This window comes from Mauremys reevesii, linkage group 3 (genome assembly GCF_016161935.1).
Source record: "Mauremys reevesii isolate NIE-2019 linkage group 3, ASM1616193v1, whole genome shotgun sequence".
NCBI classification, from domain to species: domain Eukaryota; kingdom Metazoa; phylum Chordata; order Testudines; family Geoemydidae; genus Mauremys; species Mauremys reevesii.
In genome coordinates, this window is record NC_052625.1 from 128,186,482 (window position 1) to 128,474,839 (window position 288,358).

Genomic DNA, 288,358 nt, shown 5'->3' on the forward strand with positions numbered 1-288,358 from the left:
TTCCTCCATGCCTACATGGGGATCAAGGCACAGTGGAACCAATATAATTTTGCTATGCAGATGATGAGGGAGGTGTAGGCTTTGTGATATCTGTTTCTGAAAGGCAATGGGGGGGTGGGGGTTGGGAAGCAGGGCACGCCAGGGAGGAGAGGGGATAGGGTCAGTGGATTTGTTGTTTACCTGATACTGATCCTTGTGGGGGGTAGGGGGGGAGCATAAGAGCAGCATGATCTGCTGCCTCAGGACTGCAGTGGTGGCCACAGAATAGCTTTGCTGCCATTTCTCCCTAATCTCTGTGCAATAGTCCTACACCAAGTTTGGCTACTTTTTTTGGTGCAGAAATCAGGATTTAGTTTTATATATATTAGAACCCAGGGACCCCAGAGCCTGCACTTAGTGGAAAAACTGGAATAAGAAACTTTATAAATGTGCCTGGGTTTGGGTTTAGCTGCTTTTTTGGTGGGAATGAATAGTCCTGAGTCAAGGGATTGCTACTGAGAATGCTATGCCCTATCCTTCTTAATGTCTCATCCCTGGGCTAAATAATTCCTTCAGTATAGGCTTGATCCAATGAAGCCTATGTAAATAAGCATTCTCATTGACTTCAATGGGCTTTGAAGCTGACTACCAGTGTCGATGTTGGGTGGTAAAACAACTGGACCCCCACCCGCCACACCAAACAAACAAAACCCAACTGTATTTAGATAAATGTAGAAGTTATTTTTTCCCTCCAGATTTCTAGGTTTAAATGTCTGAAATGTAATAAAATAGAATAACAACAAAAAAAGCTGCATATTCAACGTAGAGATCCATTATGCTTTATTTACATGCGGCACCATCTCTTTTACAAACTAGATTACAATTTAAAAAGGAATACACAAGGCAATATCTACTAACACCAAGTGGAGTAAGCACTGCATCTCTACTTCATTGGGAAAGGGGAAGATTTTAAAATCAAACGTGTTTCCAATCTTTGTGTAGTAAGGTAGTATATTCATCCAGGGCAGAATCTAATTTACAAAATCCTCAGTAAGAATGCAACATGAAAGTGCAAGAAAGCCCAAATTAAAAGTATATACTGTTCAATTCTTCAGTATGTAAAGACAGCCATGCATAAAGGCTGTGGATTTAATATTTTTCCAATGTATATGGCTTGGCATGTTGAAACAAAAACAGATAAAACAGTTTTACAGATACTGTATACATGTTATTTTCCAATCATGCAACTTTTTTTTTTTTAAAAAAGTTTAACATGTGAAGCCAAAACGTACAATCATTTCCCCCCTCATATTAACTAAATACATCTGGTCCTCCTGCACATGTGCTGGCATTTCCAGTGTACATTATGTACTAAAACAATTATAGGAGACTGATTGCCAAGCAATGACATCATTTTAGAGCAATATATGTCCTAACATTTAGCTCTGTAAAGCAGTAGTACGGATATTCCTGGAGTTAGGTAGTGGCCTATTAACCAGCTATTCACATGAGAAGATATTTCACAAAGAAAATTAAATAAAAGCAGACTTGTCTAAACTGCATAAGCATTACTCTTTTTAGAATGTTTTAAAACACAAAATTTAAACAATAACCTGTGCATGTGTTCTGAGACTTTATCTGTTGGGCATGATTTTGTGTGTGTGTGTGGGAGGGGGTGGGGAGGTGCTAATACTCAAAAATATTCCTGGAACAAAGGCCAAAGTTTCAAAAATGGAGTTCCTGAATCCATACTTTGGTACCTAAATAAGTGATCTGATTTGCAAAGGTGCTCAGTCCCCGTGGCTGCCACTGGATTCTCTAAGAGATGTGACTATTCTGCACTTTTGAAAATCGGGGCACTTTTTATGTGCCTAAATATACATTTAGGCCTGGGATTTTCCAAGGGGTCTCAATGAGTGAGGCACCCTACTCCCACTGAAAAGCAATGAAAGCAAAGCACCTAACTCCCTTATGCTCCTTGAAAATTCCAGCCTGAGGTGCTTAACTTCACATATTTAAGTTTGAAAATGTTGGCCACCAAAATTAGAGATAGAAAAAACCAAGACGTTTTTCTAGTCCATCCTTCCCCTGGTACTGCAGGTTTCCCCCTCCCCAGCACTAAGGGCCCAAAACTGCACTGTGGAAGCCTATGAGAGTTTCGTCATTAACTTCAGTGGGAGCAGGATTAGGCCCCTTATTTGCTTGTGCTTTTATTTTAATTTGTTTGGAAGGTTCTATAACTTCTCTGCCATTGATTGGATGTCTCCGAACCTACTGGGTTTTCTTCATTTTCTTAAAAAGTGAACCATATTTTGTAAATCTGACATAACTCCACTGATCTCATGGGCGTCACGCTGCATTAACACTGCAGTAACAAAGTGTGGCCCATTATGTTCAAACAAGCAGTCTTTCCCTTCCATCAGACATATTAGTTCCGTACCAAGAAAGAATAAAATTACTCATCTTTGTCGCCGTAGTATTAACGTCAAAATAGAACTTTGATGGTATTAACAAAGGACTGTAACAACATGGTCCTGCAATCCTTATACAGGCAAGCCCATTTAATGGGATATTTCATCTGAGTAAAGACTGCAGCATTGGGCCTTATCTCCTTGTGTGCAACTGTGAACGATTGGGCAAATCCTGGTCACTGGCATAAATCCTGTCCTCCAAAATGGGTACAAGCAGGTTCTGCCTGCAGTGGAAGAAGAGGTGGAGTTCTGCTGCAGTGTGGGGTTGCAGGAGTTGAATATCTGAAGACGTGGAGCTCACCTCCAGTATGTACTGCCCAGAAGGGATTTGGGGATGGAACAGGGTCAGTGGATCTGCTGCTCTGTGGATCTGCTGGCCATTCCCCGCTGCAGAGGGGACACACTGGCAAGGCAGTGCTAAGGTATTCCTGCTCTGATGCTGGAGTACCAGCTATTGAGTGGCCTGGAGAGGAGGATTCCTTGTTTCTGCTCCCAAGAAGATCCCTAGAGAACAGCCCGGGCGCTTGGGTTGTGCATCAGGGAGAGACAGTGCTGTAAATCTGTAGTAACTCACTACCATCAGTTATTCTAGATTTACATCATCGTAACGTGAGAGCAGAATTTGGCCCAATATGTTTTGTTACTCTATAAAGTGGGCCAAATTTTCTGTTGGCACTATGCTATTTAAGTTACACCAGCAGACAGGTCAGTCCAATATTTCTCCAAGAAATCCAAATAAAAAAGGTGCAGTCAGTAGATATATATGGTAGGTAGATAGGGTAACATAATCCTCTACTACCTATGTATTTGTAACCTGCCTTAAATTAGACCGTGTGAAAGGGAGAATCTGCTGCTTGCTCTATGACTGCGCCACGATGTACTCCATCCTCCAGTGGACAATAGATAGTTCAACAAAATGTCACACCAGAAATAACCACAAAGCCTGCTTTGTACCAGAGTACTCGTGCACAGCCCTCCTATTGATCAGAGAGTGAGACTTTAAGATTAAAAAGTGTCAATCAACAAGCACAATACCACAGAAGACAAAGAAAGAAAAACACCCTCAGTTTAATTCACATTTAATGATGTACCAAAAACCTGACAGATACTGTTATACACACCGAGTACAGTGAAGGCTTGCAATAAAGCTCTTTACTAACTTTGGTAAAAGGTGCCTGCATCTGGACTCCTGTAAGTGAACTGACCCCTAAAACAGATGACTGCTGTACACCATTGTCGTACTGGGTAGCTGGTTATCCGAAATATCACCTCAAATGGGGAGATCAGTAATGTGAATCGTCAACTAATTCTGATGATAAAGAAAAAAACAATAAACTAGTCCCTGCCATTGATAAATAGACCACCTTAATTTAAAAAAATGTTGTTTCATTTAATGAAAATGATAAACTCTTAGCTGCTTGATATGCTACGGGTCTACTATAATCACAACTGCACAGAGTTTACATATTCAGTAAAGGGCAGGATGAAATCAACAGGTTCATCTATAAAATAGAACAGCACAAGCATGAGGAGGTTACAATACAAAACAAAATTTCCATCACACTAGGAGCTGTTATTTCACCAATATTACTTCAGGGAACTGGAAAGTAAGGAGCAAGATGGGGCCCACAAATGTGTGTGTGTGAGTTTGTGTGTGTGTATGCGTGCATGTGTGGTGGTGGCGAAAGGGAGTCACTCCACATTGCATGGTACATGTGTCAGTGGGAACTCATGCACTGAAACTTTGGGTTAAAATGCTAGTTTGTTTTCCTAACATCCATGCATAATGATCCATTTCTGTACATAATAAAATATATTTATATATTTATATGCATAATGCTTTTATGCAAAGAAAAAAGTCTTCATATATCACTTTGGAGAAGTATGTATACACTGTCCTATTCAGAGCGTCTTCATACCAAGTTCTTATGTACCATTGGTGTTTCCTCCTCTTTCTCTCCCCCCCTTCAAACAAATAGTAATAAAAAGTAATCAAGCTTTCCAGATTATAGAGAGAATCTATACAGCAGCACCATACCTTTTATTCATTATTATTCATTCATTGTTATTCATTTTACAAAAGAAACCCATATAAGCAAAACATAGAAAACTGCCTTGTCTTTCAGTGCAGTGTCATTTATCCAATTACAATCTAAGCTTATATGAAAAGCTGTTTGTATAGCATTACTTTCTTGCCTTTCCCTCTACAGCTTCTTCTTTCAGATTGGATTACGCATAGTGAGAAGGAAAAAATAATCAAGGATATGTATGTAAGAAAAATCACTGATGTAATAACTTACCCTGCAGTCATCTGCATTTGAACTTCGGATGACTCTACTCTAAGTCACAGCTGATGCATATACTGTAAGTTATCTTTTCTGCAACGTCATATATTTTACTTCCCTTTCCTTTTCAAACCATATCCTTACAAGTGGTTACATTCAACTTGTGTTGGGTGGACCGCTTATCTTATTACTTGTTTTAAGATCAACCAGTTTCCAAACTGCTGAGGCAGACTAATTCTATTCACTGCAACCATTAGGGCAGCTCTGCTAACAAAATGCAATAGGTGAGATCGATCAAATCAAATCAGGTGCTGAATCAGTAAACACTATGAAATGGCACCCTCACTCAATCCTTACAAACACTGGACAGGACTGGCAACTAGCAACCTTACTAGTTTCTCTTGTTATGTAATCAACTCTGGTTTGATGTGTTTGAAAAACAAGGTATGTACCATTAAATTGAAGAAAAGATTTGAAAAAAAAAAGTCAAAAAACAAACAAACAAAACCCACAAGCCACCTCTCTCTGGACTTCAGTCAGCTGCTTGGTGTAATGAATGCTACATACTCAGGTAGTGCTGATGTCTGAAGCTATGTTGGGTAATGGTAATTAGTATAGCCTTTCATTGTGCATACACTGTATTTCAGATGCACCAGGAGAGAAAGAGAAAAAGGTTAAAACATCTTTAAAAAAACAAACAAACTGAAGGTTAGAGGGGTGAGATGGGGAAACCCCTCAAAATAAAAAGCCAAATTAAAATAACCCATAAACCATTAATATATTGAAACACCACATACTCATTGACAAATAACTACGGTAAAGGCTACACAGTGTGTTCTCAACAGGATGGTGCTGAACACTGTCTCCACAGTAGGTGCTTGACCATCCCATAAAAGGAAGATTTTGCATACTTTAGAACGAGTTCAATTCCGAAAAAGGAGGCTCTTTGCTTGGGTAAGGGGCCCATTAACAGTCTCTGCTTCATTAGGAAAATAATGCAGGGTTCACAAAGATCATAAGCTGTAAACGGTATCACTGTCCACTTGCTGACAGCAGATTTGGCAAAGGGTTCTCTCTTTAGGTCTCGTGTCAGTTTAAGGGCCTGGAGAGGAAGAAGGAACAAAAGAAAAGAAAACGAGATTATTAGGTGTAAAAAATAACCCACCTGAAATCAACAGACAACACTAACCCTTTGGAACCAGCAAGATTAGCACTCTCCTGCTGGAAACATGGTGCACTGTATAACAACCCTGAGCATCAAGCTAGTGCTGGCTTCTGGCATGGAAAGATTAATGTGCAATTGTTTACAGGTTTAGCGGCTCCCCAAAACTAAACAACCTCCCCTAATTAAAGAACACCATGGATCAGGTCTGAATGACAGAAACCTAATCAGGAGACAAGGTGGGTGAGGTAACTTTTACCAGCAGAATTTGGCCCAATAAAAGAGATTACCTCACCCACTAGGTCTCTCTACCATCTTGGGACCAACATGGCTACAACAACACTGCAGGCAACCTAATACAGCTTCTACAAATTCAATATATTTCCAGATGGTTGGTGGAAGGAGCCACTAGAGCCTACACATTCCTCTCTACTGTCCCTTGTGGGCCTTCTCAACATCACCAGAGGGCTGGACACAACTTCTGTCTGAGTCAGACAGTAAATACCACTACAGGCATCAGCTAGAGCAGAGGTACTCAAACTGTGGTCCACAAGCTCCATTCAGGTGGTCCGCGGATAGTTCCCTCTAAGGTGCACGCCTAGGTGGCCGCACACGAGAGAATGAAGGGCCACCTACCTAATTAGTGGAGCCGTGCAGGCGTGGCTCCATTAATTAGGTGCCTGGATCCTGGAGAAACGCACATGTAAGGTGAGGTGGTGGCCTTGGGGGAAATAGGGGGTAGGTGGGAGGGGGCAGTGGGTTGAGAAGAGGGGGTGGGGGGAATTCAGGACGTGCAGGGCTGCGGCGGCCAGAGAAAGAGGCGACTTTCCCCAGCTCCAGGGCTGCAGCTGCCAGGGAGAGACGTCCCTCCTTCCCAGCTTCCGCTCTGTGGCTGCTGTGGCGGGGCAGAGACCTCCCTCCTTCCCAAACCCAGCTTGGGAGCTGCTGCGGTGAGGGAGAGAGAGGGAGAGACCCCCCACTCCTTCCCAGCCTCTGCTCTGTGGGTGCTGTGGCGGGGGAGAGAGGGCACATCCATCGCATTAGAAAAGTAAGACTCCTCATATTAAAATATGAGTTGTGTGCTTTTATTTGTAGAACCAAAAAATGTTAATTATTATTAAGTTTTTGTAAATATAGCTAACTATAGAGCTTTGGCTGAAAGTGCTAACGGTTCAAACAACATTTGGAAAGATCATTAAGTGGTCCGCCGAGACCCTCAGCAATTTTCAAGTGGTCCGTGGAAAGAAAAGTTTGAGAACCACTGAGCTAGAGGATGCTGCCAAAGAGAAACACGAGTTGCTCCCTTCCTCCCTGGGATTGAGGGTGCTGCTTTGTCTATACTTCTGGACTCTGCTGATGCAAGGAGCAATGAACTAAAAGCTCAGGCCCTGAACTCTGACCTCCCACATGGCACAACGTGCCACCACTAGACCAACAGGTAAGGCCCCTACAAATTCAGCGTTAATCAAAAACATTAAGGCCACATCCTCAACTACAGCTGAGGAGCACACAGAGCAAGCTGGGGTGTGCAAGGTAGCATAATGCTCACCTCTACACTCCCCCAGTGCTGGAGCTGCTGGACTGTATATGCAGGGCTAATCCTCAAGCATAAATGACACTGATGGATCTTAAATTAGTTATTGGAAAAGACCTGTATGTCATTGTGAAGAGCTCAATGAAAACCTCTACTCAGAGTGCAGCTGTGGTCAAAAAAAGGAAACAAAAAGTTGGGATATATAAAGAATGAGATAGAAAATCATACAGAAAATGTTCTAATGCCATTATATTAATGAATCGTATGCCATCACCTACTGTACTGTGTTCAGTTATGGTCACCCGATCTGTAAGAAACTGCAGAGTAATCATGTTTGTGAGGACAAGAAAAGCTAAAATAACTAAAAAGCTAGAAAAGATGGGAGAGGAGAGTTAACATGGAAATGAGAGACTAATAAGTATGGATAAGAAAGATATCAAAACGTTATAAATAAGTTTGTGTAACGAAGGGAGGTTGAAGCTGTATTGTCAGGTGTTGAAGATCGTCCTCATCAGCTTCCCACCTATAAGTAACTGATCATTACTCACTGAGTGTTTTGCCTTAACAAATATTGGTTAGACCCATCTGCTGAGTAAGTGAACTTTAATCCAACAATTCAGAGAAAGGAGATGAAAATAATTAGAAATATGGGGAGAATTCTATACAGATGGAACTGAAAAGACACTATTTCGTTTAGGGAATATGAAGGGATATGCTAGAAGCATATAAAATTATGACTGGTACAGACAAAGGGGACAATTTTCAAAGCCACTTAGGGCCAGGTTTGTAAAGGTATTTAGGCACATAACAATGCAGTGGGATTTTCAAAAGCACCAAGGTGCCTATATGCATTGCTAGGGGGCCTAAATACTTTTAAAAATCTGGCCGTAGGTGACTTTTGAAAAGGGGGTTTAGGCTCCTAGTTCACACAGATGCTTTTGAAAATGTACCCAACACAAATTATTTAGTGTTTTGTGTAATAAAAGGACAATGGGGCATTTAATGAAACTGAAAGGCAACAAAATGAAAACTGATAAAAGGAAATGTTTTCCCCCTCTGAAACATCTGGTCTTGGTCACTATCAGGCAGGAGAATGGACTAGATGGACCACTGATCTGATCTAGTTTGGCTATATTCCTTATTTCCAGGGTGAGTAAAAACATAAAGGAGATCAACCAGTGAACTAGAATGTTGTCATCAAGTGACTGTTGCTGGCTGCTAGAATATTGTTAAGTCTCCACCCTCTAAGTTGCCAGACACTGATCCTATAATAACATTTTACTAAAATGACCTATTCCTATTCTACCAAATGACTGACAGAAATTTAATTCTGCCTCTTGGTTACTGGAGCAAGAGAACAACAGCTGCTCCCTGTACCATTACAGGAGAACTTCATTCTGAATGCCTTGGAAAGCAGATGAATTATTGTTTCACTCAATCAAAATTTGGCTTTATCCTTAATAATGTATTTTTTAGGTAGACTATATTTGACGAATAAGGGGATTTCTGCATGGATAAACATATTGATTTTTTCATTTCTAAAGAGTAAATTAATGTCTGCCATTCAGTAATTTGGCTGGCTAGCAGGGATTCCATTTAGTAAATGTGCGATGATGCCATAACAAAAGGTCATTTGATGAAAGTGATCCAGGTCTAGTACCTCACAATATAATCTGGGCAGTGGTTTATATAGCACAAGACGCACACCCCCTTTTTGGTCTCATCGGTCACATTTTTCATTCATTCCTTGGTATTGGTGGGGTTGGAAGCCATCGCCTTCTGTAAATGCTAATTCATTACAGGAAAAAGACTCACTCCTCAGCATCAAGTTCCCTATTTAGCAGAGCATTTAAGCATATGTAAAAAGTCCCACTGACTTCAGAAGTTAAGCATGTACTTAAGAAAACTACTGAATCAAGTCTTGAGTAAATTACTCAGCATTTACATGAAAAAATATTTCAAAATTGTATTGAGAGAGTAGGAACAAAAGAGAAAATACGAAGTATAGACAATCACATATCTAATTTTTTTAATTTGCACCATCAAATACTCTTTGGAGACTACCAACAATATCCTGGACAATATAAAGAATAGCTAGAATGAGGCTTAGCAAAGATACAGTGTTAAATAAGAGAAATACGCAGCTAAGGTAGCATATGTCTGGATTGTCACTAACAAAAAGAAAGAAGTAGGTTAAATTCATAACCTTTAGATTTTAACATTGTCCCATTACAATTTATCATATACATAGACTCGTCTATGATAAACTTTGTTAGCTTTGAGTTAAGATGGCTAGACTGCAATATCCCATCACTAAAACACAGAGAAATAAGCAGTTACATCATTCAACACTCCATCCACCCCTCTGCTGATCAGTTCTCCTACTCAACTGTAACTACCAATAGGCTTTCTTTCCTTTTCACCCCACCCCCTGCATCACTGGGAAGTCCTAGCCCTCTTCTCAACAGGTGGTCCAGTCTGATTCCGGTCAGTCAGTCAGGGTGGGACCCCATCTGGAGGACCACAGAAGTTTGCTACAGAGATACAGTCTCTGAAGACAAGTTGGTCGATCTTCAAATCGAGGCACTGGTAGCTGTCCCATCCACACCATTTCCCAGTCCTTATTACTAATGGAGACAGGGCAAGAGGAATAATTAAAGCTGAAGTGTGAACAGATGTAACCAATGCAAAAAAAAAAAGTCTAATGGAGTTAGGGCATGTGTAGAGGGCAGCTGAAGAGAAGGTCAGAAATTGGCTGGGTTTTGTGGCAGGGATGGGAAATCCATGTAGGCGGGTGAGTAGTGGGCCTGAGTAGCAGATATCTTAGCTGACTCCCTGGACTCCTGCCCATTTGTCCCCAGCCCAGTCAATTCTCTGATTTCTATGGGTAGGTGGGCTCCCTAGTTCCATGGGTTTGGCAGAATTTCCAATAGGGAGCATATCTGAATGTTTCCTATGCAAACAGAAAATGCAATGATCCTTTGAAGAGTTTCTGTACCAAATTTGGAGACTAAATTGAACCAGTAAAGTGTGACACTGAGGGATTTCAGTCTCACTGTTAGTGTAAACCTCAGTGCACCCTTGACTACGGAGTTAATACCAACAAGTCTGTAACACGCACATACACCTGTACTAAATTCAGAACCAGTGTAAGCAGATGTAGCAGCTTTGGTAATGATAGCTCTGATTTTGGCCCACTGCACACAGAAGTCCACAGTAAAGAAGAGGGCCACTAGACTTTTTCCACAGTGGTGTGTAACCTGTACCAAACGGGAATGTGTATGTGTGCACGCGCATGCAAGCAATATTTTAAAAATAGTGGCCATTTTTTTTAAATCACTGACTATAAATTCATTTTGACTATAGACAGCTCAAGGCTATTTTCTGTTCTATAATACGCAATTAACATTTTGAATCCTAGATGATGGCTCTGTTAATTCCACTAGGTAAAGCTACAAGATAATCAATCAATCAATCAAATGCTTCAGTATTTTCCATTTATTTAACTTGTGTGGCAATGCACAGTCCTTTCATTCTGCCCCCTCCTCCACCTGTTTTATTCACTCCAGCTTGCTCCTCACAGGTTATGAACTCTTTGCACTCTTTGTGACCTGGTTGTTTGAGATGGGATTTCCCTCTATGCAATAACATTTAATTTACCACCATATAACATCATTCCACCACTATTAAGATGGAATTAAGTCCCTCAAGCCCTGATCTCAACTCAGGCACCAAGAGGGAAACTCTAAAGCATTACCTAATGCAGACTGCTTTCCCCCTTTGGTTCCCACTGGTATTCATTATGCTGCACTGGAAACTTCTTCAGAATAGAAAGGTGACGCACTGATGTTCCCCAAGTGCAAGGCACAGCAAACGTGCTCCTGCTGAAACTGGATGTGAGTTTATCAATAGGGTAACCATAACAATCAGTAATACAATCTTTGTAAAAGAAGAGTTCTAAGGGCCTTGAAATAATTATGATCTTGGAATTAGACTACCTGGAACTGGAACAGACTAACATTTCCTATGCCAGGGAACCTAAAAACAACTTCCTAATTAACGTATGTGGTTAACTAAAGTGCCTTTATTGTGAAAATGTCACATCTCATAGGTTTCCATTACAGACATTAGTATCTTCAGTGGGTATTTCTAGCTGGGGGTTGAACATTATTATAAATTCTTGTTAAGTAATCTGCCCAGAGAACGAGGTGGTGGGAAACACTGAAACAAACCCCTGTCCTTCAGTGACATAGCATATGTCCATGAATTCTGATGCATTTGCATACTGTTCTGGTGATCGCTGTCATTTGTGGAGCTCAGGGGTAGGCAACCTATGGCACACGAGCTGATTTTCAGTGGCACTCGCACTGCCTGAGTCCTGGCCACCGGTCCAGGGGGCTCCGCATTGTAATTTAATTTTAAATGAAGCTTCTTAAACATTTTAAAAACCTTATTTACTTTACATACAACAATAGTTTAGTTATATATTATAGACTTATAGAAAGAGACCTTCTAAAAACATTAAAATGTATTACTGGCACGCAAAACCTTAAATCAGAGTGAATAAATGAAGACTCGGCACAGCACTTCTGAAAGGTTGCCGACCCCTGGTGTCGCTAGATACAAAATAAGAGCTTGTCTCATTGCTGCATGGAAAGGCAACAGATTCACTGACATTTTGTGAAACTCAATTATTAAATATGATAGCACAGGAAGCTTATTTTACTAATCTTTGATTTCAAATCTCTTTGTGGTGGACAAACATGCACGGGGCAACAGCTTGCTTGAATGGCTACAGGCTGAATTTGAAAGGAGTAGGGGAAAAGGGAGCAAGCAGTAAACCACAAAACCTGTTGCTCAAAGTTTGCACCATCTTTATTTAAGTTACAGATAATTCTTTCCTCTGCAAAACAAAAATAACTGGACTGTTCTTAAAATGAAAAATATTTGAGCATATTTGTTATTTTTCTCACTGGTGATATATTTTCACTGTCTACTCTTTTGGAGAGGTGCTAGATTCAGAGAAAAGCTGTAAAATTTTATTCTGAATTATTCCAGAGATACTTTTCTGTGTGTTTCAGATTAACATTCTGTCCTTAATATTCACAGTTCCAATGACGAATAATACCAACTAGTTATTTTGAAGTTACTACGGAAGACAACTTTTGTGGCTGTGGCTTCTATGATGACATAGGGTTGCTACATGACAGTCTGCCTGACAGAATAAAAATCAGGAATCCTGATGTCATGACACGATGTGTCATAATGACATTGCACTGACATATCACACTGCATCAAAATGACACTGTGTTGTAACATTTTGATTTGGCAGTGCTTTATGGTATCTGAAAGTTATATTGGGATCTGTTAATGTTCTGCAAGGGACGACTCCTTCAAAATTGGGACAATCCCAGAAAGAAAGATAAGTGGCAATTTTAAAGATCTCCTTCAGAGGGCCTGATACTTCAGGCATACTCCTACCCAAGTGGGTTTTCTTCCCCTGAAACTTTACTCAAACCAGTTTTGCTTCTTTCCAGTTTAGAGAGCAAAAAAAGAACAATGTCGGAATTTAAGGAGACACTGTTAAGTGGAACACAGGACTATGGGGGAGCTGGGAAGGTCCTATGTTGGTATTTACACATGCATGTGGAATATGAAAGTGTACCCCTATCTTCTGCTGCTATTCCAAAGCAATAGCATTGTAGAACATACCACCAAAGCATCCATTAAAGTCCTAATTAATATTTCAGAAATGTATTTCACTGAATGTAAGATGTTGCACAGAAATAAGCTTATTCAGGAGGTCACTCTCAAACTAAAAAACCAAAGAAAACATCCAAGTCACTACTGTATCTGGTCTCACCACAGGGGGCTAGAATTTGGTAGCTCCATTTCTGAAGCTGTGCTCAGCCGTGCATGCAGGGATTTGTTTGTTTTTTTACTTTATGTTGACCCAAACTATGCATATGATCATCTTGAGGAATCTTTCTGAAATTAAAGACTTGCCCAGAGCTATAGTAAATACACATTATTCTGGCACATCACACCGAAGAAATTCTACTTTCTTTCTCTTTATGGAAGAAGATACTGCTTGTCATTCCTATAATAATAATTCTTATTCTTGCATAGCAGAAACTCACTGCACTGGAAAAATAATTAAATATTGGACTTCATGGTGTATGAAGACTCTTCCTTTCATGTCCCCCATAGACAACAGAGCGTTGTATATATAACCTGCTGTAGATAAATAAATAACCATGAAGAAATTATGGCCTGTTGTGTGTATTTCATAATTTAATTTCAGTTAGGTAATTAATAATAATACTTTCCACCTTTACAGCACCTTATAAGAATTTTAAAGTGCTTTTAATTACCTAGATTTCACAATACCCTCTGAAGCAGATAAAGATCAACATACCCATTTGATAGATGAGGAAACTGAGACACAGATAAGGTAAGTGACTTGTCCATGGTCACACAGTTAGTGAGTGGCAGAGTTGGGAAAAGAAACAAGCAATTATGGAAGCAAAATGTAGGTTCTGATTTCCGTAATGTTTTTGGACCTGATACTGACCTACTCAATTCAGTGGGAGTTTTGCAATTCATCTGAATAGGAGCAGAATCAAGTACTTTACAGATAATTCAGGATCATATCTACACCTCTACCCCGATATAATGCTGTCCTCAGGAGCCAAAAAATCTTACCACATTATAGATGAAACCGTGTTATATCGAACTTGCTTTGATCCGATGGAGTGCATAGCCCACCCCCCGGAGCATTGCTTTACTGCATTATATCCAAATTCGTGTTATATTGGGTCGCGTTATATCGGGGTAGAGGTGTACTATGAACATATCATTGCATTGTGGCCAGTACAAAAACTTTGTAAATAGATACATCAATATGCAGTTATGTTTGCTTTCCAACAGAAGTACTGTAATATATTTAATTGTTTCGTAGAGACATATGCCAGTATTTAATCTTCTATACTGGCCTGCTCAAAAAAATTTAAGTACAAGACATTATGTCTCTACAATATCCAGGAAGCCTCTGATCTTACAATTTGATGGGCAGAACTATGCCTTTCCCCCACAGAGCTATACGGGGGAGAGCAGTGGTATCAACTGTGGGTGAAATCCCGGCACCACTGAACTCAGTGAGAGTTTTCCCATTGACTTGGGTCAGGATTTCAACTTGCATGTCGAGCACTAATGGCATTCTACAGTTGCAGGGCACGAAGCTGATGACCAAACATACAGGTTAGTTAGCTGGAGGAAGAGGATTTAGATATGCCTGCACGATAGTGAAATCATGCCCTGTAAGAGACATTGTGTGCTAGCTGGCATGGTAGATAATTCCTATGTTCTCTGGAACATGAGAGAGAGATCAGGTCTTGCTACATGTGTTAATGGGAAGAAGAAGTGGTACCCTAGTGCCTCTATGAAGCAGAGGGAAGGATTTTAATGCCACTTTTGCAGTGAGAGAGGGTAAAAAGTATCTGGCTGACTGACAGCAGAACTAGACAGTGAATTCTGGATTACATTGCAATAGAAACATGAAATCTACTCTTCATTACTCCACATGTATTTACCGATAACTTGCTTTTCCTCTGTCAGATTAGGGTAGTGAGCATCTCTTTAAAATGATCCTTCCTGCCATACAAACTTCCCATTTTCTGCTGAAGTTAATTGAAAATGACAGGTCAATAAGCCAAGCAAAAATCACTAAAAGGAAGGCACGCCCTATAGATATGGTAGAGGAATGGAACAATCCCATCTATCACAAGCTCCATAGGGGCAGAAACTCAAAAGGAATGCGACAGAGAGAAGGTTCTCCCACTACATCACATTTCTCTAGCTCTTCTTGAAATCAATGACCTTTCTGTGAAAATCAGGAAAAGAAGAATTTTGAAACGAAGCAATATAAGAAAAAAAGACTGGAGAAAACATTAACCTAGAATGAAAATGTGCGTAAACACCCACTGTTCTTTCTAGAATAATCTGGAAAGGCATCTTTCTCTTGAAACTGATCTCAGACCTTCAGGGCTACGCCATGACCTCTGTGAAATGAGTTCAGGGCTCTCAGTCCAATTACCACTCAACAGATGTCCACCCCACGCACCCCACAACAACTGCCACCCTAGCTGGCCATCTCAGTAGGAAGACCAAGGATTAAATGCTCCTGGACACTGAGGGCACAATCAATAGGCTTTCTTATGGCATTCACTATTGTAGTATCTATGTGGGGAAGCTTGAACTGCTGCCGTCTGTGCTGTACCTGTCTGTGAACATAATGAACAGCAGCCTCCAGAACTGTCAATTCATCACCTTAATCAAGCACAGAATTCACATGAAAAAGTGTTTTTTAAAAACAGACCGCTCTTGGCCTTAACTCAGTTGGATGACTCTGTGTTTCTAAAATGAACCTCTATGTGCTTAATCTTTAAAAAAAATGTGGTTTTTTAAAAAAAGGCACAATGTTCTTTAAAAAGAAATCAACCTGTAACTATCACAGTTATTAGGCAGTAGGACATTTCAGAACAAATGCTAACCTGCAGTTCTAAACAATCACTACAGCTCATTCACAGGAAAAAGAAAATTTGCAAAGACTCATTCAGTAATAAAATCCTAATGCTGTTGATACAAAGAGGAAAGCATTGGGGAGACCAACTGATGCAGGCTGTTCTAAAAATATCAGTTTATGCTGTCATTTTGCGAGAGTATGTCATCCTGTAATCCTGGCATCTGCAGGGATGGCAAGTTTCTGCTAATTACTGCTCTTGAATCACATGACAAAAACATACTGTACTAAAAAATAAAATACAATCAATAAAAATAAAACAAATCCAGAAAAAAAAACCCCACCAGGCACGTTGTACAACATTAGAACATTTCTGGTTTTGCAGCTGTCTTTTCACAACTTTATTCTATGGAGGGGATGTTAATTTTTATAGATTGTTTTTCTTAGTTAATAAAAAACAGCAAAAAGTAAAATCCAGCCAACTCTAGATAAACCAACCAACCAATTCCAGAAGTAGTGAACAATTCAGTGATTATATTTTGGGGCCTGTCACAGGTGACTGGCCCCTTTATGAGCAAGCAGGGTCCAATGCAGCTGGACTGATTACTTACTGCCCAATTAGGCTGAAAGGAAGGCACCTGGGTCTTTCAAAGAGGGAGACAATTGCAGGTGGTTGTTGGCTGAGGCATGCAGACACCGCAGGGAGTAAGAAGGCTCCTGCAGGGCCGTGAGTCAGCAGGGGGAAGACACTAGCAGGGAAGACCTGTGGAGAAGGCCAAACTCCAGGCAAGAGGTGCTATAAGAGCAGGAAGCCAGACCCTCAGGAACTGGAGCAGAAGAGTGTTGGAACTCTGAAGGGAAGACAGACCCTCAGGGAAGAAGGGCTGTGCCCAGTTTGGGAATGGGGTGAAGAAATGAATTTTAAAGAGAGGACAGACATTTAGGAGCAAGGGGCTAAGTCCAAATGAAACTGGGATGAAGACTTCATACTCTTTGAGTTCTATTTTGAAAGACTTTGTACAGGTCTTAATAAACTGAATCTCAAAAGGGAAATGTTTCGAATATCTGGATGATGTGGACTTTGTAAGGAGCCCGTGAGTAAAGGGGAAACTGACGCAGATGTCAGCAGGGCCACGTTTGGCCAGCAGGGGGCACTTACAGGACAAGCAGATTCTTTCACATGGTCAGAGTCTGATATCCTTACTCACATTAAATAGCACCTTCCTCCGTAAGTAGTCCCAGTGACTGGTGGAGGTAAGTGCTATTCAGTATGAATAACGGGAGCAGAATCTGGTTCTTGTATTTAGAAGTAACCATGTTTGCTTTCTAAGTGCATTCAGGGACAATGCCACACTATCTCTGTGGATGCAGAGAGTGTCCCCCCCCAATGCAATAGAACTGATGCCTTTCGGTTGCATCAGGCTGAAAAGAATGGGGGAGGAGACCCCCAGGCAAGTGCCTGAGGGTGGATCCTTCCTGTACGACCCTCAAAACACTGGGCCTGTATGTCCCCGACTCCCCGGCCCTTCCTGCAAGTGGTTTAAGCTGCAGCAACTTCAGAGCCAGGGGAGCCACCCTTGCCAGGAGCCTCCCCACAAAAGATCCAGGGGCAACAAGAAGCACCCTGGCCTCCAACCCCCATCTACATCCCAAGGGCGGGCTTGACCCACAGTATATCTGTCTTACACGTACTAGTGGATAAAATTGATGGTTTCACAAACATTAGTGAAAAAGATAGTCCCACGAGTATTTCTGTGCTTTCTTCCATATTGGCCTCTATGCTTGGAACACTCTCCTTCTTCTGGTCTGCCAAGCTGCTAAACAATCCTCATTCAAATACCTCCTGAAGACTCAATTCTGCTAAAATGCCCACATGTGAGCCAACAATTTATTATCATATCAGCTAATATTAAAAAACCCAACCTGATGACTGAATCAGCATGGGAGAAAGACTAATCTTGGTAACTGTGTAATCTTGTTGCTATAACCCACACAGCACCCCATACCACCTATTGGTTGCAATCCCCACTTGTATCATGTCAGCTATTGACCCGTAAGATCCTCAAGGCAGGGATTATGTCTTCTGTAAATGGTGTGAGGTGCCTACTGCATCGCTGGGCATTGTAAAATGATAAATAATGATAATCAATACCAGGGTATTCAGACCTGAATATAACTTAGATCAGAAAGGAAGTGCACTGTAGATAGCATTTTTTCAACCCCGTAAAATTGCCTTCTAGTATGGCCAAAAACTAGGCAAGGCCCAGTCCCAACAGGGGAAAGAGATGTACAAATATCCATCAAGTTCATTGAGCATTCTGTTGGGGTCCTTGTGCCACTTCTCTGAGTCCTACCTGCCATCCAAGGGCCTCTCTGAAATCCCTTAGTCCTCTGGTGGCTTTAGATTTTGAAAGCAATCTCTATCCTATCTCCATCTATAAAAACCTAGATAACTACTGCCTGCTGACCCTACACTTAAGGTACAAGTTTATTTGAGGGTGCCTTCTTTCTGGTCAGCATGGTAATCCCCATGATGGCGTTTACTTCAGAAAAGGGAACATGTATGGCCCTGGGACTGTCAGACTCCTTGGGCAATAAGTGCCCAACCTCTGCTTTCTTAATTTCAACTGCTGCAGCAGCAAACTTATTTTCTGCAAAGACAAAAACATCTTCTCTGTGGAACATTCTCTGGGCAAACCTCTCCAATTCAAAGGGTGAAATGTATCCAAGTGTAGAGGCTTTATGCACTGCTTAAGCTTTGAACATGAGTTTTAGTGGGCCTTAAGTGATCCACAGAACCTTGTGTGGCCAGAGGGGTGAATTTCACCCAGAGAGGCTGACCTGCTGAATACAAATCAGCAAATAGCCCCAAAACGTACCATTTGCTATACTGTAGAGGTAATTGTTGTTTTCAGTGATGTAACACTATGTGTTACCCTTTGTAATTTGCGTAATCTACAACTATAGTTAGCTGACCTTGCCAGGACTCTATGACCTAGGATTGCATCATTTTAAATGATGCACAAAGGGAAAATGAACATCTCTAGCCAATTTTTGAGGTATTTTTGCTTTCCATTTTCAAACAAGTCAACTCAATCCCCCTGCAACTATATTATGGAACCTAGAAGAATCCGATGAAATAGAAATTCTCTCTTCACAAGATGCTGATCACCAGTCCATGACATTCTGATATAAAGTTCCAAACGATTCTATCTTTCTAGGTATGTTTAAGGATCCCCTTTCGGTCAGTACTGTTTCCTGAGTGTTCAGTGGGTGACAACAATCATAAAACAAAGAAGAGCTGTTGTGGGACACCCAGGTGTTAAGAAGAGACATTAACAATCAGAAGTACTCTAAAGAGAGGTTAGGAAATAGTGACTGAAAAATTGTCCCGATTATTGAGGGTGTGTGTGTTTGTGGGGGGGCACATTCAATACCTTTGGGAGGGGGACAAAAGAAATGGAGCTAAAAAGAAACACAGGACACAACTGTCTGAACAGGGGGAAATCACAGATGAGTGAATGAAGTAGGAGAAAGTTTGCTGAGTCTCTCCCTTTTCTTCTTCTAGGCTAAAACCAACAGCTGTTATATCATGCCCCAATCAGGTCCTCTGAAATGCTGGTCATGGTTACCATCAGAGGCACAAAGCCAGTGTAACAAAAGTAGGGAGTGTTCTCTCCCAGAAATTTCTAGAGAAACTAAATTCTTAATGCTGGATTCTTTGCACATTTGCATTGGCCCTATAAAGAAAGTCTTTGGATTAAAAAAATAAAAATAAATCCCACATAGGTATACTATATAGATTCTAAGCATGAACAAAACAACTGTATATTTGTTCTTTCCAAAAAAATGACTCCCAAGAGATTTTGCTGGTTTATGGAAAATTTAGTACTTAGTAGTCTATGTATATTGATAACCTATTGAAAATGATACATTTTGGTTTTGAAATCCCACTCAGCCTTTTTCATGGAGCAGATTTCATGTTTGCAACGGCTGAAACATTCTGCTGAAAAGTAGTTTCTTAAGCTTTAATCTTATAAAGATTCTTTACTGAGATCAGGAAAATTGCTTAGAGTAGCATTTAATTTAAGCTCCTTATAACTATGGTGAAGCAGACAAATAACTGAAAAAGTAATGCAGAATTACTGCATAATATTTAATATGAGAAACTTTTACCAAAATAAGAGACACTCACATGGAGGCAAATTCTCAAATGGGATTGTTTAATAGACCAGGAACTATTCATAATCAGTAAGTTCAGACAAAAAAACACATCTACCCTTGCACCTGCTACCAAATGAACCAATAGCACCAGGTCCAGTAATCAGAGGCAGTGACAGGCTTCCACAGAAAAGTGGCCAGTACTCCACCAATTTATATAGTTAACAAGACTGTTCTCTGTAAAGAAAGTCATTTCACACACAAGTACCAGTTTCTTTATTCTGAGTAGTCAGCCTGGGAAAATCAAGGCATCTATTCTTTCCATGAATGACAAAGGGCAATCTTTTATGAGGCAGCTGAGAGAATTTTGCAGATATTCCTGTGCAGAACACTTATCGTAATGTTGCCCAGCCAAGGCTCCTTGTAGATATCCTTTTTGTGTAAGCAGTATAGCGATGCTACTAAAACATGGTGTCAAGTCATTTCCTTGGATACATTTTGTCAACCAATATTGTCAAGGGCATTTATTTTTGCGAGACCTGTTGGCAAACTCTGACCTTGGGCATTTTACTATGATAACATTCCTGCTTTGTTTTTATGCATCACATGAAGATTTGGGATTTCTAACTCCATACACTATATAAGCACTAAGAAGGAAAAGTAACAAACAAACAAAAACAGAAAAAAACCAGCTCTCTCAACAAGTATGGAGTTTTGGAAGTTTTTGTTAATAGTTCATGGGCAAGGGTTCTAGATGCTGAGAGGGAACGCATTCTTTTTTTAAATTATTAAAAAATGAAACTGAAAGAGTCTGAGTCTTTTGAATTTCAGTAAATACCCACATAGCATGCACGGCCTTGTCAAGGTGCTATCCTACGGCATGATCAAGAGGGTGAGATTAAGATTCTACGGTTCATTCCCTCCAAAGACCAGCTCCTGGCCTTGCACTTCAGCAGTCTGACATTTGGAAAGTGTTTGGCTTGTACCGCAAAGAAATCAGTGAAGCTCCTTTCTTCTAGAAAAGATAAAAGGATAGGGGCAGCCAACTATCACATCTACAAAAGTGGCCTCTGAAGACTAAATGAAGGAATTTTGTACATGGCACAGTCCTTCTCTCTTTTTCAGACAACAAATCCATATATATCTTCTATAATGCTCAAAATATGCAGCTGGAAGCATCACTCACCACTGCTGTTCCCCAGCTTCAAAGCCTTTCCTTAACAGTCTAACTGTGAATTAGAGAAAGAAATCTCCATTAATTACAGAATACCTCAAGCAGCAAGGGTCAGAGGGCTGTTCGTCAGCAAGTTATGCAATTTAAACTTGAAAGACAAAAAAGGAGAGAGTTTATAGTATATCGCAAACTGAATGCCCGTTAGCCTTGCAGTTGGGGTATTCTATACATTATTCTGAAGTTAATGGAATTTCTGCACTCTAATGTATAACTAACCTTTTATACTCCTGTATTTTGAAATCTATTCCCCTATACTAATAAACAAACATTGGAGACAAAGGACACTTCAGGAGGAATCTATAACATGAGGCAGTGAATGTGTGTGTGTAAGATGTATGGATGGATGCAGGTGAAAACCCAAATGATCTGCAGAAACAAAGAGGAGCACATTGATAGGAGCACAAGATTGACAATTTCCACTATTAAGGAAAAGAAATACAGAGAAACCCCATGAAACTGTAGTAAATTAAAAAAGATGGAAAGAAGCTAACGCCTAACCAGGAATACATTACAGCCCAAATCTGTTGGTGTTATGCGAGTGAAATTCCCAATGAAGTTACTAGGAGTCATATATAGGACAGATTACAGGATTGGGACCTAAAATGGAAAGCGATGGCCACTTGTGGTTGTGATTGCCCCTTATACATTTTACACATTTCAAATGGCTGCTCTCTGGGCCCAGGTTCCTAATAATTCCATGATTTTTGCATTTTTTTTCCTTGAGAAAAAAATGTGAAAAATATGTGATTTCCTTAAAATCACAGCACCACAGCAAAAATACAGCTCTGATTAAGTCCCAGACTGTTGTGCACTTTACCGCACCAGATCCATGCACTGAGTAGATCCACGAGTGCAAACTCTCCTATCCCATGCTGTACTGCTGCTCCATACACCCCAGGGCTTCTGCCACCAACCATCCCTGCATATCACCCCAGTTATTTGGTTACTTGGGCTGTATACTGCAGTGAAGGTTCAGTCTGTCAGGATATAAAAATAAGTCATTTCTGAGTTCCACGAGTCCTAAAACCACACATCTTCCACCATTAATTGTTTTTTCATTATTTTTTGTAACTAAAAAGGTTGATTTAATTAGAGTAAACATTTCTAAAGACTAAATTTAAAAAGCCGGTAGCTTCTGACATGGTCTCATAAGAACATAAGAATGGCCATACTGGGTCAGACCAAAGGTCCATTCAGACCAGTATCCTGTCTGCCAACAGTGACCAATGCCAGGTGCCCCAGAGGGAATGAACCTAACAGGTAATGATCAAGTGATCTCTCTCCTGTCATCCATCTCCACCCTCTGACAAACAGAGGATAGGGACACCATTCCTTACCCATCCTGGCTAATAGCCATTCATGGACTTAACCTCCATGAATTTATCTAGTTCTCTTTTAAACCCTGTTATAGTCCTAGCCTTCACAACCTCCTCAGGCAAGGAGTTCCACAGGTTGACTGTGCTCTGTGTGAAGAAGAACTTCCTTTTATTTGTTTTAAACCTGATGCCCATTAATTTCATTTGGTGGCCCCTAGTTCTTATATAAAGTAAATAACTTTTCCTTATTCACTTTCTCCGCACCACTCATGATTTTATATACCTCTATCACAGGGGTCGGCAACCTTTCAGAAGCGGTGTGCCGAGTCTTCATTTATTCACTCTAATTTAAGGTTTCGAGTGCCAGTCATACATTTTAAAATTTTTAGAAGGTCTCTTTCTATAAGTCTATAATATATAACTAAATTACTGTATTGTTGTATGTAAAGTAAATAAGGTTTTTAAAGTGTTTAAGAAGCTTCATTTAAAATTAAATTAAAATGCAGAGCCCCCTAAACCAGTGGCCAGGACCCAGGCAATGTGAGTGCCACTGAAAATCAGCTTGTGTGCTACCTTTGGCACGTGTGCCATAGGTTGCCTACCCCTGCTCTATCATATCCCCCCTTAGTCTCCTCCTGTCCAAGCTGAAAAGTCCTAGCCTCTTTAATCTCTCCTCATATGGGACCCGTTCCAAACACCTAATCATTTTAGTTGCCCTTCTCTGAACCTTTTCTAATGCCAGTATATCTTTTTTGAGATGAGGAGACCACATCTGTACACAGTATTCAAGATGTGGGAGTACCATGGATTCATATAAGAGGAATAAGATATTCTCCGTCTTATTCTCTATCTCTTTTTGAATGATTCCTAACATCCTGTTTGCTTTTTTGACTGCCGCTGCACACTGCATGGACATCTTCAGAGAACTATCCATGATGACTCCAAGATCTCTTTCCTGATTAGTTGTAGCTAAATTAGCCCCCATCATGTATGTATAGTTGGGGTTATTTTTTCCAATGTGCATTACTTTACATTTATCCACGTTAAATTTCATTTGCCATTTTGTTGCCCAATCACTTAGTTTTGTGAGATCTTTTTGAAGTTCTTCACAGTCTGCTTTGGTCTTAACTATCTTGAGCAGTTTAGTATCATCTGCAAACTTTGCCACCTCACTGTTTATCCCTTTCTCCAGATCATTTATGAATAAGTTGAATAGGACTGGTCCTAGGACTGACCCTTGGGGAACACCACTAGTTACCCCTCTCCATTCTGAAAATTTACCATTTATTCCTACCCTTTGTTCCCTGTCTTTTAACCAGTTCTCAATCCTCCCTCTTATCCCATGACAACTTAATTTACGTAAGAGCCTTTGGTGAGGGACCTTGTCAAAGGCTTTCTGGAAATCTAAGTACACTATGTCCACTGGATCCCCCTTGTCCACATGTTTGTTGACCCTTCAAAGAACTCTAATAGAGTCCCTCAGTGACAGTGTTGCAGCTGAGAAGAAACTGCCTAATTAGGGTCTGGGGGTTAGCCCTGAACTTTGAACTTGAAATCTTTACAACTTGTAGCTTTCCCTCTCCTCCCTCAACACCTCCTAAGTTTGTTTATATCACATATATCACTATACATCAAGTTCACCACAGACCATATTAATATAATTAATTCACACAAACTATTAACTACTCAGAGTAAACGCCAATAAAAAAAACAACTAAATATTTTTACCACATCTAAAGGACACTGACCTGCTTTGCCCATTTCCCCTTTTCTCAAAGATCCATCAGCCTGGCACCCAACTCTGTGACGAAGCCTGCTTAGCACCAGTGAAGCTCCCCACATTCAGACTGACAACGTTCTGAGCTGAGATGAGGGAATCGAAGTTAAAATCCAACCCATCTGCATCCATGAGTTCACTGCGGATAATGGACTCCATGTCACATTCCAAGCTTCCATTGAAAATATCCAGGTCCAAATCGCTTGGGAATTTATCATGCCCCATGACTGGAAGGTTCACACTAGTGGAATACAAAGAGCCTGAGAGCGAGTCAGAAAGGGTTTGCATAGACTGATTGATGGGTGACTGCTGCTGGTGTTTGGCCGACCCCAAGTTGTTCGTATCATTTAAGCCCATGTTACTGATGGAATTTGACAAGGCACGACTGCCACCAAGAGAAGAATTCTGAGATTGATGCTGGTGGTGGAGCAGGTTCTGATTGACCAAACTTCCCTGGTTGGACTGAGCAGCAAATGACATCATTGGATCACTGCGAAGCATGATACTCCTGCGTGAATTCTGGGCAGACACAGCAGTGCTGGCTTGAGACATGAGTGGATCAGACTGCGTCATCATGACATCACTGTGACTAAGTGACTCAGATGCTAGCAGATCCTGCAGCGTCTGGTTGTTATAATGAGAAATGGAAGAAAAGGTAGCTTGCTTGTTTTCTTGAATGGTTTGCATGGGAGACTGACGAAGGGAATTCAGAGATGATGGTCCAAACACAGCACTGTTGAAATTACTTGATGGAGAACCAAGTCCGGAACCTTTGGAACCATATGGAAAACTGGAGCTTCTTTGCATGAGCCCCCCTGATGGTGACTGCTGGGGAGAGGGAAGCGTTATATTGTCCAAAAGATCGTCCATGATGAGATTATCTGTCAGTCCATCATTCAAGTTCATTGTGCCTGCCATATCAGTCAACCTAGGCAACTCAACAGTACATGGTTTATTTACCGATGGGGACATGCTTGATGGACTATTGTACAGCATTGGAGAAAGTGGAGCATCATCATCCTGAACGTCATCTAGTTCGGTACTCGCCAATATCGGTGACAAACGGCCACTTATTGTACTGGCATTTGAATTTGTACGAGAGCGGAAATCTGTCCAAGCATCCAGCTCATCACTGCTGCGGGAAGTTGGGCTCCCTGGCCACTTGGAAAGTTGAGACGGGCTGTCCTCAGTAGCTTCTTGTGCAGCTTGCAGGGCTGCCTTTTTCTTAGCTGCTCGGCCTCTGCTTTTTGTGTATTTGTTGCTATTGTCCATTGAAACAGCGCGTCTCCGTGGGGGCTTCCCACCTTTTCCACCATCTGGATTAATCATCCACCAAGAGCTTTTCCCAGTTCCTTCATTCTGTACCCTGATGAATCGACTGTGAAGTGACAAATTATGCCGGATTGAGTTCTGTGGGAAAGGAATACAACAAAAAGTCAGGGCAAGTACCATTTCCTCTGCTAGTCTCATCTCAATCATGCAAGGCCAAAACGAAACGAAACTTTGAAATCCGATCAAAACACTGGGCTGCTCTGGACACTCTGCCCTGCTCAGGCAGGGGTCAGATACTGGTTGTAAATTGCGAGCAGGGAGTTCTCCTTGTGGAAAATGCCATGCTGTTGTAAAGCACAGCCAACTCCTGGGCCAGCTTCTCTGCCCTCACCCCTCCTCACCCTTGACATAGAGAGCACTTCCAGGGAGAAGGAATGTGGCAGAGCTCCACTCTGCTGTGCCCATCCTCCATTGGCGTAACCATCACCCGGGCTAGGGACTGCAGGACGAGGGAGCTGCAACTGACACCCTGACAACCCACCCTTCCCCTGAGCTGTAGGTTGCTCATACTTTCAAATCATTCAACTGCAAACAAACAAACAAACAAACAAAAAACCGCATCACCAACTGCTAAGCCCCGGTGGATCTGTACCCTTTATATTTTTGACTGAATAAAATGTCCTGCATACAGATTAAATTATCAGTTACTATTGTTCCAAATCTCTCAAAATGAGAACTGCAAACACTTCAATAAAGGTGATAGAAAGGCTGTCTACTCTCATTGCAGCTTCTGTAAGTACCTTTGTATTCTTTACTGAAATGTAATTTTGTACATGTATTATAACAATACTCCAGTGCAAATCACAACTGCTTTCCCTCCTCCTCCTATAGGACTGCACACTGGAGGTGGGATGTACTTTTTCTTTCCATTGTTGGAATTTGAATTATATATTCAGGGTAGCTGGTCTGTTGCACCCCGCACCCACAGCATCCTCACAGTCTCCCGAAGCTGGAATGCTATTATGCACGATAAGATCATAAGCACAGCAGGCTGCTAGTAACAGAAATCTAGAGTACCCATAAAAGGTCCAATGAATCCCAAATCCTGCCTGGTGCCATCAAATACACTGGACACAAGAAATGAAAAACAGTATTGTATTCTGCTTATGCATTCTCAAAAGAGAGGTGTGACTTCACACCATGGTGACTGAACCCAGTACAAAATCCTGAGAGAGACCCAGAAAACTAGCTCCCAGTAGCTCATGTAAAATGACACCAGACTTACACAAGTATAACTGAGATCAAAATCTCACTCTAGATCCTCTGCTTAAAATACAGCTAAAAAGACCATAAGAAATTTGCTAATAAGAATTTGTATGTTTTTTGATTTTATGCGCAAGTTAAAGAGTTTTGGAGCTATGCCATATTATTTTGGCAAACTAGTTGTACTAATGCTGTATGTTAAATATGAACAAGTTTTAAGTCATAGATGTTTTTAAAATATTGGCAAACATCAGCTGTATCTATGTGGAGGATACAAATACGTGTTCCACCAGCATGTTTTAAAAAGAGAAATTCAACAGGCTCTCATTGTAATCAAACAAGCCAGAATAAGTGTTTTCCATTTACAATGCACTGAAGGGATTCCAGTTTCAATTAGACAAAGAACACACACAACCAAACAATTATTCATAAACACATTAGCATTCATACTATTAACATAAAGGGATGTTTGACATAAGTGAACTGAAGACACATTGGCTGTGTGAAGAAATGTAGCCCAGATTATTTTTTTTCCCCATTTTGTTGATGGTAAATACATTTTTTTCACGTTGTATTTTTGGTCACTTTCAAGACTGACCTCCCCCCCACACCTCTCTCAAATTCTTCTCATACATGGGCAGCAGAAACATTCTTGTTTACCACTCATGAAAAAGAAAAATTAATAAACTACAGTTCAAAACAGTTATTTTTAAACAATTTGCACAGCATAGCAAACAAGACTCCATAATGACACTAAAGTGAAGTTTGTATCAGCATCTCAATTATAAACTCTTATATTTCCAAGGGACTATAATACCTTAAAAAAATTATTTTGGGTTCATTCGCAGCATAAAAGTTCCTCAGTCTAGCCAGGAGGGAATTTTTTTTTAATTACTGAATTAGTGAGATTTTAACTGTATGAAGGGTCTGGCAGAAATATGTTTTAAATTATATGAACCAGATGCCACTACCCACTTCCCCACTCTCCTCCAATAGGGCTCTTAAATTTAAAAAACTCAAATGATTTATTGAACTAACATTTCCTACCTGACGCTCCAACCTTGCAACTGGGTCCATGTGGATGGACTCTTATGCCCATGCCTTGCTGGCTTCAATGGGGCTCTGTGCAGGAAGTATTTATGTCTGTCCACACGGATCCAGTTGTAGGATCAGGCCTAACTAGGGTTGCCAACTTTCTAATCACACAAAACCGAACACTCATGCCCCGCCCCTGCCCCTGCCCCTCCCCTTCTCCGAGGCCCTGCCACCTGCTCACTCCATCCCCCCTCTCTCTGTCGCTTGTTCTCCCCCACCCTCACTCTCTCGCTCATTTTCACTTGGCTGGGGCAGGTGGTTGGGGTGCAGGAGGGGATTAAGGCTCTGGTTGGGGGTGCGGGCTCCGGGGTGGGGCCAGAAATGAGAGACTCAGGGTGTGGGACGGGCTCTGGGCTGGGGCCAGGGATGAGGGGTTTGGGGTGCAGGAGGGCGCTCCAGGCAGGGGCTGAGGGGTTCGGAATGTGGGAGGAGGCTCTAGGCTGAGGCAGGGGGTTGAGGTGCGAGGAGGGTGTGTGTGGCATGTGGGCTCCTGGAGGGAGTTTGGGTACAGGAGGGGCTCAGGGCTGGGGCAGAGGTGTGTGTGTGTGTTGGGGGGGAGTGCAGGGTGCAGGCTCCAGGAGGGAGTTTGGGTGTGGAAAGGGCTTAGGGCTGGGGCAGAGGTGTCGGATCAGGTGCGGGCTCTGGAAGGGAGTTTGGGTGCAGGAGGGGGTGAGGAGTGTGGGCTGTGGAAGGGAGTTTGGGTGCAGGGGGGCTCAGGGTTGGGGCAGAGGGCTGGGGTGCAGGGAGCAGACTGCACCCCGGTTGAAAACCAGACACTTGGGAACCCTAGGCCTAACTGTACACACACAGTAAGAAAAAGTTACTCAGAACCACTATAACAAGAGCACAACAAAGACTGGACACACAAGTAAACCGGCCAGTGATTATGCTAAAGAAAACAATCTTCTTACAGAAGGAAACCAGTAAAGAAAAACGAGTTAGTATGTAAATGGCACTTTATGTAACTTAAGACATACAAACAAACTGCCTGAAATGTCAATCGCCACCCATTTTCAATGCAAAAGCAACCCACTGATGTTTGCCAGCTCTAACCATATCACATAAATCCCTGACATGCAAAATGCTGAGTGGCCTCAACTTGCATTGACTTCATGGAGTAGAGAGAACTTAGCAGCTTACAGGATCAGGTCCTAAACATGTGTGTGTGTGGGGGGGGGAGGGAGATGTAATTTGCATTTTTATAAGGATCATCATCTCTTTGACGCACAGTGTTGGTGTTACAGAAATAAAAAAATAATGTTTCCACTGAAAATTGGTGGTTATGAAAAATCCAAGCAGTTTGTTTTCATTTAAGTTACACAAAGTGCCATTTACATACCAGCTCTGGTTTTCCTTTACTGGTTTCTGCAAGAAGATTGTTTTCTATAGCATAATTGCTGCCTGTTTACTTGTGCGTCCCACCCCAACGCCACCCTGCTCCTCTCATGACTCTCTGCTTCCATACACGAAGGGATCTCTCATTCCCCTTTCAAATACTTACTTAAAAACACATTTAATTTTGTGTAGCCTTCCCACATTACGCTTTTCACAATGTCCTGATACCTTCTGTCCCATGTATCACATCTATCCAAGTTGGACTGAATTCTGGCCTGAACCTGCTAGTCTTTCTCTTGTTAGCATTCCCACAAAAGTCAATGCGACTGATTATTCTCATGTGCAAAGGCGACAGGATCTGTCCATCAGCTTGTAAAGTGAGAGTGACCCTCTTTTACAGGATTTCTGAAGTGTCACGTGGACTTATATCACTGTCATAAAAAAATGTAAAAGATTCTGAAAAGAATATTCACTCACAAAAATCTGCATTAGAAATATATCATCCTTGTGACAAACCACAAAGGGACCTCCCCCAGGAAAATGCCAAGCGAGGATTCAATCCGACTCCCATTCAAATCAATTGGAGTTTTGCCTTTGATGCGAATGGGAGCAGGATTAGGCCATTAAGATGGAAATGTAACAAATCATTCCACGCCCAATGAGATGCTTTAAAGATACGATAATGGCACTCTCATGGCACCGTACTGGATTACATATGCATGAGACAGATGCTAGTCATGTTGTTTAATGAATCAGTGGAAAGGGCTCAGATACCTCAGTGATGGGCACAACATAAGGATCTGGATAAGGACAGAATAGGAAAAATATGGTGTATTCCTCCCTTTATTGTCTACAGTGCCCAAAGTCTACTATATGGTTTATTAACAGATAGAATATGTGGTCCTTGCAGTTTAAAATCAAATGTATACAGTATTTATGTGTATGTATAGGTGCCTAGCACAACAGGGCCCCGATCCCTTAGTGGGCATCTAGGCACTTCTGTGCTACAAATAGTAAGTAATAAAAACAACAGATTCAACACAAAAAGGAAGAACAAAAGGAAAGATGCCATGCGAGAAAGTAAGATGTTGGTAAGACAATAAGAAAATGCTGAGGCTTTGTTTGGCTGCACACTTCTCAAAGTTACAGGTGACTCAATTATTTGAACACTGGTGTTAGTGCTTATGGATTTTAGTGGGTGGGAAAGGCTGAGATGGGTACTGAGCAGAATTGGAGCTGGGTCAGGTTGTGGTGTTCCTGATGAGATGCATGATAAGCAGGGAGGAGTGAGGCTGGACAGCAAGGGGGCATGCAGGTCAGAGAGTCATCAAGATGTTAGAAACAACTGGAGATGCCACTGTCAAGATGAAAAGTCCAGGAAGAAGAGAGTCCAGATGAAGTCAGGAGGCTGCTGCGTCTGAACGTTGGGTCTTGCTGCTGCAAGTGGCTAAAGAACTCTGTCGGGATTTCTGGGGGAGGGGAGAGACCTTTTATAGACCATTCCTGGAAGGAGAAGTCTGGTGGAAGTGGGCCACATGGGTGGGAGGAAATGCTTGGGGTCTGAAACTCATCTAGTGGAGCTATGAAAGTGGGGTTGGAGTGTCAAACTCTCTTCCTTGGTTCCTTCGCTGTGTGCTTTCTTCTGTCTGTTTTGTATCCCAACCTTTAATTTTTCATATACTGTAGTTTTGTATGTGAAAAGGACAGAATGCTGTATGCTAGAACGGGGCCTATTCGCATACAATGGTCCATTCATAATGAATCAGCAGACCAGTGCTCAGATCAACAGCACTGACAGAGGTAATACTTTTATAGAACCCAGAGCTATATTTTCAAATGTTAATGAGTAAACTTTTAACTTCCTTAAATTAGTCCTCCTTCAAAAAATCAGCTATGTTTTGCTCTACAAAATGAGTGTACAGTACCTAGTATGTCCTGATAACTTATTTATCTGACCATTTTTTTGATAGATTACAAAAAGATAGGATTACATACAGGGCACTTTATCATTTCCAACATATTATATACCAGAGTTGATGTAGACATCTAGCTGCTCCTTGCCTCAAAGGCTTGCAATTGTAAAGTATTTCAGCATTTTATCCTCATCAAGCAAAACTGGCAGATCCCCTAGTCTTTAAAAATGCAAAAATTTCCCCGCCCCTCCTAGCCAGTGTCTGTTTCAGTCTCTTCCAAACTGTGTTTACCTTGTGGAGCCTGTCCATTAACTCAGACACCAGCTGCAAGTGCTTCCACAGGAATACAGAGACTTTTTTGTCTGGAAGCAACATGTGGTATCAATTTATCATTCTCAACAACACAACAAGGAATCCACTCACTTTAAAACTAAAAAGAGAGTTGTGTAACTTAAATCTTCAAAGCCCCCCCCCCCCGCACCTTTTATTAAAAAAAAAAAAGCCTGAAAATTATCAACAACGCAACAAGGAATCCACTCACTTAAAAATAAAAAGAGACTTGTGTAATTTAACTCTTAAAAGCCCGTTAAAAAAAAAAAGCCTGAAGATTAGCATGATGAGGTACAGCTGGTGAATGCTGAGACTAAGTTACATGTCCCTCAAATAATTCTACTAGTCTGGTGAGGCATGATTTCCCTTTATAAAAGCTGTGTTGATCCTTCCCCAATAAATCCTGTTCATCTATGTGTCTGATAATTCTCTTCTTTACTATAGTTTCAATTTGCCTGCTACTGAAGTTAGTTTTACAGGATCACCTCTGGATTATTTTTTAAAAATCGGTATTGCATTAGCTATCTGCCACTTCTCTGTTACAGAAGCTGATTTAAATGATAGGCTACATAGCACAGTTAGTAGTTCTGCAATTTCATATTTGAGTTCCTTCAGAACTCCTGGGTGAATACCACTTGGTCCTGGTGACTTATTACTGTTTAATTTATCCATTTGTTCCAAAATCTCCTCTATTGATAGCTCAATCTGGGACAGTTACCCAAAAAGGATGGCTCAGGGGAAGGAATCTTCCTCATATCCTCTGCAGTGAAGACCGATGCGAAAAATTCATTTAACTTCTTTGCAATGGCCTTCTCTTCCCTGAGTGCTCTTTCAGCATCCCAATTCTCCAGTGGCCTAACTGATTGTTTGTCTGGCTTCCTGCTTCTGATGTACTTAAAAACTTTTTGCTGTTAGTTTTTGTGTCTTTTGCTAGTTCTTCAAATTCTTTTTTTTTTTTGCCTGCCTAATTATACTTTTACACTTTCCTTGTCAGAGTTTATGCTCCTTTCTATTTTCCACACTGAGATTTAACTTTCAATTTTTAAAGGATGTGTTTTGGCCTTTAACCACCTCTTTTACACACTGTTGTTTTACTCGGTGAAGAGCCAACTTGTTGGTGTTGGAAGGCCCTTTCCTACATAGCTCCACAGGACTGCCATGTTCCTCTGGTTCAAGAAATTTAAAAGATCCAAAGAACATTTTATCTTCTCTGTCCCTGTTTTCCTTTAAGAATACCAGGGACATGCAACACAATAACTAGTGTTAATGCATTGCAGACGCAGAGAAACCAAGCACTCAGAAGTAAAAGTTCAAATCGAGCTTTCTCCCATTCACTCAGCCATGTTACACATACGTAATGTTTTTATTTCCTGTGTTTCTTGTTGAATATAAACCTATTTTTAAAATATATTCCTGCTTGTTATTAACGTTTACCTAAACAGTTCAAGTTGCAGGGGGAAAAACTACAAAACTAGAGATTTCTTCACATTTCAGTGCTTGATTTCTCAATCTGAAATACTGCATTATTGCTAGATTTTCTATTCTATATTCTCTCCATAAACTTTGTATCTGCATGAAATATAGATATTATAAACACACACACAAACTGAAATGTTCTTGATATAGTTTCATTTTCTAGTCTCAGTATCTGATGAAATCTGTGAGTCACAACAGATGCTCAGTACATGCAGTGAAAGAACAGTACTGTCACCAAAGTGAGAGCAGCAGCCCTTTATACACAGTTAACAATGGTTATTGCACTTAAAGTTCTGAGCAGAAATAAAGTAAAAGTGAGCCATGGGCTCCTTTCTGCTAGCCCCAGATGCTGGGATGACCCAAGCACACCTTTCTGTAGAAAAAACCCACAGGAAGAGAAAAAAGTCAGCTGGAACTCTGAAAAGTTTGCTTTGTGGAACCCTTCTTATTCTCTCAAGAGAGCGGTATTTCTGATTGTGGTTTTAAGGGAGGAGCCAGGAGAATGCCTTGCTGCAATTAGCTCTCACCTCCACGCACATCTTTCCTCCTACTCTTCGAAAAGGTAGAGGGCATCAAGGGGATAATTAGAACTGCTTGAAGCAGCATTCATTGGAGTGAAAAGAACAGGAGTACTTGTGGCACCTTGGAGACTAACAAATTTATTTGAGCATAAGCTTTTCATCAGATGCACGCAATGAAGTGGGCTGTAGCCCATGAAAGCTTATGCTCAAATAAATTTGTTAGTCTCCAAGGTGCCACAAGTTCTCCTGTTCTTTTTGTGGATACAGACTAACACGGCTGCTACTCTGAAACCCAGGGCTGCCCAGAGGGGGCGGGCAAAGTGGGGCAATTTGCCCCGGGCCCTGGGCCCCGCAGGGCCCCCCACAAGAGTTTTTCGGGGCCCTTGGAGCAGGGCCCCTGGAGCGGGGACCTGCTGCCGAAGTGCCAGGTCTTCGGCGGCAATTCGGCGGTGGGGGCCCCCCGCTGCCGAAGACCTCAGGCCCCCTGAATCCTCTGGGCGGCCCTGCTGAAACCATTCATTGGAGTGAAGATTTACACTCTGAAATCTTCTGTGGTAAGATATGACACTACCCTACAGACCTCTGTCTACCCTAAAGTGAGGATCCCAACCGTGCCATAGTGTGATGGGAAAGTTTACTTAGAGCAGAGGAAACTAGCTCCCCTGCTACCCATGCACTTTCTGCTTGCTTTTGCCCCCTTACACCAGCCTAAGTGGAAAGAAACTCACATGCATAGGAAATTTACTCCCTCCCCATTGAGCTGCTGAAATGGACTTCTTATACAGTTTGAAAGTACAGGTACAACAGGGAAGTCATATCAAAACAGTTATATTAGTTAGTTAAATATATATTTAATAAAATGTTTTACACAAGAACATGATCATTAAAACATGCTGCTGCCCCATTCTTTGAAAACACTGACATTTTAAACTACTATTCTAACAACAAAAGCTGGTTAAAAGTGTCTGGGAATTGGCTGAACACATCACACTTCCAGTTAGCAGCAAAATTTCCAGTTATTTTACAGAGAGCCATCCAATGACCGCAGGAGGACTCAAATAACTAACATTTGTTTTGCTTTTAGCAGAGCATGCTGGTTTCAGTTTACTTTTTTCCACTGAGTGGGGGAAGGGAGTGAAGTAAATCTCAATAATGTAAATAATGTAATTTTAGAGAACGACCAAACAGCAAAAAGTCACAGGATTAAGGGGAAAAAAAAGCAGAAACAACCTCTCACCCTAAAAAAGAAAAAAACATACTGAATGTGCCGAAAAGTGAAGTAAACTTCATGAAGAGAGATGGCAACGGCTGTGCGGCGTTTATTTTTTCAGATTTAGAAATTGTCTCAGTAGCGTATTTCCCAGCTGTTTTTGTTCTTGGAGGAGTACAGAGAACATTCCATTCCACACAGCCAAACCTGTGCTTCCGGCACACATTGGACTTTGGAAGCAGCTCTCAGAAGGGTTTTTTTTTTCCTTTTGGCTGAGCACTCCAGCAATTCCTGTCAATATTATAAAACTGCACATGCACACACACACGCTTTAACATACTTTATTTTTACACAGTATTCTATCTGCATACACACACGAAACAAACTATTTTAATCAGGAGTTGAAGCGGGGGCTTGCAAACAAGAACTACATTATCCATCCCTGTCCAGACACACTATATCAGGGGGTCTCAAACTTTTTTTACTGGCGACCCCTTTCACATCGCAAGCCTCTGAGTGCGATCCCCCTAATAAATTAAATACACTTTTTAATATATTTAATACCATTATAAATGCTGAAGGCAAAGAGGGATTTGGGTGGAGGTTGACAGCTAGCAACCCCTCATGTAATGACCTTGCGGCCCTGAAGGGTCCCGACCCCCAGTTTGAGAACCCCTGCACTATATCATGAATGCAAATACTTCAAGATCACAAAATTATTTTCAATTACGAATAAAAATTTGCTATCAGGGTTTAATCTTGCAAGGTGTTGGGTACCTAATGACATACTAAGTGTCCTCTATTGCCATTGAAGCCAATGCGCCCTGAGTGCAGTCAGCTATGATCTAGATCAGGGATTGGCAACCTTTGGCAGGTGGCTCGCCAGTAAGCACCCTGGCGGGCCGAGCCAGTTTGTTTACCTACCTCATACGCAGGTTCGGCCGATTGCGGCCCCCACTGGCCATGGTTTGCTGCTTCAGCCCAAAGGGGGCTGAGGGAAGTGGCACAGGCCGAGGGATGTTCTGGCTTCCGCTTCCCGCAGGCCCCATTGGCCTGGACGCGGCAGGTAAATAAATCGGCCTGGCTGCGTACCAAAAGTTGCCAATCCCTGATCTAGATAGATTCCCCTCTTGGCAGGACAGGCCCTACATTTGGATACATTAAAATCTTTTCTGGTATATATCACAGCCCAGTAATAAAATCCCTACTTGAAATCTTAATTTGAACAAAATTCAAAAAAGAAAAATTTCCAGTTCACATTGTATTTAAAAAAATATATTTTTCAAACTTTAAAAATCACATCCAAAGGTAAAGAAACTGAGGGTTCCAGGTTTTACATTTATTAGGAGGTATTATAGAGAAGAAAAACTATCAGAAATGAAAACACCTACAAATAGCCAATCTGTTAAACAGAATCTTAAAAATTATGGGATAAACTCATCTCTGGTGTGACTATTATTTTCAACAGAGTTGCAGCAGGTTTGAATTTGGCTGTGTATGCTGTCCTCCAGCAGGTCTGGTTAAACAACAAGTAGCTGTATCTTGTAGAAAGTTTGCTGACAACTGCTAAACTGAGCTGCCCTGTAAAAAAATATTTTGATAAATGAAAATGGGCCTGATACTGAACTCACAGCCATATAAATACAGAGTATCTCCATTGAAGGAAATGATTTTACACTGAGATAAAACTAGCGAAGTAAGGGTATATTTACAGTGCAACTAAAAAACCCATGGCAGGCCCATGCCAGCTGACTATCGGGCTGTTTAATCGTTGTGTAGAACTTTGTGCTCAAGCTGGAGCCCAAGCTCTGGGACCCCAGAGCTCATGCTCCAGCCCAAGCCCGATGGTCTATACTGCAATTAAACAGCCGCTTAGCCAGAGCCCCACAAGCCCCAGTCAGCTGGCCCTGGCCAGCTGCTGGTGTCTTTCTGCAGTGTAGACATACCCTGAGAAGTAAACCAGGCCGGTTCAGATTACCGGGGTCACTGCAGTGGAGGCGGAGTTTGACTTGCCATTATAAAAAGCTTGATTTAGGGGGGTCTGATATCTCTGCTGTTTCAAATGTCACTTGGAATTACTGGATGCAATGTATGTTGTTTTTTCATATCTGCACATACACTTTTTGTAAATGTGGTTAGATACAAAAAGGCTGAAGAGAACACCATGCATTTTGCAGACACTGTAGGCAGTCTTTTGGGTGGATTCCTACTGTTTAGCACAACGTTCTTTATCAATTTATATTTTATTAATCTTTTGGTATTTTGGAAAACAATTAAGTGTTTGGAAATAACAGTCTGTGCATCAGGTGCTGCAACACAGATGGTGCTCAGAGTCCCACAGATTTGGGTAATCGTTATATATAGCCCATATTGTGAGATGCACCCCATACTGTCTTTTTTACAGTTGATATAACAGACTGGGCGAGAGCAGAGCACACAGAACACTGACTACCGAAGCGCTCTGCTGTCAGGATCAATACCCACTGTTATTTGAGTGGATGAAGAAGCCACCAAAAACATCCCCCTCTGTGCACTTCTTGGGGGGCAATGGAGAGAAGAGGGAGGTTCCCTCACCATCAGCAGAATGGGGAGGGATGGAGTTGCCAATCTCCTCTTAGCAGACAAGAAATGGAGGAGGAGGATAGAGCAATGTATTCTACAGCACAGTGGGCCTGAACTTTATAGCCAATCCCCCTACCCAAGGGTGTGCAAACCCGCACTGAATTCTTCTTCAGCAAAATGGAAATGATGGAATAGTGAGAAATATATGGAGAAATATTTACTAACGTATTTTACTGTCTATTATAGCATCAACTGTTATGCATTATAACCTTTAATTAATCAAAGTCTTCTGTATCTGATGCATGTATTCTCTATGCATTTCAGGCAACTGCAGAATTTTCATTAGACCACGGTTGGTTGGGGAGTGGGGAGGGGCCTTACCGCAGAATTTAGGTTTCTGCAGTTTTCTGCACTTGGTTGAAATTTGGTGCCTGACAAGTTGGTGCTATTACAGCTTAAAACCCTTACACATCCTTCAGTATTTTTCCTTAGTAAACTATTATTCACCAATCTTTTCTGTAAGAGGGTTGTACAGTAAGTATACTCCCGTTAATCTGAAATCTATTTATCTGAACCTCCAATTAACTGAATCCCTACATAATGTCCCTTTATATTATATATATGTTCTTGTTTCCTGATTTTGGTCACTGATTCATTTTTAATGTTTATGTCCAAGATTCAGAGTGTGCATGTGCTGGAAGAGTGGTGTTACTATAGTCGAGATTTGCTAACAATCCTAAATTGACTCACGGTACCAGAAAAGCTTGATTTTTTACTAAAATGATCACCAGTGAAAGAGTTAATGTAGGTATAAAAGCAGTCATCAGTAGTGTTCAGATTTAACTCACTGAGATGACTAGGAGGAATTCACTGCTCACGGAGCTCTCAGTTTGTCTGTCTGCTGACTCAATGAGGCGGCTCTGCACTGGTCTCACACAAAACGTTTTCTTCACAGCGAAAAGGACTGAAATGATTTCTTTTCAAAACAAAGCTTTAAATTTCTGTATTAACCATGGAGATCCCCAAAGATGTTGATACGATGAACTATTGTACAGAAAAACTCTGAATCCCTATTTATGATCAGTGTCATTAGCATGTATGTCTTATTTTTCTTTTAAAAATAGTTATTACTTAAAATGTTTTCCCCATGATAACCTCTGAGATTATATGACATGATGTTTATATAGCACCTTAACAGGAAAGTACAATTCTCCCTCCCAATTCGCTAAAGTCTCAGGAAAAGAGCAGGCACACACATCACTAATCACAATATTATTCAGTACAGTAATACTCAAAAATAGTTACCCTGTTCACCAGGGGCTCGAGCCAATGCCCACTGAAGTTAATGAAAGAATTCTAATAGACTTAAATGATCTTTGGGCTGGGAATCACGTAAACATTCCAGTTTTATTCTAAGGCAAAGTCTTGGCTTGCAGATTTTTAAATTAACTAATTACAAAAAAGAAGGAAAGAAAGAAAACCACCATAGCAAATAGCTCACACATTTTTGTGGGAACTGAAATACTAAATAGCTATTTTCTTTCTTTCTTTCTCAACGTATGGCCTTTACTATACATACTATACTCCTTAGATGAACATGTAGGTTTCCTTTCATACTGTTCTAAATAAATGTGAGTAAGTGCTGCTATGGCCTATAATAATCCACTGCTAGAAATATTAGTTTTACATGAACCATCACTAGGGTGAGTCAATGCTAGACCACCTATTATAAATACACACATTTTATTGAAATGGACCAAGTCTAGGAAACGTGACTAAACTAGCTATTCTATAACAAGATTAACCATACTGTGTGAGGTAAAGAATAAAACTAATCAGCTCCATTTGTATTTATAAGCATCCCAAAAGCCCAAGAACTCTCTCATGCAAACAGACCTGCTGACTTGCAGGATCAGACTCCAGTTTTATACAATCATGTATATATTTTAACCACTATATAAGGTAATGAAAGATTAAAAAAGTAAGTGATACTACCATTATGGGTAATGGCAAAAAAGCTGTCATTAAAGTATTAACATGTGCCAAGAACATCTGAGATTACCACTGCTTTTCCCTATACCAAACAGGAGACATCTGTGCTAGTGATTGGCAAAATTTTGACTTTTTCATGATGTCTCTGTGGGTTAATATATCATATTAACAATGCAACCTTTAAAAGGGAATGCCTGATTTACAAAAGCGTAACAATGTGCTGAGTTTAGTTCAGCAAAGAGTTAACTCTGAAATAGCAGGTCAGCAATAGACTGGACTGTATTAATCAGAAGCACTCAGCTGCACATATTAACTTTCAAATCTGGTGACAGTATATGGCTAACATGTGACTGATTAGAGAAATAGACCAACACGTTGTAACCAAGTTTCAGCAGGCCTGTACAGGCCCTTCAAAAGCTGGCATGGAGTAACAGTTCTCCTAGCAAGAGGCTTTACTACCTCCTGCATTGTCCTCGGCCTTTCTATTAGGAAGACTAAACTGAATCAGGAACCCTGTTCTGAGCTATTTAAAACACAGAATTAGTTTATTATTGAACCAGAAAAGATGATCTACTTAAAAAAAAATCTGAATGTTAAAATATGATTAATTTCAGCTGGCTGCAGGCAAAGCAATAGTAACATTCTATTTGACAACCCCAAGACCATGGTGCAAAACAACTTAAGGAAGCATTTGAAATGTGATTTTAAAATTTTCTTTTTACAATGGACCTGATTCTGTGGTCTCTACACAAGCAAAAACTCCCAATGGCTCCCACAGGAATTTATGCCTGTGTGAGAAATGCAGAATTGTAACCAGAATTATTTACAGGAGGCCAAATAGTTGAATGAGCTTAAAAAGTTGGCATGGAAGTGATGGGTGAGTGAATTAAACTGTTTGAAAAATGGGCATCTCCCTTTAAAAAAAAAAGTTGAAGGTGACTATAGGATACCAACAAGTATGTAGCCTGCACCATCTTCAAGCTGTAATGCTAGCTATAAAATATTTAAATGTTTTTAAAATTAGGAATCAACTAGTTTTCATTTTGAGCTGTAATTATTCCACTCCCAGTAAGTCAGAGAACACACAAGCTTTGTCTACACTAAAGTTTTTCCCCATTTTAGGAAATAAGTTTTAAGCACCGTATTTGGGAAATAAATTTTAAAACAGGTTTATAATTGGTTTCTTCAAACACACGTTAAATGCATGATATGCCAAATGTCATGGGTGGGACATAAATGTCTTTAAACCATTTTAAAAATTGTTTGAGACAGTAGATACACAGCCCTATTTAGTACTCTTTACTCCAACTTCCCTCAGTATTGCATGAGAAAAGAGTAAGAGATCTGAAGAGGGCATTCTGTCTCAAGAACAACACTATCCAGTCCCAATTAATAGTTTAAACACAGTGAGGCATTCTCCACACAGTCTGGCATAACAGTATTTATGTAGGACCCTTTTTAAAGTTCACAGGGTAGATGGGACCATGGTCGCTGTTTGACTGACTATCACTTTGGTGTATACAGTGTTATTGTGGTTGTGTTGGTCTCAGGATATGAGAGAGACAAGGTGGGTGAGGTAATATCTTTTATAGGACCAACTTCTGTTGATGGGAGAGACCAGCTTTCGAGCTACACAGAGCTCTTCTTCAGGTCTGGGAAACTTAGGGCTTGTCTTCACATACCGCGCTACAGGAGTGCAGCTGTAGCACTTCAGTGAAGATGCTAGGACATGACACTGACAGGAGAGCGTGTCCTGTCAGTGTAATTAATCCATCTCCACGAGAGGCGGTAGCTCTGTTGACAGGAGAAGCTCTCCCATCAACATAGTGATGTCTATAAGGAGGAGGGGGAGAAGAAGTTAGGTTGGTAAAACTATGTCACTCAGGGGCGTGGATTTTTCACACCCCTGATGGTGTAATTACACCAATATAGGTATAGTAGTGTCAACCTGGCCTCACTCAGAGTGTCACAGCTAAATATAAGGTGGCACAGATTGTTTAGTGTAAGTAGTTAACCCACATTTCGAGAGACCATTCCAGGTTAGGTGGCCCATTAACACCCATTCAGTCACTGGGAGGAAAGGAAGTGGGGGGAAGCAGCTGGGAGGAAGTTGTTAGTGGGTTATGGATTGTTGTAATAAGCCATAAATCCAGCGTGTCTATTCAGTCCATGATTTTTAGTATCTAGTCTCCATATCTGACCTATCTAGTCATCATCTTCAAAGGAAACCTGCACAACACTTTCAAAAGACAAGCCTGGAAGCTTAAATGCACAGCTTTGCTGGACACTAAAAATCATGGACTGAACAGAGACAGTGGATTTATGGCTTATTACAACAATCCATAACCCACTAACAAACCCCCAGCTGCCCTCCCTTTTCATTTTCTTTCCCTTCCTTTCCTCCCTATGACTGACAGAAGCACTTTACCATGAATGGGCCCTTGAAATGTGTGTTGACTACTTATGCTAAATAATCTGTTCCACCTTGAATTTAGCTGTGACACTCTATGTTTCCTAGACATAGCTCGAAAGCTTGTCTCTCTCACCAACCAAAGTTGGTTCAATAAAATATATTACCTCACCCACCTTGTCTCTCTAATATCACTTTTGTGAACATACAGGGCCAGATCCCCAACTGGTGTAAATTGATTTGGCTCTGTTGACTTCAGGTAACTGATTCTGCACTCCTTGAATATTCTAAGTTCTCACAGACAATAGTGGGAGTTTTGGAGACACTAGTTATACCAGATAAAGTCCTTAATTAGAGTAAATGGATTTAAAATTCCAGTACCTTTTCCCCTTTAAATTAGTCTCACATGATTCATCTCAGGAACTGTTTTTGCTTTAATCAAACATACTGGTTTCACTAGATTTTTTTTAAACCACAGGAGGTAAAATATGCCTCATGACTGACAGCATGAAAGATATGTGAGGTAATATCTTTTACTAGACCAACTACAACATCACAGATAGCATGGAAGGTGACACCTACTATACTTTCAGTGAATCACCCTTTCAATACAGCAAGCAGGATGTTCCCATGGTGTCTGTTCTGCATGAAGCACCACCAACCAGGAAACCCCAGAGTCAAGGCAAAATGAACAGGTAAGGAAAGTCTATTTTCATTGGCTATTTACTTTACTTGAGAAACTAGTATCATTGTAGGTTAAGTGTTGACTCTAAAGCTAGGTCATCAGAGTGTTTAAATACGTCCAACACATTATTAGCACCACACCCTGACACCAAATCCTGAATAGCAAAGTGATGAGTGGAGTCATTTTGTGTTCCAAATGTGAACCTGTAACACAGTAATCATTTATTTTGAAACTGAGATTAGGACAATAGCGATATCTTAAGATTTATGTTAGTTAATATTTGTGTTTCAGGCCTTTTTAAAAAGTGAAGTAAAATACTGAATAACTTAGGACCAAATTCAGTTCACAATCAAAATATGCTGATTTCAACAAGATTGCATGGAGTGTATGTCAAGGCAAAATTTGACCTTTAAAGTTGGATAAATCCAGAACTCTACTCAGAATGCAAGGTAATGCATTCCAGGATCTTGATTCCGTAAACAGTTGTGGTCTTTGTGATACATTAATACACGCATACAACAAGCAACACCACTATCATATATTAATTTATTCTGATAGCATCTGGAAGCCCCAGCCAGGATGGAGGCACCATTAGGCTAGGCATTGTAGAAATAAAGAACATGACATTGTCTCTGCCCCCAAAACTTATAATTTCAATAAACAAGACAGACAAACAACAGTATATCATGCACAAAAACCCGAACTAAAAAACAATTAAACCAAGACACCACCATCACAACAAAAACATTGTTTACAAGTATAAAATAGGATAGCTTCATTTTCATTTGTTAGGCTTTGTTTTGTTCCCACAGACTGCTCCCCTACCACCATCCTTTAGGTACAGCTGTTCCAGACAATCTGGTCTACCATTACTCATCCAAAGTGTCTGCCCCTTCGGTCTCCTCACTTCACAAAAAGAGCTCCCTGCCCTAGACAAAATGAGCAGGGATCTTGCTAACATGTTTGCTTTTCTGGTTTGGTTATTGTTTGTATGTTCTCTTGCTGGCCCCCAAGCTTTTGAAGGCATATGCTCTCGGATGCTGCCGCTGCTCTGCCTCTTGGGGGTCCTGGCCCCATGCCCAGGAGATAAGAGGATGCATGCTCAACATGCTGCCCTCAGAGGGAAGGGAAGTCAATGGGATTGCTCATGCACTTAAAGTTAATCACATGTTAAGTGTTACAGGACCAAGACCTTTATAAGACAGACTTTAATGGAGAATACCAAGAATCATGATCTCTGTGATTCATGGATTCCAAGGCCAGAAGGGACCATTGTTATCATCTGGTCTGACCTCCTGTGTAACACAGGCCATGGAACTTCCCTAATTATAATTCTGACAGCAGATATTTTAGGAAAACATCCAATCTTGATTTTAAAATGGTCAGAATCCACCATAACCCTTGGTAAGTTGTTCCAATGGTTAATTACTCTCAATTAAAAAATTACACCTTATTTCCAATGTGAATTTGTCTAGTTTCAGCTTCCAGCCATTGGATCATGTTATACCTTAATGGGCTCTGTCTCAAGCTCTGTACAGGGTGAAAATATACCATATTAATTATTTTCAGCAGAAATTGGTTCTTCAAGTTTATACAATCACAGCTACCATATAATCCTAGCAGCCCTTCAGAAGCAGAGTGACAACTGAGATGTTCCCTAATGCTAACTTGGGGACACCAAAAAAAGAAGGAGAAAGAGAAGAAAAAAGGAACCCCCACGGAGCTAAATGCAATATAATGTCACCTTTTTATAAGATTAACAAGTCAGCTGCTTCAGCTTGTGAATTGCTGCCATCATTGCAAGTACAATAAGATGACCCTGGACAACTCATCTCAGTCTAGCTCTCTTTCTCCAGTGACATATAAAGGAGGAGAATGAGATTGGGCGACAGCCCCATCTTTCAGCATGTTCTGAACTAGGGTGACCAGATGTCCCGATTTTAAAGGGATAGTCCCGATTTTTCACATTTGCTGTCTGGTCACCCTATTCTGAACATTCATGAAAATGGCTAGTGATAGCCACATACGGTTTCAGTAGAAGAAATATCAGTGTTGTCAACAAAGGGGGGGGCAAGGGGGAACAGATGGGGAACTTGTAAACTTGTATTTTCCTGCATCCGTAGCAGCTGCTATCTTCGTCAGCTGTTGCCCTCTGTGATGTTCTGTCTGTACCAACGGCAGTAGAGGGAATTTTGGTTTCTCTTGTTTAATTAACATTTAAGAACTCCTCCCCCTCCCCCCAAATGAGTGCATTATAATCAGATAAAATCAAAATAACAATCCACCTGCCAGCTATAAGCATAAAGGAGCTTCTTCTCTCCAGAGACCCAATCTCACAAGGTGGTGGGCACCTGAGTACCATACCCCTAGCACCCAGAGGATGGAGTCTCTTATGAGCTATTTTTTAGCAAGATTACTTTACAAGGGGCCATATTCTGGCAGGTGCTACACACAGGCACATGCCAGAAAACGTATGTAAAGCAGAAGACTCCATAGGCCCTCTGTATTAGGAGGCACAATATGTACTTATTATGCATTAGGCAGTCCTGGGGCCTGATTCTCCATTATTTTACACCTTATGTACTGTTATTATTACTTATATATACTACATAGCAACTAAGAGCCCAAGGCATGGACCAGGATCCCACTGTGCTAGGTGCCCCCCCCCACACACAAAGAGTTGGTTCCTGTCCCAAAGAGCTTACTATCTGGCCACTTACACCAGTGCACAGTGAGTGCATAGTGGGGGAAACTGCTACCATTCTGATTGTAGTGTACTATGCATTCACTTCACACTAGCTTAAATGACTTCACAAGATGCAGGAGAACAGAAAATTGGGCCCCTTGTGCAGATGAATCCTGGCAACAGTGTAGTCATGTGGCTCCTTAGAAATGCTGCCAACTTCCACATTAATTCTGCTTTTGCGTGTGCGTCCTTTTCAGGGAGCCATTTCACTTTTTTCCAGAGTTTGACCCCAGTGTTGCAAAATTTCTACTTAATAAACTCCTTGTACCCACAGTATTCTTTAACAGTGTTTCACCTAATTTAAACCACTTTATGACTGTTATCCTAAAATCTGGCCAAGTTACTTAGAACATTTTAACCAGAATCATAGCGTGGTCCTGATCTGCAAGCCCTTACTCACAAGAGTAATCTTTGCTCATGTGAAAAGTCCCATTCACCTTAACAGAACTCCTGACATGAGAAAGGGTTTGCAGGATCAAGTCCTATGCTTGAAGACAGGATTATCTCTTCCCTCTTCCCACCCCTTCTCCCTCAGCTCTTGTATGCAGTATACAATGTTCTCTTCATTACTTTGACATAGTCTTTACGGCTTTAGACCTGTAACAAGAAAAACAGAATATGCAAGTCCTGTGATTCAAGGGTATTTAAAAAAGAAAAAAGGGCAACTGTTACTCAGAATCTTCCAAGAGAAAGAATGTGTGCGTGCCAAGAGGCAAAGAGTTCATAGTCTGAAATTCAAAAGCCTTTCAGGAAAGATTATCTCAATATACTTTCAGACACTAATTTAAACTAGTCACATTCTGGTACTGTTCTGTTGTTTTTTTCATAACCTATTTCTGTACTTCGTGCAAGGTACAACATTTACTGTACTCTTTATGTGCATTTACACATCAAATGATGCTGGAATGATACTAGATTGCTGCCGTATGTCGAAATAATATACACTCTGAAAAATTATCATCAACAATTAGAATGCCATAAAGTTACTCAACGGTTCAACTTTGTTCACCCTGTGTGGGATTTTGGCCAGTGGACACAAAGAGCTTTCTTTAGCTACCTCTCCCTTCCCATGAATCAGAACATCACTTTAATTTGATATAATGCTGTTTGTGGTCACGTGACAAAAAACAGAATGACTGTAAGAAAATAGGTCCATTTCTCAGGCTGCCTGAAATCCAACACACAAGCTCTGCCCCCAAAAACCCACAAAGCTTGAGCTTGCATGTTTACATTACAATTGTAGCAAAAAGGGGAAAAATGTAAGTAACCCATTTTCAATGCATACAGAATAGAACAGCTGCCAACAGATTTTGGCAACAACCAGCAAATTAAGAACATCTGACTTGTTTCACTCCCAGGTTTCCATTAGTCCCTAGTAGCTGGAAGTCAGCTCAGGATAAAAGAGGTATAGAAGTGCAAGGCACCTGCAACTCTGTCTGCCAGGAGCATGGTTGTGTGGAGCCAGTCCAAAAGTCAGCAGCGAAGGCTGGGGAGGGAGCAACGTACAATAACCACGAGACAAAATACTCTGCTAGTGGGGAAGCAAATGAGAACATAAGAACAGCCATATGGGTCAGACCAATGGTCCATCTAGCCAGTAACCTGTCTTCAGACAGTGGCCAATACCAGACTCTTCAAAGGGAATGAATAGAACAGGCCAGTTATCAAGTCCCTTGTTATCCTGTCCCAGCATCTGGCAGTCAGCGGCTTCAGGACACCCAGAGCTAATACCTATTGGTGGACCTATCCTTCATGAACTTATCTAACTCTTTTTTTGCATCTAGTTATGCTTTTGGCCTTCACATCATCTCCTGGCAACGAGTTCCACAGGTTAACTGTGTGCTGTGTGAAGAAATACTTTCCTTTGTTTGTTTTAAACCTGGCTGCCTATTGATTTCATTGGGCAACTCCAGGTTCTTGTGTTATGTGAAGGGATAAATAACACTACCTTATTCACTTTCTTCACACCAGTCATGATTTTATAGACCTCTATCATGTCCCCCTTAGTCCCTCTATCAGGTCGTCTCTTTTCCAAGCTGAACAGTCCCAGTCCTTAAAATCGCCTCATACAGAAGCAGTTCCAAACCCTTAATCATTTTTATTGCCCTTTTCTGTACCTTTTCCACTTCTAATACATCTTTTTTGAGAACTGCACACAGTACTCAAGGCATGGGTGTACCATGGATTTATATAGTGGCATTATGATATTTACTGTCTTATTATTTATTCCTTTCCCATGGTTCCTAACATTCTGTTAGCATTTTTCACTGGCACTGCACATTGAGTGGATGTTTTCAGAGAACTATCCAAGATGACTCCAAGATCTCTTTCTTGAACGGTAACAGCTAATCTAGACCTCATCATTTTGTATGTGTAGTTGGGATTGTTTTCCAATGTGCATTATTAGTTTGCATTTATCAGCATCGAATTTCAGCTGCTGTTTTGTTCCCCAGTCACCCAGTTTTGTGAGATCCCTTTGTAACTCTTCACAGTCTGCTTTGGACTTAACTATCTTGAGTACATTTGTATCATCTACAAACTTTGCCACCTCACTGTTTACGCTTTTTCCAGATCATTTATGAATATGTTGAACAGCACTGGTCCAAGTATAGATCTCTGTAGGACATTGCTATTTACCTCTCTCCATTGTTAAAATGGACCATTTATTCCTGCCCTTTGTTTCCTATCTTTTAACCAGGTACTGATCCACAAGAGGATCTTCCCTCTTATTCCATGACTGCTTAGTTTGCTTAAGAATCTTTGGTGAGGGGCTTTACCAAAGACTTTCTGAAAGTATAAGTATATTTCATCCCCCTTGTCTACATGTTTGTTGATCCCCCTCAAAGTATAGAGTGGTGAGGCATGATTTCCCTTTACAAAAGCTGTGTTGACCCTTCCCCAAAAAATCGTGTTCGTCTATGTGTCTGATAATTCTCTTTTTTACTATCATTTCAACCAATCTGTCTTGTAATGAAATTAGGCTTACCACCCTGTAATTGCCAGGATCGACTCTGGAGCCTTTTAAAAAAGTTGGTATCACATTTGCTATCCTCCAGTCAACTGGTACAATAGCTGAGTTATATGATAGGTTACATACCACAGCTAGCAGTTCTGCAGTTTCAATCTGGGACAGTTCCTCAGATTTGTCATCTAAAAGGAATGGCTGAAGTGTGGAAATCTCCCTCACAACCTCTGCAGTGAAGATCAATGCAAAGACTTCATTTAGCTTCTCCACAATGGCCTTCTCTTCCCTGAGTGTTCATTCAGTGGCCCCATTGATTGTTTTAGCAAGCTTCCTACTTCTGATGTACTTAAAAAAAATTTGCTATTGATTTTTGAGTCTTTTGCTCGCTGTTCTTCAAGTTCTTTTTTGTCCTGCCTAATTATACTTTTACACTTGACTTGCCAGAATTTATGCTCCTTTCTATTTTCCTCATTAGGATTTGACTTCCAATTTTTAAAAGATATCTTTTTGCCTCTAACTGCCTCTATTACTCTGTTGTTTAGCCATGGTGGCATTTTTTTGGTCCTTTTATTTTTTTTAAACTTGTGATATACACTTAATTTGAGCCTCCATGATGTTTTAAAAAAAGTTTCCATGCAGCTTGCAGGCATTTCACTCTTATGACTATTCCTTTTATAATTTCCATTAAACTAGCCTCCTCATTTTTGTGTAGTTTTCCATTCTGAAATAATTATATTATGGTCACTATTACTGAGCAGTTCGGCTATATTCACCTTTTGGACCAGATCCTGTGCTCCACTTAGCACTAAATCAGGAATTGACTTGTGGGTTCCAGGATTAGCTGCTCCAAGAAGCATTCATTAATGGTGTCTAGAAACTCTACCTCTGAATCCTGTCCTGAGGTGACAGGTACCCAGTCAATACGGGAATAGTTGAAATCCCCCATTATTATTGAGTTTTCTATTTTTATAGTCTCTCTCATTTCCCAGAGCATTTCACAATAGCCATCACCATCCCAGTCAGGTGGTCAGTAGTATTCTCCTACTGCTATATTCTTATTATTCAAGCATGGAATTTCTATCCATAGAGATTCTATGGTACAGTACAAGTCATTTAAGATATTACTATATTTGACTCTATGCTTTCTTTCACACATCATGCCACTCCTCCACCAGCGTGACCTACTGTATCATTCCTGTATATTTTGTACCCTGGTATTACCATGTCCCATTGATTGTCATCATTCCACCAAGTTTCTGTGATGCCTATTATATCAATATCCTCCTTTAATACCTGCCACTCAAGTTTAACCATCTTAGTATTTAGACTTCTAGCACGTGTATACAAGCACTTTTTACTATCACTTTTTAGTTGTCTGCCTTCATGTGATGTAATTCAATGGGACTCCTTTTTTGTTAGACTGTTTCTCTTCAGTTCCCACCTGTACTTTATCCTCTCTTCTTTACTCGAATAGAGAATACTTATTAATACATCCTCCCCTATGGGATGTCTGTGTTCAAACCATGTGCTCCTCTGTACCTGTCAACTTTCCCCCAGTCCTTAGTTTAAAAACTCTTCTACGGCTTTTTAATTTTACATGCCAGCAATTTGGTTCTGTTTTGGTTAAGGTGGAGCCTATCCTTCCTGTAGAGGCTCCTCCTTTCCCAAAAGTTTCCCCAGTTCCTAATAAACTAAAACCCTCCTCCCTACACCACTCTCTCATCCACGCGTTGAGGTCCTGCAGTTCTCCCTGTCCAACTGGCCCTGTGTATGGAACTAGAATTATTACAGAGAATGCTACCATGGAGGTCCCGGGCTTTACTTTCTGACCTAGCAGCCTAAATTTGGTCTCCAAGACCTCTCTTCTACCTTTCCCTATGTCACTAGTACCTACATGTACCAACACTGCACTGCACATATAGGGCCTGTCCAGTCCATTCAATCACAGGTGGAAACCAAGAGAGTTCATTGTGGCATTGCAAATAATTATAAAGTCTGAGCAAACATTAGTTTTCATCTTGCCACAGACATATGCAGGTTGAAAGGTAATAAAAATTCCAAGGACTAACTACTGCTAGTGTTGATAGGAGTCACATGTATTCATCAAAAGTGGAGTCTACTCTTTCATTAGCTCACACTGTCATTTTTGCACTGGGAGAAATTAAAAATCTTATCAATAGAAGATTCAAGACGTCACTATCGGCATATTTTGCTAGTATATTCATTGCAACATAATCCAATACGCTGGCTAAACGCTAGTCTCAATAAGGACCAGATCCTACAGTGTGCTGAGTGCCCATTGTGAGGTGCAACGTTCACTTCAACTCCCACTGACTTCAACAGGAGATGAAAGCTCTCCACATGATCAGCCATTTAGTCACTGCTGACAGTTGAATTTGGCCCACAAAGCACAAACATTTCTCTCATAGACTTACTGTGGTCCTACAGGGCAAGGGACAAAAGTTCAGTTACTTTAGTTCATTTTTTTAAAAAAATCTAAATAAAAGAATACTTTTATTCCCATTACAAGCAGAATTGGGCTTTACATTGTGTTCCACTGAGAAAAATTACAATGACTGATCCCATTGTGAGCCTGAGAGGGTAGCTGTGGTGGTATCTGTTTAACAGCACAGACTCACATGCCATTTTGAACATGCTGCTATCTTTTATTCATACAGCTGAGTCTTCCACGTAAACCCCTTGACATTATAATCAAACCATGTAGTAGAAGTACTGTACTCAAAATGTTTACAGATCAACATTGACCATTAAAGTAGAACAAAAATTGTCTTTAATTTTTTTGCATCTATTTCAGGGATTGGAAATTAAACTAATCCTATAAGACTTGTTATATTCTCTCCAAACCTAAAAAGCAGCGCTAGATTGAGGACCCTAGGGACAGATATAGCCAGATACCCCATGCACCACAAGTGCTAGAAAACTAATGCTTAAACCACTAAAACGATTGGAGCTCCCATCCTTCAACTGGTACACAGCAACTGTTACCAGGAAAGGCAGACAGCAAGATACTTACAATATAAGACTTTAGTATGAGATCACTTGATTTCCATTTTACTGTCTTCGCCATCATTTGGATTCCAATAAGAAGCTATCTCTACAACTATTAGATCCAGAAACCTCAAAAAACATATTTTTTTTGGTGAAGGTTTGGATGAAGGTTCAGGATTATTTTATCTAACAGAAAAAGGCGTAACAAGATCCAATGGTTAGATACTGAAACTAAACAAATTCACACTAGAAATAAAGGGAAAATTTTTAATAGTGAGGATAATTAACCATTGGAGCAATTTACCAAGAAACATAGTAGATTCTCCAACATTTGAAATCTTTAAATCAAAACTGGATGTTTTTCTAGCAGATATGCTATAACTCAAGCAGAAGTTACTGGGTGAGGTTCTATGTCCTTTGTTATGCAGAAATCGTATATTCTGTGATTCTTTCTGGCTTTAAAATCTATGAATCCAAGTTTGGTTGCCCTGTCCTAGTTTTAATAGTCTTTTCTGCTGTGATATTACTTTGGCACTTGCAGTAGTGATGAAAGTTAAGAGTTACCACAAGTAGGGTTACCAGACGTCCCAATATTTAGGTGTTTGTCCCGTGTCCCAACCGATTTATTTATTTATTTATTTATTTTTTATTGATGGCAGCATTCAGCTTTTTTTTTTTTTTTTTGCTCCGCTGGCGGAACCCCCAGCCCCGCATGTGTCCCGATATTTTCTTCCTCTCATCTGGTCACCCTAACCACAAGAGATCATAACATGTGACACAATAAGTACTTGGGGGGGGGAGGGTTTATGTGAGAAAAACTCCAAAACATTATGTGTGAAGTACACTGCTTTCATCCCCATCACAAGAAATGAATAGCATCTTATCTTTGTTTTCTGTGCCACAAAGAACTTAAAAGTGATTGATCTTATCTCGTATTTCAAGTTAGTTATGGTATCTGTTTAGAGGAAGAGGTTCACATGACAGGCTTGAGGCTCTGATGGAAACTTTTTGTTGAAATGGTAGCAGCATTCTGCTATCTGGACATAAATAAATTCATGCAAGGATTCTCGAGTGGTTGTTCCTTATCAACCATGGGGATGTTCATTTATGTAGCAGTTCTTTATGCGACTCTAGATATTAGCATTTACAGAAAACTGCATTTTTACATACATGACAATCGCCATGAATTTTAAGGGACTATTGCAGCCTTGTGCTAATTTTCACTTGATGTTTAATATAGTGGTACAGTGACTGACTAAAAAACTATTGAGTGACGTGGTTCTGTCTGGCATGTCATGACATCTAGTTTTATACATTATCATGATGTAAGAGGATTTACATTTATAACAAGAACACATTCTCCGCTGCCCTTGCCCCAAGTGACAATTCAGACAAGGTTGTAGGTAACAAAAGTAAACTAAAGCAGGACAGAAACAAAGGCATTTCACCATCCTCTCATTATATTGCAGGTCTCATAATTAAAATTTAAAACTATGCAGTGAGGGAACCTAGGATTATGCATATCATCATGAGGGCAACACCTCTGATTGATGTAACCAACTGAGACTTGCCTGCTAATTTGATTTCTGCAACTCACTGCAGCATGTGATGACTGATTGGAGCTGATAACCAAGGGCTGACTACGGATATGGATTTTGCAGGGCCCACATGCAGTAAGATATGTTTAACTCTCCAATTCTACCAAAATCTCTGTTCACTTATAACAGTCACTGTGGCTGATAAATCTGCCGTACTCACACAAAGACTCTGTATCAGCAGGACCTTATGAAGCTGTGTAGAGAGCAAAAGCCAGAGGGTGCCACTACCTATTCTTAGAGTAAACATCTTCACAGAGCAAGAAAAGATGCAAGGCAAGAAAAAGACCTAGGGAAGGACACAAAACACCATATATTCAGAGGCAACAACAATTAATTTCATGCCTCTAAGAGACTGGAAAGAAAACCCAACACTACACCACAATCTAACTACAAAAGGTTCAAAGTTAAGATGGACAAAAAAAAAATCTAGAGGAGGCTAAAGTTGGAAAAAGTCCTTGGTAGAAACTTCCTGAAGGAACAGGAGGGGAAAAGGGTCTACAACATGCAGGATTCCAAGTAACACAAGACTTTTCAAAAAGAATATTGGCAGGATGGATGAGCAATTGAGTTATAAATCACCTGAACCTAAGAAATCTCCGGATGGGTGCCTGCCAGCTAAGTTCCCTTTTCTCTGGAAAGCCAATGAATAGGTAGGAAATTGCAAGGGGAGAAGAAAACCTAAGAACCACGTGTGCTGGAAAAGTAGATTTTGAAAATGCCAAAGCTCTCAGAGGAGACCTGAAAAATAACAAAGGAGCCCTGCTTGAAAAGAACAGACCCCTAGAACTAGGCACCCTGTATAAGAGGCCCTTCTGGAGTCCTTTTACCCAGCATCCTCCTCTCTCAAAGGAAACCTGATTAACAATAGGGCTGGTGCTAGTTTATGATATGACCACACCTAGTCCCCTAATTCCCTTCCCCCAAAGCAGAAAAATATCACTTATTCTGTGATATCCATAAGTAACAAGTTCATGCTAAAACAACAACAACAAGAAGATAGTGATGGTAATAAAAAACCCTAAGCATTAGTTACAGGGCTAGTTAAACCTCTGCATCTAGTCAGGTCTCAGGCCTTGTGCCTTCATCAATCCTTCCACTCGTGGACAACCTCCTAGGCTGAAATACCCTGTGGATTAACTGGGCTTACCCCCAAAAGGTCTGACTGGGTTCAGGTATCTGGTCCTTCCCTTTGGGAGCTGTGACCACTGATACATAAAGTGACTCAAAGCAGCCTTCTCAAACAAAAGCATTGTTTACGCTGAACACCAGGAACAAAGCAGAACATAACAGAAAAGGGGGTTTTAAAAACAATAAAAGGTCTATATAAATGTCTATCTTACCTAAACCATACCCCTGCCTACTCACCATTCCCACCCCCGTGTTTGTAGGGAGCTTAGAAAGGCCTAGTTTCTTTAGGCCCCCAAACTGGTGTCTGTGGCTGTCAGTCTGTTCCCCGTGTTCAGCTCTCAAGTAACTGCCTCCTCTCCGGACAGAGAGAGACTTTTTAACTGTTTGTTGCCCTTTTGATCTGTTGGTTCCCAACACCGGTAAAACAAACTGTGTAACCTGCTGGAGACAAGGAGTTCAGTTCAAATCTTCCCAGTTAACAGTGCAGGCATTGACTCGTAACTCCCTCCCCTGGAAGTGTTTACTCAGAGGTGTCTTATCTGGAGCCACTGTCTTGTTCTCCTGCTTGTTTTCCCAACACCCTGCTTTTAAACTAAACCTACATATTATATAGTAAATATCCCAACAACCAGGTATTCACAAACTATTACAGAGCAGCTCCATGTCCTTCACATTAAGTTAGTCTCTCCTTTGGATTTTCTTTCTCTTTGTCTTTTAGACCAGGGGTTGGCAGCCTTTCAGAAGCGGTGTGCCGAGTCTTCATTTATTCACTCTAATGTAAGGTTTTGCATGCCAGTAATACATTGTAATGTTTTTAGAAGATCTCTTTCTATAAGTCTATAGTATATAACTAAACTATTGTTGTATGTAAAGTAAATAAGGTTTTTAAAATCACAGAATATCAGGGTTGGAAGGGACCTCAGGGGGTCATCTAGTCCAACCCCCTGCTCAAAGCAGGACCAATCCTCAGGCAGATTTTTACCCCAGTTCCCTAAATGGCCCCCTCAAGGATTGAACTCACAACCCTGGGTTTAGCAGGCCAAGGCTCTGTTTAAGGAGCTTCATTTAAAATTAAATAAAAATGCAGAGCCCCTTGGACCGGTGACCAGGACCCAGGCTGTATGAGTGCCACTGAAAATCAGTTCGCGTGCCGCCTTCGGCACGCGTGCCATAGGTTGCCTACCCGTTTTAGACTGTAATCTTTTGCAGGGCAGAGTCTATCTTTATCTTTGCATTTTGTACAGCAAGAAGAAATAAGCCAAATAATAACAACAGAGAATATAAAAATAATAATAAAAGTAAAAACCTGGCTCACAGCAGACCAGCTGGATTAAAAAATAAACACCACCACAAATAGACTCACCTCTTCATCATCTCTCTACCCTTGGTACTCCTGGACTAAGACAAGGGAAGATGACAAAAGGAGACGTTATCTCTGTCCCCCAACATAAGGAAGGACTGTGTTGAAGTATGAAGGTTTCTCTAAGAATAAAGCAAACTAGAAAACTAGGTCTAAAATTCTGCTCTGAGCCAATGAGTAAATTTACACTTTAGATGTATTTATTTATTTAACTTATTTAGAAAAATCAGATGTTGCCTCTGGTGCATGTACAGTAATTAAAATGCATCAAATGACTAGACAACCAATTGATAAAAGTCAACCCAAAGAAGCTACCCTAGTTATGGCAGAAACTTGTCCTACTCAGATACACTCCCTTAGACAAAAGCCAGAATAAGTACATATATTATGTTTTATCTTCCTCCTGACTTTCAGAAAAAAAGACCACTATTCAAAAATTACTCAAGGGCATGGCTGTCTAGAAAAAAAAAACACAGAGTAAATCTTTAGCTCCTGAAGAGATCACCTTACATCAGAAAATGTGGTCACTCCAAGTCATGAACAGCGAAATGGGATCCTTAAAACTGGACATTACAGCTACTCTTCACCCTTAATGAGGCAAAAAAGGATCCAAAACTGGGGGCGGGGGAAGAGTACAACTGCTTAATTGGCATGAGGTCAGAGAAGCAATGATACAATAAACCTGTGGGCTGTGAGGTGGAGAAGTGGTTGGATGGTAAGAAGAATAGAAGGCAATACACAAACTGAAAAAACATTACCTCTCCTCCCCCACCCCAAAACATTACCTCTAACATGGAAACCCTCTAGAAAGGAGAGTTTATTTTAAAGTTTCTGGGGAAATATTTTAACTGGTTACCTTCATGTGGATAACTCTCAATGCTGTATCTAAACTGACTCACTCTCTGACACATCTAATCTCCTACCTACTTGCCTGCCAGCTTCTAGCTACACTTTAATATCCTAAGACTGAACTGAATGCTTCAAAGACAAAAATCCTTCAAGGTAACAAGGTCTTCTTTGTTTCAAGATCCACTAACATTCTTCTCAATTGAGCTCATAACTTTGTTCATACTGGCAGAAATCTTGCAGCGGTCATAAAATTATCCATCTCCATGGTCTACAAATGTCTATCTATCACCATCTGTAGAAGGTTGTTATAATTGTCCTTAACTAACTCTGTGTATGCTAAATTAATTAAACAAAACCAAATTAAGACCACTTTAATTCTGTATGAGTGTCCACATGTGGGTTTAATGCAGTTTTAATTTGTACCTTTAGTTCATTTGGATTAATTTCCCTGCGTATCCCTACATAAGCAAGCCCTTAGAATGCTGTGGCCAAAATACTCTTGTTCTGCAAGTAGTTGGATCATACTGCTCCCAAACTTAGTCATACTCATCATTCACCTGTAAAGTTCAATTGTTCTCAGTAGTCTCAACCCAACCCCTAGCCCAGAGGTCTCCAAACTGTGGGGCATGCCATCCTAGAGGGGCACGGAGGAACATTCAGGGGGGCAGGGTGGAGCCCAGGTCAGCCCTCACAGGGGACGGGGAGGGAGCACCACCCAGCCCCACTCCAACCCACCTTCAGCCATGGCGCCGCCTCCGGACGGGGCTCCACACCCGGTCCCAGCCCCATTCCAGGCTTGGCCACCGCTCCACTCCTGACCTCAGACCCACCCCCATCTGCCACTCCAGCCTTAGCCCCTTTACCATTATACATGCCCCCCACCCACTGTCCCAGGAGCCATGTCGCCACTCCTGGCCCCGGTTCTGGGTGCGTGTGGGTGTGCCACAAACAGATGTAAGGGGGGGGGGGCGTGACCCTGAAAAGTTTGGGGACTGCTGCCCTAGACGCTGAAAAAAATGTCCTTTTGCTTTTCAAAAATTCACCATGGACTTTGTCCATTTTACCACTTAGATTAAATATCCATCTACTCTACATCCACCCTGCTCCACTAATCTTGCCCTCCTCTGTCTCTTCATCACTGGAGGTGGGATGCTCAAGGGTGACTCATTGACTTGCCCCATCTGATATAGAATCTTCTCTCTTCCTCCTACCCACTGATTCACTTTCCCCTCCAGCTCTCTCATTTAAATCTCTTAAGCTCTGACCGAGTCTCACCATAAAGCAGTTTGCAATACCTTCCATGACAAATGCTATATCAAAACTGTATTGTATTAATAGTGCTATACCAAAATTGTATTGTATTAATAGCACTTACATGTGGATCAGAGTTTCCTTTTTTATGCCTTGGACAGAAAGTTTGCTATTATCTATATAAAATGACTTAAGTACCATAAAAGAGAGACAAAGTAAGTGAAGTACTATTTTTACTGGATCAGCTTTTGTTGTTGGAAGGGACAAACTTTTGAGCTTCATAGAGCTATTCTTCAGGTCTGCGGAAGATAACCAGAATGTCTAAGCTAAATACAAGGTGGGAAAGATTGTTAAGTATAAGGGGTTCACTTATGCTACAGGACACCACTTAAAATGAAGTGGGCAATTAAAAGTTAGCAGGCAGTAGGGTGTTTTACAAATTGTTGTAATAAGCCATAAAACCAGTGTCTTTGTTAAGTCCACAGTTTTTAATGTCTAGCAGAGTAATTAAATTAAGTTCCCAAGCTCAAGTTTTGATGGTGATTTGCAATTTCCTTTGAGGATGAGGACTGACAGGTCAGATATACAGCAATCACTTTGTGAAAAGCATTCGCCCACAGATGACAGGGTGTTTTTGTCCTAGATCATTTTTCTGTGTGAGTTCATTTGAGAGCGTAGTTATTGACTGGTTGTTGTTGGGTCATTTGATGCACTGGAGGAAGTATACCGCATATTGTGATGGGCATGTACAGGGCCCAGGGATCTTGAAGGGTGTGTTGTGGCAGTGGTGTACTGAACATCATAGCAGTGGAGATATGTCTGCAGGTTTTGCATTTGTTGTTCTGAAAGGATCTAGTGTTGCTTTGAGTTAGTGAGTCCTACTTGGAAGCTTAGCGAGGCTGGGGAGTTGTTCAAAGGCCAGAAGAGGGGGTTCAGGAAAGATTTTCAGGATGTGGTCCCCAGGAAGTATGGATTGTAACTGTCTGATGATACCCCATTCGGATTCTAGTGTGGGTGGTACACACCTGGCTACCATAAGACAGTTGCTGTAGATAAACATGAGCTCAGAAAACATTTATACCATCTCTGATAGCAGGTAATACCTTGACACTGAATTCTGTACTCCCACAATTTTACACTTCAATCACAGCTGTGCAGGAGGAGGGAAAAAAATCAGAAAAATAAAGAATCACTGTCTTTGCTAGCCCTCCTCCTAAAATCAGGAAAAGAGATGTATCAACAGATATGTAATGTGACACTCTCTCTAAAATAATCTTCCCTATCCTCCTCAAAAGCATTTTGAAACTAATAGTCAGGAACAAAACAAACATACCAGCTAATGTATGATGTATAACTTAGCGATAAACATAATACACCCACTCAGCCGTTTTACTTGATGTGGTTGGAAACATATATGTAGGGTGGAAAAAGTAAAGGTAGGTTGATTTATTTTTGGCATTAGTTTCAAAGTTTAGACTTTCTACACCAGTTATTTACTCTATCTTTGTGTTGCTTCAAGCCAACAGCATAAAGATGCTTTTTTAGACTCTAACTCTGGAAAACAAAAGATGTATTATCCCCAATTATTTCTCCACTGCACAACACTTCCAAGCTACTGCAAGAATAGAATTCAATTCAAAATGCACGATGCAAAATAACCTACTCTCTCAATAGCATAGAAAAGCAAGTTAAATCTCGATATAGTCAATAAAGCTCATTACAACAAAAGCCTTTATTAAACACAGCCTTATCAGAGACCTGTTTGTGGAGCTCTAATTAGTCAAGGGTACAATGTATCACTATTTTAATATCTTAAGCAAAGATTATGAGCCAGATTCCGAGGTGAGGTAAAAAGCAGTGTAAATTACAACCCTGGTAAATTAGAACCCGGGAAAGAACAAAAGGGTTTTAGCAGAAGTAGTAACTAATGAAAGGGTGTGTTAGGAACTGAGACATAGGCAATCTTGCCTAGTGGTCAGAGCAGGAATTCAGGTCTAGTGGGTGGAGCCGGCAGGCCAGGGAACAGAACCAGAGTCAGCTGTCAATTACCAGAAGCAGGGGTACAGCCAGAGTCAAAGACCAGAACAAGGACCCAAAGTTGAGGATTGGAGCTGGGGTCAGCCACCAAATGCCAGAGCCAAGGGTTGAGCCAGAGTCAGAGTCAGGGGTCAGAGCCAGAAACGGTAGCCAGTGGTCACAGGCAAGGCATCAGGGCAGGAATCAGAGGAGAGGCAAGGATCGGGACAAGGTGAGAGCTAGGAGCAGAGGGCAGGGGCGAGGCAGGAGCCAGGAGCAGAGCAGGAACAGGGTTGGAAGCAGATTGCAGTAGGCAGGCAAGAGCAGGGTTCAATGATGGTGGTGGTGCTCCAGCTGCTGCAACAAGCCTTCACAGTTGATTGGGCAGCCCACCTGGGTCACTTCCTGGTTTAAGTAGCAGGAGTGAGCCAATCAGGCAGCTGCGGGACTTGGGTGCTCTGATAGGACTTCCCATGGGGCCTGGCCTTCCAGGACTGGAGAGATGCTGCTTTGCTCATCTTCCTTGGTGGCAAGGAGGAAATGTCAGAGATCCAGGCCGCCCACAGCCCAGGGTCTAGACCTGCACGCTTGGATCCTTACAGGGTGGAAGAAAGGGTAATATAAAGTGGATTCCACCAATACCCTCCTATTGGCTGCTTTTTCAGCCATATGCCCCCTTTCTGCTCTCAGAATACGTGAGACACACAGACTAACTGACCAGTGTGCACCACCATTTACGTGAGCACTGAACTTAAAGTTTGTCTACCTGTGTCATCTTGAGACAGTGCTTTTTAGGCAGGAGTAGGACTAGATCGTAACTCCATTACCGTGTGCGTGTATGTGCATGCATACATTGGGTGAAGGCATGAGCTGGTGTTTGTGGGGGGATGTTCAGATAAGTCTCTTGACTACTGAAGTTACATCAAGCAATCTCAGATTCTGAAGAGTATACATTTACTACAAAGCAAGGCAGGATTTCAAGGTTTGGCCAAAAAGGAACATGTGCCTTTGGTTCCATAGTGACTGCAGAAAAAACTAAAGGCCAAAAGTTCAGCCCTAAATTATGTCAGCTTCTGCCAAGGGCATGGGGCTCCCAGTGGTGGGAAGTCAGCTTGGAAAGGGGTTGCACTGACTCAAGTAATATGAAACCTCTGTTCTGCCACAGAGTGGCACTGACCAGCACAGCCCCCAAAAGTTGGTGGTAGTGACCACTAAGGGACATGGCCAGAGCATTCAAGGGATAAAAGTGATTCAACTCATTCCCCACACAGCCTCTGCTGTAGCTCCATCCACAAGATTAAAGTACATCTACATTCCAATCCACAAAATTAAGCTGTTCATACTTGTCAAAACTTCTGGAGAAGGGTTGCTTGTCTTCCCTTGGGGTGAATCCCTGTTGGACACAGCAGTCATTGGACGTAGAGAGGATGCAATGTTCATACCGTTCAGGGGTGAATCAAGAGTTAAATGTAGATTTTACTGGTACTGAAAGCTGATCATGTTACTGATGAAGAATCTGCTGAATGTTTTCTTAGCATCATATCATACCAATAAGGAATCAGTGTGAATACAGTGTCCTTTCATTAACATCAAGATGAAGGATCTACACACTGACCCCTTTCTAGCTGAAATGGCAGCTCAAACATCATGTTAATCTTTTGCTGATAAGCACTGGAAAATAATTCACAGTGAGATGTCATTAAAATCTGATTGTTTATGAGTTTAGTATATAAATATTATGAGCATGAATTACCTTTTGTACTAAGTAGTCCTAAAACTGAATCATGTCCTTCCAGTTATCATGGCAGCAATTTGTAGCTGTGTTGCTACTACACACTCTCATTAAAAAAAAAAAAAAGTATCATGTAAAAAGTGAATTCTAAAAGTGGCATGGAAGTAGCAGTTCCATCAATAGTTCATATTGTTTTCATATCCTTCCCCATCCTCCACCACTGTTCTTGAAAGAAGAAAACAGAGAAGAAAAACATGGAAGAAGGGCAGAAAAGATGGAAAGGAGATACAAAAAAAAAAAGGAGGGGGGATCCACTATTTCCTTGCATTTATTTGTTGCTGTATTAAAACCTCTCAGATGAATTGTATAGTCTTGTACTTAACACCTGCACTTGTACTGAGCGATATGTACTTGAGATGCCCATCATATCAAGAGCTTCCATATTAATAACTATTGAAGATTTCACTGTGTGTTTCCCTTGTATTTCAGGCAGCCCGGCATGTTTTCCAAGTTCCAGTAAAGAAAGGATAACTAAACTTCAGAACATGCCTAAAACACAATGATTTTTGTCTTGTTAGACCCTTCTGTTCCCCACCCAACTTAATTTACAGTAAGTTTGAAAAGGTCAGACTTGTCACTGAATGCAATTGCGAGCATGAAAAACTCTAAACGAAATTGCCTGCAGCACAAAAATCAGCACAGAGTTGATTTACTTCTTAGTTAAAAAACAAAAATAAACTCTGCACACAGCATATATTGTTCAAGAGTTGAGCTCAAACATGTTTAAAAACAGATGAACCTGAGGGTGTCATGTAAAAAAAACAAACTCTGAAGAATCTATTATTCTAACCACTTTACCCTTGGGAATCAGGTGCAGAAATAGCTATGCAGCCGTATTCAGTGGTGATTAGTCACTGCATTAGTGCTGGGAAATCCAAACCTGTACCTCAAAAAAAATAAAATAAAAATCAGCTATAAAAATACAATGGCCTCTATTCTCCTCTTAGCCTTTAGACAGAGCTCCCATAAACAACCATAGGAGTTCAACATGCAGAGCAATAGTAGAATATGGCCTATTATGCCAAGGATTCTTGGAAGCAACTAAATTTTTAAACATATAGCCTCAGATTGAAAAAAAATTAAAAAAGGAAGGAAAAAAAAACCAACCCGCAATGATATTCCATGTGCAATTTTAAATTATTCAACATTTTCACGACACTGAATTTAACATAACCCCAAAGTAAAGCAAATTAAGTTTTGATGCTGCTTTCAAGGAGTAGGTATTAGAAAGGGACAGGAAAAGATGCAAGATACGAAGTGAAGATAATATCATTTGAAATGCTCTTCACTCCCTTCAAAGTGGCTCTTGGCTTTAAAACAGTCAGATACAAAGAGATTTTTACAACTTTCCTCCTAACTATATGAAAACTGCTTATTACCCATGTGGTAACACTCTTCTGAAACACTCTCAAACTCTTTCCCAACTTCAATACTCCCCCCAGCCACGATGTAACAACAGCACGGGTCAACTTTGATTAACAAAGTAAATAAAAAATTGAAAAATATAACACAGTTTGGTGCTGTAGAAGTGGAGTTGCAGTAGAACTGCAAAAGGATCAGAGGCTTCGGAAGAAGTCACAAACATCAGAAAGATGAAATAAAGAAAAAACAACAAGTTGTGAATACAGAGTATTGCATGGCCACAGGAAAATGAAAAAATAAGCTGAAAAATAGAACACACACGTACAACTCATCTTAAAAAATCCCAGTCAGCAAAATTCTTCTTGTAATCTGCTCTGCACAGACATTAGTTGAGATATCAGAGCCATACACCGGCCTTGTGCAGCAGCGTGGTAGAGATAGAGTTCTGACAACTCAAAGTCTGAAAGAAGAAATAAAGAGGGGAAGGGGCAAAATATCAAAAGATTCTGTTGTCTGCTTCATTCCCTTCAATCAGACGTGCAACTCAAAAAAAAATCCAATAAATCTGCAACTAAGTCCAGTATTCAATTTATTTATGTTTAATTTGTATGCTAAGACCTTCACAGATATTAACAAGCCAAGGTCCTCACCCCTAAAGAATTTATATGGTTTCTTAAAGAATTATGAATCTTTTTATATATGAAATAAGAAGGTTTTCAATAAGACAAAAACCTAAGGGGAGATTTTCAAAGGTACCAAGGAAAGTTAGGTGACCGACTCCTGCTGGAAGTCAGTGAAGGTTAGGAGCCTAACTCATTTGCGTCTTTGAAAAATCTCTCCCTGAGTGGTTTAATACGATAAAAGAGTCAGGCAAAAAGTGTTTGTCTAGATTCTGGTTCTCTAATAAAGAATAAAAATTACATGGGACAAGATACTGTTATATGAATTTAGCTACGTTTTTATATAGGTGCATGAAAGGATTAATGGAGGAGTTTTCAAACTTTTGCCAGCAGCAGGGAACATTGTTGTCACTGTCATTTTTCATACAGAAGTTATTTCAGAGATACTCTAGTTCAGTGGTTCTGAAAGCCAGTCCGCCGCTTGTTCAGGGAAAGCCCCTGGCGGGCCGGGCTGGTTTGTTTACCTGCCATGTCCACAGGTTCGGCCGATCGCGGCTCCCGCTGGCCGTGGTTCGCCACTCCAGGCAAATGGGGCCTGAGGGAAGGGTGGCCAGCATCTCCCTCGGCCCGTGACGCTTCCCGCAGCCCCCACTGGCTTGAAGCGGCGACCCGCAGCCAGTGGGAGCCGCGATTGGCCGAACCTGCGGACGCAGCAAGTAAACAAACTGGCCCACCCCACCAGGGGCTTTCCCTGAACAAGTGGCAGACTGGCTTTCAGAACCACTGCTTTAGTTTCCAGTTTGTTTGGATTGGGAGGTTTGGTTCAGGCACATCTCAACTAAAAAACCCACCCAGACTTCACTGGCTTACAAAAGGCACTTCAGTTGTAAGAAACTAACTGGCACTGTAGCTGAATAGTTGCCTTTCATCTCTCTTACCTCCACACTTCTCTCTGGGCTGCAATTATTGTTTGTTAACATCTTAAAGAAGCTTGAAGATTTTGATGTGGCTTAGAGTCCCACAAAAATATTTCCAACAACAAAAACATACAAGTATTTGGAAATACTGGACAAATAAGTATGCATATAAATAGCCTTTTACGTGGTAACCAAGGATGAGCACCAAGTTAAGTGTCAGTGTGGTATGGAGATACCATATTGCAATAAGCTGCACAGGTTGATTTGTTATTATATAAACAAAGGCTGGGTCTTTCAAAGAGGCCTAAGGGCATTCTCAGTGCTTTGAAATTCAATAGGATTTGGGCATTTAACGCCCTTAGGCTCTTTTGATAATCACACCCAAAGGAATCAATGCTTCCATAATTTTCCATGTGTAAAAAATTACTCAAATTAAAAGAAGTTGCTAAAATTTTTGAAGTAGCTTTCTCTTTTTTAGCCTGGATTCAGGAAAGCACTTATGCACATTTTTAGTTTTAAGTATGTGCTTAAATCCCACTGAAGTGAATGTAAATTAAGAACCTGCTTAGGTACTTTCCTGAACTGGGATGATCATAATCATATGTTTAAGTTTTTTCCTGAATCGGGTCATTTCCAGCATCAAACTCTGCCTTGGCTCTCTGAGAACCAGACAATAACTCACTGTACAGTTCATAAACATGTTTAGATCCGAATATAATGCTCTCAGATGGTGTTACAAAGTAACAATACAGAGTGCATTTGCTTATTTAATATTTTATTTTTCAACCAACAGAAAGACATTTTAACATACTCCATTTTTTGTATAGAACTAAACACATTATGTGACTCCCATTAAGTGTTGGCCATATAGTGTAACTACAGAATATACTGAATCTTCCAAAAACTTCTAGTAGTAATCTTTTTTTTTAAATCAGTCCATAAATAGTTATTTGAATTTTGCCCTCTCTATTTCTGGCTTATCAATAGCATTCCTAAAAACAATTCACAAATGCCATTAAAATTACAGAGCTATCCTAAAGTAGCTACATCGGATACATTTGTATTCATCTTTTTTTAAGCAATTAATGTTAATTTTAATGTTCTAACAAGTTTGGCAAAAATCTTTACAAAAGATAGACATAAAGGTACTTGCAAATAAAAGCATGTAGGATAAGAGGAACTCTTGTACAAAAATCACTGCAGACATTCAGTGATAATTGCATCTAAGTCATAATCCTGTGACCTGTACCTTGAGCCTTACCAACAAATATTGAACTGACTACAGGTCCCAACAGATATAATTTCCCCAGCAGATTTTACTTCTGTCACGGGGCCAATTCAGGGAAAAAAAACAATACTCAAGAGTCCTCAACCTGACTTTCTTCTTCAGAGCTGGCCTGTTATGCAAGCCTAACATTTTAAAGATGACTGTGTTCCAAGATCCATAGAAAGCAGAACACTCACTCCAATACTTATTAGATCATCCTCTATAACTAACTCAGAACCTCGGGAAATCTATTGCTCCCCTCCTCAGCAGCAGTTAGCTTCAGTAGCCTATAATGAAAAGAACTACATGCCAAGAACAACGTTAATACAAAGTAATACAAAAAGAACTACGTTAACATGGCATTAAAGTTGAAATTTCTATTGTGCCTCAAATGTACAGCTCCTGTTGGGGATAGTGAAGGAGATCACTGCCTCTCTGAGAGCTCTGGAAAACACTGTGACTCAGCCAGGCATAATGTTACCTAGAGGTCCAGAGAGCATGGCTGCTGTTGCATCCTTTTATCTGCACCTGGCAAATTTTATTGGTGGGTAGGTCAGGGTTTGTGTGTGTATGTGTTTGTGTGTCAGGGGAGGAGGGGGCAGAGAGTGCAGTTCACCTACAAAAGGGAAAAAGCACAACCTTCTCCTAAGATTTTAGCTAGAACTGGGAAAATAACAGATTTTTTGGTCCAATGGCAATTTTGAAAATTCTTAAAACAAGTTTTGTGTCAGGTCAGAAACAGAAATTTCTGGTGAACCAAAACGTTGGGAAAAAGTTCATTTCAGGTCAAACAAAATGTTTAATTTATATTTTGAACGTTTTAAAATGATTTTGAAATTTTTTTTTAATACAATTAAAGGAAATGGGGTCGACCTGGCCAAGACGGGGAAGAGCATCTTCACACACCAGGTTCAAAAGCATCTTCACACAACTAGGTTCAAAAGGAGCAGGTGACAAAAGCCCCAGGTAAGCATAAAAAAAGGCAACCTTAACGGAGGACTAGATGTTGAGGGGGAGGAGGCTTGGGAAAATTGCAATAGGGTCATAGAAGCAACAAGAGGAAAAATCAGTGGAAAAGTCTAATCAGCATCTTAGATGTCTATTCACAAATGCAAGGAGTATGGGAAATAAACAGGAAGAACTGGAAGTATTAGTTAAGTAACCAAAATGATGACTTAATTGGCAACCCAGGGAGTTGGCGGAATAAATCTCCTGACAGAATACTGGTATGGGGGGCACAGCCTGTTCAGGAAGGAGAGGCAGGGGAAAAAGGGAGGAAGTGTTGAATTATACATCAAGAACATAATCACTTGCTCTGAGGTCCAGAAAGAGGCAAGAGGCAGACCAGTGGAAAGTCTCTGAGTAAAGATAAAAGAGGGGAAAATAGGGGTGATGTCCTGGGAGGAGTCTACTGTAGATCCACAAATCAAGAAGAGGAGGCACTTCTAGAACAGCTAATAGAAATATCCAAAACACAAGACTTAGGAGTAATGGGGGATTTTAACTACTCAGACAGCTATTGGAAATATAATATGGCAACATAGAAAACTTCCAACAAGTTCCTGGAATGTATTAGGGACAGCTATTTGTTTTCAGAAAGTGGAGGAAGGAACCAGGGGGGCAGCCATTTTGAACTTGATTCCAATCAACCAAGAGTAATTGGTTGCAAATCTGAAGACGGAACGCAATTTGGGTTAAAGTGACCATGAAATGACAGATTTCATGATGCTAAGGAAAGAAAGGAGTGAGAGCAATACAATAGGAACAGTGGACTTTAAAAAAAGAAGCAGACTTTAACAAACACAGAGAACTGGTAGGCAAGGTCCCATGGTAAGAAAATATAAGGGATAAAGGAGTTCAGAAGAGGTGGCAGTTTCCCAAAGAGACAATATGAACAGCACAACCACAAACTATCCTGAGGCAGAGGAAAGATAGGAAGAAGCCAATATGGCTCCATTAGGAGATATTTAATTATCTGAAAATCAAAAAGGAATCCTACAGAAAGTTGAAATACGGACAAATTACTAGAGGATTATAAACGAACAGCACAAGCACGTAGGGACAAAATCAGAAATTCTGAGGCACAAAATGAGTTATACTAGCAAAGGACATAAAAGGCTATAAAAAGAGGTTTTATAAATGCATTAGGAGCAAGAGAAAGACAAAGGAAAGTGCATATCCTCCACTAAGCAGGAAAGGAGATCTAATAACAGATGACAACAAGAAGGCTGAGGAGTTTAAGACCTATTTTGCTTCAGTCTTCACTAAAAGGGTATATTGTGTCCAGATACTTAACACAATTAATATTAACAACGGGAAGAAACACAAGCCAAAATAGGGAAAGATCGGGTTAAAGAATATTTAGATAAGTGAGATGTACTCAAGACAGCAGGGCTTGATGAAATTCACTCTAGCGTGTTTAAGCTAGTTCCTTAAGTTATCTTGGAACCATTAGCAATTATCTTTGAAAACTCATGGACGATGGGTATGGTCCCAGAGAACTGATGAAGTGCAAACATAATACATATATTTAAAAAGGGGAACAAAGAGGACCGGGGGAATTACAGATCAGTCTGGCTAACTTTGATATCTGAAAAGCTACTCAAACAAATTATTAAAGCATCAATCTGTAAGCACCTAGAGGATAATAAGGTTAAACGGAATAGCCAGCATAGATTTGTCAAGAACAAATCATTCTATCAATCCAAGTAAGATAATGGATCAGCTGATATTGGAGTCACTTGGTAAAATGCAATTAATTCTAATCAAAGTGGTTTATGGAAAATAGAGCCTAACTAACTAACATGTAATCTCACCAAAATAAGATATCAAGTTTGGCTGATAAAGATAACAGTGTTAACATATTATATTTAGACTTAGGTAAGGCATTTAACTTACCACCATATGACATTTTGATTAAAAACCTAGAACAGTATAAAGTTAACACAGCATACATTAAATGGATTAAAAACTAGCTAAGTGATAGTTCTCAAAATGTAACTAAACAGGAATTATCATCAAGCAAGTGTGTTTCCAGTGGGTTCCCTGAGGGATGGTTCTTGGACCAACATTATTTAACATTTTTATCTATGACCTGAAAGAAAACAAAAATCATCACTGATAAAGTTTGCAGATGACTCAAAAATTGGATGAGTGGTAAATAATGAAGAGTACAGGTCACTGATTACCAGGCAATCCAGATCGCTCTGAAACTGAACACAAGCAAACTACATGTGTTTTAATACAGCTAAATGTAAATGTATGTATCTATCTAAGAACAAAGAAAGTAGTTCACACTTACAGGATGGGGAGATTCTGTCCTGGAAAGCACTGACTCTGAAAAAGATTTGGGGGTTGTGTTGGACAATCAGCTGAACCTGAGTTCCCAGTGTGATACTGCGGCCAAAAGAGCTAATGCGATCCTGGGATGTGTAAACGGGAATCTCAAGTAGGAGTAGAGAGGTTATTTTACCTCTGTATTTGGCATTGTTGCAACTGCTGCTGGGAAACTGTGTCCAGTTCTCGTATGCACAATTCAAGATGGGCGTTGACAAACTGGAGAGGGTTTAGAAAAGAACACCTACAATGATTAAAGGTTTAGAAAACTTGCCTTACAGGCTCAAGGAGCTCAATCTACTTAGTTTAACAAAAAGAAGATTAAGGGGTGATTTGATGAGTATCTATAAGTACCGATGTAGGGAACAAATATTTAATAATGGGCTCTTCAATCTAGCAGAGAAAGGTACAACATGATCCAATGGCTGGAAGCTAAAGCTAGACAAACTCAGATTAAAAATAAAGCATACATTTTTGACAGTGAGATTAACCATTGGAACAATCTACCAAGGGTCATGGTGGATTCTCCATCACTGAAAAGTTTTATGTCAATATTGGATGTTACTCTAGAAGATCTACTGTAAGAATTGTTTTGGGGACGTTTTATGGCCTGTATTATATAGGAGATCAGACTAGATTATCACAATGTTCACTTCTTGGATGGAAATCTATTAATCAAACCAACCTAATTTTCTTCTTTGACAGGGTAACTGGTGTAGCGGATACAGGGGGAAGCTGTAGATATGATATAGTTGATTTTAATAAAGTTTTTGACACAGTCCCACATGAATTTATAGGAAAATTAGGGAAGTGGTCTAAATGAGGACTTCAGTAACTCAGCCAGAGGTTAGGGGTCTATCTCAGGAGCGGGTCAGGTTCTGTGGCCTGCAATGTGCAGGAGGTACTAGATGATCACAATGGTCCCTTCTTACCTTAAAGTCCATGAGTCTATGAAAATACTATAAAGGTGGGTGCACCTATAAAGGTGGTTGCCATAAAGGTGGGTCAAATGGCAATACTCAAAAAAGTAGTTATCAATGGTTTGCTGTCAAAGCAAGAGGATGTATTTAGTGGAGTCACACAGGGGTTTGTCTTAGGTGTGGTACTATTCAATATTTTAATTAGTGACTTGGATAATGGAATGGACAGTACAGCTTGTAAAATTTATGGATGACACCAAGCTGCAAGGAGTTGCATGCATTTTGGAAGACAGGATTAGAAATCCAAATGAACCTGAGAAATTGGAAAATTGGCCTGAAATCAATAAGATGATATTCAGTAAAGATAAGTGCAGAATACTACATTTAGGAAGGAAAAATCAAATGCCCAACTATAAAATGGAGAATAACTGACTAGGATGTGAGGCTATCGTGGATCACAGATTGAATATTAGTCAACAATGTGATGCAGGTGCAACAAAAACCAAGAAAACAAACAAAAAAGCTAATATTCTCAGGTGTATTAACAGAAGTAAGACACAAGAGGTAAATGTTCCACTCTACTTGGCATTGGTGAGACATCAGCTGGAGTACTGTGTCCAATTCTGGGCGCCACACTTCAGGAAAGATGTGGCTAAATTGGAGAAAGTCCAAAGGAGAGCAATTTATAAAAGGCCTTTGAGGAAAGGTTAAAAAAAATGGTCATGTTTAGTCTTGAGAAAAGAAACCTGAGGGCGGGGGGGGGAGGGGGGACCTGAAACCAGTTTTCAAATATGTTAAGGGCTGTTATAAAAAGGAGAGTGATTAATTGTTCTCCATATCCACTGATGGCGGGACAATGGACTTGATCTGCAGCAAGAGAGATTTAGGTTAAATATTAGGAAAACTTTCCTACTGTAAGGGCTGTTACGTTCTGGAACAGGTTTCCCAGGAATCCCCATCACTGTAGGTTTTTAAGAACAGGTTGGACAAACTCCTGTCAGGGATAGCCTAGGTTTACTTGGTCCTGCCTCAGAGCAGGGGGCTGGGCTCGAGGTCCCTTCCAGCTCTGCATTTCTATGGTTCTATAGAATTTTGAATCAAAACAACTGAAATGTTTCCTTTCAAAAATGTCAAAAAGAAACATTTTGATTTTGGGGGGGATTTTAAAAGGACTTGTTCCCAAGTGAACAATTTGGTGAAATTGAGATGAATTTAGGAAACATTTTGTGATGCCAAATCTGCATATTTTTTTGCTGAATAAAGTTTTGATTGACAAATTTTGCCCAGCTCTAAGTTTAACTGCATTGAAGTCAAAATAAAATAAAAAAATCACTCTGCCATGTAGCACACTTCCATTACACACTAAATGATAATATTAAAAACACAGCAAAATACAACGTTACCTGCCAATATGTGCATCTAAAGTTTCAGTACAGTAATCCTGTGTATTAGATGCTGAATGATACATTGCATTGTCCAGTGCTGTGGACAAAGTTTATGATATTGTCCCTCAGATGATCTGTCTTTCATTCTAGAATACATAAGGCAAAACTCAGCAGCATTGTGAGTTAATTGGATGAGTCTACAGGGCACTCCAGCAGGCTGTCTCAACTGAGTATTAATAGCACCTTTATGAAGAACCTCCAGCATTTTAACATTTTTTTGGATGGCCCATTTTGCTCCTTCACGCTTGTTCTAATAGATTTCCATTTAAGGTGCTATGCTATATATACACTCACCTTTCACATTTATTACCTGTTCACTTGGTAAATTACCCTATCGTCCTTTATTACCTTGAACTTTACTTGCCTCCAGTATGTCACACTGGCCAAGTTTCTTAACTTATCAGGCTTTTGTAAGCCAAGAATGACTGAAGTTCGCATGCAGTACTTCCTGCATGCAACTGCAGAGTCAGCTAAACTGTGCACAAGATAGGTTATTTCTGCATCATCAAATGTGCTTATTGCAATTACAGTTGCAAGGAGAGTAACATTTTGAAGTGAACAAAATGGTACAGACTACAGAAGGGGGAGAATCAAGAAGAAGAATGAAGCAAGCCGAAAGTCCTATTCCATTGCAAGAGAGGGCATCATCCACAGTTCTGAATATACATTAATAATATTAAAGGCTCTGGGATGGACTCATCTTTTTCAAACTATTAAATATTACAAGAATGACATGCTTAAGTTTTCTGACATTTGTTAAACACAGGAGGCCAATTAGGAGGCTTTCAAACACTGCTTCTAATAATACAAAATGATGCAATCAAAATATACTACTAAGAGTATCTCAAAGGGAATTTGATGGAATAGGCTATCAGTCAAGAATGTGAACATGTTTGCAAAATCTGGTAACATACAACACCACATACTTTTCAATTCCCATTCTTCCAACTGTCAGACTCTTTAAAATAAATTAAAAAACAATAAAACCCCTCTCCCTCTCCTAAATTCCTTCTTTAATGGCTGTCAAAGCTGGCATCTTTACTTGAGCATGATGCCTAAAGTTCATACCCTGTTACCTCCATTGGGCCACTTGCAATACTGGAGGCTCCTATGTCAAAGGACAGAAAGCCTTTATTTTAAAGAAAGCCTGAGATGTGAGTGCCTTACATTAAAATGACAGATTGGAAAAGAAGAAAAAGATGACAAGCATTTGGTGCATTAGCTGGCATCCCTCTGTATATAAAACAGACAGCAAGATGTCAATACAAATGAATTTTTACTGGGATCTTGCACATATGAAACAAAAACCTATTGAAAATAATAACTAAAATGAAAACAGTCAAACTCTTAAAATCTTGCCAACAATTCTTAATGTGATACCACACTTGGAACATAACACAGTGAAATTTAATGAGCATTAACCTTAGAAGTAAACATTCAATGCTTAAACATTTTGAAAAAGAAAAAGCTATGAAGTGTCCTTCAGGGCATAATTTATGTTTCATGTTCATCACACAGGAGGATATGAAAATGTACACACAATATGCTGCTGCATATTGAGAGACATTATATCAGTCCCATGACCGCCATTCTCCACTCTCTTCTTAGATGTTCTCCATATGGGCCAAGAAGCTATTAAAGGCAAAAGATCCCTTTAATTTGTTTGTAATAAGAATTCTTATATGGGGTGTTCAAACAAAATGTCTTGCTCATCTAAACAGGTTGGGGATTTTTAAATGGAGAACACTATGTGAAACTATTTTGATTTCTACTTGGTAGTTGTTTAATGATTCTCTTCAGAAATGTAGTTCTGAAGATGACAGAATAACACAAGTGCAGAGAGGGACTTCAATATCAAACAAAAGCATAACAGGACTAATGCTTCCGTCTCTTCCTACTCTAGGGTGACCAGACAGCAAATGTGAAAAATCGGGACAGGGGGTGGGCGGTAATAGGAGCCTATATAAGAAAAAGACCCAAAAATAGGGACTGTCCCTATAAAATCGGGACATCTGGTCACCCTACCCTACTCCCTTCTGAGACTGCAGGATATTTGCTTTGATCATCACCATCATTTGACTTCCCAATCCTGACTACCAGTTACAGTAGTACAATAGATACTATCTAAAGTTGCTGAGTCAAAGCAAAATAGCCCTAGACATTAAACCACAAACAAGCAAAAAATAACTCCAAAGAAGCCCCCATATATAAAAGCTACAACACAAATTGTGAATCACACCATGGCAATCTTACATCCCATAAGAAAGCCCTGCCCTTGCTCTTTCTTTTGTTGCTGTTGTGTGTAGACAAGATAAAAATAGTTCATTTAGGCTTAGTCATCACAAAACACTAGCTGAGCTTATCACTTGTCTTCTTCAGTTCTTTAGCACAGGGCATCTCCAGATGTCGATTTCAGTTTATCAACTGTAGGTATTGGGGGCGGGTAGGGGGAGGGGACATGAATGCAGAGATGAAATCTCTCAACTACTCAGGGATGCATACTTTCAGATTCAGATTCTCCTATATAATGCTGGAAAGCATAGCCAAAACTGAAAATGCCTTCGCTTCTACACACTGCTACCAGTGCATTCACTATGAAGAATACAAATGGCTGAATAATCAACTGCAGATGACTGCTGGGGTCATGGAAGGAGGTGGAGAGGTTGAAACCTTGAACTACTGTTGCTGATGTATAGTATCTTTATCTCCCTGTTCTCTATGGTGTGCAGTTGCTAGTTATCTCAAAGGATGAATGACTTGCCTGCTATGAATTATGTCTGCTTATCTTTGAGACAGGGCACGAACTAAGTGATTATGTCATCTAAGAATACAGTCATTAGGGAATTACAATGGTGAACAAAAAATTGTGTCTTGTTTTTGCCATCATATCAGGGGTTTCTGTATATTTCTGTAGAGCTGAGGTGGGAAAGAAATGGAGGGGTTTGTAAAAGAGGATGCCTGTCACCTGTTGGATCAGCTACCTGTTAAATTTTCTGCTGTTATTGATTTTGCAGAAAACCAGACTACACTGAGAGCGTTTTAACAATAAAAATCTCCTTGATTCTGCAGAGGATTTTAATCCATCTGACCACGAACAAAGCAAAAACTTATCAGCTAAGATTAATGGCCAATGTAGATAGAACAAAGAGCTCTCAGGCATTTCTCTTGTATTAGGATCATGTCTACATGACTGAGTACATTTCTTCTGAAGAGCAACACATTTTTTAAAATTAAAAACAATTGATTTAGTGACAAAGTTTACAATAGTGTATTTGACAAGTCTATTGGCCTACACGACACATGCACAAGACCCTGTGGCATGGCTAATTCAGAGAAGCAGATTGTTGTTTACAATAATAAAAATATATAACGTTTAAAGCATAAACACCCGTCAAAATACAATTGGTGATCCTACTAAGCAGAGTGGGCTGAAGGAGGCAGAGGGTCAGGAATCTGAATTGAACCAGTTAGCCCTACAGGATAACGCCTCAGCAAGTTAGGAGGATAAATCAGGTAATTAAATTGAAAGCAAAGCACAAGTCTATAAAGGGCTCAGCCACACTTTATTACAGTCTTGCAAAATTCTACTCACCCATTTGCCCAGGACGCTTTATTTCCATCAATTCCCAGTACTAAATAACTGAATATGCCAGTTAAGTGCTCCCTTCCAAGTGTTACTATACGGGGGAGGGAGAAAAGCATCTCTGGCTGGCAGGAATAAAATGATTCCAGACATGGAAGTAATATTTACACACACGATTGCAGTGGTTGGCCTGTAGGCTCCCCAGTTGTTTCTGAAGGGACCTACCTCTCCTACTTTGGTTTCACAATAGTAGGTCTTCCCAAAGGTGAACACCGAACATATTGTCTGTTAAGTATTTTTTTATAGTACATTTTCAGAAATAAGTTAAAACTCTGTCCTCTGGACCAGGGGTTCTCAAACGGAGTCAGGACCCCTCAGGGGCTCACAAGGTTATTACATGGGGGCTGTCAACCTCCACCCCAACCCCGCTTTGCCTCCAGCATTTATAATGGTGTTTATAAATTAAAAGCACTTTTTTATATATTTAAGGGGGTCGCACTCAGATGCTTGCTGTGTGAAAGGGGTCACCTGTAAAAACATTTGAGAACAACTGCTCTGGACCCTCCTGCACTGTGCTCTGGATGAACAGCAATTTAACTTCTCTCTTGTCTGACCTTCAGTTTACCTGGTGAAGATTTTTCTGGGAGAGAAAAAATGCTGTGTGACTACAAACTGCTCCTTTACAGAACTGCCACACAAACTCTAGGCTTCTGCACTTCAGTATCAATGGTACATGAATGCATGGATAATGCAATTTCAAGACAGCGTATACTGCTCCAATCAACCTGTACAAAACTTTAAAAAAAAATAACTGTTGTGTGTTTACCTCTTTTCATGCGATCTTTACCAAGTGAACACCCTCCTGTCCTGGCAACCCTGATAGGTTGTCCTGAACGTTACCAGATAAAATATAAAACTTAATCCTCATTTGAACATTCCTGGAACTGGGCCAGAACATTTGTATCTTTCCAGAGCACAGCTCAAACTAGTACTTTTGACATCTGCTTATGCCAAGAAAAGTCTTGCTAGGACATAGAAAGAGGAAATCATTCTCTTATTTCCATGTGGACACAGAAAATTTTGCCCAGAAACAGAAGATGCCACACAAAGGGACAAAGAGCAATCAGATTTAGTTTAGCAAATATGGATCCCACTCATTGTATACGTACAACTGAATTTCTTTCTGACACAAATTTATTTTTTTTTAAATCAAGATCTTGGAAGTGAGTATAAATCCCTAAATAATCTATGCTTTTGTTCAGATAATACTTTCATGGGCGGCAGGTTATATATTTGTGTGTGGGGCCCGGGCCCCAGCAATATTCAGGGCTGGGCACCCTGCTCCAGCAATAGTTGGAGCTGGGTCTCTTCCCGCCCCCCCCCCGGTCCTGCCTGGATCGGCCCCGGCCACCGCAGGTCTCCCCCCGCCGCCGCGACCCTGCCTGGAGCAGGGCCCAGCCCCCGCCTGCCACCCCCTCGCGTGTTCCCCCTCCGCCGCGTTGTGTTGCGTCCCTGCCTGACAGAACGCAGCGCGCCTCCCTGCCTGCTGCCCGGAGGGCTCCCAGCAGATTTGCTGTCTGCTGCCGCAGGGGTCCTAGTGCCTGCCCTCCGCCAGTACTGGCAAGGCAGGCTGCCCTTACCCTGAGCCTCTCAACCCCAAACCTCAGCCCCAGCCAGAGCCCTCATTCCCCCGCTCCTAATCCTCAGCCCCAGCCCTGAGCGTCCCCACATCATTAACCCCTCATCCCCCTGCACCCTAATCCTCAGCCCCAGCCAGAGCCCTCATCCCCCTGCACCCTAATCCTCAGCCCCAGCCAGAGCCCTCATCCCCCCACACCCTAATCCTCTGCCCCCGCCCTGAGTGCCCCCACATCATGAACCCCTCATCCCCCAGCACCCTAATCCTCTGCCCCAGCCCAGCGCGCCCCCCCCTCATGACACCCTCCGCCCCAGCCCGCACCCCCACCCCACCCCACGTCCCGAGCCCTGAGCCCCCTCCTGCATCATGTACCCCTCATCCTCAGCTCCACAGTCCTCACCCTGCACTCCCTCCTATCCCCAAACTCCCTCCCCCTTCCCACACACCCCTTCCCAACCCCAAACTCCATCCCAAAGCCTGCACCCTTCACCTCCTCCTGCACACCCACCCCCTGCCCCAGCCCAGAGCCTGCACCCAGCACCCTTCCTGCACCCTAATCCCCAGCCCAGGATCTGCACCCCAGACCTCCCCCGCCGAGCCCCCTCCCAGAGCCTTAGGCAGGTGGGGGCGGAGTTGGGGGGGCGGAGTTGGGGGCGGGTTCTGGGCCCCACCAAAATTTTTACAAACTTGCCACCCATGAATACTTTATCTGTGGGTATAAACTAAAGAACTTTGGAAATTTGGTTTTATCTCATCTCCCTGTCCATATTGATTTATATTAACATTTAATTTTCATTCTCTTACAAAAACCTATTTTCCCCCTACACTGCCTTTTCACCCACCACCACAAATGAGGAGTTATACTGCATGATTCCAAGAAAGGTTTAATTAATACACTAGATCCCAAACTCATGAATAATCTGTTCATGGAAAAATAAAGGCAACAGATTTACAGGTTTTTGTATGCAAGGGGAGAAAGGACTCCCTTGTCAGTTTCTATTTATGGACCCATAGCAGATGACCTGAATCTCCTCCATCCCCATCCCCCTTCCATAGAGCCTATAGCTCAGATTATTCTCTTTCTAATGAAAACACCACCTGCCATATGGACAGGAGATTAATTACATTACATTTACATTAATAAAATACATGAGTCACATTTGCACAACACATACTTTATGTGTTAGAGCAGTGTTTTATATTTGGGTCTGTATACAATAAAAAGACACTCAAAAATGGGATTTTCCTCACTGAATTTTAGGAAAATGAAGATCAGGTCTGATTCATATTTCAGTCTGAATGCAAATCAATTTAAGAGTGGAAAGGTAGTTTTCCCATTCCACTTAGTCACAAAGCCTGAGTCTAGTAGATTTTAGGCCAAGGTTTAACTGCACCCCTTCTCCACCCCAAAAACACCACCTTTCTCACCAGAAGCCTGATCCAAAGCCCAATACAGTCAATGGCTCGTTTTCCATTGACCAAAACAGGTTTAGAGATTGCCACTTCCCCTTAGATTTTTGGTAAATGTTGTTTTCCAAGGCTCCCAAAATGTAATTTTCACATGCTCCAGATTAATGCACCTCAGAACATGTTATGTATTCCAGAGCAAGTCAGACTTTAACTCTGCAGTGTCCAGACCACTACTTAGGGGGCCTCTAGAGCTGCTGAGCTCTATAAAAGGGTCTTTCAAAGACAGGGAAATGAGGACAGAGTGGTAGATTACAGAGGAGAAGGGACTTGGGGCTCCAATGGAAGTCAAGAAGAGGGACTGACCTTATCTGAACTTGCTCAAAACTTTTGGGTTTAATTTGAGGTGTGAGCAACAGTTCAAGCCAATTATTTCCCTTATCTCTAATGCTATACTCGGCACTCAATTTACAGAATGCTCTACCCCTTATGTTGTGTCTCAGGGAACATTCTCATCTCTCTGCTAAAAGACTCATTATTCATGTTTCTGGGAATGAGGAGTGGAGAATTAGAAAACAAAATGCCTGAATAGGAGACATTGCACATAAGAGTTTCACCACTCAAAGATCACTGCAAAATGAGTCACTTACTGTACTACTGATGCATTTGTGTTGAATTAAGGAGTGCAGCAAATTGATTTTATCCCCAGATTTAATGTTCTGTCCTACTAGCATTATTTGTTTGGGAGGGGGTTCTGTCTTTGGCTACAAGATCTGCTGGTTTAGTCCACTTCCCTTCTCCCCAAGGGAAGCCAACTAATACAAAATAATAGCAATCTTTTAACAAAAAAGGGAACTAAGATTAAACAACAAGAAATTCCACTAACACTGTTCTGTTCGGTCTTAATGATTAGGAGGTACCTAAGCGTGTTTGTCCAAGTAAGGCTGTGGGATTTTTTCAACCCACTCTTACATTCCTGACTTCCATTCCCTGCTTATAGCAGAACGGTGACAGAAAAGATTCTCCAGGACTTTAATGCTGCTTGATACCAGACATTAGGGTAAAATCCTGGTCTTGCAAGGGACTCTTGCCATTAACTTCAATGGAGACAGGATTTCACTGTAAGGGTGCAACCCCCCTCAATGTCATAACTTGCATTTTCTCTGAAACTTATCTCCTCCTCTTGCACAGAGCATAGGAATAAATATGCATCTGGCACAATGCCATCTCCCTGGCTGGCACAGAAATGGTACTTGCCAACAAAAGACACCCAAAGTTTCTCTTTAAAAGGACTATCAAGATTCTGGCGAGAGATGCAAATGAAGGGAATCCCAGAGTTATCCCATTTGTTCCTAACCATAGCCTTCCATATCAGGCCATCTTGACTATCTGGCTGAGGACTGGTTGTGAATTTCTTCAAGGAAAATCAACATCTCTACCGGTTTGGCAACAGCTGGAAGGCAGAGATTGTCTGAGATGCAAACTTCAGTCCCAGCAACTGGACTGCAGTTCAAGCCTTGTGGTCAGGACAGATTCTGTCTCTCAATGTGGTACACACCTATTACGTCAATGTGCATGTATAACTCACTCTGACTTTGCAGGAGCCACATGTGCATCCAAGAGCAGATTTTGTGTGTAGTTGTTTTTAGTTTTGTAATGGTTTCTATCGCTCTTAAATAACAGAGAAAACATGATGTTTATAAACCTAATAACTTCTTAAATGCATTCACAAGTTTATTCCTTTAACAGACAAACAACACCGAAGTTCCATTAGATGTATGTATTTTATATTTTTACTTTTGGGAACAACAGATTGTTCTTTTAACAAGTATGTTGTTTAACTGGAATGTATATTTGGTGTACAGGAACCGTATGTTTTATCACAGCAGTCTTTTACAAATGTACTGACACAGATGCTATTTGTTTCACAAGTTCCACTGGCCTGTTCTAAACAGACCTAAGGAAGATATGATTAGATTGGCGCCTAAGTCTATACATCCAAAATTACCACCCAAATATTAAACATACAAAAGAAAACCAACTTTCGCAGCGCACAGTGCAGGTAGGTAAAGTTTCAATGAATTCATTTCCCCAAGCTTTCCCCAGCATTTTCAGCAGAGCAGGGATACAGGTCTCAATGCTTGAATGCAGCAATGTTTATTGCACCAGCTTGGTGATTCACTAAGTACAGGATGTGCCCAATTATACTGTGTATTTTTCCAGCCCTATTTCATAAACTCCAATTGCACAAGTACAGCAATTCATCCTTTCTTGCTTGTCCATTAAAGCTCATTTTATGTAAGATCCTCCACCTTGAACAATAAAAATGCAAGCTGGCTACATACATATTTTTTGGTTTTGTTGTTGTAACCATGGAACCAACAAAATCAGCTGCTGAGTATGTATATTATGTGATGAAACCACCAGTTTGGTATTTGTCTGAACCTGTTAAAAAAAGCTTTGCCTTTTATACAGGACACAATTTCTGCTCCAAAATCCACAAGTTAAAAACAGCCGTTCTGAGGACACATTTATTCTAAGCCAACAATATTTGGCTGCCTAATATAAAAATTTACAGAATTGCTACAACTAAAAACAAATCATTGGAGCTTTCCAAGATAAATAATTACTTAGAATTTTGATTATCGGGCCATAAATGTGGCTTCTAATCTAATTGGTTTCAACGTTACTGGAGTGATAAAAAGGAACAACATAAATTTATGGACCTGTAAAGAGAACATCTATATCCCAGGGAAACTGGCCAGACGTTAATGCTTCACACTTTTCCTTTAGAAACTAATTGCTTCAGGTAAACAAAACACTTTATTCTGAAGTAAATGATCAAGGTAATGTGGCTAACAATAAACTGACTTATCTTGACAATAATCTCGTTTCACCTTCTAAAGTTCAAGGATGCATATTTATTTACTTTCCCAAACAAAATTCGCTTCTGTAGTAAAATTAACAAAGATGACATTATGAAAGTGTCAGACTAATAAACCACCAGTGCCGTTTCCTAGTTTCCCATTGTGGCACGTGTGGAACATTTATTAGAATCCTAGAAGCTAAAAAAGGAAAATAGAATGGCAATACAAGACATAGTTGCTATACGGTGCTTTTCATCTGTAGATCTCAAAGAAGATTAAGTGAAGTGTCACTGTGCCTCTTTTGCAGATGGAGAGACTGAGGTACAGAGAGGTGAAATGACTTTCCCAATCAAATGACAGCAGGTCAGTGGAAAAGCTAGCAACTGAACCCATGTTTCTCAATCTGATGATTTATCCACTGGCCCATTATGTCTCCCCGGTGTGAATATCAGGGGTTCTCAAACTTCATTGCACCACAACCCCCTTCTGACAACGAAAATTACTACACGACCCCAGGATTCATAGATTAATTGACTCTAGGAGTGGAAGGGACCTCGAGAGGTCATCGAGCCCAGTCCCCTGCCCTCATGGCAGGACCAAATACTGTCTAGACCATCCCTGATAGACATTTATCTAACCTACTCTTAAATATCTCCAGAGATTCCACAATCTAGGCAATTTATTCCAGTGTTTAACCACCTTGACAGCTAGGAGCTTTTTCCTAATGTCCAACCTAAACCTCCCTTGCTGCAGTTTAAGCCCATTGCTTCTTGTTCTATCCTTAGAGGCTAAGATGAACAAATTTTCTCCCACCTCCTTATGACACCCTTTTAGATACCTGAAAACTGCTATCATGTCCCCTCTCAGTCTTCTCTTTTCCAAACTAAACATACCCAATTTTTTCAGCCTTCCTTCATAGGTCATGTTCTCTAAACCTTTAATCATTCTTGCTGCTTTTCTCTGGACCCTCTCCAATTTCTCCACATCTTTCTTGAAATGCAGTGCCCAGAACTGGATGGGGGGACTGAAGCCTGAGCCCCACCACCCCAGGCTGGGAGACCAAAGTTGAAGTCCAAGGACCTGTAACCTGAGCCACACCACCCAGGGTTGAAGCCATCAGGCTTTGGCTTCGGCCCCAGGCAGTGGGGCTCGGGTTTCAGCTTCGGGCCTAGGTCCCAGGAAGTCTAATGCCAGCTCTGGTGACTCCATTAAAACGGGGTTGAGACCCACTTTGGAGGCCCAACCCAGAGTTTGAGAACCGCTATGTTAGATCAACTAGCTTGTGTACCCGGCAGTACGTTTTCAAGACAGTCACATATCTTATTTGTTCATTTTAATACATGAAGCATCAATTATTTGCTAAAGTAAATATACACTTGAATTTCAAAAAGGTAAGAGTCTGACCTAACAACCTTGAAAACGTGGGAAGGATTCTACTCCCTGCCCTGCCCTGGTCCCTATGTGCTCCTCTATTGCTTATCTACCCCATCCCATGAGCCCCAATGGAGGAGATGTGTAGCAGGAGCTGGGCGCAGAAGAGGGCAGTTCAGAATGCAGAGACCAAATGGACAGCCAAGGGGGTAAGATATGAAAGTACACATCTGCGTTCCGACTTTAACCCAGCTTGAGAATTCTTTCCTTCTCTTGAGCACATCAGTCAGAGACACAGTACACTGTTTAAGGAAGTTGGTGCCACTTCCCAGGTTTGTGTGTCTAACAGTCACTTTTCAGGCTTTGCACCCCACTTAAGAGAAAGACACGCCAAATTAAAATTTTTAAAACCATTCATCACACCCTCACAACTTCAGATAAGGCAACATGCAACATATGCTTATGTGGGTCTTGCCTTTAGCCATAATCGGGGGGTATTAACCTCTCAGAGGAATAGGCTGTGTGAGGTACTCTAATAACAAACTGTTACACAAATGAAGAGGGAGAGGCAAAGGTCAATTGAATTCACTCTCTCTATAAAAAGACAGTTATGTCAGAAATATCTTAATACCTGAACACAAATGGGTTGATTAACATTCATGAAATGAGACTAATCAATTCTTTACATAAAATGAGACCAGAATTTAGGTCGCATTCCTATTCTTTGACACTTTAAATGCTTGGAGTGGAGTTAAAATGAATCATTGTAGCTTCAGAAAGTTCCCTATAAAGAGTTGCCGAAGGAGACAAATCATACGAAACCCTGCTTTATTATTCTGCTGGCAGAGGCAAGATGCAATTGTACAAATGACAGCTGAAGGGATGCAATTCAGGCAGCACTTTTAACCTACTGCAGTGCACTGAAAAAGCTGTTCTGTGCTGTTTGTGAACTGTAGGGAGTTAAATATCAAAGTAACTTACAGCTTCTATTTGCAGACAATACTGCACATATTTTTGGATTTGTGTTAAAAAATTTTAAAAGTGCCTATTCGATTTGCTTCATTTCTAAGTTATGTTAAATATTAACACTGAGCTACTACTGTATTTAGTATCTGATCCAAATGCTCTGTATGTAAATAGGCTAAATTTGGCCAGGCTAGGGGACAGGGGAGGGAGAGGTGGTGGAAAATCACCCATGAAAAGAAATGACAGCTAGCTAAAACTAGACTAATAAGAAAATGGGTAACCATTTAAAAATTAACTACTTTTAATTAAAACTGATGTCTTTTCTAAAAAAAGTTCCAATTCTAAAAGTTACTGGCTCAATACAGGAATTACTGGGTGAAATTCTATAGCTTGTTTAATGCAGGTCATACTAGATGGTCACATGGTCATTACTGACCCTAAAAATCTATTAATCTTAATAGCCAAGTTAAAAAAAAGACCGTTAATTCTAACTTCCCCTTATCCAACATGGAGCTCTATGCTGGTTCATGAACTGTAGGAACAAAGGAACTACCTTACTCCTAACTGTGTCTTGTTTAACTCAATCATTGAGTTTAACCCATTCCTGTGCATGTGTGAGTATATAGATCTTTAAATGATTATTTTTTAACTCTAACCAAGCTTTTCAAAATGTGAAAAAACTTTTTGGATCAGCTCTCACTTTTTGAAAGCATTTTAATACAACTACATCCTTAACAGTATGTGGACTTCTATCTTTGTTACAGGCCACAGCTATGGTACTGGGTGCTGAACATTCAAGCCATTATTAGGGCTTGAACATTTTATCAACGTCCATTCCCTGTTGTATACCAGTATCTATGTGTATACACAATTAAATGCAAGTCAAAACTTCATTTTCTTTGTCACCAGAGAGAAGTGAGGAAAATTTTTACATTTCACCTATATATTTCCCCATAAACAGAACAAGTATTTAAATGACTTTTTTAATGTGAAGTTTCAGAGTAGCAGCCGTGTTAGTCTGTATCTGCAAAAAGAACAAGAGTACTTGTGGCACCTTAGAGACTAACAAATTTATTTCAGCATGAGCTTTCGTGGGCTACAGCTCACTTCTTCGGATGCATAGAATGGAACACACAGACAGGAGATATTTATACATACAGAGAACATGACAAGGTGGAAGTATGCATACCAACAGGAAGAGTCTAATAAATGGAGATGAGCTATCATCAGCAGGAGAAAAAAAAACTTTTGAAGTGATAATTGAGATGACCCATAGAAGGTGTGAGGAGAACTTAACATAGGGAAATAGATTCAATTAGTGTAATGTGAAGTTAGGATAATGAGGTCAGTGGAGAAACACAGTAAGAATAAATAGTACAATATACTGCCAGGACAATACCATAGATTCCCTATCATTTTTGGTCCTGTATTGATGCAAGAATAGTGCTATTTCTAATTTGGCTTGAGTTACTACTGGCAATGAAAATGATTGAGGGGTGGGGCACATGACTTAGGAGGAGAGGCTGAGGGAACTGGGGTTATTTAGTCTGCAGAAGAGACGAGTGAGAGGGGGATTTGATAGCAGCCTTCAACTACTTGAAGGGGGGTTCCCAAAGAGGATGGAGCTAGGCTGTTTTCAGTGGTGGCAGATGACAGAACAAGGAGAAATGGTCTCAAGTTGCAGTGGGGGAGGTCTAGGTAGGATATTAGGAAACACTATTTCACTAGGAGGGTGGTGAAGCACTCGAATGGGTTACCTAGGGAGGTGGTGGAATCTCCATCCTTAGAGGTTTTTAAGGCCCGGCTTAACAAAGCCCTGGCTGGGATGATTTAGTTGGTGTTGGTCGTGCTTTGAGAAGGGGGTTGGACTAGATGACCTCTTGAGGTCTCTTCCAACCTTAATATTCTATGATTCTATGACTCTCAATCTCTTTACTCAAAGGGAGAAACAGCAAAAGAGGAAGCGATATATACTTGAAGAAATTGCAAGAATTTGTTCCACTTATATGTGGAAACAAGCCTGACAGATGCAGATCACTTTGGGGTGTCTGAGGAGGAGTGGTACCAGGGCCGGCTCTGGCGTTTTTTGCCGCCCCGCCCCCCCCCAAAAAAGCAGAGCAAAAAAGCCCATGCAGGGCGGACGGAGCGCGAGTGCAGGGGGACTCCCGGCGCTACAGACGTGCCCCAGGCAGTGGGGGCGGGGGAGAGAGAACAGGAGCGGCCAGGGCTTCAGCCATGCCGCCTGCCAGGAGGGCTCCGCGCTGCTCCGGTCGGCGGGGAGGGAAGGACGCAGGCTGCCCTGCTGGGCTCGCTACAGACCTGGCACCAGCTGGGGCAGACTGAGGGCGCGGCCCACTCCCAGCAGGGCGCTCCCCTCCTCTACAGGGTGGCCGGAGCAACAAAGCAAAAAGAAAAAAGAGAAAAACCTGCGGGGCGGCCGAAGCGGCGAAGCAAAAAAAAAAAAAAAAAGAGAAGGATTCGAGGGAATGCTGCCCCTTAGAATCTGCCGCCCCAAGCACAAGCTTGCTCGGCTGGTGCCTGGAGCCAGCCCTGAGGGGTACAATGCATTCATGTTATGTGATGAGATGGAGAAGAGGAAGAGTAGTTCTTCTGGAATGTGCACATTAAACATCTCCCCTTTCCTGTATGCAAGGTTAGGCCCTGATCCTGCAACTGATTCTGAGCACGTTGATCCCTGTATTTGTTACTTCAATACATCTAGGTGTGGGCAGACCCCTGCACCTGCTCAGAGCCCAACTGAAGTCAATGGAGCATTGCACAGGTGCAGGGGCCCACCACATGAAATAAGTTGTAGCATCGGTGTCTAAGGTTTGATCAGAATCAGTTATGCATTCCTATTCCAAAATCTGGACATTTAAGCCCTGATCCCATTGAGCTCAGTGGCACTATTCACATGACTGCACACCAGTGAAAAGCAAGCTGCATCCACACTACAGCTACACATGTCAGTGAAAAGCTCTGCCACCGAGGAGGCAGCGGGGAAATGCTCCAGCAATGGAGAAGCAGCAGGACTGCTAAAAATAGCAGGATAGACAAGGAGACACTGCTTGGGCGAATTGAGAGCCATGTAAGGTATATACCAGGATACACAGGATGCACGAATATCTTTACTCTACTCACCTAAGCAGTGCCTCACCACCTAAACTGCCATTTATATCTGTGCTAGGGGGTCTACCCAGGTATGTACCCAACACTCCTCCAAAAGAAGTCAGCAGAGTGGGCGTACCTTAAAGTTACTCTTGTACGTAAGTCTTTGCAGAACTGAGGCTATACTAGGGAAAGGGCGAGTCTCAAGCACTAGTGTATAGGTAGCATTATCTGAGGTGAGCTAACTTTTATATACAAAATGCCTAAACTTATTCCACCCCACGCTCTCTTTTTCCCAAGCAAAGAATTGGTTCTAATTGGTTCTAATTGTACACTGTTGGCTCGTGTTCTTTTTATATTCATTCCTCCAACTCCCTCAGAAAAATAGTGGGAATATGATCAATGTCTGAGATGCAGGGTTTTAGCCATAATACACCCATTTGTGCACATTTAGGAGAACCCTCCCTCTTCACTTACACCAAAGAGACACTGTCAGCTCAGAACATAGTCATTTAAAAACAAACAAACTTAAAAGCAGTTTCAGGGACTACCCTGAATCACTCTGACAATTGTGGTTTTACAAATTGTATTGCCCTATTTTTAAAGAGTTTCTCTCTCTCCTGCTGTGTGAAAGACCTACACAAACAATAGAGGAAAGCAACTGACAATAAAGGGGAAAGAGTGAAATTGACTATACCCAAAGGGCCTAGTCCCAAATCCTCTGACGTCAACTCCAAATGACTTTAATGCACTTCATATTAGGTCCAAAGTGCTGTCAAGTGCACAAAAGTAAACAGACTTAAAAAATCATGAGAACAAAGTGTTTTTCTCTAATAGCTTTCATTTACAATAATCTTAAATGTTGCTTGTAACAATATCAGGTAAAAATAATCCATATCATAAGTGACTTTTAAACTGTCCCTTTGATATTAGTGAGTCACATGGTTAAATACTTACCATGCTGTAAACCTATCTCAAGGCTTTCAGGAGCTGAAAATAAATGTATATTAATACAAAAACCACAATGTTGTATGCCAGTTAAAGCTGGTCTACAATTCACTGATACACATAAAATAAAATCACTCAGCAAGGAAATGAAAATTAAGACATCTAACAACAGTACAAACTCTCTGCTCCTCCATCCCCCCATTCACCTCACCACCAGAGCTACCACCATACTCCATAACCTGAACTCTTCCAGCACCTGTTTTGTTAAACTCACCACTACTGCCACCACAAGCAGAGCGGGCTTTACCCCCACTATCCTTTCTGTACAGCTCGGGGGACGGGGGGGGGGGGGAGGAGATCAAACTCACTCACGTTGGGGGCAATGGGTGCTAGAAGGCTGGTATCCGTACTGCGGTAGAGAATAATAGCAGTCACTGTACTTCAGTATCATATTATCCCTAAGAATGTTAGCATTAATGTTACGCTAGAAGAAGCACATAAGAAAAAGACCTGTCTCTCAAGAAATAGGTTACCCTTCACCAATAGTGTTTGTAATTAGGAGGCGTTCTCCTAAATGACCTTTTCACGTAACTCCTCATCAAGCCAAGGAGTACCCAACCACTAAAAACAGCTAAAGGTAAAAGCTGCTGCATGAAGGTCCTAAAAGACGATAGCAGTGCTGCATGCCTGGAAGGTGTCATTTGTCCGTAACGTCTCAAGCATTCAGAGATGGACAGAGACACGCTTGGCTTAATGCGTCTCCCCCTTTCCCCTCTCGTGGAGCTGGTATTATGTTTGAACATTTTGCCCCAAGTACCTATAGCCGTTACTGATTTTACATGCTACTTTCCTGCAGGAATCATTTCCATACAGGCCATTCTATTTATGTTACTCATTTCTAATCAGAGAGTGAAAGAATAGCACTTGCTAGAAATGACTTCTTGGTTTACAATCCATTTTCAGGCAGTGCCAACAATAGTAGTGCTTAAAGCTAATCCATTTACTCAGCTTACCTGTTACACTCCCATCTTCCTAATAAATGGGAACTGCACTGAACTTGAAAACTGCTTTTAAATGACATGTGGTAACCTCTCTTGTGTCATGTACTTGGAAAGCTGTTGATTTGGATTAAGACACAAGCAAACCAAAATTGTCATATGAGTTTCTCACATACTGCATATGATATTCAAAAACTACCCAAGCAAAGAATTTGAAAGCTTATCTCTTTTTTGAGTTACAGCTGGAAGTGTTATTTGCATTACTGCATATAAACTGTTCAATGTCTATACTTTGCTTTCAACAAATGATACCCATAAATGACAGCATAAACAGACAATCTCTAGTGTTGAGGAAACAAGCGTAAAGTATGAAGTTAACCCTTGTGATTTCTCTTTTCAAAATTCTCCTTGCTCCTCTATACCAGGGGAGGGCAAACTACGGCCCATGGGCCAGATCCGGCCCATCAGGGTTTTCAATCCAACCTGCGGGATTGCCAGCCCCATGGCACAGCGGGGCTACAGCAGGCTCCCTGCACCAGTCCCAGAACCAACCGACACCATGTCCCTGCAGCCCCTGGGGAGGAGGGCAGAGGGCTCCGTGAGCTGCCCTCGCCTGCAGGCACCACCCCCTGCAGCTCTCATTGGCCGGGAACAGTGAACTGCAGCCAATGGGATCTTCGGCCATGGTACCCACAAGCGAAGGCAGTGTGCGGCAGAGCTGCCTGCCCCACCCCACCCCCAGGAGCCACTGCCAAACATGCTGGCCACTTCCAGGAGCGGCACGGGGACAGGCAGTGTGGATAAAAATCAATGATTTTTTTTTAAGTAAAAAAATCAGATTTTTTTTACTGAAATTGGATTTTTTTGATGAAATGCTTTTTGAAGAAAAAATCCTATCTAAAGATAGTTTTAATTAAGATCCATTACAGCTCAAAGATATCTCATGATGGAATACGGATTATAAATTCTAATTCTACAGTATGAGACAATATATTCATGTAATGTTTAAGAAAACTTTTGTAAATGAGTTCCAATAGTTCATGGATTAGGGACCCAATTTTATGGGGTTCCAGGGGCTTCTGTATACATTATTTAGGTTAATCTTTCTATCTACCCAATGAGACTCAGTGCTAAGTCTAGACCATACCATCAGAGATGCTTAGTTTTGCAGTTCTCAAATTGTGGATTTGTGTCTCCAGAGATAACATGCTGATTAACAGCAAAAATGTTTTTAAATAAATAAATAAATAATATAGAGAAGTGAGAAAAAACAGACCTCAACCCTGTTGTCCCTCTGCAAATTTGTGTACACAGAGTCAATCCCTTACCTCTCTCTAAAAGTGCAAAGTTTCAAAAAGTTTAATAAATAGAAGATTGTTGGGGGAGGAATAGATCTGGACAAGGAGAAGAAATCTGGAGATAAATGTGAGAAGTGAGGGACAGGTGGTAGAACCAAAAGTGAAACTGTTTGAGCAGCATATTCCAGAAGTCTTGAGGTCTTTCTGAGTGTAGCCTTCACTGATTTGAGATCTACCATACCATTCTCTCACTAGAAGGAAAAACCTATAATGGCAGCAGGCCATAAAAGAGACCCAGTTTGGGAATATTTTAATTAAGTTCCTCTACCTGTGGGTAAGACAGGCATGCGTGCAAAATGCAAACAGTGCAACAAAGGAATGCAAGGCCTGGTTGCCCGAATGAAACAACATCATGAGAAGTGTTCCTTCTCAGATCCTTCTCAGGAGGAAGCTGCGTTGAAGTTGATGAAAGGAACACGTCTGAACATGCAGGATCTTCAAGTTGGTAAACTTTTTTATGTCATACTTCTTTCTTAAGGACTGCCTGTCTTCCTTCTGGACTAGTCTTGAATTCTCATGTTTGAGCAAAAAAATATAGTTGTTACTCTATGGTACTATCATTTTAGATGCAGTTGTGATAAAAAATGAATAGCTGAAATAGGCAGATCTTTTCACCTTTAAAGTAGTACTGTCAGTGAATGCAATGAGTAATACTAAATGAGCAATATAGTAATAATAATTAAATAACTGCATTGACTTATTTTGTTTAGGAGAATCCATCCTCAACATACAGGATTATGAAGACTATCCACCTTCAAGATCACCATTATTTTCTACGGTTTCAGAGTTCTCTGCTAATGATAGTGTTTCAGGCACATCATGTACGTCACATAGCCACAGTAAACTGCAGCAAAAAGAGAAAAAAAATCTCCATCATCCAGAAACCACCATAGATAAATTTGTGATAAGAATCAGCAGATTACAAAAAGAGGTAATTGATGAAAAAATTGCCCAGTTTGTTTATGCAACAAACTCTCCTTTCCGTATGATTGAGAACCCACACTTCATTAACATGGTTCGGTCATTAAGACCAGGATACAGTCCACCCAACAGAGCAGATGTCGCAGGCAAATTGCTGGATAAAGTGTATGAAAGAGAAATTGAGCAGTGTGCAAAAGGTCTAGAGGGTGAAATTGTTAACCTGAGTTTTGATGGGTGGAGCAATGTCCCCAATGATCCTATTCTATGTCCTTGTGTGACAACAGAAGGGAATGTTCTTTACGGAAACAATTGATACAACAGGAAATGCACACACAGGAGAATACTTACAAGAAGTAGCAGTAAAAGCTATAACAAATTGTGAAAAAAAAAATGTCTAGTACGCAGCTTGATCACAGACAATGCTGCAAATGTAACCACGATGAGAAGAAATTATTTAGAAGAGAGTCCCAAGCTAACAACATACGGTTGCAGTGCTCATTTGATGCACCTCCTAGCCAAAGACTTCAGTGTTCCAGAAATAAAGGCTAATCTTATTGAAATTGCAAAATACTTCCATAACAACCACTTTGCAGCAGCTGCTCTGAAAAGAGTGGGAGGAACCAAGCTAACTCTCTCACAAGACGCGCGATGGAACTCAGTAGTGGACTGTTTTGAACACTATATCAAGAACTGGTCTAATCTGATGACAGTTTGTGAACAAAATCAAGAAAAAAAATAGATGGCACTGTCACAGCCAAAGTTCTCAACATTGGGCTTAAGAGAAATGTTGACTGAACACATGCTGAGTACCCTGAACAAAATGCAGGGAAATAGCTGTTTTCTTGCTGATGCTGTTGAAATCTGGAAGGAACTGAGTGAGATATTAAAAAGAGAAATATGCAATGACAGAGTTAAATTACAAGCATTAAAAAAAACGAACGGGACAAGCAAATATTCTCAATACTCGGTACCAGAGTCAAACCTTAATTGCTGAAGAAGAGGAGCCTGCCTTAGCCCCGCTGCGTGTTGCTGCCACCCCAGTGCCCCTCGAGGTAAGCGGCGCCAGGCCAGAGCCCGCACCCTGCACCCCTCCTACACCCTGCACCCCAACCCCCTGCCCTGAGCCCCCTCCTGTACTCCACACCCCCTCCTACACCCCTGCCCTGAGCCTCAGGCTGCCCCCCGCCCCCCTCCTGAACGCCAACCCCTTGCCCTAAGCCCCTTCCTGCACACCGCACCCCTCCCATACACCGCACTCCCTCCTGCACCCCAACCCCCTGCCCCAGCCCTCCATTCATGGCCCTGCATACAATTTCCCCGCATAGATGTGGCCCTCAGGCCAAAAAGTTTGCCCAACCCTGCTCTACAAGCTTATCAATTAGAACTGCTAAACTTTGCTGCATTCATGAAACAAAGGGAAGAAGTCAGCTGCTTCTGTGGTACTTAAAATAAAAGGGCACTTAGCAGGCTTTGATTCAGCTTCAGCTCTTTTTAAAAACACAGAAAATGAAAGGTCAGAGAGTGAGGGCCTGATTCAATCTATACAAAAGCCAATATTGGTATTTTTTGCCACTTCTAAAAATCACCTTATATTGTATTTTGCCTTCCTTGATTTTTCTTACGTCCTCTCTGAGGCAGAAGAGGCTGCCAAAGTGATGCTGGCAGAACCACTTGCAGCTTCGTGCAAGTGGTTCTGCCACTTCAGCCCTTAGTATCCTCCTCCTCAAGTTCTTCAACTTTACCTCCATTCTCACAACCTACTGCAAGCTAAAGGCAAAAATAAAGAAGGAGCAGAAGATGGAGTGAGGCGCTTCTTTGGCCTTGGATAAGCAGCACCTGCTGCGCCCACTGACTGTAACAAGGAGCATTCTCGGGAAAATATTGGTAGGTGAAAGGCCTGCTTGAATTGATCCTGGCAAGAACTGATAAGCTACAAACTTCAATGACTAATGAATATGAAAGAAAACTATCCTGGATGGACAAGCTGGAGGAGAAAACTGGATCAAATGTACTGCAAAGAAAATGAAAAACACAGTCTTCCAATTAAAAAGCCACACTTCTCACAACTAAATATTAGTCTAAAGAAAACATCTCTCTATCTATCCTCTGTAAGAGAGGTAAGTGAAGACTTTGGACAAACAGACCCATGCCTATAATATATTGGCCCTTCTGGACAGACAGATCGACACACATGCAGCCTCCTGACCCCATTATTATTTAAAGAGCGGATACTGAGGCTTTAATACAAATGAACCCTACAGAAGATTTTCTTTATACAGAAAATTGCTACCTGACACTGGTGTGCAATCGGTCCAGTGGCAGTGTGACCAAGAGAAACAATTATTGTAAAGTGACTACTGAATGTAATTCTCAGGGAGGGAACTCTGAGGGCCACAGAACAAAAGGAAATTTAACTCTCAGGGAAAAATTCCATCCTTTCAAATACTGCGGAGCACAGCTGCACACAGACTAGTGAAGCAAGTCTTTCCAGATGCTGGCATGGAAACAGAATTACTGTTCCCCACCAAACTTTGGATCAACTTAAAACAGTAAATTTTCCAACTTTCGGAACATTAAATTGACCTCTTTATTTGTTGTTGAAGACAGAAGAATATTAGCACCACAGTGGCATCGAAAGATCAAGAGGACTAAATTAGTATTTCATTGTGTATATCATATGTATTTAATTTAAGATTTTGAAAGTTTTTTTTCTGTTCTCCAAATGCTTAGCTCTGGAAATTCTATCTGAATATGTATTTAAAATATTTATTTGGGTTGATATGATAATAAAGAAAGTTAATTAATAGTAATGTTGAATCTCATTGGTTGTTCATTTGCGTATAGAACACACAGTTATTTCTAATAATAGATTCTGTATTTATATTTAATTCCTTCTTATTTGACGTTACCTTTCCAGATTATCATAACAAATTCTGATTGATAGCTATACTCATGGTCAGAACTCATAGAGAACCACTCTGAGCCTACTACCTCCCTTCTCTGCTACCGCAAATGCTGGTCACACAGCTCAATATTTTATAATAATGCAGAATCTTATTTTTAGACTACTTTGGTCAGTGCATTCTGTACATCTCTCATAGTGTTATATTAACAACCACTAAGATACAGTTCAATGCTGACTCATAAGCGTAACATTACAAAATATAATTTTGCTGTATTGCATTGCTATTACTGTATTTAAAGCCAAACAGAAAAGAGGTTTTAATAAAACAAAAACCACAATTTACAAAAAAATGGTTGTTACGAGCCTTCCTTTCAGACAGAGCTGCAAAAGTGCATCACTAACTTAAAATCTAGAAACTGTGAAACAGAAACTAACATATGGACGATTTGCAAAACAAGTTACAAAAAATGGTGTTTTGCAGCTTTTATTTCACAGGGAAATTCAGCTCTAAAGTTCCTGCATTTCTAGCTGAGAGTACTAATTAGTCATAATCTGACACAGACATTCCCAACACTAAAGAAGTAGGGCTTGATTGGCCTCTACCAGACAGAATCCTTATTTACCTTGCAGATCTGCAAAATATGCTGAATTAGCCATTTGCGGATTCTACTCCACCTCTTAAATGTTTTGTTCCAAACCAGATTTATCACTTCTCATAAATAGTTGAGACTTTGACATGAAAGCACATTCACCCAATAATGATTTGCAAAAGCAATTAACTATTTAACTTTCCATGCTTATTTTAGAAAATTAGCCCTTGTTTCCTTGATCAAAGCTGACAGTTTCTGTTACTGAAGTTCATTGCAAAGATAGCTCTGACTTGATCTTCAGCTGCTTGTGGGATGTATAGATAACAGCAGTGGCTGAGTACCCTTTTCCGTCTTCATTTAGCAGAAGACTAAGTTTTCAGGGGGGAGGGGTCAGGTGGAATATTGCAATGCCCTTTACAAAGAACCATCTCCTCTGGTTACCTTCCCAGCCGACCAGCATCATCTTTGTCTTACCTGGTTTGAGTGTCAGTCATTTTACTATCATCATCCAACCCTCTAGCTCAGGCAGACCATGGGAATGATGAATGACTACACCTCCTGGATCTAAAATAGATGCACAATTGACTTTTATCAGCCTACTGGTGGCACTGCAGCCCAAAATGCCTCACTATCTCTGCGGGTGACCTGATATATGTCCCACTAGCAGCCTATGGAATTCCTTACAACAGAGCCCTCAAGGCAAAACCTCTAGGTCCTTATAGGGAGAAATTAATAGACCTAATTAAAAGGAACTTTGTGTATCCATGCCAAAGTCCACAAACATGTCAACAACTCATTTTCAACAGTATCCAAAGCAGCTAATAGTTATAACACAATCAGTGTGGACACTTGATCTTTGTACAGTTCCAAAAAGAAGTTAATTGGCCAATGAGATCAACAGTCTGTGCACTATATCCAGATGAAGAACCACATTGCAAAGAGTCAAAAGAAATCTAAAGAGTAAAGATAGTGCAAGCACTGCTTCACCATAAACTCAACAATCTACACAGAACAGGAACATAGAGACAGAAAATAATTGTTGATGTTGTCATAGTCAACAACAATGATTTGAGCAACACAATTGTGCTCCCAAGAGGTGTTAACAGACTACGAAAACTCGACTTCAGTTCCACATGCATGATTCTACCAGCCAACCAGGCTGCATTGGTCCAAATCCACCTCTAGAACCTCAATAAGAAAAACAGCCTGAAGTCAGTTCAGAAGTGGCATATATCTGTCTTCACGGAAGAAGCAAATCTGGCTCACGTCTAAGCCACCTTGTTTATAAAGTAGACTGGTAACTCCTTGCAGCAAGAAATATTTGACATTCAGGAGAGACCGTTCAGATGCACCAAACTGTCTGCCGCCCAGAACAGTTCAATTTCTGGGAACTTCAGGTCTGACGTGACAGAGGAAAATAATCTTTTGTCTGCTTTTATCACTACTCTGGCACAAGATTCCAAAAATTCTTTATGCTGCAATCAGTCAGATTCAGAATGCAATTTCCATCATCTGTTCTTTAGCATCCTCCTTTCAGGATTCTTCTGGTGTGGATCATCTACCTACCAAAGTGACCTTCAAAGATGGCAGAGAAAAAAGGAACATTAAGGAGCCAATATATTACTAAGGACAAAAGATAATCAAGATGTTTAGTTAGATATCCAGAGTGGTTTACTGGTAAAACAGCTGAGCAGTTCCACTCAATCATTTCTGAAAATGTACCACTAATAAGAGAATCCAACTATGTCTATCAATCTCTGAGGCCAGGCCATTAAAACAGATACTCCACCCAGCTGGAAGCAAAGTTGAGGCCCAACCACAAATGAGATGAGGTAATAGCATTATTTTTAAAAGATATTTGTTTTCATTTAAAAGTTTGATCAGAAGCAAGAAAGACTACCATTAAGCTTTTAGATAAGAATTAAAAATGAATATGGGTATGTTCCTTTTGCACAAAACCAGGCTGGATTTAGACCAGGATGAAATATAAAGATCAATTATTTGTGATAAGACAGATATCAGAGAAGTACATAGAACACAGCCGAAGTTATTACAACTTTACAGACTTCAAACAGGCTTTTGATAGCATCTGTCAGAAAGGGTTATGGCTAGTTATGAGGACATGGCATCCCCCCAAAATTGATCAAGCTGATAGAAAATATCTATAGCAAGTCAATGAGTGCCGTAAGAGTAGAAAAGAAGCTGACAGAATGGTTCAGGACTGTAGGAGTGAGAGAAGGATGCACACTATCATCACATTTGTTCAACTTGGTTCTGGAAACAAGAATGGCTGCAGCACTGAGAGATGAAATAGGAGGAGTCATATTATGTGGTAGGACAATGAATAACCTTAGATGTGAAGAGGATATTGATGTCACAGCACTGACCAAGGAGGATTTACAGAGAATAATTGATATGGCAGACTAGGAAAGCAGAAAACTGGGAGTGAAGAATAGCATGGAGAAGACAAAAATTATGGACATTGGAAGACTAGAGAAAGAGGCAAAGATAAAAGTTGAAGACAAAGAACTAGATCAAGTGGAAAATTGTGTGCAACTTGGAGGACTAATATCAAAGAATGGGAGTTGTGAAGATTATATAAAAAGAAGAATCATACTAAGTGCTAGTCAAGATCTGGAAGGCTAAAGACAGTGTGATAAAAACAAGAATCCGTGTACTGTATTTGAGACAACCATCGCATCAATACTGCTGTATGGGTTGAAATGCTGGAGTATGAAGAAAGGCAAAGAACGAAAAATGTTGACTGCAGAAATGAACTTGCTGAAGGGAATACTGAGAGTTTCAAGACTGCAGAAAATGAAAAAAATAAGAGATAAGAAACCAGCTAGGGCAGGAAATAACACTTTTACGGAAGATTCAAGAAAGATGGCTGTGTGTCACAAATGGACCCAGAAAGGATACCATGCATGGCAAGACATACCAGAGTGCAAAGAATTAGAAACAGAGGAAGACTGAGGATACGTTGAATAGATAGAGAGAAGAAAGAAAAGAACAAAAAGATTTAAAGATGAATGAAGCTATGAAGCTGGTACAAGATAGAAAGTGGCAGAAAAAACTTAATTTGGCCCATCACAGCTGTTGATCTGACAGACAGGAATCAAAGAAGATGAAGCTGCTATGAATAATCATTAGAGAAGCCATGTCCAGAGGGCAAATGGATTTTAGAATTACTTCTTTTGCACTATTCTCCTCAATCAAAAGTTGTAAGTCATGGGTGTGATGTCATAAAACTAAGACCATATCAGCTCTTTGCTGCATTGCACAGAGGAAATTAATCTTCTGAATATATTGGCCAAATAGGACAAACATAACAGTGGTGGAAGTTCAGAGTCATGAACACTGTATGGTTGTAGTTCTACATATTGGGAGTGTCATGTCAGTCCAGAGGGTGGGTTGAGCTGGAGGACAGTTGGTCTGTACTGTATCATCCTCCAGCAAGCACACAGACCTTCTAATGGAAAATAATACTGAGAGTTTCAGCATTAACCCTACAAGGAAGGGCAGGTCTGCCAATCAGAGCACAACTCCTCAGTGAGCCATGCTCCAAGAGGGCCTAGGGCAAAGTCAAAAAGCTTGCCATTAGATTTGGTCAGGAATTTTCCATAAGAATGATATTCCAAAGGAAAATGCAGTTTCCAGAAAACTGACCTTTTCCAAGGGAAAATTTTGATTTTGCCAAAAATATTTGATTTTCTTTCAGGAAAATCAAAATGAAATATTTCATTTCAGGTCAATTTGACCCCAATCAGCATATTTCATTTTTGAACTGACCTGACAGATCTTGTTTTGAATCAGTTTCATAAAAAATTCAACCGTAATTTCCTATGGAAGTTGTAGTTCCAGCCCCCATTCTTTCTTATGGGCCGAACTCCCTGGAGGACTATATCTCCCATAAGGCAACATACTGATTTCTTTCTGGCTGAGCTAAATGATGCATGATGGGAGATGTAGTTTGGCCAGGGAGCCTGGCCCATAGAAAAGAATGGGGGCTGGGACCACAATTCCCATAATGCACCATAAGGAAATGCAAGTTCAACGTTGAAATGACTCAAGACAAAGCATCTGGGGACATTTCAATAAAGTGAAACAAAACATTTTAATATTGTGAATGCTGAAATGTTTTGTGTTGATCAAAAATGTCAAAACAAAAGGTATCAACATTTCTGAAATGCAATGTTTCAGAATTTCCATTCCAGAAAAAGGTTTTGAAATGTCAGCTGGTTTTGAGATGAAAACAAATGTTGAAATGTCAGTTTCCCCAAAATTTCGCTCAACTCTCCTAGCCACATAGTTGCTGAGAGACCCAGAGATTTCCTTATATTTCACATCTTCTATGTGCTTGGAGGTGCCTTTCACTGCCCCACAAGGGGATGAGGAGCCTAGAACTCCATATAATTCACTGTGGGTATGTTTACCCAGCACACCACTGGTGGCAGCATGTAGGGTATGTGTAGCTACATGCCACAGTGAAAAGCAAGCTGCAGCCATACTGAGGTGTATAGCAACATGTGTCAGTGAAAGGCTCTGTTCCAGCAGGGGAGAGCTTTTGGAGCTCTTCCCTGCTGTATCCCCCACCCAGCAGTACTGGATTTACAATGGTGCCACTCAGGGGCGGCTCCAGGCCCCAGCATGCCAAGTGCGTGCTTGGGGCGGCAAGCCACGGGGGGCGCTCTGCCCGTCGCCGCAAGGGCGATAGGCAGGCTGCCTTCGGCCGAAGCCGCGGGACCAGCACCTGCGGGAGGTCCGCCGAAGCCACGGGACCAGCGGACCCTCCACAGGCAAGCCGCCTAAGGCAACCTGCCTGCCGTGCCTGGGGCAGCAAAATGCCTAGAGCCGCCCCTGGTGCCAAGCCCACATTCAAGAGGGGCCCCGGTGCCCACACCGTGGCCTCACCCCCCCCCCACTCCACCTGCACTCTGCCCCGAGGCCCCTCCCTGCCTCTTCCCACTGAGCCCCTCCCCACCACTCACTCCTCTCTGACCCCTCCCCACCTCACTCCTCTACACCATGTGTGAGTCACAGGCAGGGCCTTAGGGGGAAGAGGCTGAGCTGGGGTGGGGTCTTGGAGCAGAGGGTGGGTGGAGCAGGGCCTCAGGGCGGAGTGCAGGGAGGCAGGACCATGGCCTGGGCACCAGTGCCCACAGAAGGCTAATCCGGCCCTGCCTGCCAGAGCCTTTCCCTGCTGCCAGAGTCCTTCCCTTCAGTGGGAAAGACTTTGGCAGCTCTCTGGCACGGAAAGGCTTCAGCAGCAAGGAGCTGCCAAAGCCTGAGGAACAAGTCACTAAACTGCTAAAAACAGCAGTCTAGACAGGGGAGGCACTGCTTGGGTGTGTAGGGTACATACCCACTGGGTTCAGGCAGGTCTTTAGTCCCCTCAAGCAATGCCTCACCGTCTACACTGCTATTCATACCCATGCAAGGGGAGTGTGCAGCATATGTACTCTACATGCCACCGTAAGGCGGGTGCCGTGTAGCTCTACCCTTAGTGGGAGTTTCTCCAAATAACTATTCTCCTCCCATGGGAAGGGGATGGTTTAGGTCCAAGTTTTCAAAACATCACATATTAGTTTCCCATTACCTAATGACCATGAATTGCATACAAACTTCCTGACTCCTAAAGCAGTTAAAAATTGTACAGCATCTATATATACACATTTGCTCCATGCCTGCCAAATACAAATTATACTTTCTTGTGTGTACAGATGTACTTGAAAGTAGTAACTTATTAATGGAAGAATAAATAGGATTTCAGACATTTCAGTTCATTAAAAAAAGCTTAGAACAAAAGTATAATAAATCATACATATACAAGTACAGGCAATGTTGAAAAACTGGAAAGGAATCCAGAAAAGAATGATTTCCAGGTCTAGAAGGCCTGTCTCACAGTGAGGAAGTTAAGACATTCAATCTAGATTATTTAAGAGAATATTATCCTGAACAATGATACAAGTGTCAGTGCCTGGGACGTGGGGGGCAGTCTTGCCTAGTGCTAAGGGCAGGAGTCAGCGGACAGGCACCAGAGCCAAGGGTCAAAGCTGAAGTCAGGAATCAGGGCCCAGAGTTAGGTTACCTGGAGTTTGGCAAGGCAGGAGCAATCTGGGGCCAATGCAGGATGTAGGGGTGGGGGCAAGGCAAGCAGGACTGTGAACAAGGCAGGGGCAATTGCAGCTATGAGTGAATGCTTTTCAGAAGCCACTGAAGTGCTGCTGGAATTAACGGCGGGCCTGCTGATTCTTCCAGCCACTCAGGCAGCCTACTGCAGGCCCTGATTCCTGACAACAAGAGTTCATTAATCATTCCAAAACAAAAAAAGACACACATACAAAATGCATGTGAACCTAATGTAATTTCTCAACCTGGCATTACCACTATGGTAACTTACTATTCTTTTGCTCATGTTGCTTAGCAGTTGATCAATAACAACCTCACAAAGTGCATTTACTTTTTTACTGTGAATAGATAAAGATAAAAAGTCAGGGGAGAGTTCTCTTTTAAAATCTACCATCTAGCCATCAAATGATATTTTGTTCTCCTGAAATGTGCTGAACTCCTACTGATTTGTGTACTGTACTGATTTCCTCCTCCATGTTTTTAAAGAACAAAACCCCTTATTTGTGTTACTGTGAACTTAATTTTTATACTGTATCTAACTTATGTGTTACTCAGCATGCTGTATCGTTCCTTTCTGCTTTACAGTCAGCTTGGACAATAATACTAGGCTGGTCAGCACTTTAACTTTCTAGTTCTTATGCACTAGCCTGATACTACTGTCTGTATTTCCAACTCTGGAGGGGGATATGCTTAGTTTTGTTTAATTGTTTTCACTGAAATTAATTCTATTTACCCTTCTGTAATATCTCTTTTTAACATAAACTTTGTTGTTGTTTTGTTATTATTATTATGTATTTGTACTGTGGTAACTCCAGTTATGGATGAGGGCCCCACTATGCTAGGCTCTGTACAAACACACACAGCAAAAAGATGGTCCCTTCCCCAAAGAGCTCAGTTAAAGTCAGTTGACAATGCCCCTTTTGTATCCACTGGTAATATACACATAGGTAAAAGAACTATACTACACAGAGACCCCAATGGCAGCTGGCACACACTGATCTCTCGATCTCTCTCTTTAACACTCAGACACACCTCATCTCCCACCCCCTCCTTGCTGAGGTTAAACTGCATGTGCGAACACACTTGTTCCTTGATTCAATTTCATCCGAGTTGCTGTTCATTAAGATGAACTATATATGACTCCATCATATTTCTACATTAATGTCCATTTAATCTGATCTCTTTATTCTACTCAATAATAAGGCACAGTTTTCAAATTTGCAGTAAATTATTCATAGAAAAAACTTTCTGGTGACTTTTTTTTCCCCCTTAACAAGAAAACAGAAAAATAACTATTCCTTTCTTTCTTTTTAAAAGAACAAGGTTTTTCTTAGTAATAAAAGGATCATATGAGAATAGTTTTGCAATGTATCGGGCAAGCTCTGTTGGAGTCAATCCAATTTCTATACAAGTACTGCCATCTTGACAACAAAGCAGCCTTATTGAAACAGGCAGGCCTCATCTTAATTCTGGCACCACTGAATGGAGGGTACACACAGGCCAGGGAACAATGAACCAAGAAAAGAGTTATAAATCTCTAGTGACAACTGCACCCAAAGAAAAAGAAGATGCACTATGATAGCATTGTTTGCCATACTCCTTCAGAAGGCCACTTTCAAACAAAAGATTGCTTTTTACACAGAAAACAAAAATACTCTTTCCAGATTTTGCACATGTATACACCTCCCATCAACAATCCAAAACCATTATCCATTATTTCAGTAGGAAAATTTGCAACAGATCTGTATAGGAGAAAATATCCCATCATATCATTTCCTTTCTTCCCTTCCTCCCTTGCCTCATCAAAACAAGTCATTTAGAGATTTCAAACCTATCTTAATTCCCAGGACACATATAACTGGACTACTATGCAGTCCCAGAAAAAAATATCTGGGCTTTATTCACTTTGCATTATTTATCCTTCCCCAACACAGTCTAGTCTCTTTTCCTGCTGAGATGGACTCACTGTAGGAATTCTGTCTTGGGTTCCATTCCCAAAAATACTTATGCATGTGAGTAAAGTTACTCATATGAGCAGCCCCGCATTTATTGGTTAATTCAGATAGGAAACAAAATGAAAGCCTCAAGTGACGTGTTTTAATCTATCATTAAAACAGAGCAGTAGACACTTCTGGTAAAGGAAAAGAAGTTACAAGATGCCTTAAATACCTTAAAGAACAAATAAAAGTAATCTACCCCCTACTGATTGTCTTCTCCAGATGAATTTTCTAAATGGAGAAGAAATAAACAATAACGGTACACAAGGGGAGTGGAGGGGGAAGGAATATTTCAAGAAGTGGACACAAGTGTGCATCACATCCTCATGTTAAGTAGTAGTGATGTGAAAAGTCCCATTGCCATTGATAGCACTACTCAGGTGAGTATGTACCACTCAGCATAAAGAGCTGAATGCTTTTGGGCCTGATTCTGATTTCCTTAAGGCCCCTTTTTACACGGTTTTGGCAGTGCATGTAAAATGAGTCTCGGTGTAAATAAGAATCTGGCCCTGAATGACAGTAAATTAAAGCAGTTCTCCTTGGGTATCAAGTCTGATTTTAACAGTGCTTGCAGTAGTTCTGGAAAAAGATACAGCAACTTGGACCTGTCCTGACCTAGGAGAGTTAACTGTGATTCCTTTTTAAAATGACTTCAGCTCTTCAGACTACTTTCCTTATAGGATGGGTAGAAAAAGCCAGCAAACACCTCCCTCTCCCCCAACACACACACACACACACACACACACACACACACACACACACACACACACACACACACACACACACACACACACACACACACACACACACACACACACACACACACACACACCTCCCCCAACCTTGTGAAACCTGAGAAACAAGCTAGCTCAGTCCATGAGTTCCAGCATAATATTCCTTATAACCTTTCAAGTATTTACTCAGGCAAATGTAACTGAGAATACAGGTATTTGTAACAGAAGAAACCAAATACAAGCATTAACAAAAATTAAGCCCAGTCGTATACTCTTGCAAAATCAGTGTGTAAGGCCCTGCTTGTGAGTTCTCGTAAGAAATTCAGGAAAGTATTAGCTAAAAGCCTTTTACAAAATACATTCCCATTACTCTATTGGAGCCAAATCATTTAGGGGGACATTGTCAAAAACACAAAGAGCAGCTGGGTGCCCAACTTCCAGTAAAAGTCAATGTGAGTTGGGCTCCTAACTCACTGTGCATTTGAAAAATCTCCCCCTCTTATTGTTCAAATGGTGGTCAGAGAAAGCATAAGGGAAAGAAGCTAAATTTGAGCCATTTCTGCTATTGTGTGGTTTCAAAAATCTCATAAAGCCAGTGTTGATTTACATATAAACTTTTTTTAAGAAGGGGAGGGTTAAAAACCAGAATTGGTATATACATATTTTTTACACATAACACACATATATATACACAGGAGAGGTAACAGAAACTTCACTCTTTCTAAATAGCTTTCAATTCACACCCATCATAAAGAAATTATTCCCTCTCCCGCCCTCCCACACTAAATTGCAATATCTTGGCAGCAAAAACCAGAACAAAAGTTTAATCTTTCTAGACTAAGTCTGCAAAGTTGGATAATGTGAATGAGACTATTTTATGGGGTTTTTCTTTCAGTCAGTAATTGGACTGAGAGGAAATTAAAGCAAGTTGCAGAGCTAATGAACAGATTTGCTCAAGCCAGCCATTTTGCTGTACAGTGAGAAGACCATGGCTTTCATTTTCTGATTAAATTAGCTTAATGCTCAGGTTGCTTGTGAGAAGAGAACTCTAGTGTACAGTCTGCAACAGTTGTCTGTAACTAATACATTAATCTGTATTTTTAAAAGATGCAAAAAATTAAAGGCATTAAAGGCATGGCAATTATTCGAGAATGCTATGAAGCCAAAGAACTAAAAAACCCAACCATACATAGTTAGCAACTAGGCATGTGGAATTGGATTTGATTTGTGTATGCACACAGTATTTGCAAGAGAAAGTGCCCTCCCTCTGTTCTCTAGAATGAGGGGCATGGCAGATGGAAAGGCAGATTCATTCTATGCTTGACAGGCTCTTCCAACAAAAACAAAAACCCAAACTCACAACCCTGACACAAAAAGGTGACCTAAGGCAATAATTACCCAATCAGCAAATAAGGGCAAAAGGTTATCTACAACAGCCAAAAAGCTGCTAACATTGTTACTTAAAGATTTCAGCCTTTGTTTGACCGTCTCAATAATATCAACTTTTAAGGAAAAGTTGTACACAAAGAACAAATCAAGGTCCTACTGGGAAAACTGTGTGTGTGTAAATGGTTAGAGAAGGCCTCAAGTGTCAAAAACAAAACAAAATCACAACTTTGTTTAGTACAAAGTGTTTTTAGTCACAGCGGAGCTACTAAATTGCTCCTACCTATTTCAACTTAAAGCTCTGAGAGAGTTAACCACGGCCACCACAGACACCACTGTGTGCAGCACATGCAAACCCACAACTGATCCATTTGATTAAAAATCTTTCCTCACCTGTGACTCTTCACTACCTGCCACTCTAAAAAAATAATCTTAATAGTATTATCATAACAAACTACTAGAGAAGGGGATTTTACCCTTACTCTCAAGTCCAACATTATAGTTACCATCCTTCAAGCCAAAAAGGAGAGGATGTAACTGCTTTGGAGCCAGTCAACTTTGCTCCTTACTCAGACGGGAGGGATCATTGTTGAGAAATGTAATGCCTAGCCAAACAAATAAACTAAAAAGAGAGTGAGTAACCTCCAGGATTTATCAAGTGTCCCAAGACTGCATTAGGACAGTCAGTGCAAAGGAAAAGAGGAGAGAGGGTTTTAACTAATGGATATTTTGAAAATTTTCACAGGAGGCCGTGATAAGTACACAATACAATAACATATTATGAAATCTCCTGCAGCTGATTCAGGGATTCCTGGATTACAATTGCCAAAAAGGTAAATTAAGGGTATTTCTTCACTGCAAAGTTACCTTGAGTTATAACTGGAGCGTTGCCGCTAACATGACTTCTATCCACACACAAAAATTTTGACCTCAACCATGGTAGTGCTAGTTGATTGTCGGGGGAACAGTCTGACATTTGAGCTAAAACATGCTGTGCGGATTCAGCTTAACACATTTTATTTGACTTGGAGACTGGATAGCTATGGGGGGATAGGGAATCTTTCACCTCTAGACCTGAGCTAGTTTACATCCAGCCAGGACACACTGTTTAATAATCTACCATTAAATGAACCTGTAGCACAGCCAATGCATTGCAATGGATATTTCAGTGCCCTCTGCCACACACAGAGTAATGCTTTAAAGCAGTTTTAGTGGTGATATGTGTGAAATGAGTTGGTGGTCTCAATTCCATTCATAGTAAACAAGACTCTGATTGATAAGAACTCCTTCCATAGTTGACAATCTCATCAGAAATGTCAAGTAGGGAGTTGGCTTGGAGACTGAACTACCCTTTCACCCTGGAGACACAGTATCAGCGGAGTAGCCATATTAGTCTGTATCCACAAAAACAACAGAGGAGTCTGGTGGCACCTTAAAGACTAACATTGCACTGCTGCTGCATATGCTGTACCTGGCCTGCTGCTGACCAGAGGACTTCATTCTCCAACCCTGTCAAACCAGCACCTTTCAAGGGGCAATACATTTGCTTTTTTTTTTTTTTTTTTTTGAATTATCCAATTATTTCTGAGTGAGAAGAGAAAAACAGAGACACACACATTCCAGTCACTGGAATTTTTCCCAAGACAATTTAAATCAATTAATCCAAGGTTTACTCCAAGACTGTAGAAGGTGGTGGGAGCTGGAGGAGAAGCCATCTAATACTCTCAAGACGCAAGCATGTAAAAGTACATACAACTTGTATTTTCTTGTAACAATATCTTTGTTATGAGGCAGGCTTTTTCACTAATGGAGCCTATAGGAGTGGGATAAGAAACCGAATACATGTATGGAGGAGTCACCATATTTTATTAGAAAGAATTTAAAATACATTTAGTTCTGGGTTGAGACTCTGTATGCCAGGTTTCAACATGGACTAAGTTGTTAAAACTGAATTATCATAAGATTAATCATGAACTCCTTGAAAAAGAGTGGTTTCTTGTGTTAATACTGGCTATCCTTAAAGAAAGCTGCTCTTAAGATTGCCACTTTAAGTTCATGTGCCAAGCAATTAAATCCTTAAAGTCACTTAAAATATATAACGGTAGAGATTCCCCAAGATCTTAAGGTGTGGCGGCTCTACCGCAGTTCATTTTGTACCCTCACATTTACCTTCCCTTATCAAACCAAAATGACTGCAATTTATGATGATTTAGTTGGGGATTGGTCCTGCTTCTTTAAGCACGTGAGTGCTTGCAGGACTGTAGCTGAAAACAATTTTTTTCATGAATTTCTTCCATTTTTTAGACTATTTGTTAGTTTGTTCCTATAGATTCCCCCAAAATCTTGTGAAAGGCCTGAATAAAAGTGGAGTCTAAAATTCTAAATAATTGATGTCATTGTTAAATGTTAGCTCCATTTGACATGCCCTTTTGTCTTGATTTGAAAGGAGGCAAAAGAGTATCCTGTGTTAAACTAAACATATATCAAATTCTAGATAAGTCATACTAGCGGATCCACAGTAGGAGAAGTCAAAATTACAAGCAAGAAAACCTTTGCTTTTCTCCTGCTTTGAATTCACTACTCTGGATAGAAGTCATAACTCAAGGAGAGTAGCGACCTGTGACCTCCATCCATATCAGAAGGTTAATAAAATAGTTAAACATGAAAATTGTCTTTAAAAACAAAGAAAACAGAAAGGTGACAGTAGGTCAAATACAACTAACCACTGAGTAATCCTCTAGAATTAGTCTGAGATTAAAAAGATGTTCTAAAGTCCCTTCAATTAGATTTAAATGCAGAAATTACATCTATCCAGAAGAAATAATGTGACCTAGCTCTATAGAATATTCACTCTATTGTGATGTAATTATAATTATTAATTCACGTATTCATCCTGAAATGCACTAAGAGTATTTCGAAGTATCTGTTGCCCAAAAATTGTATTAAAAAAATAGCAATTCTATTTTGTAATGCACAGGAAGAACGTATTGAAGGCTATTTAGAAACACTGTAGGTTTCCTCTAAAGAGGGCCAGAGTTAATCCATCCATCATGTTGCATATCTCCAGCAGAATGAGTCACAAAATGTCAACGGAGATTCCTGGATTGTTGACATCCCTGTCTGGATAATAGGATCATTTAATCCATCTGGCAACACAAGTCTTGGAGGATAATGTAGTTCTTTCAGGATACTGCCACACACCATGAGAAAGGCATGTAACATCCTCTATAGATTAGAATGGTTTAGATATAAGCTACTGTACAAACTTTTTCCTGAGAATGAAAATATATTTCTAAGTGGTCAAAAGATTATGATTGAAAGAAGATGAAGGAAATGACTGCTTTAAATGAGCTCATTTTTGTATGTGGGGCACAATCTAGGGCTGATCTATGGATCTCATCTTATCCAGACAGCAGAAAACAGGGTCTTACAATTGAAACAACATAATTCCAACAAACTTAACCCTCCTACCGAACTGAAAGTCATGGGACAGGAGAGCTAGGGTTGTAAGCTATGAAAATTCTTCTTTCAAACATTCAACTGAAGTTTTAATGAGGACTTGTAACATCCCATTCGAGCATTCTGGGCCCCCATGTTATCTTATAGGTAAGCAATTGTGAGGTACAGCTACAAAACCATGAGAAACAGAAACAGAATCATATACTTTAAGGTCAGAAGGGACCATTATGATCATCTAATCTGACTTCCTACACAACACAGGCCACAGAATCTCACCCACCCACTCCTGTATCAAACCCCTAACCTATGTCTGAGCTACTGAAGTCCTCAAATCAGGGTTTAAAGACTTCAAGGTGCAGAGAATCCTCCAGCAAGTGACGATAGGCACTGACTCTGTGGGTGTTCCCAGGCTGGAGCACTCATGGGGAAAAACTGGTGGGTGCTCAGCACCCACCGGCAGCTCCCTGGCCCCACCCAGCTCACCTCCACTCCGCCCTCTGCCTCCTCCCCTGATTGTGCCGCGTGCCCACTTTTTCCCCCTAGCTCCCAGCACTTGCGCTGCGAAACAGGTGTTTCACACGGCTGGGAGGGAGGAGAGAGAGAACGCAGGGAGCTCGGGGAAGAGGCATGGCCGGGATGGGGATTTGGGGAAGGGGTCCAATAGGGGCAGGGAGGGGGCAGAGTTGGGGCAGGGACTTTGGGAAAGGGGTTGGAATGGGGGAGGGGAAGGGTCATGGAAAGGGCCGGCGCTGGGGAAAGTTGGCACCTGTGCAAGTGACCTGTGCCCCACACTGCAGAGGAAGGTGAAAAACTCCCAGGGCCTCTGCCAATATGACCTGGAGGAAAATTCCTTCCTGACTCCAAATATGGTGATCAGCTAAACCCTGAGCATGTGGGCAAGACTCACCAGCCAGACACCCAGGAAAGAATTCTCTGTAGTAACTCAGATCCCATCCCATCTAACATCCCATCACAGGCGATTGGGCATATTTACCGCTAATAGTCAAAGATCAATTAATTGCCAAAATTAGGCTATCCCATCATACTACCCCTCCATAAACTTATCAAGCTTAGTCTTTTGCCCCCACTGCTCCCATGGGAAGGCTGTTCCAGAACTTCACTCCTTTGATGGTTAGAAACCTTCGTCTAATTTCAAGTCTAAACTTCCTGATGGCCAGTTTATATCCATTTGTTCTTGTGTCCACATTGATATTGAGCTTAAATAATTCCTCTCTCTCCCTGGTATTTATCTCTCTGATATATTTATAGAGAGCAATCATATCTCCCCTCAGCCTTCTTTTGGTTAGGCTAAACAAGCCAAGCTCTTTGAGTCTCCTTTCACAAGACAGGTTTTCCATTCCTCAGATCATCCTAGTAGCCCATCTCTGAACCTGTTCCAATTTGAATTCATCCTTCTTAAACATGGGAGACCAGAACTGCACACACTATTCCAGATGAGGTCTCACCAGTGCCTTGTATAACGGTACTAACACCTCCTTATCTCTACTGGAAATACCTCACCTGATGCATCCCAAGACCGCATTAGCTTTTTTAACAGCCATATCACATTGGCGGCTCATAGTCATCCTGTGATCAACCAATACTCCGAGGTCCTTCTCCTCCTCTACTTCCAACTGATGGTACAAACTGCTAGACCCCCTGCTTCATAGCTTTGCATACCCCCTGAAAATGGAATTAGACAAGCTACCCTAGGAGCAGGACCCAAGGAGAGAGAAATAAAGAACAGTAATTTATTATTTTGCTATCGTAAATCACTCCGGTTCACCATTTCAAGACTGAGGGGGCTTGTTCTCATTATGGTTTTGCCCACTTGTAAGACAGAAAGGGACGGGCTTCAGTGAGGTGAAAGAGTCCTCATGCTAAGACTCTCCCGAGCACAGGACATAACCTGAGCCAACTACTTGATTTTCTGCACACTCTCTCTATTACTACCCCCACACATCATCTTGCTTAGGAATAATGAGGCACGCTGGAAGTAAATATGGTAAAAATGAAAGAATATAAAAGGTCTGCTAGTGAGCCCTGCCTCCTTTATAAGCCACTTTGCACTTAGGGACCTGTCATTTTAAAGTAACCGTAGACTTAAGTGTTAAAGGTACCCAAGCACCACCACAGGAAGTTCCAAGTTCTGTCTCCTCTTTATAACTGGATTACTGACAGATAGCTGTCAGTCAATCCAGTATGGAGGGCACATGGAGTGTGTGAGTAACTGTTTTCAGGAACTGGGGAGACATAGTAAAAGGAAAAGCCAAGTACAAGTGTGAAGGCCCTCCGCAAAGCCAACTCTGATGGTTGCCTGCACAGCACCCCATTAGGTCAAAAACTGCTCTGCTCCACTCTCCAAACTGATCTTGAAGGAAAGGCAGGCTGGTGTCGGGTGCTAAAAATCCTTTGCTGACTCTTCTGGAGCATCCCCAATCTTCTCTGCAGCAAAGCAGGAGGCAGCTTAACCACTAGCTGCCGGGGCATGTGAAGAACAGCTGAACTCTGCTGGTGGAGGTAAGCACAGGGAGAATACTTCTAATGCAAAGGTAATCTGCCTCAAGTACTGCACTCCATTCCAAATGCAAAATGCTAGGGGAAAACAAAGAGAAAAAGAATCCCTTGTAAAAGGTTCTCATAAACCCTGATCCAAAACCCATGGAAGTCAACAGAAATCTTTCCATTGGTTTCAGTGGGGCTGGGATTAGGCCCAAGGAGAACAGAAGTGGAAACATCTGCTCTTTTCCATGAAGAGGGACATACTGGGAAACATGTTCTCAGTTCAGCAAACATGCCAGCAGGAGAAACTTTATGGATGTGTTTACATTAACCGTTTTTCCCCCTTGTAATTTCCTACCATTGCTAGCAACAGTGAAAGATCTAGTTTTAAACAGCATGTCATCTAACCTTGCTAAAGCTAAGACTAAATACATTGGTTAAAACACCGACAGCTTGTCTACACTAGCACGCCTGTGGTGGAGCTACACTGGCAGTGACAAGTGCAGGAAAGCTTAAGAGAATGGTGAGGACAAAGTCTCAGTTTTGAAAGGAAAAATGGAATTCTGTCTCCATACCACTAGAATGAACAGAAATACCCAAGAGTTATGACATATCTACAGTAGATGATACAAAGCTGGAAAAACGTCTTTTATCAGATTCAATATCAGCAGATTATCTCCTGAATAAAGTATGTTTTCTGTGAAAGACACCAAACAAAAAAGAGTAGTAACAAAACAGTGACTCTGTAAATGACCTCGTAACTTTGTTCCGACAGCACCACTGGAATGCACAGCCCTCTTCAGACATATAAGACAGGGACCCTGCCCCACAGAACTTGCATTCTAAACACATATAACAAAAAAGCAGGGTGGATAATAATAAATTATTTGTTTTGAAAAAAAAATAAAAATATCAGATTTTTATTTAGTTATTTAAATGATAAGTTTTTCTTTTTAAAAGTAAACCTGCTTAAAATGAAATTTGAATTTAATACAAAATATGTCAAGGCCTAAACACAACATCTCTTAAAACATCTAAATAAAAGATAAATATGCTGAATCAATGAGTCTATCAAAAACTTTGAATTAAAGGTTGCTTTTCTACATAAAGAAAAAAATGGGGAAACAGAAATTTTTGAGGTCATGCTTTATAAATATGGCACAACATGTCGTGTATTGTATTAAGGGCTTGTTTTGTTTAATAAAAATAAATTTTATATGCTATTTTGTGTGTTTAATTAAATTCCAGTTACTGTCCCAATGCAACTTGACACAAATCACGAGCAAAAAATTAATTATCTAGTAAATAAGCAATATATCATTCACCATTTTCTAACATAAGAATGTACAATTTAATGGTTATGTCAACCAATGAGACTGCACCTTTCTTTAGAAAATAACTGAAATACGAACAGACAAGTTGATAAAAATTGATGATTTACAATCAATCCACCCTGCAAAAAAGAGTTACAAAAAACACTATTAATAGCGATAGAGAAGGTGGATGAGAGGAGACAGCAGTAAACAATGGGAAGAGACATAACAAAAAACTTTCTCTGCATACAGTCGTTTGACAAATATAGGCTCTCAAAGCTATTCAGTCATGGCATTTTCACACAGCAATTGTACAGCCAAAGACATTACTTTTAGTAAACTTTGTCAGCCCTCTCGAGTCATTTGTTAAATGTAGGTTAATTGCAGAACACAGAGGTAACAGTTTTAGTGAAAACCTTCTTACTCTTCTTCACTTGCTACAAAAAACAATAATTTGCATTCCACACCAAGGATGGCCTGCAAAATACTATGCTACATGTGTTCACTCTCTCTAAAAGAGAGATTGAAAGAAACATGAACTTTAATCTACACACTCAATCTTTCAGAATCAATTAAAAATACTGAAGTCTTGATTTACTAAAACTCAGTTTCTAGCAATAAAATATTAGTACATCCAGCCACAAGATTTATAGAAATTGTTAGCTTTACTTACTATGAACCAAATTCTGCCTACAATTACATCCATCCATCCAACCCCTGATGTCTTCAAACTGAAGTACAAACTATTGTCCTGAGTTTCAGAGGTGTTGAACACCCAGAGTTCCTGAAATCAGTGGAACCTGCAGGTGCTCAGTATCTCTGCTAATCAGGTTGTGAACTCTTAGATTTCCTCAACATGTCTTCATTTTGTGTATTCAGAAAGTATTGTGCTAATGGCTCAGCTCCACTCAATTACAGATATGAGCCTTGCATTTATTTAAGGAGCTTTACAAATATTTCTGAACAGTGGTTTTAATTTTTTTCTGATGTTACTTATTTAAATAAAAAAGACATAAAAAATTTAAACTTTGTCCCTATGTGGCTCAATCTTGTCATGCCACATAGGCTCTAAGCGTAGAGTAGTATTTAGAAAGAGCTGGAAACATGCCAGATTAAACAAAGCTGGATTTGGGAATGAGAACAGCTAGTCAATTCCACATTGCTATACTGACCTATATTAACTCCCAGTCAGCTGAGCCAAGCTAAAACCAGTTGGCCAATGAGGTGAGGGGGAGGGAACGACCAGAAGCCTATGGAAAACAGCCAATGCAGCACAGCTCAGATTTGCTTTATGTATTTTTAGAGATGGAGGAGGCAGTAAGAACAAGAGCAGCATGGCCTGAGCAGTTAAGAAGAAGGGGAAAAACAGCTGGCTCTTACTGTACACCAACCTACTTTAAGCTAGTCATGTGGGAAAATGAAAAGGAATCTCAAAGCACTTTTATGCAATAAATGTCTTCACAAAAACAAATATAAACCACATTCAACCAAATCTAATGTTGCACCTTCTGCGTAGCTCTGCTTAGCACTGCAGACCTCAAAAAAAGGTAAAATGATATTTTTGTTCAGAACCTACTGCAAAGTTTAGAGTCAGGAGATGGAATTGATAATGGAATAGAGTTTTTCATTTCTAGAGCATCAGATGAAATCCTGCCAGGTTGCTGCTAGTCACTGTCTGATAGCTGTTCAGAGGCCTGTGAAAAATGACTTGGTTGTTTTAATCCAGTTTCCACTGGATTCCAAGGTAGCAAGAGCTTTAGATATAAGATAGACAGGCATCCTTGTCCCAAAACTCAATACAACGGGGCAGTAATTGGCACCTGTAGCAAGGAGACTGAGGACTGAATGGAGCAGGGAGATTAAATTACCTCCATTCCTAGAAATGATTCATTCAGATAAAAGTTGAGGAGTAGGGGCAGGACAATGTCAAGTGGTTTGCCTTTGTTATGCATATTCTGCGAATAAGTATTTCAATTTCCTGTGCACTCAATCTAGCAACTTTCTCCAGTACTAAAACTTCTATAAAATGTGTTTTTGCACAAACCTACTCCATATTTTCCATTTTTTCATTAAAAAAAACACCTCCCCCACACACACATGTTCAAAGCCTCTCTTCCTGCTCCCCAACAAATATTTAATCCCATTAAAAAAGCAGTGATTCATTTTTACTCTATTGTGCTTAAGCTTTTAGTTTTAAATGTTCTTTAGTTTTAAATTATCTTTTTTATACTCCATTCTACTTTTGGAAGGCAACACAACTTCAAAAATTCATTCAGTAAACAATTAAAAAGCACACTAGATTTCTATTTTCTATGTATTACTTAACAGAAGGGCCTTTTTGTTACCCCACCCCTCATGCATAGTAGCACACAAGGAAATCAGAAGTTAGAGTAGAGGGAAAAAAATCTGTACAAATGAAAATTCACAGCAGACACTCTTAAAAAGGCGGCAAATGCTCAGTAGATTTGGGAGAAATTACAAACATGAATGTAATAACTACATCTTAACTTGATACACTCATTTCCTCCTCATGGACTGCTCTGAAGAAGGGCATATCTGAAATCTTGTCTATTTAAAAATACCTGTCCAAATCAAAAATATTTTACAAAACAAGTAATGACATTTTACCAATTCATTGACTGCAATGGTATCTGAGGGTGTGGACACTTGAGACACTTTGCAGGACTAGGTCCCAAATTTCTGTCTTTACAAACATTTTTCCATCAAAATTGAATGCAACCTGAAAAACATTTTGAAGCTGTTATGTACAAATATCTCCTCCAAGTAAAACCTTCCAACTATACAAAGCTTTTAGCTCATGCCACACTTGTTTGGTTACATATGTATATGTGATATGCTATCATAGAATGTACTAGCCTTTACCAGTGTGTCAATGGCATTGCATCATTATCACAAGAACAATAAAGCTGTCTCTCCATTTTTTTTGTGAAGACTAATTTCATTGCAATATATATTTCTTATCACACATCTATCTTAATTTCATTGTGGTATACATTACTTATCACACATCTAGGCTAACTTCATTGCAATATCTATTTAGCACACATCCATTTTTTCTTCAACATGGACACACAAAAAATAACCCTGTCTCAATCCTAAACATGTCATGATTAAGCTTAAAGATTGGCACCCATGTTATTGACTGTTGTTATCCCCTTAGGTCTCTGAGATTACTGATTTCGCTGACCATGATCAGAGCTCTCTTAGGAAATGTGCTGCTTTAAATGGCTTCTCAGATGGCCTCTCAAATCCACAACAAATGGTGCATTCTGCTAAGAGGCCTCAGCTGTAGCTGACAAATCCTAGTACCAAAATATCTTAAACTCTTCTCTGTGTTAACACAGAAACTAAAACAGGTGTGATAAACACTATCTCACTAGGATACTGTCCTTAGTTATTGTTCAAGGGACAAACACATCCACCACTCTTCCTCCATCCTGTTTTCAAAGAATTCTGTAACTTTGGGCTGACAATATAAAAAGTTTCCCTTGCCAACTTTAGCATGTTACTTTGTCCACTGTGTAACTTTATTTTACTGGCAAGTACTCCTAAAAATTACAGTGAAATGTTAGGCTTGCTTGCAATCACTGATCATTGTTCAGTATGCTAGAATAAGACAGTAACTAGAGAACATGAAGCTGAGAAGGCATCTGGCACCAAAAGTAAAATAACTGACCAAATTATTTTTAATATATTCTACAGTTTCTTTAAAATAAAGTTTATGTAAAGTGAAAATCCCTTTGTTCTGCATTTAAACATTACAGACCAATTCCACCCCTGGTGTGACTCTACTAAAGTCAATGGGTTTTTCACCAGACATGGATTTCCCCCCATTTTTATTTTAAAAAAGAAATACTTAAAGTCTCTCTAGATCCACATTCTTTTAATTTTACCAGTTAAACAATTAGATTGCAATTCAGCATTAGGTGCTGTTCCAAAAACTGACTGAACACTGCAAGCTGTACATCCCTCAATTGCATTCATGTTATTACCTTTATCCTTTTCCTCTACTTTGACAAGTTGTAACAATTTAATTAGATGTAAGACAAGAATTTAACCCATGCTATTATTCGTGGCCATCGCTCAAGGTATTATTTTTAGCTGAAGAACACTGATGGAGGAAACGGTGTCCAGGCAGATTTTCATGTACAACTTCCTGAATTTGTGACCGAAACCTGAACTTCAGGCAAAACTTTAATTTAGGTTCTGATCCTTTTTGACCTCGCAATGTAGTAAGAACTCTGTTTTTTGTGCCTGTAGCTTTGGTGTCTCCTGGTTCTATAAATCTAAAATTCAACAGGAACGTTAGGAGTAAAACAACAAAGCTTTATGAGACTCAAGGTGGGTGAGTTAATATCTTTTAGTGGACCAACTTCTGTTACTAAAAGAGACAAGCTTTTGAGCTCCACAGAGCTCTTTTTCAGAGCTCTTCTTCTTGGTCTCTCTCACCAACAGATGTTGGTCCAATAAAAGATAATATCTCACCCACCTTGTGTCTCCCGTATCCTTGGACCAACACAGCAAAAAGCTTTATAAATGATATCCCCCACTTATGCAGGGGTGAAGCAGAACTACCACCTTCTTCTAATCCTTGAGGAGTTTTGGGGGGGCTAGAAATGAACATAACCTTATGTGCGGGAGGTATCCTGTTACCAGAGCTTCATGTTCTCAGACTCACTTGCAATCTTCACTTCACAGTACAGAACAGTCTGTGCTGCACACCATATAGGTTTCAGATGAGAATTCCAGTGTCTGCAGGGATTTTTTTTAATTCTAGAATATATTGGACTTTACTGTCAAGCATTTCGGTGCAGCTGCTATTCTCTGGTTCTCTTAAAATACACACGGTAAGTACTGTACTATAACACACACAGACATTTACTTTCCTACCACAGCTATTTATAATTAAAGTAACTTTCCCCCATTTATGATTTCATTTCCTCAATCTCAGCCCATTCTGCATCCTTTAGAAGGTGCTCAGCACCTTTCAGGATTGGACTCATAGTGAGGAAGAACTAACTTTTAATATGACATGAAGCTTTCATAATTAAATTTTAACCTAGTTAGACATTTATAATGTAAAAACAAATTTCCTTAAGGGTGACCTATAAATCATTTTTAAAAAATTAGGCTTGAATCATTTTTTGCTTCTTTATGTTGCAGAAAGAAAAGCAAAGGCATTTGAAAGTGTCCCCTCCCTCCATCCCGTTCCCCCCGCCCAACTTAGAAATATCAGGAATTATAACTCTGGTCTTCTTTGGAGTTGCTGGATAATTTGTTGGGTGTCTCAGATCTTGTCTACACTGGAGATTTGACCTGATTACAGTAACACGATCCAATGACTAGAAGTCGGAGCTAGACAAATTCAGATGGGAAACAAAGTGTCTTTTTTTTTTTTTTTTTTTACAGTGAGGGTAATTAACCATTGGAATAATTTACCAAGGGTCCTCGTGGATTCACCATCACTGGCAATTTTTACATCAAGATTGGATGTTTTTCTAAAAGATCTGATCTAGGAATTATTTTGGGGGAAGTTCTATGACCTGTGCTATACAGAAGGTTCAACTAGATCATCAGAATAATCCCTTCTGGTCTTGGAATCTATGACTATTAACTTATTAATCTAATTGATGGGCAGCAGCTGGTGTAGCTGCATTGGAGCAAATCCCAGTGTAAACCAGCAAAGCCACCGTGTGCAGTGCTGGTTCTTACCTCTGCCTGAAACCAGAGAATATCCACTTATTGTTTCTGGAGAGAGGAGTACACACACTTTGGCAGCTATGAGAGGCTTAAATGACAGATTCCATCTGTGTCTCACAAGATAAGTTAATGTAACATGTAATGGTTCCCAAAAACGAAATGCAATCTACTACTGGATTATGGGCCATAATGATCCTATGTATGGTACAGAAATGGTTCCCAGCCACTGGTGTCTGTACCAGTTCTGGCACTTCAGCCTTTAGGAACTCAGACTCTATACCCTCCTTCCCTACCTTGATGCTGAGACCCTGTGGTCCTGCTGAATGCCTTCTACTAAGTGCTCAAAAAGTGTGACCAGGAGACAGAGGTTTGGACCAAGTTCTAATGTGATATAGAGTGAACATATCTGAATGGGAAGGCTGCATCTATACTGACAATGTGTAGGGTATGTGAAGCTACATGCTGAAGTGTAAAGCCTGCTGCATCCACACTGTGATGTATTCCTCACTGCAGCGAGGAAAGGCTCTGGAAACCTTTAACTTCCAGCTCCAGCAGCGGGGAGCTGGCAGAACCTTTCTCCGCTGCCCCCTCTGACGGAAACTTTTACTGTGGCGAGGAAAGACTCCAGCAGCAGGACACTACACAGCTAAAAACAGCAGTGTAGATGGGGAGGCATGGTTTGGGCAAGCAGAGAGCATGCAGGGTATATACTCACGTATACACCTATATCTTCGGGCCTGTCATCACTCCATTGGCCTAAACTGTGCCTCACCGGCTACACTGCTGTTTATACTCGTTCGGGTGGGAGGGGGAGGCTACGCGGGTATGTACTTACATACTTCTTTCAGTGGTATGTACGTGTAGATATACCTGAAGTGGCATGCAGTGGCTAGTGCAGCTGTAATGTTTCTCTGGTACAGCTAACTATCTCTAAATATTCACTACACCAATACCCACATTAGGGGCCAATTCACAATTGCCACTTATATAACTGCTAAATATTAGTATTACTGTACCAATACGCTAACAGAACACAATCCAGCAAAGTGCTAAACCCCACAGCAGTGGAAGATACATGCACTTCACAGGATCAAGCCAATATCCTTCTCAAACCACCTGACGCTATCTTCCCACTCTTCTTGGACTGAATCCATCAAATACAGCAGGATATATGTGTATGTAAATACATTCCCAACTCAATGTTTACAGAAACAAGTTTGTAATCTCACTAAAAGCAACTACTTTCCATCATCCTTAATTCTCCTTTTTCTTGCATGTAAATTCCATTGGACTTTATCATTAAAGACTCTGCATGACAACTCTATAAAGTTCAGTAACAAACATCTCTCTCGGCTGTAGGAAAGTGGTGCAAAATTATTGCAAAAACAGAGTGGTCTGCATGCTATTAACAATTTACGAAAAACTATTGGTTTACAACATAGAAATTCACAGTTAAAATTCAAAATCCCATCTGATGCTCTAATCTCAATCCATAGCACGTTGACTCTGCTTTGTAAACGTCCCCCCCACACACACACCAGCCGCACCAGAATTTAAAACAAACACAGACGACACAATGGAAGGCATTAATACCACTGAGACGGTATGAGTTTTCTGGTTCAACTTTCAATTTCTTTGATTTTCTGGTTGTGTCAGATCTTTGATGTTGCACAAATGTGGTTATATTTATAGCTGAATAGGTTAACATTTTTTAATTGGAAAAAAGTCTGGAAAATAGAAGTTATTAAAACACACACAAACTATCTGTGGGTACATCCTAGTAACTGGATTGTGTTTTAATATATACACAGTATTCTCCAGGGACACAATGGTTTCATTTAGGTATTACAGCAGAAATAATTTATCTGCAGTTTAAACGTGAATCTTTTCATGATCAAAAAGTATGTAAAAAAGGACCCCTCAAAGTATATGCAAACAATCCAAAGAAAAATAAAACAGCTTTAAAGTCACAGAAAGGTCTATAAAAGAATTTCCTGCTTCTCAAATTTTAGTTACTACTAAAGCCTCAGCCCACAGTCTTGGATACATGACAGAAATGTTCCTTTAACTTAGTTCTAGAATTTTGTAAAACTGTAAATGATTAGAGACTAATGCACTGCAATCCAAGAACAAACTGTGTATTGCAGATTAATCACTTTCCAAGACTGGAAAGAAAAGATAGGATTGAGAGATAAATCTGGCCCCAGTGTTTGTGCAAGCATATCATACTTCTTAGTACTGAATGTCCCAGTACTTACAGAGGAAGTAAACAATGTTCTGTGTGTGTGTGTGTGTGTGTGTGCGCGCCCACCCGTACACACAGCACTAAATATGATAGCTTGTGAAGAATGCCTAACTTTAGGTTATGAAACACATACGTCAGAGATCTCCCAGTTATTGTTGGCTACAATGCTACTGCTCAGGAAAACTGAAAACAAAGGCCAGTTTAGATACAAACTACATTTCTCAAAGCACAAAGAGAAAAGTAGAGATGGTTTAAGTATTTGCTTAAAGCCCATGCCTACACTGTTATATCCAATAAATTACCTAAAAAATAATTTTAAAATCCTTAGGTTTCACTGTCAGAGAAAAAAGATAGCCTTTTAATGAAACATCTGCCTGCTTTATTATCAAAACCAATCCTGTGCTCTTTTTGACCCTCTTGTATAAATAGCCATAGTATATAGTATATTAGAAAGGAAAATATTTTAAGCACTGCTTGTTGGGATTTACTTCTGGAGGCATGCTTAGGCAACCTACATTTTCAGTGTACCTCCAGCATCTAATCTTGCTGCTTTTGGCTGCTTAAGCAATGCCAGCTTTCATGCATTCCTCATTTCTATGTAAACATATTTACATTTGTAACTCCTGACTGGCTTAATACTACATAGACATTCTGAGGAAAATCCCGCTAGTGCCTGAATTAAATGCAATGTTTTGACAGTCAATTACATACAGAATAAACAACAGACAACTGTGAATTATGGGACTATAATTCCATAGGGGATTTCTTGTGACTTCAGAAACTACAAAAGTAAATGCTAATGTAAACAACAACTCATCTTAATAGACCTGTCGGATTTCCACAATATACCTGCAAAAAATGAACATGTGCAACTATAAAAACATGCATCATGAAAAGTTAATAGTGCACAGCGGTCAATGCAGTAGTTTGTAACCTAACTGTTAGGTCATAAATTAAAAGTAGCTTAGTACTGTCTTCCTAGTACATTACAAAATGACCACACAATGTCACCTGATTAGCAGTCTACTCAAGAGAGGCCAATGGCTGGGTAGAAGGTGGTGCTGCAGATAAAAGATTGAGGTTAGGGTGACCAGATAGCAAGTGTAAAAAATCGGGACAGGGGGTTGGGGGTAACAGGTGCCTATATAAGAAAAAGCCCCCAAAACCAGGACTATCCCTATAAAATCGGGACATCTGGTCACCCTAATTGAGGTACACTGGTAAAACTTGTGTAGAAAAACTTGCAAAGGACCTGCTTTGTAATAGCTTGGTTCACAAAAATACTATTAGCCCCTCATTTTTAAGAGGATAAAAATTCACCCACACATTACCAAAAGACAAGAGCATGTGCATTGGTTATTGGTGTCACCATGGCTCTCTGAACACATTCATGTGAAGTGAGTCTAATCATTTTCATTATAATCTATACAAGATGTTACTGTTAGATTCTGCATTTTCTAAAACTTCCTTTTTTTTTAGTTCGTTTTTCCCCTCCTTTAGTTTAAACATGTATAGTACAAAACTACAAAACTAAAACATTAAAAACATCTTGGAATCAAAAGTGAAGGACTTCTACATTATAGTAGATTAAACATTACCCCAAATTAGCTTGCTTCAAGATCCCAAATTTATATTTCCAGATGACCCAATGATATTTTTCTAAAAATATAAATGGCACAAAACTTATAGAATATGCATTGTAATGCTGAGAGGAAAATACTTAGCAGAAATCTACTGTTTAAGTTCCCTCCCCAACGCAAATATCTGACTCCATATTGCATTAAAACACCTCAATTAACAGTCACCCATTCATAACAAGATTGTGATGCAGCTGTAAGATTTCCCTACAGCAAAATCCCACCAATGCTAGTCATTGATCCAGCAATGTGTTCTAGCTCAATGGCACAGGGTGTCTCCAATTCTTGGAAACATTACATCCAGTCTAATTCCCTCTCCCCCACCCCCAAGGTCACAGCCACTCAGAAAATCCCAGTACATCATGACCCAGAGATGTGATTAAACAGCTGTTATCAATAGTCTGGAGTACTGAAGCACAGTATCTGAAGTATAGCAGTTAGTACAAGTGAACCCTTTAGCCTATGGAGCCACTACAGTGGCCTTGAGAGCACTGACAGCGAATAAAATACATATTTCACCCTGGGGGGTGGAGACGGGGAAAACAGCTTTGACTTTGAATTGTGTATACACCTGTGCATGTGCTCATGCACATTATTTCATCTGAATGAAGTTACAGGTACATAAATATTCAAAACAAGGGATTTAAAACATGCAAGCTCTGTGCAAATGTCTGCACTTAAAAAAAAAAGGCAAATGAATGGTTGATCTTACCATTAAATGATTTGATCCAACTCCCAACAAAGTCAATGAGAATCTTGACTCTAAGGCCTGTCTACACTACAGCTTATGTCGGCATAATTTGTCAGTCAGGATTGTAACTAAACCATCACCCTGAGCAACATAAATTACACCCATATAAGTGCCGATGGAGACAACGCTACATTTTCAGCACTGCTGAAAACTCTCTAGTGTAACCATGGCCTAACAGGAGTTGGGTCGTGTTAAATCCTTGGGGCAGCCGGCGTAGGAAGCAATAACTTGAAGCCAGAGAGCAGGCAGCTAACCAAAACCTCCATTTTATTTACAGACACAGAGAGCTCACTCAGCCGGTCGAAACAGGTTGAGCTAACCCATAATAATCTAACTCAGTTGCCATAGCAACAAAAACCATGACAACCAAATACACAACATATTCCTCCCCCCCAATAAGAACATCCCCTAAATAAAACACACACTAGACTAGAGAAGGAGGGTAGACTGCCTCCATTCCCGGCTAAACCCTGGGGATTATTTTGCCCCATAACCGTGGGTTCGCCCTAGCTAAAGATCCAGCCGATGAGGAGGCCTTCTGTCTCTAGGTGGATTACGGCGAACTTCTGGTGTTATTGCACCCGAAAGCACTAGGGGCTCAGGGTCCGCAGCACGAACAGGTGAGGAGGTGGTATCAGCTCGTATCTCAGCCGCCGGCAGTAATGGAGGAGAACAGTCAGAAACAGGTGACTCGTGATTCGGTCCCTCACCAGAAGAGGTGAAGTCAGACCCCTCACCTGCAGATGGGTCCTGAGGACTGGCATGACCTGGCAACAGCTGATCTACATGTCGCCGCCAGGTAAGATTCTCTGCAGTCCGGACTGTGTAGGAAACAGGTCCTGTTTGAGTGATGACTGTGGCGGGAACCCATTTAGCTCTGGAAGTATAATTCCGAGCCAAAACTGGCTGTCCTGGGCTAAAGGTTCAGTCTTTTGCTCTGGGTGCCCGTCTGATGACTTGATATTGCTGCTGATGTTGCACAATTTGTCGGGGTTCAGAAGGTTTCAGCAGATCAAAGCAAGTGCGCAGCTGTCGTCCCATCATTAGAAAGGCCGGAGATGCGTGGGTCGTAGCATGAGGTGTGTTTCTGTAGGAAAGTAAAAAGGTATCCAGACGCTTTTGAATGGAGTGTTGTCCCCTTGCTGATTTCAAAGCGTTTTTCATTGTCTGCACAAATCTTTCAGCTAATCCATTGGTGGACGGATGATATGGTGCTGACGTGATGTGGTGTATCCCATTTGCCTTCATAAAATTTTGAAACTCCTGAGAAACGAACTGCGGTCCGTTGTCGCTCACAAGTTGTTCTGGCAGACCAAAACGACTAAAGAGTCCTCGTAGTTTTGGATAGTACTCTCTGCCGAAGTGGACTGCATTATAGAGACTTCTGGCCATTTAGAATGGGCATCTATTGCCACCAAGAACATGCTTCCTTCAAGGGGGCCAGCAAAGTCAACGTGAATACGTTGCCACGGGTTTTCAGGCCAGTCCCATGGGTGTAGGGGTGCCCACTGGGGTGCATTCCTCACACCCTGACATGACATACAAGCTTTTGCCTTCTCTTCAATAGCGCTGTCCAGTCCAGGCTACCAAAAATAGCTTCGTGCAATTTCCTTCATGCGCACTATTCCACAGTGACCGGAATGTAACTGTTCTAACATCTGTGATCTCAGTGGTGGTGGAATAATGACACGTCTCCCCCACAACAAACAACCAGATTGGACCGATAACTCCATCCGCTTGGACATGTAGGGAACAAGGTCGGATGAGACCGGAGAGGTTTGTCGAGATTTTCCATGCATCACCAGGTCCATAACGTGGGACAATACTGGGTCAACGAGTTGCCTTCTTTATCTGAGTAGCAGTGATGGGTGTATTCTCTACCTGTTCAAAGTAGAAGATTTCCTTTTGGGCACTATCTCGGTGTTTGACCGGCAAAGGCAACCTTGAGAGGCCATCTGCATTGCCATGCAGAGTGGATTTCCGATATTTGATTTCATATGTGTGTGCTGAAAGTAACAATGCCCAACGTTGCATACGACTAGCAGCTAATGGGGAATGCCTGTGTAGGGTCCAAAATTGATGTCAGAGGTCGATGGTCTGTGAGAAGAGTAAATTTTCGCCCAAACAGGTACTGATGAAACTTCCGAATTCCAAAAACAATTCCTAATGCCTCACGTTCGATTTGGGCGTAGTTAGTTTCTGCTTTGCTTAGAGTGCGTGAAGCAAAAGCAATAGGTCTCTCTTCTCCTGAAGGCATAATATGTGACACGACTGCTCCCACTCCATAAGGGGAGGCATCGCAGGCCAATTGCAGTGGTAAGGATGGATCAAAGTGCGTTAGAACTTCAGAATTTAGCAGTGCATCCTTAGCTTTGTTAAACGCAACATCACAGGCTTCAGTCCACTTCCAGGCCTTGTTCTGCCCAAGGAGCTCATGAAGTGGTTTTAGCAGTGTGGCTAACTGTGAGATGAACTTTCCATAATAGTTCAGGAGTCCTAGAAAGCAGCGCAGCTGGCTTACATTTCGAGGTGGGAGCCTCCACAATAGCTTTAACTTTTGCAGGGGCCTTATGAAGACCTGCAGAATCAATGATGTGTCCCAAATATTCAACAGAGGGCTTGAAGAATTCACACTTGTCTTTGCGAACTCGTAGGCCATACTCTTCCAGTCTTTGTAGGGTAGCCTCTAAATTCTTTAAGTGATCCTCTTCATTTCTTCCAGTGACCAGGATATCATCCAGATAGCACTGAACTCCTGACAAGCCCCACAAGATCTGGTCCATAGCCCTCTGGAACAGGGCGGGAGCAGATGTTATTCCGAAGGGTAGGCGACAGTATCGATAAAGCCCCTTATGAGTCACAATAGTCAACAGCTCTTGGGACTTTTCATCGACGTGCATCTGTAAATATGCTTGACTCAGATCAATCTTACTGAACTTTTGTCCCCCAGCCAGGCCTGCGAAGAGGTCATCGATGCGGGGAAGCGGGTATTGCTCTGCACACAACACTGGGTTGACAGTGACTTTAAAATCACCGCAAATCCGGAGAGAGCCATCTTTCTTCACGATTGGAGCGATAGGAGTGGCCCATGAGCTATGGGTAACTGGTATTAGGACTCCATTGGTGACCAGGCGCTCCAGGTCTGCTTCAACTTTTGGCCTGATGGCATATGGCACAGTTCGGGCTTTCAGATATTTTGGTGGACTGTCAGGTTTAATGTTCAATGTCACAGTGATTCCCTTCATACTTCCCAAATCATCTCCAAAACCAGCAGCATGTTTCCTTAGAATAGGGGTTAGACTGGTTTCTTCTTTAGTCATCCGGTGCACTTCTGCCCAGTTCAGTTGAATCTTCCCAAGCCAAGACCTACCCATTAAGGCTGGGTAGTCACCTCTCACCACAAACAGTGGCAATTTAGCTGCCTGTCCATTGAGCTCCACCTTAACATCAATAGTGCCCAACATGGGCACAGCTTCACCTGTATACGTCTTCAGAACAGTTTTTGTTGCCTTAAGCGGAAGATGCTGTAGCTTTTCCTTATACACAGTCTCAGGAACCAGCGAGACAGCTGCACCGGTGTCTAGTTCCATGCGTATAGGTTTGCCCTCCAATAAAGGGGTTACCCAGTATTCATGTGAGCCCGCTGCCAAAGACAAAACATGCAGTGGCACTTCCTCTTGTGAGGAGGTGTCACCTTGATCATCCTGGGTCTGCTCTAGGGTATGCAAGGTTCCTCTTTGTCGGCCAGACCACAGGCCTCTTTTTCTTTTGTTTACAGGCATACTCAATGTGTCCCTTTTTGCCACAGTGTCGACACACCAGGTCCTTACACCAGCATTCTGATGCCTGGTGACCCAGCTTACCACAGCGGTAACATTCTTGACTCTGCACCGTTTTGTGGGTCAGTTCTTGTGACACTTTTTGCACCCTAGGGGATGCACCGATGTATTGTGCCTCCCTTGTAGCCAGTTCCATGGAGACAGCAATATCAACAGCCTTCTGTAATGTAAGCTGAGCCTCTGTCAGTAGGCGCTTCCGTATAGCTTCACTGCAGAGGCCACACACTAACCTGTCATGCAGGGCATCATTTAACATCTCTTTAAATTCACAGTGTTCTGCTAGCTTTTTTAAAATGGCTACAAATTGTACAACTGTTTCATCTTCCTTTTGGTCTCTTTTGTGGAACCTATATCTTTCAGCAATTACCAGTGGTTTTGGGGAGAAATGAGACCCCAGGATTTCCACAATGTCACTGTAAGATTTAGTCTCAGGCTTAACAGGGTGCAGTAAGCTGCGTAGCAGAGAGTAGGTTTTAGCCCCTACAACAGTTAAGAATATTGGCACCTTCTTCGCTTCTGTAATGTCATTTGCAATACCAAAAAGCTCAAAACGCTCAGTATACACATGCCACTGCTCTGTATTCTCATCAAAAGGCTCCAGGGGCCTGGTCAGAGTAGCCATGATTTTTAGTTTCACTTTCACTGTCAGTGCAAACAAGCAGCTTTTTTTGTTTGTTTGTTCTTTACCTTGACTTCTACTTCCTTCTGTTACTGGAGCAGCACCAGGATCCCATCCTCATCGCCAGTGTTAAATCCTTGGGGCAGCCGGCGTAGGAAGCAATCACTTGAAGCCAGAGAGCAGGCAACTAACCAAACCCTCCATTTTATTTACAGACACAGAGAGCTCACTCAGCCGGTCGAAACCGGTTGAGCTAACCCATAATAATCTAACTCAGTTGCCATAGCAACAAAAACCATGACAACCAAATACACAACAGGTCGGGCCCTAAGAAAGAAAGGAACAAATTTTGTACCCAAATACATGGGGTATATTGCTGCATATTTAAGGATCACCTTGCAGTTTTAGACAAGTGATCAGACTAAATCTCTCTCTATTTCCTATCTCAAAAAACTACCGTAAGTTTTTCATGTGTATGTGTAGTATTTATCAAGTCTATTCAAGAAAGTACATAAGGGTATGAGGAGAGGTTGAAGAGTTCAGGAAAACAGGAAGTTGCCAGGAAAAATCTCCTCATATTTCCTATTCCAAATATGCAAACTAAAAGGCCACGTGCTAAAGGCAGGTTTAGATTGTGCATTGGCTATGGGCGCTATATCTTTATACTTTGCATATTATGAAAGAAAGGCCTGGTCTACACTACGAGTTTATCTCGAATTTAGCAGTGTTAAACCAAATTAACCCTGCACCCGTCCACACAACGAAGCCCTTTACTTTGATATAAAGGGCTCTTAAAATCGATTTCTGTACTCCTCCCCAACGAGGGGAGTAGCGCTGAAATCGACATTGCCATTTAGAATTAGGGTTAGTGTGGCCACAATTCGACGGTATTGGCCTCTGGGAGCTATCCCACAGTGCACCATTGTGACCGTTCTGGACAGCAATCTGAACTCGGATGCACTGGCCAGGTAGACAGGAAAAGCCCTGCAAACTTTTGAATTTTATTTCCTGTTTGCCCAGCGTGGAGCGCTGATCACCACAGGTGACCATGCAGTCCCAGAATCAAAAAAGAGCTCCAGCATGGACCGTACGGGAGATACTGAATCTGATCTCTGTATGGGGAGATGAATCTGTTCTATCAGAACTCCGTTCCAAAAGACGAAATGCCAAAACATTTGACAAAATCTGCAAGGCCATGATGGACACAGGCCACAACAGGGACTCAACACAGTGCTGCGTGAAACTTAAGGAGCTGAGACAAGCGTACCAGAAAGCCAAAGAATCAAATGGACGCTCACGGAGGGAAGGGCAACTGATGACTGTAGCTATCCCACTGTTCCCACACTCTCTGAAAACCATTTGAATTCTGGGCTGAGCTCCCAAAGCCTGAAGGGTCAAAAATATTGTCGTGGGTGGTTCAGGGTATATGTCATCAGCACCCTACCCTCCCTCCCTCTATGAAAGCAAAGGGAAAAAATCGTTTCTCGACTTTTTTCAATGTCACTGTATGTCTACTGGATGCTGTTGGCAGACGCGGTGCTGCAGAGCTACACAGCAGCATCCCCTTGCCTTGCCTTGCGGTCGGCAAACAGTACAGTAGGACTGGTATCCGTCATCGTCATCCTGTGGGTGCTCCTGGCTGGTCTCGGTGAGGTTGGCCGGGGGGTGCCTGGGCAAAAATGGGAATGACTCCAGGTCATTCTCTTCTTTAAGTTTTGTCTAATGGAGATTTGGTCCTGCCTGGAATATCATGGCAGCTGGAGGCTCCTGCCCCAGGCTGCTCTCCCAGTCAGCAGCACCGCACGGTCACGCCTACCCCTTGCTACCAGAGCTCACAATCAGATACTTAGACCTCTACATTTTGCTGCAAATAAAAAAATTAAGCTGCCGTTTAGAACTATCCCCCAACATACATATCCTGGGACATTTTGTATTTTACCAGTGTCAACCAAAGGCCCACACACAAATGGTGATTCAGTCCTGCCTGTGCTTCTATCCTAGTGCTTATCATAGATTCCCATTTTCAGCTATAGGCTGAGCAACTGCAGAATGGTGGTTCACTCTAATTCGCTGTAAGCCAACCGCCCTCCCCTCCCCGCTTTGATCTCTGCTTGCAGAGGCAATAAAGTCAGTGTTGTTTCTTATTCATGCATTCTTTATTACTTCATCACACAAATGGGGGGATAACTGCCACGGTAGCCCAGGAGGGGTGGGGGAGGAGGGAAGCAACGGGTGGGGTTGTTGCAGGGGCACCCCCTAGAATGGCATGCAGCTCATCATTTCTGCAGGATGTCTGGGGCTCTGACCTGAAGCAACCATTTGCCTCTCTGGTTCTTTAGTAAGCTTGCCTGATATTTTAGGCAAGACTGACTCTCCATTAGACAAAACTTAAGAGAATGACCTGGGGAGTCATTCCCATTTTTGTCCAGGCGCCCCCGGCCGACCTCACCGAGGCCGGCCAGGAGCACCCGACAGCAGCAAATGGTATAGTATGACTGGTAACCGTCTTTGTCAACTTGCAAAGCAGCAGACGGTGCAGTATGGCTGGTAACCGTCTTTGCTAACTTTCAAAAGCAAGGGGATGCTGCTGTGTAGCACTGCAGCACCGCGTCTGTCAGCAGCATCCAGTAGACATACGGTGACAGTGAAAAAAGGCTAAATGGGCTCCATGGTTGCCATGCTATGGCGTCTGCCAGGCCAATCCAGGGAAAAAGGGCACAAAATGATTGTCTGCCGTTACTTTCATGAAGGGAGGATTGACTGAAGACATTTACCCATAACCACTCGTGACAAATTTTTGGCCCCATCAGGCATTGGGATGTCAACACAGAATTCCAATGGGTGGGGGAGACTGTGGGAACTATGGGATAGCTATGGGATAGCTACTCACAGTGCAACGCTCCGGAAGTCGACACTAGCCTCGGTACATGGACGCACACCGCCGAATTAATGTGCTTAGTGTGGCCGCGTGCACTCAACTTTATACAAGCTGTTTCCAAAAATCGATTTCTGTAAAATCGGAATAATCCTGTAGTGCAGACAAACCCAAAGCCCTTTCTCCCACTCCTTCTTCTCACCAATTGTTTTTGAAAACAAAACCCTCACCATTGATATTAGAATAATTGTTACATGTAACATATTTTGTCACCTTTATCAGAGGGGTAGCCGTGTTAGTCTGGATCTGTAAAAGCAGCAAAGAGTCCTGTGGCACCTTATAGACTAACAGTCTGTTAGTCTATAAGGTGCCACAGGACTCTCTGCTGCTTTGTCACCTTTGTAGGCTTTGATGTTTAAAACCCAGGTAAAAGGTTAGTGTGTGGGAGCTGGGGGTCAGGGCGGGAGTAAGAGCCCAGGTAACTCTGCAGTGAATACACACCCTAGCAGACGAAGTAGGTGGGGGCTTTTATGAGACAAACTCTGCTGACTTCACTGTGGCACCCTTACATTAAGGCCACATTTGGCCCTGTCACTACAAATTGATACAAGTGGCCATTTATGTAGATTTCTCTCTTTCAAAGCCTTGCCACTCTCACTTGTCCTTTTCACTAACTTGGTAAAATAGCAAAGACAGCTGCCTATAGCCTTGGTAAGGCAAGAGGGTGGCAAATGGAGCTCTTCTGCAGTTCAGCTTATAACCTGTTGTTTTTAAGTGTCAGTCTGGGGGTGGTGGGTAATGTGTAATGTCACTGCAGTGCCCCATGTGCAGACTGACATGCTTGAAGCAGGGGCAGGGCACACACACACACAGACAGCAGTCACAGGGCACAGGGACAGTGTGTGTGGTGTATGCTGCCCCTTTCTTTCCTTGAGGTGTGCTGGTGGGGGGTGGTCCTGCCTGTCCCCCCGAATGTAAAGGCAGGCTTCCTTCACATGCATTTGGACCGAAACCCACCATCACACCACCACCACAGAATGCTTCCCATGTTTCTTCAAAAAGAAACAGAAATGAAAAAAAACGAAAGATTTATTATATTATTATAAAAAAAAATGTCTTAGTTTTAACCGTCTGGGAAGTTGGGGAAAACTTGGTTTTATGATCAGGCTCTAAATCAAGTGGACAGTCAACACAGGTACTGCCTCTGCGAGAAAGGAAACTTTTCAAGCCCCCCCTGATGCATATCTTCCGCTGGGGGGATCTTCTCTCAGCACGGGTGTCTGGCTGATCAAGTCTGTTTTTACTTGAAGTATTTCTCTTCACTAACAAATGTATCCCAGAATTATGGGAGGTTGGAGAAAACTATGATTAATCCACTCCCATCGGTCACAAGGCAGACAAGTGTAGGAACTTTACACTTCTTAAGCACTAAGGGGGTTGGAAAACCGCCCCCGAATTTAGAGCGGCTAAAGTGGTTCCCACCCCCCCACACTCAGTCAAAAGACACACTAATTAAGCGCCGACCAGATGTGTACCACTGAAACATGCAATGCATAGAGCACCAATCAGGGGAGGGGGCGAGGAGTTAAATTGAGGTTGCACATGCGCATAATAGAATAATTTATATAACCCATTATAATAAAAGGACGTGGAAAACCCCTGCTCGGGGCGCTCCACTGGAACAGACTAACGGACTTGGCTTTATTTATTGCAACAACAAGGAATAGGATTCTAAGACTTTGTCTGAACTGCTCAGTAGTAGTTTCACCGCTGCTCTGCAACATCATGGGCTGTGAGTACTAAAGTACTATCCTAGATTATTTTCACTGTACGGCGAAGGGCTGCAGCAAAATAGAAATTTAAGTCTGCATATTTACGGCCTGATCCTGCATCCTTTATACAAACAAACAATCCTTACTTCCCAGGGTGGTTTGATTGAAATCAAAGTGACGTTAACATCATGATTTAAATCAGCAAGCAGGAAACCTTGATGTACCATATCCATTTAAATGTTCTTTTGCATTTGTACTTTTTAGTTATTTTCCTAAAGAAAAGCTGATTATCATTAGTTGGTAACCATAAAAACATGTTGATTTGTAATATAAATATTACACTAGATTTGGTACTTCTTTTTGCTAACCAGAATACACTATATCCATACACATTTATTTCAGCAATTATACAACGAACATTTACTTGTTTTTTTAATTTTTAAACTTTCTACTATGTTAGAAAATGGTGAATGATATATATTTCTTATTTACTAGATCTTTTTTTTTTAACCTGTGATTTGTGTCATGGTCTTTTTGGACAGAAGTTACAATTCAATTAAAAAGCACAAAAACAGTATTTTAATTTATTAGTTAAATAAAACTACACCTCTACCCCAATATAACACGACTCGATAGAACGCGGGTTCGCATACGACACAGCAAAGCTCTGACATGCTGCTCTGAGCAGCGTGTTAAGGGTGTCGGGCCAGGCCGGGGCTGAGGGGTTTGATAAGCGGCAGAGGGTCTTGGGGTGGTCAGGGGCTCCCCCCAAAGTGTGGGGGGCAGGCGCTGTGGAAGGGCACTTTTAGCAGGGGGCCGGGAGCAGCCAGCTCTGCTTCCCTCGCCCCGGCCCCAGCCGTGTCACTCGGGGAGGAGACTTGGGGGAAAGGATCCCCCCGCACTCACCAGCAGTGGCGGAAGCGGAGCAGCCCGGCCCCAGCCCACTCCACTCTGCCAGCTCCTAGCCGCAGCGCTCTGCTTCCCGCCACAGGTGAGTACGGGGGGGCGTCCTTTCCCCAACCTCCCCGCACTCACCTGCGGCAGGAAGTGGAGCGCCGCGGCTGAGAGCTGGCAGGGTGGAGCGGACTGGGGCCGATCTGCTCTGCTTCCCGCCACTGCCAGTGAATACCTGTCAGGGGGCGGGTGGGGTGGATAGGGGTTGGAGCAGTCAGGGGGCAGAGGGGTTGGGTAGAGGGTGGAATCCTGGGGATGATTAGGGATGGGGGTCTCTGGAGGGGGCAGTCAGGGAACAAGGAACGGAAGTGGGGTGCAAAGCAAGTTTGATATAACACGGTCTCACCTATAACGCGGTGAGATTTTTTGTCTCCCGAGGACCGCGTTATATCGGGGTAGAGGTGTACCTTTCTGGATTCATAAGAAAAAATTTTATCAAAAAAATTATCAAAACCTGTTTTGCATTTAAAACTAACTAAATTATTAAACAAAGGAAGTATTATCTGTAGTTAGTAAACAGAACTAATTGCTTCTGGTCACCATGCCCTTCAAGATTTTATAACTAGTAGATCTCATCCTCTCACACCTGGTTTTTATTCGTACAGTATATTGGAAGAGGAAAACAGGCTTTCCTGCTTTTTCAACTCCCCATTGAGTTCCTAAATTTGAATTGAGCTGAACTAGTTTAATAGACTAAAATAAAAAATCTATTCTCTTTGCACCTGCAAAAGAGGCTACTGCTATGAAAAGCTGGTTTAGCACTTCAGTAAACCCTGGTTCCAGGTGCTTGACCAGTGACTTCCCCTGTTCAGTGGTCTGTTTGTTTTTTTTAAATTGGCAACGAACATGTACTGCTTAATATTATTATTCTCTAATTAATTTACATTATTTTAATAGATTATTGTAAATTTAGGCCTTACCATAGGTTGTCAAAATTTCAGATTTAATTATAAATTGCTTTGTTTTTAAAACATAAACCTGTATTTAAATAAAAAATCCTATTTAAATAAAAAAATCATTTTTTTAAAAATCATTGTTTTTTATCCACCTTGTTACTTATACAAGTAGTTCCAATGAAATGGATACGACTACTGAAGCAACTACACATTTTCATAAGTAAAGCAACAGGACTACTCATAAGTAAAACTGTAAATTATAGGTGGCACTAATAGCACGGCCTATACTTAAGGTTGCGCAATACTTCCCATTATAAAACCGTTTCCACTTGCTTATAACGATGCCAAACTTTAACAGCTAAAGTTTCACATGTTGGCAGCTGCTGAAGGGTAATATTTTTAATTTTTTTTAGTTTTAGCAAAAAATGTTCAGTTGTTTCTAACAATGACATCAGGGATAAATACATTGCTTTGCTTGTGTTAAAAAAATATATCTTACAATAAGTTTTTTTTAGAGGCTCTAGTGGCCCCATGCTTTGGAGCTGAGCTTAAAAATTTGGTAAGGGGTTGCCTTTGTGTGAGGGATATGCTTTTTATTGTTCTCATGAAAAACCGGCAAAAATTGGCCGTTATAAGCCTCATTTTACTATGTAGGAAACATTTCTCTACATTGGCCTTTACTGTTGCAAGCAGACAGAAGTGTTGATTTATGCTCTGACTACCTCTAAATTAGGCTCCCCCAGTGCCCTATTTTATACACTTCCTGACAGGTCACTATTTTATACAAAAAACTATTGTCAGTGTGTTGCATGGCAAGGAGTCTTCACAGAAGAAGGAAAACTGTTGCCAGTGTGTCACATGGCAAGAGGCAACTTCACAGTTAATACTCTAAGACTAAAATTCTTAGTAAATAAAGGTACTAATTTATGTGAGATCCAAAATCTGTATCATACAATGCACGGGAACAGATTGAAAAAAATAATCTTGAGGAAGCCAAAATAGGTCATTCAATCAGTGTTATTTCCCCTTCATTTTAAACACAGTACAAAACAGTCAACTAGTTTCTCTTGCAACTAGCATCATCTTCTTCCCTCCAGGGTCTAAAATGTAGAAATGGAGCTGTTCTTACCATACAGGGGCCTAGCTCTGCTACCTAGCAGTACTGATTTTTAAATTATATACACATGCAGTGAAATCCTGGCTCCACTGACTTCACTGGGACCAGGATTTCACGCACAGTATTTATCTTCTTGGATTCCTCTTTCACATTCAGAAACTCCTGACTCACAGGCAAAATTAGGAAAAAAATGTACACATTCTCCCACAGATTGTAACAAAGTCTTATTGGTATGCTCAGGAAAAGTTCTGTCCAGCTGGCATGTCCAACTCACCTACCAAGGCAGTTGTTGTGTTGTTGAGTCCTAGCAGAGAGGGAAGAAAATACCAGGGGCGAGGAATTTGCATTTTGGAGGACTTGAGTGGGTGGTGAGCGATGTTCAACATATGTTTTAAATACATTTTAATTTTTAAAGACACTGGGGGAATTATATTCTACCACATGTTCTAAACTGCACCTCAAGGTCCAGTATATCTGATTTATAGTAGGGTGACCATTTGTCCTGTTTTTAAAGGGACAGTCCTGTTTTTTGGGACTTTTTCTTATATAGGCGCCTATTACCTCCCACACGCTGTCCCTTTTTTTCACAGTTGCTATCTGGTAACCCTAATTTATAGACACCTCATAGCTAATCACTTTTTGCATCGAGTTCATATGCCTCTTCTCACTCCTGCTAAGCCTCCTACATCACCACCTCCTTATGCCCCAAACAGCTTTGCTTTGCCTCTATTGAAAATGGTCTTCCTTTGCCCTTCAAATACCTCCTTAAAACACACTCCCTTCTCCAAAGCCTTTTAATAAACAGTACCCTATATGGGATTTCTACACAATCGCAAACATGTGCAATCATCTAGTATATTATTTTAATTTGAACTGCTTTGTCTGTGGCTGAGCTAAGTTGTAAGATCAGCAGGTCAGGAAACAGCATGCTTTACAGAGTGATAAACATACTGTCAGCATAACAACAGCAACAATAATAGTGCTGGATTTTGAGATGTTAGTCACTGCATAAACAGAATTTGAAATCTCCTGCCCTAGCCATTCAACTCTCTGAGATTATTTCAATTTCACTCTTGGATAGGGTAAACGCCTGTTTAATTTGATTATGTTTACAGCCCAAACTACTGAAAAGTAGCAGGTGGCTATGGGAAATTCATAGAATTGTAATTTTGATGAATAAAAGACTACCATTCAGTTGGAAACCTGACCTGTTTGACAAATGGTTTTTGAGTTTCAGAATATAGTGAAACTCCTAGCATAACAGATTTTGTTGCATAAAACTGGGATGGTGAGTTTACATGTCTCAGTTTACACATCTTGTGCAATGACTTGAAACAGCATTGTCTCCTCTTGCAAATTTCCTGGAAAATTTTCTGAAAGTTAGCTGAAGTCTAGAGCAGTCTAGGAAAACAAATGGCAGTTGGGAGGCTTTCAAGAAACTGCACCACTGTGCCCACTGTGTGACCACTCCCAGAAAAATTGACAATTTAGGAGCCCGGTTAAAAGCCTCACAAAGGCATTGTTTGTACTGCAATATTCTCTTCTTATCAGAAGGCACTTTATGTACTGGTCTTATCAAGAAACCAATGAATACAACAGGTAAATCACCTCCATGAGGTGCCAGCAAACATATATTTATGCTAGAAATGGGTCTATACCAGAACTTCAGGCATCAACTCACACAAACTTTAGGAAAGTTTTGATCTGAATTATATTTTTGGTAGGTCCATCCTTTAGCAAGAATTTAAGAACCAGGAAATTCAACTTCCATAAATACCCGAGGTCAAACTGTTAGACCAGAAGCAAATATTCTCAATATAAACTGGAGAAACTTGAACACTTTTCTATTCAAAAGCATGGGCAGAAAAAGAGGTAAAGTGGGGGTGAGGAAGGAAAACTTGCTTACACACTTCCAGATGGATTGTTTTTGTAAAGCTACCTTCTTGGAGGAGAAATTTTCAAGTACAACCTGCTAATTACAAGTTCTTCCAAGAATCCAGGACTTTGATCTTGCCAAATGGCTTTGGACAAATAATGTGGGTCCAGAGAGGTGCAAAGTGTGTCTGCATTGTTCTCATTGCATGACCAGGGCCTCAGTCATTTGGAGTTTTATTCTGAGACTGTTGGAAACAACTGAGAGAAGCATTGACCAATACAGCACCAAGCAGAAGGTGGAATAATGGATGTCTACAAGTCCTTGAATTTGTAGACACAAGAAACCAGAGGGAGGTTCTCAGCAACAAAGCTGAAGACGAAGAAGAAAAAGACAGACATGAAACCTATCGTGCTGTCTGAAACCAACATTTTCTGTAACATCTCTGAAATTGAATGATTTAACTGGAGAGCTCCAGATGTAGATGCATTTTGTTCATGACTGCTGCAGTTTTACCAAAAAAAAGCTGATTAGAGGATCAGGATGTACTGGGGAAACTATCAATAAAAAGCCGGATTGATGGATTAAACTTTGTCTGAAGAATTTAAAGGAAATAGTCATCTCTGAATTAAATGAAAATATTGCTAGTACATATATTAAAAGCTCTCGACTTTTTTCAGACCATTGTAAGCTATGCCTTGCTTATTAACAGTAAATCCTTGTTGTCGGGCTCACAAGTACAACTGTGTTTTCTTTGACTCCACCTAATTGATAGCATTGCCAGAATAATACTGAACAGACAGAACCACCCTTTCAAATTTGCACATAGATACAGATACCAGAATCAAAATGATAAATGAATGAGAGAAAGATGCAGAGAAGGGGTCTAGATGAAATGCAGGGGTGGTGCTGGGGATAGATAGTACTAGAGATTGGAAATCAACTATCTTTGTGGTAGCAGTCATGGTGAAGAGTGGACTAATCTATACAACTTGATCCACAAAAAACACATACGTATATCCACAGATTAAAGGCAACATTTCCAAGAGTGACCACTGATTTTGGCAGTCTCTATTTTTTCAGTGCCCAACTTGGACCGGATGTTGAGCACAGGAAGCTCCTTTTGACTTCAAGTTGAAATTTGCTTTGAGATATTTGTAAATGGTATTCACTAGAGACCCTCTGAACCCTCTATGTTTATGCTAGCAGGAAAAATGAATTTACTATTTTCAGTATTAGTCTAATTTAGCAAAGCAGATTAATTATGAGACTTCGGAGACTCATTACTACGTTTCCAGTTATGAACATGCCATGCATATTGGTCAGATTCCATGTCAGGTGTTAACAAATGACTGAGCAGGGTATAAAGAAGCAACCCTAGAATTTGCACTATAATTTAGCAGCTCCCCCCAGGCAGAGGCTTCTGATCTGTGTGGATAAACAGGGGAGGGTGGGAACTGTATTGTCAGAATGAGGTAATCAAACAGTTTTCAGCACAGCAAGGATAACAGTGAGCCCTTGAAACAGCAACGCTTACAATCACAGACTGAAATTGTGTCAAAATGATCTTCTCAAGTACAGCTATATTAAAGTATATGTTAGAAAGGACTTACATAGGTTACTTCCTTCTGAATAAAAAGGAAGTTGTGGCAGATGACTCTACCCCTTCTAAAACGAAAATGTTCTATACAGGTGAAAGCTGTTAGACAGTATAACTGTGCCGGTATCTTGTACAGCAAAACTCTCCATAAAGATAAGGGTAAAAGACAAAACTCATATAGTATATATACAACAGGTATTGTACTATATTACTATCACCTTTGTATGTCGCCCTGGATAAGGAAGGCTGTTAAATAAATTAATAATCATAAATAATAATAATAATAAAGTATAATACACAAAGCTGTACATAAAGCTTAGAAATACAAATATATGCTTACTAAAATAAAATAGTCCATTTTAATTGTTAAATACCAGTATGCAGCATCCACCAGCAGTTGCAGTTGACATCTTCTGTCTCAGTGGGGTGAATACCTGTCCATACACTGAAACTGCACGGTGGGCATCCACAGAATTGGTAGGAATTGTAAGGCAGCATTTTGCCAATTTGTAGAGATTTGGAAACCAATCAGAAATAGAGTCCCAAAATTCAGTTACTTTTACTGGCATCTGGCATTCTTTGACAAAGGTCAGGTAAGCACGTTCACTGTCATTATCTTTCTCCCAACCAGGTATTGCTTGAATTACCTCAGGGTCAAAACACAGAAAAGGCCCCTGATTTGAGTTGAAAAAGTGAACAGCACTCAAAAAGTAGGCAGCTGGTTGTTTAAATAGAGGTGGTAGTGACTGATTGTACCTGTAGAAGTAGTGGTTTAACTTTTCTGCTATTCACTGGAACACTTCTTGCCTGCAGCTATTTTCAGTTTGCCAGTCTGAAAGTTGTTGCGATGCCATATCTTGGATCAGATCTATCAGTTTGTTGAATGCTTTGTGAATCAAAACCTGCCGACTTTCAAACCATGTTAGAAGCTGCATGAACTGGATTGCATTCTCAGCCACAAACTTCACCTGGTCTTCAATGTTGCTCAGAGACTTTAGGCAAAGACTGTGTGCCTGGTGTGATTTCAAGCGCCTCACACACAAAGTGCTGCTGGTAGTATTTAATATTCTTTGCATGGTGGTAAGCAACTGCATTAAACAATGAATTTCACCTTGTAATCACTTCAGGTGGAAGCATCACTGCTTAGCTACCACTTTGATTGGCCATCAACTCCTTGAATCGTAGTTTACAGCCTACACAATGCTTGAATATTTTTTTAAAAGAAGAAACCAGCATATCCACATCAAGGAAACGTGTGCACCAGATATCAATGGCCATTAAAAGGAAATGTGCATTAAAGGTAACATGAATTACACTGGGCATCGTTCCTTGTAGTACATCAGAGAAAGCACTGCACATGTACATCACGTCAGAGAGAAATGCTGAGACTTTGCTGAAATCTAAACCGTAGTTTACAACAACCTTTGCTAAAGCTCGTGATTCTGTTGAAAAATTTACCAACTCAAGCTGAATGGCTACGGCATACAGGCATACAGTCATCTTTCCAGCTGACAGGTACAAATAAAAAGTGGAGTATATACATATTGTGTGCATCTTTTGCTTCATCAGCTACAATTGAAATGGAATTATATTCTGCCAGCACAAATTTCGTAGACTGAACATGCTTCGCAATTACTTCTGCTAGATAATCTTGGCAAAATTTGTTTGCACATGGGAAACTACCAGCATTTGGTACGTGATTTCTAAAGTACTCTCTTTGTTTCAGATTATCCATTTGTTTCTAAAGGTATGTTGGCAGCAATGAAAGCCTCCACTAGTTTCATTGTAACTTCCTTTTTGCTAAACTACTTTCAGTTGTTCTTTTTAGTGGACACAGTCGCTAGTTTTGTGTTCTGATCTGTAGCCTCTGCACATGCTTTTTGTTTACAGGTGATTCAGAATCAAAATGACGATTGATCATGTTTTTTCTGAACAAAACTAGAATCAGGTTGCAAGATGAACGAAACAGTTTACCACCGTCTCCATGTAAGGTTCTTACTAGGTACTGCTTCACACGACCCAAAGCTGAAATGTTTTTTGCCTTTTCTTGATTTGTCGGCCATCTTTATATGCAGTAACGATCCTTTCACTCCTGATGACTGTCGTGCTCACTTATTGTCATAAATGTTGACACACTCTCAATCAACGATCTACTATAATGACTACTGTGCTCACTTTAGTCTATGTCATGCAACTTAACAGACACTCTCAATCAACTATACACTATGATGATTGCAGTGATATCACACTATAGTCAACTGTTTTTGCATTGTGATAATCACAGAAGTTTTGCAGCACATTTATGAATAAAACATATTTATATTTTGAAGGTTAATTTTGCAAACAATCCCATATTTCACAATTTCAGTGAAATCCGCAAAATCGAGAATTAAGTAGGCCCCTACTCATAAGGCTCTATACATCACTATGTTAAGGACTTGTGTGTGGCTTAGGTAGTGCATAGAGCCTTGTGCTGAACCTTAGCACTGGGGGAAATTTCACCCTGAGAGAGGAGGAGCTTGCAAATAATTGGTAAATTTACAAATTTTTAGCTTTGAAACTAAGTCTCAGGCTAGGCCTACACCACACAATTAACGCAGTTGATTGGCACTCAGGTCTGAGCACCCAAGTTAGCATAGCCCAGGTATGGGCATTTCCATAGCAAAGTCCTACCTGTTAATTAACACGTGTTAGCGATCATGTTTGCTAAACACAACACATTTTCCTAGCCTAGACAGGACTGAGAACTATTGCGTGTAGTAACGGTCAGGAAAGTGTACAAAAATAAAATAGCATAAATTTGAAAAAAAAATACAAAAAGAGGAGATAAAAGGTTAAAATAATTTTCATTAAACTGCTGTGGTGCTGAGCAAGTATTATTGAACTGAATGATTCTGCATATAATTTGACAAGCTGCTAATAACCACTGCAATATGTTTCGTCAGCCATAATGAAACCCACACCAAAAGCAACCCAAACCCCAGAGTGTCCTGTTATCAAGTAGGGCCATTCTGCATACTTATCAAGAGTTTTGTCTATCTCTGCTGTGAACAAGACTTGCTATTTGGGCATCACTTAACATTTTCAGAACCTGTGATTATTTCAGGATAGCAACATCAGCTGAGGTGGCTGACTTACATCTGTATCAGAGAGGCCCTCAGTAAAGGCCTTCCTCAGTAGAATATCATTTGAGAAACACTGTCAAATAGCTCCATCTCACCTACAATAGCTACTACATGGATGCACATGTTGGAGAAAGTGAGAAATTTTAATGTAGGTTATTCAGATATCTAAAGCATAGGTAGATGAGTTAACAGATATAAGATGAAATAATGGATGTAAGATGGTCATGACCATCAGTTTATGTGACTTATTACTTACATCTGACTTCTACTGGAAGGTTAAAAAGAAAGCAAAAAAGATCTACCATTTTAATAGTGGATCATCTTCCATCCATCTGATGTGAGAACTGCATAATCTGCCAACTTAGAATTTTGGGCAGGAACTGTGTTGTCTCTTTATTTTGTTCAGTTCTGAGTACATTGAACGAACTCACTTAAATTGTTCACTAAAGCACCCAGAAAGAAGGTGCTTTAGTGAACCAAGGCTTTGATCTAGCAAAGCTCTGAAATATGTATTTTAAGCATCTGAGTAATATCACAGAAGTCCCAAAGGGCTACTCACATGCTTAAAGTTAAACATGTGCTTAAGTGCTTTGCTAAATGGCTATCTAAACAGTCATACTACAGTTCCTTGTCCATTTCTGTATGAATCATTAAACTACTTTAGATTTCACATAAAAATTAAGAATACAGTACAAAGCTGGAAAACAATTACTCCAGATAGTAGGGCCCCAGAAAACGGACATAGTGCACAGAGTGCAACTGATGCAATTCTGGTAAATTTCATTCTGCTGCTCCTATTAGGCTGTGTCTACACTGCCACTTTCAGCGCTAAAACTTTTGTTGTTCATGGGTGTGAAAAAACACACTCGAGTGACAAAAGTTTTCATGCTGAAAAGCGCCAGTACAGACAGTGCTTTATCTCCAGGAGCTGTGCTTCCGGCGATAAACCTACCACCACTCCTTCGGGGGGGGGCGGGGATGGGGGGGTTATCGCCAGGAGAGCTCTCCCCAGGCAATAAAGTGTGTTTACACTGCCCATGTCACAGCGCTGCCACAGACGTGCTGTACTGTGAGTAGTGTAGATATACCCCTAGGATATGTTTACACTACCTGCCAGATTGGCGGGCAGCGATCGATCCAGCAGTGATCGATTTATCGCGTCTAGTCTAGATGCGATAAATTGACCCCCAAGCCCTCTCCCGTCGACTCCTGTACTCCAGCACCGCGAGAAGCGCAGGCAGAGTCTACAGGGGAGTGGCAGCAGTCAACTCACCGTGGTGAAGACACCACAGTAAGTCGATCTAAGTTGCGTAATTTAGATCGATCCCCCCCCTCAGTGTAGGCCAGGGTTTAGAGAAGCTACATGCAGTTCCTACTGGAAGAGAAGTGAGAAGGGAAAAGATTGGTGCTGCTCCCTCCCCATAGTCTTTCAAAAACAGTGCTGACCTTGGATGTCACTGAGGGCTTGTCTACATGGGGAGTTATTCCAGAATAGCTATTCCTGATTAACTATTCCTGACACATTTACCAGATACCTAGATGGATGACTAAATCTCGTAGACAGAGGCTCATATCAAAGATGTGTGGGACTCTCTGTCTACACATAAGAAATAATCCAGAATAAGGCAGGATGTGAATTTAAAGCTCATTAACTATTCCCAATTAACTATACCTGATTAACTGCATGTGTGGATGTTCTTATTCTAACATAAGAGTGCCTTATTCTGAATTAGCTTAATCCACTTTGAAGTGAATTAAGCTAATTTGGAATGAAACATGCTTATTGCAGAATAAGAGTTTCAACATGTGGAATTAATCAGGAATAGCTATTATAGAATAACTCCATGTGTAGACAAGTCCTCATTTACAATTACACATACTAGTAACTGGTCTTTATCCTTCATAAGGAACATGTGGAAAACTTTATTAGGCTCATGATACAAAAATAAAACAAAACAAATGGTCTGCATTTAAACTTGGGAATTACTGGTAGATGTTCATAAAGGACCAATTTCACAGTCTTGGGATTCTGCTCAATAAAGAGGAAAATAGTCCCTCTAGTGTACTCTTCATGTAGAGGAAGGATTGAGTTTCACAGAGTATTGCCATAAGAAGTTACAAAATAATATTATGGCAAGAGATACCAAAGTACTTACAGAAGTTACAGTGAAACGGCACATTCCTCCAACCTACATACAAAGGTGCCTGAAGATACCATTTCAGGGCAGATGAAAAATATTGAGCAAAGAAAGTTACTGAATCCTGAACAATTTAACAAAGTTAATAAAAATCAGTTCTGATACACTGATTTTGTGAATTCACATTTTGAATGCAGCATTTTGATGTGGCATTAGATACTTTCATTTAGAAAACTTGCATCGGACGAAGTGGGTATTCACCCACGAAAGCTCATGCTCCAAAACATCTGTTAGTCTATAAGGTGCCACAGGACTCTTTGCTGCTTTTACAGATCCAGACTAACATGGCTACCCCTCTGATATTTAGAAAACTGTAACACGTGCAAGTCTGGTGAACAGGAACCTCTGTGGTAGTAACAACAAGATTCACCTTACATATTGCGCACTGACAAGACACTATCAGGACATGTGCTTCTGTACAACAGAGCATGCACAGTCTCTTTCTTTCAAAGCATGTTTTTCATAGACATCAAAAACTAAAACATTCACTTTTATCACTATTTGAAGCAGTGAGCAGTTATTGAATCATATATCTAAATAATTGTGGGGTGGTTTGGAAAAATATAAGTTAGGGTTGAAAAGACCTGCATGTGAGTATCTAGAGTGTATGCAGCATGCTGCACCTAGGAAGATTTATTATATATTACTGCACTAGTTAGAGGCCAACCAATGTTAGATAAGCTAACATTCCAATGGGTTGTTGGAGGGGAGGGGAAACAAATCAGCCTGTTGGTGTGTGAATTGGACAAATTTTATCTGAATTAGAGGAAACATAATGTTGTCTTCCTAACCACAGGGAAAAAAAAAAGCAGTTGAATGATAGTTGCAATTTTAATGTATAGCTTGTAAAGTAATTGTTTTGGGGAGACTAGTCTAAACTACTTTTATGAAGTATGTTCTGCTGATTACACTGGAAACAAAATTAATATTTCATATATAACACGTATGATAATAAAACTAAGTTATCTTTTTCACCTTTACTTAAAATGACAGTTTCCCCTTTTGATGCAAGAGAGGAATAACACTGTTAAACTTTGTCTATGAAGCTGAAATTATCTATATAATAAAATAATTGTAGACTAAGGTAAAAGGCTTTCTCGTACACATATCTCTATCATTTTTGAAATCTCAGTTTCCCTGTGACTTTTCCCAAGGTCCAAAGTGAACAGGTTAGTCATATGTCCTCTAACCAGTTATATCCCATTCTTATGAGGGAAATAAAATGATAAAACAGTGTATATTAATTTACTGTGTTTTAGATACCAATGGTATGACTACACAGCAGCTGGGAGGTATAATTCCCAACACAAGTAGAAGTACGCTCCTTAGCTCTGCTTGAGCTAGCGCCTAAAAAGAGTAGAGTGGCCGCAGCAAAATGGGCAGCAGTTCAGTCTAGCCATCTGAATAGATTCCCAGGGCACTGGGTAGGACTGCACTTGGGCGGCTAGCACAAGACACCACCTCTGCGGCCGCACCCACGCTTCTTTATTTAGATGCTAACTCAAGCAGAGCTAGTGTGCAGAAGCTGGGAATCACTCTCCAAGCTACTGTGGAAACAAACCCTTTGAGATGTAGATGGAGTCAAACAGGAATGTTTCCATATAAAGTAACTGATATTCCGGTCAAGAAATAGAAAGATCCCTGTTTTAAATGCATATGCACAGCTTAAAAAGAACACTAATCCTGTTAGAAATTAAAATCTCTGTTCTGGGATGCCTGGCAGATTATTAGCTCCTGACCTCTCCTTCCCCTGCTTTATCACGTTCCTATCAGCCACACACAAACATATACACAGATTGCTAACAAAATCAAACATGTTATCATCAGTTTCAAAGACAACTTGCACTCAACCATAAACAAGATTTTGAGCTTCTAATGTGCCCTCATCTTCTGATGAAGGTCATTTTAGAGACCAGTGAGAAACTTCTGAACTAAATTATATCAGTGAAATCTCAAAGGATCCAAGTTTTTTAACATTTTAATTAGCTCCAAGTACCAGTTAATTCTGCACAGAAATGGAATCAATATCAAATTAAAAGTATAAATTGTCAGAAAAACTGCAAGTGTATTAAGCATACTAATCAATGTAAGCACTTTGCACGATGGCCCAGTTCCTACTTCCACTTAAGTCTGTGAGAGTTTTGCCACCAAATTCAATGGAAGTAGTATCAGACCTATACATTATATGTTGTTTTATAATTTTTAGTTCCATTTGATTTGAGATCATTGATTGATAACTCAAAGTATTCAACAAAAGACTGGATTTGTCATAGCAGATAAGATAGAACAGCTGAGGTCTGAAACCAATGTTTTTGCAAATGACATAAAGGTATATATTTGAAAAAAAGGATTGTCATATTAGATTTAAGCCTTATCACACTCTCTATCATGCTTGTGGAACCTCATCCAATTCAATATATAAAATAGGCATCTAATTTTAAAATGCATCTGTTTTTAAGATATGTCTTGAATTAAACTGGCCTTTTTTCTTAAAATATTTCCTTAGCCTGAGACAATTGCAGTGCCAACATTTTTCCTGTAATGCTCCATTTTGGGAGGGTGAAAATCCTGCATCTGTATTCAAATTAATTTCCTAGTAGTATGTCTGACTCAGAAATCAAAACATAAGAATGGGTTACTAGCATATGAATACATGAGAATCTTCCAGCTTATACAACATTTCCAACTCATTTGTTTTATATCATGTAAGCTCTCTATTATTCAAATCAAATAGAGATTCAATCAGAAAGTTAACATCTATATAATATGCTAAAACTTCCTCAAGAATCCTCCTCCTGTCATCCATTAAGATGCTCAATTAAAAATGGCACATAGTGGCAACATGATGAAATTTAACTGAATCAGTCTTCCCTCCTTTGTGAATATGACCTACATCATGCAAGTGCCCATTCTCACTGTGCAGCTGCAACATTTAAAGAAATGGCATTTTTGCAAGTGGCATACTAATAGATGAGCATGCAATACCAAAGCAAACATGTTTTGTAAAGTACTTTTAAAATGTTGTCTACCCAATATTAGCTACCAGTAAGACCTTTATTTTAAAAGTGATCTTCAAAAGCAAAAGCCTGACTATACACAATGTGTTTTCACATGCACAAAGTAAAAAATCTGGAAAATGATTTTTTCTCTAATATCTTTACATTATAATAATCATAGGCGTGACCTGTAAAAACTGTATATATATAATATTTTCAGATATGTGTGATTTCTCAATTAATAGTGTCCCTATATGCACTAACGTACCAGGGAAAAAATGCCAAACATTCAGAGAAGTCACCCGTTAAAGAATTCCACCATTAATTTAACTTTATAAGGAAAAGCATACACCTTTCTTGGCTTTTTTTGGGTCGAGAGAGGAATTTGAATTTTTCTTGAAAAACTAGTAGTAATTCTATATTTGAATTCTGAGATTTGCATCTGTATATTTTTGGCTACTACTGTCACGTGCAACTGCTAAGATTCCTACAACTGAAAAAAATTAAAGAAAATATATTTGTCTGTATTTTTCAGTTTGTTGTTTTGTGCATTTGACAGCATTCCATGCATAGTCTTCCCACTGTTTCCTCTGTATTTAGTTAATTTTCACGGTTTCTGTGAGAGACAAGGTGGGTTAGGCCATATCTTTTATTGAACTAACTTCCGTGGGTGAGAGAGACAAGCTTTCCAGCTTGCACAGAGCTCTTCTTCAGCTCTGGCTGAGTCTTCTGCAGAGCAAGGGAAGAGGTGGGGGGGACTATTTTTTTCCAAATTCAGAAAATGTGATTGTGAAACCCCAAAAATTGACAGGGACTCCAATGCAGATGCGGTCCCTGCAATTACTTTTAACTCATTTTAACTGACTAGATTTCAGGTTGCCGCCGGTGCACATCAGGCTAAGCACACTGCAGCAGGGTCTCTGTGATCTTGGAGGCCACGCCACACACCCCCTTTAAACCACGTGCCTCGAGCATTAAAGAAACTGACATGGGCCAGCAGAGAGGAGTCACCCAATTTCATCTAAACAGAGAACCCCTCTCCCAGCCGAGAAGCCGCCTGCTTCGCCAGTACAAAGTGGAGGCAGCCTGGGTCACTCTCAAATTAGCAAACATCAGCTACCGGTTCAGTCAGCAGCAGGTGCTGGGGCCCGGCCAACCAAGCAATACGAAGAGGAGTCTCACCAAAGCTTTTCAGGAAGTTCATTGGCCTCCGGTGCCTCCCACGTTTAATATTTAACTGGAGAGCCGTGCAAGGCAGAGTTTGCCTGGCAGATGTCACTCCAAGGAAGAGGAAGGTACAAGGCGAGGAGTTCAAATGATTGAGAGGCTCAAGAGTCCAAGGTCTCTTCCGAGTATCTGCTTCTTGCATTTCAAAGGCAGGAAAGCACCGATCCTTCCCCCCTCCCCCGGCTAGGACACCGAAGAGCCCGCTGCCTGCGAAGCGCGGGGCTGGGATCCCAGTATTGTGCTCCACGGACACGGCACTAAAACGCTGCTGCTCCTCCGCAGTTAACTACTTTAATTCCGGGCTAGTGCGCCTCGGTCACCCATCGCCCCTCCGACCCATCCCGCGCCAGCTCCTCCGCACCGAGCTCCAGGCAGCCACCAGCGGCACCAGCGCACCAGGGGTGCCGCACAGGAGCCTGCTACTGGCTGAGCGCGGTCCAGCTCCCCCCGCCCCCGCTTCCCCCCGGGGACCCTCCCACGCTCTCTGCCTCCCGCCGGGCACCCTCTCTGTACCTTGACTCCGGTACCGCCTCCTGAGAGCCTCCCTAACCCCCGTGCTGAGTGCCACTCCCGCCCCCCGGGGCACATCCCGGTCCCCCCTCCCTCGGGGTACCCCCTGCCCCCCTCACCTTCCAGCCCTTCTGCTGCATCCCTCCCCGTCCCGCCCGGCCCTCTGCTCCCGGGACATCCCGCCCCCCTCTGCTCCCGGGACACCCCGGCCCCCTCACCGCCCGCCCCCTCTGCTCCCGGGACATCCCGCCCCCTCACCGCCCTGCCCCCTCTGCTCCCGGGACACCCCGGCCCCCTCACCGCCCTGCCCCCTCTGCTCCCGGGACACCCCGGCCCCCTCACCGCCCTGCCCCCTCTGCTCCCGGGACACCCTGGCCCCCTCACCGCCCCGCCCCCTCTGCTCCCGGGACACCCCAGCCCCCTCACCGCCCTGCCCCCTCTGCTCCCGGGACATCCCGCCCCCTCACCGCCCGCCCTCTGCTCCTGGACATCCCCGTCACCTTCCAGCCCCCTCACCGCCCCGCCCCCTCTGCTCCCGGGACATCCCGCCCCGTCACCTTCCAGCCCCCTGCCCCAGCCCCCTCTGCTCCCGGGACACCCCGGCCCCCCTCACCTTCCAGCCGGCCGAGCTGTTGCTGTCGCCCTTATCCTTGAAGTAGGGCACGCAGCGCACCATCCAGTCGTAGATCTGGGACAGCGTGAGCCGCTTGTCCGGGGCGCTCTCGATGGCGCGGGTGATCAGGTCGGCGTAGGACAGGTTGCCCCACGCGTTCCGCCGGGACGAGCATTTCCGCGGCGCCGCCGCCGGCTGCCCCCCGCTCAGCCCGCTGCCCCCAGCGGCCGCTGCCCCGGGGGCCTGGCCCGAGCCCTCCGTCCCGACCCCGGCCAGCGGGGCCAGCAGCCGGGCCGCCTCCTCCGGTTCCCCTCCGCCGCCGCCGGGGACGGCACTGCCGATGGCCATGGGCGAGCTGCCCCCTTCCTCCTCGTCGTCCTCCTCCTCGGGGATCATGGAGGCGGCGTCCGCGGCCGCTTCCTCCGAGGGCTTGGCCGGGCTCGCCTGCAACTCAGGCCTCTGTAGGGGCCAAGTGCAGGAGCGGGGCCGGCTCTGGGGCTCGAACTCGGGGTCCAGCTCCACGTCCAGAGGGGAGAGGGGGGCAGGGGGAGATGCCTCTGCCATCTTGGCTTCCCCTCCTCCCGCTGCTGCTGCTCCTCCTGGTGCTGCGATGGGATAGACAGGTCCGGACCCCAATCCTCCTCCTGCCGCTGCGGATCAGTGCCTACCAGGCAGGGGGGAGCGAGCGAACATGCCACTCTCCATTAAAGTCCTGCAGCCGCCTGTCTTCCCCCGCCCCCTCTCCCAGCAGACAGTGCACACACACACACAATACTACTAATAATCACAAGGCGATCAATAAGGGATCAGGCGAGGCCAGAGGTTCCAGATGCGCCTCTGGATCCCGATGGGTGGGGGGATGGCGCCAGCAGCAGCCCAAACGCAGCGGAGTTGGTGCAGCTCAGTGGTGTGTGTTTGTTTATGTTTCACTCCATGCAGCTGCAGAAGTGCTCCACTGGCAATCACGCTGTATCCATCGGAGAGAGACCCGTCCAACACCACCAAGCCTGCTCCCGGCTGCTCTGGTAGCCGTTTTCCTTTTTTTCTCTCTCTCTCTCTGTCCGGGGAGAAAAGAGATGGGTCCTTCAAATTACATTGATGACTTTCTTCCTTCAAAACGCCCCAAAGGGAGCTGAAGTCTTAATGTACCTCCAATTGCACACTAGCATTTGCCGTAGTTATGCATTCCACTTTGCGAAAAATATATAGATCTCTATATACAAAACTAAATTTCACAACCAACCGAACAGGGGAAGAAAACGCCACTCTGGATTTTTTACCCTTCTGGCGAGGAAAGCAAAACAAAAACAAATCAAATCACCAGTCTTCCAACAGGTCCAGAAGCTTTAAGCCCTCCGTAGGGCTGCCAAGAGGATGGGTTTTGTTCCAGCATCAACACCACATTCATAACCTCCTTGCTCCTGCTGCTGCCATCTTGACAGTTTTTCCCCCCTTCGCTCAAGTCATTTAAAAAACACTGGCAAAAGAGACAGAGAAAGACACATCGGCAGGGGAAGGACGGAAGGGGGAAGAACCAGCAGCAACCTCTACCCTCTCCAGCAAAAATAAAGATCCAGATTCACAGGAGGAAAAAGCAGCGCTGGTGCATGGTTTCCTGATTCTCCTGCTGCTGCGTCTTCAGCTTCTAATCGCCTTCCCTTTAAAGGCAAAGGAGGAGAAAGCAAAAAACCGCACGATACCTCTGTAAACAGAAGGCGAAAAGCAAATGATCTGCCAGGGAGAAATAATGCTGCTGCTGCAGCTCGCCCGACCAGCCTGTCACCCTGCACTCTACTGACTTCCACATTCCTTCTCCTATCCACCAGCAGCAGCAACCAACACAAAGTTATAGACGCACGCAGCGAGACTCAACCTAACCATACAGCAGCCTTGTCCCCGCCCACAGGGAGGGCTGATGATCTAAGCCGCAAGCAGAGGGGCAAGTTTCCAGACTACTACAGAAACCTGTGTTATCATATAGATCTGTCTCTGTCAACAGCAAATGCACTGTTAATAGTCTGTCTTTAACTCCTCGAAAGTCAGGACATTCAGAGTGTGTCATATGGTATCAGGCCAAGAATCACATTGCGAATCTGTACAGACTTAAAGAGACACCACCTTATTAACTATATAATATTTAAAAGCCCATTGCCTGGCTACACACATCTTAATTTATTCAAACTAGAGGATGGGAGAACATCTTATTTACTTTTTTTTTATTAATCCACTCTGCCACTGACTCTGTGTGATCTTGAAGATGTCACTTCCTTTGCTGTACCTCAGTTTCCCCATCTATAAAATATGTATATGTATTTATTTAACAATGGAGTTATGGGATATAATTGATTACTGTTTGTAAAGTCCTTTGAGATTCTCATATAGAAGTTGCTGTAAAAGTGCAACGTTGTATTTTTATATTATTATTATATTGTTTGTTTACTTTCTGCATTTATCTCATATTAGACAATGCAAATAGACTAATTAGTATCACTTCTGTTTATAGTTAATTTTAGTCAGATTCACTTAGGTGCTCATCCACTAACATTATTTCAATATTTATTGTTTGTAATCATTTTACCATGTAACGTTTGGGTTGTAAACACAACAGAGGGTTTTTTTTGTTTTTTTTTGCTTTGCTTTGCTTTGCTTTTGTTTTTAAAACTGTTTTCATTGTAATTTTTGTTCTACATTCATGGAATTATTTCTCTTGATCTTAAACTTTGTATAAGTTATTTTTAGAAAACCTGTATTTTACGCCATATAAACGTGACAGTGTCTCTTCAAAATTTCATTCCGCACTTTGAGTGACTAGGGGAACATGTTCAGACATGTATGTATCTGCATATAATTCCACTTGACTTCCTCTTTGGAGTACATACTGTAATAGAAACCACTCCTAAATAGCTCAAAGGAAGGCTCTGTTAATTACTTCTACAGTTTGGCAAAGCCAACGGGTATACCAGATATAGATCTAGTAACATAAATGTAGGTATAACTATATAACATGGTAACATAAATGTATTAGTACTGCACAGATTTGTATTTACTTTTTAAAATTCGATTTAATACAAAAATAGCATCTTCCCAAGTACCAGTTATAGACAACTGCCTATTGAAAAATAGATTTGCTTCTAATGTGTTTCATGGCAGAAGAAAAAAATAGAATTAGCTCAGAAGACAAATAAAATTATCCTTGGTTTATTTATAATTATGGATTAGCAATAGTGTTTAAAATAATTTTATTTTAAATGGTTATAAAAAAGCGAGGCTCTAATGCTGCATGCCTTTCTCAGTAAGCCAAAACAGGGTATGGCTTTCAGAATTTGCCCCTAATTATGTATTTTGTCTCCATTGCAAATTTGAGTCGCTCCTATTAGGAGTCTTTCACCATTATTTTATTATAGGGGGCAAAACTTCAACAGATATAGGATATAATTTAGATGTCAACTACAAGATTTAGTACATTCTAATATGGATACAAGTAATCCTCAATTTTCCTGATGGAATGGGGACATTGAATTAATTGGGATAAACATAGGTTCCAACAACAAAGGGAAATTTCAATGCAGTTAACACACATCTCAAAATATGACCCCATTTAGAATCAAGGTTTGAGTCTGTGGGCATGTCTGCAGAGGCCACCTATAGGAATTAAAGGGTAGTTCAGTCTCTGGTAAGGATATCACCAAAGGTACAGTTGTGACACCGATATTTGTCCGCTAAGAACTAAGCTAATTATTAGTTTGTATTATTTATAATGTGGTAGCACCTAGGATCCCCAGTCATGGTTCAGGATCCCATGGTGCTAGACACTCTACAAAGAGCTTAGACCACTAGTTCATCTCTGAGCAGTCACTAAATGGTAAGGATCTTCAGTAGTTCACAGGCTGGAACCAGTGACCTATAGGTGATAGGGTCTCTCTCCTAATATTGCCCTGGACTATCCAGTGACTGGGGTGTGCACTGAGATTTTTAAACATAATTCCTCCTATTTAAGAAAAGTTTATATAGCTCAGTATTCAATGAGACCAGCATTGTATAGTTGGAATTAATTTGCCAGAATTACCAGTAGGGTTAGGCCCACTTTCATTTTTTCCAGATTCATATCACAAGAAGAGACCAGGCTTCCTTCTTGACTACCAGGGCACAGTCCTGGCATGGACTGAAATGCTTAGTTGCTTAGAATCTCTTTTTAAAATGGTCCCTTCTGTACTTAAACTCTATGAAATGTATGAACTAGACTATTTGTTAAAATCTAGATTGGCTGGCACACCTTCCATGTCAATAAATACCTTCCAAAAGAGATCAAACAGAAATATTTTGTAAAGAAAATTCATATTTAATGGAGAATGGTGAGAACACTAAGGGATGTATCTCCACTTTCTGCATATGGGTTGGGGGGAGAGGTAGCAGGCTCTGGAGAGCTTCTATGTCCCTTCCTCGTGCAGGGGAGTAGGAGAGGGTAGGAAGCAGACATAACTTTGACTCTGCCCCACCAATGTATTTGAAGGCATAGTTATGCTGGCATGATGGGCACCCCAAAAGAGATTGGCTTTATTGTGCTAGATGCTATATATACTATGTATGTGTGCTATATGTATAGATGGTAAGAGCCAGATTATGTCCAAAAGAGTTTACCATCCAAGCAGGCCAGATAGACAAAGTATAGGAGACAAGAAGTAGCATTATCACTATTATATAGATGGAGAATTGGTGGACAGAGAGATTAAGTGATTTTTCTGAAGACACACAGGAAGTCTATGGCAGAGCTGGGAATTAAAGCTAATTTTCCTGAGTCCCAATCCAGGGCCTTAACAAGAAGATCATCCTTCCTTTTAAAAGTCCACTGACATGTCAGCCATATAGTCTTTATCAAAGGGAGTTACAACAACTAGCCGTTTCTTCATAGCGCCACATAGAATTTAGTGTCTTCACTGTTGCTGTGTAGAGCAGTAGTTCTCAAACTTTTGTACTGGTGACCCTTTTCACTTAGGAAGCCTCTGAGTGTGACCCCCCCCCTTATAAATTAAAAACACTTCTTTATATATTTAAGATCATTACAAATTCTGGAGGCAAAGCGGGGTTTGAGCTGGAGACTGACAGCTCACAACCCCCCATATAATAACCTCACAACCCCCTGAGGGGTCCCGACCCCCAGTTTGAGAACCCCTGGTGTAGACGAAGAATGAAAATTTAATTAATAACACCCACAGTTTTTACCTGCACAAAATTCAATATGAAAAACAGGTAAATGGGCTAAATGCTGCTTATTACAATCCCAGGAGTAGCCCCACTGAATTCAGCATGTAAACGGAGCAGAATTTAGCCCAAAGTCTTCATGATCGCCTCACTCTCTTCCTTCAAGTCCCTCCCTAAAACTCACTTCTTCACCACTTCTTTCATATCTAATCTCAAAATCCTTAATTGATCTCTCATTACAAACATAAACACACACACGCACAAACACACATCTTTTGGAATTAACATGCCACATGCCAAACAAAACTACTCACTCACTTTGCTCACATGTTGCATCCATTCCCTCAGCTCCATTGGTAGGATTTTCAAAAGGGCTCAGTTTACAGGAGTTTTATCATTGGCTTCAGTGGCCGAGCAGAATTAGGCCAGCACTGACACCTTTTGAGAATTCACCCATGTATTTTGTCTATTCAGACTGAAAACTCTTCAAGGCAGAGCTATGTTTTCCACACACTCTACTTAACTACTTATTGTGGTGGGTCATGCTTCTACACAGAGGTATGTGATGCCGCTCTTCCCACATGGAAGGTGGGATTCAGCAGCTTCTGTGGAAACATCTCCTTTCCTGAATTGTGGGGAAGGCTATCTACAAATCCAGAGGTTGGTATGGGTGAGGGAATATAGTGAGTGAGCAAGGGAGGAGTGGACTGGTTGGGGGAAGAGCTGGTAGGGCTGCAATTTGTCTCCATCCAGCAGAACTTACTAAAGAAATTTAGCCTGATGTTATATTACCTTTTTTGTTATATTACCTATTTTTGTGCTCTGGTATTGGCTGTCAGAGATAGGATACTGGTCTAGCTGGATGTCACGTTTGACCTAGGATGGCTGCTCCTATGCAGCATGGGGAACTCTTTAAATGTACAGATATATTTAAATCAATGGTGCACACTCACCTGCATATTGTGATACTGTGTTCAGTTCTGAGCACCCCAACTCAAAAAAGATATGCAGAAATAGAGGGGATTCAAAGATGGCTGACAAGTCACAAGAATGATAAAAGACAAAGAAAAACTTCCTTATGAGACAAAATTGGAAAGACTAGCAGTTTTTACCTTCAAGAGGAAACCAATACAAGGGATTAGGATGAAGGTATATAAAATAACAAATGGTAAGAAGGTAGATCAGAAACTTCAGTCCACCACCCTGTCTTATATACAAGAACAATGGAACAGTAAGTGAAACTAAAGGCAGCAATTTTAAAAGGATATAAAAAGATAAAAATAAATGTTTTTTCACACAATGCAGAATTAGAATGTAGAACTCATTACCACAAGGTATAACTGAGGCCAAGAACTCATCATGATTCAAAAAAGGATTGGCCATCTTCATAGATAACTAGAAAATCTGTCCAGAGTTATAATAGTAAGGTTTGAAAAAAAGTAACACTCAGATATTTTTGGAAGGAATATAAATGCTCATGTTTCAGGGCATAAGACAACCTCTAATTGAGGGGATTAGGAAGAAAATGTCCTTATGGGCAGACTGTTCCATAGCTGTCTACTGCAGGGTTTCTTGCACTTTCCTTTGAAACATCTGGTACTGGCTGTCAGAGATAGGATACTGGTCTAGCTGGATGTCAGGTCTGACCTAGGATGGCTGCTCCTATGCTCCTATGTAGTAAAATACAGTTATACAATGAGGCAGCTCTTAAATTTTTTTTTGGCCTCATTTTTAATGTGTCAACCTGCCTCGTTCATTGCACACCATACAACAAATATGCATACTCAATAAAGTCGAGGTCCAATTTTGCAGTGAATGAATCCAGGGTTTGCCAGAGAAGGTTACAAGAGCTGTGCCCCACAAACTTTCCCTCTGAACAATGAACACTGTGATTTGGAAGACTAAGGGTGAGTTTTGACTGTGGATTATTAACTCACTAAATATCCTTGTGGGGGGGGGAGGGGAGATACAGTGCAGCGACAGATGAAATGGTTGCATTACTGTGGAAAAGGAAGGAGAATTCCTTCCCCTTATCACTACGGAAACCTCTTTTACCAAGAGGGCTTGGCTCAGGGTTGAGAAATGGGCCCTAAAACTGGGAAGTTTTAAACTCAAATATGCCTGCATCCAGTAGAAAGTATCTGCCGCCTTCCACACTCTGCAGGCCCCAGAGACTGCAGATGCTGGCTCCAGCAGACAGCCAGACCAATCTAAGGGAAAGCAATCTACTGCAGAAGGCCCAAAAAATATAAATCTCAGCAGGGAATTATAAAGCAGACTGGAGAAGTGAGAAGATCTCTTCTACTCTACAATTCCCAATTACAGTCCAGTCTGCTTCCCATCAGCTGGGGTTGAGCTGCTAGAGTTTACCACAGCTCTCGGTCTTGTAGTCTTTACTCAAGAAAAACTCTCACTGAATTCAAATAGTGTCTGGACTGAGCAAGGACCGCAAGAAAAGGACCATCCACTAAGTGGGAGAAGTAGATTTTTAACCATTTATTTTATTGAAAACAAGAACCCCAAAGTGTATATAATTTAAGCAATAGCTGTGTTGCCAGCTTTCACAATTTAATTGTGAGTCTTGCAATATTTGGTGTTTTTCCTTAAAGACCCAGACCCCAAAGTCCTATTAAATGAAATCTCAGCTTTAATTTAAAACAACCATACACTCCTAGACCTCATGGTTCCAGAGAAAAGCTTGAAAATTTGATGTGTGTATTCTAAGGGCTCAAAAACTCAAAGTCAGATAGAAAGAAAACCACATGTAGTTTTTTTTAAACAGCTCATGATTGGGGGGGCTGTTGTATGGATTTTTAATACTTGGGGGTTTGCAATATTGCAATAGTTCAGTTTGTATAGTGGAATTAATCTAAGCTGCTAAGACTTTAAAAGGGAGAGTCCTTTCTTGCACTAATTTTTATGTAATATCTGAAGTATTTCACCTCTATGATGGAAGATTTTGCTCTGTGTATGTCATTCAATGAGGCATTTAAAAATCTCAATTTTTTTCACTCAATATTTCACAGATCAACAGCTCTGATCACTTGCTTGGATGCTTTATTCATTTCACCAGGACTCCTCAAATGAGTCTGGAAATGTGGTTCTGCTCTTTGCTCTGATGCTGATTGGTGTAATCTTCAGAAAGTAACTTAACCTGTTTATGCCTCAGTTACCCCATATAGGGTTAATACTGGTTTATTACTTAATTACCATATTAGTATAATTTAACATGCCCCTTTTCCTAGATATTTGAAGACATGATCTCTGCCTTAGGCACATACAGTCAGTCCACCTCCAACAGGTGTTATGAGGTATTCTTTATGAATGTTTGTAAAGTGTTTTGAGAGGCTTCCAAGAAAGGTGCCACAAAAGATAGAACAAATATCACAATGCATCTATTATTATTAGCATAAATAAAGCTCCTTTCGCCTGAGAGGCTCAAAAGTACATTCAGGAATCCTTTGCCCCCTCCTCTCCTTTCCCCCATGCAGCAGAATTATTTGCAAAGAACTGAGCAGGATGTCAGAGTACAAGGGAATGAGTTAAAAGCCACTGGCAAGCACAAAGAGCTTCTCCTGACCCCCGAGTAGCAGGTCCGTGGACACTTGCCTGGGGGATGTATACAACATGCTGTACCAGGCATAGAGATGCATCAGCAGTGCATGGAGTGGGAGCTGTATGCAATGCAGGGCAACTCTTTTCGCAGCCTGCTCAGGGTTTTGTAAGAGCCACCAGGTACCCGAGCTCCAACAAGCTACACCTTCCCCTCCCACTACCGGCCCTGCCCCGCTCCTTCCCCGCCCACCAGCTCCGCCCCTTCCCTCCTCTCCCCACCAAGCTAGGCTGCGGCGGCAAACAGATGATGTCATGCTATAAATAAGCGCGTGACCACAGGGACCCTCCCTCTCCCAGCATTGGCCGGACGCTGCCATCAGTCCAGGCAACGGCGTCCTTGATTGGTCGTGCGGGGCGCCCCCTCCCCCGCCCATTACAAAATAATAAACAAGCTAGTAACATTAGGCGAGGGGAGCGTGTGCTGCTGCCGCTGCCGCCCGGGACGCTGCTGTGACCGGCGCGCGGGCCAGACCCTGGCCTGGGATCGGCCGCCCCTGGCGGCAGCGGCGGGCGGCCCCGTGCGGTGCGGGAGTGTCTGTGCCCCCGCGGGCGGGTGGGACCCTGGGCAGAGCGGGCCGGGCCCTGCGGCAGTTAGGCCGGGGTGGGGCACGTGGCAGGGAGGGTCCTGGGGCGGGCGCGGGGGCCCTGCGCTGTGTCCAAGCGCTGCGGGGAGGTGCATGGCTCGGGGGTGGGGGGCGTACAGCGCCCCCCCGGCCTGAGGCGGGGTGGGGGCAGAGCTCGGTGCCTGTGAGAACGTGGGGGCGGGGGTGGAAGGCAGGGGCAGGTAGGAAGCGTAGGGCTGAGCTGCCTTGGGGCCCGTGTTTGAGAGGGAGCGGAGGAGATGGATGGGGCAGGTGTGACAGGCTTGTGACTGGGGAGTGGGGTTACCAGGGCAAAAAGGGACCCTGGCGCTGACCAGGCTGTTAAAAGTCCAGTTGGTGCAGGGCTGGCAGGCTCCGTGTAGCGCTCAGGAAGCGGCCGCCATGTCTCTGGCTCCTAGGCTGAGGTGCGGCCAGGCGAGAGCTGACTCTGCAGCTCCCATTGGAGCTGACGTTGCCTGTGAAGACCAAGGCAAAAAAGCATTGAGTATTCACTTTTCTCCACATCATCTGTCACTTGAGTGCCTCTCCCATTCAGTAAGGGTCCTACACTTTCCCTGACCACCTTGTTGCTAACATACCTGTGGAAACCCTTCTTGTTACCTTCATATCCCTTGCTAGCTGCAAGTCCAATTGTGCTTTGGCCTTCCTGATTACCCCTGCATGCTCGAGCAGTATTTTCATACTCTTCCCTAATCATCTGTCCAAGTTTCCACTTCTTGTAAGCTTTCTTTTTGTGTTTAAGATCACCGAAGATTTCGCTATTAAGCCAAGCTGATCGCCTGCCATATTTGCTATTCTTTCTACATATCAGGATGGTTTATTCCTGCACCCTCAGTAAAGCTTCTTTAAAATAGAGCCAACAATCCTGGACTCCTTTCCCCCTCATATTAGCCTCTCAGGGGATCAAAGTCTGTTTTTCTGAAGTCCAGGGTCTATATTCTGCTGCTCTTCTTCCTCATTTCTGGCCCCACTCTAGAGCTTGCACGCCCTAGCCCAGAGCCTGTACCCCCTCCCACACCCCAATCCCCTGCCTTAGCCCAGAGCTCCCTCCTACACGCCAAACCCTTCAGCCCCTGCTCAGAGCCCCCTCCTGCACTCTGAACCCCTCATTTCTGCCCACCCTGGAGCCTGCACCCCTATCTGGAGCCCTCATCCCTCCTGCACCCCAACCCCTTGCCCCAGTCCAGTGAAAATGAGTGAGTGAGGGTGGGGAAGAGCGAGCGACAGAGGGAGGGGGGATGGAGTGAGTGGGGGCAGGGCCTCGGAGAAGGGGCAGGGCAAGAATGTTCAGTTTGTGTGATTAGAAAGTTAGCAACCCTATGGGGGGGGGAGGGGCCTAACTGGGGTAAGAGGTATAATGCATGCTCAGCTAACCTGGTGGGATGCACACACCTGTCAGATGTGCCTCTGTTCATCTGCTGTTGCAAGTCAACTTGCATGTCCTTACACGCATGCCTAACTCTTATAAAGAACATACGAATGGCAATATTGGGTCAAACCAATGGGCTGTTTAGCCCAGTACAGTAGAATCTCAGAGTTACCAACACCAGAGTGAGGAACTGACCCATCAACCACACACCTCATTTGGAACCAGAAGTACAGGCAACAGGAGAGACTAAATTGGAAAAAAAAAAGGCAAATACAGTACAGTACTGTGTTAAATGTAAATTACCCCCCCAAAAAAAGCATTTTTCTTCTGCATAGTAAAGTTTCAAAGCTGTATTAAGTCAAATGTTCAGTTGTAAACTTTGAAAGAACCATAACGTTTTGTTCTTGAGAATTGTGAACTTTTCAAAGTTACGAACAACTTTCATTCCTGAGGTGGTTGTAATGCTGAGATTCTATTGTATTCTGTGTTCTGAAGTGGCTTGTGCCAGAGATTTTAGAGGGAATAAACAACAGGGAAAGTTAGAGTGAGCCATCTCCTGTTGTCCATTCCTAATGTCTGATAGTTAAAGGTTTAGGGACATCCAGAACATGAGGTTGCATACCTGACCATCTTGGCTGATAGCCATTGATAGACCTATCATCCATGAACGTAGCTAATTCTTTTTTAAATCCAGTTATACTTTTGGCCTTCACAATACCCCATGTCAACAAATTCCACAGATTGGCTGTGCGTTGTGTGAAGAAGTATTTCTTATGTTTTAAGCCTGCTGCCTATTAATTTCATTGGATGACCCTTAGTTCTTGTTATGTGAAAGGATAACCAACACTTCCTTATTCACTTTCTCCATACCATTCATGATTTTATAGACTTTTGTCATATCCCCACTTAGTCTTCTCTTTTCTAAGATAAGCAGCCTCAGTCTTTTTAATCTCTCCTCATATGGAAGTTGTTCCACACCCATAATCATTTGTATTCCCCTTCTCTGTACTTTTTCCATTTCTAATATCTTTTTTGAGATAGGGTGACCAGAACTGCACACAGTATTCAAGGGATAGGCATACCATGGATTTATATAGTGGCATGATATTTCTGTCTTATCTCTCCCTTTCTTAATGGTTCCTAATAGTCTGTTAGTGCTTTAGACCAGTGGTTCTCAAACTAGGGCCGCCGCTTGTTTAGTGAAAGCCAGGGGCGGCTCCAGGCCCCAGCATGCCAAGCGCGTGCTTGGGGCGGCATGCCGCGGGGGGCGCTCTGCCAGTCGCCGGGAGGGCGGCAGGTGGCTCCGGTGGACCTCCCGCAGGCGTGCCTGCGGAGGGTCCGCTGGTCCCGCGGCTTCGGTGGAGCATCTGCAGGCATGCCTGCGGGAGGTCCACCGGAGCCGTGGAACCGGCGATCAGAAGAGCGCCCCCCGCGGTGTGCCGCTGTGCTTGGGGCGGCGAAATTGCTAGAGCCGCCCCTGGTGAAAGTCCCGACAGGCTGGGCCGGTTTGTTTACCTGCTGTGTCCACAGGTTCGTCCGATCGCAGCTCCCCCATGGTTCGCTGCTCCAGGCCAATAGGGGCTGCAGGAAGGGACATGCTGAGGGACATGCTGGCCGCCCTTCCTGCAGCCCCCATTGGCCTGGAGCGGCGAACTGCGGCCGGTGGGAGCCGCGATTGGCCGAACCTGCGGACTTGGCAGGTAAACAAACTGGCCCAGCTTGCCAGGGGCTAAAATCAATTATGAGCCAGATCAGTTCAGAGGAAGAATTTAATCAGAAAAAAGTGAAAGATATTTGGGAATTATTTAAGAACACCATACTAGTTGCCCAAACAGCCACAATTGAGAAATAAGGCCATACTGGTTCAAAACCCAACCTGGCTTAGAGAGGAAATTAAGGTAGCTATAAAAAATAATATATAACAAGTGGAAGAAAAGGGAAGTTGATAGTAATGAACGTAATTAGATGTTAGGAATTATAGAAAATTGATAAGGGAAGCAAAGGGGCACAAGGAGCACTCTATCACCACCAGAGTTAAGGACAACAAGGAGTTTTTAAAATATATTAGGAACAAAAAGAATCTTGACAGTTGTGTTAGATGGAAATGGTAGAATTATCAAAAATAATTCAGAAAAGGCAGATGTGTTCAATAAATAGTTCTGTTCTGTATTTGAGGAAAAAAATGGTTATATAGTCTCATCATATAGTCATGGTAATACTCTTTCCATTCCACTAGTATCTCTGGAGGATGTTAAACAGAAGCTACTAAAGTTGGACATTTTTAAATCAGCATCTTGCTGAACCATTAGAGATGATTTTCAATAAATCTTGGAGCACTAAGAAAGTTCCAGAATACTGGAAGAAGCAAATGTTATGCCAGATTTTAAAAAGGGTGAACAGAATGACCCATGTAATTATAGGCCTATCAACTTCAACTGGATCCTGGGAAAGATAATGGAGCAACTGGTACAGGACTTGATTAATACAGAATTAAAGCAGAGTAATATAATTATTGCAAATAAAATGTATTTGTAGAAAATAAATGCTGTCAAACTAATTTTATATTTTTTGATGAGATTACAAGTTTGGCTGATAAAGGTAATGTTGCTATAATATACTTAGACTTCTGTAAGATGTTTGAGTTGGTCCCTCATGACATTTTGATTAAAAGAATGTTATACTAGAGTGGCACACATTAAATGGGTTAAAAACTGGCTGATAGGTCTCAAAATGTAATTGTAAACAGGGAATAGTCATTGAGTAGGGTGTGTTTCCAGTGGGATTCCTGACCAGGAAGAAAAAACAAAATCATCACTAATAAAGTTTGCAGATGACACAAAAATTTGAGGAATGGTAAATAATGAAGAGGAAAAGTCACTGATTCAGAGCAATCTGGATCACTTGGTAAACTGGGTGCAAGCAAACAGTATGCATTTTAATACATCTAAATGTAAATGTATTCATCTAGGAACAAAGAATGTAGGCCATACTTATAGGATGGAGGACTCTATCCTTGTTAGAATGACTGAAAAAGACTTGGGAGTCGTGGTGCATAATCAGCTGAACCTAAGCTCCCAGGGTGACGTTGTGGCCAAAATAATTAATGTGATCCTGGGATGCATGAACAGGAATCTTGAGTAGAAGTAGAGAACTTATATTTTGTCTACATTTGACAGTGGTGCAACAAGTGCTGGAATACCATGTCCAGTTCTGGTGCTCACAATTCAAGAAGGATGTTGATAAATTGGAGATAGTTCAGAAAAGAACTGCAAGAATGATTAAACAATTAGAAAACATGACTCAAAGAACTTAATCTATTTAGCTTAATAAAGATAAGGTTAAGTGGTGACTTGATTACAATCTAGAAGTATCTACATGGGGAACAAATATTTAATAGTGGATCTTTCAATCTGTCGAAAATGGTATAATATGATCCAATGCCTGGAAGTTGAAGCTAGACCAGTGGTTTTCAACATGTGGTACACAGACCCGTGGGGGTCTGCAAACTATGTCTAAGATTTCCAAAGTGGTCTATACCCCCCTTCAAAATTTTGTAGGGGTCCGTAAATGAAAAAAAGATTGAAAACCACTGTGCTAGACAAATTCAGACTGGAAATAAGGTGATTTTTTTTAATGGCGAGAGTAATTAATCATTAGAACAGTTTACCAAAGATGACAGTGAATTCTCCATCACTGACATTTTTAAAATCACGATTGGATGTTGTTCTAAGAGATCTGCTGTAGGAATTATTTTGGGGATAGGCTGTGGCCTGTGTTACACAGGAGGTGAGACTAGATGATCAGAGTGGCCCTTGTAGCCTTGGAATCTATTCTATGTGCCTCAATGACTTCCACTTTAAATGTGCTTAATTTAGAAGTGGATAAGTTTGTGTGTGTGTTTAATTGCCAGCCCTACATACTCTTCCTTGGATCTGGCAAATTAACTTGAATTTTCCCCTTCTTGTGCATTAATAATAAAGGTTCTGCAGACCACATTATGCCCTCATTGATACTTCTGCAATCTTATTGCCTTCAATTTAGCAAACAATAGTCCAGGAGTCGGCAACCTTTGGCAGCCAGCTCGCCAGGGTAAGCACCCTGGCAGGCCGGGCCAGTTTGTTTACCTGCCGCGTCTGCAGGTTTGGCTGATCGCAGCTCCCACTGGTTGCAGTTCGCTGTCCCAGGCCAATGGGGGCTGTAGGAAGCAGCGGCCAGCACATCCCTCGGCCCATGCTGCTTCCCGCAGTCCCCATTGGCCTGGGACTGTGATCCGTGGCCAGTGGGAGCCGCGATTGGCCGAACTTGCAGACGTGGCAGGTAAACAAACTGGCCTGCCCCGTCAGGGGTCTTACCCTGGCGAGCCGTGTGCCAAAGGTTGCCGACCCCTGCAATAGTCCATGCACACAAAAAAACTATAATTCAGCTCACTCTCAGCTGTTTTAGCTGAAGGGCTAACAGCAATAAAAAACAGTAAAATCTGGCAACTACTTCTTCCTGTTTTTTGTTTTTGGTCGTTGAGGTAAGCAAATAACTAAATACACAGGGAACAGGTCTCTTCAAGAAAGAAGGTGCCATTTCTAAAGAGTCACATTTCATAATATAAATACACATTAAACCTAAAATATATAAGTGATGAATTATTGCAAAGACTTGCTTTTTCAAAATGGATTTTTTCCCTGACAAAGTAGAGTGGAAAACTGGGGTGGGAGTGTAGTTCAGGCTGACATATGTTCAAGTACAAGAGGCTTAAGGAGGAATGTATGCTATTCAATTTGCTTGCAGAAGCTTTATGTCCTGTGTCTTTGCAGTAATGATGACACAAGCAGTTTTTGAGTAAAAGGAGGAAGAAATTAATTGTCTAGGCTAATAGCATCCTTGCTAGCTAGCTGATCAAGGACAGCATTTGACTATGAAAGCTGTTAAGTCACCCAATCTCTCAGCTGGGGAGAACTCCTGAAGTGTGTGTGTGTCCATGTCCATGTGTCAGAAAATCTATTTAAAGCCTTTTAATTGGAGAATTAAACACAAATTGCTTTAAAACAGTAGCACACCACTTTTAAACATTAAGATGATATGGAGTCATGTATTTCTTTTCAGTGTGTATTCAATCTCTCTGGTGCAAATTTATGTACCCACTAATGCATAACGTCTTCTGAAGCAGGAATAAAGCGCCACAAAGCATGATTTAATGCTATAGGGTCACCAAATCTGTTTAAGATTACTGCCTGTATCCATCAGTTCAAAAGAAGGGGACATCCCTGAACCAATGAAACTGTGACAACACACAAAAGCCCATGAAGTGGGAAAACTTTGGAAACATGGTATATATATCAACAAAAACATTCCATGCAACATATACTAGTATGAAACAAACTATATTTAAATAATGTGAAGGTTGAGACACAAACAGATTCAGTGATAATGATACAGTACTTGGCCTGATCGGTTTGAATTTAAGATGCCTTAACTTTCAAGGGTTACGTTTTCAAATGGTAGAGGTCCACTTGTACAGTCACTGTAGCCAAGCATGAAAATAAGGTATTTGTATGAGCAAATAGGTGTCTTTTGCTTACGATTTTGTGGTAATTTCAAGTGCTTATTTTATGCTATTTTTTAATTACCTCTGCTTCCCTTTTTATGAAATGCTGTCCAGAGAGGTCTGCTTTGATTTTGACCTCAATGGAGCAATATTTTTCTTCAGTCCTTAACACATAATTTCTACTGCTCTTCCCTCCCGGTTCTGTGTTACAGAAACTTTCTTTGTCCAAATAAGCCCGGATAGGTCTCCCTTCAGACATGTCAACACTCTGCTGTCTCAGCCACTTGGATCACTGTGGAGTGACAGGACACGGGGCAATCTTTGCCTTCAGGATCAGAGCATTTTCCCTTTACAGCTTTCACGGTTTTTTCCAGGGTGAAGAGCAATAGCTTGGACCTAAAAATGGCCCCAAGTCTCTAATGTGTCAGCAGAGAACTTTACCAGTTGGTTGGCCTTATCCAGTCCTTATTATCGGATAGCATGGAGATGAGCGCGGTGTAGATGCCTGACTAATTAGATTTTAACATAAAGCATGTTTTATTTTTGGTTTGTTGATGGTAGAGTTATTTTGACTTCTTTTGCAATGTCACCCTCTACGGTCTCTCAGTGAGCGTGAGCCTTCAGTTTTGTTTTGTATATCTTACAGAAATTATACTTCTAAAAAAATTCTCTTTAAAAGATTTCAGTGAAGAAAATAGACAGGTAATTCATATACAACCCACCTAGTCACTGAATTAGCACCAAATTCGTACTTAAAGGCAAATATAAATGAAAAAGTGGTGTTTAAAAAGCATTTTTACATTTGAAGCAATAGACCAGAACAATTTTTTTGCGAGGGGGAGTGGGGAAGGGATATGAATTTGTTTTCACATCAACCAATAAACCAGTTGATTGGCTCTTCTACCAGGATAGCATCCTCTGTTCCTACCGCAATTTTTAGAAAAAAAGTTAAATTTACTATATCATGTTAGAAAATTCTTTTGTTTTCAGGTTCACTGTAGGACAGAGGAATGTTTGTCAGTGTTCTGTGTCTTTCAATCATCTTAAAACATCACAAGAAAAATGGACCTGAGTAACTTCAAAAAGTAAGTTCAAAAATTTGCTCTGGTCTATTGCTTCAAATGTAAAAATGCTTTTTAAACACCACTTTTTCATTTATATTTGCCTTTAAGTACGAATTTGGTGCTAATTCAGTAAAACAAGAAAACACAGTATCATTGTGTGCATACTTTATTATTTTTGTTTGGTCTTTCTAGACTTTATAATGAGACTTCTCTAGATTGTTGACCTGCGAGCATCATCATATAGTTGTTCAGCCAAAAGTAGGCCATCCAAGTGAATACTTAATTAATGTTATAACAAATGCTTTGAGAAGTAATTACTGGGATTCATTTATTTTCCCTCAAATTATATATCTTAGATGTTATAAGGTATTTTTAAAAATTATTAAAAATCCCTTAAAACTTTCCTGACCAGTCAGAATGTGACCAGTTCAATATGTGTTTCTACTTTGTATTATAAAATATGAATGTTAATGCTACTACTTACCTATAGGTGGCAGTAACACTTCATTGTTGCAGTAGTTCCCAGCCTATGGAATCCTGGTATGATGGTGAATATTGATTTTGAGAATGGGTTGAAAAATATTACTATGACTTAATTTTTGCTGCAGGACTGGTTTTGGAAACAGCTCCACTTGCATTGCTGTTGGGCCCTCTCATATGAGAAAAGATATTTGAACTACCATGTAGCATCTTTCTCATTACTTGTCAATGAGCAGTTCTATTAAATGACCTTTCAGCAGAGGCCCATAATGAGGAACATGACACCAAAGAGCAGACAGGGAAGCCTGAAGTGAGGTAAGATACATGTCTTCAGTGTATGAACTGCTTTTTTTTTTTTTTTGAGCTTCGGGTTTGTGATTCAGCATTTTTATGTCACTAATTTTCAGAGAAATTAATAATATGTCAAGAAAATAAAACAGACCTGTGGGAATGGAGAGAGGCTTGGACCAGATGTAAATATCTTTTTATAAGATAGTAAAAATCAAAGACTGATTTTAAAAAAAAACCCAATCCAGTAATTAATGGTGAAATGAGTGGGGGATATCTTGTCTCAAAACACTCTCCTCTTATCCCCTCATCTGAATATTCCTGAAATTAGAAGCAGTTGTGGCTCTGGCATTTGAACTCAGTTCTGGATTTCTCAGATGTCTCCTATGTCTATAATGGATTTGAAAACCCTGCAAATTTTGTTGGGATTAGAAACTTGAATTGTATTGTGTTGTGCAGGCCCAACCTTACCCATGAGACACAGATATATTTGGGTCTAAAACAAATAACCTACCCAATAACTGGATGTAACTGGATTAAAGTAAGCTTTGCTGCATGCACCCAATTCTAGCTTTTGCTGACTTATTGTTGTGGTTAAAACTAGATTAGAGGTAGGTAGTAGACTCAGACAGGAAGTGTCATATTGGTCCATATTGTGAGGTATACGAAGGAATAGAAAACTGATCTACTTTATTAAAGAATTTATACAGAGGAGTCAACTTCTTGCACTTCAAGCAGAGAAACCCTGAATTAGTGTCTCTTAAAAGGAAAGGATACAAGGTTTGCTGTTAGTGTTTGCCAAAGTTCTGTTAACAGGTATTTCTAGCTCATGATGGTCACATCTTATTGTCACTGTATTGCCATCTATGGCTAACAGCAAACTGCTACATTTTCAGTGTTATGCTGTGCTCCATTCAAGAAGGAAAGCATCTCCTACATAACTTACACAAATGGGAGACTTTGTATTTCCCACACATTAAAAGGAGGGCAGATTAGAGTTATTATATCCCTTTAGCTGGATACCTCACCTCAGGACAAATGCACTTCTGTTTTACACTTCATTACAGCGTCATGTCTGTGGATGAACTACTCACCTGCTGCCATTTGGGTATTTTCATAGACAGCTACCTTGTTGGCTGTACTCTTGTGTCTTTGACAGGGTAGACTAGGCTCTGAGACCCCTCTGTGGCAGGCCTTGCGACTTTACCACACTCCACCCCAGAAAAGGGCAGTGGAGAAGGTCCTCCAAGCTGCCTATACTGGCTGTGTGGGATGTAGCCAATCAGAAGGGGCTGCAGTCAGCAGCCAGTCTGGGCCCAGCAGGCCCATATAAAAGAAGCTGCAGTGCAGAGCAGAGATCATCAGTTCCTTGCTAGAGCTGGAGGAGAGTGGATGGTGCACCTGGCTGGATGAGGGAGCTACAGAACCTTGGACAGAGCAGTGCTGGTAGAGGCCGGGAGGCACATGAAGGAGCTCTGGGCTGGCTGCTGGAACTCAAAACAGGACAAGGCTCTGAGGTAAAGGTGAAGAATGTGCTGGGGCCGCAGGGAAGTGGCCCAGGGAATTGTAGCAGCAATGCAGTTTATTTAAAGGGATGTAGTGAACAGCTATCTATAGGGTCCCTGGGCTGGGACCTGGAGTAGAGAGTGGGCCCAGGTCCTGTCCTGGGTCCTCCCCCGCCCCCCCAGCCACTGAGAAAGTGGCCTGAACTTTGATACACCCCAGAAGGGGATTGAACTTTTTTAGTGGCCCAGCTGAAGAGTTGGGGCCAGAAAGTGTCAAAAGTGTCTGTGAAAGACTATAATGGAGGAACAATTCCAGTGTTCGGGGAATACACACTGACACTTAACTACAAATGGAAAGTGATAAAATAAGAGTTTGTGGTGGTACACAGAAGCAAGCAACCAGTCTTGGGCATACACATGTGAGGTGCTTGGTCTCTTAAAGAGGAGATATGCCATAGAGAGACAGAAAGACAACTATCTATGAAAGTAATATCATAGGAAGATGTATTCACAGGAAAATGTGTTCCTTTCAGTAGCATACAAGACACTCTTAAGAGAAGTTACAGAACCTCAATTCTGTCAGGGCTATATACAAGTATCGTCACAGGAAGAAAATAGCAGGTACTAAAGGGCTCTCTAATCTAGCAGAGAAATGCCTAACAAGACCCAATGGCCAGAAGCTGAAGCCAGACAAATTCAAATTAGAAACACATTTTTAGCAGGGAGGGTGATTAAAAATCAAAGGAATGAACTACCAAATTAAGAATAGAAGATATACTTTAGCCAAACACGAGTAATGATTTACTCAATACAAGTTATTGCACCCAGGACAGGGGTAACTGGATGCATGTAAGAGCCTATAATATACAAGTACATGATCTAATGGTCCCTTCTGGTCTTAAACTCTATCGAAGAGCTGCACTTAGAAGAAAGTGAAAGAGAAGAGTCAATATGAAGGCCAAACACTGACACAGAAATTGTGTCCAAAGTTTCTAAGTATCCTTTACACCTACTTGTTCAATGCCTTATAATATATGCAGAGCAGAGTTCTTCCCCAGTCCACAAACCCTGTGCCAATTGGCTTCAGCTTCTTTCATTTTAGTAGATTGAGAGTAAAAGGCACCATGCTTAGCAGCCCATCTGGTAGCCCCATGTTACTTCCTTGTCACTAGCCTCATCTGTTTTCTAATATAACCTTTGTCTCAGATACATGAGTTCCCCTCTTTGGATTGTTCTTATTTCATCTCCCAGAGACTTGGAACAGCCTGTACTCTAGACTTCCTAATTTCCCTAGGAACTGGTGTATTCCTCCTTTACTTCTGCTCTCAAGCTGAATATACTGTATTATTCATGGGCATAAACAATTTGTGGCTTTAGCTCCCCTTGCCGCTCCAAAATAATTAGGAATTTTAATGAATAAAGGAAACTCTGAGTTTGGTTCTGAAGCTCATTCATCTCACTTATTAAAAGGGAACCGATTTAGTTATGGTACAAAATTACTCCAGTGATATTCAGCAGCTATTATTTTTAACTCTAGCCCTCCCCCAAATAAAAAAGGCTGTCTATGTCCCTTCTATCGAGAATCTCTGGCACGGGAAGCCTTAGATGTTTCCCAGAGCAAATTCTGGGAGCAGGCTGAGTTTCTTTCTCATAATTTGTTTGACAAAATGCATCAGTTCTCCCTCCTACAAATGTATTGTGGCCTGGGTCTGTTAAAGACATGGTATTTTAGATGTATATAAGATTCTAGCACTGGAGAGTGGCAAGACAATGTTTGAGGGAGCATAAGCCTCCAAACTGGGGAAACAGAACAGATCACCCTGGGTGTAGGACTTGTGAATAGATGGAAAGAAATGGATTTATTACACTCCTGGCAAAGTCCTGCATAGGGTTACTGCCATTCTTATATGTTAGCTTGCATGAGTCTTCAGCAGAGTGATCCAAACCAGACTTGAATTTTCTAGTCTTTAGGGGACATTCAGATCTGTAGCTTTATGACTGGGTCCCTATTTCTAGATTTTGAATCAAACCAAAACCATGAATCTGAAATCTGCCCAAGCAGTGGGAAATCTTTAATTTGGAACTCAGCCTTGTAGGTTGAGCCCATCTCTAGTTTCCAGGTGGGTAATGATTTCCTCTGGGTGTTAAAATATCCCTCTTTCCCCCTGCTGTCTAAGCTGGAATTTAGCATACTGTTTCATTCCTTCCGTTTCCTCTTGGCTGATCTCTCTCTCTCTCTCTCTCTTGTACCTCAGTGTTAAAGCTGAGGTAAAGTAAGTGGTTGGTTCCTCAATACTGTTTTTTTCCCTGCATGGTGGTCACAGGTTTCAGTCACTCTTATAATAATGTATCATGAGGAATTGATTTATCACTGAAAAATTATAGCTCGGCCCATCTGGCTTAGATCCAGTTCTTGGGCCAGCACTGTGAGGTCCCTTTCTATTTTGAGTGATGTGGAAAGCCCTCCAGGTCTCGGAACAGTAGCACTAGTAATCAGTTCTTGCAGAAACACCTCCATGATACCAGAGTCCAGCAAACAGACATTGTTAAACTGAAACCTGTTTTCTGGGACAGCCAGTTTGTCTTCTGTTTTTTTGGTGTCCATACAAGTTTTCTAGCAGTTCTCTGAATCCTTCGGTGAGCTGATTTGTGTTCCTTGGCATTTCCAATCTGGGCAGCTAATTATCTGCGGAAATCAGTTCTCTCAAAATTCATTGACTTGTTATGTTAATGTGCCTCTTTTCTATTTTAATAGAATTTAGTATTGTCTGATGTTCATTCTCAGGCTTTTTCACAGGGTTGGAATCCTTGTTTTCCTACAAAGAGGGTTATGGCTTCACATTTTGGGTTGTTTTTTCTTTATTTCCCCTTCGATTTAGCTTGACTGATCATCTTTCTTGCCTGCCAAAAAATTGCAGCTTCTACCCTCCCCCTTTTTTTTGTTTTTTTTTGTTTTTAAGTTTTCCTTGGTTTTAGAGTAGATTCTTCCTAGCAGTGAGGATTTCCAGCAACATTCCTTTCACTACATGGCCCTTAAATATGTTTTGTGTGTGTTTATTTCTGAATTGTGGAGAATCTTTATAGAATTGTTATGGTTTGAAAAACTCCCAAAGGTACTTTTCCTTGTGTGCAAGTTACCAGAGGGGCAAAAGGGACCAGTTTGAGAATACAGTATTTTCACCTGGTTTTGTTTTCTTGTAAGTTAGGTCTAAAAGCTTTTTGTGTGTATGTGTGTACTAATTATTTGTTTTTGTTTCCCCCTTTGGCCTGAGCAATTTGCCAATACTCAGGTCCTTGCAGGGTCATTCCCATTAGAATCAGATATTGAGTATATAAGTCAAGTATATTGTTGGTGTAATTTTGTTTACACAAAGTATACCCAAAGTCATGTTTCCCTGTTCACTTATCTACGTATTTCAGCTATTTTCGTTTCTCTGTAAGGACTTCTATGTAGACTTCCCTCGCATGCCTGCTTTCACTCTCCCTTTCCTACATGTATCTCCTAGTATTAACTTTTCCCTGGAGTTTGCATTATCCTTTCAGCAAGTTGAGTGGTTCCTTTGTGGTCACCTGAAACACTTCCTACCTGGATCGGCCTTATTTAGATTGTACCCAGAATAGGATAAGGACCTTTGTTGAGGTTTTCAAAGCTGACTAAGGGATTTAGCCACTCCACTCCCATTAATGACATTGGGGCTGTGTAGTTAAATACCCAAGTTGGCTTTGGAAAGCTCAACCCTTGTTTTAACATAAAGTGCCTAGCACACCATTGGCTCTATTCAAATAATTCATACATATAGGCCCAATCTGTTCATAACTGTTCATCTCTTCCCTCCTCGCCTAGAGCTGTAGATCCCTGGAATTCTGGGACTGAGTATAATGCAGTCATGGCAAATCTCAGTTTTTAAAATAAATTTGTAATCTTTTTCCTGGCAAAGATAACATTGAAAATATCAACTAATCACTATGGTTGAAAGTTTGTCACTGACCTTATTCCTAAAGACTACAGGCTTGGATTGGATTTGGGAGTCTGTTAAACCCATGGCCAAAGATAACTCAATTTTCAAGAGAAGCTCACACCAACTTGCAGCAGTGTCAGCTTGTTGCAGCTGATGACACTACGCTGCACGTTCTGTAGCTGGGTCATCTCCTGTGCTGACATCCAAGTCAGAAGGAGAGAGAGGTCACGGTTATGAGAGTCAGCATGGTCTAGTGGATTTAAGCACAGGTCTGGGAGCAAGGACTGCTGTATTCCAATCCTGGCTCTGACAGTGATGCCCTCCTTTGGTCAAGCTATCTAACCACTCTACTATCCCATTTTACAGATGAGAAACCTAATACTATTTATCTACCTTGGAAGAAGGATGCGTATGATAATTACTTTGCAAAGTGTTATAGATGCTAAAATTCAGGATTTAAAATATAGTTCGTCATTTGCTTTCACCTCTTGTTTCATATATCCATACTCAGCAACAAGAAACAATGCTGATGTCCATGTTGCAGTGTCTATTTTTGGAACAATGGGAATATACCCCTTTACTTCACCTGTATACTCTGCCAATATCACACATCCCTAGATACTGTCTGTTTACAAACACATTCCAGTGTTGCAGTAATACTGCTACAGTCACCACATCAGTAGTGCTCACTAGACAGAATTTGTATATGCAGGAAAGAATGGAATATGATTATGCAATACACTTGTTTTCCTTTATTTGTAGTCTGAAGTAGAGGGAAGGTCCCAGCATGGTTTTTCTCACTTCTTAGGAATAAGAAGAAATATCTTACATTAAGTTTGCAGGCTAGTGAAGGAAGTCACTTCCTTCCCAGCTGTTTAAAATCAGAAATATTAATACCCTATATTCAGTGATCTGATTATGCCATCTTGTGGTCTTAATCATACTTGCAGGCAAATTCCAATTAAAAGTTGACAGCATGAAATGTAATATAATCCTCCTTTTCCATAAGTTTCTTACTGATTCTTTTAAATTACTTTTGGAAAAAACTTTTTTGAAAATAAAAGAAGGAAGAGGCCACCGGCACCATCACAATATACACAGCCCTTCCATAAGTGGTAAATGTGTAATTAAAGGCTAAACAGATAATTTTTCAGAGCACCTGTAACTCTCACTGACTGTACTTAGAATTATGGGTGTGTAGCACTTCTGAAAATCAGGCCTCATCTGGTAAAAGTCAGGAAAGACACTAACTGGAGTACCCAAAATAGGCGGCTGCTTTTGAAAATGTTGTCTTATATGGTTAGGGTGACCAGATGTCCCGTTTTTATAGGGACAGTCCCATTTTGGGGGACTTTTTCTTATATAGGCGCCTATTCCCCACCTCCTGTCCCGTTTTTTCACAGTTGCTATCTGGTCACCCTATATATGGTGGAAGGTAACTCCCACAGGAACTAAGAACCAGCACAAACCTCACCACCCTGCACTCCGAGTGGAAGGCGTACTTCTTTTACCTGCCTTCTCTAACAAACACAGAGCAATGTGTACTTTTAAAAACCAATAAAACACTGCCAAAACAATACTCTCCACTGCATACAGTTCTTCCCATGCAGAAACAATGAGAGTGAGAGCTCAAACTACACACACGAGATATGGTAGTCACGTTGCTTAATGCACTACTGGAAAGTTACCATGAGGAGGGCTGTATAAGAACCTGTATAGGCTAGAGTTTTTTAATCAGTTATCAAATACCTGTAAATAACAATCTAGAGATTGAAATAAAAAGGTGATTTTATTTTTGTACTCCTAAAATTCATTAAAATACAATTGTGTTTTGGATTTAACCATGGTTCCTTTTGCAATTGGTCAACATATTCAACAACATTTCTTCTCCATTCTTTAAGATAAACATTTTATTGTTATTGGCAAAATGTAGTCAGTCTCTTCCTCTTCATTTAAAAATGACACATTTAACTAATATCAAAATGTTGGAAATGGGGGAAATACATTTAAAAAAAGGTTTTTGGGGAAAAAAAGCAAATACCTGGGACAAAACTTTCACAAGTGGTGGCTCTTCAACTTTTGGGTGCCTAGTCTCAGTTGCCTTGGTCCTGATGGTCAGCACCTGCAGTTCCCATAGTCATCAATTGTGAGTAGCATGGCCTCCCTCATAGGTACCCCAAGCTTTCCAAAATGTCACATGCATATAGAGATGAGTCAGTACCAAACTCCTGCTCCATACAATTGAACTTTGGGACAGTTCTGATTATATACAAAGTGCCACCAAGTGCACACAAAAACAGGGGGTGGGGGAAACGGGAAGAGAGAAATGTTTTGTTCTCTTTTCTCTACTAGCCATAGGAAATGTTAGGTGTTACTTGTAACAATAGCAGATAGAAGATTTTCAGAAAGAAGTGATTTTTTTAAAGGTGTTTGTTAAGTTTAAAATGACATGCTCCCTTGGATGGTGGATAAAGTGCATTGAAAATGACTGAAGGGAAGTTCAGGCAGTCTCTGCGGGATGCTGTGAATTGCATTGAAGTCTCTATGGGCACAAAGGGAATACCCCAAGCATCTCTGTGGGTGGATGTGGAAGTGAATCAGGCCCCAAAGTTTGAAGGGGAAGAAGCAGCAAAGCCCAGTGATGTAAACTTTGTATATGACAAGTTCTTACAGAAGTCTGGTATCCTTACTTCTAAAAACATGGCTCCCTCAAAGTCCAAACACAACCAGAAACCAGCATCCTAGCTCACTATTTTCCTGCCATTAGTGCAGCAGGAATGGGCCTGTTTTTTCAGGTGCATATTCCTACAGAATGTCTGTGGAAGACGAGAGGATAAGACCCAGTTGCAGAGAGTACATTTCTCTCTGAAGTGTTAAGGAAGCACACTGGATGATGCATTTGACTTATGTATATTGAGTATATTAAAATATTTAGAGGTTTAAAAAGTATGCTATTATGGGCCAGTTGGTATGTAATGGGGTTAGAAAAAAAAGTATCTTCTCCTCTCCCCCACTGCAGAAAGATGGATCTCAACACTTGGTGGAGCTAGATGATGACATATGAAAAACATAACATATATACCCAAAGTAAAAATATTGTTTACAACCACGAGGGACTAATTACCTAGTCATGGCTTTCAGTCTTATATGATAGCATAGCACATGCACTATTTTATCTTGAAATGTTTAATCCTACATTTTAACTGGATTATTGAATGATACTATTTAAATGTTTAAATACAGTATAGAATACCTTTCCTGAGCTGACATGTCAGTGGAAAGGTCAAAAAAGTAAAGAAAACACTCCAATTAATATGCATTTATTTTTTTCAGAAGTCAATTTTCCTTAGGTGAAAGTTGTGAATAATAAAACTAATAGCAAAGTTTACGTACAGAAGCCCCTACTGCTATCCAGCTTCTATTACTTTGAATTTCTGTAGCATCTTTCATCTGAAACTATCAGGTTTACTATGGATTTTAATTAATTACCCTTATACATCCCTCTGTGAAAGCACAGTCTTGGCATGATGCTGAAGTAATTTGTTGAGGGTCACACACTGATTCAATGTGAGGGAGCCACAAATAAGACCCTTACCTTCTGATTCCCCGTACCATGCTTCAAACCTCTTTCTTTAATAAGTTGTGAATGTTATAGCCCAAGCAAAATATGCATGTTTGTTAAATCAGGTACAATAGCACATGTAAATATTTCCACACGTACTTTATATAGAGGTATATAAATATTTATATTTGCACAGTGTGGTTCAAACAGCTTGAACCAGGAGAGGTGATCTCACTGCATCAGGGGGAGGGGAGCAGTGAATAACCAATGCCAGGAAGAAGGGGGAGGGGAGAGCTCTCTTCTGCTTTTAGCAGAGAAGGGGGAAGTGAGGCTCCACTCCCCTCTTCCTTACTTTAACCCCATATCACACACATACACAGACCTAGACATGTTACGTTAAATGAGCTTCCTGTTGAAAATTTTACCCATAACCTTTTAAAATGCAACTAAGAGACTTAAGAGCCAGAGTCCTATTTTCATAAGTCACTTAGGCCCTAAGGAATGTAAATCTCATTGAAAGTCAATACGACTTAGCAGCCTAAGTCACTTTTGAAAATGACTCAAGTCATTTAGCTGCTTTTGAAAATTTTACCTAATAGCTGTAGACTAAGTAAATGTTGAGGTCGAAGCACCATGAGGCTATTGCTAGATATAAAACTGCACCCTTTTTTTAGTAAATAAGAGAGAGTCAGGTTTAAAGTGTTTACTTTTAACGGTAGGAAAAGCTGACATTTTTCTTGTCAGCTGGGCAAGATAAAAGTTGAGGCGGTCAGCATAGTTGTGGCCGTAGGGAGAGCGATTCTAAAGGCAGGAGAAAATGAGTGAGCAGGAATTTGCACACTGTGTGGTTAGAGAATTCCTGTATGATTGTGAGTCAGTAATTTTAGTGCTTAAAGTGGTCTGAACAAAGGGGAGGACTTGTCACCCCCACAATCTGCCCATTCCCTTGCCCGGTAATTAATTCTACCCCTAATCCTCAAATCAGTTCCTCCCTCCCATAAGAACGGCCATACCGGGTCAGACCAAAGGTCCATCTAGCCCAGTATCTGTCTACCGACAGTGGCCAATGCCAGGTGTCCCAGAGGGAGGGAACCTAACAGGCAATGATCAAGTGATCTCTCTCCTGCCATCCATCTCCATCCTCTGACAAACAGAGGCTAGGGACACCATTCCTTACCCATCCTGGCTAATATCCATTAATGGACTTAACCACCATGAATTTATCCAGTTCTCTTTTAAACGCTGTTATAGTCCTAGCCTTCACAACCTCCTCAGGCAAGGAGTTCCACAAGTTGACTGTGCGCTGCGTGAAGAAGAACTTCCTTTTATTTGTTTTAAACCTGCTGCCTATTAATTTCATTTGGTGACCCCTAGTTCTTGTATTATGGGAATAAGTAAATAACTTTTCCTTATCCACTTTCTCCACATCACTCATGATTTTATATACCTCTATCATATCCCCACTTAGTCTCCTCTTTTCCAAGCTGAAGAGTCCTAGCCTCTTTAATCTTTCCTCATATGGGACCCTCTCCAAACCCCTAATCATTTTAGTTTCCCTTTTCTGAACCTTTTCTAGTGCCAGTATATCTTTTTTTGAGGTGAGAAGACCACATCTGTACACAGTATTCGAGATGTGAACGTACCATGGATTTATAAAAGGGCAATAATATATTCTCAGTCTTATTCTCTATCCCCTTTTTAATGATTCCTAACATCATGTTTGCTTTTTTGACCGCCTCTGCACACTGTGTGGAAATCTTCAGAGAACTGTCCATGATGACTGCAAGATCTTTTTCCTGACTCGTTGTAGCTAAATTAGCCCTCATCATATTGTATGTATAGTTGGGGTTATTTTTTCCAATGTGCATTACTTTACATTTATCCACATTAAATTTCATTTGCCATTTTGTTGCCCAATCACTTAGTTTTGTGAGATCTTTTTGAAGTTCTTCACAGTCTGCTTTGGTCTTAACTATCTTGAGCAGTTTAGTATCATCTGCAAACTTTGCCACCTCACTGTTTACCCCTTTCTCCAGATCATTTATGAATAAATTGAATAGGATTGGTCCTAGGACTGACCCTTGGGAAACACCACTAGTTACCCCTCTCCATTCTGAGAATTTACCATTAATTCCTACCCTTTGTTCCCTGTCTTTGAACCAGTTCTCAATCCATGAAAGGACCTTCCCTTTTATCCCATGACAGCTTAATTTACGTAACAGCCTTTGAGGGACCTTGTCAAAGGATTTCTGGAAATCTAAGTATACTATGTCCACTGGATCCCCCTTGTCCACATGTTTGTTGACCCCTTCAAAGAACTCTAATAGATTAGTAAGACACGATTTCCCTTTACAGAAACCATGTAGACTATTGCTCAACAGTTTATGTTTTTCTATGTGTCTGACAATTTTATTCTTAACTATTGTTTTGACTAATTTGCCCGGTACTGACGTTACACTTACCGGTCTGTAATTTCCGGGATCACCTCTAGAGCCCTTTTTAAATATTGGCGTTACATTAGCTAACTTCCAGTCATTGGGTACCGAAGCCGATTTAAAGGACAGGTTACAAATCTTAGTTAATAGTTTCGCAAATTCACATTTGAGTTCTTTCAGAACTCTTGGGTGAATGCCATCTGGTCTCGGTGACTTGTTAATGTTGAGTTTATCAATTAATTCCAAAACCTCCTCTAGTGACACTTTAATCTGTGACAGTTCCTCAGATTTGTCACCTACAAAAGCCAGCTCAGGTTTGGGAATCTCCCTAACCTTCTCAGCTGTGAAGACTGAAGCAAAGAATCCATTTAGTTTCTCCGCAATGACTATATCATCTTTAAGCGCTCCTTTTGTATCTCAATCATCCAGGGGCCCCACTGGTTGTTTAGCAGGCTTCCTGCTTCTGATGTACTTAAAAAACATTTTGTTGTTACCTTTGAAGTTTTTGGCTAGCTGTTCTTCAAACTCCTCTTTGGCTTTTCTTATTATACTCTTGCATCAATTTGGTCCCCTCAAGTCTTCTTATCAATTCAGCACCTCCCAATCTCATTTCTTCTCCTGCAGCTTCTGAAATTCTTCATCTCCCTCCCCAGGCCTGCAGCAGAGTCCCTGCTTTGCCATGTAGGGGAGGAGCAACAGAGCCATCCTATTGCTCTTTGAGTTGCCACTGGCGTGCCGCTGAAGAGGAAGAGAGGGAGTGAAGGACCCGCCACTGAAGTGCTGCCGAAGAATGGAGCAGCGCGATTGAGCTGCCGCCGAAGTGCTGCCGATCGGCTTTTTTTTTTTTCCTTTGCCGCTTGGGGTGACAGAACCCTGGAGCCAGCCCTGGAAATAGGAACGTGTAACTGAAAAGAACCAGAGTAGAACTCCAAAGAATTATACAGACTGAAGAAAATATTTTAAAACAGGACCAATCAATTACACTGTGGCTTAAAGGAAATGATTATAACACACACAGGTATAATGAAGATGTCCTAGGCACAGAAGGTATTTAACCTTGTGCCTTATAAAGCACCTACAGTGCACCATGTAAGGCTATCAATTATTAGGGTCAGGCTGACCTGACTAAGATGTCCCCAAGTATGGGCTGGCATATTGCACTCAAATCACTTTGCTGTGTCAATAACCAATGTCCTAAGAAGTCAAGAATCGACAGAGTCCCTTAACGAAACTGTAACTCAAGCCTATGGAAGCAATTACTGTCCATGAGGACACCAAAACCCATTAAAAGGTCTCTGAGTATACACATATAATATGCTATAACAGCTCTGTATTAGCCGTTAGTAAATCAAGTCAGCAATGCACGTGAAAGAGCCTGCTTATACAGTGACAGTGTCGTAAGCACAGTCAATTCACTTGTAACTTCACTGATTCAGAGGATGAATGTAGTGCAATTTAGTGTCTTGCATACCTCCACCGAGAATTTTTCTATATTTCATTTAATTTACATGCATTAAATATATGACTAAAGTCAAACACCTGTGGGCAGGGCAGGGCATATTAAGAAAATAATTTCAACTCCAAGCCTAGATTTCTTTGGTTATGGGGTTACAGCCATAATTTCAGTGTTACTTCTATGAGGCTCAGGTCACTATCTGGCCTTGGTACTGTAGGATGCGAGTCCCCTACAGTCGATAACATACTTATCCTCAAACACGCAAGGGAGGTAGGGGAGTGCTGTTCTCCCCATTTTGTGCACGGGGAACTGAGGCACCGGGTGAGTTGCCCAAGGTCACATGGGAAGGCTGAGGCACAGCAGAGAATTGAACCCAGGTCTCCCAAGTCCCAGGTTTTGCCCCCTTACCACTAGCTCACCCTTCCTCTTCACTTAGACAGTTTGCAGTGTAATCTTGAGGGAATATTACAGTGCCGTTACATCCAACTGTTGGAATCACAGAAGTGTTTGACCATGCCTAGTACAAAGGAGTCACAATCCTGACTGGGGTCTCTAGCTGTTACTGTAACACAAAATTACTAACTTACAGTACAATTCTTAGTAATCACTGCAAGACCAGAAGACAATCAGCAGAGAGTGTGCTTTAGTGCAGATTTCAAAAGTGGCTGTATAAAGGGAACTGTACAGACAGAGTGCTGACTGAGCCCTTTATGCATCATAAGGCAAAAAGCAGCTGGTTTGGTTTCATAGCAGAATGGAGGAAAACCCTTGCAACACATTCTAGTCATGCTTATCCTTCAGTCAAGTTTTACAGCTCCAGCTGGCAACAGAATAAGGCAGCATTAGAGTGCTGAGCGGTAGACTTTGGTGGTGCCCATTGGTGGTGAGAATTAATAAATATAAAACATCCCAAAGTGTAAGAACAGCAGTGACCATGGAAGGCCTTGGGATAAGCAGTGTTTTGAACTCACAGAAATTGAACTCCCCTTCCTCCCCCCCAAGAGAAGACATCCTGAAATAAGAAAAAATGTTGCTGTAAAAATGGCTACAGAAAGATCTAAAGAAGTCCAACATAGAACATGTGCAGTATTCCTATGAAATGAAAGCTGGCTTCCACTCTAGATGCGCTTGAATAGCAGATGTCATACCAGAGTTTCTATTTGATTTATTTTCCTTTAATCTAACAGGAATAATCACTAGGAGCGACAAGGTAGGTTTTGACCCTAGATGGTAGGGAGAGGTTGAGAAGGAAAGGCAATGGGGAGCAGATGGCACCAAGGAACACTAGTACCCTTATACAGAGCAGAAGGGAACTGGAGACATTTCACTTTGATACCTAATTATATTATGCAATAAACATAAAGGACAATCACGTTTTCTAACATGACACTTGAGCTTGCTTAGAAAATATCAGTTTCTTTATTGTTGGTTCAGTACTCGTACACAGCATCCTGTTTTATTATTGTTTTATCAATAATTCACTAGTTATGATGGATAGTTCTCAGAAAACATCTGCTCAATGTTCAGTGGCAGTCAAAAAAGCTAACAATATTAGGAAATATGTATTATTATAAATAGATAATAAAATAGAAAATATTATAATGCCACTATATAAGTCCATGGTATGCCCACATTTTGAATACTGCATGCAGATCTGGTCACCCCATCTCAAAAAAAATTATCAGAATTGGAAAAGGTGCAAAGAAGGGCAACAAAATGGTTAGGGGTACAGAACAGCTTCCATATGAGGAAAGATTAAAAAGACTGGGGTTGTTCATCTTAGAAAAGAGACACCTAAGGGGCAGGGGTGACTCTAGGATTTCCGCCACCCCAAGCACAGCGGCATGCTGCGGGAGGCGCTCTAGCGGTCGCCAGTCCCGCAGCTCCGGTGGACCTCCCGCAGACGTGCCTGTGGAGGGTCCGCTGGCCCCGCGGCTCCGGTGGACCTCCCGCAGGCATGCCTGCGGATGCTCCACTGGAGCCGCGGGACCAGCGGCCCCTCCGCAGGCACGTCTGCGGGAGGTCCACCGGAGCCGCCTGCCGCCCTCCCGCTGGGACGCCACCCCAAGCGCGCGCTTGGCACGCTGGGGTCTGGAGCCGGCCCTGCTAAGGTGGGATATGATAGAGATCTATAAAATCCACAATGGTGTGGAGAAAGTGAATAGGGAAGTGTTGTTTACCCATTCATGTGACACAAAAAGCAGAGGTAGCAGGTTTAAAATAAACAAAAGTACTTCTTCACACAAGATACAGTGAACCTGTGGAACTCATTGTCAAGGGAGGTGGTGAAGGTCAAAAATACAACTGGGTTCAAAAAAGAACTTGATAAGTTAATGTAGGATAGATTCATCAATGGCTATTAGCCCAGATGGTCAGAGATGCAACCCCATGCACCAGGTATCCCTAAGCCTCTAACTGCCAGAAGCTGGGACTCGATGAAAGGGGATGGATCACTCGAAGTTGCCCATTTCTGTTCCTTCCCTCTGAAGCATCTGGCACTGGCCACTGTCAGACAAGATATTTGGGCTAGATGGACCATTGGTCTGACCCAGTATTGCCGTTCTTATGCTCTTATATTAAAAATCACTATTTATTTAGGAAATGTAGGTAAACCATTAATTTTTTGTATGATTGCACTTACATTTAATATTAACCACCACTAAAAGGAATGTGTCACTCTTTTGTGGAGAAATATTATATACTATCTTAAAGCTTTTCTGTTAAAGTATGAACCTCTTCAGGACATCCAGGACATGTTTGTGTGGATTTTTTCTTACACTGAAAGACGGTTATCTTTACTCAGATTAACAATGTGCAACAAGTTGATTACACTTATTCGTATTCAAAACATTTGCCAAATGCAATTTTCTTTTTGCAGACCAGAGTACTTGGAGCATTGAATAAATGGTAACTAGATATCTAAGGATCTATTGATGCTGTTAATTTGCGCACTGTTTTTATGCTTTCTCTTGATCTCAAACATTGCAAAAAACAGCTTTCCTAAGATATATATTAATGCGAAGAGGAGGAACACTTTTAATGGTTCATTGCCTGTGTCCGTGTACTCTTTGGATGCATGAAACCAAAACTGGCCAGGAGTCTGTGACTGAAATTTCATTTGTGTTGTGCATTCAGTGGACAGTTCAATCAGCATTTTCCAACAATTTACTTGGCAAACAGGCACAACTGGCAGCTGTCTCATTAAATGGGCTTCACATTCAGTCCAACTTTACAATGCTGGAAAATCTCTCTTTGCTAGGATATTCTATAGTGATCGCCACCAGAGTATCGAAGCATTTAACCTCAAGTTTCTCCCAAATACAACAACTTTGTCAGTCATTTGCAGAATGTTTAAAATCTTATCTCTACAGGGAAACACTGAACATACTCAACACATCAGCCAGATCAAAAAGATTTGAGAGCCAGTAATGGTCAGAACATAGTTGGTGGAGAAAATGAAAGAAAACAACCAAAACCCAATCCTCATTCTAAGTGGAGCTAGCAAATGAAAGACATTTCAATCTATTCATAGCACACACTATCTCAACATCATTAGAAATTATAAACAGAATTAACTCTGCGCTGACTGTGAAGATTTTTTTTTTTTTGGCTTTAGCAATCCAGGGAACTACAGGCCAGTCAGTCTCACCTCAGTCCCTGGAAAAATCATGAACAGGTCCTCAAGGAATCAATTCTGAACCACTTAAAGGAGGGGAAAGTGATCAGGAACAGTCAGCATGGATTCACCCAGGGCAAGTCATGCCTGACTAACCTAATTGCCTTCTATGATGAGATAACCGGCTCTGTGGATGAGGGGAAAGCAGTGGATGTGCTATTTCTGGACTTTAGCAAAGCTTTTGATACAGTCTCCCACAGTATTCTTACCAGCAAGTTAAAGAAGTATGGCCTGGATGAATGGACGGTAAGGTGGATAGAAAACTGGCTAGATGGTCGGGCTCAACGGGTAGTGATCAATGGTTCCATGTCTAGTTGGCAGCCGGTATCAAGTGGAGTGTCCCAAGGGTCAGTGCTGGGGCCGGTTTTGTTAGCAAGTTTGCAGATGACACTAAACTGGGAGGAGTGGTTGATACGCTGGAGGGTAGGGATAGGATATAGAGGGACCTAGACAAATTAGAGGATTGGGCCAAAAGAAATATGATGAGGTTCAACAAGGACAAGTGCAGAGTCCTGCACTTAGGACGGAACAATCCCATTCACTGTTACAGACTAGGGACCGAATGACTAGGAAGCAGTTCTGCAGAAAAGGACCTAGGGGTTACAGTGGATGAGAAGCTGGATATGAGTCAACAGTGTGCCCTTGTTACTAAGAAGGTTAACGGCATTTTGGGCTGTATAAGTAGGGGCATTGCCAGCAGATCGAGGGATGTGATCATTCCCCTCTATTCAGCACTGGTGAGGCCTCATTTGGAGTACTGTGTCCAGTTTTGGGCCCCACACTACAAGAAGGATGTGGATAAATTGGAGAGAGTCCAGCGGAGGGCAACAAAAATGATTAGGGGGCTGGAGCACATGACTTATGAGGAGAGGCTGAGGGAACTGAGATTGTTTAGCCTGCAGAAGAGAAGAATGAGGGGGGATTTGATAGCTGCTTTCAACTACCTGAAAGGGGGTTCCAAAGAGGATGGATCTAGACTGTTCTCAGTGGTAGAAGATGGCAGAACAAGGAGTAATGGTCTCAAGTTGCAGAGGGAGAGGTTTAGGTTGGATATTAGGAAAAACTTTTTCACTCGGAGAGTGGTGAAGCACTGGAATGGGTTACCTAGGGAGGTGGTGGAATCTCCTTCCTTAGAGGTTTTTAAGGTCAGGCTTGACAAAGCCCTGGCTGGGATGATTTAGTTGGGAATTGGTCCTGCTTTGAGCAGGGGGTTGGACTAGATGACCTCCTGAGGTCCCTTCCAACCCTGAGATTCTATGATTCTATGAATTCTTAAAAATACAATGGAGGACACATTTAAGACTTTTTTCCTGAGGCAGAGGTAATCCTTTGCTTTTCCCAGCTTGGCTAGCTTCAGCTTAAAACAATATATACATAGTTATTTGCTTTATTTTTAGTGGTCCCTAAGGGCCCCAATTAAGACAAAGGCCCTGTTGTGCTAGGCACCCTCCGTACATAGACATCTAGTTTCTGAAAGGCTAAAGTAACCCATGGAGGCTTTGGGAATTCAGTGTTACAAATATAAGTTAAGCCTGAAGTAAGGAAGCTATAATTATTCCTGTGTTTTATAACCTTCTGCCACTTTGTTTCTGCTTCCTTCTCTTGCTTTTAGATACCAGAACATGGTCTCTTTTGAAACCGACCAACAAAAAGGGTGGGGGAAGGTGGGATAGGGCTTGTACCCAGCAGAGTTGCTGTCACCAAGGAGATGGAGTACTCCACAAGCTACATGCACTGCAACTCTATCCGGATAGAAAGGTGACCCAACTTCATGGCGAGGAACATTGTTCCTTACATTTCCTAGCTATTACTGTTACAGTGCTGCTTCCTCTACAGCTCCTGCCATCTGCAAATCCTTCGTGTATCTGACCATCTTATTTCAAATCACAGTCAAACCATATCTCTTCACCCTTTTAGTGTCTTAATAGCAAACAGTTGGAGAAATGATGAGACTCTGTAGTTCTGTTATGCACAGTAACCCTAATGAGTTTTTTGCGCTACAGTTCACATAGAATAAACGTGTATCGTATAAATCATGGAGCTCAATTGTGTGGAATAATCTTTTTGAAGTTGAACAACATGACAGAGCAATGTTATCATTGTTGAGGGACATGATAAACAGATAACTGTTTTCACTTGATCTCCTAATTATTCTTTCCTATGCTTTTATGGATGAGCTTGCTGATTGGAAGCTGAACAGGGGGCATTCCGGACAGCTGTTTGTGAACTTGCTTTGGACAGGTGGAGACCCTGAATGCATTCAAAGAAGAATTTGGAATCTCTGTGTTAGAAGTGGGAATGGAATTTTGGAATACAGGACACTCCTTGGAAAGGAATTGATTTTATGATGATTTAAATGAACAATTTCAGCTAGCAAGTGAAGTATCAGAGCCAACCAAACCCGTCACCCTGACAAAAAACTGGATGGTAAAATATTAGAAACTCAGCCAAAATTTTACTAGCATGAATGCAGAGTGATAGGTCAGAAAGAAACATTTCTGTATTGTGATGGCACTCAAAGAGAATTAGATTCATTTTTAAAACACAAGTAGTCTTGCAAATATGTGGAGAATGCAGAAAGCTGGAAAGGAAAGGAAATAAATCGCTTGCATGCTCTATCTGGTGTCCCTTTCCTGTTCTCTTACACAGTGGATTGCTGCTATGAATGCTTTTTAGCAGCAGGAGGAAATGGGAATGCGTCCATTTTCCTAACCAAAAGGTAGGAAAAATATTCCATCTAAAAGGCAGCATGGATGTTCCAGCTTTATCATGCTATTTCATTCCAACTGTTAAGGGAAGTGGTGCATTTCCAGAAGAATGAGGGTACATTCCAGAGAAAAAAAGTTCTCTACACAGTTATATTCCTGAGAGATTTATGCTGTAGAGCTCTGCAAACCTTTCGTAATGAAAATGAATCCCTACCGGTTCCTTATTAATGTGGAATACTCTGGGGTGTCTCTCTAAGCCAGGGCAAAGGAAAGTGGCATTTGAAGGCACACCTTTCCTGGTCCTCTGCCAGCTCATAGTGAGGTGGACAAAGCACCTTGTCTTTGAAGATGCTTCTCTGATAGATTTGTGTTACTGAGGCCTGCCTACATTGCTGGCTGCCTTATAAAGCCTGGGAAAGGTCTTGCCAGCCATTCATTAAAGACATGGGGTGAACACGGGGCTAACAGGATGGTGAGCTACCCTCATCCCAGAAAATGACAGAAGATAAGGGGAGCCTAGTATCTGTTGGCAGAGAATACTTTAACCCAAGTAGCCTTCCTCACCCCTTGGTAGGAAGAAGTCAGCAACAGGGATTTTCTCTTCTATCGTGGCTGAGTATAAGGCAACATGATTGCAAATTAAATTCAGTGTTGATAAATACTACAAAATGCACATTTAGTGGGAAACATTTAAAACTACTCTTTCAGCTCACAGGGTTCCACATTAATAGTATCAGCTCAAAAACTGAACCTGGTCATCATCGTGGGCAGCTACAATAAAAAAGCAAAACAAACAATAAACACAAACAAGATGTAAAAGGAATAAAATTAGGAACAATACAGAAAATATGACATTGATTATACAATGGTATGGCCTCATCTGGGATACAGTGTGGGGTACTGCTTATGTTCACCCTGTCTCAAACAAGGATATTGCATAATTAGAGAGGGTTCAAAGAAGGGCAGTAAGAATGATCAAGGGCAAGGGCAAGCTCTCATAGGAAGAGAGATTGAAAAGACTGGGATTATTTATTTTAGAAAGGAGACAGTTAAGAGGAAACAAGTATATAAAATACTGAATGGCACAGAGAAGGTAAATTGGAAACTTCTGTTCACCCTGTCTCATAAACACAAGAACCAGGGGATGTTGAATGAAATGCAAAGGTGGCTAATTCAAAATGATGCAAGGAAATACTTTTTCACACAATCACATAATGGAAATCATTGGTACAGGATGCCACTGAAGCAAAAAAAATTAGCAAGGTTTACAAAAGAACCAGACATTTATGTGAATAATTTCTAGAGTTAGAATAGTTAAGGCTAATGTTCATTTTGGAGGAGATATTAAACTTCATGCTTCAGAGTTTAAGCCCATTTTAAATACCTTATTTAAACAAACCTCAGCCATACCTGACAGAGTCATAAAGGATCTTATGATGAACACATCCAGTGTGTATAAGCAAGCTCTGTGACCAGTCCATATCTGGTACAGAGGAACATGACATGGTGGTAAGAATGGGATTAAGAACAGAAACAGAAGGACCAAAGCAACAAAGGTTGCAGGGTCTTATCAATGTGCCACTCTTCAATGCCCCAGAGAACTTCAGCTTTGACAAATCTTCAGCATGGACTAGAAGCAAGTTTTTTGCACTGCTACCAAGCTCTGCATGGAAACTGATATAGCATAAATTAAAGAATATACAGGTATGGGGAAGCAAGCAGAGTATATCTTTAATCCTTTGACTTTACAGAAGATAGTCACAAAGATGACTATGAAAGGGTTCTGCCTATGTTTGATGTATACTTTATACCCCAGAGAAATGTGGTTTATGAAAGACCATGTTTTCACCAGAAAATTCAGGAACCCAGGGAAAATATTGAATGTTTTATAAGATCTCTGCATACATTGGCTGAAAACTCTGGTTTTTGAGAATGCAAAATATGAAAATATCAGACAGGCTGTTTATTGGGTTAACCTTTCACAACAGGTACAATTGAAGAGATTTAATCCGAGCCACAGCTATAAAAAGAGCAAAGCAGTCTGAATAAAGCAAACAGAAAAATGTCAGGAACAACTTGAAAAACCTGAAAATAGCTTAGAAACTGTAAACAGACACTTGAGTGTTTAAAAGTCATTATCATAAAACCCATAGACAAGGAGAGAGAACACCCAGGCTATGAGGGACAAATTCCAGAATTCCAAATTCTACATACATAAGGTGTGGGAAAAAGTCATATCCCAAGAGGATGCATGTCCAGCCAGAGGCATATGGTTTAATAAATGCATGAAATATGGACCTTTTGCAGCTGTTTGCTGCATCAAAGTGGTCAGGGAATTGACTGATATGACAGACAATTAAAAGCCATTGTTTCTGGGATCTATCACTTGTGACGACACAGAACCTGCCTGGAGAGTGAAATTGAATATTCATAGCAGACTATTGACTTTAAAATGGACTCAGGAACTGATGTCATAGTCTTCTCAGAAGGCACTTACAATCACTTTTAACTTCTCCCAGAGCTGAAGTCACCTGACACAGCTCTGCCTAGTCCTGGAGGACTTTTGAACTGCATGGGCCAGTTCACCACAGAAACAACTTAAAAAGACAAAAGCTTTGCATTCAGAGTCCCCATGTCAAAGACCATGTCAATATCAATTGACCAACAAACTTATCAGCTGCAGCATGGCAGCCATGATGGACCTAGTAACAAAGGTGGAAGAACTTTGGCGGAGAATTTGATGATACTGGACTTTTGATAGGAGATCCAGTACAAATCATAATGCTGAATAATACAGTATACAAACACTTCTACCAGACAGACCTTGGAAGAGACGAGCTGCAGATGTATGCAAATTCAGAGGACATCATTGCATTTGCATGGTCATAGTGGACTGGTTGTTTTTTTTCAGATATATAGAAATAATGTACTTGAAAGACATAACATGTCCCAGTGTTATCGAGAAACTGAAGTGCACTTTTTCTCACTTCGGTATTCTAGAATAACCAGTGATAGACAATGGACTACAATTCACTGTAGCAAAATTTAAGTCATTTTGAACAAAATATGATTTTGACCATATTACTAGCAACCCACATTGCCCATGAGAGAGATTGGAGAGGCTGACAGAGCTGTACAGACAACCCATAAAATCCTGCAGCAGGAAGATCCATTCCTTTTCTGAATTACAGATCAACACCAACAGCCGCTACTGGATATAGTTCAGCACAAATCCTAAATGGGAAGACAACTCAGAACTACTGTTCCAACTTTAGAAAAGATCCCATTTCCAAAGAGGCCAGACATGAAGAGAGGAGCAGGCTAAAAGAGTTTATGAACCCTTTTTTTTTTTTTTTTTTTTACAACAGACGTCATTCACTTAGAGAATTGCTAGGTCTAGAACCTGGTGACTGTGTTCATGTTAAACTGGATGGAGAAAAAGGATGGACAACTCCTGCTGTTGGGAAAAAAAATAATTCAGTGCCCAGATCAGATATGATCAAGACCAACAGTGGAGAGTTTGACAGAAAACATCAATATCTACAGTTTGTTCCTCAGAAAAAACAATCAACAGAGGAAACACTCTACAAATAGCAGATGCAGAACAAGAAGATGACACAGGGATTCCAAACCAACCACAGCCAGTCATTGCAAGTAATGGACAGCCAGATGACCAAGTTATTATGCATTTGGGTTGCATAATTAGAAAACTTGTAAGATTCAAAGACACTTAACATACTGACCTTCAAAGATAGCAGGAGAGTTTAGATATTGTAAATGGTAGTTATGGAGAACTTAAAGGGGGAGATGTAATGGAACGTTAAACCAAACTTTTTTACTGGTGATCCCTTTCATATAGCAAGCCTCTGAGTGTGACCACCTCATCAATTAAAGTATCAGAGGGGTAGCCGTGTTAGTCTGGATCTGTAAAAGCAGCAAAGAGTCTTGTGGCACCTTATAGACTAACAAAGGTCCATCTAGCCCAGTATCCTTTCTTCCAACAATGGCCAGTGCCAGGTGCCCCAGTGGGAATGAACAGAACAGGTAATCATCACGGGATCCATTCCCTGTCGTCCATTCCCAGCTTCTGGCAAACAGAGGCGAGGGACACCATCCCTGCCCATCTTTGCTAATAGCCACTGATGGAGCTACATAGCCATTGATGGACCTAAATGAAGTGATTACACATGTATAACTAAAGTTTCTATGCTTATTTGGAACCTAATTGAAGAAAGTTCTACTTTAATGTTTGGGGCATTAGAAATACTCGTTTCAATTAAGTGCTTGAAACAATTAAATTATCTGACAGCTATTTCACTAGGATTATTATAGATTTATAATGGAATATAGGAAAAAAATGTATATATCAAACTCCATTGTAAAGATTTTACTTAAGCCTATTATGTTAACAAAAATACAAGAGCTATCAGATGATTCCTAGAAGACATCTTAAAATAACTTCATAGCAATGTTTTTACTTACTAGTCATTGTTTGCTTAATGTGCACATCTATCTCACGTCTGGACTGCCTGGGGGAAAAAACCATCATTTGTATTTCGTTTAGTGACTGTCAGAAATATACAGAATATGCACGCAGTTTTAAGGCCACTGAAGAGTGTGCACAATGTAACTACAGGTATTTTGCTGCTTGTCATTACATGGCTGGCATTTTCCTATCTTTTGCAAGTAAAATATTTAAATGTAGAAATAAAAACAGGAAATCAGCATTGATTGGCTGGACCTGTAATCTAGTCACAGTGCACCACAGGGACTGGAGTTCAAGTGCCTTAGGAAAGTCATGGGTTGGATGCACTGTGGAGCTAATATGTTCTGTTATTGGAGGGTGGGGGACACGTGGAATAATTTAATCATTCTCAAGTAACACTCTCTGGCCAGTGCCAGTGTTAGGCCTGGTCTACACTACGCGTTTAAACCGAATTTAGCAGCGTTAAACCGAATTAACCCTGCACCCGTCCACACAACGAAGACCTTTATATCGATATAAAGGGCTCTTTAAATCAATTTCTGTACTCCTCCCCGATGAAGGGAGTAGCGCTGAAATCGGTATTGCCATGTCGGATTAGGGTTAGTGTGGCTGCAATTCGATGGTATTGGCCTCCGGGCGGTATCCCACAGTGCACCATTGTGACCACTCTGGAAAGCAATCTGAATTCAGATGCACTGGCCAGGTTGACAGGAAAAGCCCCGCAAACTTTTGAATTTCATTTCCTGTTTGCCCAGCGTGGAGCTCTGATCAGCACGGGTGGCGATGCAGTCCCAAATCCAAAAAGAGCTCCAGCATGGACCGTACGGGAGATACTGGATCTGATCGCTGTATGGGGAGACAAATCTGTTCTATCAGAGCTCCGTTACAGAAGACGAAATGTCAAAGCATTTGAAAAAATCTCCAGGCTATGATAGACAGAGGCCACAGCAGGGACTCAGCACAGTGCTGCGTGACAAGCGTAATGGAAAGCCAAAGAATCAAATGGACGCTCATGGAGGGAGGGGGGACTGAGGACTCAAGCTATCCCACATTCCCCGCAGTCTCCGAAAAGCATTTGCATTCTTGGCTGAGCTCCCACTGCCTGAAGGGTCAAAAACATTGTCCGTGGTGGTTCAGGGTATATCTCGTCAATTTATCCCCCCCTCCCTCCCGGTGAAAGAAAAGGGGAAAAAAATAGTTTCTCGCTTTTTTCAATGTCACCGTATGTATACTGCATGCTGCTGGTAGACGCGGCGCTGAACAGCAGCATCCTCTCCCCTTCCTTTCCTGATGGCAGATGGTGCAAAATGGTGGAAAACCGTCCTCATCATCCCGTGAGTGCTCCTGGCTGGCCTCGGTGAGGTCGGCCGGGGGCGCCTGGGTAAAAATGGGAATGACTCCTGGTCATTCCCGGCAGATGGTACAAAATGCTTGGTAACCGTCCTCATCATAGCAGCTGGAGGCTGAGCTCCATCAGCCTCCCCCGCCCCTTTCATGTCTAAAGAAAAGATTCTGTACTCTATGGATTATCATAGCAGCGGGAGGCTGCGCTCCTCTCCCCCCACCCTTTAATGTCCTGCCTGGACTATCATAGCAGCTGGAGGCTGCCTCCCCCTCATTTTATCTCGCTAAAAAGTCAGTGTTTCTTATTCCTACATTCTTTATTACTTCATCACACAAATGAGGGGACATCCCCTCTCTCTCCCCTTCTGGCAAGAACACCCAGCTGGCAGTAGAGATGGACTCTTCTTTCTTGTGCTTTGATGAAAGGTCTTCAAAAAGTATTAGTTTCCCCTTTTCTATTACATTTTACTCTCTCCCTTGCATAGTTTCTTTTTTTTATCACCCTTCTTTACTTGGACCTCGCCCCTCTAAGGTGACAAGCACCCTCACCTCCTGCTCACTCCAGGCAGGGCAGCAGGGCAGCAGCAGCACAACAAGGCGGTGAAGGGAAATCTAGGGGCGGCAGGCTGCGCCGCGCGACCTGCCTGCAGTCATGCCTGCGGGAGGAGGTCACCGCCCCACCGGGCGGGGCGGGACGGACCGCAGGCATGACTGGCGGAGGGCCGAGGGCGCGGCCCTCGGCTGGACCTCCGGCCGCACCGCGCAGCGCAGCGCAGCAGGCGCCGCGGGAGCGCCGCGAACGCACAGGGGGGGGGGGGGTCAGCCGCGCGGACGGACCAGACCCCTCTGCAGTCATGCCCGCGGGAGGTCCGCTGCTCCCGCGGCTCCGGGGCGCCTCCCGCGCATGACTGCTTGGGGCGGCCAAAACTGTAGAGCCGCCCCTGCCTGCTCAGGCTCATCCCGTCCCCAGGATCAGGCCCTTGGCTTTCACGCTGTAAGATGGAGCAACATCCATTAGAATGACAGCAGACAATACTGTATATACTCGTTCATAAGCCAAATTTTTTTTTTTTAGTAAAAAAAGGGAAGCACCAGAGAAGGGGGTCGGCTTATGAACGGGTATAGAGAGGGAGAGGTGGGACACAGCCCCTCCCCACAACAGAGGGAGCAAGGAGAGGCAGCACAGCCAGCAGAGCCAGAAGGGAAGAGGCAGGGCCAGAGTCTCTCCGCTTCTGGCCACGCTGCTCTCCCCCCAGCTTCCGAAGCAGTTGCAGCTCCGGGGCTGGCAGGCTGCAGCCGTGCTGCTCGGCCCCGCCCCCCAGAGCAGGCTGTGGCTGCACCGCCGGACCATGCTGTATCTGTGCCACCCAACCCAGCTCGCTGGAACATGCAGGCTGCGCTGCCCAGAGACATCCTCCCCTGGCCCTCCCCAGATAAGGTGGGAAGGGATGGGATGGGGAGAATGTGGGGGTCCCTGGGCTAGGGGTGGGGTCATGTGGGGGGTGGTCACAGGGGTTACTCCCCTGACTCCCAGCTTCTCTCCCTCAAAAAATTTCCCCACCAGTTGCTGTCCCGGCCCGTCAGGGTAAGCAGCTGGCATGCTGGGACACTTTGTTTACTTAGGTTTACCTCCGTGCCTGTGGCTGCTTGAGGTAAACAAACCATCTCGGAAGCCAGGGGCTTATCTTGATGGCCCGGGAGCCAAAGTTTGCTGACCCCGTGAATTATAGGGTCGGCTTATGAACGGGTTATAAACATTTTCCCTTTTTACTTATCCATCGGGGGGGGGGGGGGTCGGTTTATAAACGAACCAGCTTATGATCAAGTATATGTACCTCAGGAAACTATCAGATAGTGATGTGTATCCTTTCAGTAGAAGAGAAGAAATTTGAAGTTCAGCAGATGGCTCCAAGAGTTAGGAAAATAAAAAGATAGGACACAGGAGTTCTAGAATCTTACAGACTGACTCTAGAAGGAGCAGAGCATAAAATACAAGTAAATTTGATTTGTGTGGCTTTGATCTTTCTTTTGTGCAAGCTATCATAAATATGAAAAAAATACTGCATAAACTAAGATGTGCATCCCCAATTTACTGTGACCCCTGCCTATATGGTTGACTTGTGCTGCAGCCTAAGAAGGATCTTGACACAGTCGGGGGGGGCTCTAGCTTTTTTGCCACCCCAAGCACAGCAGGCAGGCTGCCTTCGGCGGTTTGCCTGCGGGAGGTTCCCGGTCCTGCGGATTCGGCGGCTTGCCTGCGGGAGGTCCACTGGTCCCGTGGCTTTGGTGTACCCACCGCCGAATTGCCGCTGAATCCGCGGGACCGGCGGACCTCCCGCAGGCAAGCCACTGAAGGCTGCCTGACTGCCGCCCTCGCAGGGACCGGAAGGGCACCCCCCCGCGACTTGCTGCCCCAGGCACGCTCCTGGAGTGCTGGTGCCTGGAGCCGCTGCTGGACCCAGTTAACCATGTTGAATACTGAAGTCATGCTGTACTGGAGAAAAAAACCTGAAATATAAAAGGCATAACAACAGATCCGCAAGCTGGGGGTGTCAAAGAAACCTAACAAAACCAAAACCACAACTTACTAAGCTCTTACATTTTAAATGTAAACATTGCAGAAGGAAAGTTATGGTCCAGAGGATAAGTGCAATAATAATCAATTCATTTATATTAAAAATGCTTCCAATTCTATTAGAATCTTTTTTCTTTATATACTTTTTTTTTTGTGTCCTGAGAGGTTTTGTTCATCTTTGAGCTACAACTATTTCTTGCTTCTGTCCCCATCTTTCCAATACTGTTCAGTCTGCATTTCTGTAAGTCGTGAGATAGTTCGATGAAATGCAAAGATTTCCTCCTCTCCTGTAAACATGGAAAGTCCTCCAGCCGAATCCTAGATTGATATATAAAAAACAACACAGAACTGTGAGGCACAGATCTATTTTGATCAGCATCCCATCCAAACTATACCTCTGAATGCTTTAGAGAACTAAATAACACAAGACAGTGGACAGTATAGGGTACCAAAAGGGAAATAAAATGTAAACCCCCTCAAAGTAATGTTAAAGGAAATCCCTGTTTTAGCCACTCAATTCTCTGTAGAAATATGACAAAGCAATATATGTGGGCTAAAAGGAAAATGATGATGTTGGTGCCTACTTCCACGTTTTTGTTGACTGACTCAATACAGAGCTACATTTTCTTGATTGTTTTAACATACAGTTGTTACAGTTTAATGGCTGATTACCCATCACTGGTAAAATACGGTTTTATTCTTTCCTTAAAATTAAATAATAAATTATAACAAATGTTAAGTAATCCCAAACCTTGGATGAATTCAAGCAAATCAGAAGACAGGCAATACTTTTGGGGGGCAGTATTGCTTGCATTGTGTACACAGTAATGCACGTGGCCAAAAGCTTCATTCATTTGAGTCATACAAAAAATGCAAAAATCGCAGAAAAATGCCCTATATGGAGTGATCTAGTAAAAATTATTTTAAAAGCTATTAGCAATATTAATAAAACAACTAGGTAGATTCCTTTGTACCAAACAAACTTATTAGGAGCCATTCAGACCAGTATCCAGTGGACAGATTTGTAAGGTAGCCCTGCATCTCTACAAAGCGATACAACTGACAATTTATTTGTCATTTCCACTTGTTAAACATTGTGAGCTAAACTGATGCCTGGTGCAACTCCACTGAACTCACTGAAATTACATCAGAGTGAAGCTTGGGTCAGTATTTTCATAAATTGTTGAGCAAATACATAGACTATTAAGATATAAAATGATTCATAGATTTATGCAAAATGGATCCATATCTATTGATCTATTCCTTAACCATACAGATATAGTAAAATATGTAATGATAAAAGTAACAACTGTGCTGCGTGGATTCTACTACACAGCAGCAAGCCATCTGTTAAATGTTTACTTCATTCTTTCTCCTGCAATGGTGCCATGATTTCAGACCAAAGCCAATTATGCTCTTTTGTAACAAAAGGAGATGATGTTGGTATCACTCACCTGGCTCAACCCCAAATCATCCATCAGTATTCTGCTTTCCTCCAGGCCACTGTCATGATGTTCTAGCAGAAACAAGCTTTGGAGAGGTGTCAATGCTGAACAAATAATACGTACCTGAAATAGGGGGAAATGTGTATTGGCACCATTGCTTGTGTTTTACATACAGCTTTATGGAAAAAGCTTAAAAGTACTTCATTTTGTTTTTCCAAGTATCTTTCTGAAGTTTCACCCACCCACTAGTACTGCAGCTATGTGGATTTATTATGTAGTCTCTTGTGAGAGGCCAGTAAATAAATAATGATATTAACTTTAATTAACCAGGTCTTTTTCTGAATAACAGTGTGCAGACTTTTTATTCATATGCCATACATGCATACTTATTTTCTAAGACACTGTATTTAGTCCCAGTTCAGCATGGTATTTAAGCAGGTTCCTACTTTAATCACAAGAGTAGTCCAACTGACTTCAGTAAGACTACTCACGTGCTTAAAGTTAGGCAGGTACTTAAGTTTCTTGGTGAATCAGGGCCTGTATGATCATCTTGAAAAAGACTGATATCTCAACTGATATTTCCTGATTGCATACATATTTAAGTGTGTGCATATATAATCACACACAGGATGGAACTTAATATTTTCATTACTCTTTTAAAATGATCAGCTTAAATATGAAATGCCTTTTTTGTTGTTTTAATAGTGCTGATTTTGCTTCCCCCATGATTGAAACCTTTGTAAATCCAAGTTAAGTGGTGCATTTATCATTACTATTCCATTAGCAGTTCTGCAACCTGATTTAAAATCTACAATCAATGTTTCTTCTAAAATTTATATCACATTTTAACAAATATATTAACACTTTAATATTCTCTTCATTATTAGTTCTGACTGGCTGTGCTAACATGCCAATGGTCCCTTCCAAATTAAAATCTAGCATGAGTTTAGCTCCAGAATACTCAGTGGCACATTCTTTAGTTACTAGAATGACACCACCCATTTAATTGTTTATATCCTGATTCAGTAAAACATCCCTATTCAGGAAGGACAAATAGGGAGATACCTAAATTTAAGCACATGCTTAAGTCCCATTGAAATCCGTGGGACTTAAAACAAGTCCTTTTTTTTGCTTTCTTGAATTGAGGACTTTATAGGAAAGCATTCTGAAATGATGTTTGTTTTAAAACACGGTCGTATTATGCTAAGCTCACAATTTTCAAATCGTTAATAATAATTTTTCACTTTAAAAAAAAACATTTGATAGAAAAATATGTACATTTCAGATATGGAAAAAAGCCAAAGTAAGTTATGTTTTTGAAAAATGAAAATAAAGAAAAACTAATTCCCTGAAATTCTGCTTTTTTGAAGACATCGCATAGGATTCTCAATCCTGGAATTAAGCTGGCAGTTTTGTGGCATTGTGCCAAGGAGCACAAACCCAAGAGTGAGAGTCTTATAGGAGTAGGTCTTCAAAGAATAATATTTAACATTATTAAATAGTCATAGACAATTTTCTGGACATGGCCATTACTTTCTATTTAAATATGAAAAATGTAAGTGACCTCTTTCCTCTCTCAATACCCAAGCCACTCTTACTAAGGGTAAAGGAAGAAATTAAAATATAGCAGGACCTTCCTAGTTCACGCTAATGCCTGGGAGGCCCCTGGCCAATTACTGAATCTTGTGGAAAAATAAAGCTCTGATCCTGCACTGAGCTGCCTGTGAGCAGACCCCTCTACCAGCATGGAGCCCCAATAGTTTCATTGGGGTTCTGTGTGGGCTCTGGGGTTAGCCCCCACGGAGCTCTGTCCTGGATGGGTGAGCAAACAATTGTGCACTACAAGTGATAACAGGTGATAGCAGTCTATTTGACTTGATTTTTTAAAATGAATGTTGCAACATTTATTGTGTATTTGAATTATTGTAAAGACACCCAGTGAGTCTTGACTGGACATGGTCATAGCAAATTTTGTAGAATTAGTCGTCTCAGTAACATATTACCTCTGTTGTTAAGTCTTTGCAAAAAATGCAGAGCAACTGCAATTTTTGTGTGTGCCAACTATGCATGTGACTGAACTAAATGTGAGATTCTACTATAGCTGACAATGTTATCTAAAATAAGATGGTCTTACTTGTTACCTGATGGAAGACAGGATTAGTTTATAAAATGGCCAAATAATATAATACATGCATAACTGAAACACTTAGTTCTCACCTTATGATCATAAAACGTATCAATAAGAGTAATGAAGCGGCGAGCTTGGGTCCTTTTTGCTATGGTAAGTAGTGGTATGTTACGAACAAAGACTGTGTCAAAATTCTTAGATATTTCCAAATAGTCACTAGCTCCAACTGGCTGAAATTAAAAAAAAAAAAGCGATCATTGGAACACCCACTACAGAGAGAATGATGCATTAACCCAACATTTCAAAATACTACAATTACAGCATGGTGGATGAAAACTACTCCAAAATATTTCTTATTTTCCTCCTTATATCGTTTGTCTCAGAGAAGCTTCGGTTTCAGCGTCTTCCATTTCTGATTGCCCATTCCTGTTGTGGATGTCTCAACCTAATAGTGCTCGATTGTTTAGAATTTGGCTCATTTGAAAACTTCTCATCTGCTTCTTGACAACACATTATGACCCCTATGACAATCTTAAACACAATAATAGCAGTAAGCCAAAATCTGCAGAGGAATAGACTGAACATATTGTCTAGCTACAAAGTCAACACAAATTATGAATAATTTGGACTGCTATTAGGAATATCCATTATTGATGCTTTTCAGTAGCAAAATCTGCAGTCAAAACACAAATCCATAGTTTAGATACTAAATTTTAATTAGAATTGTATTTGACACAACTAAGAGCAATTGTCTAACTTTCCAGATTCTGAAAGTCAGGGGAAGCAGACAAACACCTTTAGTTATAGCAAAATTTCTGGCAAAGCTATATTTAAAAGAGATGTCAAGATATTACATACAGTTCAAAACTTGATCTACCATTAATACTGAATTAAAAGCTTTAATGAAAAATTTAAATGTTCATTTAAAGATTTGTAATTATTAACTGAAGATACACACAGAGATAAAAATCATATGCAAGAACACACAAGCAAATTTGTTTAAAATGATTTTCTGCATTATTTATACATCAAGACCTAAGCTGTTTGCAGTGTTTTTGTAGCCACGTTGGTCCCAGGATATGAGAGACACAAGGTGAGTGAGGTAATATCTTTCATTGGACCACCTTCTGGATTGGATTGTCCCTTCCACCCACACAAGGTGATCCAATAAACGATAATTACTTCATCCATCTTGTGTCTCTCAAGATCTAAGTTCACAGTTGTAAATTTTTCCTGCAGTAGCCAATGATGTCCCCAATACAGTTAACCCCTATTTTACTGCAGGGAATATTTTATATTGAGCTATTCGTATGTAACTGTGCTTAGAAGAAAAAGTCTCGCTTTACAACTTATGGGCCAAATCCTATTTGCTTTACTCATAGAGGTAGTTCAGTGCCTTGAATGGAACATGCAGGATTTTTCTCTATAAACACAGAAATCCCTTCATCCGTTAATGAAATGCATCTACCTCTACAATTAAATATGGTGACAGTGCATAGCAGCAACTCTAAACAACATCTTAGAACAGGAAGTAAAAAAATGTTATCCAACTGACACTACGGGAGAAGTTTTTTGTAGGCCAAATTAAATTACCCAACTGGAATTTCACCCGGACCTCAGGGCACACACCTCTCCTCTTGCAAGAAATTGTAGGAGATCTTTAATTACTAGAAGTGACCAGGACCTTGGTTTCAAGTCTCTCTCCCTACATCCAAAGCATCAGTCAAATGGAAGAGAGCTACAAGAATTACGATCTTGTAGAGAAGAGGTTTTCTATATAAGATATACAAACAAGGGAGGGTGAAGTTCTGAAAGACATTCCAGAAAAATCTTCTCAAGAAATAGTGAAACTGAGGCAACCAGTTTCCAGCTCCTTCAGAGGAGGGCATGGATGTTCCTAAAACTTCTCTAATATCTCAACGGTTGCAATGAATCCCTTCCCCTCCCATTCATAATCATGCAACATTCCTATGGCAACTACAGCAATTACCTACATCATGGAAAAGTAATAACGTATATATGTATTTTAGCTGTTTTTAGTGTGTTATATATTAGATATTCACTCAAAAATTAAGCACACTTTATTTTTCACTTCATTTCACCTTCCCCTTCCATGAGTGATGTATCTCTCAGCTGGAATGTGGACAGAGAACAGCTGCATCATCTGGATCAGATAAAGCAGGAAAAGTTTAAGGAAGTTGTGGAAGAATTTGTGGATGGAAATTCTGCAGAAGTTATCAAGCTGAAACAATCCAGTTTAACACCAGATCAATCTGACTGAAATACCAGCAAACTGGACAGCAATCATATTGTATGCCAGAGTAGATGATGGACAATGCATACCATGATGCATCCAAGGATTAGTGAGTTGGCCATAACCAAATGATTCGGCTAGTGATAACTCCTATTCCAGGTCTAGGACTGAAGAGCTCCTGGAATATGCAGAGAAGACTAAATACTTCTGCATTCCAGAATGCATGTAAGGGACACTGGGAAGTGTCCTGGTGGTATTTGAGAAGAATAATAGCACATATCTATAATTCTGAAGAAACATATAAGTGAGTAACCACTCAGGTCCATTCTAGCACATGACCAGACTAAGCATTCTTCTACTGCAGCTCCAAGTTCTAAGGCATTAGTAACCCATATAGGGTGGTTTTGCACTCTACTTCTCAAGCAGTGATTTGGGCTGCCCTGACTCATTCCATGGACAATCCTTTCAAGGATGGAGGCAAATCTCCCAAACTAAAAGCCAATTAATACAAGAAAAGAAAAAAGTACAAAATATTACATAACTCCAAACCAAACACCCATCCACCAAGGTGGATTGATTTAAAGCAAAGTGATTTAAATGAGCAAGCAGAAACCCTTGATTTAAATAATCTATTTTAATCTTGTTTTGTATTTGTATTTCTTATTTTCCTAAAGAAAGGTTGGGTTCTCACTGTTTGGTAAAAATTGATACATCTTTTTGTTAACGAGGATGACACACTATATCCATACATTTTTATTTAAGAAATTATAAAGCTTTACATACAATTATTCAGATTCTGTTTTTTTTAATTGTTAGAAAATAGTGAATGACTTTTTTAATAGATGAAAATTTTTTACTTGTGATTTGTGTCATCTTGCATTTGGATGGAAATTGGAATTCAATTAAAAATGCATGAAGCAGCATTTAAAATTGCTTTTTTACTTGTTAAATAAAACTACTTTAAACATGAGGGATACTTTTTTTCTTATGTAAGTTTATCAAAACATGTTTTGCATTTAAAATTAACTGATTTTAGGTTGGACATTAGGAAAAACTTCCTAACTGTCAGAGTGGTCAAGCACTGGAATAAATTGCCTAGGGAGGCTGGGGATTTTTAAGAACAGGTTGGACAAACACCTGTCAGGGACGGTCTAGATCAGAGGTGGGCAAACTTTTTGGCCGGAGGGCCACACTGGGGTTGCAAAACTGTATGGAGGGCCGGGTAGGGAAGGCTGTGCCTCCCCAAACAGCCTGGCCCCCACTCCCATCCACCCCCTCCCACTTCCTGCCCCCTGACTGCCCCCTCAGAACTCCCAGCCCATCCAACCCCCTGCTGCTCTTTGTCCCCTAACTGCCCCCTCCTGGGAACCCCTGCCCCTAACCACCCCGGACCCCCACCCCCTATCCACCCCCCCCGCTCCCAGTCCCCTGACCACCCTGACCTTTATCCACACCCCCGCCCCCTGACAGGCCCCCCGGGACCCCATGCCTATCCAACCCCCCACATTCCCCATCCCCTGACCGCCCCCCCAGAACCTCTGCCCCATCCAACAGCCACCTGCTCCTTGCCCCTTATCCAACCCCCCCTGCTCCCTGTCCCCTGACTGTCCCCTGGGACCTCCCTCCCTTTATCCAACCTCCCGGCCTCCTTACCATGCCACTCAGAGCATCATGTCTGGCTGCTGCGTCGCCTGGCTGGAGCTAGACACGCTGCTGCTCTGCTCGGCAGGAGCATGCCGCTCCGCCACCCAGAGCACTGCCCGTGTGGCGGCGTAGCTGCAGGGGAGGGGGAACAGCACGGGAGGGGCTGGGGACTAGCCTCCCTGGCCGGGAGCTCAAGGGCTGGGCAAGATGGTCCCGTAGGCCAGATGTTTGCCCACCTCGGGTCTAGATAATTCTTAGTCCTGCCTTGAGTGCAGGGTACTGGACTAGATGATGTCTGAAGGTCCCTTCCAGTTCTATGATTCTATGATTTATTAAATAAAGGAAATGGTTAGTGAATTGAACTAATTGTTTCTGGTCACCATGTCCTTCAAGACTGTAGAACTGGTAAATCTCATCCTCACACACCCCATTTTTATTCATATATTAGAAGAGGAAAACAAGCTTTCCTGCTTTTCAAAATCCAGTTAGTTTCTAAACTTTGAATGAACTAGTAATTGAATTGAACTAGTTGAATAAATTGAAATTAAGAAAATATTCTCTCTGAACCTGCTACTGCTGTCAAAAGTTAGTTTAGCACATCAACAAATTTTGCTTCCAGGTGCTTAGCGAACAACTTCCATCATGTTTGACTTTCTTTAGCAATTTGGCAGAAAATGTTCTACTTGTATATTTTTAATGTAAATTATTTTAATTGATTATACTAAGTTTGTGCTTTAACATAGGTTGTGATAATCTCACAATTAATTTTAAATACATTTTTCTTTTAAAAAATAAACCTATTTAACATCAGATTTTTTTTAAATCATAAATTTTCATCCATCCTGTCACCATCCACTGAGATGTATATCTTCTGACAATAAAAATTACAATTAATTATCTCAGTGGACTCCCATTCTTGGAGACTAAAAATGCAAATTAAACTTTAACAGAAGACTGAAATAGTTGTAGAACAGACAAAAATAAGGCTAATGTGTTTCAAATCTGTAAAGAGCAACAAGGTTTTTTATAAACTAGGGTTAGTTTTTATGTATATCAAGATCTAATATATATACACACACACAGTTTATAGAGAGCTAAAATATACCTCCTAACAATTGCAAAAAGATCTTGAGGTACTTCAGCAGTGCAAAAGGTGGGCAATTTAAACAAAGAAATATCCCAAACCAAATAAAGCTAAGGCTAGATGAGCTTGGACACTCCTCAAGCTTGGAAATAGGTTCTATACTATTGATAAGCCAAACCCATATTCTTGTTTAGAAGCCAAATCTAAGCAATAATGCTTGGTAAATATGTGCAGAGAGCACCATGGGAACTGCTATACAAATCTCCTGAACAGAGAGACCTGGCATCCATATCTGTTCTATCCTGACTGGAATGAGCTTTGACATCACTCCCAAGCTGCATGCCTGCCTAGCTGTAACTGAGATGTAGACAGTAATATCACTTGGCAACAGGAAAAACTGATCACATTAGTGTCATATGAAAGACAGACCCGGACAGACTTTCTAAGAGTGATAGTTCTCTCCACATAAGAACTCTATGACCTTTTCTTTTCCAAATTTGTGTAGAAGGGCATGGACCGAGCAAACAAGCAAAATGGATTTTAATCCTAGTTCCAACAGTGGTTTGTTTTATTATCTTGGATGAATCACTTAATGACTTTGGGCCTTACTTTCCCCATCTGTAAACCAGGCATAAGAATAATTACCCAATTTATAAATGCTTTTATGGTACTTTAAAGCTTATCTTTGCACTCCCCAATGTTCTGCTGTTCTGGGTAGGCAGCTCCCTCTCTGCTGTCTTTAAACAGTTTGAATTTAAATTAGGTAATATCAGAAGAGGCCAAAAATGCAGCTGTGGGTTAATGTGACATAGGGCATCCTGATGATACCCCCTTCCCCATTCTCATGTCCCTGCTACATGGGCAGCATAGAGGGTGCATGGCGTAAGCACCCCTACATTGGTGCCAACCCACTGAAGGATCTCTGGGCCAGGTAAACAAGCTTTATGGCCAGATTACACCTGCACTGCAGCAAAAAGCAGTTACATTGCACTGGAGGTTCTGACTTTTCTACTAATTCAGAGGATCCAGTCAGGACTGGGGACCCATTGTGTTAGTCATTGTACAAACAAAAGAAAACATGGCTCCAACCCTTCAGAGCACCTCAAAAGCTTCTTCCCCTTCCATATTGCCAGCTGGTCCTCATCCAGCTGCTGCTCTCTGGCAGGCACTGTGATAGTGTTGGACATACCTGTTGAAGAAATATAAATCTGGATGTGGCCAGCATATCACTGGCAATGGAGCCCATGCATTATCACAGACAATTACACTTCCTTCTGTCATGATTCATGATGGAAGACTAGGTCTGGCAAAAACAACTTCTTTTCTTCTTTCAAAATATGAATGAGCCCGTACAATTATAAACTAGTACATGTTACAGAAACCCAAGTACTACTTGCTACTAAGGAGGCAGCATTGCCTAATAGAAGGAGACCTGGGTTCTATTCCTGGCTCTGCCACTGGCCTGCTACGTGACCTGGGGAAAAGCACTTCACCTCTCTGTGCCTCAGGTTCCCACCTGTTAACTCTGTAATGCACTTTGGGCCAGATTTTGAAAGGTATTTAGGTGCCTAAAGATGCAGGTAGGTGGTTAGTGGGATTTCCAAAAGTGCATATGCAAATCCCACTAGTGTCTACCAGTATCTTTAGGCACCTAAATGCCTTTCAAAATTTGAGATCTATGGATGAAAAGTTTTGTAAAAGAACTGGGTATTATTTTTATAAAGCAAAAATACATTCAAGTTAAAAAGAACAGGAGTACTTGTGGCACCTCAGACACTAACAAATTTATTTGAGCATAAGCTTTCGTGGGCTACAGCCCACTTCATCGGATGCATAGAATGGAACGTATAGTGAGGAGATATATATACACATACAGAGAACATGAACTGTAGCCCTCAAAAGCTTATGCTCAAATAAATTTGTTAGTCTCTAAGGTGCCACAAGTACTCCTGTTGTTTCTGCGGATACAGACTAAATGGCTGCTACTCTGACACCTGTCATTCAACTTCAGAAGTCTAGTTAAACCTGAGACCCTGCTGGCATTATACCGAGCCCTTCTGCAATACATCTCTTCTGAAGTTTTGCACATTCTGAAAGGCTCCTAATCACTCAACACTGATTAGGTTCTGACTACCATGAATCTACACCTGCAAGACTCAAAGATTGGTGGCAACTGATAGAGAAATGGTGGCTTTCTAAACTTTATAAGTCTGACAGGTTGTATTTTATTTTATTTTATTTCATAAGCCTTAATATAATGGACTTTTCAAGCCATAATTAGTATTCTGAATTGACATAGCCTGTTCCATGAATAACAGAAGTTGACTGATTTATTGAGTACTGAATGGCACTTTAGTTAGTAACATCTTTGAGTATATTACTCCTTCTTTTAAGTTTCAGACAGGATTACTTCATACCAATCCTTCACAAGGTAATGATGATATTCCTCATCCCCCTACCTAAGCAATTAAAAAGTTCAACACTCTTGGATGTATCTGAATAATTTTCCAAATGGGAACAATTAAAATCTACTTTTTGATTGATTGTGCATTCTTTGGTATTGTCTGAATACCTTTTGTTTTTGTAAAATGCTGATCAAGACTCAAAGAACTTTAAAACGATCAGGAGTCTTCAGGAAACATTTGTCATTTTCCGTTAGCAGTCAGCCATCTCATATGCTAAGCAGACCTTCTGTAATAAACTTTCACAAATAAGGGTCTTATTTGCTGTGGATCTCATTGCTCCTGTGTAAAACATGGAGATGAGGTAGAATCATGTAGATTTCTGTAATTACCTCTGATGCCAGGCCTCAAGATTTTATCAACAACACACTAATGCAAAATGCATTAGCACTAACACAGGCTACCTCCTGACCAAGAGGCTAGTCCACTTCAGTTTGCCTGACTGAGCTGTTAACTTTATACTTTTTTGTTTCTCTGTCTAGTTAATGCGTGTTCTGCTATCATGTGTGTTCAAGTAGGAGGTTTATTATTTAGTGTTCTCTGTAGACTGTACTGTTCTCAGGGTTACTCTTCTATTTCCATTATATATTCCTGGTAGTGATACATGGATAGCTAGCTCTTCATTTAACAAGAGTATAAAACATCCCGCTCAGCAATGACAACACAGTATGTCCTATAGAAAACTTGTTTTTTGTAGATAAAAGATGCCTTACATAAGTTAGGATGAAATGTCCTTTTCTAAACAAAGGGAAAATATTATATTGATTGATGCTGAAATAGATTACAGGTCCAGCCTTAATGAAATACGTAAGACTAGTGGTTGATAATTAAGAATACCGAGTGCTAAAAATCATGAACACAACAATACAAATTTAGAATAGATACATTTACTAAAAGTCAAAAACTGTTCAAAACCTAGATGCTTGTGAATTTACATATTGAACAACATAAATCTATAAAGCCATTTCTACAGATTCCAGGGAAATCATTCTTCTGTAAGCAGTTAGGCTGATGATGCACAGAATCAAGACAATACCCTTACAATTATGATTCAAGAGAGAAATAATTGAACTTGGGGCATGACCTGTGATTCAGTTACATGTCTGAGGTTGAAGATGAAGTACATAGATAGCTAAACACTCTGATGCCATGGTGAGGAGTATGGTATACAAAATTTAAAACTCAAGGCATGGTTGACAGCTTAAGTGTACCGGACAGCTTTGTGAATTTAAAGGTAAAAGACAGCGATTACATTTTACCTATAGTTACATTCTGAAGATTTACTCTAAGAAATTTTCATACTGACCTACTGACATGGGCTATATGGGCTGACTGCTCTTTAAAAGGTCCACGGTGGGGTTTCTTGCACCTTCCACTGAAACCTCTGATATTGGCTGCTTCCAGAGACATGATCCTGCACTAGACAGACAAATGATCTGATCTGGTATGGTGGTTTAAGATATGGCCCAGGTTATACACATGGTTTGTATGCAATTGGTTTGCAGTGAAAGAGGAGTTGTGCTTCCAGGAGCAGAAACCATTATAACAGCTACATGCTGTGGTAGTTTTCCAGAGAGGGCAAGGATGGGGAGTAGCTAAACCCTGTTTGAGACTTGGGGAGCAGGAAGGGGGGAAGAGTCTCTAGCCGGAATCTGAGCTGCTAAAGCTCTTGTGGATCTGAAATAAGAACTGATCCGTTTGTTTACTTAATGTTTGACAAGTGAAACAGCAAACTGAAAAAGGGAACCTTGGTTGCAAAGTGTGAACCAGTAGATCTGGTAAATGCTGGTACAAAGTAAAAGTACAAGGGAGAAAAGGGTGAAGGTGAGCTCTCGAGAGTTTCTATTGGACCTGTTCCAGTGCAGTGTTATACACTTAAATGAGGAACAACAGGGAGTCTAAAAGACTTTCTGGTTAGGATTCAGCTGTTCTCTGAATCCAGCAAAGAAATAGGTTGCACTGTACTGATCCAGCACATGGTTGGTACTGGGAGGAAACCAACCCATTAAAGCATCCCCTCCCTGTTTAACAGTAGCAAAGGGACAAGGCATTATAGGCCATTGCGGAAATGTATGGGGAAGGCATAAATAATCAACTTGCAACCAGTCCTTGGGCCCTTGTGTTGGTTAGGAAAAAGGATAGCAGCTCCAGATTTTGTGTTGACGACAGAAAATGAAATGAAGTCACTTTAAAGGATTCTTATCCATTAGCACAAATAGATGATATCCCAGCAGGTTCAATTTGGTTTTCCATAATGGACCTTCAAAGTGGGTATTGGCAAGTGGAATTGAATCCAAAAGCTAAGGAAAAAACTGCTTTTCATAGCAGGTCAAGGCTTATGGGAGTTTATACTGATGGCTTTTGGCTTGTGCAGTGCATCAAGTATATTTGAGAGGCTAATGGAGAGGGTATTACATGGCATCCTCTCTCAGCCTGTGTGCTATACTTACATGATATCCAGGTGCGCTCTAAAAACATTCACAGATGGTCTGTGATAAGCTGAAGGTGGCCAATTTGAAACTGAACCCAAAGAAATTGAGAGTTGTTTCTGGGTACAGAATGAATGAGTAGGGTCTCTCTATTTTAACATTTGCTTGTTGCATCTGCTTTCATATTAAAATATAATCTATTCAAGCTAGAGACTGGGTCTTCCTATAAATATGCACAGCCCCTAGCACAGTGGGGCCCCAATCCTGACTGGAGCCTTTGAGCACTGCTGTGCCACAAACAATAAATATAATGTAAATTACAGTTTGCAGGTTACAAGGAGGCAAAACAACTTTCAAACTAAAAACAGGGTGGAAACACTTTAAAAGATATGGATCACTTTTTTTTTTTTTTTTTTTTTTTACTTTGCTATAGAATAGTATGTGATCTAGTGGTGAGAGGCCAGGACTGGTAGGAATCCTTGGTTCTCCGCCAGTATAAGTTATGTTGGTCAAATCACTTAATCTTTGTTCTTCAGTTTGTCCATCAACAAAATGGGTATTATAAAAATACTTTACTCTGATGTTGACAGGACAAGCTAATTAACATTTGAGATTCTTGGATGGAAGGAGCTGTTTAACTACTTAGGATAATAATGAAAATGCAGTATATATATATATATATATATATATATATATATATATATATATAGCACATCAGAGCATAAAGTTAGATTATCAATGTAAAAATAGGGTAAGGGCATGTCTACACTGAAAACTTAAGTCGAACTATATTAGGTTGACTTACAGTCTTGGCAGTAATTACTGTGGTGGTTCATGTCCACACTCCCCTTCTTTGGTCGGTGTTGTGTGTCCTGACCAGGAGCACTAACATCAAGCTAAGAGGAGCACTGTAGGGAGCTGAGAGCCCGAGGGTCTCTTAGTTCTACTCACAGCTCCCTGCCAGGTGCCCGGCTGCCCCATGGGCTCCTGGCTCCCTGCTCCCCACCAGCTGCTTCACCCTCCCCCCACTCTCCATTCCCTGCTCCCCACTGGGAGCCTGGCTACCCCCTCCCCTGCTCTCAGTTCCCTGCTCCCCATCGGGAGCGGGGCAGCCACACAGAATCTTGCCGCCTCACTTCCCTCCGGGAGTGAGGCAGTCGTCTGGGCTCCCAGTGGGGAGCCGGGAGCTTTGGTGTAGCCAGGCTCCCAGTGGGGAGTATGGAGCCAGGACCCCAGTCTGCATCTGGGCTCCTGGCCTGGAACAGGGAGCTGGGACCCCGGGAGCAGCCTGGCTCCGAGTGAGGAGCTTGGGCAGCAGACTGGCTAGGATTGGAGAATCGGAAGCATGGGGGCAGACCAGCTCAGAGTGCGGAGCCTGGGCAATGGCAACAGCCCAGCTGAGAACAGGGAGGACTTTCTTGTCTATTTCATGGAGGCGTGAAATGGACAAAAGAAACAGCCAACAGCAGATGTAAGTAACGCAGTGCCCTAACTACACCGACATCACCTCCACGAGAGGCATAGGGCTTGAGTTATTATGTTGGTGTAGTAGGACACTTACATCAGCGGGAGCAAGGCTGTAATGTGTACACTGACAGAGTTAGGCCTTGTCTACACTACAGAGTTTTGTTGACAAAAGTTATGTCGAAGCTCAATAACAATAAAATCGGTATGGCATGTTCCCACTCCCTCTCTCTGTCAGAAGAGCGCATCCACACTTGGGGCACTAGCATCGACAGTGTGAGCAGTGCACTGTGAGTACCTATCCCACAGTCCAGCTCGACGCTTTCTACTGCTAGGTCTTGTGAGAAGGCAGAGCGGATCACGGCGCATCTTGGGACTGGGCTCAATGTCCCATGATGCATTGCTTTCTGTCCAAGCATTCCATGGGCTTCCAGCTTTTTTTCATGCCATATTTCAACAGCCCTTGTTTGTTGTGCATCCTGGCATCTTTGTGAAAAGGGATGGCTCTTGCACAGCTCTCCTATGCACTGATAACTGTCATGAAGATGTCACAGATGGCAGTGCAGTTAATCACATGAGAGCTGCCCTAGGTAATAAGGTAATAATTGGAGATATACCAATCTCCTAGAACTGGAAGGGACCTTGAAAGGTCATTGAGTCCAGCCCCCTGCCTTCACTAGCAGGACCAATTTTTGCCCCAGATCCCTAAGTGGCCTCCTCAAGGATTGAACTCACAACCCTGGGTTTAGCAGGCCAATGCTTAAACCACTGAGTTATCCCTCCCTATTGGTGGAGAAGTGTGTGGCAATTGCTGTGTGGAAGCTGGTGACTCCAGACTGCTACTGGTTGCTCACAAATCAATTTGGAGTCAGGAAGTCAAGCGTTGGGGCTGCGTTAATGCAAGTGTGCAGGGCAATTAATTGCATCCTGCTATGAAGGACCGTAACTCTAGGAAACGTGCTTGAAATAGTGGACGGCTTTGCAGAAATGGGTTTCCCTAACTGTGGAGGGGCGATAGATGGCACACACATTCCAATTTTGACATCAGCCCACCTTGTGACAGAGTACATCAATCAGAAGGTATATTCTCCATGGTGTTGCAGGTGTTTGTGGATCACTGTGGGTGTTTCACTGACATCAATGTGGGGTAGTCCAGGAAGGTGCATGATGCACGCATCTTCAGGAACACTGGCCTGTATAGAAAGCTACAAGCGGGAACTTTCTTTCCAGACCAGAAGATTACAGTGGGGGATATTGAAAAACCCATAGAGATTTTGGGAGACCCAGTGTACCCCTTACAGACGTGGCTCATGAAACCTTATATGGGAAACCTGGACAGCAGTAGGAAGCAGTTCAACAACAGGCTGAGTAGGTACTGGATGACAGTAGAATGTGCCTTTGGCAGATTAAAGGCGCTTTGGTGATTATCCTCAATGAGGCTAATATTCCCATGGTCTAAGCCGCACATTGTATGTTGCATAATCTTTGTGAAGCTAAGGGGGAAACCTTTGCTCAGGGGTGGAGTGTTGACACTTTGTAGTGTAGACAAGGTCTTAGGTCGACATAAACTGCCTTACGCCGACATAACTATAGTGTAAACCAAGGCTAAGATGTGCTTTGGATACATTATATAAGTTAATAGTGCCAGCAGAGGGCAGCATTTGCTATGCATAGGTGAGAGCATCTTTAAAAGGTGCATCAGGCAATATTGAGAGCAGCTAGAATATGTTCTAATCCTTAAGAATAAGGAGAACTTTCCTATATCTAGAATGTATACTTCTGTCTATTTAATTTATACTAGACTAAGACTGAAGAGTCACAGTTGTTGCAGTTATCAATTTTAAAGCAAGGTCAAATGTAACTAAAATAGAATGGAAGAAAAAGCAGATGCAAAGAGAGACTTTCCACACAGTCATGAAAAACTTCATGAGTCTTCAGTCTCAGGAGATATTTTATTTGCACTTTCACAATTTTCAGTTGGCAAATTTGAGAATTTTACATCTAATTAGTATCTGCGCTTTTAAAATAAATGAGGGAGAAATGTTTATTTGACCTCTCTATATATTTACATTATCATAGCTCTTTGACTGACCAAATGTGTAAGGAAGGAAAGATGTTGTTTATTAATGTTTTGTTAATTTCAAGGCATCTGGTCTAATCCAGCTGAAAGTCTTCTAAAATCTGGTAATTAGTGATAATTATAGGTGCTATTTAATTGACAGGATCCTGTTCCTTAGACTCCATTTTAATTGCAACCTTTCTCTTTACATACTAGCTATGTGATCTATAGCACTTTGCAAACATTTTGTGTATAATATAGCACTTTGTGAGGTATATAGCAGCGGTTCTCAAATTTGGGCCACTGCTTGTTCAGGGAAAGCCCCTGGTGGGCCGGGCTGGTTTGTTTACCTGCCACCTCTGCAGGTTTGGCCAATCGTGGCTCCCACTGGCTGTGGTTCGCTACTCCAGGCCAATGGGGGTGGCGGGAAGCCACGGCCAGCACTTCCCTAGGACTGCACTGCTTCCTGCAGCCCCCAGAGGCCTGGCACGGAGAACCACGGCCAGTGGAAGCTGTGATTGGCCAAACCTGCAGATGCGGCAGGTAAACAAACTGGCCTGGCCCACCAGGGGCTTTCTCTGAACAAGCGGCGGCCCAAGTTTGAGAACCACTGGTATATAGTACCTGACATAACTAAACTTTGTAACACTCTTGTCATGTAGCTAAGTTTATTCTTCACATAGAGGTGTAGTGACTGAGAGAGAGAGAGAGAGAGAGATTAAGTGACCTATCCAAGGGCACAGAGCATGTAAGGGGGTCAATGTCACCATTAGAACTCATGCTCACCACCTCTCTCAGGTACCGCAAACTAATTAAGTCTGTTTGTTTATCCAGAGCCTGGAACAGAAGAGGATGTTGAAGAATAGATGTTTTATAAAAACAGACAGCTATATTCTGTAACGTCAGAGGACACTGAGAAATGTCTTGGAACAAAGAAAAATGAAATTATGGTATCAGTTCCAAATGGTAGAAGATTATGTGCAAGTCATGGCCGGTTCTGAACTACCAGCATGAATCTTTGGTGGGTCTGAAGTACAGAAAGGTTGCTACACATCATGATTTTTTTAAAGCATCCAAATAGGTTAAACCTTTCATCCTGCTTTGTTATAAATTATGTTCTTGAACGCTGTCACATGAACCAATAAACCAAATAATTAATTGTATATGTTTGTCTTATCTTTCTGCTTTCATGATCCTATGTTAGTTGATCATAACTGAGAATTCTACCTATTTCAGTACTTGTATCATTACAGATTGAATTGTCCCTGAGTTTACCTAAAACCCAAATTTATGACATATTGCCATGGAGAACAAGTCTGACTTTGTGCTCAAGCGGTAAATAATAACTTGTTTCTACAACTTATGCAAGAGAATTTGTCCTCTCACACATCCTCTCCAGCATAAACCCATCAAAGAGTTCTGGCACTCTGGAACATGCAAGGGCTCTAGTAGGTCTGAGAAAAATCTGTAATGTGTTAAGTTCAGTGCTGTGCTTTTGTGCCAAGGAGATGATCACGTATCAGACCATATCAGCTGGCATATTCTTGTATGGGAAAACTCCACCTGATATCTTCTGAGCAGCAACATTACAGTGCAATCAATAAGAATTTCCAAGGACAACTGATACTCTCTGCTACTCTCACTTATTTTTCCTGTCTTAAATTATGTTATGTTGTTGGACATGATAAACCAAGGATAAATGAGAAAAAGACTTAATTGATTAATATTCTGTATAATGCTTTGAGGACCTCAGGGGGAAGGTGCTATAGATGCAAAGATGTCTACCCCACACTATTTTATTTTAGGTAAGACATCATCAGAGATAGATTAAATAGATAGAAAATTATCAGTGGCAATGGTAGCTACTTTCTGTTATAAAACCATGTTTTCAGTTGCTTATAAGTATACTATAAGCAAAGTTTGGCCTGAAATTTTCCATACCGTATGGCTGTCTCAGGCTGAATTTTTTTGGAAAGTTTCAGCCTAAAACTATTTTGCTGTTTGAGAATGAAGCTAAGAAAAAAAAATATTGTTCTGCCCATGTTAAATGTTTATAACTGTTTCATTGAGAAGTTCTAGTGCTGCCATGCTTTGGAACAGTGATGACATGTCCGTATGTCTTGCGCTATTCCTGTGAAAATCTGACCAAATCTGATTGAACGATACGTCTCTGAAAATAACAGTTCATACATGCTCAGCAGTATACACTGAGCATACTTCCATCCCCACACAGCTTGCGTGTGTGACTGTACTGAGCACACTCTATCAGAGTGACTGAGCATGCTCCACCCTAGGACTGTAGGAACGGAACAAGACTTTTCTTGCATTTGCTTCTCCTGACTGCAGAGCACTGCTGTGGTGAGAGGCACCAGAACAGAGAGTAGGGAGACTCTCTGGCCATGTCTACACTAAGGGGACTCTAGCGGCATATCCACAGGGCTACGTTATGCTGGCATAACCCCATAGTGAATATGCAGCCTACAGTGATGGAAGGTTTTTTCCCATTGCTGTAGGGACTCTGCCTCCTTGAGTGACAATAGTTGGGTTGACAGAAGCATTCTTCCATGGACCAAGCTGCACTGACACAGGGGTTAGGCTGGCATAACTACAGCTCTGGGATGTGGATTTGTCACTCTCCTGAGCACCGTGGCTATGCTGACCTAAGTTTTAGGCTTGGTCTACACTACAGAGTTAGGTCGACGTAAGGAGCTCGCAGCTGGGAGCTTGGCTTTGGCAGGAAGCTGAGAGCCTGGGGGGGCAGCTGGACTCCCGGCAGCAGGTAGCCAAGAGCCTGAGGGGACAGCTGGTCTTCTGGCACTGCAGAGCTGAGAGTCCAGGGGCAGCTGGACACCAGAACCGGATGCAGTATTCGCACGTCTGTCTCACCAGTGCCATATGCAGAGATAAAATAACTTCCCTATTCCTACGTACTGCTTCCCGGTTTATGCAGCCCAGAATCACATTAGTCCCTTTTGCCACAGATGACACTGGGCTCTCTTGTTGAGTTGCTTGTCCACTATGACCCCCAGATCCTTTTCAGAGTCACTGCTTTCCAGGATACAGTCACCCAGTCTACAGATATGTTCTGCATGCTTCGTTCTTAGATGTATAACTTTGCATTTGGATGTATTAAAACAGTTTATTTGAATGTATTTGAATATAGTCAAATGCAAAGTTGTATTTCTAGGAAAGAGGAATGCAGTGACACAGATCACTCTATGGATATGTCTACTTTGCAGTAAAAGACCCGCAGCTGGCCCAGGTCAGCTGACTCAGTCTCGCCAGCCTCGGACTGCAGGGCTATAAAACCGCAGTGTAGTCGTTAGAGCTTGGACTGGAGCCCAGGCTCAGGGACCCTGCAAGGGAGGAGGGCCCCTGAGCCCAAGCCCCAGCCTGAGCTCTAACATCGAGACTGCAATTCTATAGCTCCACAGCTCAAGCCTGGCAAGCCTGATTCAGGTGACCTGGGCCAGCCACGACTGTGCTGTGGATGGTTCATCACAGTTTAGATATACCCTTTCTGACTGTCCTGTCTTCATTATTTTCCACTTTGCCAATCTTTGTGTCACCTGCACATTTTATCATGATTGATTTTATATTTACTTCCAGATCATTGATGAAAACGTTGAATAGCATCAGGCCTGGTACCAATCCCTGTGGAATCTCACTGAAAACACCCGCATTTGATTTTGATTCCTCATTGACAACTACTTTTGAGATATGTCATTTAGACAGTTCTTAACCCACTAAGCATGTGCTTTACTGATAGTATACAGTGCAAATTTTTTATTCAGAATGTCATGCAGTGCTAAGTCAAACCGCCTTACAAAAATCAATTACATCCACCGTTACCTTTATCAACCACATTTATAATCTCATCGAAAAATGAAATCACGTTTGTTTGACAAGATCTAGTTTCCATGATACCATGCTGACTGGCATTAATTATACTCATTCTTTATTGTACCATTTCATTCTTTAAGCACCAGGCATACATACGATTAGTTGGGACTGTCCCTTGTTTGCCCATATTGAATATATTAAGTCAGAATCTTTGGTCCCTAGGCAACCATCAATATTCAGGCCAGTCATTAATTAATCTTTTTCTAAAAGATATGATCCAGGAATTATTTTGGAAAAGTTCCATGGCCTGGTGTTATACAGGAGCTCAGAGCAAAATGATCACAGTGATCCCTTCTGGTCTTGGAATCTATGATTCCATCATACTAAGGCTCAAAATAGTTACCGTGTGATGCAAGTTGTCTTCTTTGTTCAGCCCCTTTTCCAGCAAGAATGTGGCCTGATGTTCCACAAAACCCAAACTTTCAGCTTCACTCCAGTCACATAGCCAACGGTTCACCCCGCAATATTTTCTGTTTTCTGCCTTCTCTCAGCAGAAGGAAGGCTCTCTGAGAAGCTCATTTGGACTTTCAGCTTGTTCAGCTCTATTCCAAGGTCCTTGAAGGCTTCTATAATCTGTGTAGTTCCACACAGCCAAGCTAAATATGAGTCAACAGTGAAACACTGTTGCAAAAAAAGCAAACAGCATTCTGGGATGTATCAGCAGGAGCGTTGTAAGCAAGACACAAGAAATAATTCTTCCGCTCTACTCCACGCTGATTAGGCTGCAACTGGAGTATTACATCCAGTTTTGGGCACCACATTTCAGGAAATACACCTCTACCTCAATATAACACGACCCGATATAACACAAATTTGGATATAACGCAATAAAGCAGTGCTCGGGGCGGGGGGGCAGGGCTGTGCACTCTGGTGGATCAAAGCAAGTTCAATATAACAAGGTTTTACCTATAATGTGGTGGTAAGATTTGTTGGCTCCCGAGGACAGCCTTATATCGAGGTAGAGGTGTATGTGGACAAACTGGAGAAAGTCCAGAGGAGAGCAACAAAAATGATTAAAGGTCTAGAAAACTTGACCTATGAGGGAAGATTGAAAAAACTTGGGTTTGCTTAGGGCAGGTCTATACTTACCTGCCGGGTCGACGCGTAGCGTTCGACTTCTCGGAGTTCGAACTATCACGTCTAATCTAATCACCGCGTCTAATCACCGCAAACGGCGGTGGCGGAGTCGACGGGGGAGCCGCGGACTTCGATCCCGCGGCGTCTGGACGGGTGAGTACTTCGAACTAAGGTAGTTCGACTTCAGCTACGCTATTCGTGTAGCTGAAGTCGCGTACCTTAGTTCGACCCCCCACCCTAGTGTAGACCAGGCCTTAGTGTGGAGAAGAGAAGACTGAGGAGTGACATGAGTTTTCAAGTACATAAAAAGTTGTTACAGGGAGGACGGTGAAAAATTGTTCTCCTTAATCTCTGAGGATAGGACAAGAAGCAATGGGCTTAAATTGCAGCAAGGGAGCTTTAGGTTGAACATTAGGAAAAACTTCTTAACTGCCATGGCCATTAAGCACTGGAACAAATTGCCTAGGGAGGTTGTGAAATCTCCATTATTCGAGGTTTGTAAGAACATGTTAGACAAACACCTGCCAGGGATGGTCTAGTCAGGGGCGGCTCCAGGCCCCAGCACGCCAAGCGCGCGCTTGGGGCGGCATGCCGCGGGGGGCACTCTGCCGGTCACCGGGAGGGCAGCAGGTGGCTCCGGTGGACCTCCTGCAGGCGTGCCTGCGGAGGGTCTGCTGGTCCCGCGGCTTCAGTGGAGCATCCGCAGGCACGTGTGCAGGAGGTCCACCGGAGCCGCAGGACCGGCGACCGGCAGAGCACCCTCCGTGGCGTGCCGCCGTGCTTGGGGCGGCGAAATGGCTAGAGCCGCCCCTGGGTCTAGTTATTACTTATCCTGCCTTGAGTGCAGGGGACTGGACTAGATGACCTACTGAGTTCCCTTCCAGTCCTACACTTCTATGATTTTATGATTTCATGTAATTTGTCCCAATGTGCATCACCACCAGTGAACACTTGCCAGACAACTTCATAATCCTGTCTCATCCTTCAGTTAATCTTGTATTTTTGCTCTAGGAAGACAGTGTATTGTCCTGCTGTCCTAGTGTCCCTTGCTGAATTTTCTGGTCATTCTTGTTCATATGGTGTTGCTGACAATGATCACTTGCCTTCTTAGGATGGCTGAAGAACCGCTCTCGGTAGTTTGTTTCATACAGTACATATGTCCCCTGTAACTTTCTATTCTGTTCCTCGGTAGTTGACTCCCTGAGATTTCACAATGATTCAATGCTTCCAGTTGGGATGATTGCCTCCTAGTTCTCTTTTCCCTCTTTGTCATAAATTGCCAGTCCGGTTTGGTTTCTGCTCTCTTCGGCTCCCTTATCACTGAGCCTTCTCCTTGTGGTGTCTATGGTAATGATTTCTAGATCTGGTTGTCTAATAAGTCTTCACTTTCTCACTCCAAACACATCATCTCCTCCAGTATGGCTATCAATTTGCACTTCATACACCAGAAATTTCTTCTGTCTACCAGCAAAAGGAAAAGAGCACATCCAAGGCAAGTAACAACAGGTGTTTCCTCACTGTCCATATCCACTACCTGGGGTAGAGCCATACCTAAACAGAAGGAACCACATTCTGTCCTGTGAACTCTTTCTGAAACTCCTCTGTTCGCCTAGCAACTGACCTTTTGTTTCGCTGCTTATCTCCATCCCCTCACTGACAGGGAGGGATTAACCACACAGACTTTGAATACTGAGTTGGAGTGGAAGACCCATAATCCCAGCCACACAGTCCTCACAGGGCCAAACCAAACAGATCTCTCTGGCCAATTCAGGGGGTCCAAACCCCAGCCTCATGGTCCTTACTAAGACAGACAGACCACACACACAACCCACTACGTCCATTTTCCTCCAAGCACAGGATCTACAGATCCTCCCTCAAAAACTTCCGTTTGCCACTCCTATTCACCTGCACGTTCTTAGTGCTCATTGTCCTGGTGCGCAGGCCGGAGGAGAAAGCAGCCTAACTTGAATGTGAAGGGTGAGGAGCAGTGTAATGGGGGAGCTGAGAGAGACGCGATGCGAGAAACAGGGGCAAGTACTGGTGCAGAAGTGGTAATAGGGACAGAGGTGATCAGAGGAGAGGAGCCCAGGATTCCTGAGTCTCAGCATGCTCCTGCAGTCTAGCAAACAGCTGTAAAACTGAATGGCAGAATGTCTCTCTTACCTCTCTAGTGGCACATGGAGGACAACAGCCATTAGGTCAAGTGGTAGAGGTTTGTGCTGCGGATCTAAAGGTCTCAACCCACTGATGACTGAGGTGGGGGTCAATATGGTTCCACATAATGGAACTTCTGTGTTTTTAGTTTGCTTTTTAAAAAAAACCTAGGAAATTACATATGAAAATAACTTGGTCAAAAGAAGATTATTAAGGTTGCAATATCAAGCACTCAAAAATTAGGAAATGCCAAAAGTAATGCTCATCCCAGTCTTCCGCCACCTCCTCTTCCCAGTTCCTTACCCGTAAGCTCCACTTCCCAGACCCCAACCCCACCTGCTCCATTGTAATTCATAATGGCAATGGGGTGAAGTGGATTCTCTGAGCAGTTTCACTTATTGTTAAGAGGAGGAGAAGTGAGAACAAAAGGCAAAATTAAAGTCGGAATTGGAACTTTCCCTGAGCATTGTCAGTATCAGATGTTCAGGTTTTTTTTTTAAAACTACAACCTCATTAATTGATTTTTCACATATTTATTGTAAAAATTAACTCTCAATCCTCTGAATTTTAAATGTATAACTTTTCTTGTTACTGTTGTTTTAAATTACTATACAGGGACTTATGACTGTAAGATCATTTTTATATGGAAAATTTCCTAAGTTCACTTTTGCTTTTATTAAACAAATGTCTACCACTAGGCCTGCTTTTGTCCATCCACTGTAAAAAAAATCACAGAAGAAACACCCTAGAGAAAAGACCTGGTGGCATTTCCCCTAAATCACTCTATGGGAAGACAGAAGTTTGAACCTTGGAGAAACAAAATAGAAGTTCCACACCAGAATTTTTAGGCCCCCCTGAGATCCACATGGATCTTAGGGAGATGGGCAGGAGGCCAGTACCTTTGGCATGAACTCTGGGTTTCCCTATCCATTACCCTATGGTTTCTAGGCTGCATAACTCATCCTGCTCTTTCCCAACTCAGCCCCCAATAATGGAGGTCCCACAGTACACAGGGAACCACAAAAAGCTCAGTGGAGCCTTGGTTAATTCAAAAATCAACCATTAAACTTTCCACAGAAAACTCAAAGGCACTGGCCTTGATTGGGGATCAGTGAATAAAAAAAAATCTGGAATTTATAAACCAAATAGTTTTTGAGATATTACATTAAAAATGTTAGACCTTTTCTGAAAATTAAAACCCCTCTCTTTTTAATTCCTATGTCTGAAGCACTTTGTGCAATTAATCACATACCTCCTCAGAATATTATCCTCTCTCAGGAAACTGAACAGAAAGGCATTATTTTTGTGTTTTGTTCTTCAGGAGAGTGTATGTAAAAAAACCAAACAAACAAAGTATATGGAGTTTGCTACCATGGCTCTCTAATAAACAACAGAGTTCAAAGATATTATTTTACTGAAATGTATTTCTTATTAGAAGTATTTTCATGTCATCCCTATTTCATTGCTCTAGGAGTAAGAAAGCTGTTCGGTATGTTGCTCAGATTCTCATCTCAAAAGAGAAAAAGTTTTTTATTTCACACAAAAAGGAAAAGTTTGTGTCTTTCTAGAGGTATGTAAAAAACACATTGAAAATTGTCAAGATCTGAGGTCCGGAGAACTTGCCTTACAATAAGAGACTAAAGGAGATCAATCTAACTAGCTTATTGAAGAGAAGGTCAAGAGGTGGCTTGATCAGTCTTTAGGCATCAGCACACTAGAGGACTCTTTAATCTTTCAGATGGATGTGTAACAAAAGCCAGTGGCTGGAGCTGAAGTCAGCAAAGTTCAAATTAGAAACAAGGCACAAAATTTTAACTGGATAAACCACCACTGGCACAGATTTCCAAAGGATGGAATAAAATTCTCCATCACTTGGAGTTTTTAAATCAGAATTGGCTGACTTTCTAAAAAGAAAAAGTGGGTGAGGTAACATCTTTTATTGGACCAAGAGACAAGCTTTTGAGCTACACAGTCACTCTACTTCAACCACAAATTGTTGGACTAGATTCAGGAGTTCTGAGTGAAGTTTATGGGTTGTGTAAATTAGGAGGCCAGACTAGATGATCATAAGAGATCCTTCTGGGATTGAAACCAGTGGATTTAAGGTAAAGTTGCCTGGCTTCACATTTTGATTCTGGTTTTGTCAGATAGGAGTGAATCACAGTCTCTGAAACCTAATGCTTTTGGTTCGCTGAGATGGATCAAACCAGAGCAGGATTTGCAAATCTTATTACTATGTTTCATCCAATAATTTGTGTCATAACACAAACAAACAACCTGAATAATTAAACAGTAGTATGATGACATGTTACTTTTCATATATTTGAGTAAGCTGTGTCATCCTGACACAGAAGAAAGATAAGGAAGTTTGGTTATATAAAAATATCAAGAGGGCAATTTGATTTTTAAAAAATATAATTACTTCATACTACAAAATTAGAGAAGAAACAGGGTTGGGTCCAGCACAGTATATTGTGACACAAGGACCCATTGGTACCAGCTGGCAAAGGGTTCAATGTTCTATAACAGCAACTCCTATCAGCTTGACAAACTGACTACACCTAACACACTGCTTCCATAGTATTTAGGTCATGTGAAGTGTATAATAAATAGGCCATGTGAAGTGTCTATTACAACTGTAAGTCTTGTAGATCCTCAATCATTGCAAGATGATTGTAAGGCTATTTAAGGAGCTGTGTAGATGTACTGAAAATATGTTTCAGAGTCTGTGTCCCGGGCATGGTTGACAAACAGGTTTTGTCAGACAAAGGGATGTACATTCACCTGTTGCCTAGGTTCACATGTAGATTAAGCATCGTAAACCACCACGATGGAAGTCTGTTCTGCATGTGGAGTCAACACCAGTATGTGAAAACAACTTGGAGCCAGCACACCAAGAAAGGAACCACAGGACTCATCCTGACTCTGGAGAAAAAACAATGAGTTCTGGGTAATGTAAGGAGAAGCAAGGACATTTTGTTATCTTGCACTGAGGAAGTAAATGGACAGTGTGTTTACACTCATGAAAACAGGATCTCAATAAAGATTTGGTTCAATGCACTGAAAAAGGCTTAAGGGTGCAATAAACTTATTTAGACAAAAGGTTAGACTGCTAAGCTAAGTTTAGTTTCGAAGAAGCATGTTTTACTTTTGCTTTATATGTAACCATTTCTCTTTCCATTATCCTTGTTCACTATCTCTTAAATCTTAGCCTTTGATAATAACCTTGTGATTGTTTTCATTATAACTAGTTTGGCTAAGATCATGTGTATCTCAGTGCTGTGATGTTATAAAGGACTTGATCCGGCATTGTACCAGTCAAGTTATATGTATATTGTTCCCTTGGGGACAAGAAACCTGGTAATTCCTGTGGGTATCGAGTGACAGGGGCTGGATACTAAAAGGGAGTGCTTTCAGAGGGGGCCAGGGGATGGGGTGTGCCTGTTGCTAACCTGCAAGACAAAGTAAGGGCTGGCAGGACCCTGAGGAGATTGTTTGGGTGGTTAATGGGCTGGTGGGGTCAGGGAGCTGACATCCAGTTAAGCACACGCAAATCTTCCTCTCACCAGAGGCAGGGAGGTAACAAGGTGACTCTCAGTCCCTGAGAACGTGTCACATCTATCTACAACTTCTGGAATGTAGAAATCCCAGAAGACCATGAATGCTGGCTCTGGGCAGGCCAATCTTTTTAGGCTGAAGGTCAATTTGTTGCACAACTTCTCTTTTTCCTTCAGCCCCCAAAATGTTTCACACTGGGAAAGACTGCACAGCGTCAGTGAGGAGTTATGTAAGTCTAGGCCAGGCGTTATTTCTCCCTTGGTTGGGAGTGCTGAAAGCATCAGGCCAGTGAGTGAAAGTCTTTTGAGTAAAGCACAAGAGTTCCAGAAATTCTTCTGCACCTCCTCTATCCCAAAAGCAGACAGTTACATAACACATCACCCATTTTTATTTGTAATGATGGTTCTCTAACAACTATCATCACTGCCTTGGGGGACCTCTCCTACCGATACTATTAGAAGAGTTCATGAGTTGCCACCCTTCCTGCTCCCCAGCTTCTCCTTTAGCCTTTTTTTTATGTGAGAGGGTTTGGTTTTGGGATACTTGGTCCCTTTGTTCTTGCTGGTTCAGTTCCTGTATGGAGCAGTCACCCAGAAAGAGCCACAGCCCCTTTAAATTTCTTTTCCCAGTCAGCCCCATCTAGGACTTAAAATAGTTTAGAAGCAGGCTCATTAAGACCCAGGTTGTCATATGGTGACTGGGGAAGGGAGACAGATTCCATCTCTGAGCAAGGATGCTTGTGGGATATCCAGTTCTGTATTCTGCAATTCCTTGCCCAGCCATTCAAATCTCCTCCTTCGTGCTCACTGAGTCCCAATTTCTTTCCCCAACTCCAAGTCCCTCCCTCTCCCCAGTCCCAGTCTCCTTACCCAACCAGTTCCCACCTCCATCCCATTCCTCATCTGATCCATCTTGCTCCTTGTCCCAATCTCCTTGTCTAACCAGTCCCAGTTTTCCCATCACACCCCAGCTCCTTGCCAAATCTGTCTCTCCTCCCCCACTGCCCAATTCCTGGAACTAGTTCCTAGTTCCAGTCTCCTTGCTCAGCCAAGCCCAGTCTTCTTGTTGCTCCTCCCCCAGTTCCTTGTCCACTCTTTGTGTTCTGCACCTCAGCCAACTGCTCCCAGTCTCCTCTCATTTCCTTCACTGGCTCCTAGTCCCAGCCTCCCTTCTCCTGGGTCTGAGCCTTCTTGTCCAGCCAGTTCCAGCCTTCCCAATTCCAACTCCCAGTCAGTTTCTCTCCTCTTCTCCAAGCCCAGACTCCTTGTCCCAATCTACGCCCTTCCCTCCCACACTGGTCTGGCTTTTTCCCCCTGTATTCAAATCAGATGGCTTCCTTCACCCGGCTGCCAGCAGGGGAGCGATCGAGAGCACAGGAGAGACAGGTTCCCTGCTCTCACTTCCAATGCCTGGTCCCACTTAGGCTTGGAGCAGCTGGGAGCAACCCTTACAGGGAATGTCCTTCTGAGCCCCTGGGCCTCTCTGGGCAGGAGTGTGCTCAGTTGCTCTGTGAGGATGGCTCACATACAGTCTAGTCAGCACTATGAGGGGATGGAGCATGCTCAGTAAGGAAGTTCAGAGATTTTAGTTGTTAAGCTTTAGCAAGTCTCTACTGAGCATGTGTGAACTGTGATTTTTCAAAGGCTTATAACTTGGTCAAATTCAGGTGGATTTTCACCGGGTTAGCAAAAAGTGCATCCCTGACATAAAGACAACCCCTCTGCCAAATGTCAAGTTCCTGCTCCACAGCCTGGGGGCACAACAGCATTTAACAGAAAAGGTCTCCATTTTTAATATGGGCAAAATAATCCATTTTTCCCTGGCCTCATTCTCAGAAATGACTGAACCATTTTGTCTGAAATGTTTTAGTTCAGCTTGAAGCAAACACCCAACATGGGAAATTTCAACCCAAATGGTTAAAGTTTGCCATAGTTATAAACACCTGAAAACAGGGTCTTATTATTATAAGTGTTTGGTATCACTAATAATAGGCAGTGCTACCACAGTTATGTAACTGGCTAATGTTATAATTTTAGAGGCCAGCTGACAAATTATCACTGCACTAGACTTTTACCTCTGGAGACTTATCGTCAAACCTGTGTTAGGTCATGTCTGAACAAGGGCTTCATGGAACACATTTAACTTAGGACTACATCACATAACTAGCAGAAAACTTGGCACTACTCATCATCACTGGCAATCTTTGCTCAGAAGAGGCGCAGAACTGAATAGCAGGCAATGACAGAGATGTGCAACGACAGTTGTGTGGAGAAGCTTGCACAGCACCTGTCTTATGCTTTGCAGTGCCATCAAACCCTCACTTGAATGAGCATCAAGTTTACCCAAAATTTTAAAAACAACATTATAATTTTGTTTACACGTGGACGTGTTTTGAGTTTTAATATTCAAGCAATAAAACTAATTATCCCACCAAAACAATTCTATTTAGATTTTTAATTATATTCTAGATTGCCTTCAAGAGATTATTATTGCACCATTATCCATAAGGAAACATTTATTGCTCTTCATAGGAGTTCACCCTTTTTTTCTTTTGAATTCACATTTTTTTTGTAAGTTTTAAAAACTGTCTTTAGGCTACCTGGGGTTGGGAAAATACCAACTTTAAAAAAAACACCCAACAACTGTGAAAAGACTCAGTGTTAAACTGATCGAGATTTGACTGGGTACTCACTCTGTCACATAGCTCTTCAAATGTGAAGTCTGCAATGGTTCCACAAGCTTTATTCAGCTTCAGCTCTCTGCCTTGCACTTTTAGAATCCTTGGTCTAGTTACTATGGGAACATGAACAAAGACTCAATCTTGTCTGGATAATTACTATAAAATTCATCTCTTACAGATAGGAAATGCATAGCTTGATGAATAATAGCACATGATTCAACACATAAATTAGACAAAATGCTGATACAATGACTGCCACTTGAGTGTGGCATCAACCCATATACAGCAATGGAACTTATTAATTGGTCAGTGGAGATTGGGCATTGTGTTCTAAATGTATTCTCTTTCAAGAGAAATTAACTTACGTACAATCATTTTGTTTCTGAGCCAGCTCATCAAACAACTTATCCATGACAGCCTCCACATCAGCTTCACTTGTGCTACAGTGAAAAGAATAATAGAATATGAAATTAATAACACTTGAAGCCAACATCAAACAGCTGCCTGAGCCTGCTTAGCTTTTTGCCCATAAAAAACAGAGAACAGGATGTTATGCTCTAAATACAAACATTAGATTTAGAATACACTTAAAAGCAGAGAATATTAACTCTCAGGTAGATGATTCTACCTTATTTGCATACACTGAAAGACTTCTGTGTTTTGAGCTGTTTCCAGTAATGAGGCAATACTGGCAAAGCAAATCCATTAACACTATGTGTACACAATGAGAAAGAAAGGCTTCTGGCTCTATCCTGCATGCAAAATAAGAGCAAATAGACAAGGCTAGGCAAAGCAGTCAAGCTTCTGAAGATGTATCCTTTGAAATCTCTGAGACATTCTGAAATTAAATATTGAAATGACTTTTTAAAAAAAATCAAGTCAAATTGACTGTGCTCATCAAACATTTTCGAGTTAAAGTATCAGCTTTGAAATACCAATCTGATCAATCAACACATCAATAAACGTATCAGATTTCTTCCATTATTTGGGAAAGATCAGCTACAAACAGCAAAACCTCACACAACATTTCCTTGTGGAGCACACAAATAAACTTTTTGACTATCTGGTGGCCACCATGAGTATTAAGAAATCTGTACAATCACAGAATATTTTCTATTCTAATTAGAAGACACTATATGGTTTACAGAGTCCAAATTTATAAGTGTCATAGTTTCTGTGGCCTTTTTTCCTCACTTGACTGAGCATATTATTGACACTTCTCCTTGAAAAACAGAGTATGAAAACTGGTAACAGTAACAAAAAACTATTGTATATCATCAAGCAAAACTTAAGTATACAATACTTCATCCAAATTCATACACATTGATGTGTCAGTGGATTTACTATTGGTGTGGAAGTCCACCTTTAAGAAGGTATAAGACGCAATGAAGTTTCATTGGTAGCATAGTTGTAGGCCTTTCTTAATTGACAAATGATGATCTATCATGTCATACTATTATTCTCTCGTTTACTATGCCATAAACACTTTAACTACAATTAACATTGAAACTAATTAAAATCAACTGAGTTAATTTCCAAGAGGAAATTTAACTACAAATAATCAAAGTTGTCCAGCATTTCTGGGGTAGAGGTGGGTGGCTGGGGGGAAACAAAACTGCATCATGAAGTATAAAGTCAGTCTGAAGTGCTAGGAATGTTATATTTTTCAGTGACACCTTCTGCAAGTGCCATTTCAAAGAGTAACGCTTTTAAAAACCAAATCTTCTAAATGGAAAGTTGTGTTGGCGTAACAGTATAACTTTCTTTAATTCATATTAGAATCTCTCATTAATAGTATTATTTCTGTGGCACATTATTGCAATGAAATGACATTAGGAAGGAAGTAGTTCAATCAGAAACAAACCAGGAAAGGGTTAAGAATATTAAAAATTATGACAAATATTTGACTTGAGGGCTACAATGAGCAGGAAGTGCATGACTACAGTTTTTTTAGGTGGATATTTCATTACTAAAATTCCATACTATTCCTGAGAAGATTTGTTTTGGAAGCTGAGAGTGAGACCAAGCAAGTTTACTTTGATCATCACTCTCATAACTTTGATTATTATATGCAGAGTCTGTTTGAAGAGGAGTGGAAAACAGTTTTAGACACATTTCTTTACATATTTAAAATAATAGACTATGTAGATTATGAAGGAAGAAGAGGATTGTGTTTTATAAAAGAATTCTAAGTGATAACACTATATGCATATTATGTAGGTGTCCTAATGATTGCCTTTACTAGAAAATGGAATCGTGTCAGAGCACACCTAGAGGAGTCATGTTTCATGTTAAATACAGTTTTGCAGCCACTGTAGACAGGGACTAGCTGCGTTTAACATTGCAGTAGTTGGTCATGGGTAAACCCTGCTTGAACCAATAGAAATGTAATTGTAGTAGGGATGTCAAGTGATTAAAAAAATTAATCACAATTAGTCGCATGATTAAAAAAATAATTGTGATTAATCGTGCGATTAATCACACTGTTAAACAATAATAGAATACCATTTATTTAAATAATTTTGGATGTTTTCTACATTTTCAAATATATTGATTTCAATTACAACACAGAATACAAAGTGTACAGTGCTCACTTTATATTTATTTTTTATTACAAGTATTTGCGCTGTAAAAAAAAAGAAAGAAATCGTATTTTTCAATTCACCTAATACAAGTACTCTAGTGCAATCTCTGTATCATGAAAGTTGAACTTAAAGATGTAGAATTATGTTAAAAAAAAACCTGCATTCAAATATTAAACAATGTAAAATTTTAGAGCCTGCAAGTCCACTCAGTCCTACTTCTTGTTCAGCCAATCACACAGACAAACAAATTTGTTTACATTTGAAGGATATAATGCTGCCCGCTTCTGGTTTATAATGTCACCTGAAAGTGAGAACAGGTGTTCTCATGGTACTGTTGTAGCCAGCGTCCCAAGATATTTATATGCCAGATGCGCTAAAGGTTCATATATCCCTTGATGCTTCAACCACCATTCCAGAGGACATGCGTCCATGCTGATGATGGGTTCTGCTTGATAACAATCCAATGCAGTGCGGACCCACATATGTTCATTTTCATTATCTGAGTCAGATGCCACCAGCAGAAGGTTGATTTTCTTTTTTGGTGGTTTGGGTTCTGTAGTTTCCGCACTGGAGTTTTGTTTTTTTAAGACTTCTGAAAGCATGCTCCACACCTCGTCCCTCTCAAATTCTGGAAGGCACTTCAGATTCTTAAACCTGGGGTAGAGTGCTGTAGCTATCTTTAGAAATCTCACATTGGTACCTTCTTTGCATTTTGTCAGTTCTGTAGTTACAGTGTTCTTAAAATGAACATGTGCTGGGTCATCACCTGAGACTGCTATAACATGAAATATATGGCAGAAAGCAGGTAAAACAGAGTAGGGGATATACAATTCTCCCCCAAGGAATTCAGTCATAAATTTAATTAATGCATTTTTTTTAATGAGCTTCATCAGCATGGAAGCATGTCCTCTGGAATGGTGGCCGAAGCATGAAGGGGTATATGAATGTTTAGCATATCTGGCATGTAAATACCATCCAATGCTGGCTACAAAAGTGCCATGCAAATGCTTGTTCTCACTTTTTGGTGACATTGTAAAAAAGAAGCGGGCAGCATTATCTCCTGTAAATGTAAACAAAGTTGTTTGTCTTAGCGATTGGCTGATCAAGAAGTAGTGACTGAGTGGACTTGTAGGCTCTGAAGTTTTGCATTGTTTTGTTTTTGAGTGCAGTTATGTAACAAAAATAAATCTACATTTGTACGTTGCACTTTCATGAAAAAGAGATTGCACTACAGTACTTGTATGAGGTGAGCTGAAAAATACTATTTCTTTAGTTTATAATGTTTACAGTGCAAATATTTGTAATAAAAATAATATACACTTTGATGTCAATTACAACAAAGAATACTATATGAAAATGTAGAAAATATCCAAAATACTTAATAAATTTCAATTGGTATTCTATTGTTTAACAGTGCGATTAAAACTGCGATTAATCATGATTAATTTTTTTAATCGCGATTACTTTTTTTGAGTTAATTGTGTGAGTTAACTGTGATTAATCAACAGCCCTAAATTGTAGTAAATATTTTAATACTAAATTGTTTCTATGGTTGATATAAAATTATTAAACCAATATGCATCATCTATGTGATGCATGAAGCTTTCAGTGGTATGCTACTCACTATTTAACTTTTAAAACGTTTTCAGGTAGCACTTGTCACATTTTTCTATATGAAACCTTGAAAAGGAATTGCAGCTCTGCACATTTTGTAAATTACAGAACGATAAACCTGATCTTTCTTTATAGTATCCCTTTTCTTGCAAAAGAAGGTCCCTCAACTCCAAAAGTCTGTACCATTAGAAGACACAGCCGCTCCCCATTAATAATTAGAAGACACAGCCACTCCCCTCATTAAAAAAAAAAAGGAAGCTTCTAGTATTCAGTAGGATGATACTACTACTGAGGGTGGTGTCTTCTTCTGGTATTTCAAATTAGTGGTACTTATTTTGTAGGAAGAGCTTGGAAGATTACTACCACGTTTCCTCCTGCTCCCCCCACAAAAATCTGACCTCCATTCTAAGCACAAGACATTTCCATTTTTCAGGACACACATATACCCTGTTTATTTATGAAAATTAAAGTTGTGCTAATCATACTTATTAATAGACAGCAGGGTGCGAGCATGGTGGACAAGAATCAGTCAATGACGGGGGCGGGTGGTGGGCAGAAGGAGGAGCATGGGAGAGTTTGCAGCAAAATATTTCAGAGATCTGACCAAAAATGTCGATGCTGGCTCTACACAGACTGAAGGTCCTCGTGCATGAAATGGAAAGGTGTATCCTATGGAGATGGTGGGAAAGGGAGGCAAAATGTATCATCCCTCTGTTGGAGTTGCAAGGATTCTACTATTTTTTTTTTGCTTCACATTACACTATCTCAGTGGTTTTCAAACTTTTTTTCTGGAGACCCAGCTGAAGAAAATAGTTGAAGCCTGCGACCCAACGGAGCTGGGGATGAGGGGCTTGGGGTGTAGGAGGGGCTCAGGGCTGGGGCAGAGGGTTGTAGTGCAGGGGTGAGGGCTGCAGGGTGGGGCCAGGAATGAGGGGTTCAGAGTGTGAGAGGGGGCTCTGGGCTGGGGCAGGGGATTGGGGTGTGGGAGGGGGTCAGGGCTCTGGGTGCAGGATCTGGGCTGGGGCAGAGGGGTTTGAGGTGCAGGAAAGGGCTCTGGGTTTGGAGGGGCTCAGGGCTGGGGCAGAGGATTGGGGCACGGGGTTGGGGCACAGGCTTACCTCGAGCAGCTCCCGGTCAGTGGTGCAGAGGCAGGCTTCCTGCCTATCCTAGCACCGTGGACCATGTTTTGCCCCAGAACCGGCCAGCAGCAGGTCCAGCTCCTAGGCAAAGGTGTGCTAGCAGTTCCGTGCAGCTCTTGCCTGCAGGCACTGCCCCCCAGCTCCTATTGGCCATTTCCTGGCCAATGGGAGTGTGAAGCCAGTGCTCAGGGCGGGGGCAGTGCATGGAGTCCAGTGGCCCACCCCCGCCTAGGAGCTGGACCTGCTGCTGGCTGCTTCCGGGGCGCAGCGCGATGTCTGAACAGGTAGGGACTAGTCTGCCTTAGCCGGGCAGCACCGTCGACGGGACTTTTAATGGCCTGGTCGATGGTGCTGACCAGAGCCACCCAGTGCCTTACATTCTGTGACCCAGTATTGGGTCGCAACCCACAGTTTTAAAACCACTGCACTATCTTGTGCGCTTAGGAGGCAACCAGCATTGTTTTAGTGACAGAAAGCTGGATGGGACTACATTCAGTCTCCATCACCCTCACTTCACTGGTCATAAGTTTTGAAACTAGTATCATGAAGCACTATGTATGAGGCATTAAGCTTTGGGGCAGATGTGTATGTCCCAGTTATGGTCCTTTAAACTGGGAGCTGTAACTGCAGGTCACATGCTTGGTCTTAATCATTTGGCTTACAGCAAACCACATAAACCTTTCTGCCTCTTAGGTGCGGAAGCAAACAAGACAGATCCAGGGTCAGGGCCTCGCATGCCTCTTGGACAAAAGACTTGAGAGGGAAATAGGTGCAGGAAGCAAGGATCATATGGGGAGGGGGTGGGGAGAAGCTGTGAAGACCTGGGGACAAGGGTTAGAATGAAACTCTGCTGGGTGATTATGACTGTTTACAGTCTGTATTTCTAAATGAATATAGAAAAGCCCTGAGTAAAAGAACTGGAACTGGACAGTTGCCTGGAGCATGATTTCACTTTCTCCAGGTGGTATTTGGCAACTTGCTTCCAAACTCCTTCCCACAGAGGCTAAGTATGCCAGATCCACAGTCACAGCCTTTGAATAAAAGCTGGATTTTGACTTCTGGGCTCCAATAGGGTACAGTACAGCACCATTACGGATTCACCAAATGTTTGTTCATTAAGTATAAGGCCCAGATCCTGCAAAGATTTACACACGCACAATGAAGTCAGTGAGACTACTCACAGGGATAAAATTAAAAGGTGCCTAAATCTTTGAAGGATTGAGGCTTAAATAAGTACAATTTTGATTTAATAATTCCAGTAATAAAGAAAAGCAGTCCAACTCCATGTATTTAGAAAAAAGGAAAAACGTACTAGTATTTAAATTCTCTTCCACTACAATTTTTTTTAATAAGATGCATACTCAAGAGTAATTTCACTGTTATAACTTACTAACTAGTTCTTTCTATATCTAGAGAAACAACTGTAACTCTTTAATTGTATTATGTGGTACAGGGATATTTAATTTCAAGAGGTCTGTCTCCCAGGCTGAAGCCCCTGAAGGTTCTCATAAACCTTTGTTACTGGAAACATACTTTGCTGCTACATTGTAATTACACCACAGGCAAGAAGATATTACAAATAAATTTGTCTGTACCACTCTGGTTGCCATTGACCTAATGATAGACTTGCCTTAAAAGCAAGTTGGCAAAGACAAAAGTCTATGATGCAAAGGTGTTCCAACATTTTAACTCAAAGAGAAGATGTTTCTGTCAGGCAGATGCATCCACTTGTACTTATGGCTGTATTGTGTATCATTTAAATATTTTTATCATGTTCAAATACAGAGTAAATGCTAAAGTAAATTCATCATGGTAAATATAAACAGATCATCTGTCAAAATAAGACTTTTTTTATACCCACAAATAGGAACACCCAACATTAAATGAATCCTTGTCAGAAGATTTCTATAAATACTTAATTACTTTAATACAATACGGATGTTCTTCTATTATAAGTGAATTGTACACTCTCCTACAAGAGGATATTCATTACTTTCTAACCATCTGTCACTTCAGTTCTCCAAACACCACACCTCCCTAAAAATCTAATTAGTTTTGATTCAGTTGCACATTGTAAATGAAGCTAGTGTGGATACTGAAAATGTAGTCTAATGAAGTTAACATTATGGCATAATGGAAGGCAGTCCGCAGTACAAAATGGATCAGAAGGCAAAGAAGGAAAAAAAAAAGTCACACTCTGCTAATTGTATTATACATTTTCCCTCTCCCACTGAGTAAGAAGTTATTAGCTATTAAGGAAAAAAAAGGGGGGGCGGGGCAGCAAAAATCCCACAATAGATCAACTTACAGGTAGTAAAGTTTCCCTGCTGCAGGAAGAACCCGTTTCCTATAATCTATTCCAGAATCAAGTTGGATTGTGCTGCAGTATTTCTACAGAAACAAAAGATAGCATGATTACTTTCCTCAGTTCTGACATTAGGGAATGCAGGTTATAAAAATAAACCTAAAATACTAAAACCATACAAACACAACACAGTCAATCATACTCTGGAAACAAAGACGTACCCTACAACTACTTCTAATTTGTAGCAATCTTTATATTTTTTTAGTGCAACCAAGATTATAAAAATTATTTAACTTGACTGTAAAAGAAATACAGTTTTTAAAATCATCAACTAATTTAAGTTTTGTTGGGAAAAAGACTGAAGCACAGAACACAAAGATTAAAATGCTCTCCCTAGACCAATTATTTCCTTCATGCCCAACTGATGCAACTCATAATAAGGAACATAGATTTTTATTTTTAATAAACTATTATAACCTTTCCATTTCCATACTTGAACCATAATGTATTCATGATTGCTCACTGAATCTATTGTCATAATAACTATTCAAGCAGAAAGCATAGAACCAACAGTACCAGGTTGTATACTCTTTTGGTGAAATCCTGGCCCCATAGAATTCAATAGCACCCCTGCACCCTCACCCCATTAACTTCAGTGAGGCCAGCATTTCAGCCTTTGGCAGGGACCAGGTCTCTGGGGATGAGGGGATTGAGTTTTTTGAGTTTTTTTGCTAAGTGCCTAAAACACATTTGGGCACTGTACAACCTGCAACCACAACAACAGGAGCCTCAAGAGAAGAAAGGTCTTTAAGGGAAACATCTGGATAGATAAACCTGAATCAACAAGATAACTGAAACAATAAAGCAGAATTTTTTTTCAGGCAGCTGAACACTATTAAGATCACCCTGAATTCCACGAATCCATACAGTACCAAACTCCATGGAACTGTTGTGGATCTCAGCTTTCCTCTGTATTAATAGATTATCTTTAACACTCTTGTTAAAGATTTCATACTTTGTTTTTGAGAATCTTTTCATCAAAGTTTGTCTATGACTGTTCAACTAGGTCTGACCATTGATCAAAATTATTTTACTTTAAGCAGTTAACTAATACAATTCACAAGTGTCAAATCTAGTCTATAATGACTAGATTGCAGAAAGAATAGGTTAAGGAAACCTTAGAACTACCTTCATTATTAATCTAGGAACATGGTCTCTTTTTGTGCTGCTTTCCTAGGAGTTACTGATTAAAAAAAAAAGTTCACAGGAGGGGAATGTGATGATAGGGAGTCTTGATATCACTTAAATTTTTCTTTGGACATTGCTGAAGATTCTGTAGATTCTGTAGGTCAGCAAGTTTTCAGAAGTGCTGTGCCGAGTCTTCGTTTATTCACTCTAATTTAAGGTTTCGCATGCCGGTAATACATTTTAATGTTGTTAGAACGTCTCTTTCTAGAAGTCTATAACATATAACTAAACTATTGTTGTATGTAAAGTAAATAAGGTTTTAAAAATGTTTAAGAAGCTTCATTTAAAATTAAATTAAAATGCAGAGCCCCCCAGACCAGTGGTCAGGACCCGGGCAGTATGAGTGCCACTGAAAATCAGCTCGCGTGCCGTCTTCGGCACGTGTGTGATAGGTTGCCTACCCCTGATCTAAACGGATCAGCTGTATATTTTGATTTAGTCTTCTTCCTCCTTTTAGAAGGCATTAGAGTAAAGGAAAAAAGTGAAAAGGCCACCTTAAAAGCACAAAATCCTAGGAAAGAGAATTATTAAAAATGCCTGGGAAGGAAAACAAAAAACAACCCCACCCCCCAAAACCAAAACAGCAACAAACCTAACAGATTAAATGGCCACAAAAATAAAAAACAGAGTAACATTGTAATTGGCAAAAATATGCTTTGGAGACAGGCAGCAGCATGAACAAGCAAGTGAGGGATGTTTGAACTTCCCCTTAGCATCATCTGTATCTATTAGTAGGCAAGGCAAAGTAGCAGAGCCCCAGAATTAAACAGCAAGGCTGGTGTATTCTGCTTTTCTTTGTCAGGAAGCCCTACTCAGCATTTCACTCACTAGAGCTTTCTAGTTTAACAGAAATGGATCAGACAAAATGTAATTTTCTTTGTCAGCCAGAGAAACAAATTTTGGCAAGAGTTATCAGTGCTCTGAGGTCATCTAGATCAGCTTTGGGTCTCTGATAATGCTTTTCACTGGTTTCTTTTCTCTGGAAATTATGTGGGTTTCTTGGAATTTTGCAGGAGATTATGGGAGTTTGACCTCATTTCCCACAATCACTTTGGGCTTTTAGGAGGCTTTTCAAAATCCTCCACTACTTCAGGGAGTTGTGGGATAGGTACCCAGAGGGTAGCGCAACTGCAATGGTACAGAATAGTTGCAGTCTGGCTAAGGGGCAAAGAGCACCTGAAACACCACAGCTAGTTTGGTAACACTGCACTGTAGGTACTTACAATGGTGTATCTCACCAGTTCAACTACCAATGGTTCTATTCGCTAAGGAAGATGCTCTGCATACTTTCACTTTGCTGGTGAGGAATGGGGACCGATTATGGAGACTACTGTTATGAGCAGGGTGAAACCTTATGGGTTGCGTTTAAACCTCCTTCAAACTGATGTGTGAATGAATTCCCCATTGAAGGCAGATAAGGGCCCACATCTAAAACAGAGTCTGTCCAGAAACTAGCACTAGGTTTGGCTGGGTATTATGATAAGATATGTGCAGGTGGGTGGCAGAGGTGGGGAGAGAACACCCAGAAAACTAAAAGACAGCCTGAAGGAGGAGCTGAAAACACGATGGCTGACTTTGGAAGCATTTTTTGTGTCAGGGGTGCAGGCTGAAAAGAATGCTCTTGAATAAAAGAAGCTGCTTCCTGCTATTAGATTCCTTCTGCATTCAGAGACACAGGACTTTGTACATTCTTTGTAAATAAAAAAAACCCTGCATTATAAAAATACCTATCACCTACTTCTATTCCCATCTGGGCCCCAAAATTTGAATACTGCACGGGTCAAAAAGGGGCAACACTACTGAGGTTGGCAGAAGTATGTTAGCATTTTTTGCTACTATAATTCATAGCTTGTTTGGCTGATGGGGAGTTTACCATTGTGAAGAAGACATGAGTTTGTTTTAATCATCCCAATGATTTAATCTGTATTGTGAAGGAGTTTATGGAGCTGAGAATTGTGAATATAAATATTATCAATAACAGCTACGAAGTACCTTTGTTGTGCTCTATTTGTGGTTGGTTAACTCTTTTGCTGTATGTCTGCATCGCCTCCTTTTGTTCATAGGTTAGAAATCGTTTTTAGAAGTGAAAAAGTTGGAGAAGTGAATTGCTATATTGATATTAAATATAAAATGATTGGTATAGGATCTCACAAAATCTATTCTGAAAAATATCTGTATTAGAAACACAAACATGCAGACTAGCTGCAATATTGAACCAGGGTAACTTTAGCCAGAAGGGCAACAGAATATGTACATCTCAGGGACAGGAAATATACATCTTGTAGGTTTCCATTTTCTTTGTCCTGCTTGTGTGCAGGGGTGGAGAACCACAGAATGGATTTAGGGGGATTGGAGCACAGGAGCAGTCCGATATGGAGCATTGTATTATACTGAGCAATTGGTACAAACACAGTTCTAGCGATCAGTTACTGGAGCAGACATAATGTCTTCCTCTTTAGAAGCCTTTTGGTATTTATTAAATACTTCTCTTTGGAATCGCTGGTGCTCACACCTTGTTTCCCTGTCATGGCAGATATAGTTCATCATAAGTTCTTTGTTGTCCTGCTTAAATCTACTCTGCCTTTCTAACAGTCCTGGTTTTTTCATCTTCAAAGCAGAGTAACTAGAATATTCAATCATAGTCCTGTTTCATAGTGCTCTTTGTATCCCTGGCCCAGGCATGCTTATTATTGTCCCAAAATTAATTGAATTGGACCTTAAAGTCAGTCTCGCGCTGTCACGGCTTGCCAGAGTGATGCTATACTCAGCAAGGTGCTTCAATAGCTGGTCGTAAATGATCGTGTTCCCAAAACAGTTCAGCTGCAACAAAATCGCCTTATCCTTCTCTGTGGTCCCCAGTGTTTGCATGTCTGCCACTGACTTATCCTCTTCTTTTTAAAACTGAGGTAGCTCAAAGAGGCCCCAAGGCCCATTTTGCTAGGCATTGTATACAAATAACAAAAAGATGGCCTTTGCACTGAAGAGTTTATAATCTAGCTGGCAACATGCTCATAGGAAAGCTCTCTCTGAAACAGGATTGCTGTTAATTAGATTGTAAGATCTTTAGGGCAGAAACCATTTTTTCCTTGTGTGTGTGTGTATATAGTACCTACCTAACACAGTGGGGCATCTAGGTGCTACCACCAAACAAGTTAATAATACAAATAATAAACAATAAAAAAGGAGTGGATCATTGGATAGTAAATATGGAAGAAACTGATGCTGGCAAAAGTAGCACACAAATGAACTCTGGTGTATTCTGTATTTTTGCACAAACTTGCCCCCTGTGCAGTAGAGTGCAGAATACAGATGAGACAGAACACTTAAAGAAGTGACTGATGCACTGTGTGTTGGTAGCAGTAAGACTGCTCACACAACTGGGCTATTATACCAGTGCTTCCCATCCACACTAGCACTGTACTGGTGGAGATAGTATAGTGGGGGACCACAAGGTGGTTAGTTTACCTCAAAGCAAGACAAATTCCAATGGTGGTGGAATGCCATGCGCTGATGGGGGCTGGGGGAATGGGAGGAGAGAGCTATTTCCTCCCCTCCTCCAATATATGCAAAGGAGACTAAAGAAATTTTCATTCTAAGTTTCTCTAATGTAGACATGGCCACTGTTGGAGAAGTTTAACAAATCCCAAGTTTTGTTTCCATATTTGTAAATTAGGAATAACATTAACTTACCTACCTGACAGGAGTGTTGTGAGGTTACAGTTAATGTTTGCAAAGAGCTCTGTTAGGGGGAAATGCTGTAAGTGTTAAGTATTAGGAAATGTAACTGGTATGTATTATAAAAAGAATGAAAATATGCACTATAAATATTGTATAAATTCAGAATTGAGGGTTTTCAACATTTGAGATTTATAAAAGAAGATTGACATATATAAAAAAGGTAAAAATTATGGAAGGGCTATAAGTATGTGATTGTATGAAAATGAAAAGATGTGTACTGTTCACAAGTACAAATAGTGAACATTATAAAATGTATATAAATGTATTGTGGCCAGTCTAGAAAAATGGCCTTTTCTCCCCATTATAGATGCCTGTAAAGCTTTATTTATAAATTTGGGAACTGGGAAAAATGATAGTAAAATTTTACAAACTCTACATCAGGGGTAGGCAACCTATGGCACATGTGCCGAAGGCGGCACGTGAGCTGATTTTCAGTGGCACTCACACTGCCCGGGTCCTGGCCCCTGGTCCGGGGGGCTCTGCATTTTAATTTAATTTTAAATGAAGCTTCTTAAACATTTTAAAAACCTTATTTACTTTACATACAACAATAGTTTAGTTATATATTATAGACTTATAGAAAGAGACCTTCTAAAATATTAAAATGTACTACTGGCATGCGAAACCTTAAATTAGAGTGAATAAATGAAGATTTGGCACACTTCTGAAAGGTTGCCGACCCCTGCTCTACATGTTTTTTGATGCATTGTCACAGACTTCCCAGCCTTTTAAACTTAATATTTTATTAGCATTTAAAAAAAAGACTAATATGAACTATAGGTTTTAATTTCTCTCTCTTTGGATAACTAACTTCTCCATCTTCGGACTGATTAAACCCTACAAATGTGATTGCATTCTCATACTCACTAATCACTACCAAGAAATCCTAATCAGCAGCAAAAGAACTTTAACTGGAGTCCTCAGATTGTTAGTCCTTAATTGTTAAAGCCACAATCCTGACTATTGGTTTACATTTTTAAAATGGAGCTTTAAACTTTCCGATTTCATCTGCTTGTGCTAGGACTTCTCTTTTCTTTGTCCCTAAATAAAAACTTAGGGTCAAACCTAGAGTTAGCCTACTCAGGCCTTGTGCTGCTACCTAGGGTTTCCAGCAATTTCTCTGTGCAATGAAGGTATTTAGGGACTGTGACTTCTTACTCCATTCAATTCAAATGCATAATATTAATCAGCCTTACAATTTATTTTGAACTGGTTTATGTATTTATGTATACAAAGGACAAATACAATTATAGTCTGAAAATGCAATTAGTAAGTTAAAAATAGAGAGTTATCATGTACTCATTACCATATAAGTGGGAGTAAAAGCTTCTGATTCTGGAAGGAAAAAATGTGAAGCCTCAAAGCTCAAGTGGGGGTAGACAGCACTAAAGAAGAGACCATAAAACTTACAACTGCCAATGGGGTGGATTTTACACTTTGAATAGCTCTAATGCTACTGTTAAAAGTTATTAAATGCACAATGGCTGTATAAGTCATCACAGAAATGTAGGACTGGAAGGGACCTTGGTAAGTCATGGAGTCCAGTCCCCTGCAATGAGCAAGGACTAATTATAGTCTAGAGCTTGTCTGACAGGTGTTTGTCTAACCTGTTCTATGATGGAGATTCCACAACCTCTCTAGGTAATCTGTTCCAATGCTTAACTACCCTTACAGTTAGGAAGTTTTTCCTAATGTCTAACCTCAATCTCCCTTGCTGTAATTTAAGCCCATTACTTCTTATCCTGTCCTCAGTGGTTAAGGAGAACAATTTGTCATCTTCCTCTTTATAACAGACTTTTATGTCCCTCTCAGTCTGCTCTTCTCCATGCAAAACAATCCAATCCCTCCCTCCCCAAATCTTTCCTCATAGGTCATATTTTCTAGACTTTTAATATTTTTTGTTGCTCTCCCCGGACCTTCTCCAGGTTGTCCACATCTTTCCTGAAGTGGTGTGCCCAGAACTGGACACAGTACTCCAGTTAAGACCTTATAAGTGCTGAGTAGAATGGAAGAATTACTTCTCATGTCTTGCTTACAACACTCCTGCAAATACATCCCAGAATGATGTTCGCTTTTTTTGCAACAGCATTACATTTTTGACTCATTTAGTTTGTAGTCCACTATAATCCCCAAATCCTTTTCTGCAGTACTCCTTCTCATGCAGTCATCTCCCATTTTGTATTCGTGCAATTGATTATTCCTTCCTAAGTGGAGTACTTTGTATTTGTCCTTATTGAATTTCATCCTATTTATTTCAGACCATTTCTCCAGTTTGTCCAGAATTTTGAATTCTAATCATGTCCTCCAAAGCCCTGGCAACTCCGCCCAGCTTTGTATTGTCTGTAAACTTCATAAATGTACTCCCTACGCCATTATCCAAATCATTTATGAAGACACTGAATAGAAATGTACACAGGACAGATTCCTCCGGGACCCCATTTGATATGCCCTTCAAGCTTGACTGTGAACCACTGATAACTACTCTCAGAGTACACTTTTCCCACCAGTTGTGAACTCTCCTTATAGTAGGCTCGTCAAGGCTATATTTCCCCAGTTTGATTCTCAGAAGGTCATGTCAGATAGTAAGGTTTTTTATACTAAGTCGAGATATATCACATCTACTTCTTCCCTTCTATCCACCAGGCTTATTATCCTGTCAAAGAACAATATTAGGTTGGTTTCACGATTTGTTCTTGACAAATCTATGTTAACTATTACTCATCACATTATTTTCTTCTAGGTGCTTACAAACTGATTGATTAATTGCTCCATTCTCTTTCCGGATGCCAAAGTTAAGCCGACAGATCTATAATTCCCTGTGTTATCCTTATTCTCCCTTTCATAAATAGGTACTATATTTGCCCTTTTCCAGTCACCTGGGATCAGTCCAGTCCTCCACAAGTTCTCAGTGATAATCACTATTGGCTCAAAGATCTTTTCAACCAGCTCCTTAAGTATTCTAGGATGTATTTCATCAGGCCCTGCCAACTTAAAGACATCTAACTTGTCTAAGTAATTCTTAACTTGTTCTTTCTTTATTTTAGCTTCAGATCCTACCCCATTTACATTTATGTTCACTATATTAACCTCCAATCACTGCTAACATTTTTGGTGAAAATAAACAAAAAAGGCTTAACATTTTGGCCACAGCTGTGTTTTCTGTTATTGTCTTTCCCTGCCTCATTGAGTAATGGGCCTACCCTGTCCTTAGTCTTCCTCTTGCTTCACATTTGTAAAATGTTTTGTTAAATAAATCTTATAAAATAAATATTCCTTCCTTTAAACACTTGTATTATTTATTAGCTATTGCATTCATGTTTGATACAAGACAGTTTTTAAATGTTGTCATGATACTATTATATAGCACAAGCACCTGGTAAATAGAGAGACAAAGATTTGTAAGAAGCTCAAATGAAGGTCAAATGAAGTTTATGTATTAACCTGGCAGTCTCCCAAGTACAATTCCCCTAAGTCACAGTAACATATATGAAACCAAAACAGGTATATTATTAGTAGTAAATATTTATATTATGCTTGTACCCAAAGACCCTATTTGGGATTGGGGCTCAATTGTACTGGGTACTATACAAACAGAAGAGAAAATTCTGTCCTGGATGATGTATCCTCTAAAGATACAAACAGACAAAGAGTAGAGGATGGGTACAGAATATAAAAACAAATGAGTCTGAAGAACTGGCCCAGCATCGTTAGTTACATGTATTGCTGCTTTTATTTATATGGGGGTGCAGTAGGGAGTAAAGCAGCAAGGAAAAGAAAGAAGAACAGAGGGGCAATTGTAGTTCATTGTCTGCCTAGCCATTGTCAGCAGGTAAGGTTCTGTGAGCTCCACAGCAGAGGAGAGTCTTAAGCTTGGACTTGAAGGATGATGATGTAATAGTAGTTGTATGGATTTTATTAGGGAGTTTTCCCCATGTACAAGGGTCACCATGAGAGAAAGCATGGAGGTGTTTGAGCAGCTGATTGATGGGTAGTAAAGCCAAGAGTCAAAATTATGAGAAGTTACTAAATCAGATAGCAGCTGAGATGATGTGGTCAAAGTAACAAGCCAGAAAATTTATTTTAACAGACACATTTGACTACATTTGAGGAGAATGAGGTTGCCTTAGTCAAGATCAGAAAGGAAGAAGTGGTAGCATCACAACATAAAATGAGGACTCATGAGAACAAGACTTTTGACTGAGTAGATAGTCAGGAAAGGCCAGATTGATCAGGATACGCAGGCAAACGAACTACAGACACAGGGATGGATTTAAGCAGCAGGCTACAACTTTATTAAATTAACACTGGGGAGAGGTGCTACACGTCCACCTCTGTTCTCATGTATCAGACATTTAACTAGTCCAGTGCATGGTTACAGGGCTCCTAAGACTCAGATCACTTCTCAATCCTCTCGCCCTCCATCCACATGGGGGGTGGGAGGGGGATATCAAGGAGGGACCTCAATCCATGAAGACTTCAGGTCTTCTCTTCTCCTGTAGGTCCACCAGTGAAATCCTTAGTTTAATTTGCTTCTGGGAGTTAGTTTTTTTTTTAGCTTTTATCCACACTGGACACCGACCACAAGTTGCAACAAGCTAAACAGTTTTACTATTCCTAATATTAAACATTCAAAATCTATTCCATTCAACCCAATCATGCCTCCACAACAATGTGAGATAGGCGAAAATCTCCACCAGATCTCGGACAGTCTGATCCAATGGGAAAACCTACTTCTTGATCCTAAAACAGGCCAGCCAAATCCTGAAAAACACAACTCTTACACAACAACTAAAAGGAAGACAGGGGCAACTAAATGGGACTAGAGGCTCTTCAAAAGCCCAGGCAGAGTTTAAATATGCTGGGAAGGTTGGAGGAGAGGATAAGGGCCAATCAGCACACCCAGTCCCCAAAGCCTGGCTAATGGGAGGTGCAGGACCCGAGAATAAGTGACCAGTTCTTGCATCCCCACTTGTCTTCAGGCACTGTGCCTCAGTCCTACTGGTCTGATCAACAGACCCTCTGTTGATGGTGAGGGGGAGGGCATGGCAAGATTTAGTCATAGTAAGACCATGCAGAAAACTAGTCAAACTAGGGACTTATCCCTGCTTTATCTACTTATTGAAGGGATCCAGATTAAATTTTGCACAAATATTAAGAACATAAGAATGGCCATAGTGGGTCAGAGCAAAGGTTTATCCAGCCCAGTATCTTGTCTTCTGACGATGGCCAATGCCAGATGCCCCAGAGGGAATGAACAGAACAGGTAATCATCAAGCGATCCATCCCCTGTTGCCCATTCCCAGCTTCTGGCAAACAGAGGCCGGAGACACCATCCCTGCCCATCCTGGCTAATAGCCATTGATGGACCTATCCTCCATGAATTTATCTAGTTCTTTTTTGAACCCTGTTATAGTCTTGGCCTTCACAACAGACTCTGGCAAGGAGTTCCACAGGTTGTCTGTGCATTGTGTGAAAAAATACTTCCTTTTGTTCATTTTAAACCTATTAAATTCATTTGGTGACTCCTAGTTCTTGTGTTATGAGAAGGAGTAAATAACACTTCCTTATTTACTTTCTCCACACCAGTCATGATTTTATAGACCTTTATCACGTCCCCTCTTAGTTGTCTCTTTTCCAAGCTGAAAAGTCTCAGTCTTATTAATCACTCCTCATATGGAAGCCATTCCATACCCCTAATAATTTTTGTTGCCCTTTTCTGAAACTTTTCCAATTTCAATACATCTTTTTTGAGATGAGGCAACCACATCTGCATGCAATATTCAAGATGTGGGTGCAGCATGGATATATACAGAGGCAATATATTTTCTGTCTTATTTTCTATCCCTTTCTTAATGATTCTCAACATTCTGTTCGCTTTTTTGACTGCCACTGCACATTGAGTGGATGTTTTCAGAGAACTATCCACAATGACTCCAAGATCTCTTTCTTGAGTGATAAAACCTAATTTAGACTCCATCATTTTATATGTATAGTTGGGATGTCTTCCAATGTGCATTACTTTGCATTTATCAACACTGAATTTCATCTGCCATTTTGCTGCCCAGTCACTCAGTGTTGTGAGATCCGTTTGTAGCTCTTCGCAGTCTGCTTGGAACTTAACTATCTTGAGTAGCTTTCTATCATCTGCACATTTTGCCAAGTCACTGTTTACCTCTTTTTCCAGATCATTTATGAATATGTTGAATAGGACTGGTCCCATTACAAATCCCTGGGGGACACCACTATTAACCTCTCTCCATTCTGAAAACTGACCATTTATTTCTACCCTTTGTTTCCCATCTTTTAACCCAGGTTTCCCATCTTTTAACCCAGTGGGTCTCATACTTTTTTATTGGCGGCCCCTTTCACACCGCAAACCTCTGAGTGCGACCCCCCTGGTAAATTAAACACATTTTATAATTGTGTTAAATATATTTTAAATGCTGGAGGCAAGCAGAGTTTAGGGTGGAGGCTGACAGCCTGTGACCCCCCATACAATAACCTCACGACCCCCAGTTTGAGAACCCCTGTTTTAATCAGTTACCAATCCATAAGAGTATCTTCCCTCTTATCCCATGACAGCTTACTTTGCTTAAGAACCTTTGGTGAGGGATCTTGTCAAAGGCTTTCTGAAAATCTAAGTACACTGTACAGTAACTCCTTGCTTAACGCTGTAGTTATGTTCCTGAAAAATGCAACTTTAAGCGAAACAATGTTAAGTGAATCCAATTTCCCCATAAGAATTAATGTAAATGGGGGGGAGGGTTAGGTTCCAGGGAAATTTTTTTCACCAGACAAAAAACTGTATATTATAGAAATATACACACAGTATACGTTTTAAACAAACAATTTAATACTGTTCACAGTTATGGTGATTGTGAAGCTTGGTTGAGGTGGTGAAGTTAGAGGGTGGAAGAGGGAGGGATGTTTCCCAGGGAATGACTTAATGCTAAATGATGAACTAGCACTCGGCTGAGCCCTCAAGGGTTAACACATTGTTGTTAATGTAGCCTCTCACACAAGGCAGCACAAACACGAGGGTGGGGAGACAGCATAGCAGACAGAGACAGACACACACCTTGTGTGCGGGGGAGAGAGAGAGATGCACATTGCCCCTTTAAGTAGGCTGACCCATTCTTAAGTGCACTGTCTTTTTAAGTGGATCAGGAAGTTGAGATAGCAGCTGCTGCCCCAAGCTCTCTATGTCTCTCTCCGTCTGTGTCCCCTCCCTGCTCTATATGGAGAAGGGGTAAGCGGGGTCTAGGAGCAGGGGTGAGGGGGACACCCTTACATTAGCCCCCCTCTTGCTCCCCTGCACAGCAAGCAGGAATCTCTGGGAGCTGCTCCAAGGCAGAGGGCAGGAGCAGCACATGGCAGGGAGGGGAGGGACAGCTGAACTCCTGGCAATTGATAGCCTGCAACTGGGCGGCTGCAGCACAGGGAACTTAGGGGAGTGGGGATCTAATAGGGGCAGCTGATGCGGGGCTGCCTGTTCCCCCTGGTTACAAGCCCCCACCAGCTAGCTGCAATGGGATGCTCTTCCTGCAAGCAGTGGACAAAGCAGGCAGCTGTCAAATGATGTTAGAAGGGAGCATTGCACAACTTTAAACGAGCATGTTCCCCAACTGATCAGCAATGTAACAACGAAACAACGTTAATCGGGAAGACTTTAAGTGAGGAGTTACTGTATCCACTGGATCCCCCTTGTCCACATGCCTGTTGACCCCTCAAAGAATTCTGATAGATTGGTGAGGCAAGATTTCCCTTTACAATAACCATGTTGACTCTTCCCCAACAAATTTTGTTCATCTATGTGTCTGACAATTTTTTTCTTCATAGAATCATAGAATCTCAGGGTTGGAAGGGACCTCAGGAGGTCATCTAGTCCAACCCCCTGCTCAAAGCAGGACCAAACCCAACTAAATCATTATAGTTTCAACCAGTTTGCCTGTTACTGAAATCAGGCTTACCGGCCTGCAATTGCCAGGGTCTCCTCTGGAGTCCCTTTTAAAAATTGGTGTCACATTAGCTATCCTCCAGTAATTTGGTACAGAAGCTGATTTAAATGATAGGTACAAACTAGTTAGTAGTTCTGCAATTTCACATTTGAGTTCCTTCAGAACTCTTGGGTGAATATCATCTGGTCCTGGTGACTTATTACTATTTAGTTTACCAATTTGTTCCAATACTCCTCTAATGTCACCTCAATCTGGGACAGTTCCTGAGATTTGTTACCGAAAAAGAATGGCTCGGAATCTCCCTCACATCCTCAGTCATGAAGACCTATGCAAAGAATTCATTTAGTTTATCTGCAATGGCCTTATTGTCCTTGAGTGCTCCTTTAGCATCTCGATCTTCCAGAGGCCCCACTAGTTGTTTAATAGGTTTCCTGCTTCTGATGTGCTGAAAACATTTTTTTCTATTACTTTTTGAGTCTTTGGCTAGCTGTTCTTCGAATTCTTTTTTGGCCTTCCTAATTATATTTTTAAACTTCATTTGCCAGGGTTTATGCTCCTTTCTAGTTTCCTCACTAGGATTTAACTTCCACTTTTTAAAGGATACCTTTTTGTCTCTCACTGCTTCTTTTACCTTGTTGTTTAGCCAGGGTGGCACTTTTTTGGTTCTCTTATTATGTTTTTTAATTTGGGGTATACATTTAACTTGAGCCTCTATTATGGTGTCTTTAAAAAGTTTCCGTGCAGCTTGCAGGGATTTCACTTTTGTCGCTGTACTTTTTAATTTCTGTTTAACTAACTTCCTCATTTTTGTGTGGTCTCCCTTTCTGAAATTAAATGCTACAGTGTTGGGCTGCTGTGGTGTTTTCCCCGCAACATGGATGTTAAATTTAATTATATTATGGTCACTATTACCAAGCAGTTCAGCTATATTCACCGCTTGAATGAGATTCTGTGCTCCACTAAGGACTAAATCAAGAATTGCCTCTCGTGGGTTCTAGGACTAGCTGCTCCAAGAAGCAGTCATTTAAGGTGTCAAGAAATTTTATCTCTGCATCCCATCCTGAGGTGACATGTACATAGTCAATATGGATAGTTGAAATCCCCCATTATTATTGAGTTTTTTATGTTTATAGCCTCTCTAATCTCCCTGAGTATTTCATAGTCACTATCACCATCCTGGTCAGGTGGTTGGTATTATATCCCTACTGCTATAGTCTTATTATTAAGTACATTCCATTGAACAAGCCAAAATCTAGAAGCATTTAAAAGTTACTTTTTAAAAAATTTTCTCTAGATTTTAACATTTATTCTACTTTAGAATTGTTAAAACTTAAACAACTCAACTATCCATACTTATACATCTTAATGTCTACAATATCAAGTAGGATAAACTGCAAGAGACTTCATACACAATAAAGGAATTATTTAAATGCTGGTTTTATATCAGCTATCCTATATTACCACAAATCCAAAATATACATGTGCACCAGGTTTCAAGTCAACTCTCTCCTTACTGCAATATCTAGTCTACACATGTGCAGCAGGATTCAGGTTCACTCTCCCTTTACCATTACATATGGGCTGTGTCCACAGAACTGGTTTTACATCAACTCTCTCCTTATTAAAATGCCAAGACTATACAACTGTAGCTGGCTGCACATGGAATACATGGACTATATATACACAGCTGGTTTCACAAACTCTCCCATTACTGATCTACACACAACTGGTTTCAGATCTCGTCTCTTTTACCAGTATAGCAGCACCATACACATACTGACAGTTTTACATCAGCCACTCACACTAAAACACCTCACAATAAAGTGTTAACATTTTTTAAAAATATTATGCACATTTCAAGTAAAATTAACAAAATCATTTTTTTTTCCAAAACAGAGGGAAAGCCAAACAAATAATGGCATTAATGTGTTGTTAAGGTTCCTGGACTCCATTCATAAAAACACAACCATTAAAAATAAGGAACTCCTGAGTTTAGGTTCTCTTTCAAAAATTAAGAGTAACTTCAATAAATATTCACAATTTAAAAAACAAAGCGTAGCAACTTTTAACTCTGACCATGTTCACGAAAGTGTTGTATGTTGCACTTATTATCAAAACAGATTCATATGGGCAAGTTATTGTATAGCATACATATGCCTGTAGGGTAGAAAATGAGTTTTTAAATGTCACTTTTAAAACAACGTAAGACAGAAATTATTAGATTAGTACATTGTTTATGATGAAGATAATCTATTGTTTGGCAGACATGCAGTTACATGTTAAAACACTAACATAAGAATATGTTTCCAGCTATGGATTACAGATATCTAGTCACTGTGACATTTTAAATGAACTAAAGAATGATTAATGAAAACCTCAACTACATACTTAAGCACAAAAAAACCCAACCCAACATGAATGGATATGCTGCATTATATGTTTTCTATGAAAATTTTTGAATGCTACAGTGTTTCTTAAATTACATAGCATCAAGTTGTTTAAATATTGAAATGCATCAGCTATTAATGTCTTGTAGACCAGTGGTTCTCAAATTAGGGCCGCCACTTGTTCAGGGAAAGACCCTGGCAGACCGGGCTGGTTTGTTTAGTTGCCACGTCTGCAGGTTCGGCCGGTCGCAGCTCCCAGTGGCCGCGGTTCACCGCTCCAGGCCAATGGGAGCTGCAGGAAGCAGTGCGGGCCAAGGGATGTACTGGCCCCTGCTTCCTGCTGCCCCCATTGGCCTGGAGTGGTGAACCGCGGCCACTGGGAGCTGCGATTGACCGAACCTGTGGACGTGGCAGGTAAACAAACTGGCCCGGCCCGCCAGGGGCTTTCCCTGAACAAGTGGCGGCCCTAGTTTGAGAACCACTGCTGTAGACCAATCCTATCTCCAATTACTACAGTAATCCAATCAACATTCTCTCTCAAGGCCACTTCTTAACTTTTTAAGAGCAAAAATGCGTACATATATAAATTGACTGTGTATTCAGGATCTTGTGGTGCACAATCTATCTGTTCTACATAATTCTTGTTAGAATCATAGAATCAGCGGGTTAGAAGGGACCACAAAGGTAATCTAGTTTAATCCCCTGCCAAGATGCAGGATTTGTTGCGTCTAAACCATCCAATACAGGTGGCTATTTTATTTTCTAAAAACTCAAATAAAAGCACCTGTGAAGTATAGATAAAGAAGAAATTACATTGCTATCTTGTATAAATTGTGGAGAATTAATTGTGTAGATGTAGATGAAATATTTTGTATAGAATATTTAGTGAACTGTAATCTGTGATTTAATATTTTATTAAATAATGTGTGTGTATGGCAATATGAGATTGCCAGAGCTGAAGATGCTTTTTTGCAGGGCTTTGGAGTGGAGCCCGGAGCTGGAGCACAGAGCAGTTCAGCTGCAGGTTTTTGTCTGGAGCTGGAGCGTAGCCGGAGCACAGCTCCAAAGCTCTGCTTTTTTGTTTTTATTTTTACCTACATGTAGTGAAATATGTGACAGATAAAGGGATTTTTAAATATTGAGACGATATATACATATGCACATGTGCACACAACTATTAGCTTTATAGAAAAACACACTTTGATGAACCTATGCAAAAAAATAAAACTGTAAGGATGGTTTTAAACAAGAAATTACAGAAATAATGACATCACCTTTGTAAAGCGTTTTGAGATCTACTGATGAAAAGCCCTATATCGGAGATACATATTTTTTATTATTACTATTAACCAGCAAGGATGGCAAAGTACATACCCTAAGGTCTCAATCCTGCAAAATTTATGCACATGCTTAATTTTAAGCTTCAACTGGACTATTTATATGTATAAAGTGAAGCACATGTATATGTGTTTGCAGCACAAGGGCTAAAGAGTATAAGTTACCATCACTGTTCTGAACTACTGCAATATGTCCTAAATTGTGAGTATACTAGGAATGGGGAATCATAAGAAATTGGAAATTAAAAAAAAAAATGTTTTAAAGAGTCTGGTACTGTTCCTCCTATTGTGTAAAATAACCAGAGTTATAGTCTAAATTTCAAGTCAACTAATATGAAGCCATGGTATTTTGTTTCATGGCAATCACTTTTTCTGTACCACTACAAGCTACTATTCAACTAGGATGCAGTTGTATGGATAGAGTGCACTCTCTTTTACAGCACCATTAGAGGACAATATTCCATACAATCAGTTGCTTCTGTCAACTAACTTTGCAGAAATCTGCTTTGACAAATACATCTGATGGCAAGAACTGCTTCATACTACTGAAGTGAGCTAAGATTAAGATCTTACTCCTATTCTCAGATTCATAATGCTATATAATCAGCTATTACACTTACACATACATACACCACTAATGAATTTTAAAAAGAAATCTATATGAACACCTACTATTTATAACCAAGGGCAAGGCTGAGCCTGAGAAGTGCAACTCCAACAGAACTTTCTGAATGAAAGGATCAACAACTACTGTTTTAGACTTCAATCTTCCCTTTTCAAGTACATCCTCTCCAGCTAACTCCTTTACATTACATGACATCCAAACAAGTATCCAACAATAACAAGACTGCACAACTGATTTAGACTTCCCTGGCTATTCATGAGGACTGAAAATCCTTCCTCCTATCAAATTATGCAACAATAAGATTTTTCATTAGTAATCATTCTCCTCCCCACCCACCCCCACCAAGGGATAAAAAACACTCTCCCTTATGATGGAATGCATAAACATATTGTGGGTTTCTTCCATCACTATTACAGAATACGGTAGCTTTACTTTTCTTGGACAGTGTCTGTTATCTTTTCTGGTTTCCTTAGTATTTTCATTAATTGACCCATAGACAGTATCTAATTAGAAACAAGAGTTTTATTTAGGGGTTTTAAAATTCTTAACTGGGATATCAGGAGAAGGCTAACAGACACTTTTCCTTCTGAAAAACACCACTGTAATGGAAATCATTCCAAATGGTTCATAACTATAGTAAAACAATAATTCTTTCTTAAGTAGGCAGATAGTATGTTTAATGAACACATTTGTTTTCTGAGCCATCATATATGATTAACATTAGACTAGTTACAATGGATGGTCTTGAAATTTTCAGCTAATGCCAATCACCATCTTATTTCAGGATTTAAAGTAAAGCAGGATTCATGATTTATAAGACCCCCTCCCCTCCAGCTGCTTGAAGTTAGGTGGGGAAAACTGGACCATAAGCTAACTCCATCCCTTGTCCTGTTGAGAGAGAGAGAGAGAGAAAAGGTATGCTGGCAGTATGTTGGTTTCTTTCCCGGACAGCTTCTGAAGAAGGAGCTAGAACCAGGCCATGAGTTACACAACATGTATGGGATGCAGGACCCTGAGAAGCAACGGTTGCTTGCTTTGCTTATGCTTAAGGTTAGCCCTGTTAAATGAATATACCACATTAGCAGCACTCTTAATACTCTGCTGTCTAGACTCCTAAGAACTTAAATTTACAACAGCAAAAGCAGGAAAGAGGAATCGTCAGGTATTTAGTGGCATAAAAAACTTGGTCAAAGTCTTGTTTGATATGTACTCAGTTTTCGTCTTCATGTTCAGATGTTGTTGAAACAGTAGACTTAAAAGAAATAATGTCAATGAATCCTCCCAAGCACTATACATGACCTCTGGGGTAATTAGCAATCATTCAAAAGCAACAAGACTAAAATGTTCTATTCTTTATTACTGTCAGCTCTTATCTTGATCAGCATTTTAATAAAGATGGTTCGTTTCTAAGACAGTTTCATGAATCAGTCATAATTACATTCTGACATGCAGTGAATAGTAAAGCAAAACTAAATATCACTTCATCAACCTTTCTAACCTTTATGCAAGTATTAACTGTAAATAATTTTTACACAATCCTACAACAGAAAATCTGCATATTTCTTAGCTTTGTATATATTCTACCCTAAGTGAATTTCCTGTGACCTATACCTGAAAAACACAATCAGCCATAATTATTTAGTCTTGTGAGATATTCAGGTGTTGCCTTTCACAGCTCAAATCAACTTCAAGTACAAAGACTACTTGTTCTGTATAATGGCACAATGCTTCAAAAGGGTTAAATGAAATGCTACTTTCTTCACAGGTTTTTTCCTATTATTTTTCAATAACTGTGGAATGATAAAACATTGCAGATTACTACAGTGCTAGAAGCATCATTCCTAATACAACTTTAAAAAAACACTAGAAAAAATAAATGTTGTAGACAATTTTCAAAATGTTACTGTGGTCAGATTTTGCATTTTAAATAATACAAAAACAATTAGATTTAGTTATAGTTAAGACTGATCATGTATGACAAATTCAATTCTTATTTATGATATTTTTAAATTGTTATTCTAAACAGACAGCAAAAATCTAGGCAGTTAAGTGTTGACAAAGAGAATTTGTAATATGGGTCTTCTTACATTTGTGATAGAAACATTTTCAGCTTTAATCCAAGTGGTTTAACAGGAAAATCATTGAGATGCAGAATTAAGTCTATGGAATTACACAGATTTATATCAGTTTAGGATCTGGCCCTACAATTGTAGTGATTAAAAATAAACACTTCTAGCTACTGCAGGAGAATACACAATTCATTTTAGAATCTTGCTACAACCTAGTTTAAACTCTGTCTATAAATGTCTATAAATACAGTATCCAGTAAATAATTCAATTTCAAACAATGGGTAATGGGTGTAACATAAAAGATTCTAAAGTTCACTAGGATGTACAATATTTCAGATCTTGAAACTAAAGAAAATGTTTTTTATTTGTTGGGGGGCAGAATGGGATATGTGGCTGGGCACAAAATATCTTACTTTTTCCAGCCTTTTGAAAGCGGGGGAAGAAGGATAAAGAACAAGCTGTGCGCGACAGAAACAACACTAAATTAAACAGCTCTATTTCACCTCACTCTTTTGAAGGTCACCTTGTCTCCAAGTATACATCATAAATCTTACATGTTGCTTTAAACCTATATATATTTGGTGTATGTGCATACATACGCCACCCCGACTATTGTTATTACTAATGGTTCTTAACAGTCTTTAAATAATAAGCAGTGGTTTGCTGAAAAACAGAACTCTGGCAATATCTCATACTGGATTAGAAGTGTAATAATTTACAAATTTATCCCTGGTATAATTCTGTATACTTTCATAGAGTTACACCAAGGATAAAGTTGGCTCACCATGTTATGATTTTTTTTCTTTTTTAAATTCTGATTTTATTTCTTTCCCTAATATTAGCCTTTGCTGTTGCAAGAGCTGCTAGAACGGAGGGGAAAAAAGGAGTGTTGATTTAAGAAACTAGATTTCCCAGAATAAAAAAAATGTGATTAAGATCTAAACAAAGGCTAAAGATGGCTTACGCTTAGCTCTGATGAGGTCCACTACCTCATTACCCACAACTGAAAACTTCTGATGCATTTTGTTTCAAGAGAATCCAAAAGTCTTTGCTGTAAAGCAGACTGGGGGGTGCAGAGTCCATTCACTCTTTCTGTATCACAACCATTATGTAAGAAGTATAAAACACTGCCTTTATGCTGCCAAACCACAATGACTCTTCTTACATCAAAGCATTTTCACCACTAGGGTTTTTTCTTCTAAATTTATTCAAGCCAAGGGCAGGGAGACAACAATTCATACACACTAATTACACCTAATTATCTATTCCTTTTTTTCCCCACCAACTTCGGCCAGTGTTATTTGCTATCTGGGTTTCTCACAACCTCCCCTTGCCCTGTCCATCCAGCTCAACAGTGAAGTCTTTGAAGAAAACAGTTGTGGCTTTTTACAATTTTCACAATATAAGGTTCAACTCAAATTAAATTATTCTATTATTAGTTTTGACACGTTTATGTGTTAAATATGAAGGTCTCTTGGTTAATTTGGCAAATTCCTCACATCTCTTCATGGTTAGAATCACTGGTAACACCCTCTCTTGTAGGAGCTTCTCCTCAAGCTTTCTTTTCATGATCTAAATGAAATGTTTATTGGATTAAAGTTCTTCTCTGCAGACCTCCACGGTGGCCTGTGACAAAGAGCTTAAAAGCTTTATTAATTGGCTCGGGCTTTTTTGGGGAGAGGGAGGACCTTATTTCACATTACATCACAAGCAAAGAAAACTGCCACGTGTAATTAAACTAATTTATCCTGTTACATCAAGAACTAACTATAACATATATGTAATATACTTTGATTTGCCCATTTTAATCAAAGAATTCATTCGCTGAAACAGAACTGAGGAAAACCATTATGATTTAAGGGGAAAAAAGAAAAACAACACAAGACTCAGCTACAGTAGCAATTATATTTACCCTTGGGTGATAAAACCGAGGAGTCTGTATTTGAACAAACTGCCAGGGGAGGGGTAGAATGTCAGATATGACTTGAAAAAAGGCTTGCAATATTATGTAGTTAATAGTATCTACAACACAATGAATAGATCACAAGATTATAATCCCTAAAAAGTCTTTGAAGTACATAAATACAATTAATCAGTCCTTGCCTGTAAATATTTCTCTCTCTCTCTCTCTAGATAGATAGATATATATATCACATCTCTCTCACATGCACACATACACTTATTGAAAGTATTTAGAACAAAACTGTAAACCTCTAATCAGGCACACAGTAATCTAGATGCAATGTGTTTTACTTGTTAAACTGTTCTTTGAAAACTAATCTGTGTCATAAACAAAAACTGTCCTCAAACAATGATATTAAGCACAGTAATTCATAACTGCATTGTAGATGAAGAAGTTATTTTTATCCATTTGATTACTAGATATACCTCACAAAAATAAAATAAGCACTTCCACAGCTTGCAAAAAAAGTGCCTTCTACTTAAGAGTTTGCTTGGTTACATAATAAGAAGGGAAACAAAAGGCCTAACATCTTCAGTAATGAAGAAGTCAATTGATAAACCAAGCCATCACAATATCAAAGGATTAATCCCACCAATTCTGACTCAGGTGACAGTTCAGCAGAGGTCAGAGTGGCTGACACTGACCTCAAAAGCAGGTTTTAACTATTCAATATACTGAAAGCTCCTGGGCTATCACAGCATTAGAATGGAACAAACTGACAAATCAATTTAACCAGCTAAATGACTTTTTTTAAAAACAAATTGGCAGATCAGCCAATCAACAAATGTGTGTGTTCCTATCACAGGTGGTTGGACAAAGCACAGCACACAATAAAAGAAATGTTATATCTACCAATTCCTTTATATGAAATTTAAAGCCTACAAATCTCTCTAAGAGTTCTAAATTGGTCAAGTTTTAAACACCTACATTTCTCTGATCCAAAATGAAAAAAATACAATAAGCTGATAAATATTTTAAAACTGCTCTGAAGATGGTTTTGTAAGAACAGATGTACATTTTAATAAGAAAACCGTATAGAATAACTGAAGCAACCTAAGTATCACTATATCACCACCAACCAATGATGCAAAAAGTGATACTGAACAGTACCGCTCCAGTCATTGTGAAAGCAGGTTATTGTGGTTAGCATTGAATTATTTAAAAAAAAATTTAAAAAAATGAAATATTGATTTATTTTGACCCCAAACAAGGAAATGAAAAAAAAATGATTTAATTGAAAGAAAATGTATAGTGGTTTAATCTCTCATAAATCCCACCAATTATGGATTTCTGGTTTATACTTTGTTTATTTCAGTTTAAAAGATATGCTCAGCCAAAGTTCAAGATATTATTTTAAAACTGTACCTGTCAATGACATACCAATGCTTCAGAATTGCTTATTTTTAGTATTAATGGTAGCTTTATTGTGTGTAATAATAAACTTGACAGAGAAAATATTTTAGCTATATGATGAATTGTACTATGCGATTGTAATTTACATAGCATTTTATAAGAAATCTTTGGATGTTTGAGAATCACTATTTATTGATAGTATTTTTGCACATCAAAGTACGGTTCGTAGAACACCAATGGTCTGAGGAACCCTTCCTGCTGGTCCAAAGAATTCAATGTTGAACCAAACAGTGGGGGATTAGGTTGTTGGAAAGGGCAATAGTCCATGAGAGGATCTCTCTTTTATTAAGTGGCCTGCAGAATGAAAAAAGTTGGTGAACTACTGCCAAACCATGTATTAAAGAATCACTTCACCCCTCCCGTTAATAAAACAAGAACTCACTTTAGATCTTATGTCATCAAGTTTTTAAAGTATTGGTTACAACTCTACATGTAAATTATCTCTGTAAAAATGTCTGGAAATTTTTCAGAATAAATCATTGGGTACTTAGGCTCCTTAACAATTTGTGGAGTACTTGCATTCTCAAAGCATTTGGCAAACTGAAGCTGAGCACTTGTTTGTGAGAACCAAGTAAGCTGTGCTGTTGAGAAATTTTTGTGAATGCGAAAAAACTTTGCCCCATACCTGCTTACTTTGAAAGGCCCCAAAACTAACAGCACCTCAGAAAAGTATGTATGCAATTATGGAATTATGGGATTTTCACCAAAATATTTCATATCTGTGGTATATTATATTTTAAAAATGGTATGGACTGAAGAAACAACCTGATTGGTGGAAGATTACAAATCTATATGAATATTTAGCAACAGTTTTTTTCTCTGAAATCCATACACCTACAAGAGGGGCAGGATCATGGAGGAGGCAACACTGGGCAAAAATGTCTCCTCCCCAACTTTATATTTGTTTCATTTTAGGACTGTGTAAAAATCTGTCATGAAAAGAGATACTTCAATTTAAGCAATGCTGACATATTTCTAATGCTTTCATTTCTAACCACCACAGGCCAGACACATAATTCAGACAAGGAATTCTGTCCCAACAGATGATACTCCCCACTCCTTCCTTGTTTACATCACATTTTAAAGTAAGACTCTCGTTTCTTGTTGCTGAGTTTTTCTGAAGCAATCTTTTGGTTTGCTCAGAGAATCTGGTTTTACATTAAACTCTAAAAGCATCAAGATTTGGTTTCAACCTGATGTCCAGTGGTTGAAAACCAAGCCCTTTTATAATGAATACTCTACCCTGCAGAGTTTCAGCCACGGCATCCTTGTACAACGCAGCTACAGCTGATAGTTGCCATTCACTCTGTATTCTCTGAAATAGCTAAGCCTTAACCTACTGACAGCTTTAAAGAATTGAACCCGGACTTCAGAATGGATCTAGAATTGGATAGGGAGCCAAGTGTACTCCATGAAGAACTGCCAGTGTGATCTCATTGGTGAATCCCACTTGGGAAGTAGGATCCCATAAATTGAACTAACTGGAGCTTATATATGGTCTTTGCAATCAAACCCAGATATTATTTATTATTTTTATTGCAATAGCTCCCAAAGACCCTAAGCGGGATTAGGGCCCTATTGTGCTAAGTGCTGTACAAACAAATGGAAGATGCAATCCATGCCCTGATGAGTTTACAATATAAAAAGGCAAGATAGACAAGCATATAAACAAAATGCCAAAGGTATAAATCTTGTGAATTACTTTAAAAAAATGTTTTCCCCTGACCCACATCTGCCTCCCGTGTCTCCCCGACTTTGGGGCCCAACCAATCTGCATCACTAGTGTTGAACTGATATTCCTTCTTGCTCACCCCACAAAAACTGATTCAGGAATGAAAAAACATAGGCCTTGCAATAATACAACTTGGAGACAATGAAAGAAAGGATGAATGTGGGTTAAGTCTGTATCTGAAAATAAAGGGTAATTTGCTGATGAGCAAAAGATGGGGAAAGAGGTTTCTGGCCACTACTACTATCAATGTGTCTAGGAGCAGCAGTGTCTAATGCATTACAACTCCTAAATTGTGCACCACATTGACAACACGGTGACAGTTACTCTCAAAGGGTGAGAAGCTAGTTCCTTCCAATTATTCCAAGTGCTTTCTCCGTCCCACCAGTCTCAGGTCCCTCTTGAACATATTGAGGTTTAAAGCAGGCAGCTTGAAATTGACATTGTTTGGAGAGAAGCAGCTCTTTTCAGAAATATGCCATGGTACTTTTCCTCCCACTAAAGAGCACTCCCTAAGACCTGGTATAGGAAATTAAAGCCTCTTCTGCTGAGTCACTCTGGATTCGGGTGCTAAAACCTACATTATGATTCAGGGTAATTACTGCTGAGTTATGGTGGCAGGTGCGTCCAATTAGCTCCAAGCAGGATATATGAAACTGGGAGACAATCTATATGTGTAAAGGGAACTGAGAACAGAAGAGACCCCAGAGAGAAATCCTATATGCAGTTAGGGCAGATGATTAATGTTTTATTGGTTTTTAATTGTCCATAAAGCCAAACCTTAGGGAGGGGCTGAGGATGAACTAACTCATGGTCTGTGGACTCAGTTGAAGATGGCGTCAGGATGAAGACCATTCATAAGCAACCAATTTAACATTTTCTTCTCAAGTTAGATTGTCATGGAAAATTTCAAGGAAGACCTTCAGTTTAATTTGTGTGTGTGTACGTTTTTTAAAAGCTCAAATAGCATAATTGTGAACATGAACAGGAAATGGTGGTTATAATGAGACAAGGTACGTGAATGCAATGATATAGTTCACATACAAGCGTCATGCTTTTGGGAGGAATAAATTATGGTAAATGCCTATGGCGGCCAAAAAATTAGTTTATGTCCACATCTTCTGAACTGTATTCCACCACTTGAGACAATTTTTTATGTCTCATTTTTAAATTTATTCAATTTAAAAAAATGACTGCCATGCTCCCACAAATGCCGTATTAAAAATATGAGTTTTGAAGGTCATTCTTTATTTTATATACATTGTCACCATTGTTCAGTGTTTGTTATTGAGGACAGAATCGTGTTGCCTGCCTCCTATGATTTGCTTTGAAAGTTTTAAGGGGGATCCAAATTATTTACAAGTACAGTAACATTTACTAAACTAATGTTAAAGATGGATTTAATTACAGAAGTATTTAAAAACAAAGTAACATGAAACATATAAAGAACACAGAATAAAGAAAACACAAAGATTACCCCAATAACTAAGCTCAGGACCAAGAAGGTATCTCTTAATATTCCATATGTAAGGTCCTGCCTAAAATCTTGAAATACCTTTAACAGTCAAGGTAGCAATCTGGTTTAAAAGCATGTAGTCATTACTTTTTTTTGCTAGCAAAAAGAAAGACGATAAACCTCAAATAAGTATGCAAGATAAAGATTCCATAAACCCAGCAATTACAGCAATATATACACACACACATACTCTCAGTAAGGAATGAAGAAGTCCAAGAAGAAAAGACTGATTAATGACAAGATAAAGGGAAGGTTCCAGTGATGCAAGCTGAACACAGTGTTGCAGCTCAGGAAATTAATTAAGTTACAATTACTCCTAAGAATTAGGGCCCAGCATGTTCTAGGAGCAAAGAATTTGCTGCAGAATATGCCCCTGGCTGCAGAATTGTGTTTGAGAACCTCAGGCCTGGTTTACACTTAAAAATTAGATTGACCTAGATCTAGTGCTCAGGGCTGTAAAAAATTTCACACCCTGAGCACTGTAGTTAGGTCAACCTAACCCCCAGTATAGGTGTGGCTAGGTCGACAGAAGAATTCTTCCGTCGACCTAGCTACCACCTCTCAGAGAGTTGGATTAACTACACTGATGGAAAACCCCTTCTGTAGATGTAGAGGCTTCTTACACCAGTGGTTCTCAAACTAGGGCTGCCGCTTGTTCCGGGAAAGCCCCTGGCGGGCCGGGCCAGTTTGTTTACTTGCCGTGTCCGCAGGTACAGTCGATTGCGACTCCCACTGGCCACGGTTCACTGCTCCAGGCCAATGGGGGCTGCAGGAAGCAGCGCGTGCTGAGAGACATGCTGGCCACCCTTCCTGCAGCCCCTATTGGCCTGGAGTGGCGAACCACGGCCAGTGGGAGCCGCGATCGGCCGAACCTGCGGACGCGGCAGGTAAGCAAACTGGCCTGGCCCGCCAGAGGCTTTCCCAGAACAAGTGGAGGCCCTAGTTTGAGACCACTGCTCTACACTATGGTGCTATAGTGCCATAAGTTGCAGCACTGTAGCTATGCTGCTGCAGCAGCTGTAGTGTAGATGTGGCCTATACTTTAATTTTTAATTAAGTTTATAACTTTTATGGTTATGAAGAAAACCTTTCAACATTGCCTTCCTGACAGCATGAAACAGTAATTCAGGGACATGTGAACTGCCACATTTATCTCAATGAGATGTTAATTTTGAAGCCTGATAAGTTTAAATGTCAACACTGAATGGGATTTTCAAAGGGGCCTAAAGCAATTATGGGTCCTATTACCATGAAACTTCAAGGGGAATTGAGTGTCTAACTCCCTTAGGCCTCATTGAAAAATCCCAGGCACTGTTAACTATTTCACTGCTGATCACTTTAGCAGAAATATCCAATTAATATATTTATCCCACAATCCCAAACTGTTTCTCACTGATCTGTAGATACCAAAACCTCCAACTTCCTTTCCCTTAACTTCTACAATACAATTACCTTTTGTGAATTAAAAAATCTGTGCCATACCAAAACCTGAAAGTGTCGATACTGCATACATTCATTTTATTTATTATCAAAACAAACCAACCCCAGTGGTTACTCAACTGACTGCATTATTCATATTTACCCCAATGAAAACCTCCATTTTGAATTTAAATGAAGCTGTTGCAGAATTTCCAGTTTGTCACACCAGAGTATGCAGACGTCAGGGAGCTTCCTACAGAATTTAAATTCCCCTTGCCATGTAGTACTGGAGTCTTGGCCATCCCCACTCAGAAAGCCACTTACATAGAAGAAAATGTATTTACATGTAAGTTGGACTTGAATTTTGAAAAAGTGAGGGACAGTCAAATTCCAGAGAAACAATTCTTTTTCTGAGTGAGAAACAATGAGACCCAGCAATTAAAGTGGTGGTGTAGCAGAATGGTTCCCAAACTGTGCTGTATGTAACAATTGCTGGTTGCCTGCAGAGAGCTGAATGATCCCATGGTGCTAATTCTTATAGTGCTTGTCTAGGTGTCCACGGACATCACAGTAAAAGAAAGCTTGGCAATAAGGTGTTGAATCCAGCCATATGTTAGCCACAAGCAAAATAAAAATGTCCACAAGCAGGGAGGAAAGAATGAAGCAGATTGGTAGTAGGTTCCTCTTCTCCCCTGAGCAGCTGGATTAAGTGACAAGGAAAGCATGTGAGGTGGGGGAGAGGGAGGGAAAGGGTGAGACAAGGCAAGAAAGAAGCATGTGTATGGGAGCAGAAATGAGAGATTAAATAAAAAGCAAAAGTAGACAATGTGATAACTTCAAAAAATTACTTATTGTATAATTGAAAATATAGGAGTAACTATTCCTTTACTTAGTGTAGTTTTTCAGTTGCAAAGCCTACATTGATGGAGTGATTACATTTTAAGATAACATCTTTAAAGAAAATGCCACTGGCTTGGGAAAAGTATGCTAGCATGATAATTCTAAAAAGTCAAAAAAATATTGCAGCAACATTTGTATAATAATTACAGAAATATTACAATCTCAACTTGCACATACACAGCTGTAATAAAATTCTGTCCAAACAAATATTTTCTACTGTGTTACTTATAGAAGTTAACATTTTGCCCTGTTACATGTTCAGCTTTTCCGTTAAATCCAGATATTAATGTTATAGATGAAAAGTTGTTCCCCCCTCTATTACAATTTGCTTCAATCCCATAATAATTAAACATTTTTTCTGAAAGTAAGATTGAAGCAATCCTGTACAAACCCTTGATCATCAATATGACAGGCGAAGAAAGAAAGCATTCAACAAGTGACTTTCCTTACCTTCAGCACAGCGATGAATGGTACAAAGTTAGCTCTCTGAAGCCCATTTTTATAGAGGTCTGAAAGAGAAAACTGGTACTAGTTTTGCTACTTAGCTTTGCCCCTTAATAATAATGCCATCTTGTCTTTTAATCTAGCAAATAAAGCTCTATGCTGTTAGAGAGATAAAGGAATGAAAGGGAATTGAAATTGATTTCTATTCTTTGCTGCATGAAATTCATTACATTCTTAATGGGGGGGGAGGCAGAACAGCCCAAGAAAATCTCAAAAGAGATTCAGTGAAATTAGATTTAAATCTCTAATGAGAACTAAGTGATTTTAGCAGAAGAGATACAAAACCTTTGTATTAAAATAAGCTCATAAAAGAATTGGAAATGTTATGTATCAATCAGTGCAAATATAAGGCCAAAATATGCAAAGGCTTAATCCGAAGGATTATTTTTTTTTTGTAAAAAGATTTGAAATACGAAGAAATTCAGAGTTGGTAATGTCTTTATTTGGTTGATTAGGGTTACTCCCTTGGTCTTCTAATAATTCCCATCAGATATACCATTTTTTTCAAGGCAAGAAAATACAATTTGATTTGTAGAAAAACAATAAAATATTACAAATAAATACATAACCTTTAAAAAAAGGTTTAATTTATTAAAATATTTTATAATTAAATGCATATTTGACATTTATGAAAGAAAATATACATTAATAAATATAACCGGTAAAACAGAATTTTATATCTATAGTTAAAAGTTCTCTTTTCTGGAAACTATGTAACTGTAGGGACAGGATGAATAGTTCCATTACAGCTTCATCATCATACCATAGTTATGATGTGCTACTTCACTTCATTAATACAAGTCTCCATCTGACTGCAAGGTCGTAACACTTTATTACAGGGCAGGTCAACAGAAGAAGGTAGACACTCTGTTACAACTGCCCACCTAAATTCCCCTGCTTCTGACACAGACCATATCAGATTATTATTATATAAGGATTAGATTTTTATCACTAAATGTTGGTATATGTTGATTTCACCATACACACAGGCAAACCAACAAAAAATTAAATCTATAAACATTTAAATGTATAGATCGGCAAAGTAAGAAAAATGCTGCTTGAGAACGTATTAGGGTTTCATTTAAGGATATTTACATTGTATATTTTTACATGCAACATCGACAATTTGTGTTTTAATGGTTATAAAGCCTTAACATTTATGCATTACTACTGTCATGAAATAATTACTGTCTGATCCCCCTCTCCATTGTCAAACTATCCCATAATTTCCTGCAACTGTGAAAATTTAATTTAATAAAATTTGAAAAAATGCTTAAACATAAATACCAATATTATCAGTTGAAATGATTAAAAAAACAACAACACAAAAATTGAATTCTGCCATACCTATATAAAACATTTCAAGTGCAGTAATGCCTGAAAGCCATAATTAGACTGGGTCTCATTGTACTAGGTGCAGTATGAACACAATGGTGGAGGGAGGATGCACTATGCCTGACAAATCAAGAGAGTACTGACAAAGTGATTCACAGGAACCAGAATAGTAAGACGATGTTTATAGGAAATCTGGATACTAGTGAATCAGATTCTGAAACCTAATTACTAACAAAGTTGTACACAGTCATGTACCACTTTTCACACAGTTCTCTAACATTTATGGCAAAACACAATTTTTTAAATAAGCAACACATTTAAATGAATGCAAGTTTACAGGTAGAAACAGTGATCATTAAAAATGATTTTTTTTGCCTGGAAATATTTTAAAAACATGCTGTAATACAAATAATGAAGTTATTTAAATTAACTCATCTATGAATTAAGAACAGCTGTAGAGGCCTTATTTTTATTGCATTATTTTTCCTTTTAGAGAGGACAAGGAAAATGTGGTAAGTGGATTTTGGCAGAGGAGTGAAGCTGGGATTCCAGAAATCACACCTTGACATTTCACTCATGTTCCAGTGGAAAGCAGTAAACGTAACATTACTAAGTGTGGCACTAGTGTCTTGGCCAGTGTTTTCTCTAACCAGACTGCTATCTTGCCTCTTTGTATCCAGAAAGAGAGGGGAAAAAATCCTTAAGTCAATCCTGAGTTTGGATACTAGGGTTGCCAACTTTCTAACTGCAGAAAACCGAACACCCTTGCCCTGCCCCTTCCCTGAGGCCCCGCCCCTGTTCACGTTCCCCCCCCCACCCCGTCGCTCGCTCTCCCCCAACCCTTGCTCATTTTCACAGGGCTGGGGCAGGGAGTTGGGGTGTGGGAGGGGGTGAGAGCTCCAGCTGGGGGTGCGAGCTCTGGGGTGGGGCCGGGGATGAGGGGTTTAGGATGCAGGGGGGAGCTCTGGGCTTGGGGGTGGGGATGAGGGGTTTGGAGTGTAGGAGGGGGCTCCAGGCTGGGGAAGAGGGTTGGTGTGTGGGAAGGGGTGAGCGCTCTGGCTGGGGATCTGGGGTTGGGCCGGGGATGAGGGGTTCGGAGTGTGGGTGGGAGCTCTGGGCTGGGACACGGGTTCAGAGTGTGGGAGGGGTTGAGGGCTCTGGCTGCAGGCTCTGGGGTGGGGCCAGGGCTGCGCGAGAGGGCTCCGGGCTGGGGCTGAGGGGTTCAGAGTGTGGGAGGGGGCTCAAGGCTGGGGCAGAGGTGCAGGAGCGGGTTCAGCCTCCAGGTAGGCATGACCTCAGGTAGCCCTGGTATTTCCCAGAGATGGAGGAAGTCCGCACAGCTCCCAGGAAGCAGCCGGCACGTCCCTCTGGCTCCTAGGCAGAAGGCTGCCCCTGCCTATAAGTGCCGCTCCCACAGCTCCCATTGGCCATGACTCCTGGCCAATGGGAGCTACAAAGCCAGCACTTGGGGTGGCACTTGTGGGTGGGGATAGCACATGGAGCCCCCCTGACTGCCCCTCCACCTAGGAGCTGGAGGGACATGCCAGCTGCTTCCCGGAAGCTGCGTGGAGCTGGGCATGGAGCCTGCCACTTTGACCAACCGGACTTTTTGCGGCCCGGTCAGGTGTGCTGACTGCAGCGGCCAGGCCCCTTTTTGACTGGGTGTTCTGGTTGAAAACCAGACACCTGGCACCCCTTTTGGATACCTTACTAAGAACAAATGTAGTGTATTAACCCAATGCCCTTTACTGGGGAGAATTTCATTTCAGACACTCATCTTTAGATGCTGGAATACATTCTGTGTGCACAGACGAAGGAGGGTGGGGTGGCTGCCCTAACCCATGGCACCACAATGCTATGGACGTTCCCCTTGACATCCCCTTTGGGCCAGCCCTATGCAGCTCCTGCACTAGGGGCAGAGGTGCCATGTGGTGGGGACACAGGGTCACATGCTCCCTCTCCCACTCCGATTTCTCAGGACGCCTCTTGCCAGGCTGCCCAGCAGCATGGGGAGGGGTAAGGAAGCTGCTGGTTGGCTGACTGAGCTTCCCCCACACACACACGATATGGTGCTGCTTCTCCTTCCCTGCTGCTGGAGTCCCAGTGCTTCTCACTGCCTCTTTGCAGACTGCCTGCTAAGGTGAGTTGGGGGCATCTTTGAGATTGGGAAGAGGAGCTGCAGCAGCATTCAATGTGCCTCTCAAAGAGAAGGTGATTTGGGGGTGTCATATTTACCCCTCCAACAAAAAGTGATTGGTAAGTCTCCAAATTCTTGTTAATTGCCCAAAGCAACATCCCACCCTGGCACCATCCATCCTAATGGCACATGGGGGACCGCGCATTCCAACAGTGTTGCCACTTTTGTTGGTCTTGTTTTGAACAATTGCTAAATTGATTGAGGATAACTCGGGCAGGGAGGGATGCCTGCAAGCTCTGCAAGGGGCTGGGCAGCCAGAGGGACAAAGAGCAGGAGGAGGAAGAGGTAGTTGCCAGTGTATGTTGTCTACATACATATCAAGTTTCAGGGGACGGAGGCAGAGGCAATATGTGGGGCAGTCACATGACCCCACAGAACCTTTCAACTGTGCCCCCCACTATCCAGAGTTACATGTTGCCTCTGGCTAGGTGAATTCTCCCTCGGGCTATTGCAGTCCCTTTATGGTCCCTATACACCACGGGAGCAACATACACTATCGGGGCGAGCACCAGAATCTAGCCAATTGTTCACAGACTAACATTTTGAAGTGAACAGGTAGGCCCAAGCCCAAACTCATGATCTACAAGCAGAACTTTGGGGTGTTTGAAGCTATCCTTTTTAGAGATGGCTTCCAACCACACTATGCACCCATCCAATTTGCCTTTTTCTCTTTCACTTAGGGTACGTCTTCACTACCCGCCGTATCGGCGGGTAGCAATCGATTTCTCGGGGATCGATATATCGCATCTCATCTAGACGCGATATATCAATCCCCGAACGCGCTCCTGTCGACTCCGGAACTCCACCAACCTGAACGGCAGTAGCGGAGTTGACATGGGGAGCCACGGACATCAATCCCGCGCTGTGAGGACAGTAGGTAATTTGATATAAGATACTTCGACTTCAGCTACGTTATTCACGTAGCTGAAGTTGCGTATCTTAGATCGATTTTCCCCCGTAGTGTAGACCAGCCCTTAGTTGTGTTAATTATATCTTGACTTAATTACAATTGTTCAAAGAAGGATAAAAGTACAATAATAACTGAAGGTTGAAAGACATAACATTTCCCCCTCTCTCTGACTATTAAAATGGAGAAAAAAATCTGTATTTTAAAGCTTAAGTGATTCTCTTCTAAAAAAGAAAATTAGTGCAACTTGAAAGCCTTTCGCTCTTGGATGAAACTTCATATAAATAAAAAAACCCCAAATATTATGCTAATTAATACCATTGCATTAATTGTCTCTTAGAAGTGTTATTTGGCTACCAAAAAGTTATAAGATTAGTTTATTGACCCTCTTTGGCTAAAGCCTTGTATAGTTAAGAGCTCCATGAAATGTTCATATCAAGTCTTCCTTTTATTTATTAAATATTATTGTGAAGAATTTTTAAAGAGTTCTCTAAACCAATATATCGCAAGTTCTTGTGTGTGATGTCAAAGCAGTTGGGGACAGAGGCTCTTGGTGGCTCTTGGCATTGAGCTAGCACAAGTGTAGCCACGGTAGTGGCACTGGAGGCATGGCTGAGCCGTATCAAGTATTTACACACCAGGTTCAGGCAGGTTTGTATTTGGCACAGCTCAGCCATGCTTCCGCTGCGGGTGGCTACCCGTGCTACCACGGCTTCCTTATTTATACATGTGCTAGCACAACGAGAGCTAGTGTGAGTATGTGTTCACAAGAAGGGGAAATCACATCCTGAGCTCATAGCGTAGACATAGGGCTTGTCTATACCACTGATTAAATCGATGTAACTTACGTCACTTACTCAGGGGTGTGGGAAAGTCACCTCTGTGAGCGACGTAAGTTACACTGACTTAAAGTGGTGTCTACACCACACTATGTCAGTGGGAGACGCTCTCCCACTGATGTAGCTGCAGCGGCACTGATGTAGCACAGTAGTGAAGACAAGCCCATAACCTAAGAATAGGGAGGGAAGAAACAGTTACTCATTCCCTCTCCCTTCTGCTGGCCAGGCGCTGCCTGTGTCCTTGAGCCCACCCAATCCTGAGGCAGTTTATCAGCTTTTCTCTCCATTGTAGAGATAGGAAGGGTTAGAAACATCACTTAAAGATGCTGTAGAAGTAGAGAAAAAATTATTTGGGGGGGGGGGGGGAAGAGAAGAGAGGGTAGGACCCAGGATGGACCCTTTCTTCCATATATAAGAGAAAACTAGGAGGGGTCTGCATGGCATGGAAAGAATACCACAGATTTTTAAAACTAGAGATTTTAAAACTAGAGATTTTATCACCACTAAATTTGAATAAATGTAAAGTGGCTTTTATAAGAAATGTGTTAATTTCACTGTACTTGTATCATACTGGTAGCATGTTTGTTTTTACCTTCAGGTGGCCTATTGGATGTTGCCACAACGACAACCCCGTTTTGGAACAGATTTTCAAAAAGCTGTTTCAGAATCATGGCATCAGCAATGTCAGTGACCTGTGAAAGACAACACAATTGTTTTTCTTGCTTTCAACTTCTGCCATAATAGATCTGCAAATGGTTTCATAGTCAGAAAAAAACTGGCTTGTTAGTAAAATTCTGGAGAAAGATTCTAATTATTGCTTGTGGGGGAGGGGGAAATAAAGGAGATAATTAATAAGCAGGGAACGCATGGCAATCTTTTAAAACTTGCCTGCTCTTTATTACAGAACCCCATCATTTCTTTACCAATTGCTAAATGATTCCATGTTAACTTCTATTATAAAACTACAGGTGGGAGACACAGAAAACAGACCTACACATTTCAAAGAGGCCTAATTAATTAGAACCAACATGAAAAACAGAAGATAAAGAAAGAAAATACACACCAGCTGTTTTACATTTCTATTACCTTTCTAGTAAAGGTTGGTAGAGGTGACTTTAAATGGTCATGGTTCTTCAGAAATAAGGACAAGTAGCCAACTATACATAATCAGCTGCTGTAGAAAATAGAATGATATGACATAGATACTATTGTGTGATTGTTGTACAAAACAATTCAACAGATGGCCCATCACAAAAATAAGCAATTTCATTGTTCTTTTTAAGTGCCTTCTATTACTGTCCATGAATAATCAAAAGGCACTGCAGTCACTTCCAGCATAGTCAGCCTCTTCTAACCTTCAGACAAAACATTCACTTAAAAAACATGAAAAAAATTGGGCACTACAATTAATACTGAAAAAAATTAACAACAAGCAGCAAAGTGAAAATTCTTAAACAAACTATTTACTAAGGCTAGTTTTACCTAACTGTATGGTATCTAGAAACTGATAGTATGGACTTGCAGCATGTGTAATATTATGTGTCAGAATGGAGAAAAATGTAATAAACTTTTCTGAACAGAAGAAAAATTAGATATGACAGTATACTATAGGGGTTACAGAATCTCACAGGCTGATAAAAAAAAAATCAATGTACCCAATAACTAAACCATCTTAACTACTGTTATCTATGTTTCCCTCGCACTTTCTCTCCTATTGTTCATTACATCAACTTGTTATGCTTTGTCTTAATTTAGGCCCTGATCCCACAAGGGGGTCTCTGCCTATCTGGATTGTAGGTCTGGAGCTGCAGGCTCCAATCCTGCAATAGATAACACGTGGGTGGACTGCTATACCCACATAAAGCCATGCTTTTCACAGGCCAAACAGTCCAGCTATGTGTTATCAATTAAAGGATTGGAGCCTTAGTCCTAGGGTATGTCTACACTAAAAATGCTCCTGTTGGCACAAGTAATCCACCTCCCTGAGAGGCAGTAGCTAGAGACATGTCTTCACATAAAATGCAGAGCTGTACTGCTGCGGTGGTGCTTGTGTAGCGCTTCAGTGAAGACGCTACCTACATTGACAGGAGGGTTTCTCCTGCTGGCATAGGTAATCCACCTCCCTGAGAGGCGATAGCTAGGTCGACGGGAGAATTCTCCCATTGACCTAGTGCTATCTATACCAGGGCTTAGGTCAGTATAGCCACATCTCTCAGAGGTGTTGGTTTTTAAATTCCTAGTGCAGACCAGGCCTTAGTCTACATTAGAAAATGTTTGCCAGTATAGCCTCCTAGTGTAGACGTACCTTATACCGTCAAGAGTGCTTTTGCTGATATAGCTCATGCCGTTCCCCAAATAAAAGCACTTCTTTACCAATATAACTGTGCCTACAATAGGGTTTTTGCTGGTATAAAACATCATACAAAAAAACCCCACACCCTTAACCAACATTACTATACTGGCAAAAGTTTTGTGTGTATATTTGGCCTTAAACTTTTGGGGGTTTGAGGGTTAAGTAGTTGAAGCCACTGCAGCCTCCACCTAATCCACCAATTTGTGGTGAACCAAGGCAAAGAGGGGGAAAGGAGGAAAGATTCAGGCTTTGTCTACCCTAGCACTTTTGTCAGCAAAACTTTTGTTGGTCAGGGGTGTGAAAAAACACCACACCATGACCAACATAAGTTTCACTATCAAAAGTGCCAGTGTGGACTGGGCTATATCGGTGGGAGATGCTCTCACGCTGACATAGCTACTGCCATTCACTGGGGGTGGTTTAACTATACTGGCAAGAGAGCGCTCTCCTGCCAGCACAGAACAGCTACACAGGAGACCTTACAGCGGCGCAGCTGCAGCGGTACAGCTGTGCCACTGTAAAGTCCATAGTGTAGACATAGCCTTAGACTCTGCTCCTGACAGCTAGTTTGGAGACAATGAGGGAAAGCTCCTTCCCTGTGATCCATCCTTCAGCAACCATTCACCTAGTTCTTGTGGGAGGACTAATATTTAGTGATTTTTTATTATATTTTCTTTTCTTCCTCAACAATATGTTCAATAACACACTCCATGGAGTGCATGTATCATCCAGCAACTCTCTGGTGTGTTCAGGACAGTTATTATACTTCTATCAAGGTATGTATGTATTGGCTGAGGAACACACAACCTGTTGAGTGTAGCTGCTTACATGTCAGGTACTGATGTTTTCCTGAAGGCTCTTCTGAATTATTAAAACGTCAGAAACTTCCAAAGTTGTCTTCAAAACTCAAGACACGTAAAGGAAAGTTGTGCTTACATTATTTAATTTGACAGTTAAGATCACTGTTTAAGTTTCTGTTTGAGTGTGCAGAAACTACATTTTTTACAACTGCTTCAATGCCAGTGTTATTTCTGACAAGAAATCAGAACAATTTCAAATCTAAAAAGAATTTGGACTTTTTTATTGTGTCAGAAAAAAATCTCAGGAATTGGATTTTTAAAATAACGATATACATTATTTTACTACAAACTTTGTGGGTTTTTTTAATTACACACTTCTGTGGCAGAATACACTTTTCCAGGAGCAGAGTACATAATGGAGGATTGAAGAGAATTATAACATTTATGTACACTCCAGTGCAAATGTTTACAATGAAGTAAAAGAAAGCAATGAATAAAGGCCTGTTACTGAGTTATTATTTGATGTTACAGAATTTTCGTGTTTTTGCATTACCAGAATAAATTAACTTTTGAAAGCTATATAATTAATAAAGCAAGAGTCATTTTGTGTACTGGGGTGCCAATTTATTTTCTTTTGATCTTGTACAGCTTTGGAAGGGAAAGATAATTTTACAGTGTAAGCAAGCAGAAGACAATAACTGAAGCGTTCTCATAGCTCAGGTTTTTTCTGTACCCAGCATTCATTACAACCAGGAACAAAAGAGAAGGCTACAAATTACCAATAAGGGGAGTCTGCTAATGGAGAGAATGGAGAAATTTCATTAGCATTTAAGAGAAAAGATTTTTATGACCTAGTGCTGCTTTCCATTATGACTCACTTAAGTAAAAAAGAAAAAAAAATCGAATAGTTAATTTACATGTGTAAGTGCTTGAGACTCAGTCATCCACTGATTGGTACTGCTCCATATAATGAATGACAAACATAAGCATGTATTATCAGTAATTAGTATTAGCACAAAAATAAGAGCCTAGTTTTTTATTAGAGGCTTTTAATAGCTTTGCTGGCTTGTAAAAACTGTCTAAACTGTAGTTCTTTTATAAACCCAAGTGATACTGAATAGTATTTAAATACTATCTCTGCGTGATCATTCTGCTTACCAAAAAGTAGGGATTCTATTTTCATTACCATTGCTACCTACCACAGGTATTACAAAATTAGAAGCCTAATTACTTTTATATAGAGTTATTTCAGAACTCAACAAAATAAAATAAAATCCAGATTTTATAAACCATCCATTAGGATACTGAAAAGCACCAAAATTGTAATTACAAATGGCATGAATCTCAGGATTTTATAGTTAGTATACTTCTTTAATAGATGGCCCTATTTATGTGGATGCAAAAAAGATGGGTTGTTTTATTTATCATAAGCACTAATGACAAAAGATTGGGAAGAAAGAATACTATTTATTAATCTGTGCACAAGCAGCTCATATTAAGACTTATCAAGCTTTCGGAAACATCTAGTTCATAAGGCATGCTCAGAGGCTTAACATAGGCATTCGTATAGTGGCACCCATACAGTACTTGCAACATGATACCTATTACATCTCTACTTTAAGATATCTGAGTTCTTTCAGTAAGAACTTTAAGAAATAATAAGTAGAATAAGTCAATAGATTCTGAAATACTTTTCTAAGTCACTTAGTCAATACGTTATTTTAATTGTGTATTTGTCTGTGGCTGTTTCTCACCCCCCTCCTACAGGCTCTAATATGATTTACTCCAGGGTGACTATGATGTGGCTTCAGCCAGGTGTTAAATGGAACTCAGCAACTTCAGCAATGCTGTTGTCTTTAACAATTCTGCATTTGGTGGTCTTTGAAAAGTGGGCATCTTCATTGTTTTCTGCTGTCTCCTCTATACTACAAAGAACAAGAGCTTCATCTTTTCTCCTATATGTAAAAGGTATCTAAAGGAAACCTTCAATATTTCAAGTAAATCTCAACTTCTCTGGTACTTCTGTCCATTTCCACAATGCATGATCATGGTTCTGCAGTAGGAGTAACGACTTGCTTCCACTGTCATTGTCTGTTCTCAAGTAAAAGGATTTTTCAGCTGTCATTGTGGACAGCAATTTTGTCTGTATGTCACAGTTAATATTTGTTCTGCCTCTTTTGTTTTTCTTCCAGTTGTATTTGTAAATCTAGTGTTTGCTTAAATTTGAGTAAATCAAGTCTTGTGAGAAGACTGCCAATTAGAATCTCTGCTGGGGAAACCAACTAGGGAAATGAAGGATAATGTGTGTCTTTCTTTAAGAGTTTGTTCCCCCCATCTGAACAGCTCTCCCAGACATCACATCACTTTGTGACTATTTAGGCAGGAAGACGACATATTCAGAAATCGAGGCCTTAGCAAATTTCTGAAAATTGGGACTCACTGTCAGTAATTCAAGCCTATACAGTAGCACATGGCTTACACATTATATGACTTGCTACAAATGATCAGCAATCTACTGTCTGGTTGATCATTTTGAAATCTCTGAATTCAGGAATAGTACCAAATTAATAAATAAATTTCTAAAATTGACATAAGTATTCAATGTCCTAGGAATACTAAATGTGTTATATTTCCCTCCCATCCACACCTTGGAGATAGAAAAAGGAAAGCGTTATTTTATCCAGTAAAATGACTGTAGTACTTCTACCTTGACAACAGGGTGATGAGGCAATCATAAGAACGGCTATATTGGGTCAGACCAAAGGTCCATCAAGCCCAGTATCCTGTCCTCTGACAGTGGCCAATGGCAGGTGCCCCAAAGGGAATGAACAGACAGGTTATCATCAAGTTATCCATGCCCTGTCGCCCAATCCAAGCTTCTGGCAAACAGAGGCTAGGAACACCATTCCTGCCCATCGTGGCTAATAGCCATTGATGGACCTATCTTCCATGAATCTATCTAGCTCCCCTTTGAACCCCATTATAGTATTGGCCTTCACAACACCCTCTGGCAAGGAGTTCCAGAGGTTGACAGTGTGTTGCGTGAAAAAATACTTTATTGTGTTTGTTTTAAACCTGCTACCTATTAATTTCATTTGGTGGCCCCTTGTTCTTGTATTAATCAACTTGAAAAAAAATTCCAGAAGGATCTGAGCCTACCTTTAAAATGTGGAACAAAAACAGAAAACTCCTTAGTATTGGAGTAACCAATACTCTGTTTTGCAATACTGTTCATACTCACTGGATGAAGCAAATATAAAATTACCAGCAAACAATTAGGTTAAGAATCAGAAATAGTACTTCATTCAAAGCCAAGAGTCAAAAAACATAAAAGAGGAAAAACATGAGTAAGCTTGGTACAAGTGGTTTCTTTTACAAAAGGAACACAGGGAAAAGCAAGCAAGCATGCAGTACAAAAACTAAAGCAAACTGTGAGGAGGCATAATGTGCTGGTGAAATCCTTGTGCCTAACAAGGAGTGTAGAAATGCACTTGCAGTGTTTTCTAGGTGGAAGGAGGAGATTGGGAATAACGTATAATGAATAAGACAAATTAACTCTTCTCCCATCTGGCAACATGATTTAGAATATCAGGGTTGGAAGAGACCTCAGGAGGTCATCTAGTCCAACCCCCTGCTTAAAGCAGGACCAATCCCCAGATAGATTTTTGCCCCAAATCCCTAAATGGCCCCCTCAAGGATTGAACTCACAACCCTGGGTTTAGCAGGCCAATGCTCAAACCACTGAGCTATCCCTCCCCACATAACCCACATTCCACTCCAAGTCTGTGCTGCTTAATCAGAATCCATATTAGAGACTAGGGGTACATCTACACTACAAGACTATTTCAAATCAACTTAATTCGAATTTGTGGAATCGACCTTATGAAGTCGAAGTTGTGTATCCACACTAAATACACTAGTTCGACTGTGTGAGTCCACAGTAACGGGGCCAGTGTCGACTTTGGAAGCGGTGCACTGTGGGAAGCTATCCCACAGTTCCCGCACTCCCCGCTGCCCATTGGAATTCTGGGATTTCCCCCCAATGCATGCTGGGGGGAAAAATGTGTCGAGGGTGGCTTTGGGTAACTGTCATCATTGAACTGTCAGTCATGCCCTCCCTCCCTCCCTGAAAGCGCCTGCGGGCAATCTGTTCATGCACTTTTCTGCTCAGTGACAGCGCGGGCGCCACAGCACTTTGAGCACGGATCCCGCTGCAGTAATGGCCGTTGTCAACTCCTCGCACCTTATCGTCCACCTCTTCCACAGTCAGCTGCTGAGAAATAGGGCTACTTTTCAATGGTGCTGCGAGCACTGGTGGACCATGGGGGACGTTTTACCAACATCAACGTCGGGTGGCCAGGCAAAGTTCATGACGTGCGTGTTTTCAGGAACTCTGGTCTGTTTAGATGCCTGCAGGAAGGTAGTTTCTTCCCGGACCACAAAATAAGTCTTGGGGATGTGCAGATGCCTATAGTGATCGTCGGGGACCCAGCCTACCCGCTAATGCCCTGGCTCGTGAAGCTCTGTGCAGGCGCCTTGCACAGCGACAAGGAACTCTTCAAGTACCAGCGAGCAGTGAGCAGTGTGACCTGTGACTGTTCAGTTTCTTTACAGAGAAGCTGAACCTGCCCCTGTTTCTTTACCAAGTGACTGTTGACTAGCATCTGCAGTTACATACCCCGCCCACCCCGCTTCCCCAACTTCCAACACACGTTTAAAAATAAAATACACGTTCCACTGTAACTTTACAAAGGTTTCTTTATTGATGACTTTGCGTTACAGGGTTGAAACTGGGACACGGACTGTGCTGGGTAGGGTGTGCAGTGATGTAAAGACCGCCTGTAAACTCGAGGAATGACAGGCTCCTGCTCCCAGAGCGGTCTGTAGTGCCGGACTGGATGTTTCAACGGAGCCTGCCATCCCTCCTTTTTGGGACTCTGTGCGGGGGCTATGTGGCCTTTTGGCGGGGGAGGATGAATACAGATTCCTCTGCTGCGTGGCTCTGTGGTCCAGGACAGGGACCGTTGCATGAGATCTGTAACCCCCTTCCCCCGCTACAAAGTCACGTACTCCCCCACCCACACAGAACCTGCAAACCACCTCCCATACCGACCAGGGTGCATACTGACTGCAGTGTGTGTGTGACGTGCTGCTGATCCTGCCCCCATGTCTGTACCCTGGTAAAGGTGATTGTCCTGTCAAATTACCAACCCCCTTCCCCCCCCTTCTTATTCATCAGTATGCTCCCTCATTAGTCCAAGCAGCATTTGAGTCGCCTGCTTGTCTTCCTCACGCCACCTCTCCTCCCGTTCGCTGTGTGAGCGCTGGTACAGAGAGAAGGTCTCCCTCCACTGGCTCTGCTGGTCTGCCTCGTCTCGGGAGCACCCCATAAGTTCAGCAAACATCTCGTCCCGTGTCTTTTTCTTTCGCCGCCTAATCTTTGCCAGCCTCTGTGAGGGGGATGCTGTGGCAGGTCTGGAGACAGTCGAAGCTGTGTGATGGGAAAAAGGGAGTGAATTCCTTGCAAAGATAAATTTTTGCGAACAATGAACACAGTCTAGTCTGTCTCTGTGAATTCTGGGTTGAGATCCCAGTGCCTAATGGGGCAAAAACCATTTTCGCGGGTGGTTCTGGGTAAATGTCGTCAGTCATCCCTTCCTCCGGGAAAGCTACAGCAGACAATCATTTCAAGCCCGTTTTCCCTGGATTGCCCTGGCAGACGCCACAGCGTGGAAACCATGTTTTGCCTTTTGTGCCTGTCACCGTATGTGTACTAGATGCCGCTGACAGAGGCGGTCCAGCAGCGCTACACAGCAGCATGCTCTTGCTTTTGCATGACAGCAGAGATGGTTACCAGCCATACTGTACCATCTACCATACCATAAATTGGTAATAAGATGGGCATGGTTACCAGTCCTTTTGCACTGCACCATTTGCTGCTGTCATAAGTGCCCCTGGCTGCTCTTAGCCAGGGGCGCAAAAGCCAAAATTGGGAATGACTCGCTGAGTCAATCCCTCCTTTTTGGTATCTAAAAATAGAATCAGTCCTGCCTAGAATATGGGCAAGTGTACTAGAGAACCACTGTATCAGAGAACCAGAGAGCACAGCTGCTCTGTGTCAGATCCTGCATAGATTATGAACTGTATGCTATTCACAGGGGGTGCTCCTGCAACAACCCCATCTGTTCATTCCATTCTTCCCCAGCCTTCCTGGGCTACCATAGCATTGTCCCCCCACTTGTGTGATGAAGTAATAAAGAATGCAGGAATAAGACACAGTGACTTGTTAGTGAGAAATGAGTGGAAGGCAGCCTCCAGTTGCTATGATAGTCCAGATAGGACATTAAGGAGTGTGGAGGAGAGGAGCCCAGCATCCTGCTGCTAGTCCAGGGGCAATTGAATCTTTTCTTTACACATGAAGGGTGGGGGCTGATGAAGCTCAGCCCCCTGTTGCTATGATGACGATGGTTACCAGCCATACTGCACCATCTACCAGGAAAAATTAGGGCCAGGCGCCCTGGTACGCATGGTTACCAGTCCTTTTGCACTGCCCCATGTGCCAATAGGCTGATGATGACGATGGATATCAGTCATATTGCACCATCAGCCACCCATGGCGGGGGGGGGGGTGAGGATGTTGGTGTTCAGTGCTGCAGCATCCCGTCTATCTTCAGCATTCAGTAAAGATACGGTGACATGTAAAAGCTTCAACAGAGGATTGTTTTCCCTTTCACTTCTCGGGGGCGGGGTGCGTAAATTGCCGAGCTATGCCCTGACCCACCGCGGACACTGTGTTTTACCCTAGAAGCATTTGGATCTCAGCCAAGAATGCAAATGCTTTTCGGAGACAGCAGGAACTGTGGGATACCTTGCGTCCTCAGTCCCCCCTCCCTCCATGAGCGTCCATTTGATTCTTTGGCTTTCCGTTACGCTCGTCATGCAGCAGCGTGCTGAGTCTGTGCTATGCCGTCTGTCCGGAGTTTTTTGAAAAATACTTTGGACCAGGCATAACATTACAGTAATTCCCCTAAATAGATGCAGGAGTCTCCGAGCGAGCGAGATCACCCTGAGGACGGTCACTGAAGGAGATAGAGAGCGCATGCTGCGTGAAAGCCAGCACAAACCAGGGCCCTATGCAGCCGTGCTCGGGGAGGCAATGCTCCCTGAGTACCTCATGAAAGCCTGGCGCGGAAAAGTGTGCTACCACGGAGCACCCAATAAGGCAGCTCTCCCCAGGAACCTCCTGCGGAGGCTTTTCGATTACCTCCAGGAGAGCTTCGTGGAGATCTCCCAGGAGGATTTCTGTTCTATCCCCATATATAGAGAGACCTCCTTTTCACATACTTCAGATTCCTGTTATATTAAGAATAAAAGTTTACATGGTTAAAGCACTTACCGACTGCTCCTTCCCCTGATTCAGGGTCCGGGTTAATGGCCGGGGACGGTTGGTAGGGGATCTCCGTGACGGTGATGAAGAGATCCTGGCTGTCGGGGAAACCAGCGTTGTAAGCGCTGTCGCCTGCCTCCTCCTCCACAAACGCTTCCTCATCTTCCCCGTCGGCGAACATCGCCGAGGAACTGGCCGTCGACACTGTCCCATCGTCAGAGTCCATGGTCACTGGTGGGGCAGTGGTGGCAGGCTCCGTAGCGTCCGTTTGCCGCTTTGATTTTTTGGTAGCCTTGTCTGGGGTCCTTGATTTTCACGCGGCGCTGCGTTGCATCCCGGCTGTATCCTCTGTCTCTCATGGCTTTGGAGACCTTCTCATAGGTCTTTGCATTCTGTTTTTTGGAGCGCAGCTCCGAAAGCACAGACTCATCGCCCCACACACCGATCAGATCCAAGAGTTCCCGGTCAGTCTTTGCTGGGTCCCTCTTTCTATTCAGAGATTACATGAACTCCTCTGCTGGAGAGCTCTGCATCGCTGCCGGTGCTGCTGAGCTCACCCCGATGTCCAACCACGAAATGAGATTCTAACTGTCCAGACAGGAAAAGGAATTCAAATTTTCCCGGGACTTTTCCTGTGTGGCTGGTCAGAGCATCCAAGCTCTGACTGCTGTCCAGAGCGTCAACAGAGTGGTGCAGTGTGGGATAGCTCCCGGAGCTAGTAAGTTCGATTTGCATCCACACCTAGCCTAATTCGACATAGCCATGTCGAATTTAGCGCTACTCCCCTCGTCGGGGTGGAGTACCAAATTCGAACTAAAGAGCCCTCTAGGTCAAATTAAATGACTTCCTGGTGTGGACGGGTGCACGGTTAATTCGAATTAACGCTGCTAAATTCGAATTAAAGTCCTAGTGTAGACCAGGCCTAGGAAGTAATAGGAAAGGCGTGTCTTACTCCCAATCCTATTTCCCTATCTAATTCATTGAATAGATTGTAAGGTTACTAATTAATCTTTCTCTCCTTCAAGTATTGTTAGTTTAGGTCTCTAGTTGTGGCAGACCAAGTTACATTAAGAACACAGAGCATCGGTCTGATCCAGTATGGCAATTCCTACTTAGTGCAGTATCAGGTCTCCAACTGTAGTCAGTATCAGCTGCATTAAAAGGTGCAAGAAACCCTGCATAAGGCAAATATGAAATAACTGACCCTCAGAGAAAGATCCTTCCTAATCTTCACTAGTTAAAACAGTTTGGTTTGTTAAATGAAACATGAGGGTTTAGATCCTTTCCAGTACTCTTGTTAAAAAAATCCCCTCTGGACATATTTTGCCAACACTGGAAATCAGTGTTATTCATGTAAGTGGCAAAAACTTGTGCATATAATGTCATAGTGTACTTCATTGCCACATGATGTTAAGGCCAAGAGTTTAGCAGTATTCAGGATAGTATTGAGTTTCCTCAATTTGCCACTTCTCGTGCTCTTTAAAATGTCCCATAGTTATTGTATTATGAGAAAGGATAAATAAAAGTGCCTGGTCTACCTTCTCCATACCTCTCATTTTCTATGCTTTTATCATGTCCCTTCTTATTCATCAGTATGCAGCCTCTCTTCTGTCTTTGAAATAACTTTAAAACATAACCAGTCTTTTGCAAGAGAGGGAAAATGGCACATTTTCACTAAACTAAAATGTTACTTGTCTATTACAGAGTGTACTTGTATTTGCACAAGCCGACTAATCAGCCGTCAAGTATTTTTTGACATTTTTGCATCAATGGTGATACACACGCACACTTCCACCTCCCCTCAAGTCTTTGTATTTACAATACCTACACACATAAAAAGATTGTGACATGAGGTATCTTCCTTAAAACTTTACAAAAGCCAGGCCATTCATAGCTAAAGCTGAAACTTTTTCTTGACTTCACCTTGTTGTCCTTAAGCATTGCCCGGGTTGCCACCTACACTCATAAATGAGCAACCAAAGTTAGAAGCAAAACAAAATCCCAAACCAAAGGCTGAATATCTCAGGCTTGCAGAAGCTGAAGGATTTTATACTACTGTGTAAGCAACAAAGCCATTATTTGAGTCTTCTGAGAAAATTCGATCAGATTAGGGAAACAGTATTCTACCCAATTTGCCTTATTATTATACTTGAGTATTTTTAAAAAAACACCACCACCACAAACACACAAAGCCCTGCCACCTCGTCAGTTCATAAATTTGCAAAATTGACCACACCACATCTTTAAGTGTGTGTGTGGCAGGGAGGCTATTGTCCGACTTGCTGGAGAAGAGGAAATAGCTCTTTAAGGCCAGGAGGGGGAGCAAAGCTCAGAAGTTGCTGCAAAAGGGGGAGTGGGTCAGTGTGCTGACCCTGACTCATTCCCAGGGACCAGAAGGGTTGGGAAGTTCAAAAGGCGTAAATCTGGCGGGAGAAGACCCTTTTCCCTGGACCAGGTGGAGCAGCACCCACCCTGCCTCCCCTTGAGGGAGCAAAATACCAGGTTTGGTCACGACCTGCTGTGGGCTTCGTGCTAGCTGCTTCTTTCTAGGAGGGCTGGGAAGGAATTTTTCCCTCACCACCAGATTGCAGTAGGTGGAGTGGGAGTGTTTTCACCTTCCGCACAGTGAGTTCAGGAAGGGGTTTGTTATCGTGAGTAGGGAAGGGAGTTAGGTTATGATGTCACAACTCATTATGCAGGGATAGGGCAGATGTCCAGTGCAGGGCTCCACAGGGAAGGGACAGAGTGACCAAATAAATAGCTTGGTAAAGGACTTAAAAACAGACGACCTGTGCCTGCCAATGGGGGGGGGGGGAGATGGGAGGGAGCCAGAATGAGGGCAGCCCGCTTCAGCAGTTTACTGAGCATGCTAAGTACAAGCCAAGCAGCAAATCTGGGGGTCCACATGACCTCACATGCCCTCCCATGTCACCACTGCTTAAAAAGGAGCAGAATGGGGGGTGGGCTCCTATGACTGGTACAGCAGGGAGCCAACCCCCTTACTTATAGTCAACCTTAACCCTCGTTCAAGGGGGGGATTGTAAGGTCCCAGCAAAGGGTTGGCTGCAGGACCAGGATGGAAAAAGAGAGGGGCTGGAGGAAGCCCCTCAGGTAGATATTGAATGAACATGGAATTACCTGCATTGTACATTTTTATCTGCTGAATAGTCTCAGACATCTAATAATAAAGTTGTGACCTGATTAACACCATATCAAGTGTCTCCTGTCCTTCTTTTGGTATAGCCAGACAACAAGTTTTGACACAAAAGCCAAAACAAAACACAGCACAGTAGTCTCACTCCATGTCTCAGAGACGTATCATAATACCCAGTTATTTGTAAAAATTCAACTTCAGTATATAACTAGCATACTAAGAAATATAATTAAAACAATATTTGACAAAATATCAAACAAAAGATATTCTGTGATACAGACTCCTTTATCACAGTTGTTTACTTACTCATTAATTTGCATAATTCAGTAATGTGCATTTCATCCTCAGTCACTAGTACAAAAAACAAGTGCTTACACTCTAGAAAGAGACCAGCACTGGCTTTTACCTATCCAAAGATATGCAAGAAATTTTCTTAAATAGAATTTTCTTTTTTATTACAAACATTCCCATGAATGACACTGCACCACAGCAATGTCCTTGTGCATTCTGCAGCCATACAGTTTACTAAAGAATTCATTGTTGGAGCAGAATTATACTCTAGAACAGAAGATTTAATTTTTTTTAAATTAACTTTATAGCATTCATGGTTGTAAAAAAGCATTCCAATGTGAACTGAGTATAAACTGATGGAAATACACAATTGTTCTCAGCATCCACTGAAGGTAGGACAAGAAGCAATGGGATTAATCTGCAGGAAGGGAGATTTAGGTTAGATATTCAGAAAATTTTTCTAACTGTAGTTATGCTCTGGAATAGGCTTCCAAAGGAGGTTGTGGAACCCCCATCACTGGAGGTTTTTAAGAACATGCTGGAGAAACACCTGTCAGGCATGATCTCGGTCTACTTGGTCCTGCCTCAGCATGGGGGGTTGGATTTGATGACCTCTTGAGGTCCCTTCCAGCCCTACATCACTACAACTCTATGATGCAGTGTTGTCTTCTCAGGTCGGCAGACTGCCTGAAACGATAGCTGAAAGGTGTAAGCTTCTCCATTCATCTCAACAGGATATTAACTTTAAAAACTTAACAATGACAATTTAAGTGTCAACATGGATAGCTGCTTAATTGCTGATCATTTTAGCAGTAATACCCAGCAAACATCTTTATCCCAGTCTGTCTCCTACAACTTCTCAGACGCCAACAAGCCCCAATCACCTCAAGCTACCACAACCTCCAGCTTCCCTGTGGACAATTTCTATAATGCACTTGGTGTGTTTTCAACATAAATTTGTAAGGCACAATGAAAATTAAGAATTCAGGGGTAGTACAGAATAAACTGAATTAATCAAGGTAAGTTAAACAGAATATTTTATCAATGTATTATTCATTTTCTTATTTAATTTAATAAAAGTTTAAATTTTAAAATGTATCTGACATTGCCACAGATTGATAGCCCAGTGCACAAAGACTTCAGGACATTGCCACAGAATTTAGGTTTAATTTGATATATTGTTCCCATGTCCTTGATCTCAATGAGTCAAATTATTATTTTGTTATTTCAATTGCAGGAATGCTGTGGGGGGGGATACCAAACATGGACCGGTGTACCACTGTGTTAGACACTGTACAAACTCATCATAAAAAGAAAAAGTCTCTGCCCCAAAGTGCTCATAAGAATGTCATCAAATTCTATTTGTCCTCTACAATGAGCTTTAATGATGTTGATTAGAGGAGATAACTGAAAGTGACTCAAAGTAGACTGAAGTAGCCAACTTCCACCTCTTTGAAAAATATTTTCTTCACAGTCTTGGGGTACGTCTACACTACGGGATTATTCCGAATTTGCATAAACCGGTTTTGTAAAACAGAATTTATAAAATCGGGTGGAGCACGGCCATACTAAGCACATTAAATCGGTGGTGTGCGTCCATGGTCCGTGGCTAGCGTCGATTTCTGGAGCGTTGCACTGTGGGTAGCTATTCCCTAGCTATCCCATAGTTCCCGCAGCCTCCCCCGCCCCTTGGAACTTCCGGGTTGAGATCCCAGTGCCTGATGGGGCAAAAATCATTGTCGCGGGTGGTTCTGGGTAAATGTCGTCAGTCACTCCTTCGTCTGGGAAAGCAACGGCAGACAAGCATTTCGCGCCTTTTTCCCCTGGATTGCCCTGGCAGATGCCATAGCATGGCAATCATGGAGCTTGTTTTGCCGTTTGTGACTCTCACCGTATGTGTACTAGATGCCGCTCACAGAGGCGATTCAGCAGCGCTACACAGAAGCATGCTTTTGCTTTTGCATGACAGCAGAGATGGTTACTAGCCATATTGCACCATCCAAACCCTTCCATAAATTGGAACTGAGGATGATCATGGCTACCAGTCCTTTTGTACCATTTGCTGCTAGTGCCCCTGGCCGATCAGCCGGGGCGCAAAAGCCAAGATTGGTTACTAGCCATATTGCACCTTCCATCGTTTTGTACCATTTGCTGCTGTCATAAGTGCCCCTGGCCGATCATCCAGGAGCGCAAAAGCAAAAATTGGGAATGACTCCCTGAGTCAATCCCTCCTTTTTGGTATCTAAAAATAGAATCAGTGCTGCCTAATATAGGCAAGTGTACTAGAGAACCACCGTATCATAGAACCAGAGAGCACAGCTGCTCTGTGTCAGAGCCTGCAGAAATTATGATCTGTATGCTATTCACAGGGGTGCTCCTGTAACAACCCCACCTGTTGATTCCGTTCTTCCCCAGCCTTTCTTGGCTACCGTAGCATTGTCCCCACTTGTGTGATGAATTAATAAAGAATGCAGGAATAAGACACACTGACTTGTTAGTGAGAAATGAGTGGAAGGCAGCCTCCAGCTGCTATGATAGTCCAGACAGGACATTAAGCAGTGTGTAGGAGAGAAGCCCAGCATCCCACTGCTAGTCCAGGGGCAACTGAATCTTTTCTTTACACATGAAGGGTGGGGGCTGATGGAGCTCAGCACCGTTGCTATGAGGAGGATGGTTACCAGCCATATTGCACCATCCATCCACCAGAAAAAATTAGGGCCAATAGGCTGATGACGAGGACGGTTACCAGTCCTTTTGTACCATCAGCTGAGGCTGATGATGAGGATGGATTTCCATCGTATTGTACCATCAGCCACCCATGGCGGGGGGGGGGAGCAAGGATGTTGGTGTTGAGTGCTGCACTATCGCGTCTATCTGCAGCATTCAGTAAAGATAGGGTGACATGTAAAAGAGTCAGAGGATTGTTTTACCTTTCGCTTCTGGGGGTGGGTGGGGGGTGGGTGAGTAGATTGCCAAGCTATGCCCTGACCCGCGGACACTGTGTTTGACCCTAGAAGCATTTGGAGCTCAGCCAAGAATGCAAATACTTTTCGGAGGCTGCAGGAACTGTGGGATAGCTTCAGTCCTCCAGTCCATGAGCATCCATTTGATTCTTTGGCTTTCCGTTACGCTTGTCACGCTGCAGTGCGCTGAGTCCCTGCTGTGGTGTCTGTCTGGAGATTTTTAAAAAAGGATTCTGAATTTCATTTTCTGTAACGGAGCGCTGATAGAACGGATTTGCCTGCCCTTACAGCGATCACATCCGCATGGTCCATGCGGGAGCTCTTTTTTTATTTTGATTTCGGACTGCATCGCCACCTGTGCTGATCGGAGCTCCACGCTGGGCAAACAGGAAATATTCAAAAGTTCGCGGGGCTTTTCCTGTTTACCTGACCACTGCATCCGAGTTCAGATTGCGGTCCAGAGCGGTCACTGGTGCACTGTGGGATAGCTCCCGGAGGCCAATACCGTCGATCAGCGTCCACACTAACCCTAATCCGATATGTTAATACCGATACTAGCGTTACTCCTCTCGTTAGGGAAGAGTACAGAAACCGGTTTAAAGAGCCATTAAAATCGATATAAGGTGCCTCCTAGTGTGGACGGTTTTGGCGTTAAATCGGTTTTACGCTCCTAAAACCGATTTAAACGCCTAGTGTAGACCAGGCCTTGGAAACAATTGGAAACAATTTCTATTTCTGAACTTTTATCTTCTACAGTTCACCATGGGCTAGTAACTTCCATCCTATACTAACAACAAAGGGCATTATATTCAAGGTAGAAGATCAAACAATACTTTAAATGTTTTATTGAAGCCAGGAAACTCTCTCTAATTAATTACTTACTTGAAATTCATCAAAACACAAGAGACAGGCCCCCTCACTTATTTCCTCAGCTATAGGGGCTATTGGATCATATGACTTGGCCATTAGTCCTGGCTTCCTTTTAGGCAAGCTCTGTTTAAGACGATGTATTCCTGAAGTGAATAAAATAGAAAAATAAACAGTGGAAATGCTGCATTTAACTCTGTGGAACGTATAAAGCAATAATATACACATATGTAGTTTAGATACAGAAATACAAAAACCACATGCATTATGATTTAAAAAGGCACACTGGGTAATTTTTCAATCTTCTAAAGCAAATTGCTAAAGCCTCACAGATTCAGTAACCTGTGCTTTCTTGTTTACAAATAAAGTAAAGTATTGCCCTGTAGCCCCCCACAGATGCCTGCTGTTATATACTTTTTTTAAATGGTGTGTTTATCCTATCATCGTTTCAAAAAACTTTGATATTGTAATTGGTACTCTATCATTTTGTCTTGCTTTACATTTGTTACCTTGATTCAGTTGCATTTCTTTGAGATTGTACCTACTCTCTTCTAATCTATGCTCTAATAATCAGAACCCTTAAAACATTTAGAAGTCAACTGCAAAACACTGCATGTTCCATTTCCCTAAAGCATGTTTACAACCTGTATTGAAGCTCAGAAAAAGTAGGGGAAAAATCAACTCAGAGAAACCAATCCCTGTGGTTTAAAAAAAAGGAAAACTGACTAAGATGGCAACGATTGTAGAAAACAAGTATTACAGTAAAAAAAAAGTGTACTATAAGGTTTTAGAGATTGCGCTCTATGTATGTATTTAAGATAAAGTGAATATTTGGAAAAGAAAGGCCCTGTGATGGGAGGTTAGCTTTATTAAAAGTAGATGTAAAGGAACACACAGATAACAAGAGATATTGTCACTCAGGCCTGCCGACGGGGGTGCAAACAGGGCAATTGCCCAGGGGCCCAGGCCCTTTTAAATCACATGGGCAGGCTGCACAGCTCCTAGGCACACATGACTGCTTTGGGCCCCGTGCTTTGTGTGACTGGCCAGCGTGTCAGTCCCGGAAGTGACGGGCAGTCCCTGAAGTGACATATTTGTCACTTCTGCCCTGGGCCCCGCACCCTCCTAGAGGATGGCCCTGGGGCCCAGAATTGCTGTTGGTAGGCCTGTTGTCATTGCAGAATGAATTTATTAAATTTCCAGAATATGGATCTCCACTAAGTGAAAAATTGGTCATGTATCTCAGAAAGTTATTGCTGTCTTGGAGTAGGTGTAGAATAGGGCCCCAAAGATGTCAGAGCTTAATATTTTATATCTGAAAACGTTAAGTTTTGAGAAATAGTTTAGGGAAACTCTAATTGGAAAAGAGGAGACTAAAGAAACATAACTGGGTTAAAAAAAAACATTACTAACCTTTTGTAATTATTGTTCTTTGAGATGCATTGCTCATGTCCATTCCATTATAGGTGTGTGTGCTCACCACATGCACTGGTGCCAGAAGATTTTTCCTTAGTGGTATCCATAGGGGACTGGCTCTGGTGCCCTCTGGAGTAGCATGCGTATGCACCAGTAAAAGGGGCGCTGCTGGCTCTCTCCCTCCCTCAGTTCTTTCTTGCCAGAACTTCGACAGAGGGGAAGGAGGGTGGGTCATGGAATGGACATGAGCAACACATCTTGAAGAACAAGTTACAAAAGGTTAGTAATCATTTTTTCTTATTCAAGTGTTTGCTCATGTCCATTCCATTTTAGGTGACTCCCAAGCAATACCTCTGGAGGCAGGCAGGAGTTCATGGATGTGTCGATTACAACACAGCTCTGCCAAATCTAGCAGCATCTCTGGCCTGCTGGGTAATGGCGTAATGCGTGGTGAACGTGTGTACCGAAGACCACATCACAACCCTACAGATGTCCTGGATAGGGACAAGCACCAGGAAGGCAGCCAAAGATGCCTGAGCCCTAGTAGAGTGAACCTTCACTATCAGTGGAGGGACAGCCTGCGCCAACTCGTAACAAGTGTGGATGAAGTTTGAAATCCTCTGAGAGGACACCGGAAGGCCCTTCATCCTGTCAGCAATTGTAGTAAAGTGCTGAGTCGATATGCGAAAGGGCTTGGTGCACTCCAAGATGAAAGTGAGGGCACGCCTGACATCTAGAGTCTGCAGGCATCTCTCCTTGTTGGTTGCGTGCGCCTTTGGATAGAACACTGGGAGGAAGATATCCTGGTTGACATGGTAGTGCAACACCATCCTCAGCCGGAAGGCTGGATGGGGCTGCAGCTGAACCTTGTCCTTGTAGAACACCATATACAGGGGCTCCAAAGTGAGGGCTTTAATCTCAGAGACTTGCCTTGCCGAAGTAATGGCTACAAGGAATGCGACCTTCCATGACAGGTGCAAGAGATAGCAAGAGATAAGGTGGTGTTAGTACTGTTATACAAGACACTGGTGAGACCTCATCTGGAATACTGTGTACAGTTCTGGTCTCCCATGTTTAAGAAGGGTGAATTCAAACTGGAACAGGTATAGAGAAGGGCTACTAGGATGATCTGAGGAATAGAAAACCTGTTTTATGAAAAGAAACTCAAAGAGCTTGGCTTGTTTAACCTGACCAAAAGAAGGCTGAGGGGAGATGTGATTGCTCTCTATAAATATATCAGATGGATAAATACCAGGGAGGGAGAGGAATTATTTAAGCTCAGTACCAATGTGAAAACAAGAACAAATGGATATAAACTGACCATCAGAGGAGTGAAGTTCTGGAACAGCCTTCCAAGGGGAGCAGTAGGTGCATATCTGGCTTCAAGACTAAGCTTGATAAGTTTATGGAGAGGATGGTATGATGGGATAGCCTAATTTTGGCAATTAATTCATCTTTGATTATTAGTGGTAAATATGCCCAATGGTCTGTGATGGGATGTTAGATGGGGTGGGATCTGAGTTACTACAGATAATTCTTTCCTGGGTGTCTGGCTGGTGAGTCTTGCCCACATGCTCAGCGTTTAGCTGATCGCCTTATTTGGGGTCAGGAAGGAATTTTCCTTCAGGGCAGATTGGCAGAGGCCCTGGGGTTTTTTTTCCTTCCTCTGCAGCATGGGGCATGGGTCACTTGCTAGAGGATTCTCTGTACCCTGAAGCCTTTAAACCATGATTTGAGGACTTCAGTGGCTCAGACATAGGTTAGGGGTTTGTTGCGGGAGTGGGTGGGTGAGAGTCTGTGGCCTGCATTGTGCAGGAGGTCAAACTAGATGATCATATTGGTCCCTTCTGACCTTAAAGTCTATGATTCTATGACTCTAAGAGGCTAGAGGCTTGAAAGGAGGATGGGTGAGCCCGGAAAGGATTAGATTGAAATCCCATTGGGGAACCAGATACCTCTAGAGGCCCTTGAGGAACTTGACAGTCATCTTATGTGAGAATACTGAGAATATGTGCAGACGAAAGGCTGATATGGCCACCAAGTGCACCTTGATTGATGAAACTGCAACTGTAACCTTTTTCGTATTTGTTCCTACTTATATCCATCTCTATCCTTTTACTGTAATCACTCATTTCTAAATAAATATTATTTTGTTTTCAAAGTTTTACTGCTTACCTGTCTATTCTTGATCGGAGGGCTGTATCCCTGTCCTTTCAAGGGAAAGCAAGCTAGCTGCAGCTTTCCCTGGCAATTCCTTTAGGGTGGGCTACAACCTTGGTTACCAGTTTAAATAGTTAATAAAAAAGGTTTTAAATTAAAGGCATCATTTTAGAGCACATCATTGGTTTAATATAATTGAATTCAAATCTTTCGGTAAAAACAACCAGGCTCCCCCTTGTCTGTTGATGTACAACATGGAGGCTGTGTTGTCTGTCAATACCTGCACCACATGACCAGATAGATGGGGAAGAAACACCTTGCATGCCAGGCGAATGGCCCTGAGTTCTCTGATGTTTACGTGAAGTGACAGCTCCTTCCGCAACCATAGTCCTTGAGTTTTGAGGGAACTGAAGTGCGCTCCCCAGCTGAGGTCGGACGCATCCGACACCAGCACACTGTGGGCTGTGGAGCTACAAACTGAACCCCTTCCATCGCTGGATTTGGATTGCACCACCATTAGAGGGAGGTGAGTACCTGAGGCGGTGTCGTGAGGAGCCTATCCAAGCAATGTCTGGCTGGGGAATAAACTGACAACAACCACATTTAAAGGGGCCTCAGCTGCAGTCTTGCGTGCCAGACTATGTAGATGCATGCAGCCATGTGCCCTAGGAGTCTGAGACAGACTCGAGATGTGGTGAGCAGGTGTGCAGTGACTTGGGCAATCAGATCTGACATTGCTCTGAACCTGGCTTGTGGTAAGAATGCTCTGGTTTGGGTAGTGTCGAGGACTGCTCTGATGAATGCTATCCTCTGAACAGGGACCAATGTTGACTTTTGTTCATTTGTCAACAGGCCCAGGGCATGACAAGTGGCTCATAGCACCTCGATACTGCGCTGTGCCTGCCCTTCAGAGGGGCCCTTGATGAGCCAATCATTCAGATAGGGATAGATTTGGACCCCCGAAGCCTGAGGTAAGCTGCGACTACCGCCATGCACTTTATAACTCTTGACGTTATTGTTAGGCTGAACAGGAGCGCTGTGAATTGGTAATGTGTCTGACTGACAACAAACCGTAGAAATCTCTTATGTCCAGGAAATATTGAGATGCGAAAGAAAGCATCTTTTAGGTTGAGGGCGGTATACCACTCTCCAGGATCCAGTGAGGGGATTTTGGAGGCCAGAGAGACCATGCAGAACTT

General features: G+C 41.3%; 2 protein-coding genes across 6 annotated transcripts in view; both read right to left on the reverse strand.

Moving 5' to 3' along the window:
- Positions 1-812: 812 nt before the first annotated feature.
- FOXO3 (forkhead box O3) lies at positions 813-149,662 on the reverse strand. Its single transcript, XM_039529802.1, has 3 exons — positions 147,838-149,662; positions 24,412-25,850; positions 813-5,837 (listed from the first exon to the last, which is right to left on the reverse strand). Exons 1-2 carry the CDS (start codon positions 148,399-148,401, stop codon positions 24,447-24,449), a joined length of 1,968 nt encoding a protein of 655 aa, XP_039385736.1. The 5' UTR covers positions 148,402-149,662; the 3' UTR covers positions 813-5,837; positions 24,412-24,446.
- A 44,106-nt stretch (positions 149,663-193,768) lies between these two features.
- AFG1L (AFG1 like ATPase) overlaps positions 193,769-288,358 on the reverse strand; it is a 139,327-nt gene continuing 44,737 nt past the window's right edge. Inside the window, exons 5-14 of one of the 5 annotated variants that reach the window (XM_039528465.1) lie at positions 283,599-283,729; positions 266,361-266,460; positions 260,437-260,495; positions 231,687-231,769; positions 224,410-224,480; positions 224,053-224,153; positions 206,031-206,135; positions 197,362-197,502; positions 195,154-195,267; positions 193,769-194,017 (exon numbers count right to left, since the gene is read on the reverse strand). In XM_039528465.1, the coding sequence (XP_039384399.1) occupies positions 193,889-194,017; positions 195,154-195,267; positions 197,362-197,502; positions 206,031-206,135; positions 224,053-224,153; positions 224,410-224,480; positions 231,687-231,769; positions 260,437-260,495; positions 266,361-266,460; positions 283,599-283,729 (1,034 nt within the window). In that variant the 3' untranslated portion in view covers positions 193,769-193,888. Of the gene's footprint in view, positions 194,018-195,153; positions 195,268-197,361; positions 197,503-203,355; positions 203,444-206,022; positions 206,136-224,052; positions 224,154-224,409; positions 224,481-231,686; positions 231,770-260,436; positions 260,496-266,360; positions 266,461-283,598; positions 283,730-288,358 lie in introns of those variants that run through there. The other 4 variants (XM_039528466.1, XR_005595534.1, XM_039528468.1 and 1 more) reach the window with 4 other exon arrangements.

What these genes read in the sequence shown, in the direction of transcription:
- FOXO3 (XM_039529802.1), bottom strand. Translation starts at nt 148,401, where the DNA reads ATGGCAGAGGCATCTCCCCCTGCCCCCCTCTCCCCTCTGGACGTGGAG. An exon ending in ACAGCTCGGCCGGCTGGAAG is followed by an intron (nt 25,851 to 147,837) that starts GTGAGGGGGGCC and finishes CCTTTCCCACAG; the next exon opens with AACTCAATCCGGCATAATTT.